At 41.3% G+C, this 217613-nt stretch overlaps 4 protein-coding genes across 10 annotated transcripts; 2 read left to right on the forward strand and 2 right to left on the reverse strand.

Annotated features, from left to right (window-relative positions):
* Positions 1-24092: 24092 nt before the first annotated feature.
* On the reverse strand, positions 24093-35099 carry SMIM19 (small integral membrane protein 19). Of its 2 annotated transcripts, none has more exons than XM_054720015.1 (4): positions 34975-35099; positions 30101-30238; positions 27918-28042; positions 24093-24603 (listed from the first exon to the last, which is right to left on the reverse strand). In XM_054720015.1, the coding sequence occupies exons 1-4, from the start codon at positions 35097-35099 to the stop codon at positions 24539-24541; spliced, it is 453 nt and encodes a 150-aa protein (XP_054575990.1). In that variant the 3' UTR covers positions 24093-24538. The 2 variants fall into 2 exon arrangements, with proteins under 2 accessions (XP_054575990.1, XP_054575991.1); XM_054720016.1 differs by lacking the exon at positions 34975-35099 and adding an exon at positions 34056-34251.
* SLC20A2 (solute carrier family 20 member 2) lies at positions 34671-146384 on the forward strand. Of its 6 annotated transcripts, none has more exons than XM_054720010.1 (12): positions 35081-35141; positions 40999-41100; positions 98437-98989; positions 104051-104191; positions 105515-105600; positions 108752-108848; positions 127296-127412; positions 129569-129772; positions 130810-131401; positions 136054-136239; positions 137310-137394; positions 144898-146384. In XM_054720010.1, the coding sequence occupies exons 3-12, from the start codon at positions 98701-98703 to the stop codon at positions 145060-145062; spliced, it is 1962 nt and encodes a 653-aa protein (XP_054575985.1). In that variant the 5' UTR covers positions 35081-35141; positions 40999-41100; positions 98437-98700; the 3' UTR covers positions 145063-146384. The 6 variants fall into 6 exon arrangements, with proteins under 6 accessions (XP_054575986.1, XP_054575985.1, XP_054575987.1 ...); XM_028148718.2 differs by lacking the exon at positions 35081-35141 and adding an exon at positions 39398-39753; XM_054720011.1 differs by lacking the exons at positions 35081-35141; positions 40999-41100 and adding an exon at positions 34671-34805.
* A 15618-nt stretch (positions 146385-162002) lies between these two features.
* On the reverse strand, positions 162003-175373 carry VDAC3 (voltage dependent anion channel 3). The gene is made up of 9 exons (XM_008143882.3): positions 175150-175373; positions 172420-172488; positions 171355-171404; positions 168495-168647; positions 166492-166544; positions 164865-165092; positions 163484-163634; positions 162602-162659; positions 162003-162151 (listed from the first exon to the last, which is right to left on the reverse strand). The coding sequence occupies exons 2-9, from the start codon at positions 172484-172486 to the stop codon at positions 162060-162062; spliced, it is 852 nt and encodes a 283-aa protein (XP_008142104.1). The 5' UTR covers positions 172487-172488; positions 175150-175373; the 3' UTR covers positions 162003-162059.
* A 16515-nt stretch (positions 175374-191888) lies between these two features.
* On the forward strand, positions 191889-203129 carry CCDC168 (coiled-coil domain containing 168). Its single transcript, XM_054719934.1, has one exon. The coding sequence runs from the start codon at positions 191889-191891 to the stop codon at positions 203013-203015; it is 11127 nt and encodes a 3708-aa protein (XP_054575909.1). The 3' UTR covers positions 203016-203129.
* Positions 203130-217613: the final 14484 nt, after the last annotated feature.

A 217613-nucleotide genomic window follows, 5' to 3' on the forward strand; every position in this document is an offset into this window, starting at 1 on the left:
ACTATTGTAATAGCTATGTGTGGTGCCAGGTGGGTACTTGAAATATTGGGGGAACACTTTGTAAAGTATATGATTGCCTAACCACTATACTGTACTAGTATATCTGAAACTAAAACAAAATAACATTGAATGTAAACTGTAATTGAAAAATAAAATTTTAAAAAGAAAGCTTTCTTTCACAGCTCTAAAGCCTACCTTCCAGGGGTAGTAGATGGAACCAAGTGCAATGGCTGTGTTTGAAGTCAGAAATGTTGGGTTATGGGTAACTTCAGATAGTCCAACCTAATATTTTGGTCTAAACAAAGTTTGTGACCAAAGGCACCGTTCACTGAACTGTCAACTTGTCTGGATTCTCCTTTTATGGATTGTGAAGAAGGTGAAAATGATTCCAAATGCTTTAAATGCACCAGTTCCTTTCATCTTCACCATAACTTCATGAAATTTAGCTTCTGATTAGCCACCTTTCACAAATGAGGAAACCAAGGTCTAGCATATTCAGTAATTTGCCATTGTCTCACCAGCGAACATGTGACTAAGCCCGGCTTTGGGCCTGGGCAATCTGGGTCAAAAGTCTGTGCTTTTCACTCTGCTACATGGTGAACCAAAGAGTGGAGAGCCAGATGGAGTAGGTGAGGGCAAGAAAAAAATAATACGTGTGAAATATCCAGAGGGGTTGGGATATTTTCAGCTAAAAGTAAAGGTAACCTCACTAAAGTGGCTTAAGCCCGTGGTCGGCATACTGCGGCTCTCGAACCACATGCGGCTCTTTGGCCCCTTGAGTGTGGCTCTTCCACAAAATACCACGGCCTGGGCGAGTCTATTTTGAAGAAGTGGCATTAGAAGAAGTTTAAGTTTAAAAAATTTGGCTCTCCAAAGAAATTTCAATCGTTGTGCTGTTGATATTTGGCTCTGTTGACTAATGAGTTTGCCGACCACTGGCTTAAGCCATAGGAAATGTATTGGCTATCTAATAAGAAATCTGGAGCCTGGGCGGTGGCAGGGCTAGTTTTATAGAATAACAATGTCATCAAAGGCCAAGTTGCCTTTATGTTCTGCCGTCCTCCCCACACTGGCTGATTCACTAGACTGCCTCTCCTCATGGGCCCCGAATGGCTGCAGTGGTTCCAGGCTTCATATGCCAACAACATCCGTGCAGAAAGAGGGAATCCACCCTGTCTTATGTCCTATTTTAAGATCTAGCCTCACATAGATAGATAGTTGGGGAAGGGTGGAGTATTTGAAAAGCTTTTCAGAGAATTGTGGATATTCTTTGATACTACATGAAACTTGGCAAGTGATAGTATTTAATAGTTAGTTGCAATGTGGAATCAGAAACCATAATAATGAACTTTTTATACTTTGTTACATTAAAATCCATTCGTCTACTTGATACTTTGAATAGATACTTTACTCATGAATATTTCAATAACATCACACATTTTTTTTGTTTGGAAAACATTGATTTACTGAGGTATACAGATCTTCTGCATGTTGACCTGCTTCATACAACACAAAAGAATTCATTAATATCACCATCTATTTTATAAGAAAAGTATTGGGAAGCTGTCGAACTCATGGTGGTGAATTCAAGTTTTTACAGTATTCTAAATTTCCCCTGAAAGTTCAAATTTTTCATTGGAAGGAAAAGTGTCAATTATTTTCCTTGAAACAAAAGGTTCACTAGATTCATTTTCAACACAATGTTTGACAAATAGCCCACTCTGACTAATCAGAATTTGTCTGTCTGGGGTTCTTTCACGCAAAAATGATGTTCCATGACAAAAGTTGCTTGTTTAGCTCACAACTGTAAAAGTTGCACAGGTACTTCTTGGAGACAACCATCATACGTCAGCATAAGCGCTTCCCATCTTGTCCTGTGGAATTTAAAAAGGTGTGTACTCAAAGAGCTGAGACACTGAAATCAAGCACATTCCTAAGTGAAGCTGGGTGGTGGTTGGAACTGTGTAGTGAAGAATACAAAGGCTGCTGGTACAATTCAATTCCACTGCCTTGATTCATGCTAAGGTGCTGGCAGTTTTGCTTACCTTGGCTATTATATCATCTGTGCAAAATGTCAACAGACTTGTTCCAGGATAAACTAGGAGATTCAAAAAGTTATTCAACATTTTGTGTTTGTCGCCAAGTGTTCCCATCAATGACCTTCAATGCTCAGCAATACAAACTTGGGCACTCTTCCAGCCAACATCCTATATAATAAAACCCTAATATGCAAATCGACCAAATGGTAGGACAACTGGTTGCTATGAAGTGCACTGACCACCAGGGGGCAGAGGAAACCGGCAGCGGCGATGGGGGAGCGGGGCTGGCCAGTGGGCAGCACCAGGCCACCAGCCAAGGTGGGTGCCAGCAGGGGCCCCCTGATCGCCCCACCTACCAGTCACCCCACAGATCGGCCCTGATGGCCGGCCAGGCCTAGACACCCTACCGTATATATTGGGAACAGTCTCTTACATTTAAAAATTAAAACCTGGCAAGTCTACTCTAACACTGAAAAAACAGAATGATGCAGCGATGACTTGCATGGACTCTGGCTTGCACATTTTGTGGTCAGCCCTGATTCTGACACTTATAACTGTGTGACAAAGCCAATTACTTAACTTCCCTCTGCTTCAGTTTTTCCACCCATAAGATTGGGAAAATGGTACTACTGACTCAGAAGAATCATGTTATGTACTACTTTTTATAATCAGAGCAAAAAAATATAGCTGCCCATACAACAGCAAGATGCCTTTCACCTGTATGAAAAATATGGTCACTGGTGTATGCAGCATCCGGAATTGCGAGAGTGATGTCCGACTGCTGGTAGTCGGACATCTCCTGAGGGTGCAGGCCAGGCTGAGTAACTAACCCCTGCCCCTGTGCACAAATTTCATGCACTGGGCCTCTAGTAATAAGATAACTTACTCCTTAAGGTGTTTTGGAGTTTCCCCCCCCCATTTCTAATATGAAAAGCTGTAACAAATAATGTTTAACTTTTAAAGAGTTCATCACACCTACATTTAAAATATTTAATTCTTTTTTTTTTTCTGTAAATACTGAGTGAATGGTCTCCAAGTGACACCACAACTGAATGGGCACCAGAATACTTTTAGTTTTTAATTAATAATTGTTATTTTTAGAGCAATTTTAGGAAAAATTTTTCAAAACTTTAAAATAATGATTGTAAATCAAAACAATGTGGGTTTACTTCTTGGGTTTCCTCATAAGCTAGAGGCAAACTTCAGGATTTCAAAATAACAATTTATGTGCCGAAACTGGTTTGGCTCAGTGGATAGAGCGTCGGCCTGCGGACTCAAGGGTCCCAGGTTCGATTCCGGTCAAGGGCATGAACCTTGGTTGCGGGCACATCCCCAGTAGGGGTGTGCAAGAGGCAGCTCATCAATGTTTCTAACTCTCTATCCCTCTCTCTTCCTCTCTGTAAAAAATCAATAAAATATATTTTAAAAAAATAACAATTTATGGATAATAATGAGGTTAAAGAGACTATAGCAAGTATAACTGAAGGCCATAAGAGCTCAATAAGAGTATTGAGAAAATAGCTAAGCTCTGAAAATACACACATATCTTTGTATCCTAAACCTACTTTCTTGGAAAATTCTAGAAGACATTTCTGAGCAAATGAAAGTACAAAAGTCAAAGAATCTTGTATAATAATAAAAGTGTAATATGCAAATTAGACCGTATGTCCTTCCAGACGACCTTCCAGATGAAGCCGGGGATGCAAGGGAAGCCCGGGTCCCAGGTGCCAGAGGGAAGCTGGTGCCGGCGGCCAGGGAAGGAAGGCCTACCCTTGCACGAATTTCGTGCATCAGGCCGCTAGTGTTTTAATATTATTATAAAAAAAGTTTTGGCCTTTCAAACTTCCTGAAAGGGACTTGCCATCTTACATGGGGGTCCCCAGGTCACATTTTGAGGTCTAGGGGTGGAGTCAAGCACAGCCACTTGGCCTGACTTACCAATGAGTGCATTTTGTGGTTGACCAGGTATTTTTCCCTCTAGGGGTTACAATGGAAAACAATGACTGGCGTAGAGGCACCTTTTAGATGTTGAGACAGTTAAAGTTAAAGCAGAGATGTGAGTTTAAGTTAGAAGAGATAGTACCAACACTGGCATCTGAAGTCTTCAGTTTTAATTAATCACTATTTTATTATTGTTTATAATTTTTCAATTAAAATTGACTAAAAATATCATATTAGTTTCATGTATACATATAGGAATTAGGTACTTATATAACTCACGTAGTGATCACCTCAATACCTACCTGGCATCATGCACAGTTATTACAATATTATTGACTATACTCCCTATGCTGGGCTTTACATCCCTGGAACTGTTTTTTTAACTGGCAATTTGTACATCTTAATTTTTCCCTTTTTCACCCATCCCCGCAACCCCCCTCCAATCTGGCAACCAGCAAGATATATTTTGTATCATATGAGTTTGTTTCTGTTTCGTTTGTTAATTTTTGTTTTTTAGACCACAAATAAATGAAATCATGGCATTTGTCTTTCTCTGTCTGAATTATTTCACTTAGCATAATCTAGGTCCATCTATGTGGCTTCAAATGGTAAAATGTCATTCTTTATTATGGCCAAGTAATATTTCATTGTATAGAAGTACCACATATTCTTTATATATTTGTCTACCAGTGGGCATTTAGGTTGCTTCCATATCTTGGCTATTGTAAATAATGCTGCAATGATCATATGATGCATATGTCTTTTCAAATTAGTGTTTGTGGTTTCTTCAGATAAATACCCAGAAGAGGACTTGCTGGGTTATATGGTAATTCTATATTTAATATTTTGAGGTATCACTTTTTAATTAGTTTCTTTACCATGGCTGCCTTCATCTATAAAATGAAAGCTTTAGACTAGATGTGTGATCTCAAATCCCTTGCCGTTCTAACCATTTTTATTTAATTAATGTGATGAAATCACAGTGACTTTTATACTCTCAGCACTGCAAAGTTGTGTCAGTTCACAAGAGGGTATGAAAATAAGGCCTTAGCAATTTCTACAGACTTGCACAATTATCCACACCCAGTGGGGTCCTCAGAACAGATAACAGCACTGCTGGCAGCATCCTGACTGCTCAGTTTGCAGACTTGATGAGATCAAACTTCAGTTTTAACCAAAAACATTTCCACTATTTGGCCCACAGAAAGAAAGGAATAAACAAAAACCTTGATTTGACTAAAATACCAGCAGAGAGGGACACCATCTGTGACCCTGCTAAGGAATTTTGGAACCGAGTGGCTAAGAGAGAAATTTGCAAGAGAGCTGCAGTATTTAATTTACTGTTTTTAAGACTGCCCAGGAAACTCACTGAGAAATGAAAGAGAACAATAACCAGCCTGCAACCGTTCAGGTGTGTCCCACTTAACAGCACCATGGGGAAAAATGTATAAGTTATAGCCAGTTTGAAAATATAATGGAAGAAAAAACATATTTCAGTTTTCTCACAAAAAGACAAGATAGCTAGACATAAACTTACTGATACACATGCAGTCACTACAAAAATAAATTTTTTAAATTTACTTTTGGAAGCAATAGAAAAACTTATTGAGTAGAAAGTATACTTTGTTCTTAGCTAGGAAGATTCAACATCATAAAAATATCAACTCTCCCTAAGTTGGTCTATGAATTTCATGTAATTTCAATAAAAATGTTAGGTGGATTTTTAAATTAGATAAGTTGATTCTAAACTTATATTAAAAAAAGAAACAAGATTTGCCAGTAAAATTCTAAAAATGAAGAGTAATTAAAGGGGAATGGACGAACCAGATATTTTTAAATATTATACATTTCAATAAATTAAAAATACCATTACACACAAACCAATAGAAAGGATGAAAAAGTCTTGAAGTAGACCCAAATGATTACAGGAATGTAAAATATGATGAAAATGACATTAAAATCTATGGGGGGAAACAGAGTATTCAATAAATGGCCTTGGAACTTCTGGGTAAACACATGGACAAATTCCAAAGGGACTATATTTTTTAAAATTGATTTCAGAGGGACTACATATTTAAATATAGAAAAGTAAGCTGTAAAAGCTGATGAGAAACCTTAGCAGAACTTTTTTCTAAAGGTAGAGTGGGCAGAGCCCACTGCTCTACTCTGAGGAGGAGATCCCACAGCCAAGCAACAACTCTCATGAGCTGCAACAGCACCTGGTGATCCCACCTGCCCTTCCAAGGCAAACAGTGTGCCTGCGTCTTCACATCAATCCAATCTCACGTGACAAAAATGTCTCCTGTGTCCCACCCTCTCAGGGAACATACAAGGAAAAGAATTGCGAAGTCCATGGTTCAGCCGAATCAAGTTGACACATTTTAAAACTACCACCATCAAATGACTTTCAATCAAAGCTTTCTATCCCAGCATTGTTAGTTAAAGCAAAATGTTGTAAAAAACCTATATAGCTATTACAAAGGACCTGGTTAAACAAATTATGATAATCTAGAAATTGAAATGTTATCATCATAAAAAGAATGAAAACACTATATATTGACATGACACAGTCTCTAATATAGTGTGTCAATTAAAACAGGGAGTTGAAACCAGAAGGTTTTAAAAAGGGAAGAAAACATATTCTTATTTGCTTGCATATTCATAAAATATCTGTGAAAGGATACACAAGAGAGTGTTGATATTCATTGATCCCAGGGAGGAAAAATAGAGGGTACCAAGAAAATAACCTTTTACACCTATTGAATTTTGAATCATATGAATTGATTTATTTTTAAATTAATTAAATTTAAGAAACAATTGGAAAAAATTAATTAGGTTTACCATATATTGAATATCCAATACATATCCTGCACAGTGCTAGGTATTATCTAGGCCACAAGATAAATCTGACTTGGGATATCTCTACCTTGAAGAAAACTAAGTCTTCCTAGGTTTTCTTCTTCCCTGCTCCTTAAATATCAGTGTTCTGTGAGGTTCTTCTTTTCTCATTCCTGGGTAATCCCATCCACTCGAGTAGAATTAACTATCATCTATATGCTGAATTGTCCCAAACATACATCGGTAACCTGCTTACACGTGTGTATCTGTTTCTAGGTCATTTGGACAGAGAGAGCCATTCTCACAAATACCAATATGTCCAAAATCAAATTAGTCAGCTTCTCCACTTCCAGCGATAGCCCATGGAAGCCCCAAACCTGGTCTTCCACCGAAGTTTCCTATCTCAATGAATTTTTCATTCTGTGCTTTATTGTTATCTACCTAAACATGAGATTGCTAAAACATGTCTATCCTTTTTGTTGCTTATTTTCTGCTTTTGCCTCAATGTTAAGAAAGGCTTTTTCTATTTCCAATGCAGATAAAAATGTGTCTATATTCTCTTCTATTTCTTTTATGATTTAATTAAATCTTTTCCTGAAATTTATTTTGGTGTGAGGTAGGGATCTAAGGTCCCAACACGACTTACTGAAAAAAGAATTTATCCTTTCTCTTATATGTTTGAATAAGTTTTCAGTTGATTTTTTTTTTTTTTTTTTAGGTTTTACAGCTAGGTAATGTAACTAGTGAAAATTTTACTGTCCTTTCCATCTTTCTTACACCACTTATATTAGTCAGAACATATTGGTTGCCCACAATAGAAATCCTACTTAAACTATCTTAAGTAAGAAATGAAAGTACTAGAATAGACAGAAGTTACTTGTAACCTGGCTAAATTCAGCGATTCATAGGATGTCTTAAACAAGTTGCCTCTCTGTCCCTCGGCTCTGCTTCTTTCTGTGCAGTATGTACGCTATTAACAGAGACTAGATGTTAAGTTAACCACAAGCCCCACTAACAGACTCTTTTTGTCCCGGTGACATAACTCCATGGAGCTTTAGTAGGCTGCCTGTCAGTGTTATTATCAGTCACTTCATTTGTCAAAACCCATCTTGTCATGCTGGGCCAGGCCCCTCTGTGAATAACTTGACCAGTTAGCTGAACAATTGGAGTTGGACCACACCTTCCTGTCCAGTGTTGTTTTTTTTTTGGTTTGTTTGTTGTTGTTTTTTTATAGAAATAGTAGGCTAAGCTCTGCTTCTCACTGAAACTTTTTAGTCTTGGGCTATGTCTAGGGAAAAAAGACTGGGGAGGGTGCAGAAGGGATGTCTCCTTTACATAGCCACCCACTTACGCTGCATGTTAATCTTTTCATCCAAAGAGGCCTGGGGAGGGAGGCATCTCCACCTTTGTCTGGCAGCGGTGCATGGTGGGCAATGCCCCAGCAAGACCTAGAAGTTTGGGTTTCCTAACAGTTCAGGTTCCTACCATACATTGCCCATTGCCATCCCCAGACTCCAGCTCTTAGGGCTTAACCCTTAGCAGCAGAGGTGGGAGCAAAGTATAGAATTTAGTTATTGCAATTTGACATGATTATTAGACTGGATCTCGCATTTTCAAATATTTGGCTTTGTTGCTGTTGTTGTTGTTTCCAGCCAAGCCACCTTGGTCTGGAGTCTGTCACTTTGCTGGTACATTTTACTCAAGGCTTTGAGTCTGGTTTAAACCTTAACTTCAGGGGCCTACGTATAGTCTGAGCCCCAAGGGCTTCCTTGCTTACTGATAGTAGATGACCGCCTTCCTTCCTGGGGTAGGGGAATCCTCAGGAGCCCCAACTCCATATTTTCTTAAGCATCTTTGACTTATAAACCTACTCTTTGTACCAATGTCTACCTTCCCCAAAGCCTTTTGTATTGGAAAGCCTACTGGAGTGTCTGTGCCCACTGTACCACCTCAGAATTCTCCTGTGGGCTCTCGGCCCCTTTGCCACCCCACTCCCACACACCCTTGTGAAAGTTCTCCTCCCTCATTACCTCCCTGGGTGTCCAGATTATCTTTGGTTTTGTAGTTGTTGAGGGGGAGCAGGAGTGAGGGAATCTGCATAGTAGTTATCATAGTGAAGCCAGATGGGGCAGAGCATCAGGCATCTCTCCCAGACAGTGGTCTGCCAGACAGTGTCTGTGCCAGACAGAGTTTCTACTCATGCGAATATTGGGCAGTCACCTGGCACTGGCTCTGGGTGTAGGCAATTTGAAATTTCTAACCGCATGGGAAATGAGAGACCATGGGAAAGAAATAACAGTGAAATCAGATGGGGAAAGGATATTCATGGTATCTTAAACCAAATGTGGTCTAATACCTGGAACTTATATAGGGAAAGAAAAAAAAAAAAGACAGAAACTTCAATGAAAAAAAAAGGTGAGTGCAAACCCAAATAACAGCAACAACAACAAAACAGGCAATTCAAGAAGAGGAAGCCCAAAAGGCTCGTAAACAATTAGCACCATCTCAGTGGTAGTGATAGAAATTAGACAAAACAAGAATCTCCCTTTAAAGTGTAGAAAGCTGGTGATGCTGAGAGCCAGTGGAGATGTGGCTGTGGCAATGGGGTGCAATTGTGTGGAATCCAAAGAGCCATCTGGTGATATTTAGTCAAATCAGGTACTATTCTCTCAGCCTGTATCCAGCTGTTCCCCGCTGAAAAAGCAATTCTCACACTGTTCCATAATGGGACATATATGAGGATGTTCATGCAGTATTGGTTGATATAGTGGGGACTTGGAAATAACCTAGGTGCTCATTACAGAGGGAATGGATAAGAAAAATGTGGTAGATGTACACAACGGAATACTTCGAAGCAGAGAGAAGCAATTAACCAGATGTGCTATAATTTGTTTAGAGCTACTTCCATTTTCTTGCTTCTTGCTTTCAGTCAGTTAACAGTAAATGGTATATCAGCTGGAATGCTTTTGCCTGCAAGTAATAACCTACTCCTTCTTAAATAACAAGAAAAGTTATCAGCTCATTAATATATGCCATATGAAACAAATTGTAACAAAATTTTAAAACTTGAAATAATATTAAATATGTTCCTTGACCTTACCAAAGAAAATAAAAGTCGCTAATAGAATGATACCGAAAAATCTCAAAATATTAATCACCTCTATAACCTATGGGTCAAATAAGGAGTCTAAAAGGTAATTAGAAAATATTTTGAACTGAGTAAAAATTAAAAGTCAACATAACAAAATGTGTAGAATGTACTTAAAGCAGCTTAGGGGAAATTCATAGCACTAAATGCTTATATTAGAAAAGAAGAAAGGTCTTTTTTACAGTAATTTGCTAGAGCAGTTCAGGCTGCTGTAGCAAATTACTGTAGATTGGGTGGTTTCAACAACAAGCATTTATTTCTCAGGGTTCTGGAGGCTGGAAGTCTGAGATCAGGGTACCGGCGGCAGCATGGTTGAGTTGTTGGTGAAGGTTCTTTCTGGTTATGTTCACTCATCTCTTCCTCTCCTGTGTCTCTTCCTCTTTTTGTAAGGGCACTAATTCCTAATCTTCCTAGGAAACCACGCTCAACTTTCCTAGTTATTTCTTCACATCTTTCTATTTCTCATATTTCTAAACTAGAGGCCTGATGCATGAAATTCGTGCACGAGGCTGGGCCCCCACCACGGTGGCTGCTGGGGGGCCTCTGCCTCGGCCCCCGCCCACCACGGCTTCATCCAGAAGGTCATCCAGAAGGACATCTGGTCTAATTAGCACATTACGCTTTTATTAGTATAGATGGTATACAAAATACTCAAATTTGTGGGCTTCCTGTTTCTCATTTTAAACATGATCCCAGTCCTCATTTTGTATTATGTTAGCAGCTCAGCTCTTTCCCTCCTTCTCAACCTTTATCGGCCAAAGCTTTATCTATAATAATAAAAGCGTAATATGCTAATTAGACCAGATGGCCAAACAGCAGAAAGACCGTCTGGACGACCTTCTGGGCAAAGCTGGGGCTGCAAGGGCTGAGGCAACTCCCATGGCTGCGTGGGCCGAGCCCCTTGCACGAATTTTGTGCATCGGGCCTCTTGTTTTAAAATATCCAAGTTGCTTACATTCATAGCCTGCTTGGCAACCAAAATCAATTTTTCTGCTAGTTGTCTATAGGTTGATTCTAAATAAGAAGAATAATTGATAGCATTTATATTATGACTGTAAAAAGTGTTCACTGAATAGTCAAATAGTGTCTATAAGTGTGATGCTTTCTCCTAAGCACCTTGCCACTCAAACATGAATGGTTCTAATATGAAGTTCAGGCACCCCCCCATTTCAATGTTTGCCTTGTATTAGCAAAGTGTCTCTCATATACTATTTTTTTTCTCCCTGGAGTTTCTCATTACTCTTCCGTTGTTGTAAGAAGGAACATAGTGTTAGAATAACATGTCTTTTTGACCATATTCCTGCTGCCTTCCCTGTTCTTATTATTCATGTTCTCCATTGCTTGAAAACTGTTCCATTTTTCTTTCTGAAACTCCAGGTTTTTAAATATTTAGACTGTGGTTTTCTGATACAGCTTTTTGTTTTTCCTGGAGTTTCTGGTTACCTTCTTGGAACCAATGCCTTTATCACAAATTCATTTGTTTTTCCTGAGTGCATAGCCATTCAATTTGGTCTAAATAAGTGGTCATACCATTTTCTTCCAGGGACCTCGTTCCCAGAGCGCCATGCTCTGATCTGGACCTGGTTGTTTCCTGGGGCTGCTGCACAGCTGTCCCCATGCACTGTCGTCCTTCCTCACTCCCCTGGCTCACATCCACAGCACCCTACATCCTACTCCTCCTTTTACCAGAGAATCTCCCCACGTGTTCCCAGTCAAGGGCTGGGGAGGAGTAAACTTTCTTTGGGCTTGCCTGTCTGAAAATGCCTTTATGCTACCATCATTCTGGCTGGAGTGTCTCATAGACGTCTTCCTTCCTGTTTTGCTCTCTAGAGGCATTTAGAATATTTTAATCTCTGGGATTCTCAAATTTCACAGTGAAATTTCTAGGTGTGGCTCTTTTTTGCACTATCTTTCTGGACATCCTGTAGTCTCTTTCTCTACAACTTCTGGAAAGTATGTTATTATTATTTTTATAAACTAATCTCTTCCATTTTCTTTGTTCTGATTTTGGAATTCTTATTTGTTATATGTTGGATCTCTGAGATAAAGCTCCTTTCTCTCTCTCTCTCTCTCTCTCTCTCTCTCTCTCTCTTATTCAGTTTTCTGTAAGTTGCTCATTTTTACTTACTTTCTGAGAAATTTCTTTGATTTTTATCTTATCTTTCTGTGGAATTTGTCATCTAAACAATATTTTTCTTTCTTTCTTTTTTATTTCTAAGAGCTCTTTCTAATTTTCAATTTCTTTTCCACAGATACTCATCCTTGTTTCATGAATCTATTCATACCTCTGTGGTGGCACTAATTCTATTATTTAACGTGTTACCTTCTGTTTCATTAATTAAAGTGTTTCATGAATCTCTTTTAAGAGCATTTCTTCTCGTTGTTCCCTTGTTCTTTCTCTTCCGTTTTATAGATTTGACTCAAATGCCTGATGATTTTTGGGTGCCTGTTTATATTTGGGGAAAATGAGGAAACCGAATGACCAACTGGGAAGGGTGGGTACAGAGGTGGGAGTTGTCACCAGGACATGCTTTGCTTTGGACTGGGCAGACAGGGTGGGCAGAGGCCATCCTGAAAGAGGAAGTTTCACTTGAGTCACCAATCCCACGCTAGTGACTGTTGTTCTCCCCAGAGAGTTCTTTTGATTTCTTTAGAAAAGATGGTTTTTCTTTGCTTGAGGGGGTTAAACTCCTGGCTACAGGACACCCTGCATAGAAAGTGGGAGAGAATTATGGAGGGAGGATTGCTTTTAATGTGTAGATCTTTACTAAATCTCCGTGTTCAGCCTCACCTCCATCAATGACTGGAGTCCAGTCCCACTCAGTAATCTAGGCTTCCTAGGGTCTGCTTCATCAGTCAGCCCCCTCCCATACGGTTTTTGTTTTACAGAGATTTGTTGATCTCCCTGGTTTATTGATGACATCCCTCCTATTCTCTTTATGGTTGAGTTTTAAAAATTTTTATTAGCATTTTCATGCAGAGTTTATAAGTGTATGTACTCAGTCTGCCATCTGAGACTGAAAATCTCAGGAAGAAATGGAAAGGATGTTCTGAACTGCAGGCAACTTTGATGGCTAGAACGACTGGAGTGGAGGGAATTCATAGAAGATGAGAATATTTCAATCCTCCTGGTCCCCAAAATGGCCCCTTAAGGCAGTGGTCGGCAAACTACGGCTTTCGAGCCACATGCGGCTCTTTGGCCCTTTGAGTGTGGCTCTTCCACAAAATACCACGGCCTGGCGAGTCTATTTTGAAGAAGTGGCGTTAGAAGAAGTTTAAGTTTAAAAAATTCGGCTCTCAAAAGAAATGTCAATCGTTGTACTGTTGATATTTGGCTCTGTTGACTAATGAGTTTGCCGACCACTGCCTTAAGGGATCAGGGCAGGTGAACTATTGACTTCCCCCAAGCCACGTTAGGTGTATTTGGTTTCTTTTCTTACACATGTAGGCCTGCATTTGATACTAATATTTTCTTTAATGAATGCTTTTTATGTACACTGGATAGCACACACATCATCTTATTTAATCCTAGCCACCCCCAAATTAGATATTATCATCTTTATTTTAGAAATGGAGATTCAGTGAGGTTAAGTATTACATCCAAGTTCACACAGCTTATTAGAAGTAAATCTAGAATTTCACCCAAGACTTTCCCATTCCTTCCCACTTTCCACTGTAGTGGAGAAAAGCATATTAATGTACTAGAGGCCCAGTGCACAAAATTCGTGCACAGGTAAGGTCCCTAGGCCTGGCTGGCAATCAGGGCCTATCAGGGCCTTCCTTTCCCAGCTGCCAGCTGCTGGCCAGGGCCTTCCTTCATTCCGCACCATCCCCTGGTGGTCAGCATACCTCATAGCAAGTGGTCGAACTCCCTGTCAGTCAAACTCCCGAGGGGACAATTTGCATATTAACCTTTTATTATATAGGGTAAGTATTCATCTCCTCTTTCCTTCCCTTTCCCCTCCCCACTCCCAGAGTCTGGGATAGCGTAATATGGTAGAAAATCTACCAATTTAGGAGTCAGATAATTTGGAGTTTAGTTTTGCCTCTGCCAGCTTTGGTAATGTTACCGCAGATCAATCAGAAGGCTCTTCTAATGCTTAGTTTCTCCATCTATAGAGAAAAGTACAATAAGATCAGCTGTGTCTCAACCACAGGTTTCAGGAGACTCCCACGAGACCATGTATATAAAAGGCTCTGCAGGTAATCATAGCAACAGCTCACACCTGTAGAGCCCTTTATAATTTGCAAAGTACAATAACATAGTGAAATAATTCCTGTTCGGCAGATGAAAACCTTGGCAAGAGCGGTTTGCTGAAACACATCTCACCCTGGCAGAATCAGAAATGAAATCTAGTGCCTATTCCTCCAAATTTTAATATTTTTCCACTTTATAATGCTGCCTCCTTATTACAAGAGGAGTCCTTAAAATTTTAAGCCATTAACAATGAAAGTTATTCACAGAGCTTAGTAATTTAAAATTTTTTTTCTATTCGTAATTTAATTTACATGCTAGTTTCAAGAGGTCACCTACTGCATTAAGTATAGTGCAGTTATGTTAATTATGTATTACCATTTATTACCTTAATATAGTAAGTCATATCATTATGGCCAAAACGTGAAAAGCAATTCTTTAAAGGTATTTAAGACCAGCAAGGAAATTAGGCCTGACACAACATGGCAAATATGATCCCTGGCACAGCTGCATACCATTTTTAATAGTTGGATGATATTTTCAGTACAGTGAAGAGCTATCCTGCATCTTAAGTATTTTTTATTTTTTTTAGCATTCTAGCAAGGAACATAATGTTTACATTGGTTCTTCAGCTTTAGAATACATCACTGCCTAATGAGCATAAGTCCTCCCAATTAAATTTCTGTGAAGCTCTATTAGAAAAGACCACACAGATGTTGTACCCAGTACCCAGAGAGTTCATTTGTCTAGATTGTGTCTAGGTCTCAATGCAGCCTTCTCAGAGATGAATGAGAAAACAAGCCATTGAGCCTAGGACATGGGATACCAAAGGAAACACAACAGACTGGGGCTGAGAAAGAAACAGAGACAGAGGGAGAAAGCAAAGCTAGAAAACTAGAAGTAAGTAAGAAAAAGGACTTTGTGTATTCTCAGCACTGGCGCCATCCTGAGATGGGTAGATGTACAGGAAAGAGAAAAGGGTGCTAATTAACATTCAGGTTACAGAAGCCAAAAGGAACAGTTTCTAAAAGTAGAGGAAATTAACTCTCTGCATATACGGGAGAGAAGCTAACACGCACTTATTGACTGTACTTTGTTGGACTGGTGGGTTTCATGCTTCTTAAGACCACAGGATCTCTGTAAGTTATGTCCCTGCCTGGAATCGATGATAGCCAGGCCCGACATCCCCACACTCCTCGGGGCTGTTGCCCTCTGGCTGAGGCACCAGTGATGCCATCTACTAGCTGGACCAACCAATTAATTTCACAAGAGAAACTAGGTTCAGCTTAAAGGTTTATAATTTGATTGCACCCTGCCTAAAACAAATCCTAAATTCGTCCAAATGAAAATTAGAATTTAGTTGGAAAAATGGTAGATCTGTGGGGGTACAATATCATTATAGAAACCATGGAAAATATAAAACATATTTTGAAAAATCATCCATAGTCCCATAAACTCACTCACTTTCTTTAAAGAACAGTTTATGTATAACTAGGCTCTAAATTTTTATAATAGCATGTAAAAAAGAACTGTCTGGAACCACCAAAAGCTGCCAAAACTCTATCTTCCAGACAGGATCAAAGCATAATAACTTTATTCTTAAATCTCTATGTATCTTTTTAAAAAAATATATTTTATTGATTATTTTACAGAGAGGAAGGGAGAAGGATAGTTAGAAACATTGATGAGAGAGAAACATCAATCAGCTGCCTCCTGCACACCTCCTATTGGGGATGTGCCCGAAACCAAGGTACATGCCCTTGACCGGAATCGAACCTGGGACCTTTCAGTCTGCAGGCCGACGCTCTATCTACTGAGCCAAACCGGTTAGGGCTGTATCTTTTTTTTTTTTTTTAATCATCAGTTAATCCTTTATTCAAAATTAACCAGCCTATATAGTCTATGTATCTTTTTTAAAGAAATACTTTTAATATTTAGACTCTAGGATTCTAAACAATATTTTGTACAATAAAAAAAAATCATGAACAAACTGCTGCAAGGGAGAAAAATAAAACTGTGACTGTTAAATATGACATGCTTCATTCCGGATTCACTTCTGATCTTTATTAAATATACTCTGCCATCCTCACCTAGTAGTAGCTTGTGTCTGCATACTATTTTGTATGCCATTTCATATATACATGCCCTGAAACCCTGAACTCATTTTCTAAGCTTCCCTTTTCTCTTCACTCGGTTTTTAACTCCACGCTGCCATCAGTTTTGTTCTGGCCATGCCACTGGTCTGCTTAGAATGTTCTCTTGGTTCTCCATTGTCTTTAGAATCCAAACTTGTGACATAGAAAACCCTCCTAAGCTGGCCTCTCCACTTTGTCCCCTCCTCCTGCACTGGATGCAGTGTTCATGCCGACTTTGATAGGCGCTGCTGGAGTGTTCTGCGGGATGCAGGCACTGGTTAATACTGCTCCCATCCCAGAGCCGAATGCTCTCAGCCCCCGCCCACATTTAGTGCTATCCAGCTTGCTCATCTTAGTAATACTTCTCTTGATTTTAGCATAAATTAGATAGACTGGCTCAAAGAGAGTATACAACAATAACAACTCTATGGAATACATATTCTATCAGGCACCAGGTTAAGCAGTTAATGTGGTGAGTTTCATTTAACCCTGAAAATAGTTCTTCAAGGTGGGAGTTATCTCCACTTTTCAGAAGAGGGCACAAAGCCTGCTGGTAAGAAAAGGAGCTGGAAGGTAAACAGATCTTTCTCTGGCCACAGCCCACGCTGCTACCCCCCCAGAAAAGGCCCTCGGAACACACCTCCTCACTTCCCATTCACTGGCCACTGATGGCCTCTGAACTGCAGGGTCCTTTTTTCTTTTTCTTTTTTTTTTAACTTGTATATTCTTGAGTCACTGAACTGAAATTGTGGCAAAAAGAGGTACTAGATGAAGCGAATGAACACACCCCAAGACCTGTATGTGCTCCTCAGGCTATGTCTCTTGGCTTTCATTCCCTGATTTATAATATGTCAGGGTAAGTGTTTTGGAAGAAACACTAGATTTCATCCAATCGTCAGTAGAAAGCCCTGGTGGCTGTAGTTTCTGTAACGTACAAAATGGATGCACAGGAGAAGAGGGACCGAAACCTTCACGTCATGCTTATTAATTACTGTGGATATTTTAAAAAACATCGCAGAGTATTATGGCAGAATGGCAATGAAAAAATAACATTTTCTATATGAACTGATTTTAAATTTAGTTTGCTCGGCAATCTCTGTAAACCTATCACTGTAAAAGGGCTTGTCCTCTTCGTTTTCAAAGTCGTAATTTAAATGACAACCAAATATGTTAAGTGGCTTTTGTGAACTCGCTACAGTCTTTGCATGCCCAGACTTGCCTGGTACAAAGTGTACAAACCAAACATGTGCTTTATAAATTATGGGTAATCATATGAATACAAAAGGAACAAAAAGAATCCTCTATATTTGAGTGTTTGGCAGTTATACTTGCAAAACATTGTAAGGAAAACTTACTTGCTGCCATTTGCTTGACTTTTATCTCAAAGGGACTTGAAATAAGGCATGCTATATTATTTCCCAGCAACAATGTCGACATTATTCTCTACTGGAAACAATGCTTGAACCTCCTAACCATTCTGTGTGTGAGAATCATAGAGAGATAGAATGGAAAGGATCTCAAGAGAGAACGTAACTCTGGTTTTCAATATTGAGCCTCTCCCCTAATTTCTCTGTGCCCATATTTCCATCTGAAAAATGGAAATAGTATCAGGGAAGGTTTTTATTTATTTATTTTTTTTATTTATTTATTTTTTAAAATATATTTTATTGATTTTTTACAGAGAGGAAGGGAGAGAGAGATAGTTAGAAACATCGATGAGAGAGAAACATCGCTCAGCTGCCTCCTGCACAACCCCCTACTGGGGATGTGCCCACAACCAAGGTACGTGCCCTGACCGGAATCAAACCCAGGACCCTTCAGTCCACAGGCCGACGCTCTATCTACTGAGCCAAACCGGTTTTGGCAGGGAAGGTTTTTAAAATGTAGTTGAAGTGAGTGGTAATTATGTGCAGGTGACTTGATTCGTGTACTTTTTAAGTTCTCATTAGCTAGCTGCTTTTCCTGGGACTGCAAAGAAAGCTAAAAAATACATACTCTAGTGGCCTGGAGGGATTAGGGACTCCATTTATGTCTGACTTTGCCCTTTAGAACTCTTAAAAATGTAAATGGGTTACACAGTGAAAGAATATTGAACACCACCACCAAACACCAAGGGTCTTGACGTTGCCTTCCAGGGTGTTCAGGGGGTTTGTCATTTAGAATCTAACCACCCCTGGGGTAAAGGCAGTCTTATTCCTGTTTAACAGATGAACAAACTGAGACCTAGTAAGATTAATGATAAGCTCAGATTCAAACAGATACATCACAAATCAAAACAGGCTGGGACTTAGGTGTCAAATTCTGTGTTCTATCAACTAAATTATTACCTCAAATTTTATTTTAACTTCTTAGGAGAAAGATGAACTATATCCTTTTGATTGGCCAACAATGACAAGTAAAAGATTATTTGGATCATGAAATGACTTCCCTCCATTCAGAATTGTTTAAACTAAATTGAAAAAGGAAATGTCAAGCTTCAGTCAAAACTGTCAGCTAGCAGAACAATTTAAGTGTCTACATTTGTCATATGTTGGTTAATACATTCAGTTCAAATTTCTCCACAGCTTTAATTAAGGACTAGCGTTTCTAAAAATTTTATAATCCTTTTGAAGCATACTAGATTTGCCAGGGTCCTTTTTTTTTTTTTTTTAATAAACAAAGAAAGGGTATATTTTACAAGTATTAAGTTAGCATACGTAAGAATTATTATAAATTCTATTTCACCATAGCAATGGGCCAAAAGCCATTAAGTAAGGCACCTAAGAAGTAGCCAAAAGCATCCAGCACCTTAAGTAAATTAGACTGCAACTAAATAAGCAAATGTTGAGTAATGAAGTTTCCAAACACCTGTATTCATTTATAAATTGTAGATAAGTGAAAATTTGTCCTTGGACTGGTGTTTCTGAAACTCAACCTCCACTCCTCTTCAGAAAACATCACAGGTCTTAAGATGAAAAGAGAAAGCAAACTCTGATGAGCAAAGTCTTAAGGAAGAAAAGAAGTAACTCCCAAAAAGATTTGCTGATAAAAGCCTCCACAGCCCCCTAAGGGTGCATATATAGTTTGTCTACAATTAGCCAGACCAGCATCCCCTCTCATGTTCTGGACAGTTGACATATTTCCTCAGTCTAAGTTTGTTTCCAATCAACATTTTATTGATTGACTAGAGGCCCGGTGTACAAAATTCGTGCACTGGGGGGGGGGGGGGGGGTGTCCCTCAGCCCAGCCTGCTCCCTCTCCAATCTGGGACCCCTCAGGGGATGTCCGACTGAGGGATCGGGCCTAAACCGGCAGTCGGACATCCCTCTCACAATCTGGGACTGCTGGCTCCCAACCGCTCGCCTGCCTGCCTGCCTGATCGCCTCTAACTGCTTCTGCCTGCCAGTCTGATCACCCCTAAACACTCCCCTGCCAGCCTGATCGACACCTAACTGCTCCCCTGAAGGCCTGATCGCCCATAACTGCCCTCCCCTGCCAGCCATCTTGTGACCACATGGGGGCGGCCATCTTGTGTGAGGGTGTGACAGTCAATTTGCATATTACCTCTTTATTATATAGGATATTTGCTGATATACAAAACAATAATGACATGTTAGATTTTGCTTGTTTCTCCCTATCAGGTCATTCATTATGCCTAGAGTTTGCTTAAATTTGAGTTTCCTTCTATTATCATGTCCCTTTTGCCCAAAGAACTTCTTTTAGTATTTCTTGTACTGCAAGATCTGCTGCTGATAAAGCCTTTCAATTATAATGTCTCTGAAAGTATTTCATTTATCTAAATATATTTGTAATAGCTACTTTAAAGTCCTTGTCTGCTAATTCAATATCTGGGTCATTTTGGAGTCAGTTTATATTAACTATTTTTTCTCTTGACTATGGACCACATTGTCTCATTTCTTCTCTTAACTGTGAATCATTTTACTGTTTTTCTCATTTCCGTAACTTCTCATTATACATTGGACACTGTGGATGGTATGGTGTAGAGAGTCTAGATTCTATCTTTCTCTGAAATTGTTTTTTGGCAGGACTCAAACTGTCTCACCTATGGTAGGCCATCACTGAAAACTCTGCTTAGTTCTTTTAGCTTTTTAGTTATTTGTTTCTGCCAGGTTCCTAAGAGTCTCTGTAGATTCATAGTATAGGGTCAGCCAAGGACTTGTCAGAATTTATATGCAGGTTTTGGGGTTCCCCCTCCTGTGGTTCACTTCTTTCTGTGATGTTCCTCCTCATGTTCCAGTCCCTCTAGAAGCCCTGAACGCTATCCTATTCTCAAACCAATTTCACTATAACTTTCTTCCTGAGTTCTAGCTACTCTCAACTGGTAGACTTGGAAATACCTTCAGACAAAACAAAAACAAAACATATAATCACAAATCTCAGGTAGTGCAGTCCCCTCTTTCAAGGATCAACCTCCTTCTGTTGTCTGCTTATGGTCACTGTCAAATAGTTTTTTTTATGTTTTGTTCTGAATTCATAATCATTATCTGTGCGTCTGATAAGATTACACTTCTATTACCAGAAGCAGAACCTACAAACACTTTTCAAAAACATAAAAGTAAAACATTGGTTCTATAAATTATTAGGAGTAAATTAATTCAGTAAGTATTCACCAAGCAGTTACTTTGTCTAGTTACTATGCTAATACTAGGTGACAGAAAGCATTTACAAAGGATTTATATTAGATTGTAGCAAACTTGAATGGAGCTGAATTTTTAAACTTGCAATCCCTTAAAAAAATGAATACAGTAAACATACATTTACTTATTCTGTCATATTTTACATTTCATGGTACATTTTTAAAAAAATTCAGATTTCTGAAGCCAAAAACATTTGCAGTTGACAACACAGTTGGTTGTATTGAAAAATCTCCACGCTCTTCACCTAGTTTGAAATTTGTCAAAATATCTATATATATAAAACTCTAAGCGACCAGTTTGACTGGTCGCTATGATGCACACTGACCACCAGGGGGCAGGTGCTCAACGCAGAAGCTGCCCCCTGGTGGTCAGTGCGCTCCCACAGCAGGAGTGCCACTCAGCTGACCAACAGCTGGGCTCACGGCTGGCAAGCGCAGCTGCAGTGGTGCTAGCCTCTCCTGCCTCTGCGGCAGCGCTACCAAGCGGCTGTGCGACAGGCGCAGTTGGGCGGGATGAGCGGGAGCAGTGCGGCTCCTGGCCAGGGCTCGGGCTCTTCCCCAGCCGCCTGCCAATTCGAGCACTACTATATCCCTTGGGCAGTCTGATGTCCCCGAGGGGTCCTGGATTGAGAGAGGGCGCAGGCTAGGCTGAGGGACCCCACTGGTGCACGAATCCATGCACCAGGCCTGCAGTTGTTAAATAAAATCCCTGGGACGGAGCTGCTCTTTTAAGAACCTCTGGAACTAGTAAACAACAAAAATAAAAGAAGTGAACACAACACAGCGCTCTTTCAGTATCAAATTTGGGGCTCCACTACTATCAATGGGCCTGGACAATAAGTGGCCTCTCCTTTGACTTATCCCAACTGCCTACCTAGGATATGGAATGTTACTAATCTACATAAATAGCTTTAGTTTTTTACTCTAAGCAAAGGGTGGAAAATACATCAGCATAGACTCCAATGCTAAATGCCACTTTTATTTTGGGTGAGAAGTCAATGACAGTAGAGAGATGACCTGCTGCTGAAAGTCCCCATATGTGTTTCAGGCGTGCTACAGGACTAAGGAGGGTTTCCCACCTGAGTTCTCAGCTTAGTTCCTCATCCTTCCTTTTAAATCCTCATTTAAGACCTGTCTTGCCCACACAGACTTATAGGAGACTGACGAGGGTCAAAAGGTAGGTGGGAAACTTGTCTTGCTTTATAGTTTTGTGCAAGTTTGGCTCTGGCTTTATTAGGGAGTCAAGTGGAAAACAGGTTAAGAATAAGCTCCAGTCCCTATTCTCACTATTTTGCATAGATGTTAAAGGTATGGAAATAAGTAACCATATCTCCTTTTAGTTTTCCTGCACCTGTTCCTACTCTAATTGTTATTAGAATCTAATAGTCTATAGATGACACATGACTAGCACACAGTTATGTATTTCATAACTATTTGTTGAATGAATTACTTCATTCCATACATTTTGTCCTTTTCCTCCGATGTATTTAATATCTAAAATTGTTTTTATTACCACTATTTTATGTTATTTCTACTCACTATTGAAAATATTTCTGACATTACGCCAATTTTAGCATAAACTCCGCATTTCATTCTCTGATGAATCATATAAGTAACTCCACCTGAAGCAGTGTGAGGTCAATAGCAAACATCTGTGTCCTTTAGGGGCCAACAGCTTCCCTGAGTGCAGCTGGCTGGCATCAGCCAAACAACTATTTAACATGCTCAAGCTGTGCACCAGGAGAGGCTGGCCGGTGCTTACTGCTCAGTATCTTCTGCATTTAAAAAGAAGAAACAAAAGAACACAAATGTTATTTACCAGCTTATTAGTCATTCCTCTTTTCTTCCAAAGAAAACAGTTCCACTGAATCTTTGGTGGATTCAGGGGCAGAAGCAGGACAATCACCTGGTGTCGCTTTGAAGTGTGGCTGCAGGCTTTCACCCTCCCCAGCTCAGCTGTTGAAGCAGAGAAGAAACTTCAAAGGCGGACTTTCTGTTGTTCCTGCCAGTGGGGGTGAGTGATTCCCATGTTAGCTTTAGAGAAAAAAATCAGGAATTCATCCGCTCTTACTTGCCAGGGTTTGATGCTCACCAAACGATCTACCAGTTTTTAGTTACGACTGTCTCTATCTAGTGGACACAGATAAAAACAATCACAATCTCATTGTGACTTATATTTATTTATATACACTATACAAATCATCTGAGATGGCCAGGTTTGTAATTTGTCCAGATTGTGTCACACGTCAGTGACAGCAAGTAAACTGTTCCCGCTCGGTTACATTCTCTGCTGATGGAAATATATGGTGTCTCCTTGAGGAAAGCAAAGTTTAAGAAGACCGTCTCCTTGCCACTCTGCTACCCCCAGCCTGTAATTATAACTGTTTAATTATACGTGGTTGTAGTTATACATGGTTTTTCATTCTTTGTATAGGCAGTGCATTCACTCGTGACTTAAAGAATTACTCCATTTGGTCAACAATTTACCTCAGACAATATATACATTTTTGAATGATATAATTAAAATTTAAAAGAAAATGCAATTTCCCTGAATGATTTTATTTGGTCTAAACCTTTTCATTTAAAATTTATATTCTTTTACTTTACAACTATAAAGGGAAAATAAAATAATGCTGACATATTAACCCTAACTCCTAGAATTAAGAATATTTTGGCTTACAAAACTAATTCTTGGCCAGTTAAAACTTCCCTGCCAGTACCTTGAATCAGCTTTTACTTAATTATGACAAAGTAGGTAAAAACATTTCAATGTACAGTAGAAAATGGTACAAGATATGAGTCTTCAGGGAAGCTTATTATGCTAAGAAAGCATAAGAAATCAGACAGTTGCGTTAAACATCGATAGTCATACGATGAAAAGCAAGTTGCTAACACCAGTTATAGAGGTGCCCATTTATTTGGCAACATGGCCCCAGTATGGTCGAAAGAAGACTCTTGTGGTGGAAATGAAACTCTAGGAGGAAAGAAAAAAGCAAACAAACTCCTAAGAACACATGAGGGGAAAATTCCAGAAGGCTTCCATAATCAGCAGATGGGTATGCTTCACGATATAGAAAGACAGTCCACTATGCAAGTTCTGAAGAAGCAAGTAGTAATTCAATTAAAGAGTAGTAACCAACAGCAATGAGAACACAAATCAGTCAGTTATCCATATTACATTTATCACAGAATACAATCCGAGAGGAAATTATACCAATGACTGGATTTCCAGGTTTTATTTTGCAAAAATTTCAGCTCCAAGTGGCATAAGTTTCATATTCTCCCTTCCAAAGATGGGTTTTCACTCCTGATTGCATCCTGAAGAAATCAAAGATGTTCACAAAGTAAAAATCACCATCTCTGGTTATAGTCTTTCTTCCCGTTTTCAGGTCTTCTGAGCCATTTTTTATTTGTGTAACAAAAGACTCAGAGATGCAATTTAAAAAAGTAAAAGAAAACACACCAAAAATTTTGGATAAAGGTCACAAGAAAAATTATCTTATGGAGACAGAAGATTTTTTAAAGATGCTGTTCATGACCTGGTGGAATTAGGAGCTTGCTACAATACTGTTTAGCAATTATTTATGTTGTTCATTTTCTGAGATTTCATTCCAGTGAGAGCTGCACACTGTCAGCTTGGTTTTGTGGCTGTTGATGGTCATACTTCCTTGCTATTAAAAAAACAAACAAAACAAAACAAAACAAAAAAAAAACAAGAAAAAAGAGACAAACTTAATAAAATAGCCAAATAATTACTAGTTAATATCATTAAACGACAAGTCATGAATTTCAGTAAAGAATTAGCTTAGAATTAAACTTCTTTCTGTTGAAGGAAATTTTTATTATACTTTATGACCCTCTAATATCTCAACATTGCTGATATCCATTTTATATGCTATTGTTATTACTATTATTTGTATATCAGGATTATTCAGAGCTTTAAAATATAGGGTGAGCATTAATTAAGCTGTTAAATTAATATTTTGCAATTTACTTCTTTCTTGCCCCCTATTTCCACTTTAAGATAAATTAAGAATAATGCTTTTGTCCACATAATAAGGAATTTGACTATATTTTTAACTTGTAAGCCTAAGAGATGTATTACTGAACTTTGTGATTACTGTAAACTTGATGGGAAAAAAAAAAGCAATTCTGTATTCTCTTCGTACTTCTGAGAAATGTTGATTTGAAGAATGGTCTTGCCTGGGCTGGGAGAAGGGATGGAAAATTGGGGGACATCTATAAAACTGTCAACAATAAAATAAAATAAATAAATAAAATAAAATGAATGGTCCCAACCTAAAACTAGAGAAAGTACAGGGCTAAAATCTTTAGGAATGTCATCGACTATTTAGCTTTAAAACTTTCAGTCTCTTCATTGTTTCTTAGCCCAAGAAAGAGATACTTCTTGTTTATAGTACTCAGGGGTAAATTCAGATTTTTGTGGCCTAAAGCTTTGGGAGTCCTTTTTAAGAAAAAGAATTTTGTTTGCTATTTCCTCTTGAACTGCCAGACTTTGTTAGGGCTAGATATGTCACAAACACTAAGAATGCTCCAATGATCAGGGATTCACTAAATGTGCAGATCCACACACACTATTGTTTATAGAATAATGGCTTCCAAAACTGTCTACATCCTAATCCCCCCAATCTGTGAATATGTTACCTTACAGGGCAAAGGGGACTTTGAAGATGTGATTAAGGTAAGGTAAGAGAGGGGGAGATTACTCTGGATTACCTGGTCCCACCTAATCACATGGACTCTTAAAATTGGAGAACCTTTCCTGGCTGAGTTCAGACAGAGGGGAAGATATAATGGAAAAATGAGCAGAAAGATGCCATGCTGCTGGCTCTGCATCTGGAGCAGAAAGAAAACCCTGCTCACACCTAGATTTTTATTCCAGCCAGACTGTTGTAGGATTTTTAACCTACAAAAATGTAAGACAATGCATTTGTGTTGTTTTAAACCACAAAATTTGTGATGATTTGTTATAGCAGCAATAGAAAACTGATATGCCTTACAAAGACAGGAATCCTGATCTTATTTTATGCTGTTCCCATCAAAGAAGAAAAAAAGCCTGTACACTGGGTTTATAATTGTATATGTTATACTACTGAATATACTACTGGTAGGAGGTAACTTCTGTTTTGACTAGGCATCAATGAAAACTTAATTCTTCCCTTATAATTTTCCTTACAAAGCTTCTGATGCTATACTTAAAAAAAAAAGGTTAAATTTTTTAAAGGATTTTTTTTTCTGTTGTAATAAAATATACATAAAATTTGCCATTTTAGTCAGTTTTAAGTGTTTAGTTTAGTGGCATGAACTACATTCACATTGTTGTGCAACTGTCACCATCATCCAGACACAGAACTCTTTTGATCATTCAAACTGAACTCTACCCATTAAGTAATAACTCCCCATTTTCTCCTCCCCCAGTCACTGGCAACCACCATTCTACTTTCTGTCTATGAATTTGCCTCATATAAGTGAAATCATACAATATTTCTTTTGTTGGCTCACTTATTTTACTTAATTATAAGAATAATTATGAAGCATAATGTCTTTAAGGTTCATCCATGTTGTAGTATATGTTAGAATTGTATTCCTTTTAAAGGCTGAATAACATTCTACTGTACTGGTATTTATGTACCATTGTTTGTGTATCCATTCATCCATCAAGGACACTTGGATTATTTCCACCTTCTGGCTATTGTGAATCAAGCTGCTATGTTAGTTTTACTGCTTAGCTTGAGCTGGTAAGCCATCCATATGGTACAAAGTGCAGAAGGAACAAAAGAAAAAAACAGTGAAAGTGTATTCCTCTTAGCTGATCAGTCCTGTAGCTGCCTACCCGGTTGCTTTCCTTAAAGGAACTGCTGTTACCAGTTCTTAAGACAAAATTTATGCTAAAGAATTTTTATAGGCTTTAATTGTGTAAAATATATATGTACATATATATATTTTCTACTTTTCAGCTAAAATTTCACTCTGGTTTTACTATGCGCGTGCACACACATACACACTTACATTTTTACACAGATATGTTTCTTTTAAAAAATATCCAGTCTTTTTTCTTTAAATCCCACACTCTCCCCATCAAGGTAATAATGTTAATAATCTGATGTGTATCTCTTCAAACCTTTCTCTATGCTTGCATAATTACATAGAACATTTATATTAGATGTAGATAATATAAGGGATATTGTGATCATTTGACTTTAAGAGTGGCATCGTATAATATACTATTATATTTTGCTTTTCTCAGCTTAATGATACACCACAGAAATAACACCCTTATTCTTTTAAATGGTGGCATAAATGGCTGTGGCCTACAATTCATTCTGACTCCGTACATTTTAAACTTTGTTTCTTCCCCACCACCTATATAGTCACCGTGTTCAGTACTATAGAACATATTGCTATTGAGATATGACCCCTGACCTTGCACATTAATAGCACCTGCCATATTCCTGGAAGCCATTCCTCTTCTGCTTTGGCTTGCAGTAATTTACTTATAATAGAGGAGACTGACTGCAAACTCCATAAATAAAACTTCAAAACCCAGCTAAAAGTAGCTCCAACTCAGCTTTCCCTTAGATTCCCCCAAATGCTCCTGGCCACTTTAATGCCGTTCCACAGAGAGGGTGGGGGGATACAAAGGAGGGCAAATTAGAATAGGAAGAGATAGCAATCTTAACTGATTAGTAAAATAGCTAATTTTTTGCAAAATTTACAAAAGTACGATCCCATGTATTCATTCCTAGGGTTCTTCTCAGAGTCTGGGAAGGGCCGTACAAGCACAGGGTCCTGAAGCATTAACCTCATGCAAACCTCCTCTGCTGACCCTGTGGTGAGCATCTGAAAAGGGCACGCAGTTTTCATTATCAACTATTTCTGACAACCTTTTACTAACTGGGTTCAATTCCAAAAAATCCTACTTTAAACATGCTTCTGTATACAGTAAAGCACCGAATATACTTACAAATGGAATACATTTCCAGTTGCTGTCTTAAACGAATTTTGCTCATTGTGTCATAAAAGTTGGGTTCTGACAAAGTTTCTGCTGTAGGTGGCACACTGAATATCCTCATAATTTTCCTCTTATTCCTAAAACACAAAACCAGTGCAGATGAGAGATTTGTATTAATACCTGTAGGACTATAATATTCTCAGGATCGTTGTAATCGGAAACTACATTTAAGGACTTAAATGGCAAGGAATCCATCTTTTATTTTTGTCTCTGTGGATGCTTCCTTGACTCAAGTATTCTTTCTTTCACTAAAAAGTATGAAGCTGTATGCCCTGGCCGCTGTGGCTCAGTTGCTTGAGCGTCACTCCATGCACCGAAAGGTTGCCAATTTGATTCCCAGTCAGGGCACATGGCCCAGGTTCCATCCCCAGTTGGGAGGCAGCCAATCGATGTTTCTCTCTCTCTCCCCCTCTCCCTTTTTCTTTTTCTAAAAATCAATAAAAACATATTTCTTAAAAAGTATGAAGTGGTATATGGATAGCCACAGGGATATACAGAAGAAAAGAAAGTAGCTGAACACATCCACTTAATACAACAGTGATGTGCCTCTATTGTGCTTTCACTCCCTACCCTTCCAAAAGCCAAATACTGAAGGGAAAAATGCATAAACAAGAAAATATCTGATTTTTCCCCCCTTCCCTCTCCTGTCCTCCAAATAAAGCTAACTTTCTGGGTTTGATAATAAACAAAACGTGAGCAGACCTTAACTTCGGAAAATAACAAATAAGCATATTTCTCATATACAATAGCACGACTTCAGTGGAGCTTCTGTATGGCCATCTCTTTAAAATTGATAACTGTGCCCCTGCTTTTAAAACTGTGGGGTGGGAGGAGGCAGTGGCTATTTTTAGTGGAACACTGTTTCTTGCAAGTGGGCCAGTGCTGATATGTAGACACTTCCCTCACCCATCCCCTACAGTCTAGACAGCCAATGGGTTAGCTGCTTCAGGGGTCAGGCAGCTAGGAAGGATGAGCCTGTGTGTCTGAGAGCAAATATAGGCTCTGAACTACTCCCCAGATCAAACATCTATAATTTCTGGATTACTAATTATTTTGAGCTATCTACTGTCTTTTTGACTTTGGCAGAGGATACCATGAAGCACGTGCCTATAAGCAGAAGCAACTCAGTTCAACTAATAGTGCTTTTCCTTTCCAAAGCAGCTTCCTGCCCCCTCCCTGCTCCCCCCCCCCCAAAAAAAGGGAAAGGAGTCAGAGAGAGTATGAGAGAGAACAGTTACATTATGCTATGGAATCTAGAATTAAAGTAGGAAATATTTATTTACACTATGTGACACACCAGGCCTTGTTCTCAAGGGACTGAAGTTTTTGTGGAATAGGCAGACAAGTAATCAGACAATACCAATATTGTTCAACTAGAGGCCCGGTGCACAAAATTTGTGCACTCGGGGGTGAAGGGGTGTCCCTCAGCCCGGCCTGTATCCTCCTGTGGGGAGCGGGCCTAAGCTGGTAGTCAGACATCCTTAGTGCTGCCCTGGAGGCGGGAGAGGCTCCCGCCACTGCCGCTGCGCTCGCCAGCCGTGAGCCCAGCTTCCGGCTGAGCAGTGCTGGGAACACACTGCCAACTAGGGGGCAGCTCCTGTGTTGAGCATCTGCCCCCTGGTGATCAGTGTGCGTCATAGCAGCCGGTCGTTCCGCCGTTTGGTCGATTTGCATATTACCCTTTTATTATATAGGATAAGTGCTATAAAATAGTCTTGCACAGGAAACAGAAGGGAACACTTCAAATGTGCAAAGAGAGAATTGCTAAACACACAGGAGTTAGTGTCTCTGCATTTTAGGGACATGGGCCAACATGTGTGCTCATCCAAGGGTGCCAGTGAACACAGGCTGGGTGATAAAACTGAGCTGTGTTAGATATGATAGAATGGGCGTATAGTGCAGCGGGGCTGGGTGCCAAGGGCTACACTTAAATCTCCATCTCTTAAAGCAACAGGGTTTTCCAAGCCAAACCTCAGTGCCCAGTGCTCAAGGGCATAAGTAGACAGTGCTCTCAGAGCAGGAACAAAAATGTTGATGACATTATTTTTGTGCATTTAATTTAGATCAAACAAACAAACCTGTAGAGCTTTTAAATGCCCAGTTTCTGATCTCCCCTGAAGTACTCAAAGATTTACCTCTTGGCATACATGAAGAGACCAAAGCTAACGAGGATCACTACCAAGTAAACGTTGGTGGCTTCGTTCCAGGCCTCATGAACGCTGTAATCGATAGAACCATCGTCACCCATCACTCCGTAATCCCCAGGCATGTGGCTGAAAGAGAGAAAAAGAACAGGGTTTCTGTTAGTGAGGGATGGTATGACTGGAGAAGGGCTGGCAAGCATATGGCCTGCTGGCCAACCCAGCCCTGCCGCCAGTTTCTGTATGGCCCAGGAGCCAATGGTTTTACATTTCTAAACGGATACATTTTAAATGGTTATAATAACCTACATAATGTCCTTGATTTTTTGCCTCACAGCTCTCAAAGCCTAAAATATTTACAATCTGGTCCTTTAAGAAAAAGCTGGCCAACCCCTGGTCTAGATAACTAAGGCATGTAACATATTCCCCCTTATATTTTATTTTTAAATCTTTATTGTTGAAAGTATCACATATGTCCCCCTTTGTTTCCCATTGACCCTCTCCAGCCTGCTCCCACCCTCTACCCCAGGCCTTCACCACCCTATTGTCTGTGTCCATGGGTTATGCATATATGCATACAAGTTCTTTGGTTGATCACCTTCCCTTATTTTAAAAAAAAATATTTTTATTGATTTCAGAGAGGAAGGAAGAGTGAGAAACATCAATGATGAGAGAAATCATTAATAGGCTGCCTCCTGCACACCTTCCCCAGGGGATTGAGCCCACAACCCGGGCATGTGCCCTGACTAGAAATCGAACCCAGGACCCCTTCGTCCATGAGACAACATTCAATCCACTGAGCTACACCAGCCAGGTGTCCTCCCCTTATTTTTACTCTGAAACATTACAGCTTCTACATAAAGGTTAAAACTTGGGATTAAAAAATCATATTAGTAAAGGGATACAGGCTGAAATATCACTGCACAGTCTCTAAACAGTGACTATCACCCAGATTAAAGCAACTGAATACTTTGAAACACAGGCCCAAACAACTGGCTGTGATGTTCAGAAAAGTGCTGCACTCGTGACAGCAGCCTAGAAAAGATGTGACAGCCATGACGATGCTCTTCCACAAGCCTCCGATGCAACTGGAAAACGTCTGGAGCTTTATCTAGCTTTGGTTTACTGGCCAAATGTGGTTGAAAGCAGCTATGGGATAAAAAGTTACTTTTTTTGCTATTTACACAGCTGTGACTTCTATTCAAGGAAATGCATTCTTTGGACATTCCCACAGAAAATAAGAGTGGTAATAGCAACTGTATCAACTAGCCAGTAAAAGAGCAATGGTTTCTTATTTGTGTTTGGGAAGGTAACTGAATTTTTCCTTTAATAGAGAGTTCCTCCTTTGTGTTGGACATAAAAGGTAAGTCTAAGTAAAATGACCTAATATGTGAAAGAAATCCAGAAGTGTTATTTTAGACATTCTTAAAAAGGAAGCTGAACAAAATGATAGGTGATAACTGTACTGTAGTTTTTAAGAATAAGACAGCCATTTTCTAATACCAAGAAAAAGAGTATCTGAAATGTCCAAGAAATTGTTTTGCAATTTCCCCATAGATATTCTATAACAATGAAGACATTGCAGAACTTCATCCACTAAAATATTTTCAACCTGTAAGCCTCCAAAATAATCTCTAATGTAGATTTGGCTCAGTAAGTTGCTAAGTGTGTATTAAGGGCAGAGTCTGTTTGCTTCCTTACAGTGTGCCTCTGCAGAAAATTAATGAAATTTCCTCAGAGGTCTGCTGCTAAGCCAGGTGGCATGTTTGTCCCTTGCTGACATCTGAAGTCTTTGTCAGACATTTGGGGACATAGTACTCATGTACAATAAAGTGAGTATCATGAATGGCATTGAACTTAAACTGTTAACACTGAGGGCAAGAATAATTTCTCTAAAACATCTATTGGTGTCTGATGAATATAAAGATGTCTTGTAAAAATTAGCCAGGGAATAATAAAGCAGAACTTACTTTATAGTAATCTATAGATGCAAGATCTAAATATTAAACATCAGACCATATCCACATCCTATATATTAAAGTTTGGCTGTGAATTTTCCTTTAAGAGAGTAAGAGGCACAGGGGGATTTGGCACAGTCAGTTTCTTTTTTAAAAAATTTCTTTATTAAGGTATTACATATGTGTCCTTATTCCCCAATTACCCCCCCACCCCACCCCCAATGCATGCCCTTACCCCCCTGTTGTCTGTGTCCATTGGTTAGGCTTATATGCATGCATATAAGACCTTTGGTTGATCTCTCCCCCTTGCCCCCACCGTCCCCTACCTTCCCTGAGGTTTGACGTTCTGATCAATGTTTCTCTGTCTCTGGATCGGCACAGTCAGAGTTTCAATTCTTATTCCTTAAAACTGAACTCCAGAGTTTCTCTGAATATAATAATTATGATCGATAGTAAGTAATCAATCTACTTTAGAAATGAAAAATTTTTATAGACCAGAGATTAATAATTGCTTATGATTTATGATTTTGTTGGTTCCAAAATGTAAAATAACAATGACTGTGTTTGGCAAAAAGAGATGACTTTAGATGTCTGATTAAGATGCTGAAAAAGGCCTGGAACAATTATGCAGCAAGGGTGGTAGCTTTCAGGATTGGGAGTTATTAACAAGTCAGGGAAAAAGCAGGAAACATATAGTAGTGGCCACTAGAACATTTGGCAGGTGCCATTTATCTGACAAATTATGAAAGTGTTTCCTACCTGTTTCCTAACACCGGAATGGATCTGAACCAGGTTAATTTCTGGCTTCAATTTTTCACAAAATTGTTTATGTACCACTCAATAAATGGTGTAGTCCTACAGAACTTAACTTCCTCCTACTACAAATATGCCAGTAATTACAGAGGATTTCAAATTATTGCTGACCCAGACGGTAAAAATTTAATGTGAATTATATAACACTAGAGGCCCGATGCACGAAATTCGTGCAAGTGTAGGCCTTCCTTCCCCCAGCTGCTGGCACTGGCTTCCCTCCGGCTGCTGGGAGGGTCCTGGGCAGCCCTGGCTTCGTTCCTGAAGGACGTCCGGTCTAATTAGCATATTATGCTTTTATTATTATAGATATATTAGACAACATCATTTGGTATGCATTGACACTACTGCTCCACAGTTCCAGGGAAATGCACTAGAGCCGTGGTTGGCAAACTGTGGCTCGCGAGCCACATGCGGCTCTTTGGCCCCTTGAGTGTGGCTCTTCCACAAAATACCACGGCCTGGGCGAGTCTATTTTGAAGAAGTGGTGTTAGAAGAAGTTTAAGTTTAAGAAATTTGGCTCTCAAAAGAAATTTCAATCGTTGTACTGTTGATATTTGGCTCTGTTGACTAATGAGTTTGCCGACCACTGACCTAGAGGTATGTTTAGTAGTGTCGTTGTGCAAGATCTGTACTGAGGGTAGACCTTTCCTGTCCACTTCTCCATCATGACCAATGGCATGGCTTTGTAAGGCTGCCAGGAATAAAGAATGGTTTTGTCCAAAGTCATAGTACAGACCGATGGCTCACATGTGGCCTGAACTATGACCATCCCCTTCCAGCATGCCAGTCGAACCAAGCGCACACACAGACACCTGAGCGGTTCCCGAATGCCACCACAGCCTTCCTCTTGAGTGTAAAGCAAAATGCCCAGGGGCATTAAAATGTAACTGGCCATGTGCTTGGATCATGATTCATGGATTTCTCAAATTCCTCATTTGAGAAAACTAAACCTTTTTTCCTACGTTTTTCCTGTACAGTAATGCTTGAACGATTTCAGTAAGGAGATGCTAGGGTGAGCTGACTTACGTCCCAGGTAAATATTAGTATCCAGAGATAAAGTTGATAAAAATATGACAGCTAGGGTTTGGTGTTAGTTTGACAGACTTTTACGTTGAGAACTAGAAGTTTTCTAGGGATCAGTGATTATATCATAAATTTTAAAATTAGCTTGCTGATACCGTGTCTAGGTGGTTCTGAAACAGATTATCACTTGTCATCGTGTCTTGAACGTTACCATTTTTGTCTCTCAAAGAGTGCTTTGTTATTTTGATACAAATTCAGATTAGAATCACTTATACAGTTCCAAGAGTTCCTCATAACACGATCCATTGCATAACTGTGATGTTCTCTTTCTCAGTCCTCTGAAACACCTAAGGATTGGGATCCCGAGTCAGAGGGGGACACAAGCTAACATAGGCCTTCAGGAGGAAGCCAAGGGAAGGCAGGCAAGCAACATCTGAGGGTTCACGTGCTGGGCAGCCACCCAAGCTCCATTTTTCAGCAGCACCTGGGATGGTGGTGGTGGTGGTTACACAGAATCACTTGCCCAAATGTCACACAGTCTAGGGCGGGGTTGTCACATGCATTTGACTCCCAAACCTTAATTCTTCCGGCCCTGACCTCAATCTTGTGAGACCTGCTCCTCCAGGGGGGGAAAAAAATCCAGTTGAGCGGGTCCAGAATATAATCCTTCTCAGGAAGTGGCCGCAGGCAGGGGCCTCCAGAGCTGCCAGGTCGCCGCGTTTCCGCCGCTCACTGGCTGAGCATGATTCAAGCTTCACACACTCCCGCTGAACCCCGGCGGGGCCGGCGCGCCCGCCCCGTCCGCGCTGCAGAGCGGCCACTTCCACTCCTCCGCCTGCGTTTCTGGAACTCGGGGCCTCACCGTCCCCGGCGACCCCGAGGGGCTCCGAGCACAGGAGCGGCAGGTACTCGGGGCCTCCCAGCATCCGGCGGGGGGCGTGGGGCGCGCGCGACCTCCATCCCCCCTCCCCCCCCCCTGCGGGGCCGGGGCGGGGCGGGGCGGCGCGGGGCGGGGGGCGGGGTCGGGTGACGCGAGATCGGGCCCGGGACGCGCAGGGACGCGGGTCCACTCACACTGCTCGCTCCGGAGGCGGCAGGCGGCCAGGCTGCTCGGCGCGGGGCCCTTTTCCCCCGGAGTCGGGGCCGGGCTCGCGGGAACCGGTTTCCCGCACGGACCTGGGCGACCTCTGCTTCGTCATTTCCTGCCGGCCCGTCGGTTTCCGGAAGAGACGAGGAACCAGGTCTTTCCCTCCCCGCCCCCCTCCCTCCGCCCCACTCCGCCCCCGCTAAGAGTGTTTGAACGGGAGAGACGCAGCGACGGCCCGGTGCCGCCCCCGCGCGTGAGTGGAGCCGGGCTCCCTTCCCCTCCCCCGTGGCGCGTCACCGCCGGCCCCGCCCCCGGCCCCGACCCTCGGCCGCGCGCCGCTCTCTGCGGGTCCCCGGCCGCGCGCGCCGCCCGCTGCGGGTCCCCGCCGCCGCCGCGCGATCTCGCCCCCGCGGGAGGGCGGGCCGGGGGCGGCCGGGCTGCTAGTGGGCGTGGGTCTCGGCGCCCCCGCCGGGAAGTCCACGTGGATCTGGCGGCTGTCTGCTACACCCGGCGGGAAGGAGCGGTGCCAGGTCGTTACCCCGGAGTTCCCTGCCTCTTCCCGCCCCTCTTCGGCGCGCCCCGGGTGTGACTCCCGGCGTGGGAGGGGGAATGTGCTTTGTCCCACGGATCGAGATTAGGCTGGGAAACACACAAAGGTTTTCTTTTTCCTAATGAGGGCGTAGGATTTACTTTTAATATTTACCTTCATATGTATTTAAGAAAGCATATGCTCTCCAAACTGTCTTTCCATTTTCCCGATGGCAATAAATGATGTGTGACCGAGACTCTTTGAAGGGCTGTAAGAAAACTGGACGCTGTAATAGTGACACTGTAGATATTTTTAAAAATTTGCGTAGGGACTTGAAAAATACGTTTTGTAGCCTGAGGCAGGTAATGAGTTTCTGTAGGATTCCAGTGTTGGGAAGTTAACCAGATTTCAGGGGTTGGTGCGGCAGCCTTGCAAATAAATGGTCACTTGCCCACGTGCTGAGGTCTTAACTATTCATTTTGAGCTAGTTCTCCAGGATCACCTAACTGCTCATTATAATTCATGCTACACCATGTAGGGGTTGTGTTCTTAATTGGCAAACAGAGATAAGAGCCAGTATTTAACACTACCCCTTAGGAAGTGTTCTCTGCTGCTTTGTGGATCATTTTGTTACTGTTAAACTTACCTTTGTCTCTAGATGAAGAGCGTTACTTTACACTAACGCACTGGCTTTACTTATAGTATTAATGCATGTTAGCTTATACATGTTATATGTATGCATAATCATGTAATTTTACAACCATTTAGGTTTACTAAAAAGTTGGAAAATTAGAAACTATTAATAAGCAATGTTGAGTAATGATTGTTTGCCAGGCCTGTGCCAAATGGTCTACATGTTTTATCACATTCAGTCTGCCAGGATAACTTTTGCGTAAGCATAGGTTGCTCAAAAGTATTTGAGTACATGAGTTTGATTTGAAAGTGCCCAAATGTGGAATATATATATATATTAATTACTACTGTTTTCGCTTTTGTAAAATGAAGATGTTGGCAATATACAATGACTCATAGAGTAAATTAATGTGTTTTTCAAGGTGGAAGATGGCTTTAAAATTGCGCAGAACTACAATTAGTCCATTTATTTGAGTATTCAGTAGTTTCCAAAGCCCTGTATCTCTTATTATTTATCCAAATTCCCATTGTGTATCATTGTCACCCAATTCTTGGACATTGGAAAAAGGTAAACATTGGGAAAGCCTTAATGGCCCTTTCTGAAAGGCTTCTTTCCATATTTAGTTTCTAAGTGACTTTCCTAATTAAGGATTAACAAATGACAATGAAACAGGAAGAGTAATTTTCCAATACCAAACCAAGGAAATGAAAAACAGTGGACTGGCTATTGCTTTGTTAATAAGTCTAACATTCATGGTTATATGAGTGTTAAGAATGTTATATTATCTATATTGCAGGGGTTCTCCTTAATATTTCAGATTGCCATTAAACAACTGAAACATTCAGTGTTGAATCTAGTACATTGTGCATTAAGAAGTTAAGTTTTTGGTTGGATTTAATTAAGCAGTTTGACTTCCTTAAGCAAGAAGTTTATTTTGATTGTGTTTCCACAGATACAATCTAATGATTTATATAGACACTAGAGGCCCGGTGCACGATTTCATGAACGGGTGGGGACGCTCGACCTGGCTGGCAATTGGGGCCATCTCGCCCAGTCCTGATCGGGGTTGATTGGGGCCATCTGGCTTGGGGGAGGGAACGCGGGAGGTTGGTTGTGGGAGCGCACTGACCAGCAGGGGGCAGCTCCTGCGTTGGGCATCTGCCCCCTGGTGGTCAATGCGCATCATAGCGACTGGTCAACCGGTCGAGTGGTGGACCAGTCATAATGGTTGCATGTATATATGTAATATAGATAGATAGATGATAGATAGATAGGTAGATAGATAGATAGATAGATAGATAGATAGATAGATAGATAGATAACAGTGATGAGAATGATGCTGGGACCTAACAGTTTGCATCTTGTGAGAGTAGTAGAAGTTGAAAAGACTGGAAAGGATAAGGGAAGTATTTGAAAATGTGTCTTATTTGTGATTAGAGCATATTGGACTTTACCTATCTTCTGATTCTAGTGGACCATCATTGGCAAGGAAAAGATTGAGAATGCTTTGCCAGTTAGTGTTTATAAGAGAGTTCCTTTAACTAAAGGCATTCTGTTTGGGGAAGGGATGAGTGGAGAGTTGTCACCAATGGAGGATGTAAGAAGAAGATGCATATGCTTTGTTTTGGAGTTAATGCTCCATTGTGTCTAACTGACTCTTGCCACCATCTTCAGGCACTTTCCTCGTAGATGTTTGATATTTGTATGCAGCCAATTGGAGATAAAGTAAAGGAGGGGATAGGTGGGGGGAACAAAGCACAAGGGTATACAGCAAATAGGTTATATTTGGACAAAATTTAGGAGCTGGGCCTTCACAGCTTCTATTATGAAAACCGTTCAAATATAATTGAGTGTATGTGTTTGTAAATCTCTTATATGTTATTTATATGCCAGAAACATGGAGACTATCCCTTTAATGTGCTTCATAACCAATGGAAGATACTTAGAGTCTATTACATGGGAAGTTATTGAATTTTTCTTTGCAGCCATTTCTGTATGTTTTGTCATTGTTAGAAAGCTGGAGTGACCCATAATGCCAGCATTGGCTCCTGCTTATGAGGCATTTAAGCAGTGTTGTGTTTCATCAGATTGGAAGACAAGTCCTTCTGGTTCCCTTTTTCAAAACTTGGCTCTCACGTGGAGTGCCCTTTAAACTTCCAGAGTGCGAGGACCTTCTCTGTGTCACTCATTGCCATATGCCCAGAGCCTAGAACAGAACCTAGCATATGGAAGGTGCTGAGTAAATATTTGTGAAATGAACAAAAATATATTGGAATCTTTTCTTTCCGCTAATGAAGGTCCCGCTTACCATTAGGGGCAGGAACACTCCAGTCTTACCCTCTCCACAGAGTCCACAGACCACGATGAGCCTTTGAATATTAGCTGTTTATTTTAGTTGGTAGTATTTTAGTTAGGCAAACATTGTGTACACACGTGAAACAGCACGATAATTTGGAGCTAAATAAAACAAAGTAATAATAGCTAACATTTATGTAGGGTTTTGAATGTGCCAGATGCTGCCCTAGCACCTTTACATGTTAATTTATTTAACTCTCACAACAGTTCTTTGAAATAGGTTCATAATAATCCCATTTTTCAAATGAGGAAATGGAGGCACAGCAAGGTAATTAGGTTACTTGCCAAATATCACAACGCAAGTAGTAAGTAGGGAGACAGGGGATATGAAACCAGGCAGTCTAGCTCTGAGTTGGTGGTTTCTCTGGGGAGTTTTACTTTACCAAAGACAGAAGAGACATCTAAAAGTTGACACTACGTTCTCAGCTGTAAAAGTTCAAGGTAGCATAAAAGATTGCAGTGACTCTGAGCTGCAGAAATAATGCTGCATTTTCCAGAGAGAAGTTGATAATGAAGTGGTTTAAGAGGACACTGCATTTTGAAATTAGAAACTGAATTTTGAATCTCAGAACTGCGTAAGGATTAAATGTAACTCTTTAGGTATGGAATTCTAAAACAGTAATTCATCAGGACATAGAACAGTGACTGTTTTATTTAGTGTCAGAAAACTAATGTAAAATAAAGTAATATTAAAGACACTTGCTCTCTTACTGTTTTTCTCTTTAAAACACTTACTAGATTTAAACGCTAGCAGTAGTAATTTACCAGAATGTGAGTGTTATTGACGGTTTCCTGTGCACTTCTGTCCATTTGCTTTGTTGTGTGAAATCTTGATCCATTTTTTCAGCTTGTTTTGGGCAATAGAGTACATTATTGGGGCCAAGAGGCCTCTTCAAACCAAGTTATATTTAAAGCCACCATAAAATTATGCTGTTGATTTGGTAACAAACCTGGAGTGAAGTCATTTTGAAGCTATGTGGAATTAGATGAGGGCCCACAAACAAAATCCAGCAAGATGAAGAAAAATGGTATTCTCTGAAAGCCCAGTTTTGTATCCGTTTGTCGGGAGCTGACAATATTATTTTGGGGTGTTGGGCATCAACAGAGTGATTGGCTCTAAATGACGGCACAGATAGGGGAATACATACATCACCGACCCACAGCCGAGGAATCAGAGGAGGAAGTGCCCTTGAATGAAGCATGGGCCACAACCCTGGTTAGCAGCCAGGGAGGACACACGCTCTGCAGGTATAGTATTCTGTGTTACGGATCACTTCTGCTGGATAGGAGGTCATGACGTTGAGTCAGTGAAGAAATTATGTATGCTGCTGTCATTTTAACATCACATGTTTTGGGATGGCCTGTCATAGAAACAACTTATATCTATGAATATTGTCCCACAGTCCTGTTCTATTTAAATCCCTGAGAAAATAATTTGGAAAATTTGGTTTAAAATCTGTATTTAAATTTTTATCCAATTGGCATATGAGCCTTAATTGCAGGCTCTTCTCTAAATGGGGGGCTTTAGGGAAAGGAAGGGGATACACTGATTCATATTTTAAACCTATCAAGCTGGATAATTTAATGAAATGTGTACCCCCATTTTATGGATTTTAGGGTTGTAGAACTGGATCCTGAACATGATCTAGTGTGGTGGTTCTCTAAGTAGGAGTAGACATCAGAATGACCCAGGCTTTATTGTAAAAGTATCATGTTTTAGCCTAACCCCAGGAGCATGGCTTGCACATCTGTATTTTAAACCACCTGCCCTTGTAAGAAGAACCAACCCTGTATTTTATAGATAAGAAAATCAGGGCAAAGTCAGATGACTTGCCTATAGCTGGTTCGGTAGTACCAAATGTTATCAGCAAATAATATGTAATTTGATGGCTGGGAGAAATTTTCTAGGTCATCAGTTTAGTAGTTTTTTTTAAAAAATATATTTTATTGATTTTTTACAGAGAGGAAGAGAGAGGGATAGAGAGTTAGAAACCGATGAGAGAGAAACATCGATCAGCTGCCTCTTGCACAGCCCGCAACCAAGGTCATGCCCTTGACCGGAATTGAACCTGGGACCCTTGAGTCCGCTCTATCCACTGAGCCAAACCGGTTTCAGCTAACATTTCCAAGTAAGATATGAATGTAGAGAAATAGTGTTTTCTCAAAGCCCATCTTCTATCCTGGCCATGGTAAAATTCAAAAAGTCAGTCACCAGAATTTCTTTACAATCTCAACTGATTTTTTAAATTAATTTTAGGAACTTTCAATTATTTGACGTAATTTTATTGTATACCCTGTGATGCCCTGTTAAATTTTGGGGAAAATACAGTATATTTAAAGTTGAAGTGAGATATTCAATTTTTATTTGAATTACTTATTTTTCCATCTTAGCTAAAATGTAAGCCAGAAATGTGTGAGAATTTGCACTGCTTTTTTTAGTTTTGTGTTTTAAAATGTGGTTGATTTTTAACCTTTTTTTTTTTTTTTTTTAAGGCATCTTACGTTGGAAATAGCACAATTCGGCTCCCATGTTCTCTTTGAGTATGAGAGAGAATCCTAGTTTCAGCATGTCCCCAATAGAGACCAAAGAACCAGGTTTGTTTCTTCTTCGAGATGTCTGCTAAATCCTGTGGAGCAGCAACTATTTCTAAAAGTAAATAATAATATCAGATGCCTGTGAATGGACTATATGGCCAAGAGACTCATTCAGATATTCATGGAAGAATGGTAAAAACCTGAAGACATGGCAAATTTCAAGAAGTGACACCCCCCCCCCCCATGTCATTTAGGATTTTTGAGCAGCCAAAAGAAGATAGTTCTGAAAATATAAGTGACAAGACGCTAGCATATTTCTTTACATGTTTCTTATATTATCTTTGTTAACTCATCTGCTTTTGCATATAATATTTGAGTTATTTTTCTCTACTGCTATAGTTAGGAATCGACTTAAGATCAGAGTTTTATTCTGTGTGGATAGAGAACTAGTAGATATAATAGGAGAAATAGGAACAAGTTATTGGGATGTTGGCCTCTAGAAATTGGCTTTCACTGAATAATTACTAAAAGTGCAGGATGTTGATGAATTGCTTCTTCATATGATGTGCTTCTGTCTCAGTCTTTGCGACTTTAGATTCATCTTTATCTATTCTCAGCCTCTGTGTGCCTCCTTTTATTTTGCACAATTTTTTGGACTTAAGATCTGATGACCTTGTTTTTTCAGAGTGAAAATAAGAATTATATCTTCACAAATAAACCTTTGGTATGGTTGCTCTTTCCGCTAGGTCCGTGGTCGGCAAACTGCGGCTTGGGAGCCACATGCGTCTCTTTGGCCCCTTGAGTGTGGCTCTTCCACAAAATACCACGGCCTGGGCGAGTCTATTTTGAAGAAGTGGCATTAGAAGAAGTTTAAGTTTAAACAATTTGGCTCTCAAAAGAAATTTCAATCGTTGTACTGTTGATATTTGGCTCTGTTGACTAATGAGTTTGCCGACCACTGCCCTAGGTTATTTCCTAGGGTCAAGAATAGAGCAATTGCCATTCTTTTTCAGAGTTGTTGTTCTTTACTATTTTTATGTTCTTGTTTAATGTTTTGTTTTCATTTACTGTTTCTAAGTGGAAATGAAGGATGAACTGTTTCCAGTTCATCTGTGTTCTGTTTTCAGTTACCTAGGAGAAATGGGTAGTGAAAGTTTATAGAAAATTTATAGCATATCTTAACCGTTAGAGTTTTAACCTTGTTTTAAACTTCCGTCAAACTTTCTTTATAATGGGGATCTCGCCAAATGCTGACTAATAAGCACAGAGACAGAGAGACAGAGAAAGCTTTTGTAATTAACAAATGTAGCATTTCGATCATTAAGGTCATTAATGTATTGGTATGAAAATTAATTTGTTGGTTAGAGCTAAGATAATTTTTATATTTTTCAGCTCTTTTTACTTTTTGCAATTAAGTCAGTTGACTACATCAAAAATTTTCTCCTCTGTAAGTTGAGGAAACCTTTATTCTCATGTATGAAGTTTACCCAACAAAGAAGTAGAAGCAAAAGAACAGATTTTAAAATTTAATTTAATAAAGTGAAATTCCAGAAACAATTTTCAAAAAATATTTTTCCCTCAGTATGCCTGTTTTTTACTTCATCCCTATAATTCCCTTTCTGCTCTTATCTGCTTACATTTTTTCTTGTCTGTTCATAATTTCTTGTTTGGTGTCTTTGCATTTTGCCTACTTCTTGCCTTTTCCATGATTCAGCCTCCCACTGAAAATACTTTCTATTCTCTTTACTACTCTGTTTCCCTGGACTTGCCTCCTTCCTAGTCTGCTACCTCCCTGCTTTTGTTTTTGTCTCTTGTAATTCAGCTCCTGTCATTTCTAGCTACCTCTGTCCACTTTGCTTCCTGTCCACCTACATTCCACTCTCATCTCCTGTCAGTGGTGATCTCTTCTCTCCTACCACCTCAGTCTACTTCTATCTCTGTAGTTCACTGATCTGTCATGTGTTTCATCTAGCTCTGATTTCTTCTCCAAATTTATGTTTTCTTTCTGTACTTTTTAGTCATTGTGCATTTGTTCCATGAGCTCTTTTTCTATTTTCCTGTCCTTGGGTGGTAGGTATTACTAGACAGATTTGTTGTCAGTATTTACATAGAACAAGATCCTTGCTGTGTATTTCCTGGGTAGCCAGGATGAATCAGTTACTATTAGTTTTTCTTGGAACACTGAGCTTCCTGTGTTTTCTGCTTCTAAGAATTAGATTGGTATTCTAGAAGACTAATATTACTTTAAAGAGAGTCAGGATAGTTGCATGATACTGTCATTTTAACTCTTTATTCAATAGCTCATGAACTTTGAATTCGCTCCCTGCCTTGAAAAATTTTACAAAAGACATCCAAAGCAGGTTTGGGGGTCAGATGGGAAGAGAAAAGTAAATACTACAAAAGGAATCAGTCAATTTCTGGAACTGGGAAGAAAACTAAAACCACAAACCACATTCTTTATCATTTATTAGGTGAAAGGTCCCCTGAAAGAATAAAACGTATCAGGAATTCTTTTAACTAGGTCATCTTTGGTTTTACATTTCCTTTTAAGTTCCAAGACCTTTCTTTAATGTTTAACAAAACAGAAACTGAATCTTATAAATATTTATTTTATTTTGAGAGGCTTGATTTCTCCTTAAATATTAACCTGTGTCATTTTGTAATTATACTGTAACATTCTCAAAGTGCCTGTGTTAGTTTCTTGTGAGGGAAAGTGTATAAATTGTATGGTCTTGCCCCTCAGGACTCTGTAGTTGTGTAATGAAAAAGTAGCTTCTTGGCAAAATTTTATTTTATGCAATTGATGATTTACATTGTCTTACATTTTTCTTTTATCCTTGTATATGGTATAATGTGGTGCTTTTCCTATAATTTAGTTTTCTATAGTGTGTCTGATCTGGAGGTAGACTAATGTGAGAGTAGATATATAGCTTTATTAAACTTAAAAAAGGAAGATCGCATACATCACATAATGTAGTCGTGTCTAAGTAAGTTTTAAGAATAACCTTACAAATGGAAGTTGATCATTTTGAATATTCTTTCTTCTGAGCCTTCCTTAATTGTGATAGTAGTCACTGGGTATCTTGAAGCTAAAGGAATGGCTAATGGTAGGAATCCCTTTCCACGTCCCGCGTGGTCCAGGGTTCCAGTTCAGGGTTCGGGTTCTGGAGAAGGGCCGCACACAAATGAATGGAGACTGAAGAAATTCAATTTGGCGAAATGGGGGGCCAGGCGGTAGTCCACCTCTAGTGGGAGAACTCACGACTGCTCTGGCTCTGCCATCCTTTTTATTGAGGCTTTGGGGAAAAACATCTTAGGCAAGATAAACAGAAATATACATGTAAAAAACAAAGGTGGAGGCTGCTTCAGCTAACAATATGTCAACTAAAGGGTGAGTGGTTAGAGCAATTAAGGTTGTTGACCAGCCTTCCTGGCTTCCTGTCAACATCTCTCTTTTTAGTAAAACTGATTTGTTTCCGGCATCTCCCCCGTTTTCTTTCCTTAAAAAATCTTGCATATGCAGACTAGAAATAAACATATAAGAACAAAAATGAGACAAGCAACAATGGCTATGCTGAGAGTTCAAATGAAATCAATCTGCAGTAAGTTTCTTTCTTGGCCAACAGTTTCTGAATCCCAGTTTCAATGTCCAACAGTTTTTTGAGAACATGTCAGCAATGGTATCTGGATGGTGGACAGATGGTGGTAATGCAGGTCCGACCTCTGGTTTGGTCCTGGGCAACCTTCAGCGACGCACAGCTGCTGACTGCTAGCATGGCGAGGTTTCATCAGTGTCTTCCATCTCTGGACTGCTTCTCTTCTGTCTTTATGGCTGGAGCATTCCTGTCAATTCCTCTCGGTTGCAGGAATCCACATGGTCTTGGAGTTGTTTTCTGAAAATACACAAACATATTCTCGACCAAAAGTTAATAAAGGAATCTTTTCTATAAATTTTACTTGGGATCCTTTTTATTTGAGCCCAAATGATTTTCCTTTGGCTTATTCTGACACCATGTGTGTTTTTTCATAGGTGTCCTGCTCTTAGTATTACAAATGAAAATTAGTTTTCAAAGAAAAAAATTTTTTCTGGATATTTTTCCTTACATAATATTTTTCCACTATCCCCCCTTTTTTGATATAATTATTAGGAGGCTTTTGGAAAATTTTTATAATACAGTCTTGATCACTTTAAATTTTAATTTTTTGTACAAAAATATGACTGTTTTAGGTTCATTGCATGTTAAGCAATGTTACCATGAAATGAACTACCAAAAGAATTTTTCATTAATACTGTAGAAACAGCTTTTTGTCCAGTATAATTTTTCTTGAATATTTACTTATTTCAATTAGCCAATTTAAATTAATCTGAAAATTTGACTATTTTACTGTCAAATTTAATACTCTAACAGCATTCTTAGTTCACCCTGTAAATATTAATGCAAAGGATTATTTGCATCCTTGAGAAGGCTCTAAGCATTCCTGGTATTAGACTGGATTTAGATATAGGGCTGCTGCTGTCAGCCAAGTCTCTGTTGCCTGGGTCTCAATCTGAGCTGGACAAGTCTTTGTCGGCCACCTGGGTCCCGATCTGAGCTGGACATGGGAAGCGCGAAGCAGCCATGGGGCAGGAGACCTCCCTCAGAAGGGGCGAGTGTTCAAGCCCCTGCAATGTTGGGGGGGTGAGGTTCTGTGCCCCACCTCTGTTGACCCCCAAGTTCTCTCCTGATGGCCCCTCTGCGACTGTGCCTGTCTTAGGTTGTTCCTCCCTTGAGGAATCTTACCCGTCTTTGACTAACCAGCCATCCTCCGGGGCCAAGCAGGGTGATGTGAGGTTCAGTTTTGTCTCCTTGGTAGCCTATGCCCCTATGGCCTCCATGCCCAGCACCTGCCTTGGGATCCCCTCGCCTGCTGGCGGGGCCCTGGCATTGATCACATATCTTGGGGAACCCAGGTTTCTTCTCCAGGGAGGGCCCAGCTCACGCCATTGTGCGAGAGACAGATCCATGGTACCAGCCACCACGAGGCTTCAACCTCAGCAGGAACAGAAAGCCCAGGCAACAGCTGTGGGCAATTGGATGGTGAGAAGAGGTCCCTCTTGGCAAAAAGAGCAAGAAGGGCCAATGTAGAATGCTCCAGTGCCTTCCCAGGGGGCCTTCCACACAGTGGAAGGAATTAAATCCTTTCATGTGCTTTAAAATTGCTGCCAAACATTCAAAGAATTAGTTTGTAAGTTTGTTTGGTATATGCTGTTATAAAATATCAAAAACCATAATGACATTGTAGAAAAAATATCATGTAAGGATTTTACTCCTGGATACTACATTAGTGGGGAATCAGCCCATGTAAGGGTTCTTACCCATGAAGAGTCAGAAGCATAAGTCTGAAATACTTCTATATTTTTGCCCCAGATAATATTACCGTACAGATGATTACTTCTAGCATGGCAAGAAAGATGTTCTCAGGCGTCAGGCATCTGTACCGTCTTCCTTACCATGTCCCAGGAGACCTCCGGGCTGTTTGTTGTCCGGCTCATTCTCCTCCTGCTTCTCATCTTCAGTGGACTGCTTGGAGTCGCTGCTCTCTGTGGCTGAGGTAGTTGATTGTCTGCAGCTGCATGGTGTGACTCCAGGTGCAAGGTCCTCATTAGTATGGCTAGTTTCTCTCTTGGATCCCTGTTGCAGTTTAATATTTCTAGCAGGAATCCACACTGGTTTGGAAAAATTTTCTGGGAATATACAAGCATACCCTCTGCCAAAGGTTAATAATGGATCAGGTCCCTTCCATAAACCAGATTCGGGATCCTTCCATTTAACTAGACCATTTTCTTTTGTTTTATTCTGACACCAATGTAGTTCCATAGGTGTCCTACCTTCATCATTACAAGTGAAAAAATTTAAAGTAATTAAGGCTTGGTGCAGCCTACCTGCAGGTGATTTCTCCATCATCCCTTTTTGTTTTTCAAGTTGGGATTTTAGCCACTGATGCTGTCGTTCAATAATGGCCTGTCCTTGGGAATTATATGGTATTCCTGTAATGTGCTGAATTTTCCACCTTTTACAAAATTCCTGGAATTGACAACTTGTGTAAGCAGGCCCATTATCAGTTTTAATAATTTTTGGAATTCCCATGACGGCAAAAGCAGCTAGGCAATGATTAATAACCTGTTTTGCCGTTTCTCCTGTAGATGCAGTAGCCCATATTACTTTTGAAAAGGTATCTACAGAGACATGTAATGCCCCAAGGCGTCCAAAGGGATTATAATGCGTTACATCCATTTGCCAGATATGGTCTCTTAGCAAACCTCTAGGGTTGACTCCTGTGTTAGGCCCTTGAGGTAGATGTAACATGCAAGTTGGACATTCCTTAATAATCTGTTTTGCCTGTTGTCGAGTGATTGAGAATTGTTTAGACAGCATTTTGGCAGGCTGATGTAAAAGCTGATGAGATTCTAAGGCTTCTTTTAATAAAGCAACCAATTGATCAGCCTGTGCATTTCCTTTTGTTAAAGGACCAGGTAAGACACTATGAGCCCTGATGTGAGTGATATAAAAAGGATATTGTCTCTGTTGTACAATCTGCTGAACTTGTCTGAATAGTAAAAATAAACTTTGGTCACTAAGCCATTTCAACCGGGCAGTTTCAATTCTATTCACTAAGTTTGCAGCATAAAAGGAATCAGAGACTATATTAAGAGGCTCTTGGAAATCCTGCAATGCAGCCTTAATAGCTTCTAGTTCAATTCTCTGTACAGAGGTATGATTGGTCAGTATGACTCGGTCTGAATTTATTGTATGATAGGCAGCTTTCCCATTTGATGATCCATCAGTAAAAACAGTTAGGGCTCCAGGAATAGGTTCTTGCCTAGTATTTTTTGGTATAATGATGGAGGTATTATATATAAACTGTAGTAATTTATGTTTTAATAGGTGACAGCTAAGTTCCCCTGAATATCCACTTAACCCAATTTGCCAATTTATATCAGTCTGAAATAACATTTCTAATTGCTTCCCAGTGAGGGGGAGGTAGATACACTGGGGCTCTTCCCCTCTAAGCTGTTTACACCGTTTCCTAATTTGAAATAATAATTGGGCCAATAGTTCTACATAGGTAACTGCAGTTTTAGAGGATTGATGCCCTAGGTGGACCCATTCAATAATGGCAGGAGAATTTTTATTTTGGAAGATGACTCCAGTGGGACTATTTGCAGTGGGGTTAATTTGTCCCAATAAAGGTAATTCGGGCTGGACCCGTGCTACTTGGGCTGAGGAAATTGCCTGCTCAACCCTTAGCAACTCATTCCTAGCTTCATCTGTTAAAGTTCGGGGAGACGAAAGAGTAGAGTCACCTCTAAGTAAACTAAATAAATTTGTCATTTCTCCTGTAGAGATCTTCAGATAAGGTCTCAACCAGTTAATATCCCCTAATAATTTCTGAAAGTCATTTAAAGTTTTAAGACAATCTTTTCTTATCTCCACCTTCTGAGGCCTAACACATTGGTTTTCAATTATGGTTCCCAAATATTGGAAAGGTGTTTCTTTCTGTACCTTTTCGGGAGCAATTCTTAAGCCCCATTTAGGGAGCTCCTCTTCTAATTGGGAAAACATGGCCAAAGTCTGCTCTTCCCGTGGACTTGCTAAGAGCAAGTCATCCATGTAATGAATAATGTAACATTGGGAGTATTTGTCTCTTAAAGGCTGAACAGCTTGAGCCACATATTTTTGACACAAAGTAGGGCTATTGGCCATTCCTTGAGGTAAAACCTTCCATTGATATCTTTTCATAGGCTCTATATTATTGATAGATGGCACTGAAAATGCAAATCTCTGTTTATCTTGAGGTGCCAAGGGAATGGTGAAAAAACAATCTTTAAGATCTACTACTATGAGAGACCAATTTAAAGGGATTTGTGAAGGCGCTGGGAGTCCAGGTTGTAAAGTTCCCATGGTATGCATAGTAGCATTAACTGCTCTAAGATCCTGTAACAATCGCCATTTTCCTGTTGCCTTTTTAGGGATTGTAAATATAGGTGTATTCCAAGGACTATTAGAAGGTTCTATGTGGCCAGCCTCTATTTGCTCTTGTATTAATTCATGAATATGACTTAATTTCTCCTTGGTTAATGGCCACTGATCCACCCATACAGGTCTATCATCTTTCCATTGTATAGGATCAGCATGAGGGTGAGGAGACTGAGCAGTGACCACTCCTAAAAAGGTTGATGTCCTATCTGAGTTATTAACTGCTTTCCTTTGCCAGTAACAATACATGCCTGTAAACCCTCTAAAACATCCCGGCCCCATAAGTTGACTGCAATTCCAGAGATGATGTAGGGCTGAAACCATCCTGTCTGTCCTTCCTCATCTTGCCACCTTAACACTGCAGCACTACGTTGTGTGTCATTAGGAACTCCTACCCCCTTAACTGAGCCCATGGCTTCTGCCGTGGACCAACTTGGAGGCCAGAATTCTTTACTGATAACACTAACATCCGCTCCAGTGTCCACTAGACCCCTAAACTGTTTTTCCTTTATTCTTAAATTAATCATAGGACGGGTTTTGTTAATTTCATGTATCCAATAAATGTCCGAGCTTCCAAATCCTTGCATGCCTCTTTTCCTATTTAAAGTCTCACCTTGCTGAACATAAGGTAAAAGTAGTATCTGAGCAATTCTTTGTCCTGGAGTAACTTGCATAACATGATTACATTCTAGTATAACTTTAACTTCTTCTTCATACTCTGAATCAATGACTCCAGGCAGGACAGTTAGTCCTTTTAGAGTGTTTCCACTCCTCCCTAAGATTAATCCTAAAGTTCCTAGTGGCACAGGTCCCCAAATTCCTGTAGGAATAGCTTGCCGAGCAATATCGGGGGTCAAAGTGACTGCTATAGTGCTGTTAAGATCCAGGCCTGTGCTTCCTGGAGTTGCTCGGATGAAGGAATCCACTGTGGGCCTTGCAGGGCAGATTTCCCCTATTGATGACGGGGCTGGGGGGTACCCCTTTGGCCGTTTCCCGGTGATTGACCATGCCCTCTATCTTGATCTAGCAGCTGCCCATTTCTATGAAATTTCGATTTACAAAAACTGGCCCAGTGGTTCCCTTTCTGACATCTAGGACACCGAGAGAAGCTTAAATCTGGAGGCGGAGTGTTCACGCCTCTTCCTAGAGTGCTACCTTGTGTCCTTCTCAGTTGCCTACATTCCTTTTGGAAATGTCCTATTCTTCCACACTTATAACACCTGTTATTTCTACCTGTTACTGCAGCAGCGAGTAAATTTGCTTGAAAAGTGCCTGATCCCACATTCTGACACGCTTGAATCATCTCTGTAATGGTACTATTTCTTCTCAGAGGTGTCAGGCATTTTTTGCAATCAGCATTGGCATTTTCATAAGCTAATTGCTGAACTAAAATATCTCCTGCTGCCTCATGTTGAATCTGTCGTCTCACTGCTCGAGTGAGACGAGCCACAAAATCAGAAAATGACTCTGTAGGTCCCTGCATACATTTACTAAAAGCTCCCTGAGGGTCCCCTTTTGTTGGTAAAGTCCACCAAGCTTTCCTTCCACAAAGTCTAATTTGCTCATATGCCTGTTGCACATAATGTAACTGATTTTGTACATCCATATACTGTCCCAGTCCTGCCAGCATTTCATAAGTTATGTGAGCATTCGGCCCTCCGTTTGTGCGGGCTTGCTCTTGACATTTCTCCAAGTATTCTCCCTTCCATAGTAAATAATCTCCTCCATCCAGAGTTGCACGAGCCAGAGAATACCAATCAGAAGGAGTTAAGAATGCATCAGAAATATTATTCATGATTTCTCCTGTAAAAGGAGCCGTTGGACCATTTTGAACAACGCTTTCTCGCAAAGCTTTTATCATTTTAAAATCAATTTTTTCATGGCGTCTTATTATCTGATTTGGGTGCTGTGGGTCAGCTACCTGTAAAACAGGAAAAGCAAGCCTTTCTTCCACCGACATGTCCTTCATTCCTTCTCTGATGGCCCTCTGAATAGATGATTCTATTGGTGAATTAAATGTTTCAGGATTAGGACATGAAGGTGGAGGGGGCCATAAAGGCCATTCTTTCAATTTTTCTTCCTGCTCCTCTCTGGGAGGAGCAGAGGGAACCAGGGGAGGAAGTTCCTCCTCAGCCTCTGTAAAAGGCTCTAGCAAACGCAATATTATGTTCCCCATGGAGAAACAGTTTTATTTTATTTTATTTATTTATTTATTTATTTATTTATTTCCAACTTTTTTGCCAAATACTCAAGATCTAATGTACTTTCCTCAGAAAACCAAGGTTTATGTTCTATAACATAAAAGAATACCTTCTGAATCTTTTAATTTGTTAAGCATTCAAACAAAAATTCTAATAAAGTTTACTTTATATTTATAACCTAATTCTTCCCCATTAGCCTGGCTGAAAAAGAAGTTCCCACCCTACTTACAGTTCGCGACTCTGCAGCTGGCCGTGGGCTTTTGTGTGCGGTGAACTTCCCTCACCTTTTTCCGGTGAATTTTCCACACCTTTCCTCGGTGTACTTTTTCCTTCCTTCGCTCTTAGGCGAAAAATACCTTCTCCTCCAGAAGTCCCTCGGTAGGCGCCAGAATGTAGGAATCCCTTTCCACGTCCCGCGTGGTCCAGGGTTCCAGTTCAGGGTTCGGGTTCTGGAGAAGGGCCGCACACAAATGAATGGAGACTGAAGAAATTCAATTTGGCGAAATGGGGGGCCAGGCGGTAGTCCACCTCTAGTGGGAGAACTCACGACTGCTCTGGCTCTGCCATCCTTTTTATTGAGGCTTTGGGGAAAAACATCTTAGGCAAGATAAACAGAAATATACATGTAAAAAACAAAGGTGGAGGCTGCTTCAGCTAACAATATGTCAACTAAAGGGTGAGTGGTTAGAGCAATTAAGGTTGTTGACCAGCCTTCCTGGCTTCCTGTCAACATCTCTCTTTTTAGTAAAACTGATTTGTTTCCGGCAGCTAATGGTTTGATAATAATGGTACTGTAACATTCAAAACTCATGAACAGCTAGTAAAAAACATCAGAACTACAGTTAAGCTACTAAGAAGAAATTTGTGTAGATGTGCTAAGTACAGGACTGTTTTGGGATTACAGAGAACTAACATAGTAGAGAACATTGTATAGGAATATACTCTTATTACCTAGATACTGTTGTTGTTCAAAAGCTTGGAAATCCCATTTTAAATTTGCCTGTATGGTTTTGAAGAAAACTAAACTTATTAAACATCTTAATAGTCAATTCCCTCCTTCAAAAAAAAAAAATAAATAAACCAGAAGCTTATTTAGCTTGGTCTGTTTTGCCAGAAGTAGTTCTCAATAACAGTTGTCTCTTCTCATAAATCATAGCTGTTCTCAGAGAATTTAAAATTTGTTACAATTAAGCATATTTGACAAAAATATGCCCCAAGCTTCTAAAGTGTTCAGCAAAAATGACATCATTGGAATAGGTCTCTGTAATGACTGCTTTCAGGAAAGTTGGAGTAAGACTTAATTAGATACAGAAGCTGTAGGGTATGTTATAAAATCAGCCTTTGTATAGTTGTAATCCCAACACTGGGTTGTATATACTAACCTGAATATAGTTCTTGGATTACATCTGTGTTTTTATTATTATAAAAGGTGTTTAAATTAATTTCCTTTAACAAAACCAAACTGAACAGTGTGCATATTCTAATTCTAATGTAGTAAGAAAAATTGGCACAGTGATTTACTATTAATGGTTGATTAATTTCTTCCTAAATTAGCAGGTCTTTAAAATATGGGTCTATGTCCTAGACCAGTGTTTGGCAAACTCATTAGTCAACAGAGCCAAATATCAACAGTACAACGATTGAAATTTCTTTTGAGAGCCAAATTGTTTAAACTTAAACTTCTTCTAATGCCACTTCTTCAAAATATACTTGCCCAGGCCGTGGTATTTTGTGGAAGAGCCACACTCAACGGCCAAAGAGCTGCATGTGGCTTGCGAGCCTCAGTTTGCTGACCACGGTCCTAGACTATATGATAAATTAGGTTGGGTAAACTTTTCACTTGAATCAATAGATAATTCTGATCTGGGTTGTTTGGCTTTGTTATAAAAGTTCACTGATTCATAGTGTGATTAGATTTGTCTATTATATTGTGATTTTATGTATTACTAGAGGCCTGGTGCACGAAATTCGTGCACGGAGGGGGGGGTGTCCCTCAGCCCAGCCTGTACCCTCTCCAATCTGGGACCCCTTGACGGATGTCCGACTGCCCATTTAGGCCCGATCCCAGTGGGATCGGGCCTAAATGGCCAGTTGGTTATCCCTCTCACAATCCAGGACTGTTGGCTCCCAACTGCTTGCCTGCCTGCCTTCCTGATTGCCCCTAACCGCTTCTGCCTGCCAGCCTGCTCACCCCCTAACCACTCTGCTGCCAGCCTGATTGATGCCTAATTGCTCCCCTGCCAGCCTGTTTGCCCCCAACTTCCGTCCTCTGCCGGCCTGGTTACCCCTAACTGCCCTCCCCTGCTGGCCATCTTGTGGTGGCCATCTTGTGTCCACATGGGGGCAGGATCTTTGACCACATGGGGGCAGACATATTGTGTGTTGGAGTGGTGGTCAGTCTTCATATTACTCTTTTATTAGATAGGATAGAGGCCGGGTGCAGGAGTGGGGGCCAGCTGGTTTGCCCTGAAGGGTGTCCCAGATAAGGGTGGGGGTTCCCTTGGGGCATGGGGCGGCCTGAGCGAGGGGCCTGTGGTGGTTTGCAGACCAGCCACGCCCCCTGGCGACCCAAGTGGAGGCACTGGTATCTGGAATTTATTTACCTTCTACAATTGAAACTTTGTAGCCTGGAGCAGAGCCAAGCCTCCTGTATGCTCCACCAGCAGCCATTTTTGTTTGAGTTAATTCACCTTCTATAATTGAAACTTTGTAGCCTTAAGCAGAGGCCTGAGCCTGGCCAGGGTGTGCGAAAAGCTTTGCTTTCTCCATTACTGCGGGCAACCCTGGCCTGGTCTCTCCAGCTCTGTGGCTGCCGCCATTCTGTTTGAATATTTTTACCTTCTATAATTGAAACTTTGTAGCTTGAGTGGAGGCTTAGGCCTGTCAAGGGCAGGTGGAAAGCTTGTTTCCCTCTGTTGCCTAGGAAACCTTGCTCTCGGTGGCTGTAGCCATCTTGGTTCGGTTTATTTGCATACTCGCCCTGATTGGATGGTGGGCGTGGCTTTGGGCTGGTGGGCGTGGCTTGGGTGTAGCGGAGGTATGGTCAATTTGCATATTTGTCTATTATTATATAGGATAAGGGTTGTATTTGGGATAATTTTAAAACATTAGTATTAAAGTAGACTCCCAGCCCAGAATTTCAAGTAATTTTTTAAAATATTTTTGGGGACTGCGTTCGCGCTCTCCCCTAAAAAAAAAAAAAAAAAAGTATATTTTTATTGATTTCAGAGAGGAAGGGAGAGATAGAAACATCAATGATGAGAGAAATATTGGTTGGCTGCCTCCTGCATGCTCCCTCCTGGGGATTGAGCCCCCAACCCCACACCCTAGGCATGTGCCCTGACTGGGAATTGAACCGTGACCTCCTGGTTCATAGGTCGACACTCAACCACTGAGCCACCCTGGCCAGGTACAGCCAGAATTTTTATAAAGTTCAAAATATATGTCTTGTGTAAAACCTCTTTATTAAAGTCCATTAGTTACAATCAAGAGATTTAAATAAATTTAGTTTGTATTTTATGGCTGGAGTTAATTTGTATTGCCTTTACATTCATAGATAGAAAATTGCTGCAGATGATGTAGAATGAGCTTTGTCTTTCACTGCTTTTTGTTATATTCTTTGAGAAACTAATTTTTTTCTGATAATGTTTTATTTTTCTTGGATTTTTAAATTATTATTGATCTCAGTAACAGTTACCATTATGAAGCCTCAGTAGGGTCGGGCTCTTGACATACACTGAACTCTCTGCTACTACGTATTTAATTTTCTAATAAAATTTGATGTTATGAAATATATTTTATATAACATATTCATATGTAGTAAGTAGTATGTGTTTATATTGATAAATAAGTAAGTAAATGTTAGGGCAGTTCTGCAGATCAGTGGATTTGTTGGAACATTACATGTTCCCTACTATGAGATGAGGACATTGAAGGGGATTATTGAACTGCTCTAGGTCACACCAATAGTAAATGGTGAAACCAGGATTTTACTCCAGGTGTGATGAAATCACTTTTCTATACTGCCTTTTAAAATATTTTCCCCTATATAAAAGTAAAATCTAGTGATTTTATAAATGCATATTGTTATTCTATGCTATACACCTAATTTTCCCCCCAAGATAAAATTACTTTGTTACATATTATAGAAGTAATGGGCCTCAATATTACAAGTAATCATTACAAGTAATCAATGCTTAGTGAAAAAACAAAACCAGATAATACAGGAAAATATAAAGAGGGGCAGTGAAAATCACTAGTGATTCTACCACTAAGACGTTAAGACTTTAAGGGTGCATGACTTTTTACTGTTGATGTTGACCTTGATATCCTGCTGAGGTAGCCTTTGTCAGGTTTCTCTACTGTCAAGTTATTCTTTCTTCTCTCTTTTCTATCTTGTGCTCTTGGGAAGGAAGTCAACTCACACCTAAGAACTGGGGGGTTACATTCCACCTCCTTGAGGGCAGAGGCAGAGTATCTGCATGTATTATTTGGAATTCTGCTGGGGAGGTTTAGCTATCCTCCCTCATTTAATTATATCATTATAGGCTAATGGATATTTATACTTTGGATTATAATCCAAATGCAACTTTATTGCTGTATCTGTTGCTATGTTAGCCATTAGGAGCTAATACTTGATTTGGCTCCTGTGTCCCTTTGCCAAACCCCTAACATTGTGGATTAATATCTTCATTTTCTACATAGCTGCATAGCATTCCATTATAAGAGTATGCCATAATATATTTAACTAATCCCTTATTAAGAGGGTAATTTGGTTAGCACATTTTAAAAAATATATATATTTTATTGATTTTTTAAAAAGAGGAAGGGAGAGGGATAGAGAGCTAGAAACATTGATGAGAAAGAAACATCGACCAGCTGCCTCCTGCACACCCCCCACCGGGGATGTGCCCGCAACCAATGTACATGCCCTTGACCGGAATCAAACCTGGGACCCTTCAGTCCGCAGGCCGACACTCTATCCACTGAGCCAAACCGGTTTCGGCTGGTTAGCACATTTTTTAATGTTACAAACAGTATGTGATGAGTAGTCTTCAAAATATATATTTATGCAATATTGATAGTTTACTCAGGAAAAATGCTATATTAAAGGGACTGCTCACTTTATGTTTTGTGATATGTGACTTTTTCTTAAAGATTCTTAAGTATATTCCTGAGGAGTGAGCATTTTCACTTATCAGTGGGAAACAGTGGTGTGTTTATCACTGTAGTTGCCTCCCTTTTGTTTTTTCAGTGACAATAAACAGTGAACAGGCTGAATTTAAACTCAACCCGGTAAAACAAAACAATTTTTCACATTCTCAGTGAGTAAAAAGCTGGAAGCAACCTTAGAAATCATGTACCATCCTGCATTTAGAAAAAGGAAACTGGTATTGTTAGATGAGATGGGAATAAGCAGTAGCAGAAGCATTCAAGAGTCTGGATTTCTGCATAAATCTCAATTTCTTGTTACATGGGTATGTTTTATATCCTGTGTAAGGAAATACAAAACTTTTTATGTTGGAAAATTTTAAACATATGCCAAAGAAAACAAAATAGTATAATTAATCTCTATGGCCTGATTACCCAGCTATATCAATTTGTGGTCAATCTTGTTTAAAACTCCCACCCACTCCCCCACACCATGTTAATTTAAAGTATACCCAGATATTAAATCATTTCATCTGTAAATATTTTAATATATTTTTTAAAAAATCTTTTTCTTTTCAAAGCACAATCACAATTGTCATTATCAAACCTTAGAAATATTTTCATTCAAGGATAGTTCTAAAAATTTCCAAAGTTTGTATTCACCAAGAAATTTAATTTGGCATTACTGAAAATGTACTTTTTTGGTGTAATTCTCCAGAGACTATAGAGAGATTCTAATGTATATCTTTCCACCATGCAAAATGTCACATTAAGTGGATTACTTGATTGTATATAACTCCAAGGGTGATGAATACTTCCAATGTTTTAAATATTTTCCTGAGGTTTCACTACATAATTAAAATTGAGATTCTATTTCTCTCTAGAAAAATACCCCATATCTCAGAGGCTTTACAACCAAAATAACAAATTTCATTTTAAATACCTATTTACTTGCATTGAGTTTATCCTAGAATTGCCTGTTTGTTTGCTATTAAATATGCCCTTTTTCTAAGTCAGGCAAACCAATCTTAACTATTTCATTTAAAACTATTTTATTACAAATAAATATTCATCTTGTTAGCCCTATTGTTTATTATATGCAAATTCATGTTTTATTCTAACCCAGTTTAGACTTTTCTGCCTTGCATTTGAACAGTGTTGTAGACTTTCTTTTTTCATTCGTGAATAGACTTTGTTATAGGCAATCAGCTTTATTTTCCTTCCATTTTTAGTGCCCTGTTCATATTATTTTTTAATATTGGCTCACTTTAATCTACTTATTTTTATTCATCGAACACCTTTTAAAGAGGGGGAATCAATGCTACGTTTCTTCTAATTTCTAAGCAAAAGTTGAAAGATGAATAAAAATAATTCCAGTTTCAAATAGATATCTGGTCAAGTGCATTCAATTATCCTAGGCTATTGTGTATTATGGATTTAAGTTCTTGGAAAATATAGTATTCAGTATAGTGTGTTGTGATTTACTTCTGTAGCATTTCACTCATTTTACCTATTTTAAGCTACTTTAAAATTTTAAACACTTGGTTGATACACTAATGATACTTTTTTCTTAAAATCCTCTTTGCTTTGAAATAGTCCTAATTTTAACTTTGATATCATTGCTACTTGCCAATTGTGTGACCTTAATTGAATTTCTTATCTTTCAGTTTCCTCATCTGAAAAGTGAGGCTGTTAATTAGCAGCTACCTCATTTGTTTGTTGAGTTAAATGAGATAAGCTATGTTGCCTGGCACATAAATGCTCCATAATATTATTCCAGTCATCTTTTTTCCTTCCAGCCATCTATTATATTGTTCCCCTTTACTTGTTTGCACTTTCACTTAGATTAAGAAAAATGAGGGGAGAGGTATTGGGGGTAAAGGGATTTAAAAAAACCATCCTATCTAATAAAAGAGTAATATGCAAATTGATCATCACTCCAACATACAAGATGGCTGCCCCCATGTGGTCAAAGATGCCACCCCCATGTGGACACAAGATGGCCGCTACAAGATGGCCTGCGGGGGAGGGCATTTGGGGGAGACCAAGCCTGCAGGGGAGGGCAGTTAGGGGTGACCAGGCCTGCAGGGGAGGGCAGTTGGGGGGACCAGGCCTTCAGGGGAGGGAAATTGGGGGGGACCAGGCCTGCAGAGGAGGGCAGTTGGGGGCGACCAGGCCTGCAAGGGAGGGAAGTTGGGGGTGACCAGGCTGACAAGGGAGGGCAGTTAGGGGTTACCGGGCCAGCAGGAGAGGGCACTTGGGGGCAACCAGGCCTCCAGGGGAGGGCAGTTAGGGGCAATCGGGCCAGCAGTGGAGCAGTTAGGCGTCTATCAGGCTGGCAGGGGAGTGGTTAGGGCGTGATCAGGCTGGCAGGCAGAAGCGGTTAGGGGCAATCAGGCAGGCAGGCAGGCAAGTGAGCGGTTGGGAGCCAGTAGTCCTGGATTGTGAGAGGGATGTCCGACTACCCGTTTAGGCCCAATCCTGGTGGGATCGGGCCTAAACGGGTAGTCGGACATTCCTCAAGGGGTCCCAGATTGGAGAGAGTGCAGGCTGGGCTTAGGGACACACACCCCCATGCACAAATTTCATGCATTGGGCCTCTAGTCCTACATAATAAAAGGGTAATATGCAAATCGACCGAACGATGGAATGACCAGTCGCTGTGACACTCACTGACCACCAGGGGGCAGACGCTCAATGCAGGAGCTACCCCCAGTGGTCAATGCGTTCCCACAGGGGGAGCACCGCTCAGCTAGAAGCTGGGCTGATGGCTGGTGAGCGCAGCGGCGGTGACAGGAGCCTCTCCTGGCAGCCCTAAGCCCCGAGTGCTTGGGGACTGCAAAAGGGTGCAGGCTGGGCTGGGGGACCGCACCCCTCCTCCCCCACCCCCGCACGAGTGTCGTGCACCGGGCCTCTATGATGCGCACTGACCACCAGGGGGCAGACGCCCAACGCAGGAGCTGCCCCCTGGTGGTCAGTGGGCTCCCACAGAGGGAGAGCCGCTCAGCTGGCTCATGGCTGGAGAGCGCAGAAGTGGTGGCAGGAGCCTCTTCTGCCTCTGCTATAGGCGGGCGGTAAGGAGCGAGGGGTCCCAGACTGTGAGAGCCCCGGACTGTGAGGGGGATGTCCCAGACTGTGAGGGGGATGTCCCAGACTGTGAGGGGGTGCAGGCCGGGCTGAGGGACCCCCTCCTGCCCCCTAATGCACAAATGTAGTGCACTGGGCCTCTAGTATATATGTATATAATATATATATATATAACACACATACACACAGACAAAAGTGTGTTGATAATCAGAGGGAAAAGGTGGTAGGGTTAGGTGAAGGTGGGCAAAGGGGGGATAAATGGGGACAGAAAGAGACTGCTTTGGGCGACGATTATGTTTTGTTAAGTTATACACTTGAAACCTGTGTGGTTTTGTGAACCAATGTCACCCCAATAAATTCAGTTTTAAAAAAGAATGATTTATGTGTCTTAAATAAAAGACCACCTTCATGTTTTCCTCAAATTTAAAAAAAAAAACATTTTGTTTTGAAATGATTACAGATTCACAGGAAATTGCAAAAAATATAGAGAGGTTCCTTGTATCCTTCCCCAAGTCTTCCCCAAAGGTAACTATAGTATAAGATAAAACCAGAAAATCCATATAGGTACGATCCACAAGCTTATTCAGATTTCTCCAGTTTTACATGCCCAGGCCAGTTAAATTAGACCCTCTGGAAGTGGCACCCAGGCAGTGGTATTTTTAACAATGCTTCCAGGTAATTCTAATGTTCAGCCAAGGTTGGGAGCCACTGAACCAACAGGAATGGCTTCGGTGCTCATATTTCTTCATTTTAGAATTTGATAGCATTTGGGCTGCATACATTTGTGTTCTATGCATTGGACTAATGTGGGTTCCACATACCTTTTATTTATGACTCTGCAGACATATATATTTTCCTAAGGGGGAGGGGGAAGCACACTTGTGAATTGTTGGCACATTTAACTATTTGACCCAACCTTAATATGTCTAACAGAAGAGGTGAGTGAAGTAGAATCAAGCACCCAAAACAGTGAGAACCTCAGAATCATTGAAAGTTAAAAAGGAAGTTAGGTTTCATCCAGTACATACTATGGGTGGGAAACTTTTTGGGAAATTATTTAGAAAACTTATATGGAGAGTTTGGATAAGAGATCTGAGTCTTCATTGGTAGGTCCTATTGTCAGCCTTACTTAAAAAATTTTTAATATTTTACTTAGTAAGAGCCATATTTACTTGTAAAAAGTGAAAGTATGCACGGATGAATAAAAAAAGAATCCTCCACCCATGTTCACAGCCCGATATGAATTCTTCCACACATTTTTCTATATTCATAAAAGTACTTTTAACAACATAAGGTCTGTGAATTTTTTCTTTCTTTTTAAAATAGGATCATACTCTGCATTATTCTGAAGCTTGCTTTTCCTACTAAATAGATCATGGATATTTCTCCATGAAAATAGATAATAGATCTAACTCTTGTTTAAAAAAAATGAATAAAGTCTTCCATATACCATAATTTATGAACATTCAGGATGTTTCCTCTTGTACCCCCCCTCCCCACTATAAACAGTGGTGCAATGCACATCTTTGTATATATAACTGTAGGTACCTCTGCTTTGTTTCTAAAGTAGTCTTACAATTTTTGCTTTGATTTTGGTCAGATTTCTTAGTTTCTGGATACCTTCTCTAGATCGTCAGAATGAGTGAGTTAATGTCAGTCAGTTTCAAGTTAATTGACTTCTTTTGGGTATTAAGTTGGACATTAGATAGAAAAATCAATTATTTTTTAAATGGTTATTAATGAATCCTAGTGATCAGTTTTTCATAGGTACTAGAATCCCTAAGGTAAAGCACTTTAGTAGAAAGCTAATGGATGGGCTTCATGGGGGCCCATGATTCATCCGATATTCATTGTAAAATTTTATACAAATGAACATTTTATTGCTTTCATCAGATTTTCAGAGGGTTCTTACCCTTAAGAAGGTTGAAAATTATATGTGTGTGTGTGTGTGTGTGTGTGTGTGTACTTAGTCCAGAGAATCTATAAAGCACTTTGAGTTCCCATTGATAGCAGATTTTTAATAATAATGTCTTCTTTCTGTAAAGATATGGGTTGCCATAAGTTTACTTAATTTCAAGATGACAAACCTAGAAAAAAACAATTAAAACCATAGATAGCAGACTCTAGATGCAGAATCTGAATAGGTTGTAATACTATTCTAAAATTAGCAAGATGAAATATACCAAGGATAAACCTTTTGTAGGAGTTGAGGAATGCTTGGGGGTGGAGGACAATCTCCGATTCACCTAAGATGAAAAAGAGCCAGGAGTTTATTTGACCACAGGCTTATATGAGCGTCTCTATAATGTGGCTGTTAAAAATCTGAGTTAGTTAGACCACACTTGATAAATTGTATTTATGTCTGTGAACCCACATTTTAGGTGAGACATTGGCAAGGGAGGGAGACATGCATAGTGATGGATTGAGAAGTTATGTCACTTGAGGAACCACTGCTGAAGGCGTTTGGTTGTTGGATCTGGAGTGCTCAGTAAATGAATGAATGAATGAATGAATGAATGAATGAATGAATGAAAATTACAAGGCAAAGAATTTTGACTTCCTCTAAACTCTGGAGAGAATACTCCAGTAGTAAAGTGGGCTGCCCTAGAAAGTAATGAACTGCCATCAGTGGAGCCCTTTAAGCATAGTGGCAGGTGACTGGGATAGGGGCTATAGAAGGGATTCTTACTCTAAGTGAAAGATTGTGCAACAACAGGACTTCAAAACTCTTAATTGGAATTTTATATTCTCTCACGTGTGTTAATTCTAAAACAGGAGAAAATTCTAGGATAATATTGTAGGCTTTTTAAAAGTACTTTATAGGAGGAATGCTTTTGACTCAGGCTGTATGATTTTTAGTTATTTCAAAAATACTTAAGCGTTGAAGTATAACAGGTTTTTATTTGAAACTACAGTGCATAAGTTATTCCACTGTTAAACCTGAAGTAACTAGTCTGGACTTGTGGAGTGTGGTTCAAGTTTTATTTGTTGCTTTTCAAAACCACATTCTTTTCAAGCTACAAAAAGACTATAAAGAAGGAAATTTCACCACTTCCTGGCTTCCTTGTGGCCTCAGGAAACACAAGACACTATCTCCCTTAGACTGATTGTTCTGAATTCTGACTCTGATAACAACACTGTGTGGAATTTGTCTCATGCTTTGTCATTTACATAGGTTTGCACTCAAGTTTGCATATTTCCTGGGAAAATGTATCTCTGATATTTGTTTTAAGTTGGTTGAGACAGAAATAGCCCTTATTTCTTCTTAAATAATTGAAATAACATAACATTTTATATATATATATGTGTATGTGTGTGTGTGTGTGTGTGTGTGTATATATATATATCTTTAAAAGAAAAAAAATTCTGTGTTTTAGAACAGGTTGGGAGCTGCTGCCACTTAAGACACCATGGTTTCTACTCCTTGTTGTGGTGCCAGAGAGTCTAGGTTAGGGGTTAAGAAGATAGGCTCCCCCACTTACTGCCCATGTGACTCTGATCTCCCATATTTGTGTCCTCACTTGTAACGGGAGAGATGATAGAGCTTATACCAATGGCCATGTAAGTGTCCTCACTTGCAAAGGAAAGATGATGCTAGAGCTTACAGCACATTGAGAAAGAACTTGGCACAGTGCCAGGCACATGGAGAGGACTCAGAAAACCTACCGTATTTTCTGCTCTCACCTTTTGTGCTCCCATCTGTTTTTTTCTGACTTAACATATATTGTCATTTTTTATGTCTTGTACTGTCTTGAACACATCATATCTAAAACTATTTTTTTTATATCCTTATTCCCAAACTCATCTCCTCCTAACCCTACTCCTGCTTTATTCTCCTGTCTCCTCTTTTTAATTAATGGCGACTACCTGCCAGAGGTAGTATGAAAAGATACTACTATTGCAAATTCTGGAGTCATACTCTCTGGGATTAAATTCTTCCTCCACCACTTATCACATGTAACCTTGGACAAGCTACTTAATGTATCCAAATCTCAGTTTCTTCAATTGTGAAATAGGTCTGATGGCAACCTGGCCTACAGAATTGGGGAAATTCAGTGAGATAAATGCTTGTTAAGTGCTCACACTATGATTCCTGACACTTAATACCTGCTCAATACCTGTTACTGATAACTCTGAAGCTAGAAATGAATGGTAGTGTCATCCTTAATTGTTTTCCTCTCACCTGAAAGTCATCAACGCTATGGATTCTACCTCAAAAGTCTCTCCTCCTTTCTCATCATTGCCTTTAGGTCAGGGTTTCTTAACTTGAATCCATTACTCATAGAGGTTCATAATTCCCAGAAAATATATGTACATTTTCGACATATGTGCATTTTTCCCAAGGGAAGGGCTTTTAGCCTTTATCCTTGACTTTCATACAGGTCAGTGACCCATAAAATGTTCGTAACTACTGGCAGACTTTTACCTCATGCTTATACTCAGTAGCCAATAAATGGACATTTCCCCCTAGTCTCTGTGCCTCTAATCTACTCTATACATTATTGCCCACTTAACTTTTTTTTAACGTGTTACATCATCACCCTACTTACACAGATGTGTTGACTTCCTGTTGCCTACAGTAGTGGTTCTCACTCCTGACAACATACTAGAATTACATGGGAAGCTTACTGATGCCATGTCCTAGACGAACTAATTGATACTAACTAATATCAGGCATCAATATTTTATTATAGAGCTTCCCAAGAGATTTTATTGTGTAGCCAGAGATGAGAGCTTCAGGGATATGAGATAATGAACTACTGTGTTAGCATGGCACATAAGGACCTCAACAACCTAGCACCAGTCTACTTTTTCAGCCTAATCTCCTACCTCGTCTCCCATTCATATCCCATTACTTACACTCTAGACACGTACTTTTATTTTGCTAATTTTAGAACATGCTGTGTTCTTTCCTGCCTCTGAGCTCTTGCCTGTACTGATCTGCCTAAAATGCCTTTTACCCTTTCTTTGCCTGGTCATCCTATATAATAAAAGCCTAATATGCAAATTGACCAAACAGCGGAACGACTGGTGGAACGACCAGTAGCTATGATGTGCACTGACCACCAGAGGGCAGACGCTTAAAGCAGGAGCTGTCCCCAGCCCACAGGCCCCAGACCAGCCAAGGCGGGTGCCATGGGGACCCCTCAATTGTCCTGCCAGTCGCTCCACAGAGGGAGGCGACCAGTGGCAGGGGGGCGGGGCCAGCCTGCGAGTAGGCCGGCGCCCTCCCCCTCGCCTCCTCGATTGCCCTGCCGGTCACCCTGCAGGGGGAGGTGACTGGTGGTGGGGCCAGCGAGTGGGCAGTGCCTGGCCAACCAAGGAGGTTGCCAGAGGGCCCCCCCCCCCCCCATCACCCCTCCAGTTGCCCCACAGATCGGCCAGGTCTAGGGACCCTACCCATGCACGAATTTCGTGCATCGGGCCTCTAGTTTCCATAGAAAAACCTTTCCCAAGCCCCAAAGAGAATTGCAACTCTTTAGTACAAACTCCCATTATAGGCCCTACATTGTACTATAATTATTTGTGTATCTGTCTTCCACACTACTATGAACTCTTAGAAGGTAGGATCCTTATTTATTTCATTTCTCTAGTCCTTGGCACCAGGTTAAGAAGCTCCCAGAGAGACTAATGGTAAGTAAATGAGAATGAACAAACAGCAGCCTACTCGGGAGAATCAGAAATCCACGGGGTAGGGGAATGTATGTAAGTATGGTATACTAGATACGGCGAGGAATGCTCAGCAGAAGTTTTATCCTCTATTGCTTTTTCATACTTTTATAAAAAGAAAAGATCACAGTACATGAAGTTTCTCGTCTGGGGCCAGGAAAGTTGAGACCAGTTTTGAAAATACCTCCAAACATTGCTGAGCATTATTGAACATGTAGCATAAAGTCGTGTTTGTCTCCTGGGGCTCAGAGGGATTTCTGAATGAGAAATGGAGAGCCAGCCTTTCTGATGATGGCAGCTGTTTATTTTGCCCAGTGGATTATCCTTACTTAGTTACTGATTTAAAGATACCCTTATATGGACAGTTCACCAGACATTATATGTTTCTAATTTTGATCTCACCCCTGGCCTTTGTGTTTTAGCTACTGCCTAGTCCTTCTCTTGGCTATTTTTAATACTTTTTTTTTCTCTGTCTGTCTCAGAATTGTCCAACACATTCTAAAGAATCGTAACTCAAATGTGACTTATTCTTTCTGTTTCTTCAGTGTCCAGAATTAAGTTAAAGATGATTTGAAAGAGATTAATTTAGTAACTGGTCTCATGCTTTGGGGGATGTTTTGGGTTATATTAATTATTTTTCCTGGACACTGACCCACCCCTACATGTAGGAGGAGAGATAGCTTGTTTAATACTTACACAAAACACAGTGAGTACTGACTAGTCTCATGTGATTTGGGTGCACCTTGTTGTGGTTTGCTGTGTATGAACAAATAGAATATCCTTTGTCTAACTGGCTGCTTAATATTTTATAATCTTAAATCTTTTAAGCTTGAATAATAAGGACAATATTTTTCTTAATCAAAATCAGAATCATAGTTGGAATTTATTAATATGCTAACCTTTTATGCTTCCATTCACCTTATTTAAAAAGAGTTTTGTAAGCCTTAAAGAAATCAGATCTATCAAGAGCTCCTCCTTTAAATATGGTTTACAAGAAAGGATCTCCATTTGCAAAACTTTTAAAAAGAATAATTTTTTGTCATTTTAAAGAACAGAAACAGGAATATAATGTCAACAATGAGGAAAACAACTCTTACAATGGGAGCAGTAGGTCTGAAATGGATAGTTGTCTCCTATTTCACTGACTACAGTCAACCACAGACACCCCGGTACTGTTTGTCCTCTCTTTTTGTGAACCAGGGCCTCTGTAATGAGACTGGTCTCTGCTGTTTCTGAGAATGGCCTCGTGGATTATCATATTTACTGGGCTATTATAGTTCTTAGAGCTGAGTTGTTAATCCTGGTTTTTTGTTTGTTTGTTTGTTTGTTTATTGCAGCTACTTTAAAATGATCACTCATTGAAGCACTTTTTAAAATGAATTGTTGGTGCTTAAGAGATACAACCATGTACATCAAGAGAATAGGTTATACAACCCTGAAGAAACTAGCCACCAACTGGGTTCTTGTAGCCAAGGGAAGTTAGAATCCCTTAGGAATATTTCATCTCTTTTAGTTTGGGATTGATTTTGAACGGCTTACCCTAAAAGTGACTACTTTTCAATTTATATGGTTGGGAGTAAACCATATTCATTTACAGCAAAACTACTAAAAATTAGAGAATAAAATATTGATTTCAATATCTTGGTAAATTGGTACCAAGTGCTGTGTTCTACCTCACACTTGGATATCTGTCTACCTTTTGAACAAATCTTAGATTTCCCTGTTCATATGCATATAAATTGGTACTCTTAATCCATTTCTGAAGAATTGACAGGCTAACTAGCTATGAAGTATGCCAGTGTAATCACTCTTAAGGCTAGCATGGAGAAGTCATTGCTTTAGGGTGTATATAGTTGTAGTATTGAAGGACACATAATATTTGTTTCAAATGATGGGATGAAATAAATAGAACACTTACTGTTTTAGCAATTTTGTAATCAGCATAGCACTACTTCATTTTAGTTTAACATAATAGTTGATATGACAAAAGTAAATATAGTAATCAAGATTGAAATTTTTTATAAAATTGTAAATTTTAAGAGTAAGATAGGTAAGTCTTAAAAGGTTTCATTTGGAAGCAAAGGAATGGAGTATTTTAGACTTTTTGAAAATTTGCTGCATAACGGACCACCTAATACTTAGAAAAACAAACATTATGTCTCACTACTTTATAGGTCACCCAGGTGGTTCTTCTGGTTTGAGCTAGCCTGGCCGATCTCTGTGGCTAGCTGGCCGCTTGGCTGGGGCCACATGGTCTGGGGTGGCCTCACTCATGTCAGGCAGTCGTCTTGCTGGCTGGCGCATCTTTGCTCCATGTGGTCGTCTCATCCTCAGTAGGTTAGCAGGGCTGCTTCATGCGGTGGTCTCAGGGTTCCAAAGTGCAGCAAGAGAGCGAGCCCCAGTGGGCCTGCACTTTTCAAGTCTCTGGGTTATGTTTGCTCTTGTCTTGCTGGCCAGAGTCAGTGTGGGGAGGGACTACCAAGGGTATGAATGTAGGGAAGTGGGAACAAATAGGGGTTATCACTGCACAATCTAGCAAGGGGTGGAATTTGTACATATATGCTATTTAGTCAGTGTCCCTACATTCTGACTCAGCCTTAGACTAGCTGAATAGAGAAAAGTTGATCAGGCTGTCAAAGCTACAGAGTTTTCAAAGAGAGAGTTTATAGACCCTTGGTTCTCTGAAATACTTAATCATTTGACCCCCCTTTCTACTTTTTTTTTTTTAAGCTTTGAGCTATAAAAATAGGGCAGCTTTAATCCTCACTCAATAAATATCCCAAATTGATCTTCAGCAAGGACTATATTCATGTAGAAGGCGTGTGATCATATGGCTATGGCTGTTCATGGAAAGCGCTTATGTGTCTGGGCTCTGTGCCCTTTGCATGGGCTCTCTGAGAGTTCTAACTCTCCCCTTGATGTCAGCAGTAACACAGTTTTACAGGTGAGAAAGCAGACTCACAGAGGCTGGCTAAGTGGCCTGAGGTTATATAGCTAGAGGCTGGCGGACTACATTTTGAACTCGAGTCTTTCTGACCTCACAGCTACAATCAAAGAGTTTCTTTCCTAATGGATTGGTATTTTTTTTTTTTTTTTAATGCAACATGAAGCCTTTGAGTATTTTATGTCTTCTCTGAAAAATGAAACCATGGTAAAACATGAATTGTTTCCCCCTTTCTACTCTTTCCCTACCCTACCACCTTCATAGTTGGACCAGATAACCAGGTTTAATCTGAAACTGATGAATAGCTCAGAATGTAACTTTACTGCTAGTTCCAGATGTCACTTTTAAATATTTTGGAATAACCAATCTCTTCTTGACTTTTCTAAAGTTCCAAAATAAAATTCAGAATCCTGAGATATCCTGGAACATCTATTTAAAATTTTATTAGAAAATAACCTTTATTTAAAAAATAAACTGTGCTCCCCGCCCCCATCCTCACATGTGCTCTGTAGCTTGTAACCAAGTAACTGTTCCTACTTACCAGAACGTTGTGTTTGCCTGGGTGGGCACTGGCAGTGAGCTCCTTGAACACAGAGCCCTAGTCTTTCCTGTCTGTATCCGCAGCACCTAGTCCTGGAATGGGAATATTCCCATATTTGTTACATCCTTATAGGGGAATTCTATGCCTAGGAAGAAATTCTTTTCTTCTTCTCTTCTTCCTTTGGTCTGTTTGTCCTCCATTTAGTTCTTCCTCCTTTCTAAAAACCATTTTCCTTTTTCTTTCTGTCTGTCTCAGTTCTTTAGCTTTCCATTTTCCCTACCATCTCAATAGTCATTTTTTATTTGTTTGTTTTGTTGATAATCCTCACCCAAGGATATTTTTTCCATTGATTTTTGAGAGAATGGAAGCGGGTGGAGGGGCGGGGGGCCCTGAGAGAAACATCGATGTGAGAGAGACACATCAATTGGTTGCCTTTGCACAAGCCCCTAATGGAGCTGGGGACAGAACCTTCGACCCTTCTGAGGGGGGTGGGCGGGGGGTGGGGGAGCAATACTCCATCCATTGAGCCACACCAGCCAGGGCTCATTAGTCATATTTTATATTCATTACATGTTGACATGGTAGTGTCTTGGATATATTGAGTTAAATAAAATGTATTATTAAAATTAGTTTCACCTTTTTATTTTTTTAATGCGACTGTTAGAAAATTTAAAATCATATGTAGCTGCTCTAGAGAATCTATATCTAGGTTAATTCATTCATGCAAGTTCATAAAAATCGTTGTTTTTCTCTAGTTTTTGTTTTAATTCCATGGATCTATTGGACTAAAGATCCCTTAGATCACCACCCTCCGCTGGCATCGTGCTGCCTGTCCCTCCTCCCCCACTACCAAAAGTTCACGGGAAGGAATGGGAAGAATTTATCTTGCTTTTAATGATGCACAGAGATTTTTCTCTACTGGTACAAGTATGCCTGGAACAAAAGTACAGTTGACTCTTAAATTATTTTCACTAACAAAGAGGAAGCAGCAGGGTGACTAATGTAAATTGGAGGATACACTATTTTCTTTGGAATGTATTAGTTCTTGCATTTTGGAACAGGTGTGGCCACTGTTGAAAGAAACAGTAGAGTCATACTCAGCATGATCATAAGGAACTGGCTTCAGTATAATCGATATAGGAACCATCATATTCTTCTCTGATGAAAAATTCGATGCAAAAATAAACTTGGTGTATTTGCTTTTTCTTTCATAGTTCAGTAGGAAATAATGTTTTCTACTGAACTATGATGTAATAGGATAAGGGTAATTGTGTTTAAAATAGCCTCCCAACATCCTTTTTTGGCTTTTAGAATTCCAAAGTAAGTTTGCTGTGGATCACTGAGGAGTAATTATATTAATCGGAGGTCAGCCATCTTTTTTCGCCTTTGGCACAGAGTGGGAAATGCCCACTTCCAGTGCCTTTGGGTTGGGGTGGTGGTGTCACCAGCCACCATCTCATGAGGGTGGAATGGGTGCTGGCTACAGCTGCCTGAGATGGGTCAGTAGGGGTGGAATCCCAGACTAGCAGCTACAGTTTTGTACAAACAGGAGGGGGATTGTGCTGGTGGTTACCAGCTCATGCCAATGACAAGCACCGTGTTTGCCACTTGGGGTATGCATGCCACAGGTGGACAGTGCTTTATAAGGATATGGTCAAGTCCATGTTACAGGACACTTGCCTGCAGTTGTGAGTTAAGTGAGCCCCTGGAGCTCAGACCTGGAATTTGAGAGTTGAGTTGAAGAAATCTCTTGAAGTCTAAACTGACATGACATTTTAAAATGAGGAAAACAACCAGCTCTGAAAAGATCTACCGGATTATAGCTAAATGGAATAAGGAAGACGTGTCAGAGAGAGGCTAGGAGGGGGTTGGGATAATCCAATGTTGATTCAGAAAGAAGCCTTGGACAATCATTGATTGAATTTCACTGTTTACCATCTGTTTTTTAAAAATGGGAAAATGACATCTCCCACAGCTGTTCGGAAAGTTGATTGATATTTGTAACATGGTTTGATATTTTTCATAAAAGTGTTCAGTAAGAGCCAAATGTGTCATCAGAACTTAAATGTCTAAAATAAACTATCCTGAACCATCTTGAATAGATATTAAGCAGTTCTGTTCTGTGTCTTTGGTATAAGTTATACTTAGTAAGGGAGTTTATATTTTTTAAAGAAAGTTCCATGTTACTTCTAACTTTCTTTTGAATATTAGCTATATACTTGTGTTCTTTAGCTGTTAACCTGAGCTTCAATATGCTTTATAGATAGAGAAGATCTGTCACTTACGGAGGACTATTAACTAATACAGCCAGCCAGGCAGTTAAATACACTTCAAAATGCTTCTTGCCAAGGACAATGCCTTTTGCAAATATTTGAGATGTTTGTTCTCAGTTGTAATTTATTAGTGAACCTGTGTCCTCATAGCAATTCCTTGTGAGGTGCAGAAGACAAAGCTAAAAAGCAAGCAAATGAAACACGTTCATTATGTAGGAAGGGAAAAAGCTTTCTTTCAAGGCGACTTATCGAGGGACTCAGTGGTATGTGTGCTTGTTGCCTATTTAACTTCACACAGTACCACTTCTGGCCACACCGAGTAATCTGACAGAATGTCCTTTTACCAGGCTTTTCCTTGTGAAGTGCATACAGCACTGCCACCTTGTTGCCAAAGTTTTGTCTGATTTGAATGTGCTTTAAAAATCAAGTGAGTGCCTGTAGAGAAAGAGAGCTTACCCTTTCTTTGTCAGTACTTGCAAAAACAACTTAAAAGAAGTTAGTATCATTGGACTGAATTCAGTAATTAGCATAATCATGATGCTGTGTATTGTTCACCAGAGCACGCCCCTTGGCCAAATTTCCCATTAAGAGGACACCAGCGTTGTCCTAGTGAATAAATCCAGGCACACACGATGCGAATCAGCTAGTTCCTGCCGCTGGGGTGCAGTTAATTTTAGCCAGGGTTTGTTCTATGAGTTGTAAAACTGTTTACTCAAGTAGAAGTTAGTAAGCTGAAATGTGACTTCTCCAGCCAGCGTGATAGGATATCTATTTTAGACTTCAGATTGTGTTCACGAGCGAGCGGGAGAGCAGTCTTCTGAAGAATCGCGGCTCAGATTTCCTTTGAAAGTACTTGTAAGTACTGGGAGAATTTTTAAGAGTTCTCTTTGTTCTTTTCTCCTTAAATCTTCTTAATGTTACTATAATAGTCATTTTTAATTTCTTAGGAAAACCAGAAACTTTGGGGTGAGTGCTTTAGAGGATTCTAAGAATGCTGGCAAGAGGTTTTTCTGCAAGAAACCTGCTTTATTCCAGTTTTCCCAAGAGAAAGTATTTGATTCTTACTATTTTTATCTTTGTAAGGCAATCTGTAGATTATTACTTATTTTATCTGTTAAAGTATTCGATTAATGGAAATGGTTGTATCACTGAGCTTTATTTTCTATGGTAACCTAATTTCTGTGTGTATTATGTTAAAAGGATTCCTTTTATATTATACTTATCCTGAGCTACAAGCTATGGTCCAGAAATAATGAGAGAGTCAAATGTAATTTTGTAAAATGTGTAAATGGACAGTTTTTATTTTTTTAGGGAGGATTTTCTACTCAATAACAAATCCATATATTCCTAAGGAGAAGCACTTAAATAAAATACTTTTAGAATGAAGGCTTTAGAAAGTAATTGAAAGCATCCTCTGGAAGTTTGAGTTAGTTATCTAAATTAATCAAGGGCCATGAAGTTCTCTAATTTTAACTGCTCTGAATTTAGCAAGTCATTGCCAGCGTCAGTTTGGACTGAAGAAAACTGAAGATTTTAGTAATGAATATTTTTAATTAAACCTGAATCACCTTGTTTAATTTGAAGTGTTTTAATTCAGAGAACACGGACTCCATGCCAAAACAACTTGCTTATAACAGAGAGCCTTTGGTAAAGCAATTTCTTTATTAGTTAATGTGTAAATTATATCCCCTCTAGGAATATTGATTTTAATGAAACAATTCTAATAGCTGCTTACCAGACGTCCCAGTCTCTCTCTTCGCTATGAACAAGGAGGGAGGCATGCCCTCAAATGCCATTTTCCCATTTTGAAAGCTTTATTTAATGACTTCTTTGTTATTATGTGTTGTCTGATTTTAAATCCAAATGACCTGAGGTGTCAACAATGAAAGGAAGTGTTTCACTGCTACATTTAGTAGGAAAAGAATGTAAGAAGGGAAAAAAGAACTGAGTTCTTGGCTATTTTTGGAAATAAACTTTTTTTTAAACTTAAAGATTTTATTGAAGGAAAGAGAGATTTGCAGTCCAGATTAATTGTAATTATAACAAAAACATCTGTAATATCTTCAGCAGTAAAAAAGACTTTGGTTCAGCATATTCTTCATAATACATACTTTATTCAAAGAGAGTAACCGTTCTTATTCTTACTTTTAGTTGTCAGTAAGGCGCCATCAGAATCTCAGTGGAGTGTTTTTAAAGGTACACTGTTTTTACTACTCGGAAGCATGTGTTCTTTTAAGAGTCGCTAAAAAGGCTCATAAACACTTTGAGAGTGTTTGTTTTAATGATTTATGGGCTGTGAGAGAGTGATACAGGTGAATGAAAAAGGAGATAATTTTTATTATGTGTCAGTGTCGGAATTTCTCGTGTTTGCTGGTGCTGTGACTCTGCTTATTCTTAGCCTGTGTGCCTGATGAAGTGATACTGGTTATGGTTCCTTCATGAGTAGAGGCTCTGTTGACTAGTTATGACCTTGGCCATGACAGTTCACAATGAGCTCAACTCAGTCACAAATGCGGATCCAGATGCTGAGAAACACAGGCGGCTTTGTGGCCTATACAAATGTCCAGGAGCCCGTGGTCTCAACCATGTGCTATGCACTCCTGCACCTCCATCGCCATCGCTGTCATGGTCATTAACTTAGTGCATATCTGTCCTCTAGTCCTGTTTAAGTTACTTTCAGTGGTGGCCTGCCCTCTCCTCCTACTCCTTTACCTCTCAAAATAGTCACAAACCAAGAGGCTCTGACAGAGTAGTTCCTGACTGCAGTAGATTTATTTGCTGTTACTTTATATCTAATGACTAGCCTTCTCTTCTGAAGCTTTGAGGGACTTTTTAGGGAAGCAAACAGCAATCTTTTCTCTGCATCTCCTTCATCCACATGAGGTGTTTAATAGGTAACTTGGCTGCAGAGCTATATGGGAACTTATGTTATCTAACAGGTTCCTTTTGTTTTGGAGCCTAATGCAAATGCTCAGTGATCACATCTCTAGAACGTTCTCTTTCAAAAGATTTTGTAGGAACAGGCTTTGCTATATTGAGTTTCAACTGTTTTATCTAAAATGAAAAAACTGAGCAGAGGGATGCCTTCCGCTTTGCCTGTCTTGTATATAAGTAAGTGGTAGGATCTGCCTGTGGGCAGGAATGCTGATTTCTCCAGGAAATACTGGGTCTGTTGTTATTATTTAGCATGTATTAAGCACCCCCAGAGCACATACAATACACAAAGAAAGCATAGTTCCTACTCTCAAAGAACTCACATGCTAAAATTAGGCAGGACAGAGGCTGGGCCCTTGACATACACACTGAGTACACTGGCAGAAAGAATATGGAGATGAAGAAAAGGAAAACAAGATGGTGTGGGAAGGGTGAAGGATAGCTTGTGGGTTAGCTTTCAGTTCATGTGGACTTTTGCCCAATTGGATTAGGACAGACTGCAGTGCCACTTGGGGTGCTGGTACTCTCTCTTCCAACAGCTGGGCAAGTGATGAAAACGAGTGAGAAGACTGACCCCAGAAGCCTCATCCACAACTTCTGTTCTCTATTACAGTGTTCCCACAAAGGGAAGGAGTTTCAGTAGTTTGACCTACACCTGGAACTGGTACTGTCATGTGAAGTAGGTAAACTTGGTATCTTACAAAGTCCAATAAATGTAAGAAGGGTCTTTCTCCATATAATTATCTTTGGATAGAATTCTGAATTTGGGTTCCAGATTTTCTCTCCTCCTGAATTGCTATGCAGTAGAACAATTTACTTGTCTCTGTACTGGTTTAGGATGTTGAGTCAACTGTTAAATTAGAGAAATGCTTTGAGCATCTCAGAAGAAAGGCATTATGAAGGTCAACGAAACATTACTGCAGCTCATAAAGGAGTCAGAAGAGCATGAATCAGAAGGGAGCTAATAAGGCAAGCTTGGGTATTGGAGATTAAGAAACAGGAGTATACTGTATGAATCTGTGAGTCATTTTCCCCTTTATCCTCAGCCTTAGCCAGCCTCTGACTAAGGATCTGGGTCTAGTTCATGTCTCTACAACTAGAAGAGACTTGGAGAGAGCTCAACAAAGAACCTTTAAAAATGATTAAAGGGTTGAAAAATGATACCTATAATAAGATGTTAGGGAACTTCTTTTATTTAGCCTGGAGGAAAAAAATGGCTAGGGACTCTTGAATTGTTATTCAAGTATATGAATGCCGCAATACCAAGGAATAATGACCAACTGGTATCTATTTCCATTGCAAATATGAGTTCAGTCCAGTAAGGGTTAGGTTAGAACCGGGGTCCTAATATGCGGTCCCAGTACCCTCCGTGCCAGTACCATCTGGAAACTTGTGAAAATGCACATTCTTAGGCCCCACCCACCAGCTACTGATTCAGGAACTGGGATTGGGGCCCAGCAATCTGTTTTAACAAGTCACCCCCCTCCCCCCAATGATTCTGATGCACATTAAAGTCTGAGGATCACTAGACGAGATCTGAAAAAGAGTATTATAAAATAGAGAATTTGGATCCTGAAATCATCCAAAAATGGGCTTTTATTTCTTGGCAATGTTTTCAGTATTCTCTCTGAAGTCAGGAGATAGGTGACCTCTCAAAGTCCCTTCCAGCTCTGACTTTGCTCTGGATTTCCTCTGGCACTTGCAGAAGATTAATAATCAACCAGGAGAATTTTGCAATTACTTTGCTGAACTTAGTAGTTAAGGCAGTGCCCATTTCAAATGAGAATCAAATGAGATAATGTGATAGTAGGAACGTTGTGTTACCACAGGTATCCTACCTATCACAATGTTGTTTAATAGACCCCTTCTTCCCCATGTGACTTTTTCACAGTCATCAGAAGGGAAACTAGGGCAGAGGTCAAAACAAGGAGCCCCTTGATGTTAGCCCGCAGACCGATGGCTAGATCAGTCCGTCTCCTCATGAATCCCATTTCAGAAGAAAGGTAAGCTGTAGGGAAAGTTTGACTTCGCCCCGTTTTCCCAATTCTGTCATTTCCATAGGAGGGGAAGTTGGTGGGTGAGCAGTTTTAACCAGCTGCAGGAATGGCATTCCTCACCCCTGCGGTGGTGAATTTCATTGGGCACCCTGGAAGGAGGGGCGAAGTGGGGGGATCCCAAGAGGATGCAAATACAGGATGGCACGTTAGAGGTGGAGGATAGGGAACTATTTTATCTTTACATTTTGTATCTGTGGGAAACAGCCAGTGGCACACATTATTAGGGACTTCATACAAATAAGTGGTTATTCAGTTGAATGTCCTCTCCCATGTAATTAATTATCGAGAGCCACGCAGTTGGCAGTTCTTACCTTTGCCAGACAAACTAGTTATTCCTAAGAGTCCCTCTAGTTATCCCAACCTTGCACCCCATGCCACTTTTTTTTTGCACCTGATATAAATGTATCTTAATTTAGTTACGTCTTTGCCCTTTGTGTACTTTTTCCTTTATGCTTTCGCTTGACAGAATTGTCTTGGGTTGAAAACACAAAGTGCTGAGAGTGTGTCTAGTTGTTACACTCTGTATAGCATTTAGTACAATGAAAGCTCTCTGTGATCATATGAAGAAAGGGCTCTCTGAGGACATGTTTTGCCAGTGCTGCTCAGAAAGTATCCCGCCACTGACGCACCGCTGTCTCCCGCGTAGCCGTGCTCTCCCTCGGCCAGGGCCTGGGGCCCTAATGTTTTAACACTGAAAAAATGAGGATAGGAAGAATCCTCGGCTTTTATAGCTGTAATTACACATTTGCGGAGTATTAAAAATTCCTTGAAGTGAGAAAAGACAAATGAAGACATTCTGGCTCAAACTAGTTTGCCTTGTAATGGGAGACAGAGGAATAAAGGTGGCAAGTGTGTATATCGACGCTGTTATACAATCTTGGGACCTTGTTATGTTTGCAGAAACTGACCTCTCAGACATTAAGCTGCCTGCGCTGTTTTTTCCTACATCTGTGTCTATTTACAGAGGATACGGGGCTCTGTGAATGTGGTGGTTGCACACTGATAAGATATATCTCACTAATCCAGAGGGCAGAGGTAGCTGATTTTAATACCCTAAATTAGTCTCCGAATGTAAAATATTTTCTTGAAAACCTGTAATCTCTCAATCACTTTATATCCAGTAGGAAAATTCCAAGTGGTTGGTTGATTTGGTTCTTAATGATGGCAGGCGATGGTGATTATTATTTCTATATAAGGAGAAATTACCAAGTCATTTATTTTAGGATTTAGCTCTGGCAAAAATAATTTTGTTTCTAAAATCAATCTTGCCCTGCCTGGTTGGCTTAGTGGATAGAGTGTCGGCCTGAGGACTGAAGGGTCCCAGGTTCAATTCCAGTCGGAGGCTCATGCCCAGGTTGGAGGCTCATGCCCGGGTTGCAGGCTCGATCCCCAGCAGGGGGCGTGCAGGAGGCAGCTGATCAATGATTCTCTCTCATCATTGATGTTTCTATATCTCTCTTCCTTTCCCTTCCTCTCTGAAATCAATAAAAAATATATTTAAAAAGTATAAGTAAATAAAATCGATCTTATATCTAGACCACATATGTGTCATTAAAAATAAGAGTGGTTAGCCGAAACCGGTTTGGCTCAGTGGATAGAGCGTCGGCCTGCGGACTGGAAGGTCCCAGGTTCGATTCCGGTCAAGGGCATATACCTTGGTTGTGGGCACATCCCCAGTAGGGGGTGTGCAGGAGGCAGCTGGTCGATGGTTTCTCTCTCATTGACGTTTCTAGCTCTCTATCCCTCTCCCTTCCTCCCTGTAAAAATCAATAAAACATATTTTTTTTTTTTAAAAATAAGAGTGGTTAAATGGTACCCAGCCGGCGTGGCTCACTGGTTGAGTGTTGACCTATGAACCAGGAGGTCATGATTCTATTGTGATCAGGGTACATGCCCAGGTTGCAGGCTCGATCCCCAGTAGGGGGCATGCAGGAAGCAGCTGATCAATGATTCTCATTTTTAATGTTTCTGTCTCCCTCTCCCTCTTCCTCTCCCTGCCCCTCCCTCTCTGAAATCAATAAAAGTATATATATTTTTAAAAAGAGTAGTTTTAGTGGTTTAGGATAAATTTTGCCTCATTATAGTTGTTCAGTCAAGAAAATTAAACTTGAAGAGAAAGAAGGAAAATTTGACTACACAAGAATTACTGACCTAATAATTCAATAAATATCCCCAGAAACAACCTAGTAAGAAACTAGTTAAATAATATATGGTGTTACCATATAATGCAACACCACACAGCCACTTAAAATGATGATGCTAGATCTATTTTGAGTAAAACTAGCAGGTTACAAAATAAATATGTGTGAACCATTTTTTAATGGGAGGCATTTTTAATGGCTTTCATTCTTTTTTTAAATGATGTCACTTATGCACATGAAAAAGGAATCGCTAGTAGATGAGCTGACGTGTAATGTTCTACCCTTTCTTTTTAGTTACCTATTTTATATATTTTTCTTCAATGAGCATATAATACTTAATGTAATAATGAAAAATGTTCTTTTCACAAAAGAACTATGTAATTCATTTTTGTTTTAACTTCTGTGTTTTATTTATTTTGGTAGTGGCCTCTCAGTGGTTTACGTGAATAATGCCTACCCCAATGGATAAAACTAGTACACAAAAATGTGCACATAAACAGTGGTTATATTGCAATGGTAGGTAGGCCAGGAGCATTTCTCCTTGCTTTATTTTCTACTTTTCTGTAGTTAACATATTTTTATATGTATGCGTATTATTTTTGTAATGAAAAAAATCTGACTTATTTTTAAGAGAGAGACTTGAGATCTAGGCTCCTGGGAAGAGGCCCATACAAACTGACATGTAGCCATTAATTGATAATGATTAATCCTGTTAATTCTACAGTGTGAAAGGTATTCAGCAAGGGTCTGCTTTCACTATTTACTGTTCTGGATGTTCAGTGAACTCTAATATGATCTCAAATTGTCCAGGATCTCAGGTTTTGTATTGTTTGGAGAGCAGAGGAAGGGAGCTGGGGAATGCAGCATATTTTTAAGCCATTACAATAATACTTCTGGGGTTAAGTTTATCCATTTAAACTTTTTAAGGGACTATCATTCTAGATCTTACATATAAAGAAAGGTGGAACCATATGCCATAGACCTTAGATAATATTTTGAGTGATGGTGATGAGGGATGATGGAAAGAAAAAGTCTCCTAGCTAGTGTTTCCAAAGCACTTATTTTTGTAGTATCAAAGTGTATCTCATCATTGTTTACGAAAAGTGATACCACTTTAACAGAGTGCTGGTTCCCTCAATTATTTCTGCCCAGTGCTGCTACGATGACCTTGTGGCTTTTAATCTGAAGGTTATTTTGAGTAACTGTTTTAGTATTAGGGGCAATTGATTTAAGAAAATCTTGAGCATAAACAGTAGGCCCCCCTTTCAGCCCATTTAGTATGGTGACACGTGAAAATAAGTACTTTTGATGGTTATTTAAAGGGTCTCTCTCTGAACTGCATGCCTAAGCCTAGGCCTAAATGAGTGGAACCTGTCACCAGGTTTACCTGTCCATAGAGGTTTAGATTGAAATTGAATTGAATCCACATTCAGCAGGACTGATACCTTAAACTTTATTTAAAGCCAAAGAGCTTTAGGAAGCCAAATAGAATCTACTATCATGTACTACCTACCATACTTTGACCTAACCCTTGGTTCAGAGTCTTTGTTACTCATATAAGAGTGTTGTCTGGAATATTTGGAACTAAGAAAACTGGTTTTTCAAATTTCCTTACAAAGAGTGCTCGTCTTTTCATCCTCTCCTTTCTTTATTATCCTGCCTCTTTCTCCTGCAATCATATCTTAGGAATAATTGTTTAATTCCTCTCTCCACTATTGGCTCCTTGTAGAAGTAAGGACACATACCACATGGATTTATCTTCATTTTCTCTGGGTGGAGGAGGGGGAGAGATGTGGGTGAACTATTTAACCCAAATAGTCAGATATTCAATGGATCAAATATTGTTCCCAGTGAGAATTATGGTAGCCACATCAGCATGTCATCGCTGCCAAGTGATTTCAACTTAGGTGAGTCACAAAGCTCTACTGCACAGGATGAGCACAGATGTAGGAAATGCCACATGCCGCCTCAAGATGAAATAACTGGGTGGTTACGTTTGATTAAAGATGTTTGTTAAGCAAGTTGAGTGGCTCAAAGGAAAAAGGAACATCTTTTTAAAAGGGATAGAGCAGATGATAATATTTCCTGAGACTATAGACGAAGTTAGAAAAAGTAAGAAGACTGGTTGGTGTCTGTCAGGGTAAAGGGTGACTTTTGTAAGAGCCAGAGGAAAATCCATCTCAGTTTAGGATTTGGACTGAGTTTATTTTCTTCCTTTTTGGTAATTTGTTTGTTTTTTTGTTTTGTTTTTGTCTTTACTTGACAACGAAAAGCAAAAGTAAGAGAATATGAATGTACTCAATATAGTGAGGTGATTGGGAATTTACAGATGGGACCATCTATTATTAAAAAAGGTTTTTGGGTGTGTGTGTTTTTTTAAAGAATGATTACTGTAGACTTGACTTGAAATTGAAGTGGTGGCTTGAGCAGGAAGAGAGAATTGTAGTGATGTTCTGTCACTTTCTGCTTCAGCCTACTGTGCATAGTTAAGTATCCTTAGGGATTTGGAGGGTAGAGCATCCAGCCACACACCTCTTTCTGTCAGGCCTGATTTTTGCCATCTCTAGTTTTGTTTGGACACACCCCCCCTCTCCCCCGCCCCCGCCGATCTTTGAGTCATAGTGTCTTCAGGCTCCATGGGACTTGTCAGTAACAATTAAATAAATCCAGATGCTTACTTGAACAAAAATGACTTGAAGACTGATCCAGAAGAAACTTCTTTTGATCAGGTACAGGAATACCTCGGAGATACTGTGGGTTCAGTTCTAGACCACACTAATAAAGCAAATATCCTAACAAAGCAAGTCACATGAATTTTTTTGTTTCTCAGTGCATATAAAAGTTATGCTTACACTATAATTACTATACTGCAGTCTATTAAGTGTGCAATAGCATTATGTCTACAAAAACAATGTACATGCTTTAATTAAAAATACTTTATTGCTAAAAAATGCTAACCATTATCTGAGCCTTTAGTGAGTCATGATGTTTTTGCTGGTAGGGAGTCTTGCCTCCGTATTGATGGCTGCTGACTGATCAGGTGGTAGTTGCTGAAGTTTATGGTGACTGTGGCAATTTTTAAAAATGAGACAGTGAAGTCTGCTGCATTGATTGACTTTTCTTTTCATAAACTCTTTCTCTGTAGCATGCAATTATTTGGTAGCATTTTATCCATACTTCTTTCAAAATTGGAGTCAATTCTCTCAGACCCCGCTACTGCTTTATCAACTAAGTTTACGCAATATTCTAAATCCTTTGTAATCATTTCAACAGTTCTCACAGCATGTGCACCAGGAGTAGATTCCATCTCAAGAAACCACTTTCTTTGCTCAACCATAAGAGGAAACTCCTCATTCATTAAAAATTTTATCATAAGATTGCAGCAATTCAGTTACCTCTTCAGGCTCCATTTCTAATTCTAGTTCTCTTGCTATTCCCACCACATCTGTAATTAATTCCTTCACCAAAGTCTTGAACTCCTCAGTCATCCACGAAAGTCGGAACCAACTTCTCTCAACCTCCTATTAATATTGATATTTTGACCTCTTCTAATGAATCACAGGTGTTCTTAACGGCATTTAGAATGGAATCCTTTCCAGAAGATTTTCAGCAGATCCATCCGAGGAATCACTATCTATGACAGCTATAACCTTACCAAATGTATTTCTTTAATAAGACCTGAAAGTTGAAATTATTCCTTGATTCATGGGCTGAAGAATGGATGTTGTATGAGCAGGCAGGAAAACAACATTAATCTTGTTGTACATCTCCATCCGAAGTCTTTGGTCCATGTCAGTGAGCAATAACATTTTGAAAGGAATCTTTCTTTCTGAACAATACGTAGGTCTCAACAGAGGGCTTAAAATGTTCAGTAAACCGTGTTGCAAAGAGATGTGTTGTCGTCCAGGCTTTGTTGTTCCATTTACAGAGCATAGACAGTAAATTTAGCATAATTTTTAAGCACCTTTGGATTTTTTGAATGGTAAATGAGTATTGGCTTCAACTTAAAGTTACCAGCTGCACTAGAACCTAACAAGAGAGTCAGCAAGTCCTTTGAAACATGGAAGCCAGGCATTGACTTCTCCACTTTAGCTGTGAAAGTCCTACATGGCTTCTTCCAATAGAAGGCTGTTTCATCTACATTGAAAATCTGTTGTTTAGTGTATCCACCTTCATTAGTTATCTTAGCTAGATCTTCTGGATAACTTGCTGCAATTTTTATATTAGTACTTGCTGCTTCACCTTACACTTTCATGTTATGGAAACATCTTGTTTCCTTAAACCCCATGACCAACCTCTGCTAGTTTTAAACTCTTCTGCAGCTCTCTCACCTTCTCCCAGCCTTCATAGAATTGAAGAGTTAGGGCCTTGCTCTGGATTAGGCTTGGACTTAAGGAAATGTTGTGGCTGATTTGATCTATCCCGCCAAAGTACTAAAACTTCCTCTGTGTCAGTCAAAAGGCTGTTTTATGTTCTTATCCTTAAAAATAGCACTTTTAATTGCCTTCAAGAATTGTTTTTTCCATTCACAATTTGGCTGTTTGGCACAGGAGTTCAAGCTTTCAGCCTATCATCAAGATGCTTTTAAGTATTAGAATGATACCTCTTTTAAAAAGTTTAATCTTTATTGTGTTTTGAAAGGAAATGACCCCAGTAGGCAAGACTATAATAAGATTTTGTTTTCTATCTCCCCATTAAATACTAAGTAGTGAACTTCCAAAAAACTCAGTGATCAAATTGGATTCAGCTATATAAAAGCAATATGGATATAAAGGTATCTTTTTTATTTTTAAAGGCAAATCCTGACCACTTAAAAAAAAGTTACAGTAAAGTCTACTTTTTCTGGTATACAGCTCTATGAGTTATTATACATATGTTCAGGGTTTTATTACTACCAAACAGACAGGATACATAATAATTCCAGCTCTACAAAGAGTACCCTTGTATAGCTCCTTTATACTTAGACCTTCCCTCCAACCCTTAATTCCTGAACTGTGAAAGTAGTCTCTAAGCCCTCCATATGGTAAAGGCTGAAAATGGAACTAGCTAAGGGGGCTTAAGTACAATCTTTGACCATTAAGTGGCTTTTGTTGTCCCAGGGGTGATCCCTAGCAAGCCAGACTAAAATATAAATACAAAGGAAAAAAAATGGGAAAAGGGACATCAACAGCTGCACCCTGTAGGGAAAGACTTCACAAAATTGGGTTCAGCCAAATAAACAACCAAATAAGAACAACAAATCTCTGGGGGGGGGGGGGGGAATATCAGTACAGAGTTGCTACAATATATTTTCTAAAATGTACAGTTTTTAACACAAATTTTTGAGACATAAACTGGAAAATGTGATGCATACACAGCAGTAATAAAACAGACAATAGACACTACTTTTGAGGGGACCCAGATATTGAACATAGAGGACAAAGACTTCAAAGCAACTATTACAAATATGTTCAAAGACTTGGAAGAAATTATTCTTAAAGAGCTAAAGGAAGCTGTAGTATCAGTGACTCATCAAATAGAGTCTATCTTTAAAGGAATAGAAATGATTTTTTTTTAAAAAAGGACCAAATGCAGATGGGACATCAAAAGCACAAGCAAATGGATAAATTGAACATCAAAATTAAAAGCTGTACATCAAAGGACAAAATAAATGAAATGAAAATATGTCTACATAATGGGAAGAAATATTTGCAAATCATATATCTGTTAAGGGGTTAGTATCCAGAATATACATATAAAGAACTATAATTTGATAGCAAGGAAACAAACAACCTGATTAAAAAATAAGCAAAGACTTGAATAGGCATTTCTCCAAATAAGATATACAGATGGCCAATAAGCACATGAAAAGATGTTCACCATCAACACTTTATTAGAGAAATGCAAATTGAAACCACAATGAGATATTACCTCATACCCATTAGGATGGCTACTATTACAAAATAAAACAGAAAATAACATGCTGGGGAGGATGTGGAAAAATTGGAACCTTTGTGCACTGTTGGTGGGAGTGTAAAATTGGGCAATCACTGTGCAAAACAGTATGGCAGTTCCTAAAAAAATAAAAAACAATTACTATATGTCCCAGAAATTCCACTTCTAGGTATATACCCAAAATAATCAAAAGCAGAGACTTGAAGAGATATTTGTACACCCGTTTTAATAGCATATTCACAATAGCCAAAAAGTAGAAGCAACCCAAATATCCATCGACTAATGAATGGATAAACAAAATGTGATATATATATTTACACACACAGAGTGGAATATTATTCAACCTAAAAAAGGAAGAAAATTCTCACTCATGCTATAATATGGATGCATTTTGTAGGTATTATGCTAGAAATAAGGCAGTCACAAAAAGACAAATACTGTATGATTTTAAGTACATCATTCTTAGGGTGGTCATATTCACAGTGATAGAAAGTAGAATGGGTTGTAAGGGGATGAGGTGAGGGGGAATGAGAAATTACTGCTTAATGGGTATAGAGTTTCTGTTTTATAAGATGAGAGTCTGTAGATGTGGTGATGTTTGCACAATGTGAATGTACTTAATGCCACTTCACAGTACAGTTAAAAATTGTTAGATGGTACATTTTATGTGTACGTTACCACAATTACACTTTTAAAATATATATATATTTCTTTTATTGGTTTCAGAGAGGAAGGGAGAGGGAGAGAGAGATAGAAACATCAGTGATGAAAGAGAATCATCGATTGGCTGCCTCCTGCACGCCCCCCCACTGGGGATCGAGCCCGCAACCCGGGCATGTGCCCTTGGCCGGAATTGAACCTGGGACCCTTCAGTCTGCAGGCCAATGCTCTATCCACTGAGCCAAACCAACTAGGGCACAATTACACTTTTTTTTTTTAAAGGAAATTTTGGAGTTGGAAAGTACAATAACTAAAATGAAAAACTCACTAGAGAAGCTCAATAGTAGATTTGAGTTGTCAGAAAAAAGAATCAGCAAACTTGAAGATAAGAGTGCTAGAGATTATGCAGTCTGAAGAACAAAAAGAATAAAGAATGAAGAAAAATGAACAGAACCTCAGAAAAATATAGGCTTCCATTAAGTATGCCAATAAGAATACCAGAAGTAGAAGAAAGGGGCAGAAAAATATTCAAAGAAGTAGTAGCTGACAACTTCCCAAATTTGATGAAAACCACTCATGTACGTATCCCAAACACTTAAACTCCAAGTAGGATAAACACAAAGAGATCCACACCAAGGCATATCTTTGTCAAAAATTGAAAGACTATGTATGACAGAAATCTGGATAGCAGCAAGAGAGAAGTGACTTAACACATGTGAAGTAACCCTAGTAAATTTATCAGCTGACTTCTCATCAAAGAGTAGAGGCCAGAACCAGTGAGAAGACAAACCAAAGGGCTGAAAGAATTCCATATCCTGCAAAGCTGTATTTCACAAGTGAAGGTGACATAAAAATATTATAAAGTAAATAAAAACAGAGAATCCATTGCTAGCAGATCTGTCTCACAAGAAGTACTAAAAAAGAGGTTCATTGGGCTGAAAGTAAGTGACACTAGACGGTAATTTAAATATACACACACAAGAACGCCAGTAAAGGTAATTAAGTAGGTAATGACAAAAGACAATATTATTGCATATTTCTTTTTCTTTCTCTTAATTGATTTCAAACATTACTAAAGAGCATCTTGTGTCTGGCAGCTTTCTACTTATTATAAGAAAGTTCTTTAGTTCACATCAAAGCATCCTCCCTAGCTCTTAAGTTTTCTAAAGGGAAAAACAGGCAAAGGGAGCTACTGTCTTGCCCAAGAAAGTTTATCTTAAACATACATTAGAATTAAGGCCAGGAATATCCTCAGAATTAGGAAATAATTTTCTTTTTTAAAAAATATTTTTTTATTGATTTCAGAGAGGAAGGGACAGGGGAGAGAGAGAGAGAGAGAGAGAGAGAGAGAGAGAGAGAGAGAGAGAGAGAACTATTGATGGGCTACTTCCTGCATGTCTCCAACTGGGGATCCAGCACACAACCCGGCAATGTGCCCTGACCGGGAGTCGAACTGTGACCTCCTGGTTCATAGGTTGACGCTCAACCACTGAGCCATGCCAGCTGGGCTAGGAAATCATTTTCAAAGAAATCTTATAAACTGGCTTATATTTCTTATAGTATTTTTAAACTTATTTCCATGTTTCCTTTAAGGTGATAACAAGCAAATACTTACGATTTCTTAATTTAGTAAAAAGATTTCCATTTCAGTAGTCTCAGTGGGAGATATAAAGAACTAAATTTTCACCTGACTTACCATCCGATGAAAAATGTTGTGGTCTTACTGGCTTGTTTAGACTGTTCACACTCTTAATTTGGCAAGTTATTGGTGGAATTGAATCAGGTTTGCAGATGAAGCTCTTCAAAGACTTGAACAGACTTCCCTACATTGCAAAAAAGGAAAAATCTGACTAAATCAATTTAATAATTATTTTCCCTCTGGTGCTTTTTTTGCTGCCTAAGAACTATTGCTTAACAACCTCTGCAATGAGAACAAGAAATATGGGATTATAAATTAAGCATGGAAAATAGTTAAGATAATAATCATCTATCAACTCTTCTGTTTAGATTAATGTTCTATTAATAGACTATCAAGAATCAATGTTTTTATAAGTATCATTCATAATTTCATTGAGCTTTTAGTGTAATTGGAACAATTGGCAAATATGTATGTAAGAACCAAGATATCTGTTTAGATACATAGTTCCATTTTAAACTGTGACTTAAGGGAAAGTATTTTCCTAATATAGCTCTTGGAATGTAGCCAAACAGTCCAACACTTAAGGGCACAGAATTGGAACAAGTCATCCTAGTTTTGCCATTTGATAGAAGTGATGTTAAGTGATTTGCTCATGAAAACTCATCTATTTTTGGTTATGAGAGAAGGAAAAAATTACCTAGACTATCTCGGGAAGGGGGTATCTATCTATAGTGCATACAGAAAGGGAAAATGTGTAGCAGCTATTTCTATCTTAGAGTGGGAATAAATGTATAAAGTTCAACTAGTCTTATTCCTTGCTTCCAAGCAATGTTTTACCTAAAACACTCGAACAAGGTGGTAATATCTATTTCAAAAATCTCTACTGCAGGTAATTCCACATTGCCAGTGGGAGATCATTTCAGTGTGCAGCAACCCATTCAGTTACAACTGTTTTTCTTACCCGAGTGTGGCCTTTCTCATTATAATGAAAGACTGTTTGCTATATCTTTAAATTAGGTAGAATGGCTAATATGTATTTCCTTATAGAAACTTTTTGTGTGGAATTATTGAATTGCATATTTAAAATGGGGAAAAAAATAAAACTTTCTTAACTATAACTCATACAGTCATTAAGATTCTATTTGGACATCTCCATGGAAATAGCACCTATGCCTCCTGAGGCAGTCTTTCAGTTGTTAAAAGATATTGTTCATGTATGACATTCTAAATTTTCTCCTTTTTTCAGGCCAAATCATTCTCTCTTAACTTTGTTTCATTTTAATTATTTTTGCTTTTTATTTCTTTATCCTTTTAAAAATATATTTATTTAATAGATTCATATAATACCTTCCAGAAGAGCAAAAGGCTGTGTGGAAAACATCTAAATAACACAAATGCTTTAGAGCCAACAAGTATTTAAATGCCAGAATGTCAAAAATGTAGGAGAGAGAGTGATTATAACAGGAATGAGGCCTGGAGACGAAAAATGGTTTTGAAGGGCTGAGTCGACAGGACCTGCAGTGGAAACTTTAGATAGAGGACCAAAATAAGTTTGTTCATGTTCCATAAATTCATGAAGGCCGTTGATTGCACTTGCTCAAGAAAGGGTCAGTAATTTCCACCCCCTCTCCCCACAGAGCAATCCTGTGGTTCATTGTTCCAGGCTGAACTGCCTCTTCCTAATCCTGTGGTCTCTGGTTGGTGTAGAGTAATAGAGTTGGAAAGGAATTAAAGATAACATCTAATCTTGAAAACTTCCAAGGATGAAGGCTCTGCAGCATTCTTAGTAATCCATTCTCTTTATCTCCCTTTTCTCTTTCTTTGTTGTCTCTGCCTCCCCATCCCCACCTTAGGCCAGCACCCAAAAAATCTCAACTCCCAGAATAGGAGTTAGCATCGTTAAGAAGGCCTGATGAATGTCTACCAGGAGCATCACTTCCTAGTGTGGAAGTACCTCCTGCTTAGTAAATAGATAATGCATTTAGGGAATCACTATCTAACTTACACTTTCAGTTATGACAGTCACATCTTCAAAATTACCAAAATTGTACTAGAGGATTTCTAAGTCCATTCAAATTCTAATGTTCTATGATCCTCTTATTCTGTGAACCAAAGTAGGAGTAAATAAAAGTTATAGGTTGTTTCTTATAAGCATTAACCTCAAATACTGTTTTAGTAAAAAAGGCCTGCAAAGTACTTGGCTCCATCAGGACATTTTCTTATTATTTGGGTTAAGTTCAATCCTGTTGGCCAACCCTCAAGTGAAGCATAAGAAAGATTAGGGGAGAATCCTAGAGAAAGACCAAGTGTGACTGAGGATGGACCTATAGAGTCCTGCAAATAGAAAGCCTAGCTAATGAGGGAATATGCTAATTGACCCTCACACCGTCGCAAAGATGGTGGTGCCCACAGCCAATAAGAAGGGAATATGCTAATTGACTGCCCCACCCTCAAAGATGGTGGTGCCCACAGCCACAAGATGGCGGCGCCCAGTCCCCTCAGCCCCGCCAGGGCGGCAGGCGCGGGGCAAGGCCGGCCCTCCCGCCTCCCAAGTCCCCTAGTCCCCTCAGCCCCCCAGCCTTCCAGGGCTGGCCTGAGGTGCGGGCAAGCCTCAGATGGCGGCTGCCCAGCCACCCAGGGCCGCCCGAGGCTCAGGTAACCAGGGCCGGCTGAGGCTTGCGCTGCTGGCAGTGGCAGCAGCAGAGGTGTGATGGGGCGTTGCCTTCCCCTGATCACCGGGTTGCCTCCTGCCCCCTGAGGGCTCCCGGACTGTGAGAGGGGGCAAGCCGGGCTGAGGGACCCCCTCTTCAGCGCATGAATTTTCATGCACCGGGTCTCTGGTATGATAGAAGGCTCTACAACCATCCCGAGACCAAGTATTCAGACACCAGAACAAAGGGAAATTCTTGAAAGTAAAAAAATAAGGTAAAACAAAGAGAATAGAAAATGTATTTTCAGTCTTAAATTGTAGATAGTAAGCTTGAAGAATTGTCTGAGAGGCTTAGGCTGAAAACAGATTCATGTGTTTATTAGCAAAAACTAAGCGTATTTTGGTGGTACATTCCTAAATTTTTAAAAAGTATACTTTTCTTTGTAGTGTTTTGAAGGTTTTTTCCTAATGATAAAAGTGGTAATTGCTCATGGTAGGAAATTTTGGATAATATTTAAAAATGTAAAGAGTACCTAGAGAGAGCCACTTTTAACCTTGGGCATATTTCTGTTGAGTCTTATTGCCAGTGCATTTGTAAACACAATTGAAATTATATGGCACACACCATTTTGTGTACTGAATTTTTATTTAGTATTACTATGTTTCAATGTCAGGAAAACTCTTGAGTTAATCCATTTTAGTGACTACATAATAGTTCATCTCCTGTCTGGGGACAGTTAAATAGTTTCCTCTTTTTCATGTTTATAATATACTGGAGACCCAGCGCATGATATTTGTGCTCCCTCAGCCCAACCTGCGCCCTCTCACAGTCTGGGACCCCTCGGGGGATGTCCATCTGCTGGCTTAATCCCCGCAAGGAAGGGGCCTAAGCTGGCAGGCAACATCCCCCAAGGGGTCCTTAGCACTGCCGCGGAGGTGGGAGAGGCTCCCGCCACTGCCTCTGTGCTCGCCAGCTATGAGTCCGGCTTCTGGCTGAGCAGCGCTCCCCCTGTGGGAGCGCACTGACCACCAGGGGGCAGCTCCTGCATTGAGTGTCTGCCCCCTGGTGGTCAGTGCGTGTCATAGCGACTGGTTGTTCCGCCATTCAGTCGATTTGCATATTACCCTTTTATTATATAGGATGATAATGTTTTTATTTTCCCATATGAAAATAAATGCTGTTACTTAAAACTGTTTCAATTATTTCTAACTGTACTTATGGGAGGTAACATTACAGAACTGATTTTAGAGTTGGTCAACAGAGTTGCAGACCACAGTGACATTATTGCTTGCTCATACTCTCATTTACTTTAATTAACCTCCTTGAAGCTTTTAGTATATGAAGTGTCCACAAGTCCAGATGTAAAGTAGATCTGTGGTCCCCCATAGTGGATTTCCAGCTGAAGTGTTCATATTTGCCCTAAACGTGATGCTTAATAAGTGGTTTCCACCATTTGGGTCCTGTAGAGGCAACGTTGAAGACCTGTCTCCCCAGGAAGGCCCGGCTTTCCTTTTCTCTATAGAAGTGCTAAGTGCCTGGTTCGAAGAGAGATCAGTAGTCTGTCCCAGCAGCAGGCTTTCTCTCTCATCTCTGACCTTGGAAGAGTGTGTCTGAGGAATTTTCTATTTGCAGTGCTAAGTCAGCCACCTCCTCTAATTGATCTGTTTTTGCTCTTTGCTTCTTGAGCAATTGTTTTAAACATGGTGTGACAACTTTTCCCCAAGCCCTTGCTCTATTGGTTGAACTGGCTGGTTTTTCTGTATCTGAATGTTACAGTATTCTTTCTTTGAATAAGGGAACTGCTCTTTCTTTCTTTCTTTTCTTTTTTTTTTTTTAACTATTTAACTAATATAATTTATCCTGGGGACTTGGAGGCCGGGGGAAGACAATGCTGGCAGTATAGGAAAGGAAAAATATCAAAAGTGAATATTACCTTTTATGACCAATATTGTTTTCTTTTTCCCTCAGTTTTATTGATGTATAATTGATAAAATTGTAAGTTATTTAAAGTGTATAATATCATGATGATTTGATATACATATATATTGCAAAAGGCTTCCTCCCATCTATTAACTTACTCATCCCCTCACATATTTATATACAGGTGTTATTTTCTAATCACTTTACTGAGGTATAATTTATGTACAGTAAAGCTTGCAATTTCAAGTATAGTTCATGAGTTTTGACACACATGAAAAGTAGTGTAACCATCACCATATTCAAGATACAGAACAAAAAGTTTCCTGGGTAGACACGTTTTCATTTCTTTTGGGTAAATATGCCTTGGAACAGGACTGCTGGCTTGTGTAAGCATGTGCTTTATAGGACACTATCAAACTATTTTCCAAGTGGCTTTACCATTTAGTGTGATTTTTTAAGCACTTTTTAGAGGTTTTTAAAAATTTTTTTTCTTTATTGATTAAGGTATTACATATGTATCCTTATCCCCCCATTGCTCCCTCATCTCCCCACTCATGCCTTCACCTCCCTGGTGTCTGTGACCATTGGTTAGGCTTATATGCATGCATACAAGTCCTTTGGTTGATCTCTCCCCCTTACTCCCACCCTCCCCTACCTTCCCTCTGAGGTTTGACGGTCTGATCAATGCTTCTCTGTCTCTAGATCTGTTTTTGTTCATCAGTTTATATTGTTCATTATTATATTCCATAAATGAGTGAGATCATGTGATATTTATCTTTCTCTGACTGGCTTATTTCGCTTAGCATAATGCTCTCCAGTTCCATCCATGCTGTTGCAAATAGTATGAATTCCTTCTTTTTTACTGCAACGTAGTATTCCATTGTGTAGGTGTACCACAGTTTTCTAATCCACTCATCTGCTGATGGGCACTTAGGCTATTTCCAAATCTTAGCTATGATACATTGTGCCACTATAAACATAGGGGTGTATATATCCTTTCTGATTGGTGTTTCTAGTTTCTTGGGATATAGTCCTAGAAGTGGGATCACTGGGTCAAAATAGAGTTTCTTTTCTCTGCCTCTTCGTCTCCCTCAAAAAAGTTCCTGTGCCTTAAAATATATGTCAATCTTTAACCAAAGACAAGGCTAGAGTTTGTACATAGAGGGAGGTGGGCTGGATATATCTACAAACTACTAGAAGGATTTTGGAAACTTAGTAAGTTCTTTCTGTGACTACAGCGATACCAATAGCTTCCGGTTGCTTGATACTAAGCACAACTTAGAAAACACTTTGCTTATGTGAGATTTGATTCTGACAATAAACCTGTAAAGTACATGTGTTATTACTGTCCTTACTTTACAGATGGTGAAACAGGATTCAGGGTGTACATGACTTACCCAGTGTCACACTGCTAGTTAGTAGCAGAGCCGAGATTGAGCCCCAGGGGTCTATCTGTTAATCCTGATGATAGTCATCATGTAGTGATTCTGGCACTGTGCTAGCACCTTTACACAACCGCCACGCTGCGTACATTATTGTCATTCTTAGATGAGTCATTTCAGTGACTTGCCCAGGGTTGTGTAGCCAATAGCTGGCTGGACTGGAAAGGACCCAGGGCTTCTGACTGCAGGTCCTTTACTTTTCCCCCTCTCCATTCAGGAGAAACAAATGTTCCCTTTTTTTTTTTTTTTTTTTAACAGCAGAGACAAAAGGACAGTCAGTGCTGGGCAGGAGCCACAGTGAATTAGCAAACTGCCCTTGCCACTTTTCCAATTTACAGTTAAATCTGCGGCTTATTCACTTTGGATGTTTGATATCTTTACTATCAGGCTTTATGTTCGTGCTGGTTGTCCTCAGTGAGTAAACCTGCTTTTTCCTGCTTCTGTTGTCTGCGGGGTTTTTTGCCTCTGTGACCCATGCTATAAGCCGGGCTCACAGGTAGCTTGATTGTCTTGTCTTGCCTTTGGACATCATTTTCTTTCCCCTTCTTACCCTCTCTTTCTATCCCCTTGTCATCCTCTCTGCCCCTCCCTTCCTTTCTTGCTTTTCTCTCAGCCAAAATGTCATCTGCCTTCCTCCAGGCTCCTGTGTTCCCATAGACTGCTTTGCATATTTACAAATTTGCCATTTAAAAGTAGTCTCAGAGCTGTTTAGTAGTGTTTTGATTTTTTACCATTAGTGTGAAAATATGAAGCTCAGTATTCTCTATATAAACATACTATGACTTTCCAGTTATTTTCTTAAAATTTAAGTGTGTGAGGTAGATGTTTTCGTGAGCTATTCAAGAATGATGTTAATATATACTACTTATAACAAGATCTACAACCTGAATGTTGAAAGAAAATGTTGTTTCTGCTGTACTATTTTATAAATAATAAAATTCCAAAACTGAATCTTCCACTTTATTTAAATATTGTCAGGAAAAGCTAGTAATTTTAATGTCTGAGCCATCAGGCTGACTCACATGTAGCAGAGTTACTAGCTTTTACATTGTACCATTGAAGACATATCTGTGTCTTCATATTTCTACCTAAGTGTCAGAATGCTCGGTTCAGCTTCCATGAAAGTGGATTTTACATTGTTAGAGGGTGGGCGTAGGCCACCCTTTAATAATGTTAGAGGGTTTTAGGAGAGGAATTGGAAAATTATTTCCGAGCACCAGGTCTGCTGCAGGGGTCCTGGCTCCTTCCCTTCCTGAATTGGAGGGGGGCTTGATCTGGGGGCAGTCCATGAAATCTCAGGGAACAGATCCCCATAGGCCATGGGTCAATCCTTTATTTATTTTTTTTTTAAAGTTTTTTAACCTTTTGCACTCAGATGTCGCGTGTGACTCGACAAGGTTAGCATTAGAATAAAGGAATCGAGAAAAAAGCAAGCGAGTACAAAGGGTTAAAAAATTGATCTTGGGGGAGGGGAAGGGAGAGAGAGAAAAACATCAATTTGTTATCACACTTATTTATGCATTCATTGGTTGATTCTTGTATGTGCCCTGACTGGGGATCGAGCCCACAACCTTGCATATCAGGACGATGCTATAACCAACTGAGCTACCTGGTCAGGGCTGGGCCAGTTTTTTTAAAATGTCAAGTCCCCCAGGGACCTAAGCCACAATTCACTACAGACCTGGTTGTCTGGGACTGGTTGCGCCAATTGAGGAGATGATTAGAGTCTGAGGCTGAGAGAGGAGGGACTGCTGATGGGAGAACTGAACAGACAACTCCTTAGCACATTTGTTTGGAGAGGTCACCTTGGATGTTACCTTTGGCAGCATTCGAGAGAAGAGATTCTCCTACCCAAACTTCTTCTGGCATAAATTTCCATTAAGTGTTACAACTCAGCAGCATTCCATTTTAAGCCATATACATATCTGTCTAGAAATATTCTGAGAATGTTTGTTTTCACTTGAACATTCAGATTCCTAATGTTGATAAGAGGCTAGATTTGAAGCATATGCTCACAGAGAAAGTTATAGGAAAAGAATCCATAAACACCTGAGAGTCCTGACAGGGCACTCCTTAGGCTGGTGAGAGAAGTAGAGTTGGTTCAGAGATCAGGGAACAGAAGCGATGGTGGGTGGAACCAAAAGTTGAGAAGCTTGTTCAGAGGGCATCAGGGTCCTGAGAAAAGAAAGGGAAGCTCTTATGAACATTACAAGTTTGGGAGACAGAACTTAAGAAACCCCTCAGTGCCTCCTGTAATAATTCAAAACACTCTAAGGTCCCTCTTCCTAAAATGCAAGAGGTTGGTGGCATTTGAAGATTGAAAAGTAACTTGTAACCTTCAGTCCTGTGAATCCCACCCTTGTAGGGCTTTCACATCAGGGGAAGGAGAGAGAGTTTGGAAGCTTTCAATTTTTTCAAGCTCTTCAGGTTTCAGTCTTTACATCTAAATCTTTCATTTGCTTTGGTGTGAGGTAGGGATCTAGCTTTTTCCCATTCCTTTCAGATAGCAGTTAGCAAGTTATCCCAGCATCATGTCTTGAGTAAGTCTAATCTTACCCCACTGATTTGATCACCCATCTTCAAAATCCTACTTTCAAACAACCAGCACTGTCAGATGCCACACCTGGTCAGACCTCAGACCTCAGCCACTGTGAATGTGGGCTGTCCACAGTCCTGGCAAATTACCATCCTGGCCTCCTGAATGGTGGTCCGCTGGCCAGCTCAGTGTCGGCAGCCTTGCCGTCTTTTTTTATGCAGCAGATTTGTAGTTATTTAAGCGCTTTGTTTTACTTTTGCTTGTGTTTGATAATAATGGAAAGGGGAGAAAATCAAGGTGTTGGTACTTGCAACACAAAGCAGGCCTTCTGAATACAATGCAAGGTAGAAATCACTTAAGTCTCAAAAAAGTGACAAGCCTTTTTCTTCAGCCAGGTGCTTTTTGGACTTGAGCTGGTTACTGAGGGTATGTATGACTGTGAAGGAGAAAAGCCAAATTGAAGAATATAGATATGGAAATAAGTTATTTAAGATTATCTATGTAGGAGAGGGGATCCCTGGTCTGAAATGGTGCCACAAAAATCATAAAGATGATTAAAATCTTCCCCAAGCAAAACTGGACCGAGGACACACCTGCTGTAGGGCCTCAACCGTGACCGCACTTCTCTTCTGTGCGCCTGCGATTTACCTCTGGGTGTAACATGTCTGAAGTGAACCTGTGGTCAACCCCATCCTACCACCTAAAAACAGTGCAAAAGGGAAAAACACCCACTCAGTTATTTTTCAGGCCAGTTCCGCACGTCAATAACCGTCTATCTCCTCGCAACACCCATATGTAAACCATCACCAAGTCCTGTTGACTTTAGCTGCTGAAGTACCTCTTAATTCATCACCACCACCACCCTGGGTCCGGAAGGCCTCCCTTGTGCCTGACCCATGCTGTAGCCTCGTAATTAGTCTCTCCACATTTACTCTCACCTTCTAGCCAATTCATTTTCCACGTCACAGCCAGAATAATCTTTTAAAAATGAAAGGCTGATCAGGGCAGCATCCCTCTGATTAAAAACCCTTCAGCATCATCCCATTGTTCTCACGGTGGCCACAGGTTTCAGTATGGCCCACCCCAACTTTCGCCGTGTTTTCCTCACGCTGGTCTGCCTTCAGACTCCTCTCCTCTTTCTGCTTCTTCCCACCTGGGAAGTGGCTGGAATGCCCCATGCAGTCCCAGAGTTAACGCCCCCGCCCCATCCTTAGATTGCAGGTGAACCTTTCCTGCCCCCAGCATGCTCTCCTGATGCTGTGTGACACGTGCCTCCTTCCTTTGTAGTACTTAGCACAGTTTCCAGTCATGCATTGAGTTTATATGATTAGTGTCTGTTTCCCTCACTGGACTGTAAGCCCCATATGTGCCAGGACCACATCCATTCTTGCTCATCATTATATTCCTACTGACTGTCACAGATTCTCAGTAAATTTTTGTTGAATGTGGTTCTTATTTGCCTTGTTGACAGCCTAACTTGGCGAACGAGATTTCCTCAGGAATTCTTTATGTTTTAGGGTAGATACTATTGGCCCAAAATAGTTTTCATTTTGTATTTTCATTTATAGATTTATTGTGCCCATAATATTAATAAAATGCTCTTTCAGTGGAATATTGTCTTCTGCCTTCAGAGTGGTCTGTGTTTGTCCGACTTGGGATCTGACTCTTCAGAATTGCAGAGGCTACAGATCTTTGAAAGCAATCAGATCTATAGTGCACATGTTTCATTTCACTGTCTGCCTGTAGCATTGCATACAGAGGTGATGCTCAATCTATGTTTATTTTGTTTATTATATATCATTTTAATTTGAAAAGCACATAACTATATTTGGAGAAAAGGGAAAAAAATCATGCATAACATTACCATTCAAACTCAACTATTGTTTTAATATTACTGGTCTTTTTATATGCATTTTTAACATTGCCATAATCACAATGTACATAACATTTTGTGTCCTGCTTTTATTCCCCTATGTAACCTTGATGTTCATTGATCATTATATTGTGTACGAGCCTAATTTATTCAATTCAACAAGCATTTATGAAGGATTACACTTTGCCAGTCATCTTCCTATGTGCCTACTGCCATCAAAGAAAATATACAGATATTATACTCTATAATAATAGAATATTGTAATTCTGAAGCTTTTAGTGACATTTTTACTTCACAGATATATTGATTTTGTGACATCTCTTCATCTCAGAATGAAGACTATGCAAGACTTTTCTCCATTTGTTTAATAACTTCTTCATTTATTCAACGAATTTATTAGGGCTTACTGTGTGCCAGGCGCTACTCTCTGTACTGGAGATACAGTAGTGAATCCAACAAAGTGTCTGCATCCTGGTGAGAGAAGACAGACAATGAGTGAATGCATGCATGAATGAATAGATGAGTAGAAGAGAAAAAAAGTTAGGTGAGAGGGATGGCTAATGGTGTGGGGGAGGGGCTGCTCTTTCACAAGGTCAGGAAGGCTCTCGAATGGTGACATTTGAGCAGAGACCTAAATAGCGTGCAGGGTGAGCTGTGCTGCTGTCAGGGAGATTTTTCCTGGCAGAGGGTCAGCAGGTACAAAGGCCCTGAGGTGAGTGCTGGATGTTTGCATGGAAAAACAAGGAGCCAGTGAGGGAAAAGGGTGAACAGGAGCTGAGGTCAGTGAGCTGGGGGTGGAGCCCTGAGGAGTTTTAGAGAGTCTTCCAGGCCATGGTAAGGCCTCTGGCTTTTTCTCCAAGTGAATGGGAAGTAGTGGAATAGTGACATGCCCTGGCTTGTGCTTTCATAATATGCCTTCGTTCACCAACTTTCTCTGTTCCTTCTGTGCCACCTTCCGGATGACTCACTTGGTACCAGAACCTGTAAACTTCCTTTCAGACACACATAATGCAGCCACAATGCAAAGTCCGCACTCCTTATGCATAAATGTGTAGGCAGATAGTCGGTCACACCCTGTGGTGTCACAGATTCAGATTTGGTAATCACTCTTCCAAAAAATTTTACATATTTCACGCACTTGAAAAAAAATTTATAATTGAATTTCTCAAAAATTATTGACTTTAGAGAGAGGAAGGGAGATTGATTTTAGAGAGAGGAAGGGAGAAAGAAAGAGAGAGAGAGAGAAACAATGATTTGCTATTCCACCCATCTATGCACTCATTGGTTGCTTCTTGTATGTGTCCTGACCAAGGATCAAACTCAACCTTGGCATATCAGGACGATGCTCTAATCAACTGAGCTACCCAGTCAGGACTGATAAATTTCTCATTTCTTTATCTTTTGTTCATTTGAGACATTTTCTTTTCTGAAAAGAATGACCAAATATATTTTTCAGACTGTATAAAAACTTATCCCATTAAGGCTTACATCAGTTTTGTAATTATAAAGCATGCTTCAACCCCTGACATTCTAAAAATGAGCTTTTTTTTGAAGGGGAGAGTTAGTTAACCTAATTATAATCTTCCTTGTGTTGCTCTATGGTTAGATCTGTCACATGCCAAAGTTAGATCCCATTAGTAGGCTTAAAACATTTATTTATGAAAGAACAAACTGTTACAGGTTGCTTAGGGTAATTGATTTCTTTTGTTTTCTTTCTGTTACAGGAGGAGACATCACAGCTTTCCCAGATTGGGAGGAAAAATATGGAATGTGTTTTACCGCTGACTGAACACAACCAAATGAACTGTACTGACAGTAGTTTGAAAACCAGCAGTTAGCAGTTTGTTCAGGCTCTAACATTGTCCAGCACTTTCCAGAGCAAACTCACTGTTTACAAGAACTCTCGGCCTTACGACGTTTATAACCTCAAGCTTCGTTTATTTAAAATATTTCTGCAAAAGAGAAGTACCCAGCGCCCACTTTCCAAAATGGCCATGGATGAGTATTTGTGGATGGTCATTTTAGGTTTTATCATAGCTTTTATATTGGCATTTTCTGTTGGTGCAAATGATGTTGCCAATTCATTCGGTACTGCTGTGGGCTCCGGCGTAGTGACCTTGAAGCAGGCGTGCATTTTGGCTTCAATATTTGAAACCACGGGCTCGGTGTTATTGGGAGCCAAAGTAGGAGAGACCATTCGAAAAGGTATCATTGATGTGAACCTCTACAACGAGACGGTAGAAACACTAATGGCTGGGGAAGTTAGTGCAATGGTTGGTAAGTAACATGATTCTTTATACCTGTGGGAAGTGTGTCCACTGACCTTCCCTATAGTGCTTTTGTCATATCCATAAATGTGGGTTTTTTTCTTTAACTTTGCAAATACTGGTTTGATGTTTTATAATTGCTGTTGTCTTATTTTTGCTTTCTGCATTTTAATTTGATTGTTTTTTTAGTGTTCAGATATTAAGCAAATACATTTTCTTAAATGTTTAGCAAACCTGGTTGTTAAAATAGATTTCAGCTGAGTACTTTTTATAAAGTACAGAAAAAGATATTTGTAGGACAGCTCTTATTAGAGAAATAGCGAGCATACCTAAGAAAATGTCTTTGAAAGATTTACTTAAGAGATTTCCTTTAAGGTTTATTTCTGTTTTTCATGGATTTTTTTTATATATATAAATTAGACACAGTTGTTTTTGAAAACTTGGACGCCAATAAAACAATACTTATTAATTTAACTTGTATTCTCAGTTTACGTTTTAGAGCAGTTACCAAGTAAATCATGTTTGTGTTTCAAGAAATTCTTGTCTTCTACTAGTGTAGCATTTGTAATCCTCTTGTTGGCTTTTGTTTTGATTTTCTGATTCCCCCTCTGGGTGCTCCGTTTGGTATGTTTGTTGTGTTTTCTAGTCAAATGGTCATTTGTATGCCACCTGTGGGTCATTTGTATGCCACCTGTGGGTCATTTGTATGCCACCTGTGGGTGGTGTCAGGTTGTCTAGATGAGAGAGGAGTGCTGAAGGCAGTGAAGTCTGTTAATGAGAGATTGGGCTGACAGTGAGTGGGATTTCTCCATTGCCCAAGGTGACCGTAGACCCAAGCACTGTGGGGGCGCTTCCCTCACTGCCCTGGCTACAGCTGAAAAGGAGACTCAGGCGGAGGTGCCTGAAGTGCAGGTGACGAGATTCTCTCTGCTTGCCTGGAGGTAGAGATGAAGGCCCAGCAGACAGCTGATGGATTCGGGTAATTTGGTTAGGGAGGGGAGGGACAGAGAGGAATTCTACCACCTTCTGCTTTCAGCTGGACCTGTCCTTTTGTAGGAAGAGTGCTGCAGTAGGAGGTAAGATGCTGGTGTACCAAGAACGCAGCTACATTTCACAGGTCCTTCCTCCTTATTTATTGTCACTGGCATTGTTTAAGCACCCAGGATGTGGAAGTGATTTGCCAAATTTAAGATAACCCATCATCTTTTTATTACAGCAAGTTAGTCTGAAGTTGTTGAGGCATTTGATCTGAAGCAGGCCAATGTACTAAGGAATTAAATACGACTAAGCGTAGTGGGCTGGTAACTTATGCTAAGGAGTGCCTATGTCTCAACTGAACATTTTGTGTTTTAAAGATGTAAGGTTCACGATTGCTTTAATTTCAACAGCTCTTGTAATGACTGAATCTTACTTAACTTCAGTGAGCATATATTTTTATTAAAGTCAGATATAATTGAAATTTCTCATAGAAAAATAAGTTACTTGTAAAATTCACCTTCTGTAGCTGTGATAGATGTCTAAGACATAATCATATCGACCTGAAATTAAGATTTTTTTCAGTCAGGATGATGTGGGCAAGATATGTTGAAAGCAGGGGAGAAATAAAGAAAAACACTGATAAAATTAAATATTTACAGAAATTTCTCCTTTCACTGGATGAAACTTGAGGAATCGTGTGCTTATTAGAGACTTGTTAGTGAGGCCACACTGAGGCCTCAGAGCGACAGAAAGTCTCGGGAGCGGAGCTCATGCCATTGCTTGCTTGCTTTTCTGTGGGCAGTAGTTTTCCCACCCCTGGCCTTGGCTCTTTACTGAAAGAATGAAGAATACTTACCCCAACTAGAATTTAGGTTAACCAGAGCAATTTGGGGTTTTGCTTGAATAACTTGGGTTTTGTTTGCTTTCTTCTTTTTTTCCTTCTCTCTCTCTCTCCTCTTCTCTCCTTCCTCCTTCCTTCCTTCCTTCCTTCCTTCCTTCCTTCCTTCCTTCCTTCCTTCCTTCCCTCCCTCCCTCCTTCTCTTCCTTCCTTCCTTCCTTCCTTCCTTTTCTCCTCCTCCTCCTCCCCCTCCTTCTCCTTCACCTCTTTCTCCTAGTCCAGTGGTCGGCAAACTCATTAGTCAACAGAGCCAAATATCAACAGTACAACGATTGAAATTTCTTCTGAGAGCCAAATTTTTTAAACAAACTATATAGGTAGGTACATTGTTATTAACTTAATTAGGGTACTCCTAAGCTGGCCTTTGCTAAAAACTCAAGGGGCCAAAGAGCCACATGTGGCTCTTGAGTCGCGGTTTGCCGACCACTGTCCTAGTCCTTCTTCTCCCTCTCCCTCCTCCTCCCCCTCTTCCTTCTCCTTTGTATGGTTACATGAATCTCAAAGCCCATTTTGTTGGGAATTTTTATGGGTTACCTAGATTTTCAAAATTTGTTTCCTTGCAAATGGGAGCTATGTAAATTTAAGATGATGGTATAATTATTATTGACCAAAATCAAAGCTGATTCTGTTCAGATGCCTGATTCTCTCAATCTTCCTCTTTTAAATTCTACATCCATCTCTTCTCTCCCTCGCTTCCCCTGTCCTTTTATTCTGTTCTATTTGTTTTCCTCTCTTTTAGAAAGTTCTCCCCAAGCCCATGGGTCTCTGTGCTTTCTGATAGAGTGGTGGTGGTGGTAGTTGGTTGGGTGGAAGAAATTGTTAGTGCTAGCTAAACTTCTTGAACAAGTTATCTTTTGGGACTCTAGCTTAGTACTAAAGCAGTAGTCAATCCACTTAATATGAAACCATCAATGGTTCCAAAAATCTGAGAATCCAAAACCCACCACCTTGCCATAGAAATGCCCACACCTGCCTGAAGAAGCTATCTCCTTGAAGCACACTAACAAGTGCACACTCCCATAAGGCTCCCTCCCTGCCCATAACCACTGAGCCTTCCCCCTGCCCGCACTCACTCATGCCTGCCTGCCTGTTTGCCTCGATGGTAACCCTGAACCTTGGCTCTGCCCTTCTTTCATCTTCCCAGGAACCTATTGCCTCAGCGATGCCCGTTTGCACCCCCTCCCCCACCCCGCCAACATTTGCTAGGCTTTGTCTTATGCCTGCATCCTGTACTTAAGTACTTAACCCCTTTCATTTTTGTAGGCTAACACATATTTTTCTAGGTTAAAATATGTTTCTCTTTCTCACTGTTTTTCTTAACACGAATGTAATCCTACATGCCTTCAGAAATTCCTGGGGTTAGGGAGGCCTCTCACGCTCTCTCACTTTGCAAGGTCCCTGCAAACACCTGCCTCCTTTTTCCCTCCTCTCAGCTGCTCCTTCACTCTTCCCACTGGCCTCCTGAGTCTTTCCTTTTTCCCTCTCAGGCAGCTCATTCTCCCTACCTTTCCTTACAAACCATCCTGCTCCAGGATATACATTATAAAGTTAGCCAGAGAGAGGATAGCAGCTTTCAGGAAGGAAAAAAACCTCATGGTCTCGATCATATGGGTGACTTTATACCATGCTCTTAACATCACTAAATTATTTTAATTTTGGTGAAGAAATCATAATGTTTGTTTTATAAGTTAGGGTTCTATGCTGTGAAACATGCTCCAAACTCTGGCTTTATTTTTAAAACAACTATGTAGTCCCTGCAGAACTCAGGGCTTAGCTGCGAGGGCTTAAGGAATTATTCACCGGGAAGCCTGGGTGCAGCCAGGGAGCCCTTGTTACCGGGCAGGCAGCACAGGGCTGGCCCCTGCTCCTTCCAGCACACGCTTCAGGGACAGGCACGGGGCCACAGCCCAGGGCAGCTCAAAGGTGAGCATGCCCAGCGCTCGTGGAGCAGCTGTCAGCCTTGCTTCACAAACGGACTGCACAGCCTTTAACGATCCCCGTTAACTCAGATATTTTTGAAGAAAATGCCAAGGATCTGCTTGAAAGTGCTGCTGCTGCCAAGCAACCAGATTTCCAGAATTAACATTTGGGATTAATAACGGGCCTGCTTATCCGCCAAACCCTTGTCCCCTTCAGCTCTATATGAACTTTTCAACAATTGTGTCTGAGAGTGATCCCTCCCAGCTGATGCTTTTAATACTCACTGCAAAATCTGATCTGCTTATGAAAATATCTGAACTATAGCCTAGAAAAGCATTAAGCCTGGAAACGAGTGGTGAAATTGAGGTAAAAGGACATAAAGCCACAACGAAGGGATCCTCTTAACTCCCAAGAAGTAGAAGACGTGAGAACGTGTAAGGCAAAGCCCCATCATTCCGGTCAGGGGCTGAGAGGAGAGGCCCAACTTTGGGTTAAATATCATAGTTCCTTCTCACATGAGAGGCAAGAATAAAAAAGCAACGTGGTGGTACACGCTCTCGTGTACAGACTAATACGACAGCCGATATTTAACCCTCCTCATTATGTGACTACAAGGCCTAACTGTGGTGAAATCTTTTCCCATGTGCAGCCTTTCTGGTTTCTCTGTTTATTCAAGTCCTCAATCTCTTGCTTGGTCTTGGCCACACTTCACATCAGAGCAAGTTCATTATCAGCTCCCTTACCTAAATGTGACAAGGGCAGTTAGTAACCGGCATCAAGAGACTTTTTTTTAAGTAAATGATCCTTTTCCCTTCGGGGTTGAAGACTTTTTCTTTGACTCAAGTTAATTGAGTAATTTTGTCGGGATATTAGCGCTTTGTAAAGGAACCACCCACAGAAAATGAACCCCATGGGTGTTGCTGTGGAGAACAGTAATTTGTATTTCTTCCTTTTGTGGCTGTTGGAGGTGCTGTGCCTCAAGCATGTCAAACTCGAAGGCTAACACGGGCCAAATAAACAAGGTTTAAGTTTACGTGGGCCTCAAAAAAACAAAAGCTTCAATTTTCATTGAAACATAGGTTTATTTCAAAAAGTATAGTATAAAATAGAACAAGAGCAATGATAAAATTAATGTTTTCTTGCATACCATTATATTGGCTGGGCCGCAAAAGTATTTGTTGTGGGCTGCATGTGGCCCGAGGGCCGTGAGTTTGACATGCTTGCTGTACCGTATACCTGACTTTTTTCTTTTTTTTTTAATCTTCCCACTTCTAGGTTCAGCTGTTTGGCAACTGATTGCATCCTTCCTGAGACTTCCCATCTCAGGAACTCATTGCATTGTTGGTGCAACTATAGGATTCTCACTTGTTGCGATTGGCACCAAAGGTGTACAGTGGATGGAGCTGGTCAAGATTGGTAATGCCATTTTCTTTTCCCTATAAGAAGGAAAGTTTACATTCTCTAGAGTAAGTTTTATTAAAAGTTGCAATTATAATATATTTTTCCTTCAAATGTTAAGGTTTAGAAGATCTATGTGGGTAATATAGTTTTCCTTAAAATTTCTGTATTGTGAACTGTTATGTGTTAGAGAATTTTTTTTTTTTTGCCTCCAAACACTCCTTGAAATGTTACATTGTCATCCAGCTTTGAAAAATCAGTATTTATCTGCTGTTCCCAAGCAGAAAAGAAATTTATCTCATTGAAATCATTCTCTAGTCAGAGAAAAATTAGGTCCTAATGAGGAAAGTACCCTTAGTGTCTAGGAGTCAGAGTTCATGGTCATGGGGAAGCCTTGAAATGAGCCCCGTGTTATTGACCTCACTACAGTCAAGAAATCGCCCAGTCTGCCTGTACAGAGGAGGCGCTCGAGTGTTCCTTCCGGGCTGTAGGCTGCTCAGCAGGTCTGTTTTAAGAGGTCTGGCAGCTTGCTTCCTGGGCCTGGCTCTTTGTAAGAGGGAAATCCATTCAGCCCCATAAGCAACAACCCGCCTGTTGTAAGAAATGCTCTCTCCCCATCTCCATCCTCTGTGTTGCTGTCCTTTTAAGAATCACAGTGACTTCAGGAGCTCTAGATTGAGTCCCAAGCAGGGACTCAGATGGCCAGGAAAATCACTTTAGATCCCAGGCTTCTAGACCCATGGTTCTCAACTCTGTCTGCACATTAGAATTATCTTGGGGAGCAGATTTAAAATATCAGTGCCCAGGCCCCATTCCAAACGTTTTAAATCAGAATTCTGGGGGTGGAGCCAGAGTGTAACTAGTTTTGAAAACTCCCCAGATGTTGCTTATGTGCAGCCAGAGTTGGGAACTACTAGGCCAGAGGCCGTGTCAGGATGCCAGTCTCAGGCTGGAGGTGGAAAGTGAAATGGAAGGTGGCCCACCTTTCAAAGCACCTTTATGTTGGAACAAGGACCAGGTCTCCATGTGGATTGATGAGAACAGCAGGCAGAAGGGGCTCGTTAGGAATCAAGTTCATCTTCTGTACCCAGCACACAGGGTCGCCTGCTGGATTGTGTGCTGGGTTTTGTGGGACCGTTCCTGTGTCTGCACAGAGCTGTGCATGGGTGCATGTCAGCTCCGCCAGGGCAGGGCTTGTTAGGGTTGAATTAAGATGAGTGATTCCAGGAATATTTATGAATGTATGTACTGTGTATTTGTTATAACTGTATTATATAAATATGACTTGAATTACGTAGAATTTTAGCATTCATGATACTTTTTTTTTTTTCAATTATTCAGTTGCTTCTTGGTTTATATCTCCACTATTGTCTGGTTTCATGTCTGGCGTGCTGTTTGTACTGATCAGAATTTTCATCTTAAAAAAGGTAAGTGAGGTTGGTTTTTAAAAATTAAGTTTGAGAACTAATTTTGGCTCTACTCAATAGAAATTAATCGTGAGAGGGGGCAGAGGAATACTTGTATTTTAACATTCTTAAGGCACTGCACCCGGGAGTTAGAATCAGACTTTACTATAAAATAGGAGGAAAGATTCAAGGTAGAGTACCCGGGGGACCCCAGAACCCAGCATTGCAAATACTGTTTCTCGCCCTGTGATTGCGTTCATGAGTTGACAGTCCCAGGCATTGTGTTTGGACCTCAAAAAGGAAAGGTAATTATTTCCTGAATGTGAAGCAGAATAGAGTGGCATAGTGTTGGATTTTGAAATTGACTATTACTAAAAACAGCTGGAGAATTCCTTTTCCCAGTGTAAGGTGTTTTCTTTCTTTCTCTTTGTTTTAATGAAGAAAGCAAGCTTGAGACACTGACTTTTTCCTCTCCTCAAAAGGATAAAAAGAAGGAAATACACCTATTGGGAGGGTAGTTTATAAAAAATAAAATGAGATTAAAATTAAAACTTACTGAGATTAGCATTCTAGAAAAAAATGGATTGCATTTTTTATCTGACTGTCAAGAGGTTGGTGCGGTGTTTTATCAGCCATAAGGCAGGCCTGGATCATTGGGTCACGCAGGCTGGGCACATCGGGACATTCCTTCCTTCGGCTGTGCTCTTGCCTAAAGATGCACTGGGTTGCCTTGGCACTGTCTGGTAGTCTGCTGAAGTGCTCATTCTCTTGGATAAGTACAAACTTGCCATTCCTTCTCCTGGGTGCCCGCCACACTAATATTGGTTTACATCTTGGAAGGTGCCACCCCTCCTGCCTGCTAGCCTTCACCCTTTGTGTGTCCTTTGCCTGGAACCCATCCCTTCCTGGCAAACTCCTGCTCCTACTCAACCTCCAGGTGTCACTTCCCGGGAAGCCTTCCCTCTCCCACCCCGAGTCCCGCTTGGTTCCTCTCTTTTATGTCCACGGCACTGTGCACCTGCTATCATTGCACTCTCGTGGTGTACGGTGTTTTATTTCTTGCTTAGTGGTCTGTTTGCTGTTTTACTATAATTTCTGTGAGAGTAGAATCATAACTGTCTCGTTCACTTAGTTTGGGTGGGTGGCAGCAGATGGATGGATGAATGGATGGGAAGAAGGAAGGAAGAAAGGAGAGAGGGAGGGAGGAGGAAAGGAGACAGGTTGCAATGAGACAGTTGTCATTTGAGTTATAAGAATAGATTATTTGAGAAAACACAGCATGATTTAATTAAAAACATGAACTCAGGACTTACACACCTTCAGAAGTTATTGGTTGGGCATCTTTCTTTAGCATCCCTTGACCCCAGGAAAACAGCATTTTGGAAAACAGAGGCAGTAGGCATTTGAGCATCCCAATGTTTGTTTTCCGTTCAGCCAGGGTTCTTTAAGATGAGAAGACTGCTGTGCCTCTCGTCCCAGCTCCTGCCCATTGGTTCTTCATGTTTGCTGTTCTTTACCTGCTCTGCCTGATCTGCCCGTGACTCTCATGCAGTTGAATCACCTCCTACCCCTGCTCTTACTGTTCCTTACACCTCAGTACTATCAACTCATGCCTCTCGACAAATGCTGGTGGCTGCTTGGGATATTCCAGAATAGGTTCTTGACGAGGTGTACTGTTCCACAAACCTATCTGATTCCCATACGCGTTTGCATTTGACAGTGGAAATCTTAGAGATGGTCTCTACTTCTCATCCTGTAGCTCACATCAATGTTTAGATCTAATCTTCCTTTTATTGTGGGGAGGTAGCACATTCATATAAATGTACGAATATCTTACATGGTTATTAGAAATCAGTCATTTTTTAAATTATTCAGGCAACATCTATGTGCCAGTGCTGTGTTGAGGAGTTCTCAGTCCGCATTTTTGTTCCAAAATCCTCTGTAGATCTGCTTAAAACTCTATATTTCTAATATTCTCTGAGATGTTATTTAGCCTAAAACATGTGCTGTACCTTTCTTTTTTTTAAATATATTTTATTGATTTTTTACAGAGAGGAAGAGAGAGGGATAGAGAGTTAGAAACATCGATGAGAGAGAAACATCGATCAGCTGCCTCTTGCACACCTCCTACTGGGGATGTGCCCGCAACCAGGGTACATGCCCTTGACCGGAATCGATCCTGGGACCCTTGAGTCCGCAGGCCGACGCTCTATCCACTGAGCCAAACCGGTTTCGGCAGATTTCTTGTGAAGTAATAGATTTAGGGAGTGTTGTACCAGAACCCTAACATTGTAAATACATGTTTTATTAGATAAAGAACCCACAGTTTTTGGTGTACTGTTTGTTTGTTTTAATATATTATTGATTTCGGAGAGGAAGGGAGAGGGAGAGAGAGATGGAAACATCAATGATCAGAGAGAATCACTGATTGGCTACCTCTTGCACGCCTCCCACTGGAAATTGAGCCCATAACCCGGGCATGTGCCCTTGACCAGAATCGAACCCGGGACCTTTTAGTCTGCAGGCCAACGGTCTATCCACTGAGCCAAACCGGCGAGGGCCAGTTTTTTAACTTTTAATAATTGAAGCATAAATACTGTACCTTATAAGAAGTTTTAAAAAATCACAGCACATGGCAATGTGTTTGCTTTCCACATTTTGATAGAGCTGAAACGCATTGTGTAATAGAGTGACATAAAATCTATAGCAATGCCTTGGCATTCAAGTCACTTGGCTCTTATCAGACATCCTCAAGGAGCCGAGCCTCAGAGTATTTGTCGAAAGTAGGTTTTTTTAGACCAAACCTGAACTTAGAGTGTTGAGTGTCACAGGTTTTGAAGTAGATGCCAATCTCTGCGCTTCGGTCCCCAGGAACGGACCTAACCTGACAGTGTTTCTCTGTTTCTAAATCTGACATCAGCTTATGTGATCCTAGTGCTCTGAAGTGTCTGCTGGACACAGTTGTGGGCGCTTTGAGACAGCATTTGTGTGGGAGAGAGGCCAAAGCCACTGCTGTCCTGTGAAGCAGGTCACCCGGCAGTGCCATGCCAGCAGTTTGGCCATGCAGAGTTTGGGAAGATTTTCGCGTAGCAGTGTGTTAGAGCCTGTTGCCTGTGTTGGCTCCAGATGCTTCTTGAGTCCTGACCTTTCACTTTGTCTCATTATCACGCAGGAGGACCCTGTTCCCAATGGCCTCCGGGCCCTACCGGTGTTCTATGCTGCTACGATAGCAATAAATGTGTTTTCCATCATGTACACGGGAGCACCAGGTAAGAATTCCTTGGGCTTACATCCAGCAGGCAGGACGTTACCATCTGATGGTTGGTGTGCTGGGTGCTGGCACGATTGTGGGTGACAGTGGAAAGCAGCACTCGTGGTCATTATGGAACCGTAAAAAGAGCAGCAAATGCATTTGCTAGTCTTAAATACTCAGATAAGTGAAATGCAAAGGCAACAGACTTTCAGGTTTAAAAAAAGAAAATTGCAATTCCCATTCTGCCGTTTACCCAGCTCTGTTGCCTTGGTGGCTTCTTGCACCTTCTGAGTCTCAGAACGGGATCTAACTCCTCACGCCTCCCTGAGCTGGGGAGGGGTGGGGAGCACATGTGAGCGTGTCCACACATTGGTGACACGCCAGGGGACGCGCTAGTGTGGTCGAGAGCACAAATATCAAACTTGCTGGAAACTGTCAGACCAATGAGTCCAGCAACTAGGGGCTACACTGTTGTTTCTTAGATACTAGAACCAATGGTGATCTTCTTTTCAAAATTACTCCTTTTCTTCTGATTCTGACGGCTTTTGTTCTTCTTTACAAGGGTTTGGAGTTCGGGAGAGCAGGGTTAAAAGTCCTGTTCTTTTCCATTTTCAAGGGGTAAAAAAAAAAAAGTTATGTACATTATTCTCGTTTGCCCACATTTCAATGTGGGTGGACTGGTAACATTCTAAGTCAGTATTTCCGTACATGTTCTGGTAGAGAGGATGCCTCCTGTTTTCTGGGAGATGCCCTCCTGCAGCCAGATCCTGAATACGCCCCTTGTGTGGGGAGATCGGGAGTCAGTAGATATGTTCGTTTGTGTTGTTGTTCTTGTTAATGCCCTTGATGGAGTAAGATTCAGTTATGGGCCATGTCTGACAAAAGTCTTCCTCTCTGATCAAAAGACACAGTTTCTCGAAACAGCACGTCAGATTACAGTAGAAAAATACCCTCTTCCAAAATGGGGGGAAACCCTTATGAATTTCTCAACTTGGGCTTTCTTACAGTAGTTTTACTCAGATTTAGATAGCCATCTGTAATTATATGCTGTGCACGTCAGTGCCAGTAATGAAACACTCTCTGAATGATCCCTTAGCATTAGATGGCTGCTTTGGCATCTCCGCAGCATTGGGAACGTGGATCATTACGGTCTGAACACTTGTGATCAGGACTTCAGGCTCTGGGTGGCAGCCTGGCCGGAGGCCCCGCAGCTGCTTTAAGTTACCGAGAAGCCCAAAGCTGAAGGTCATGGCGGTTGGAGAGATGAAACCCTAGCCTCAGATAACAGCGGCCTGATGGCCCTTCGGGTTTTGTAACTCATGGACTATGGAGTGTGTTTGGCAGGCAGTTTTCCTGATCTATAAAAGGGAATCCAAGGCAGAGAAAAAACAGTGCCGGGCAGGCCTGGAGCCCGGGTTGGGAGTGAAGCGTGGCAGAGGGATGCTTTGTCCATCTTCTTGCTCCTGAGTCCTCGTTCTTAACTTTGTTTAGGCTCTTAGAGCTCAAGTAGCTGAACCAAAAGCTAGGCAACTGTCAACAGCCAGACACCTGTGGCCTAGTGACTGAAGACTGAGTCACGTGAAGGCTGGGATGCCTTTGTAGTGCCCAGTCCTGGAAATGGGAATAGGTTCAAATAAGGACAATTTTTTTTCCTGTTTTACTTTCCCACCCTCTCTTCTTCTTGCTCCCCAGTTCTTCCAAATGTCAGAAGAAGTCAACTCTATGATATTTTTTAAATTAAAATTTGACTTTTTTTATACTTTGTATATTTTTCCCATCTCTTCTTTTTCTTTTCCTCATCTTCTGCTACACCTTTACTGCAACTTTGCTAAAAGAACCATCTTACTGGGAGACTAAGTTATTCTAGAGAAAATTAAACTACATAATGGATAAGACACTAAGGATTATATAAATACTTCAAAGAGAGGTTGTGAGAAATAAATACTATAAATGCTAACTTATATTGAGCTTACTTTTACATGAATTCATCTTTTTAGTCGTCCAAACTCCTTTAGAAAATTGGTAATATTGCTTTGCTGGCTTCACTTTACAGATGGGAAACTGAGGCACAGCAATACTGGGTACTCAAGGTCATGTAACTAGTGAGGTGCAGAACCAAAATCTGAAGCAGACAGTCTGGTCCCGAGCCATGGGCTCTTGATTATGACATTCCTAGACTAAGTATAGAAAAGTCAAATTTAAATTTAAGAAATCAAACACTCGACTTCTGACATTGGTAACTGGCCTGGGGAAGATACCTAGTGCATAGTACCTGGTACCTACTGTCACCATGAAGGACGGTCAAAATACATCAGCCTTAATACATTCTTTTCCTTCCCATCACTCTCTTTAAAAGTAGCTGCCGGCCCTGGCTGGTTTGGCTTAGTGGATAGAGCATCGGCCTGCAGACTGAAGAGTCCCGGGTTCAATTCTAGTCAAGGAAATTACAGGCTTGATCCCCAGCTGGGGTGTATGCAAGAGGCAGCTGATCAATGATTCTCTCTCATCACTGATGTTTCTCTCTCTCCCTTCCTCTCTGAAGAAAAAAAAAAATGGCTTCCAGTATATTTTGAAACTTGTATATTTAATAAAGAGGAGATATGAAGAAGGTGGTTTCCTCTTTAATTAAGAATATTTAAAAAATATGTACAAGTATCTTGAAGATCATTATCCAGTTGAAAGCACAAACAATATTCTGAGTGGGAGAGTTAATGTTAAGTTCTCTGGTTAGATGCTGTTAAGAACATATTTCCGCCCTGGCCAGTATGGGGCAGTGATTAGAGCGTTGGCCTGTGCACCGAAGGGTCATGGGGTCAATTCCCAGTCAAGGGCACATACCTGCGGGTTCTCTCCCCGGTCGGGACAAGTGCGGGAGGCAACCAGTCAATTGATGTGTCTCTCTCACATCAATCTCTCTTCTCTCTTACCTTCTCTCTCTCTCCCTTCTTCTCTCCCTCCCTTCCATTCTCTCTGAAATGCAATGGAAAAAATATCCTTAGGTGAGGATTAACAACAACAAAAAAAGAACATCCTATTTCATCCCCTCCCTGACCCATCCCCTCCCTGACCGTCATCATAAAGTAAGGACATTTGTAGGACTCTATGAAAGGGACGCTGTGTTTCATGAGATAATGCGAACAGGACACTTAGTGCAGTGCCTGGCACATAATAACTCTTAATACGTGTTAGGGCTTAGTTTATTACATCAATCTTAAGTAGCCTTATCTTTTCAGCCTTAAGTTACCAACATATCCTGAGTCATCCTGTCTTTCTATTTTTCCCACACTTATTGGTGTAACATACTTCTTTTTTTTTTTTTTTTTTTTCTTTTTTTTTTTTTTTTAAATATTTTTATTGAGGTATTATATGTGTACATATCTTACTATTACCCCCCCCCACCCCACACCCACACATGCCCTCCCCCCCCAGAGTTTTGCGTCCATTGTTTATGCTTATATGCATGCATACAAGTCCTTCGTTTGATTTCATAACTCCCCCACCTTTCCCAAACTTTCCCCCTGTACTTTGAAAGTCTGTTTGGTGCTTTACTGTCTCTGTATCTATCTTTTTGTTCACCACTTTATAATGTTCTTTACTATCCCTAAATGAGTGAGATCATGTGGTATTTTTCTTTCATTGACTGGCTTATTTCACTTAGCATAATGTTCTCCAATTCCATCCAGGTTGCTGCAAATGATGAGAATTCCTTCTTTTTTATGGCAGCATAGTATTCCATTGTGTAGATGTACCACAGTTTTCCGATCCACTCATCTGCTGACGGGCACCTAGGCTGTTTCCAAATCTTAGCTATTGTAAATTGTGCTGCTATGAACATAGGGGTGCATATATCCTTTCTGATTGGTTTTTCTAGTTTCTTCGGATATATTCCCAGGAGTGGGATTACTGGGTCAAATGGGAGTTCCATTTTCAGTTTTTTGAGGAAACTCCATACTGTTCTCCACAGTGGCTGCACCAGTCTGCATTCCCACCAGCAGTGCACGAGGGTTCCTTTTTCTCCGCATCCTCGCCAACACTTGTTGTTTGTTGATTTGTTGATGATAGCCATTCTGACAGGTGTGAGATGGTACCTCATTGTTGTTTTGATTTGCATCTCTCGGATAATAAGTGACTTTGAACATGTTTTCATGTGTCTCTTGGCCTTCCTTCTGTCTTCTTTTGAAAATATTCTGTTTAGGTCTGTTGCCCATTTTTTTATTGGATCATTTATCTTCCTCTTATTGAGTTGCATAAGCTGCCTGTAGATGTTGGAGATTAAACCTTTATCAGTGATAGCATTTGCAAATATGTTTTCCCATGCAGTGGGCTTTCTTGTTGTTTTGTTGATGGTTTCTTTTGCTGTAAAAAAGCTTTTTATTTTGATGTAGTCCCATTTGTTAATTTTCTCTTTAGCTTCCATTGCCCTAGGGGCAGTGTCAGTGAAGAAGTTCTTGTGGCATATGTCTGAGATTTTGTTGCCTGTGGATTCCTCTAGTATTTTTATGGTTTCCCGTCTTATGTTTAAGTCCTGTATCCATTTTGAGTTTATTTTTGTGTATGGTGTAAGTTGGTGATCTAGTTTCATTTTTTTGCATGTATCTGTCCAGTTTTCCCAACACCATTTATTGAAGAGACTGTCTTGACTCCATTGTATGTTCATGCCTCCTTTGTCAAATATTAATTGAGCATAGTGGTTTGGGTCGATATCTGGGTTCTCTATTCTGTTCCATTGATCAATATGTCTGTTCTTGTGCCAGTACCAGGCTGTTTTGAGAACAGTGGCTTTGTAATACAGCTTGAAATCTGGTATTGAGATCCCACCTACTTTATTCTTCTTTCTGAGGATTGCTGAGGCTAGTCGGGGTCTTTTTTTATTCCAGATGAATTTTTGGAGAGTTCTTTCTAGGTCTGTGAAATATGCTGTTGGTATTTTGATGGGGAGTGCATTGAATCTGTAGATTGCTTTGGGTAGTATGGACATTTTAATGATGTTGATTCTACCAATCCAGGAACATGGTATGTTCTTCCATCTGTTTACGTCTTCCTCTATCTCTTTTTTCAGTGTCCTGTAGTTTTCTGCGTATAGGTCTTTTACCTCCTTAGTTAAGTTTATTCCTAGGTATCTTAATTTTTTTGGTGCGATGGTAAATGGGATTGCTTTTTTAGTCTCTCTTTCTGTAAGTTCATTATTGGTGTATAGAAAAGCCATAGATTTCTTGGCGTTAATTTTGTATCCCGCTACATTGCCGAATTCATTTATTAAGTCTATTAGTTTTTTGATGGAATCTTTTGGGTTTTTTATGTACAATATCATGTCATCTGCAAATAAGGACAGCTTCACTTCTTCTTTTCCAATTTGGATGCCTCTTATTTCTTCTTCTTGCCTAATTGCGATAGCTAATACTTCCAGTACTATGTCAAATAGAAGTGGTGAGAGTGGGCATCCCTGTCTTGTTCCTGTTCTTAGGGGAAATGGTTTTAGTTTTTGCCCATTGAGTATGATGTTTGCTGTGGGTTTATCATAAATAGCTTTTATTATGTTGAGGTATGAGCCTTCTATTCCCACCTTGTTGAGAGTTTTTATCAAGAAAGGGTGTTGGATTTTGTCAAATGCTTTTTCTGCATCTATTGATATGACTATGTGATTTTTATCTCTCAATTTGTTTATGTGATGTATCACGTTTATTGATTTGCGGATATTGTACCATCCTTGCATTCCTGGAATAAATCCTACTTGGTCATGGTGTATGATCTTTCTGATGTACTGCTGGAGCCGATTTGCTAGAATTTTGTTGAGGATTTTGGCATCAATGTTCATGAGGGATATTGGCCTGTAATTCTCTTTCATTGAGTTGTCTTTATCTGGTTTTGGTATTAGGGTGATGCTGGCTTCATAGAAGGAGCTTGGAAGTGTTCCTTCCTCTTGAATTTTTTGGAATAGTCTGAGGAGGATAGGTTTTAGTTCTTCCTTGAAAGTTTGATAAAACTCTCCTGTGAAGCCATCTGGCCCCGGGCTTTTGTTTGCCGGAAGCTTTTTGATGACTGCTTCAATTTCTTCCATAGTTACTGGCATGTTGAGCTGTTTAGAATCTTCCTGATTGAGTTTTGGAAGGTTGTATTTTTCTAGGAATATGTCGATTTCCTCTAGGTTGTCCAGTTTGTTGGAATAGAGTTGTTCGTAGTATTTTGTAACAATCCTTTGTATTTCGTCGGGGTCTGTTGTTATTTCACCTCTTTCATTTCTGATTTTGTTTATTTGGGTCCTCTCTCTTTGCTTCTTGGTGAGCCTGGCTAGAGGTCCATCAATCTTGTTTATCCTTTCAAAGAACCAGCTCTTGGTTTTGTTGATCTTTTGTATTGTTTCTTTGGTCTCTATGTCGTTTATCTCCGCTCTGATCTTTATTATTTCTTTCCTTCTGCTTACACTGGGCTTATCTTGTTGTTCTCTCTCTAACTCTTTGAGTTGTTGGGTTAGGTAATTTATTACCATTGTTTCTTGTTTTTTGAAGTAGGCTTGTAGAGCTATGAACTTCCCTCTCAGGACTGCTTTCATTGTGTCCCATAGATTTTGGATTGTTGTGTTTTCATTGTCGTTTGTTGCCATGATGTTTTTTATTTCTTCCTTGATGTCTTTGGTAACCCAGTCATGGTTTAATAACATGCTGTTTAGTCTCCAAGTGTTTGATTTCTTTGGGTTGTTTTTATTGTAGTTGATTTCCAGTTTTATGCCACTGTGATCTGAGAAGATACTTGATATGATTTCTATCTTCTTGAATTTGGAGAGACTTTGCCTATGTCCTAACATATGGTCTATCTTTGAAAATGACCCATGTGCACTTGAGAAGAATGTATATTCTGTGGCTTTGGGGTGAAATGTTCTGAAGATGTCGATTAATTCCATCTGTTCTAGTGAGTCATTTAGGATTGATGTTTCTTTGCTGATTTTTTGTTTAGAGGATTTGTCCAATGGTGATAGTGGGGTATTGAAGTCTCCTACTATGATTGTATTACTGTCAATCTCTCCTTTGATATCTTCCAGGAGTTTTTTAATGTATCTTGGTGCTCCTGTATTGGGTGCATATATGTTTACCAGAGTTATTTCTTCTTGTTGGATTTCTCCCTTTAGTATTATGAAGTGGCCTTCATTATCTCTTGTTATGTCCTTCGCTTTGAGATCTAATTTGTCAGATATAAGTATTGCAACCCCAGCTTTTTTTTCATTTCCATTTGCCTGGAAAACATTTTTCCATCCCTTTACTCTCAGTCTGTATGCATCCTTTTTTTTGAGGTGGGTTTCCTGTAGACAGCAGATATCTGGGTTTTGTTTTCTTATCCAGTCTGTTACCCTGTGTCTTTTGATTGGGGCATTCAATCCATTTACATTTAAAGTTATTATTGATAGGTACTTATTTGACGCCATTTTTATTCTATACCCCTGTGTACCTTCTTTGCTTCCTATTTCTATCTTTTTTTTACAGCAGACCCTTTAGCATTTCTTTCAGTGCTGGTTTGGTGGTGATAAACTCCCTTAGTCCTTTTTTGTCTCTGAAGCTCCTGATTTCACCTTCAATTTTGATTGATAGCCTTGCTGGGTACAGTATTCTTGGATTTAGACCCTTCCTTTGCATGACTTGGTATATTTCATTCCATTCCCTTCTGGCCTGATGAGTTTCTGTTGAGAAATCAGTTGCTAGTCTGATGGGGGTTCCTTTGTATGTAACTGTCTGTCTCTCTCTGGCCGCTTGTAAGATTCTTACTTTGTCGTTGGTGTTTGCCAACTTAACTATAATGTGCCTTGGCGTCGGTCTTTTGGGATTCATTTTGCTTGGAACTCTGTGAGCTTCTTGGATTTGTGTGGGTTTTTTCTTCCCTATATCAGGGAAGTTTTCTGTTATTATTTCTTCAAACAGGTTTTCTATTCCTTGCTCAGTTTCCTTTCCTTCTGGCACCCCTATTATCCTGATGTTGTTTTGTTTTGTATTGTCCCGAAGTTCCCTTACGCTCTCCTCAATCTTTCTAATTTTTGTTTCTAGAAGCTGTTGTAATTGGGTATTTTTTTCCATCTTGTCTTCTAGCTCACTTATGCGGTCCTCTGCTTCATCTAGTCTACTCTTGATGCTTTCTATTGAGTTCTTTACAGCAGCGATGTCACTTTTCATTTCTTCTTGGTTCTTCTTCATTTCTTCTTGGTTCTTACTCATATTGTCGAATTTGTCTTCCATCCTTTTCAGCCACTTTATGACCATTTCTCTGAATTCTTTCTCTGATAGGTTGTTTGCCTCTAAATCGTTTACTTCCTTTTCTGGTGATGCCTGCTTCTCTTTCCTGTGGGGGCTGTTTCTTTGTCTCCCCATGGTCTCTCTTCTCCGGATGTCTGGTTATATAGATTTCTCTCTCTGGCGTTGATTTAAAGGTATAAAATACAACACAACCAGGCACAACAGACAAGGCACTGAACAGAATTGTATTCACGATATTAATAACCTCCAATAAAGGTAACCACCAGAGAAAGACAAATTAGGGAATAGGAGTGGAAGAGGGAGAGTAAAAAGAAAGAACAACAACGAAGAAAAAAACAACAACAAAGAGTGTGAATCTGAACTTGGGAAAAGAGCAGAAAGAAAGAAAAGAAATAACAGAAAAGAAAAAGAAAAGAAAAAAAAAGTAAGAGAGACAAGAATGATACTAAGAGAGAAAAGGGGAACAAACTATATATATGAGGAGTAAACTCCACTAGAACAACCACTATTCCCAGCAAATTCCAGCAACACGAGCCTGGAGATTAATACAAACTGCAACAGCAGCTAATATCAAGTGAGGCAAGGGAAAACAAAAGTAAAAAACAAACAAAAACAAAGCAAACAAAAGAACCAACCAAACCAACAAAAAGAATAATCTAAACAATCTCATAAAAAAGCATAAAAATTCAATCTAATCAACATTCAAGCAAACAACAACAAAAGGCCCGAGAGAAAAATAATTTTTAAAGGTAGCGTAGAGAGAGGTTTGTATGGATTTGGAGCAGGGGGTTGGGAATTAGATATATAAGTAGGGTGAAGTTTTAGCAGGGAGTAAACTGGAAAAGTAGGGAAAATCTAAAGCCAGAAAGGGTTAAGATAAACTGGGACCAAAAGGGGAAAGGTTAGGAGAGTGATGGCATAATGTTAGCTTTGAGATAGGGTAAAGCGATTGTAAGGGAAAGATGCAAATCGAATGTAGGACACTAATCCAAAAATAAAAGAAAGAGAAAATCAAATGACATTAAAAAAAAAAAAAAAAAAAAAAAAAAGGTAAAATAATAGTAATAATAGTGCTGATTGAAAATAAAAATGTAATAATTAAAAAGGTGAAAATCAAGTGAGGAAAAAGGAAAAAATATTAGTTTCTTAAGTAAAAGATGCAAAAAATGAAAATAAAAAAATATGAGAATAAAAAATTTAAAAAATTGAAAAAAGAATTGAAAATTAAAAAATAGGAAGACTAAAATGTGCAGTAGCGGCTGTCATTCACTTCCTCTATTATTCTGTTTGTTACGCCTTTTTCCCAGTCTGGGCGGTATTTCAGTTCAGCTTCATTCCAGGGCTCCTCAGTGTTGGAAGCCAGTCCTGCTTTTTAAGCCAGCCCTATCTTAATTTCTCGTATTTATTTTTGATTACACCAGAGACAATTAGCGTTTCAGCCCCTGGGTGGCAGTGTTTCTGAATTGACTTCCGGGCCTCTCTAGCTCTTTTTTCTTTTTTTTTTTTTCCCCTTCTATGGCACTCACTACCGGTTTGTGGAGATGTGCGCCTCAGAGCTGCCTCTCTGATGGTCACACGCAGTTCTGGCCCCAGGTTCCGAAAAAACACCTTCCCCCTGCAGTCTTTCAGGGTTTCCACCTGGGTTTACCTCTGTATTGGGCTTAGCAATCAGAGTCGGAAAGAGCCCAGGTGTGCGGACCGTGGGTCTGTGCCCCAGACTAAGGAGCCTGCACTCCTTTGAAAATTCTTAGTCTGACCCTCCTCGTCAGATTAAAATGAGTTGCTTTCAAGAGGTCACTTCTGTTAGCAGCTCAGAAGACCCCCCTCCTCATTCACGGATCACGGCAGTTCCAACTGCCGCCGATTTTTCTAGGCACAGACCTCCCGGCTCCTGCCGGTCCTGCGGCTGCCGCGCTTCCCTCACCCAGCGCCTCCCTCACCCACCACGGGGATCAGAAACCGCAGCTTATTTCAGACAAAATCTGACCTTTCCGTGGTGCAGTGAAGAGTTTCTTTGAATCCAAATGTTTGCGCTGATAGGGGACCGGTGGTCTGGTGCTCCCAGCAGCTCAGTGTTTGCAGTTGTCGCAGAAAGTCAGGTTTCCACTAAAATCCTCCTTTCCTTGCAAGATGGCGAGGCGCCGGCGAGCCCGCAGCTCCAGGAGGGGACCCAGCCCCTGTGGGTGCTGCGCGGTCAGAGGAACACTGCCCAGCACTCCCCCGCCTTCTCCTGGAGTTTAGCTGTCCCTTGGCTTGCCCACATACACTCCCTCTGCGAGCCTCTGCTGCTCCAACTCTCCGCCCCAGGAACAGACTCCAAACCCGACTCTATTCCGTCGCCATTTTCTCCCTCTCCGTAACATACTTCTTTCTTAACTAACGCTTGGGGGGCTCGCCTAGAGGAGGAGGAAGAAGGGGGTCACGACTGAAGGACCCACCATTTTGTTCCTCCACTAAAGTCAGAAAAGGACTTTACAAATATTTTGGTTTGTGGGGAGTGTTTCTAAAATCTCCTGTAGGTGAGTTTAAATCTTATTTTTATTTAAACATTGAAAGTTGACTTTTGCCCTTCAGACTAGACTTGAATTACGTACTATTTCTGCACGTGGGGCCTCTCTGCCTGGCCAGCTGTGTCATAAATAGCCAGGGTGTGATGTGTGGTGACGAGGCTGAGCTGAGAGTCACTTCAGCACTGACTCGGTCGGTCTGCTCCTTGCAGAGTAATGTCTGCCTTTCTGCCACGCTGGGGGTTATTCCTCGGGGGCCCCTTTCTTCCCTAGAGAGCTTCAGTGGGGCCTCAGAGATGAGAGGAAAGAACGAAGCTCTCCAACAAAAGCGAGTGACGGCATTAATCCTACCCAGTGTCAGCTGGAAGGGGTTTTGATGAATAGCATTTTTGTGCATGGAGATGGATTCCGTGGGACCGGCTGGATGTTGGGTTACCGTGTTTTATTTTGATATCCTCTGTTCCTCCATTCGTAAGTTATGTTGAAGTTGTTTATGTCTTTGACTTAGTTTGATTTGTTTTACTTTGCATTTGACATGACTTTTCTCAAATAAACGTCAGTCTTACACTTCAAAGACCAAGGGAGCACTTTAAAAAATTGCCTTTGCATTTTTCTGTCCTTTAAAAAATAATTTGCAAGAAGCAAAAATAACTTTAGGAAACAAAGTGCTCACTTGGGTTGGATACAAGCCTGAAGTCTATTTTTAATGAGAAAGTCTTCAGTTGTATGGGGCCTGGTTTTTGTTCGGTGTCCAAAGAATGAATGGTGAAATTCATTGCATGCCTCTCTGAGTAGTGCAGGCAGCTCTCCTAACTAAGCCTCCAGCAGTTATACGGTATGCAAAACTTCTAAGTCAGACCAACAGCACCAGCTTCTCACGGTAACCTGTCAGCATGCAGGTTCTCAGGCCCTGCCCCAGACCCACTACAGCCTGACAGTCTGTGTTGTCCCAGAATCCGGGTGATCCCTACATGAGATACATAGAGAACCACTGCTAGTCATTCTTCACCAAAATCTACCACAAACACTGCTCCCTTATCACGGTTCTGATGTAAGAGATACTACTCAAAAGTTCTCACTAGCAAGGTTTGCTCACTCTGTTTGCCAGCAAATGAGTTCTCAAACTTATCCAGGCTTGGTTTCTGGCTTCTTGAGAGCAGACTGTACCTAAAACAGAGCTGACACTCTCCCTCCTCTCTGCTTCCTCCTCTTCCTCTTCCTCTTTCTCTTCCTCCTCCTCTTCCTCTAACACCTCCAGCTTCTCCTCCCCTCCATCCTTCTCCTCCTCCCTCTCTTTCTCCTTCTCCTCTTCTTTGTTTCCTCCTTCTTCCCTTCCTCTCAACACCTCCAACTTCTCCTCCCCTCCATCTTCCTCCTCTCTCCTTCCTCTTCTTATTCCTCCTCCCCCTCCTCCTTCATCTCGTCCAGTTGTAGCTCTTCTGATCCCGTCCTGGGAAATGAGAGCATCAGTACCCCTGCAGGCCCCTGTTGGCTTTGTAAGAAGGAGCTTGTTCCCAGAGGGTCTCCATAGTCCGTGCTACCATTGCAACGTTTTGAGCTGTAGACAAACCAGATGTTTCCACGACAGTGACTCTTGACCCCGGGTCAGGAAGCCCTGGGTGAGAAGGGCCTCCAGTTTTCACCAAAGGCTGGATTCAAAGCAGAGTGATTTGAATTCACTTCCTTTTCAGAATTATCTTAAATGAATCCTGGTTTGTAAAAGGGGGGAAATCCCAATTATAAGAGGAAATAGCATTTTTAATTTCAAAAGAATGCTTCATTTTATTAAAGAAAGTTGCTCCAGGATCTTTTATGCCTTTTATTCTCTCCAATGCTTTGAACAAGTTGATGTAAAACAAACTAAACAAAAACCATTAACTTAGTTTATCCGATAAGAGAGGACTGATAAAATGTGATTCTGCAAGTGAGGTAAATGTGTGTATGTGTGTTACTGTGGAAGGATGTCCACAGTGTGTTGTTATGTGAGAAACGAAAGTACAGAACAGTATATACAGTAAGATTCTACATCTATTAAGTTAAAGAAAAGGGGGGACAGACTTCTGGCCAACACTCCACACTGTGTGGTTTGTATCTAGATGATGCTTGGAAAACTACACACCAGGTAGTTAACAGTGTTTCTCTGGGGAGTGGGTTCAAGGGGGGAGTGTGGTGAGGAATTTTATATTTGTACGTCGTACAATTTCTTACTGCTGACATTTTTATAGTAAGCATATATTATAAAATTATACTAAAAGGAGGGAGAGAAAAGAAGGAAAGTTGTAGGGAGAGGCTGATGCATAGGGCTGTAAGGGAGTTAATATGGACTGAAGCCTTATTGGTTGTATAGCAGTTTTAGTTATTTTGTAGTTTCTAATAATGACTGTCAAAGATGAAAAGCAAGAGGTGTAACAAAGCAATGACTCTGGAAGACTGTGCTCGTTTCTGAAACGCTCTCTTTACTGCTTGAGTCACTTGAATCTTCTGATCTTTGGGGCATTTGGAACAGGATTGTAATGATGCTTGAGGTTGGAGCTAAATCACTATTCATCATAGCTTTGCTGTTCAGAGGAGGGAAAGGGCTGGAGATGAAAGGCCCCTGAATGGCTGGAGCGGAGGACGGGCTCAGAGCTCCCGGCCTTGGTTCCTGGCAGCGCTTTGGGCTGCGGCAGCTGGAGCAATTCAAGCCGTGTCCTACTTTGCCTGTCCACAGAGTGAAGGGCAGGCCGTGCTTTATTGCCCTCCTAAGGTGTAATTATTGCAAAACATTTTGAGATCCTCAGGGGAAGACAATTCAATACCAAGTATTCCTGTCAAAAATCTTGTTATGTATAACTCAGCCTTAACTTTTTCAGGAGAAAAAGTTTTCCCTCGGATGCACATCGATTCCAGTGCTTTTCTCTGCCGACGTTTTGTATTTAGTTATGTTTTACCCATGAAATTGGATTTGATAATATTTAGTACAATTTAGAGTTATTTACAAACTAGAGGCCCTGTGCACGAAATTTGTGCATGGGTAGGGTCCCTAGACCTGGCCGGTGATCAGGGCTGATTGGGGCCTCCCGGCTACTGGCCCAGGCCTTCCTTCCGCTGCTGGCTGGGGCCTTCCTTCATTCCGCACCACCCCCTGGTGGTCAGTGCACATCATAGTGAGCGGTCAAACTCCCAAGGGGACAATTTGCATATTAGGCTTTTATATGTATAGATAACTGTCAGTTTGCATTTCTCATATGGAGGCTTTAAAACAAATCCTCATGTTCTTTTGATGCTCAATTATGTTACTGATTTGGTAAGATCTAAATTCTGCCCCTTCTGGCTACAGTATTTGGCTTAGTGGATAGAGTATCCATCCCTCGGACTGAAGGGTCATGGGTTCAATTCCAGTCAAGGGCACATACCTTGGTTACAGGCTCAATCTCTAGTGCTGGTGTGGAAGGCAACTAATGGATGTGTTTCTTTCACATCGATGTTTCTCTTTCTGTCTCTCCCCCTCCCTTCCACTCTCTCTAGAAAGCAATGGAAAAAATAAATCCTCAGGTGAGGATTAACAAAAATAAAAATAAATTCTGTCCCTTCTGTTCCCCTGACCTTGCTCACTATCAATGACTTTCTCCTATTTTCCTTCATGCTGTCCCTCCTTGATGTTTTACTCAATCATGTCCCCCTCCCTCTGGTACATGTTTATCCCCTGCCCTCCCATCCAGTGCCTTGTGACTGGGAGGGCAACTTCAGAGCCTCTGGCCATGACCCAGGCCAGACCGATGGCAAAGGCAGTTCTGACAGTAAAGGTTCAAGGAGCAGGTGACATTGTGGCTTGTTGTCTAAGAAAAGGATCAGAAGCTTATAACTGACCTCAGGAAACCCTTGGGCATGTTGGCCCTGACACCCTTGGAATCCGCTTGAACCCAGCAGGGAGTGTGGAGATGGGCTTGGAAAAGGCCCATAAAGCAGCCCTTCTCAGCTTTTGTTGTGGGCTCTGCTTGGCATGGATGGAACAAATATCTCTCAAATTGTTTCTCTCTCCCCACAGTATCCATGGCTTGCCTCTCTTAGGTCAGGTTAACACAATGAAGTCAAAAGTAGCACAGTTAACAGTTTTACCACCAACTAAACCAAGAGCCAAAGGAAACAGGGGAAACCTCTTCAAAAACCAAGTACTTTTAAGCTGTAAGAGTGATGCGTGTTGATGTTGGGTGGTCAGTTTGATGTGGGTAATTAACAGTTACCATTCAGGTTGGCAGGAAACAGCTTTGGAGTGATCCTCTATTACATGTATTAGACACTGACATGGAGACAGAAAGCAGAAGCCGGGATCCCATGGCCCACAGCATGGCCTGGTGAGGTCAGCCCCAGTGGTTTTATAAGCAGCTCCAAGCTTCAGATTCTGGGCAGAGCCAGGGCTGGAGCTGGCTGCCAGCTGAAGGGGCATGGCCCCACACCAGTCCCCCACTTTCTGAGGTACCCAGGAGTTTGGAAGAGAGACAGCCTAGCCCCTAAGTGTCTATATTCCCACCAGTGTGCCCTTAGCTATAGATGAAGTAGGTGATTCTGGTGTTTTGTTTTTTACATTTATATATGCTAATTCATTCCTAGTAATGTACTATCTATTCTACTTCTTACAATTACCAATAAATATCCTACCTAATAATAGACAAATATGCAAATTGACCATACCTCCGACACACCCACAACGCCACACCCACCATCCAATCAGAGCGAGTATGCAAATTAGCCCATCCAAGATGGCTACAGCCACAGAGAGCAAGGTTTCCCAGGCAACAGGGAAACAAGCTTTCCGCCAGCCATTGCATGCCTAAGCCTCCACTCAAGCTACAAAGTTTCAATTATAGAAGGTAAACAAATTCAAACAGAAATGGCATCAGAATGGAGCTTGAGAGAGCAGGCCAGGGTTGCCACCGGCAACAGGGGAAGCAAAGCTTTCCGCACACCCTGGCCGGGCCCACCCGCTTAAGGCAACAAGATTTCAATTATAACCCCAACAGAAATGGCTGCCGCCACGGAGGGAGCCCCAAGGCTTGGCTCTGCTCCAGGCTACAAAGTTTCAATTGTAGAAGGAAAATAAATTCCAGATACCAGGGCCTCCACTTGGGTTGCCAGGGGGCGTGGCCGGCCTGAAAATCACCACAGGCCCCTCGCTCAGGCCGCCCCACGCCCCAAGGGAACCCCCACCCTGATCAGGGACACCCTTCAGGGCAAACCAGCTGGCCCCCACCCCTGTACCAGGCCTCTATCCTATCTAATAAAAGAGTAATATGCAGATTGATCATCACTGCAACACACAATATAGCTGCCCCATGTGGTCAAAGATCCTGCCCCCATGTGGACACAAGATGGCCACCACAGATGGCCAGCAGGAGAGGGCAGTTGGGAGGCACCCGGCCTGCAAGGGAGGGCAGTTGAGAAGGACCAGGCCTGCAAGGGAGGGCAGTTGGAGGTGATCAACCCTGCAGGAGAGGGCAGTTAGGGGTGACCAGGCTGGCAGAGGAGGGAAGTTGGGGCAAACAGGCTGGCAGCGGAGTGGTTAGGGGGTGATCAGGCTGGCAGGCAGAAGTGGTTAGGGGCAATCAGGAAGGCAGGCAGGCAAGCAGTTGGGAGCCAGCAGTCCTGGATTGTGAGAGGGATGTCCTGGATTGTGAGAGGGATGCCCCCTCCAGGGGTCCCAGATTGGAGAGGGTACAGGCTGGGCTGAGGGACAACCCCCCTCCATGCACGAATTTCGTGCACCGGGCTTCTAGTCCTATATAATAGAAGGCTAATATGCAAATCGACCAAACGGGGGAACAACTGGTTACTATGATGCAGACACTCAATGCAGGAGCTGCCCCCTGGTGGCAGACACTCAATGCAGGAGCTGACACTCAATGCAGGGGGCAGACACTCGATGCAGGAGCTGCCCCCTGGTGGTCAGTATGCTCCCTCAGGGGGAACACTGCTCAGCCAGAAGCCCTGAGCCGGGCTTACGTCTGGTGAGCGCAGCGGCAGTGGTGGGAGCCTCGGGAGTGGGCCTAAGCAGTCAGTTGGACATCCCCTGAGGGCTCCTGGGCTGCGAGAGAGCACAGGCCAGGCTGAGGGTGACCTCCCCGCCCCGAGTACACAAATTTCATGCACCAGGCCTCTAGTATTTAATAATACCTTAATTGAATAACTTTGAGTTGGTTTCTATGTATAAAATCATTAAGTATGTGACAAGCTTGCATCATTATAGATTCATTTAATCAAATGACAACATTTTATTTATTTTTAAATATATTTTTATTTCAGAGAGGAAGGGAGAGGGAAAGAGAGATAGAAACATCAATGATGAGAGAGAATCATTATCTGCTGCCTCCTGCACACCCTCCACTGGGGATCAAGCCCCCAACCCTGGCATGTGCCTTGACTGGGAATCGAACCATGACCTCCTGGTTCATAGGTCAACACTCAACCCCTGAGCCATGCTGGCCGGGCAAAGGGCAATATTTTAAATAGTTCACTCCTCTAACACTTTTTAAAAACTCTTTAACAATTTACAAAAGTGCATGTTTATTATATATTTTCAAATTTAACAGTACAAATGTATATGTAGTAAGAATTGAAAGCCCCCTCCAATTTCGCATCTCTCCCCAGGAGTAACCATTGTGTTTTCCAGAACTTTTGCTATACATTTACACATATGATAGGAGTAAATGTGGGGTCGTTATCTTTTTAAAACATAAATTGGATCATGCTGTGCATACTGCTACCCACCCAGCCTTTCTTACTTAACTAGACCCTGGGCCTCTTTCCTTATCAGTACATATAAATCCACCTAATTTTTATGATTTAAGACTATAACTATTTCACATTTCCCTAAGGATGCATATATTAGTTGTCTCACAAATTCTTGCTATTACAAGTAATGCTATCATGGGTATTCTTGTATGCCTATCATGTGTCCCTGTGTAAGCACACGTTTAAGTTGTACACCTGTGAGTGTGTGTGGAATAGTTCCTGCTGCCACCAGTGACAGAAGACAAGGATTCAGAGTGACGAGCTCTGGAGATGTTACAGTGCCAGGAAGACAGGATGTTCCTAAACCATGTACACCCTACCCTCTTGTTGGCTGATGTAATTGCACGGTAGTGCATTACTGCATTTCTAATGAAAAGTTTTTCTATGTTGTAATTCCATGAATTGATACTGCAAAGAAGAGTTAAGTTTGAAGGTCAAGATCTTTTTAAAACTCTTTTATTCCTAAGCTGATTTTTAAAGAGATTCACGTATGTGGTCAGAGTGACATGTCCATTTAAAGAAGGGTGGCTGACCCATGAGAAGCCAGAGAGGCAGGCAGTCAGCAGCTCTGCGCAGCGTCCAGAGGGGCTGGTGATAGGACACGAGGTGGCGGACTCCTTTCTTAGCCACATGTGTCCACTTGGGAGTTTAGATATTGAGATAAGATGTAAATGATTTTATTGCCAACTTAGTATGCTGCTTGTGCCAATTTGGTAAAATTTTAATAATTAGATTCCTGACCAATTTAACCACATATTCACAAGGTGAAATGTGTCTTAAACACACAGCTTTCTGTCCTGAAAAGCATGGTACCGGTTTTTGGCCGTGGGTTTTATTAAACACAAAATCCAGGTGGTGGGTTTAGCTTAGGGGAATGGAAAGTGTGTTGCTGTGAGGCTTGACCTTTCGGAAAGTAGCCACTGAGACCACTGCTGTCGTTTCTGTTCTCAGTGCTCGGCCTGGTCCTCCCCATCTGGGCAATAGCGCTCATCTCCTTTGGCGTAGCGCTGCTCTTCGCCATCTTCGTGTGGCTCTTTGTGTGTCCGTGGATGCGGAGGAAAATAGCAGGTAAGCGCTCTTTTATTTTTCTGATGTACAAAGGTGCTCCCGAGTTCCAAGTCCTCAGATGTGATGCACAGTTACCCGTACTAACAGAGGGAAGGGGAAGCATGGGTAACTCTAGAACACACACTGCGACACATGCCCAGGCCTTGTCTCCTGGTCCTGGCTCACACAGCAAGGCCCTCGCTGCCGTGGATAACTGGAAGTTGCCTATGCCAGGGAGCTTTGCCAGCCTGATGAAGAACATTTAGTCATCTGGGAAGTGCAAGTTAACACCACACTAAGGTACCACTTCACACCCGCAAGTAAAAAGACGAGCAATATCAAGTGTTGGTGAAGAAGTGGAGTAACTTTATTTATGGTGAAATGTAAAGTGGTGCAGCCACTTTGGAAATTAGTTTAGCAGTTTCCTATGAAGTAAAGTATACACTTAGCATAGGACCCAGTTATCCCACTTCTAGGTGTTTGTCCAAGAGCAATGAAAATGTGTGTTCATGAAAACACTTGCACACAAATCATTTGGTCGTAATTGCCCCAAACTGGAAACAACCCAAATGCTCATTAACAGGTTAATAGATAACCAAATTGTGGTCTATTCGTACATTAGAAAACTGCTGAGTAATACAGGAATGAACTGCCTACCACCGTGGGCACAACAGGACACACTTCACAGACCTTTCCCTGAGCGAAAGAAGCCAGACACAGAAGTGTCCATACCGTATGATTCCAGGGAAAGTTGATCTATAGACATCACTGGTTGCTGAGGCCAGTGCGGGGCCGCAGGAGATGGACTGCAAAGGGGCAGGAGGGAACTTTGCAGGGACAGGGAAATGTACTGTCTTAATGCAGGAGTGGTTATAGGGTATACTCCTATGTTGTCACAGGTCATCTATCTGGACATTCAAAATGTATGAATTCTACAGTATATAAGTTCTACCTCAGTGAAAACAGTTTTTAAAGAAAGAAGAATATGGCTTAGAAAGCTGCCAGAGATATTTTCCTATGTTAACAATTTTTGTTTTAATTATTATAAACTAGAGGCCTGGTGCACGAAATCGTGCGTGGGTAGGGTCCTTCGGCCTGGCCAGCAATCGGGGCGGGGGTGGGGTGGAGAAGGGGAGGACTGCGGGAAGTTGTCTGTGGGAGTGCACTGACCACCAGGGGGCAGCTCCTGTGTTGAGCATCTGCCCCCTGGTGATCAGTGCATTGTCATAGGGACCAATCGTTCGGTCAACCGGTCATAATGGTTGCTTAGGCTTTTATATATATAGATATGCAAATATTCTCTCATTTAGATTATAAGCAATTTGAGGCCAATAGGTCTATATGTACATTTCTTGTTCCCTGTAGTACGTAAGAAGAATTTAGTTTAAAAAAATCTATCTGTCTGACTAGGTAGATACAGAGATAGAGAGATGATAGGGAGAGAGACTATGTGTGAGTGTCTTCAGCAGAGAATCCGAGAAGAGCATTTCCATTTCATTGCTGTAGGGGAGAGCTTAAACATTTGCTCAGGGAATTTTGCAAAATCATTACATCAATAGCGCCACAGAACAGATTTGACTCAGAAGAGTGCTAGCGAGCTGTAGAACAGCTTTTAAAAAAATCTATTGTTTAGAAAGTAAATGATTTTTCAAAGTAGGATCTTTCAGTTGTTGTTGGTGGGTTTTTTTTTTTTTTTTTGAGAAAAATGATTTACTTGTTTCTTAAGATTTAATGACCTGAATAATTCTGAGACCAATAATTTATTGAACAGAAGAAAACCAAACAGACTATAACAATATCAATGAAGACAAAAAGGATAAACATTTCATTGATTCTGAGGTTAGTTTAAGAAAATAGAAGGCGAGCCCTCGATGGTTATAGAATGACAGAATGCTACCCTGTACAGGGACCCTGGGGATCAGATCTGACCCTCTCTGTTTTGCTGGTTTTTGATGAGATAATTCAGGCCCTACACCCCCATCTTTTCCTCAGTAGCTGAATTTTCTGGCCTAAGTTTTCCAATGGATTGAACTCTCCGCTTCATTTTCTCTGTCTAGCTGTTACTTTTTTGTTTCATTTCCAAAGTAAGTACTAAGGTATAAAGATAAACATTTTTTATATTTATTTTTTAATAAGAATTCTTCTAAAAATTTCAGCTATGACTGTACTTTCTTTAGGCAAATTACAAAAAGAAGGTGCTTTATCGCGAGTCTCTGATGAAAGCCTCAATAAAATTCCGGAAGTGGAATCCCCCGTATTTAAAGAGCTCCCTGGTGCCAAGGCCAGTGACGACAGCACCATCCCTCTCACGGGGTCGGCTGGGGAGACGCCTGTGGCCCCAGAAGGCACATCCGCGGTCAACCACCCCCGGGTGGCTTATGGTAAGACCACGAGGAGCCCTTATGGTGGCGGCGAGCCATTCCTCAGGGTAAGCAGCGGGGCCTGCATGTGGGTGATTAGGTTTCAGGGCACAGAAGTGTCCCCCCATTTTATGTTTTGAGAAAACCCAGAGACTCAAGAGGCCTCAGGAGACCGGCCTTCCGTCCGCACCGCAGAATTCCTCTGTCCGGTGCTTTCCTTCCAGGAACTACTTACAGTCCATCAGGCGCCAGGGCACAGTGGTGCGCTCAGCTGCGTGTGCTTGTTTGGCGGTGCAGCTACCGAACTGCCAGAGGCTGGCTTATCCGACTTCGTAAGGATGCCTCCCTCGTAAAGGCGCAGGGAGAAAGCTAAAATCGGAGCCAGGGCCATCTCCCGCCGTAGAATCACAGAAACCTCAGAAAACACCAAGCCTGCCCTGGCGTGTCCTTTTGTCCATAAAGTTTGTAGACGATGGTGGGTGAGCACCAGCCTCTGCCCGGCCTGTCAGGGCAGCTTCCCGCCTCCCTCAAGGTGGGGCCTGGCACCCGCTCTCCTAGGTGCGGCCTCAGACTTGGCCCAGGGGAAGCAAATTAATTTTGCCCACAGATCTGACAGATACTGCCTTCGACAGTCACGTTGGCCTTTTCACGTGCACCTAGAATATCCGCCTCCCAAGAAACTGGGCTTTGCCCCTTATATATGAAGTTTTCTAAAGTAAGTTCCTTACCGGATTCTCCCTTTATTAGTTACTAGAAACAGGAAAGAATGCTGTAGTAATTTCTGGAAGACACTTTTTAAGAGGAAAGTAATATCATTTTAAAAATACCTTATTAGCTTTATCTTTTTGTCGTATGTTTACAAGTTCCTTTTTTATTTTAACCATATTACATGTCCTTTATAGTCCATTTAGAAAAGAAGGCATCTGGGGAAAAATTTAAATCACCCATAATCCAACCTTCCAGAGATTAGCATCATGAAACAGTGGGGAGTCTTTCCTTCCAGACGTGATTTCTGTTCATAAGGCTAGAAAATAAGACTTCTGTCTAACCCTTTCCAGGAAGGGCACTTTCCATGACTCACGGCTCCACAAAATCGCCCATCTCCAATGGCACGTTCGGCTTCGACGGCCACACGAGGAGCGACGGCCACGTGTACCACACGGTCCACAAAGACTCGGGGCTCTACAAAGACTTGCTGCACAGAATCCACACAGACAGGGGCCCCGACGAGAAGCCCGCCCCGGAGAACAACTACAGGTTCCTGCGGCGGAACAACAGCTACACGTGCTACACGGCGGCCATCTGTGGGATGCCGGTCCACTCGACCTTCAAAGCTATTGACCCGTCGCCTGCCCCCGAGGACAGTGAAAAGCTGGTGGGTGACACCGTGTCCTATTCTAAAAAGAGACTTCGCTACGACAGCTACTCCAGCTACTGCAATGCGGTAGCCGAGGCTGAGATAGAGGCAGAGGAGGGAGGTGTGGAAATGAAGCTGGCGTCTGAGCTGGCAGATCCTGCTCGGCCTCGAGAGGACCCTGTGGAAGAAGAAAAAGATGAGAAAGACACATCCGAGGTCCACCTCCTGTTCCACTTTCTGCAAGTCCTTACTGCCTGCTTTGGATCCTTTGCACATGGTGGCAATGATGTGAGGTAAGGATACTCATTCATTCAACAAGTATGTATTGAGGGGCTGCGTGTGCCAGGCACTGTTCTGGGTGCCAGGATACAGCAGCGAACAGGGAACAAAAATCCCTGCCAGTCCTGGTGAGGGTGGGGCACAGATAGTAAACAGATAAATGAAGTAGCACTTGTAATGTAATAGGCTAGACAGTGTTGTTAAAGGGAAAAGTAAACTGGAAAGGAGATTGGAGCTGCTGGGGATTGCAGTGCTGGATAGACTGCTCAGGTAAGGGCTCACTAAGTGAGATCTGAAAGGGTGAAGGGACCCAGCCATGTGAGCATCTGCAGGAAGAGCATTTCAGGAAGAGGGAACAGCAGGTGCAAAGGCCTGAGCTAGGAATATGCCTGGTGTATTCTAGGAAGAGCAAGGAGGAGCAAAGAGGGAGAGTGTAGGCTGTAAAGTTATCAGATCATGGAGGCCCAGAATATGTAGGAAATATGTAAGAAGATGTAGAGAGACTCTATTTCTCTTTTTTACTAGCTAGGTAGCTAGTGACAAGTCACTTGATTTTCCCAAAGCCTCAATATCTCAACCTGTAAAATGGCACTAAAACTAGTACCAACTGTCATGGGGTTTTCATGAGATGCTTTCTATAATGTGCTTAGGACAGTGCTCCTCCTGTAACCAGTATCTATGCATTGTCACTATTACTGTTACTATTAATTATTATGCATGGCTAATGTTTCTATCCAAATCAGGAAAACATGCTATTGTTGCTTCTTTTTTAAAATTTAATCCTCACCTGAGGATATGTTTATTGATTTTAGAAAGGAAAGAAGGGAGGAGAGAGAAACATTGATGTGAGAGAGAAACATCAATTGGTTGCCAACCATACATGATCAGACGGGGGATTGAACCCACAACCTGGGTATGTGCCCTGACCAGGAATCAAATCCACAACTTTTCAGTGCACAGGACGATGCTCCAACCAACCGAGTCACCTGGCCAGGGCCTAGTGTTGCTTTTTGTTGTTGTTAATCCTCACCCAAGGATATTTTTCCATTGACTCTTTTTTTATTTTTTTTAGTGAGAATGGAAGGGAGAGAGAGAGAGAGAGAAACATCAGTGTTGTGAGGGAGACACATTGATTGATTGCCTCCTACGTGTGCCCAACCGGGGACAGGGATTGAGCCTGCAACTGAGGTACATGACCTTGACTGGAATCAAGACCAGGGCCCTTCAGTTCATAGGCTGTTGCTCTATCCATTGAGCTAAACCTGCTAGGGCTGTTGCATTTTTTTATTGCCCAGTTACATGACTCGCCGCTTTACAGCCATGGGTTTCTATGCACTGCCTATCCATGTACAACTGCATTTCGGTTCTTTTTTAAAGAAGTCTCCACCAGACAGGAGGCCTGGACATCTTGTGTTTTGCAGTATTATATAGGTGCTGCCATGTTATTTTAATCAAGGCACCATGTTCTGTCCTGTCTTAATTTTTTGACTGCCCCTCCCTGGACCTATCCTACTTCCTTCTCCTTATCAAGAATTGTTATTGAAGACCTGGTACTGGTGAAGTGTTATGAATTGGGTCCCTGTCCTTCAGGAGTTTAAACTGGAGATAAGAAATAAATACAAATGGGAAAGTAAAAAACCACCCCAAAACAGTATTTCAGGGCCAAAGGAAGAGTTGAAACAGTAACTGCTACAGCTGACCAGAGGTTAGAGCACTTGCTTACAGTTTGGGGCTGGTTTTGAAGCTTTTGAGTAAGGATATCCTATCTAATAAAAGAGTAATATGCAAATTAACCATCACTCAGCTACACCCACAAGCCACACCCACCAGCCAATCAGGAGTGAGTATGCAAATTAACCCAACCAAGATGGCTGCGGCCACAGAGAGAGCAGGGGGGAGGCTTGGGTTTCCCCGGCGATGGAGGAAGCCAAGCTTTCCACACACCCTGGCCGGCCCAGGCCTCCGCTTAGGGCTACAAAGTTTCAATTATAGAAGATAAATAAATCCCAACAGAAATGGCTGCTGCCATGGAGTGAGCAGGAGGCTTGGCTCCACTCCAGGCTACAAAGTTTCAATTGTAGAAGATAAATAAATCCCAGATACCAGGGCCTCCTCTTGGGTCGCCGGGGGGCGTGGCCGGCCTGCAAACCACCACAGGCCCCTCGCCCAGACCACCCCACACCCCAAGGGAACCCCCACCCTGATCCGGGACACCCTTCAGAGCAAACCAGCTGGCCCCCACCCATGTACCAGGCCTCTATCCTATCTAATAAAAGAGTAATATGCAATTGACCATCACTCCAACACACAAGATGGCCGCCCCCATGTGGTCAAAGATCCTGCCCCCATGTGGACACAAGATGGCCACTACAAGATGGCCAGCAGGGGAGGGCAGTTGGGAGGGACCAGGCCTGCAAGGGAGGGCAGTTGGGGGCGATCAAGCCTGCAGGGGAGGGCAGTTAGGGGTGACCAGGCCAGCAGAGGAGGGAAGTTGGGGGCAAACAGGCTGGCAGGGGAGCAGTTAGACATCAATTAGGCTGGCAGGGGAGTGGTTAGGGGGTGATCATGCTGGCAGGCAGAAATGGTTAGGGGCAATCAGGAAGGTAGGCAGGCGAGCAGTTGGGAGCCAGCCGTCCTGGATTGGAGCGAGTGCAGGCTGGGCTGAGGGACACACACACACACACACACACACACACACCGTGCACGAATTTCGTGCACCGGGCCTCTAGTGGTCTGATAAAAGCAGTGTCCTAGAAATAGTAATGTGACAGTAAAGAGGGGGCTTCTATTTATTCACCAAAAGGTTATTAAGTTCATACCACGCCTCTGTGCTGAACCATTTGTAATTGGTTCTAATCCTCCTCAAAACAGCCCTTTAAGGTCATCGGTGATGTTAGTCCAAGATGTGGAATCGGAATCTCAGAAACGTGACATTTCTTGTCCAGGATAACACAGCTAGCGAGAAGCAGACTTGAGAGCTGGCTCTTTGTGACTTGCAGCCCACACTCTGTCTACAGAGTCTAGACTGGGATGGGAGGAGGAGACTGTAGCTACAGAAGCCGTTAAAAGCCTGTGTGTAGTTCCACATGTAAGGAACTTGGAAGTTGTCATACTATCCTAAAAACAAGTGAAAAACTGAACATACTACAAAATCTACAACTCTCTTTGGATCTGGAAGAGAGAAGAGGACACAGGACAAACCACTGCCCCCAAGATTGCAGCTATAGTCAAATACACGGCATCACGAGTGGAAGCTGCTGTGGGAACCAGTGCCCAGTGGGAAAAGCTGAACTGTAATGATGAACCCTAGAGGCTCAGTGGAGACAAGGCTGAGAGTTAAAGACTCCAGGGGGACCAACCTAGTGGTAGAAACAGTTAAAAAAAGTATAACCAGTACATGAGCAAAGGAGAGAAAATAGAATCATATAAAATGCTCACTTAAGACAAAATGGAACAAAAAACAAGGGTAACAAATAGAAAAGAGTAACAGATATGATAGATATTAATCCAACTATGTCAAAATCACTTTGAACGTCAGTCATCTACATGCACCAGTTAAAAGACACAGATTTTCAGACTGGGTCAAAAAACAAGACCCAACTATCTTTTGTTTATAAGAAACCCACTTTAAATATAAAGACACATACAGGATAAAAGTAAATGGAAGGAGGAAAATATACCATTCTAGCACTAAGAAAGCATAAGCAGTTAACTTATATTTATTTCAGACAGAGCGGACATGAACAGATTCAGGAGGCAGAAAATCAGTGAGGACATAGTTAAACTCAACAATACCATTAGTCAACTCTATATCATTTATATCTGTAGACTTTGACAGGTGAATTCACATTCTTCTCAAGCTCACATGAAGCATTCAGTAAATAGGCCACATTCTGGACCATTAAAAACCTTGATACATTTAAAAGAATAGAACTAATAAATGTCTGCTCTCAGACCACAATGAAATTAAGCTAGAAATCAGTAACAGAAAGATAACTGGAAAATCCTCAAATATGTAAAGATTATATAAAACACGATTAAATAACACATGGCTCAAAGAAAAAACATCAAGAGAAATTTTTAAATACTTTAAACGAAAAGAAAAACACATCAATAATTGTGGGATACGGCGAAACAGTGCTTAGAAGGAAATGTATAGCATTGAATAAATATATTAGGAAAGAACAAAAAAAATCAATAATCTAAATATTCATCCTAGTAAACTTGAAAAAAAAAGCAAATCAAATCCAAAGTAAGGAGAAAAATAATAAGAATTAGAACAGAAGTCAATGAAATTGAAATCAGAAAATCAGTGAAATGAAATCCTATTTTTTTGAAAAGATCAATAAAGTTGATAAGCTTTAGCCAGGCTAAATGAGAAAAAAAGAGAGAGAGAACACAAGTTACTAATATCAGAAATGAAAGAAGAGACATCATTACAGATCCTATGGATATTAAAAAAATAAAGCCGTACTATTTTCTGTTAATTTTTTACCACAACAAAAAAATTAGATAAATCACTTTGATCACCACTAGCTTATACATAGGCAAGCCATAAATACAGTAAGCAGGGCTGTCCCCAAGACTGAGAAGTCACTGCATGTTGTGTATGGTGTCATTTGTCCATACAATGTTTGTATAATTCATTGGTTTTTCTCTCTCCCAGTAATGCCATTGGTCCTCTGGTAGCTTTGTGGCTGATTTATGAACAAGGTGGAGTCCTGCAGGAAGCACCTACTCCCATCTGGCTGCTGTTTTATGGAGGAGTTGGAATTTGTACGGGGCTCTGGGTTTGGGGAAGAAGAGTGATCCAGACCATGGGGAAAGACCTCACTCCAATCACGCCATCCAGGTAAGCCAGGTGCAGGCTGGAGCCGCAGGGCTGGTCCTTTGAGGCTGCCTCCTGCACACCCCCCACTGGGCACGTGCCTGCAACCAAAGTACATGCCCTTGACTGAAATCGAACCCGGGACCCTTGAGTCCGCAGGCTGACGCTCTATCCACTGAGCCAAACCAGCTAGGGCCCTCATGCACTCTTGGGCCCCCATCCGTGTGGCACTGAGATGAGGGAGAGAAAACGAGAGGGTGGGAAGACAGAAGGAAGGAGAGGATGAAGCAGACCAGGAGGGAAGAGAAACAGAACCCACCCAGGAGCCCCCACTGGTGGTCTCACCCAGCATGAGCTCTGAAGAGCGAGTGGGGAGCCCGGGGATGCAGACCACACCCATGGCCCAGGGCCTGCCTTTCCCCCAAAGTCTCTGCCACACCAGCTCCACCTAGTGGACGAAGCAGCTCTCACCTGCCACCCTCCTGAGGTTACTTTGTGCTTCCTTCCCCTCGCAACCTCTGCCCTCAGAGGTGGGGTCCGAGATTCATGGTTTTCTCTGTAGTCCTTCCTGTTGTCCTTTTCACTCATCTTTAGCTAGATTAGGGAACTTTAGAAGGATACAACTAAAACTTGGAATTACCTATTGTAAGAAATCTTTTCCTTCTTGAAATTCCTTTCAGTGATTCTTCTATAAGGTTGACTTCAAGAAAAATTAGTCATCTGAGAAAAAATACACTTTTTTTGGTAATAAGTGCACATTTTTTAAATGAGAGCAGTTTTCCGTACGCCACTTTAGAAATGAGCAAGTGACCATTCTTTACACAGCAGGAATTTCTGACCCAGTTACTACAGTGTGTGCGTTTTGAAAACCTAGCAGAAAAACAAGGCTATTCGGGGCTGTAAACAGTGTAAGCAGAGCCTTAGTGTGAATCGTTGCCATTATACAGCAGTTTCTAGTTCTATTGATGTCATCTGGCCCAGTCAGGAGTCGGCAGTCAATTCAAAGCATGTCCTGGTGAGACTGGCAGCCCTGGGGTGTCCGTGAGGCCCATACAAAGGGCGCCTGTGATGTGTCTCCTGTCTCCCTCCCGCAGCGGCTTCACCATTGAACTGGCCTCAGCGTTCACGGTGGTGATCGCCTCCAACGTGGGGCTTCCTGTCAGCACCACTCACTGCAAGGTAGGCCCCCGCCAGCACCTCCTTTCTTCCGGCTGCTGGGATCGGTCCATAGTCACCCAGTGAATCAGAGAAAAGCTGGTTACGCTTTGTATGTTGTTGTTTGTGAAAAGTCACCTGCAGGTTTGCTGGGTGTGCACTGTTGGATGTGGGGCGATTGCTCTCCTCAGACTATCCCTCTCGACCTTTCCCGCTTCGCAGTGTGCACTCTGCTTTTCAATGCATGCCTGGCGAGAGCCTCCCCTCCTCAACGTGTGCTTCACACTTTCCATGTGTCCTGTCTCTCTCATTGTTTCCACAGTGATTTTGCATTGAAGTCATGTGTGCGCTAACCATATTCCTAGGCTCAAATGGGGGCATGCCACTCAGTGCCAACCCATTGCAGGGGACTGGGAGTGGACAGTGGAACTAGAGATAAGCAGAAATCATCTCAATGGAACTGTAAGACACAGTTGTTTCAGTTCTTTTTCCTTATCTAATGATGGTCAAAGTGACTGTATTGCCTTAGAGTAAATTCCAGAGGAAGGTGATGCTTACTATTGCTCACAGCCAATGCTGTAAAACTCAGGGCTGTGCAAGAGGGGATTCCTTGCTTTAGGACTGGAATGTTGGAGCTGTAAGGAACCTTGAAGACTAATGGAGAGGAGACGGGCTCCGTGAGTTTCAGGGAGTTATCCAAGGTCACGCCGGGTGCAGCCAGGACTAGAACCCAGGTCTGATAACCCAGGTCTGGAAAATTCCCAGAACATCTTCAATGGGCCTCCTGTTGACCAAAGTATTCCCTAACTTCAACAAAGCAAAGTCACCTCCAGATGTTTCCTAGGTTCATGTGCTTGCATCATTCAAGAAAAACTCATTCATACCTGCTGTGTGTGAGGTACTGTTCTAGGCACCAGCAAATGACCCCGGCCTTCTACATTTATACACAAGCCACTGTGTTTATAAACAAATGCAAATGACTTAGTGATTTGACTGTTAAGGCCAGGCAGCTTTTATGGGAGTCTTCTGAGTGGGCTACCTCATGGAAGGGCAGCCTTATGGGAGAGGGTTGTTTTCTTGTCCCTTCTTCTTTTGCTACAAAATAATTTCAATTTCCACACATTTTCATTGTAAAAGTTATTTCCACTTACTGAGCATATATCGAGTGCTAGGGACTGTGTTTAGTGCTCTATACTATGTGCAAAATATGTCACTTAATCCCCACAGCAATCATTTGGTACTGGTGTTCCCAATCCTATTAATAAAAGGCTCATATGCAAATTGTCCCCTCGACCAGGGGGTGGGGCCAGCTGTCCAACCGCCCACAGCTCCTCCCCCCCCCCCCACCCGTGCACAAATTCGTGTACCGGGCCTCTAGTTTACATATAAGAACACTGAGGTTTCCAGAGTTAAGTCACTTTCCTAAGATCATATATTTAACATGTGATAGAACCATTCAGAACTTCACCTCATGCTCCGGACCTCCTAAGCGTAATCATGATAATCAGAATCATGGTAACCAACCATGACTAAGGTGTGTGGGGCAAGTGCTCTCTGCTGGGCACTGTTTTAGTGCACAGTGAATAATTAACTTGTTTCTTCTTCCCACAAACCTTCGAGGGCAGTGCCAGTGTTACCCCGTTTTACCAGTGAGGACACTGACGCATAGAAAAGTTAACGCACTGTCCACTAGGGTGACACAACTAGCGAGTGGCCCTTGAGGTCCAGCCTGGGCAGTGTGGCCCAGAGCCTGCCCTCCACACGCTGCCCTCGCCGCTCAAGTCCAGAGGAGGAAGGCAGGAAAAGGAAGGTGGTGGGTGACCACCCGCCGTTCTCCTAGCATTATTCTTCTCATTTCAGTTATTTAAAAATTAGAAAAGAGCACATGTTCACTGAAATATGGCAAACAATACTATACGGAATGAAAAGGGATCATCTTCCCCTTACTCCACCTCAACTTCAGCTCACTGGTGTGTGGGAGCCTAGAGGAAATGATGTTACTAAATATATTCCTTCCCAAGGAAGTCAGGTTTGAACTTTTCTGTAGGCATAAATAGTCTTTTGGGCTGCTTGGAAATAAACATTACGCTGTCTTTTTAATGATTAACCCTGCACTTGAGCAAGCCTAGTAAAGGCAAACTTTTTTCACACCAGTTGAAAGATCTCTGGAAAACAACACACGTTTGGCTTTTCTAGGTTGTTATTGTTACTTACCGAACTCTATCTGTAAGCTAACCCAGTGGTCGGCAAACTGCAGCTCGCGAGCCACATGCGGCTCTTTGGCCCCTTGAGTGTGGCTCTTCCACAAAATACCACGGCCTGGGCGAGTCTATTTTAAAGAAGTGGCGTTAGAAGAAGTTTCAGTTTAAAAAATTTGGCTCTCAAAAGAAATTTCAATCGTTGTACTGTTGATATTTGACTCTGTTGACTAATGAGTTTGCCGACCACTGAGCTAACCTATGCTGATGTATATATAGTGAAGCTACTAATTTTGCTAATTTAACACTAAATTCTTTAATACATGTGTGAATTAGATAAAAAGTATACAATGCCTATAAAAACTATATTCTTAAGTGTCATTTCCTCAATATTTATATCTAGACTACAATAAGGAAGTGCTACTAAGGGATTTATATCCAGTTTGTACAGGACCTTAGTGAATAAATGTATATGTGAATGAATAGCTGTACAAATCACATGCGAGGTATTGTTTTCTTAGAGCTGTTGGTTAGTGTTAGAATAGCTTGTTGGCACTTAAAACAAGTCTCCTTAACATGGGACCACAGTGAGGCCCTCTATCAGCTAGGCAGACAGAGCTCAACTGGATTCTAGTCCGTTTGTCCAGTGTCACTGATCATGGACTGTGGACAAAGCCCAGATCACGGTACTGCAGTAGCTGAAGGCAGAGTCCTGGCTCTCGGGAACCTCATTGGTGTGGACAGAGATGCTCCTCGCAGTCCACATAGTACGTGCTAAGGAGAGTTCACAGTTGCCAGCCCCATAACACTTACTCCGTTTCACCACATTTTCTTTTCTGCTTGCAAGTCCCCAAATGGCAAATGTGGGATGAAATATGAGAGATGTGGGATGGCATTAAGAATGAGGCCCTATGTGAGTGACGCTGTGAATCTGGAAATATTCAAAGGGTGTTGACATCCACATAAAACCATAACAATCCCATCAGATTTCCCAGAATGATCAGACCTTGTGTTTGATTTGTCCAGCTCTCTGTTTCCTCTCCCATCTGCTTGTTAGGTTTCTTGCTTACAGCCACCTCCATTAAAAAGTGGGCAAAAGTGGGGAACTTGGCAGGAAAAAAATATGGAAATGATTTTGTAAAATTAGCTTTTTTAATTTACCTGGGTAGATTTTATTTATTCATGTTTCTTCTAAGTGTCCCAGTATTTAATGAAGATAGTCCTTTGTGGGCGCTTTTATAGGAATTCAGAGTGGTGTTACCCGAATGTTTTAATTCCATATTGGGGTGGTTTGGGATTATCCTTTTTGTGTGAATTACCCACATTGTTCATCTCTATTGATGATTACTCAACTAGCCATTGGATTTGGAACTGCTTATAGGAAACACTACTGATTTTAAATTCTAATCTAATTTTCCAATTCTTGCTCCCTGGTTCCCCCACTTCTCAATAATTCTATTGCTGTGAGTGCCTGATGATGGCCGTAAGCTGGAAACGCACTCAGCTTCCTCAGAGGGAAGCTAGGACACAGGAAAGAACACCTGTGTAGGAGATATGCTTTGCTATTGGATGGGAAAACCAGATTTTGTAAAGATGTCAGTTCTCAAATAAAACCCCAACCGAATTTTTCTTACAACTTTACAAAGTGAATCTAAAGTTCATTTGGTAGGTTAAATTAGCAAGAATATAAAATTATCTAAAAAGAAAAGTGATAAGGAGGGACTGACCTTGCCAGGTAGAAAGTTTATTATAAGGAAATAAGAGTTCAAAGTAGATGGAAGTGAGGGGGTAGGGAATTGTATTAATGGGGACAGAGTTTGGGATGATGAAAAAGTTCTGGAGATGAATGGTGATAATGGTTGCAAAACAATGTGAATATACTTTATGCCACTAAATTGTACACTTAAAAATGGCTAAAAATGGCCCAACTGGTGTGGCTCAGTGGTTGAGCATAGACCTATTAACCAGGAGGTCATGGTTCGATTCCCAGTCAGGGCACATGGCCGGGTTTCGAGCTCAATCCCCAGTAGGGGGTGTGCAAGAGGCAGCAGATCAATGATTATCTCTCATCATTGATGTTTCTATCTCTCTCTCCCTCTCCCTTCCTCTCAGAAACCAATAAAAACATATATATTTTTTAAATGGTTAAAATGATAAATTTTATGTTATGTACTATATTTTACCACAATAATAAAAATACTAGAGGGAGAGCCTGTTATATACGAGCATATAGTTTGAGGAAGAGAAAATTTAACCAATAAGGGATGTTAGACAGCTGGCTATCAATCTAGAAAAAAAAATTACATCCACAACTCTCAAAATATATGAACATATTAGACCACAACTCTCAAAATATATGAACATATATCTGATGGCTTAAATAATATTTTTAAATATTTAAAAATGTAGAATAAAATATGACCTTGTTTTAGAGAATTTAGAATAAAAGAATTAAATATGTATCAAATATTCAAGCTAAGGATAAATTATGGAGAAAAGGGCAGCATATTTTATTGCATGAGATAATTTTTTTTCATAGTTGAAGAATTTAGCATTTTTCTTTTTTCCCCCTTATTAAATTTATTGGGGTGACATTGGTTAATATGATCACATAGGTTTCGGGTGTGGGTTTCTATGTTACAAGATCTGTATATCGCACTGTGTGCCCACCACCCAAAGTGATATCTTCTCCCGTCACCATATGTTTGTGTCCCCCCTCCTCTTCCCTCTGCAACCACCACACTGCTGTTTGTGTTCATGAGTTTCAGTTTTATATCCCACATATGAGTGAAATCATTTGGTTCTTAGATTTTTCTGACTTATTTCACTTAGCATAATACTCTCAAGGTCCATCCATGTTATTGCAAATGGCGCTATTTCATCCTTTCTTTTATGGCTGAGTAGTATTCCATTGTGTATATGTACCACATCTTCTTTATCCAGCCCTCTATCACAGGGCACTTGGGTTGTTTCCATGTCTTGGCCATCGTGAATAATGCTGCAGTGAACATAGGGGTGCATATATCTTTGTGAATACATGTTTTCCAGTTTTGGGGTAGATACCCAGAAGAGGGATTGCTGGGTCGTATGGTAGCTCTATTCTTAATTTTTTGAGGAATTGCCAGTCTGCTTACCCAGTCTACATTCCCACCAGCAGTGAATGAGGGTTCCCTTTTCTTCACAACTCTCCAACACTTGTTACTGCTTGTCTTGTTATTGCATAAAATTAGAAACTTGAAAGGGAAAACTTGGGTTGGGAAAATATTTGCATTAATATTTTCACATATAAATAAATAAGGGACGATTTACATCTAGATTCCATTATGTAAAAGGGCAAAATACATGAAGAGACAATTTTTATATGTAAAGACTAGAGGGAGTAAAATTGGATAAAGTTTAGCCTTAATCATAATCAAAGATATACAAATTATAGCAACAGTAGTACATGTTTTTGTTGATTGATTAGCAAAAATGAACAATTTACAGGATTGTTGTGGTGTGGTGAAGTTCACAGGTTATGGATGACCTTGTATATTCACATCTGCTTATAATACTTTGGCAGTAGGTACTGAGGTCCTAGCATGTAGTAGGAGACAAAGGTCTTCCTCAAAGCAGCATTCCATTGGGTGCATGGGAAGGCCTTGGTAAATCACCGTTTTGCAACCAACAATCTGATATTTAGATCAGATTGCTAAATCTTTAGCAGAAGGGAAGAGGGAGGTTGATGAGGAGCAGGATATTTTAATGGTATGAAAATGTTTCTTTGTAAATATGGCAAAATGTTAAAAATTGGTGGATTTTGGTAAAGGGTGTGTGGGAGTTCTTGCAGCTTTTCTCTAAGTTTCAGATTATTTCAAGGTGTTTTCTAAATATCCCCTTTAACAAAGAATCCATTTCAGGCAATATTATTTTTTAAAGTCTAAACCTAAGCTATATGAGTTAATATGTTAATCATGGAACTGTTTTTAATAGGGAAAAATTGGAAGCAAAATGGAAATGGTTAAATAAATTAAGGTACATCCACCTAAAGTATGTACCATTTTACATGATAATCATAAAAGCTGTGAGTACAAAGGGAAAATGCTTAGAATATAATGTTAATTTTTTAAAGAAAATTGGTAGCCTACCCTATTATTTACTAATAAAGGTATATTTATAAAAATACTAGAAAAGAATATATAAATATGACAGTAGTTGGGCTCTCAGTAATTGTCCATCCCTCATTACATAAACTTGCTCTAAAATTATTTTATTACCTTTATGTTTAAAAAAATGTGTTCTAAGAAAGGAAGAGGGCATAGATAAAATAGAAACGTGACTGTGTCCTTCTGGGGAGACAATGAGTAATAAGAATTTAATCTCCGGAGATAGTGTTTGTGGATTTGATGTCTTGAGTCGACAAAATGTCACATTAAATAACTGCCTTTAAATATGCCACTGTTTTTGGCGTTCTGCTTGGCCTCCATAAACAATTTAAAGTGTTAGATTTTATTTTTTGCTACTTGAATCTCACTGGCCACTGCTGATTCTGGGAGGGTCAGCAGACAAGCCTGTTTTATGGATATCTTCAAGAGCCACCTAACAAGTTACACTCTCTGAGCTTCCCCAGAGCCTGAGGGAGGCGTGAGGTGGTAAAGGAATGTACTTTCTTAGGATTTTTAGGATACTTGAAGTGTCTTTTTTTTTTTCTTTTTCCTTTTTAGACTTTCAGCAAACCATAAAATGAACTGCAAGTATTTAGAAAAATATTTGAATCAGTATTGATACTCTAATTTTCACGGATCTCTGTCATGCCTCTGTGATGCGTGATTGACATTAGATCCAATATTTATGCTCTATTTATTTTTTAAAATTAGCTAAAGTGCAAGGACTGAAGGCAGTTTGAGATAATGGAGGAAACCAGTTTAATGTCAGAGGCCTGACTTCTAGTCCTTAGTCTGCCGTGACCTGTGGTATCTCCTGGCGCCCCTGAGCCCTCCGGGGCTCTGTGTGATCTCATACTCTCAAAGGTCTTCTCCAGCTCCAACATTTTATGATGCTCTTTTTCTAAGAGGAAGATACATCATTGCCATTTCATTATGTAATTAAAGTCGGTTTACATACTGTAGTAAGCAGCAGCCTACGTGGGGAGTATTTAAAACAGGGGCATTCATAGTTTATAAGGTACAGAAGCATAGACAATTATACCTAAAATCTAAACCCGTTTAGAAGCTTTTAGCCAAGTTAGGGAAAAGAACGGGTAATTTCATAAAGTAATTTATTTGAGATTAGCCAGTTTACATTGGTTGTTTGTGGGCCTCCTTTAACTTTAAAATGTTTCTGCTCTCAGGTGGGCTCCGTGGTGGCTGTGGGCTGGATCCGCTCCCGGAAGGCCGTGGACTGGCACCTCTTCCGGAACATCTTTGTGGCCTGGTTTGTGACTGTCCCCGTGGCTGGGCTGTTCAGTGCTGCTGTCATGGCTCTCCTTGTGTACGGGATCCTTCCATATGTGTGATTTGTCTTCTTCCAGCCAGCCAGCGAGGGAGAGTCTGGCATGGGGATGTGTGGGAAGCGTGTGCCCACATTTCTCACACGCACACGCGTCCTGCCCACGCACGGGCTGTCTCCCAGCCAGCTTCTCCACGCCCTTCAGGTGGTTCCAGACCACAGTTCACCTAGGTGGTAGTCATCCTCCAGAGCTAACTTAACTACTGTACATAATCATGTGCATTAAACTGGTATCGTGGTGACATAACATGGTGCAGTTACTTATATATTAAATATATATTGTATACATAGAATAGGTAGTATTGCAAATATATCCAAAATGGGAGTGGAGAGAATTGCCTAGAATTCAATATTCAACAAATTTTTGTACATAGTGATTTCAGTGGCAAATTTTGAAAACCTTTTAAAAGGAAAGTGTAGATTGGAAAATGCTATTGTTCCCATTTAACATACTGTAAGATAACAGATACAGGATGTATGATACAAATTTGGGAGGTGTGTGTATGTTGAAGTGATATTGAATAATACTGGAACAGGAGTTCCCAAGTGCTTTCACTGAAGTTTGTTCATATACTGTGTATTGATTATGTAATATATCATAATTGCTTCTGTAAATACTTAAAACTGTAATTTTTTAATGATGTGCGCTTCCTAGCTTTTTTGATCAGAGAATTTTTGGAGAGTACCAAAGAAGCAGGGGAATAGTTTGCCAGTATTATATTTTCATATCGTCTGTCTCCCCTCCTCATGAATCCTACCGTTAACTTGGGATGTAGCAATACTGCCAGGCTCTGGCCTGCCCCGAGCAGTGTGTGGGGTGAGGCACCATCCCCCATCGTGTACACGTCCCACTTCCGGTTCCCTCCCCCACCCTCCCCCACCACTGCTGCCACATGCAGGTATTGGTCAGCCCTGCCATGGCCGTTCATTGTCAGTGTAGAGAATGTACAGAGGACATGCACTCAAGCACTACATATCAAGTCCAGTTTTATTTTCACTCCTTTCTCCCCTGCAGCCGCAAGGAATTCTTGTCTCAAACACTGAGGCAAGTACTTTGACATTCTAGAAATTTGGGAGAGGGGCGGTTGAAATATCAGATAATACACTGGATTTGAGGATTTCCTTGAGGCCTTCTCTAAGCTGAACATCTTGATGCTCACTGTATCCCATTGGATTATTTTTTGATAGCGGGAGGAAGTATGACTAATGTTAGAGCCTGAAACTGAAAATGCTGCTAAAATTTTTATATTGACAGACATTTTCTCGGTACTTCATTGTGATTTTTCATTAATCAACCATATTAAATTTATAATAAAAAATGCCCCTCAAGTTTGCCTCTGAAGTTTCTTTCTAAATATCTATGTAATGTTTTTTCGTCCAGAGTTTCCACAAAAATAAAAGCTATAAATTTGGTTACTTCTATTTTTCAAATACCTTTCCCCCTTATTTTAGTACTATTACATGTTTGTGCATAAAATACATGATTAGGAAAAGGAAAGAATGACCCACACAGCTCAGCATCCAGAAAGCCCACTGATAACAAACACAAACATGATCCTTCAGTCATGTACCAGCTGATGAAAGGGTTCGCCACTCTACGTTGGCCAGATTTCAGGGCTGTGGTCCTAGCAGGAACACGCACATCCTTTCTTCTTGGCGTAAGCAGCCAAAAAAACAAAACAAAAACACACCCACTTGGAGCATCAAAAGGAAACTCCTTCCTGAGCCAGGAAGGTAACAGAGGTGGGGCAAACTGGCCGGATGTTACAAGTTCTTCATCTCCACAAAGAAATGTTCCCTTTCCAATGTCTAAAATGGCATTTTAGGCCTTTCATTTCTTCACTTATGATAAAAGCATAGAATCCATAAGTTTAATTTCCTTCTAAATTTATTTATTAAAAAAAAAACACAGCACAACAGTGACCCAGTGGCAGTTTTTGCAAGCGGTGTCCTGGGAGAAGGGCTACCATTTCAGCCTGGCACAGCCCAGCAGCCAGAGTGGCAGAGGCAGAGGCCCAGCATGCAAAGTAGGATAAAGGTCACGCCCACACCGAGTCTTCAAATGACTAAGCACCTAACACATCACCAGCAATGTCCAGAGAGAAGGCTTGCCCACTGCCCCTTGGCAGCCTCTCTGTTACCTGAGAGAGAGGGCCTCCCTGTGAGGGCAGGGAGGTGAGCTCAGGCAGAGGATGGGTCCCCTTGGAGGGACGGGGGTGCTGGTAGTGGGTGCCCCTGCCTGGGCCACCTGAGAGTCTTTTCTCTAACCTCTTCCTCTAAAAATGCAAACATTCCTGGACAAGAGTTACTCCTGCATCTCTGTCGAGGCTCCTCTCCTAGCAGCAAAGTTTGCCTGGAGCACAGACTGTCAGATGGAGCCTGAGCTCCAAAGACCATGTTCTTCTACTTAATTTTCTACCTTTTCAAAAAGGACTGACCTTTGAGCAAGTATGTAGACATATTTATTCATTTTCAACAATAATTTTTAAAATAAGTTCTCCCTGACTCAGAATAAGCTGGAGAATAAAAACTAAAACCACTCCATGAAACAAAATGAAGGATAAAAATCATGATATCAATAGATGCAGAAAAAGCATCTGACAAAATCCAGCATCCATTTATGATAAAAACTCTCAGGAAAGTGGGAATAGAGGGAACATACCTCAACATAATAAAGGCCATATATAACAAACTAAAAGCTAACATCATTTGCAATGGGGAAAAGCTAAAAGTGTTTTCCCCCAATTTATTTTAAAGAATTACAGATGTTTCCTTCCCCTGCCCCATTAACCCCTCCCCCCCAGTTCCCTCCCCCTCCCCAACCCTTCCCCAAACTTATCTGTCTGTGGGCTATGCATATATGCATATAAATTCACTGGTTAATCTCTTCACACCCCTTAACCCCACCCTTTTCCTCTGAAATATGTCAGTCTATTCCATGCTTCAATGTTTCTGGATCTTTTTTGTTCATCAGTTTATTTTGTTCATTAGACCCCATATACAAATGAGATCATATGATACTTGTCTTTCTCTGACTGGTTTATTTCACTTACCATAATACTCTCTAAAAGTATTTTCTTTAAGATCAGGAACAAGACAGGAAGTCCACTTCACTTATATTGGAAGTCCTAGCCACAGCAATAAGATAAATACATACATACATACATACATACATACATACATATTGGAAAGGAAGAAGTAAAACTCATTATTTGCAGATGATATGATACTATATGTAGAGAACCCTAAAGATTCCATCAAAAAACTGCAATTGATAAATGAATTGAGTAAAGTAACAGGATAACAAATATTCAGAAATTGGTTGCATTTTTATACACCAACCAGAGGCCCGGTGCACAAATTAGTGCACAGGTGGGGTTCCTCGGCCTGGCTAGCAATCGGGGCTGATTGGGACCGGCTGGCTGCGGGAAGGAACCACAGGTTGGCTGGTCGCAGGAGGTTGGCTGTGGGATCCCACTGACCACCAGGGGCAGCTCCTGTGTTGAGCATCTGCCCCCTGGTGGTCAGTGCACTTTCCTAGCAACCAGTCATTTGGTCGTAATGGTCACTTAGACTTTTATATATAGAGAGGCCTGATGCACGGAATTCGTGCAAGAGTAGGCCTTCCCCCAGCTGCCAGCACAGGCTTCCCTCTGGCACCCAGGACCCAGGCTTCCCTGCGGCCGCCAGCAGACACTTGGACCTGGGCTTCCCTCGCAGCCCCAGCTTTGTCCGGAAGGTCATCTGGAAGGATGTCTGGTCTAATTAGCATATTACACTTTTATTATTATAGATAGTGAACTATCAGAAAGAGAAATTAAGAAAACCCATTTTCCTGGCTGGTTTGGCTCAGTGGATAGAGCATCGGCCTGCAGACTGAAGGGTCCCAGGTTCGATTCCGGTCAAGGGCACATGCCTGGGCTGTGGACTCGATCCCCAGTGTGGGGATGTGCAGGAGGCAGCCGATCAATGATTCTCTCTCATCATTGATGTTTCTATCTCTCCCTCTCCCTTCCTCTCTGAAATCAATAAAAATATATTTTAAAAAAAAACAACACATTTACAACTGCATTAAAAAAAAATTGAAACACCTAGGAATAAATTTTTAGATATATATCTTTTATTTATTTCAGAGAGGGAAGGAGAGCTAGAAACATCAATGATAAGATAGAATCACTGATCAGCTGCCTCCTCCATGTCTCTAACCAGAACACAACCTGGGCATGTGCCCTGACCGGGAATTGAACCATGACCTCCTAGTTCATAGGTCAACACTCAATCATTGAGCCATGCTGGCCGGGCCCTAGGAATAACTTTAACAAGGAGCTAAAAGACCTGTACTTGGAAAGCTATAAGGTATTAAAGGAATTAAAGACATAAATAAATGAAAGCATATACTGTACTCACGGATAAGAAGAATTAACAGCGTTAAAATGTCCACACTACCCAATCAATCTGTAGATACCATGCAATCCCTATCAAAATACCAATGGCCTTTTTCACACAACTAGAATAATCCAAAAATTTATATGGAACCATAAAATACTCCAAATAGCCACAACAATCTTGAGAAAGAAGGACAAAGGTATCACGCTACCTGTTATCAAACTGCACTACAAGACTTTAGTAATCAAAACAGCATGTTGCTGGCATAAAAAACAGAAAATAGATAAAAAATAGATCAATGGAACAAAATAGCCCAGAAATAAACCTACTCCTGGTATGGTCAATCAATATACGATGGAAAGAACATACAATGGGGTAAAGGCAGTCTATTCAATAAATGGTGTTAGGAAAATTGGACAGATATATACAAAAAAGATGAAACTAGACTAGTCAATATGGATAAAACACTTAAATGTAAGACTCAAAACCATAAAACTCCTAGAAGAAAACATAGGCAGTAAACTTTCTGACATTTCTCTTAGCAATATTTTTTCCCTGATATATCTTCCTGGGCAAGGGAAAGAAAGCAAACAAAAATAAATAAATGGAACTACATCAAACTAAGAAGTTTTTGCACAGCAAAAGGAAACTATCAAAATGAAAAAGACAACCTACTAAGAAGATATTTGCCAATGATGCATCTGATAAGGAGTTAATATCCAAAATTTGTAAAGAATTCATACAACTCAACACCAAAAAACAACAACAACAAACAATCCAATTTGAAATATGAGCAGAGGACCTTAATAGGCACTTCTCCAAAGAGGGACATAAAGATGGTCAACAGACATATGAAAAGATGCTCAATGTCACTAATCATCAGAGAAATGCAAATTAAAATCACAATGAGATATCACCTCACACCTGTCAGAATGGCTATCATCAATAAATTAACAAGTGTTGGTGAAGATGTGATGAAAAGAGAACCCTCATGCATTGCTGGTGGGAATACAGATTGCAGCCACTATGGAAAAGAGTATGGAGGATCCTCAAAAAAATTAAAAATAGAACTACCTTATGATCCAGCAATTCCACTTCTGGGTATATATCCAAAGGACCCAAAGCACTGCTTTGAAAAGATATATGCACCCCTATTCACTGCAGCATTATTTACAATAGCCAAGATATTGAAGCAACCCAAGTGCCTATCAATAGATGAGCAAATAAAAAAGTGGTGGTACATATACAATGGAAAATTACTTGACCATAAAAAAGTATGAAATCTTTCCATTTGTGACAACATGGATTGACCTAGAGGATATTATTACATTAAGTGAAAGAAGTCAGACTGAGAAAGACAAATACTGTATGATTTCACTTATATGTGCAATATAAAATATAAAATAAATGAACAAACAAAACAGGAATAGACTCATAGATGCAGAGAACAAACTAATGGAATGGGTTTGGGGGCTGGGTGAAAAAGGTGAAGGGATTAAGAAGTACTAAATTGGTAGTTACAAAATAGTCATGGATGTAAAGTACAGAATAGAGAATAGAGTCAATAATATAATAACTACTAGGGTCCCAGTGCATGAATACGTGCACCTTGAAAGGAATTGTGGGCCACGAGGCTGCAGTAGGCACAGGGGCAGGTCTCGGCCCATCCTCTGCACCCTCACCTGGCCCCTCCCGCCGCAGCCCCCCCCCGCCCATTCCCTGTCTGCCAGCAGCCCCGCTACCGCCAAGTTCCCACGTGCTGATGGCGTGGCCCCGCTTGCACCCACTGACGGCGTGATTGGGCGCCATCGGTAGTTGTGAGCAGCGGCTGCTGCCCCGATTGCCCCTTGGGAGCAGGGTGAGGTGAAGCCCTCAGGGGTGATTGGGGCCAGTGCCAGGCACCGGCAGCGGGTGTGAGCAGCAGCTCCAGTGCCAGTAGTGGGTGCGAGTAGGGCCTGCGCTGGCAGCAGGTCGAGTGCCCGGCGGGACTGTGGTGTGTGTGAGCAAAGAATTTTCAGTAACCACCAGAGGCTCCCCCAATGACAGCAACCGGCGCCCCACCTTGGTCTGGCGCCCCCACTCGCCTGCTCCACCATCCTGCCTCAGACGATGCCTGCCATGTTCCATGCTCTGCCGCCTGCTGCCGAGACCCGCCGTGTTCCACGCACAGCCCCTGGTGGCCAGCACATGTCATAGCAACTGGTTGCTTGGTTGTTCCATCATTCGGTCTATTTGCATATTAGGGTTTTATATATATAGATGTATGGTGCCAGATGGGTACTTGAATTATCTGAGGGCATCACTTCATAAATTATACATGGTGGGGCAAAAGTAGGTTTACAGTTGTGAGTACGTGAAAGTTTATTCTTGTATTATTTATTACTATATTATTTTCCATATGAACTGTAAACCTACTTTTGCCCCACCCTGTATAATTTTCTAACCACTATGCTACACACCTGAAACTAATCTTACCTAATAATAGACAAACATGTAAATTGACCGTACCTCTACTATGCCACCAGCCAATCAGGAGTGATATGCAAATTAACCCAACAAAGACGGCAGTTAATTTGCATACACAGGCGCCCAGTGACGGGGGCGGGATGCTTGCGTTGTCACCATGGCAACGACGCATTCTACCCCACCCCCGGTCTCTCAGGGCCTCTGGGCAGCGTGGGAAGGCGGGGCCTGAGCAGAAAGGGGCAGGGCCGGAGTGGAAAGGCGGTGCCGGCAACCAGGGAAAGAAAAGCCCATTCTAGCACGAATCTTCGTGCATCGGGCTTCTAGTATAAAATATTGAATGTCAACTGTAATTGAAAAATAAAATTTTAAAAACATTTCATGGGGAGGAGAAACCAAGATGGCGGCATAAGGTAAACACTTAATTGTTGCCTACCACAACAATTTTGAAACTATAACTGGAAAACAGAGTGCACACCATCCAGAACCACCGGAAAGCTGGCAGAGTGGAAAACCTACAACTAGAGAAAAAAAGAGAGGGGGACGCTGAGCCTCAGGAGCTGTGGAGGTGCGGAGATCCGTGAGCGCGGAAGGGGCGGGCGGCTGAATACGCGGCAGGCTTGCTCGCAGCGCGGCGCGGAGAGGGAGGGCAGCAGACGCTGCGTGGCTAGCTTTCTCATTTGGGAGAAAAACAAAACCTCCCGACTGCACTGAAATCTAGCTGCGGTCGGGGAGAAACTGGTCTGTTTGGCAGTGGACGAGGCTCGAAAGCTGCCTTCTCTCAGAGGCGCACAGCCATTGATTAGGGCACGGAGAAAACAGCCCTCTTAGGGCGGCGGACGGAAACCAAGTTTGTCTGCGCCATTCTGAGACTCCGCCCCATCCAAGCTGAGCACAGCCCTCCCAGTGGCTGGATTTCTCGTTCGGGAGAAAAACAAAACCTCTGGTCTGCACTGAAATCCAGCCCCAGCTGGGGAGAAACTGGTCTGTTAGGCAGTGGGAGAGGCTCGAAAGCTGCCTTCTCTCAGAGGCGTGCAGCCATTAATTCGGGCACGGAGAAACCGCCCCTCTTAGGGCAGAGCAGACGGGAAACCAAAGCTTGTCTGTGCCACCCTGAGACTCCGCCCCATCCAAGCTGAGCACAGAAGCTCTCCCAGCAGAGACACTGCTGATCCTCACAGCCAACTGGCTTGGAGATCAATTCCCGCCAGTGATACCAACAATCTCAACCACTCTGAACTCCAGTTTCTGGGGACACGCAGGGGACAGTTGGAGAGTGAGAGTGACTTTTCTGTCAGTGTGGACGACACCAGATTTCAACCACTCTCATAAGGGACACATTCAAGAGGCAGACTCAGTGAGCACCAAAGCCCTACTGTGTCTCCAGCACAGCAATTCTTCCATTACAGACACAGCAGGCCCTCACAACCAATTGGCCTGGAGGTCAATTCCTCGCAGTGTACCAACAGCAATCAGGGCTTTTAACTACACCAAGACTTTCCACTCAGCCCACAAAGGGGTGTACCAAGAGCGACCACCTAGGGTGATTGGGGAAGCTGAGCTACTGGCCCCTATAGGTCACCGACCACACAAAGCCACTCCATCAACACAGGGAGGCAGCCAAAATGTGGAGACATCGAAGTATGTCACAAGTAGGAGAGATAGATGAAAGCAAACTAATGGACGACACAGTGTTCAGAACCATATTTATAAGGTTACTCAAGAATCTTCTAAAAACCGCTGAGAAACTTGAAGAGACCTTCAAGGACCTAAATGAGAATACCAAAACAATGGAAAAGGACCAGTCAGAAATTATGCATACACTGTCTGAAATAAAGAATATACAGAGTAGACCACCGCACCCGAAGAGTCAAACCAAAGATCTGGAATATGAGGAAGAAAAAAACACCCAACCAGAGAGGCGGAAAGAAAGAAGAATCCAAAAGTGTGAGGATAGCATAAGGAGCCTCCGGGATGACTTTAAGCATACCAATATCTGAATTTTTGGGGTGCCAGAAGAGAGAGAGCAAGATACTGAAAACCTATTTGAAGAAATAATGACAGAAAACTTCCCTCACCTGGTGAAAGAAATGGACTTACAAGTTCAGGAAGCACACAGAACCCCAAACAAGAGGAATCCAAAGAGGACCACACCAAGACACATCATAATTAAAATGCCAAGGGCAAAAGACAAAGAGAGAATCTTACAAGCAGCAAGAGAAAAACAGTTAGTTACCTACAAGGGAGTACCCATACGACTGTCAGCTGATTTCTCAACAGAAACTATGCAGGCCAGACGGGAATGGCAAGAAATATTCAAAGTGATGAATAGCAAGAACCTACAACCAAGACTACTCTACCCAGCAAAGTTATCATTCAGAATTGAAGGGCAGATAAAGAGCTTCACAGATAAGAAAAAGCTAAAGGAGTTCATCACCACCAAACCAGTATTATATGAAATGCTGAAAGGTATTCTTTAAAAAGAGGACAAAGAAGAAAAAAGTAAAGATAAAAATTATGAACAACAAATATATATCTATCAACAAGTGATTCTAAAAATCAAGTGAATTAAAAATCTGAGGATCAGAATAAACTGGTGAACATAATAGAATCAGAGGCATAGAATGGGAGTGGATTGATAATTCTCAGGGGGAAAGGGGTGTCTGTGTGGGGGGGTATGGGAAGAGACTGGACAAAAATCATACACCTATGGATAAGGACAACGGGGGGGAGGGAACCGGGTGATGGGGAGATATGGGGGGAAAAAAGGAGAAACAATTGTAATAATCTGAATAATAAAGATTTATTTAAAAAAATAAAAATAAAAACATTTCATGGTTCAGCTATTGGTGACGTGGAAATCTATGGCATCAATGAGCTTATTCAATTACAAAGTGAGGTAGAAAAACAGGTGCTTCAACATGAAGCGGAGTGTTTTGTTGAGTCCTCAAATGAGGTCGTACCTGCCCACCTGAGGGAGACCGGATTTGCTCATTGCCTTGAAGTGCTCCTGAGGCAGTGATTCCAGGATTCTGGAGGAATTGGGCTCAGATTTCAGCAACCTTAACCCTATTAGCTCCAGTTTCCTCAAATGGGAATAAGTGAGACCACCCAGGGGTTCTAAGGAATTTTGGGGGACAGGTAGTGAAAGGGACCACTCCAGGCCTGGCCCAGAAAAGGGCTCCATAAACAAGTGTGTGTTTCCTTCCCATGGGGATGAATGGCTGGTTATTCGTGACCTCACTCTTCATGGATGATTCCCCTCAGGAGAACTGCTTGAAGGAGAGCATTAAATTAGATGACGAAGAAAAGGAACAGAAAATAAATCAATTAGATGAATGAGATAAAACAGCTAGAGACTAAAAGAAACTTGAGAATGGGTTCTTTGCATGTTGGGGCGGGGGAGGTTGTGAAGAAACCTATAGGATATGGTAAAGTCTCATGAGGGGAAAGGTAGCCTGTTGTTGGATTGTCACCCTCCTCAGTATTTTCAGAGCACACCATCCTTTATTACCAAAAAGACAATGAAACAACCCTACAGCATATTCTGAAAAAAGGAAGTCACCTCTACCCCACTGTCCCACTACCATCCTTTTTGAAAGCCTTGGAACTGGCCAGGCACTGGGAAACCAAGGCACAGAATGAGATAAAGGTTAGGCAGCCAAATGGTAACAGGGCCAGAGGAGGCCCTGGGCCTCCTGACCTTATCTCAGTCTCCCTGTGCAGCAGCTGTCAGACTGTCCACAACTGTGGTCTCAAGAAAGAGGAGGATGGTGCTGTAGGCCTGGGAAGGAGGATTCGGAGCAGGAACACTGAGAGGTAATTAAGAACTTGGAAAGGAAGCCTAGGAATAAAGGGTGAGGTTTATTGTTTTTACAAGGAAATTAAATCTGATTTTAAGTGAAGAATTTCAGACTGAACAAAGGTGGTCAACTGTTGTCCATCTCCACTGGCTAGAATAAAACAGAGAGCAAAAGGGATTTGGGCCAGAGTAGGATAACAAGCTCCTTGCCTTTCCCCAAGGCTTGACATTTAGAGGTTAAACCAAACTCTAATGCAGAGATTCCAAACTATGAGCAGGCAGGTGTTGAGGAAGGGAGTCAGAAGTCCAAAGGGGAGACAGACTTAGCTCATGGGCAGAAGGCATGGACCCCACAGCAGGGCCCTCATCTTCCATTGGCAGCAACAATAGCGGCACCCAGTGGGGCCAAGGGTAATTGCAATTATGACCATCTTTGCAGAACCTTTTGAAATCACAGTAATGAAGTCACCTCACGAAATGTCAATTATACCATAATTCAAGGTTACCAGGAATTATCTGTGCTTCTTTGATGGCCCCATGGGACTATGATTACTTGCCGAAGGAGAACCTTAATCCATATGCAGAAATCTGTATGACTTGGTAGCCAAACAGGCCCATCTGCCGGATGGCAGCAAACTTCCATTGGCTACCTATCATGTGTCAAGTGCTGGCCTGGCCACTGGAGGTAGGAAGACAGATAGTCCTCCTCTAGGAGTTCATAGGCAGGAGGTGAGACAGTAAACAAAATTTCAATACAGTATGACTGCTGTCACAGTGAGGATGTTTCCACAGAGTGGGAGGAACGCTGGGGAGGGCCGCTTAGTGGCTTAGGGAGGTCAGGAAGCTTTCACAGAAGAGGCAGAAATTTGGCTGCAAAGTGCACAGTAAAAGCACTGATTTAGATTGGTTAATGGTGAGCCTTAGTTACCTGCAGAATATGGAAAGAGGTGTCCGCCAGGAAGGCAGTAAAGGTTTGGAGGTCAGGAGAGCCTTCTTAGATGGAAGTAAGCTTTGGGAATAGCTAGCTTTAGGAGGTGGCTGTCCAGGAAGACAGTAGTGGTGTTCAAAGGCTGAACAGAATGGGTATATGAGCATCACCAGGAAGACGTGTCTAAGCACATACTCCACTCACCCCAACTTCAAGGTTTGGATATATTTCCTAAGTGAACAAGCCAAATCTCTTGGAGGGGGGAGGACTTGGCTATGGCTTAAGTCACACACTGTCAAAATTGTGCCCCATTCTTAAATATCTCCTTGCATGTGACTGGGCCACCTTTAGCATCACACTTTGGCTGCTCTCTACCCTTCCAGTCCCTCCACAAGAGAAAAGGATGCCTCTGATTGGTACATTTGGGAAGAATAAACTGAGCATGTTGCAGTCAGTTCCTTCCCTCTCCCTCTCGGGAGGGAGACTGACCTCAGAGCACAAGAATTCCCCTCCTCCATGCCACCAAAGCTGGGCAGGAGAGGAGGCCTGCCCTGGCCAACACTGCTGTCACTCACCCGGAGCAAGAGTAGCAACAAGCCTTCAGCGGTAAAGATGGAGCTTTTAAACTCTAGCCACTGACAAGTTGTCCTAATTGACAATTAGTGTAAAATCGGAGTAAGAATACTCTTATCAGACTACCCTAATTTTGAGAAGGCCCTGAGGCATTTCAGAATCTAAGGAAAAGCAGCAGTAATTTGAAAAGGCTCCTTACACAAACGTATCACACCAAGGTGTAGAGTTAAAGAGTAGAGGATAGAATCTGAATGCCAACACGTAAGTGGAGGGCAAATGAAAAAGGGGATTTGCTTCTAAAGGGAAGCAAGCGAGGGGACTAAGAGGACATGGAGCATGCGCAGGCAGAGCTACAGTCTCAGAGGAAAGGATGGGCTTCTTGCTTGTGTCTGTAGATAACTTTGTAGAGTGGCCCAGAAATGGCTTCGGCTCCTCCTGCCCAAGCTTCTAGAACCTGAGGTTTGGCCACGTTGGCAGCGAGCTTTCAAGGACAGACATTTAGTAACTTAATGAAACTGGGACATTTATCGCCCTCTATTCCTCGAGCAGCAGTGCTCAGAGTATGATGATGGATTAGCAATACACTGTGCCGTCTTTCTGGTCTCTGGCTGTAATTAATATTTAAAATATGATGTGTGAACTCTATTATTACAAAATGAAGAAAAACCTCATACAGAGCTGCAAGTGCACTCGCCACCAATTAGCATACTGCCTGCTGTGCTGACGCAAGGGACCCAAGGCCTTTTCCAAACAATAATATTAGAAGAGTTTTCCCTAATGACAGAGATAAGAAATTCACTTTAGAAAACCAGAAGAAAATAGTAAAGTATAAAATAAAAATTACTTATGATTCTACCTCCCTAAGATAACGAGTATTAATAATTTACAGTATTGCCTAGCTGATTTGGCTCAGTGGATATATATTACATATATATATATATATATAATATATATATATATATATAAAGAACAATTTCTTTTAAAAATGATTTGGAGTATTTGCATATATTTTAAAAAAGAGATTAGTGTTTTACTTTGCTTTTTCTATTTTACATATTGTGAACAATCCTCAATGATTATTACTCTTCAAAAACATGATTCTTAATGGTTGAATAATATTCCACTTAATGAATACACATACCATTATTTAACCATTCCCATATTTTTTGCACATTTGAATGGCTACCACTTTTTCTCTATTATGAGAAAACTTACACATCTTTGTGCAGCTCTGATTATTTCTCTAAGGCAAATTCCTAGGGGTAGACTTGCTGAATCAAAGCCTTCACTGGCATTAAATACACTTGTACTAGAATGTTAGTCCTCTACTCCCAGGTACAAAGCTCATAAAGCTGTGGTGAAGGCCATTTAAATTAGCTTGAGTAAGGTTCTAAAGGCAAGACTAAAGATCCTAGCAGTATCCTGAATGAATCAATTTTAAAAATTAAAATCAAATATGGAGTGGCTACAGGAGTTATAAGGCTAAATTGGGGAGAAATGGAAGGGGGAATAGGGACGATGAGGAGGAGAAAGCTGGGTAGTAGAAGGGGAGAAGTGCTTGCCTATATTTTACGGGGAAGAGACGGGAGCTATTGAGAATTTCCATGAGAAACCATAAGCAACTGCTCCACCTTAGGCTGCCTCTCATGGCTCTTTCCTGGTGTCTGCGGTCATTGTTGTGGGGATTAGATGAATTATAAAGGATGACCAGGCCCTAGCTGGTTTGACTCAGTGGATAGAGCATTGGACTACGGACTGGAAGGTCCCAGGCTCGATTCCAGTCAAGGGCACATGCTCGGCTTGCGGGCTCAATCCCCAGTAGGGGGCATGCAGGAGGCAGCCAATAAATGATACTCTCATCACTGAAGTTTCTATCTCTCTCACTCTCCCTTCCTCTCTGAAAAAAATAAAATAAATAAAATAAAGAAAGGATGACTAGCACAGTGCCTGGCACACAAGCTCCAGAAATGTGTGGGTTTTTGTTACAACCTAATGACTTGCACAATAATGAGGGTACTCAGGACACAGACTAGTCAGCCATATAATTAAACAAAACTACTGAATAAACACTGAATTTGAACTACCTATGTTCATATATGGATTACTGTATCAATGCAAAAAAATCTGGCTCTGTAGCTCTGCAGTAACAAATAATGTAAAAGGGATAGCACAGGAAAGGGAAAAAAACACGTCTATTTTCTTCCCATTTAATTCAGGCCATAAATAAAACTATCTTCAACAGGTAAATAACAAATTAATTAGAGGTATATCTCATCAGTGTTTCCTTCTATTTCCTTTCTACTCCTGACCTCATCATTTGTAGCCCCTATCCTTAACACCAGACCGAAGAGAAATGGCCCATAGCATCACTCCTCTAACACACAGCAGCTAGCTGCTGACTCACATGGCTCATTTCTCTGCTCCAGACCATAAAGAAATCCCACGGGGAACACCGGTCAGCCCATCTCAGCATCCCATCCACTCTCACGCTGTATATAAAGCTCATCCAGTAAGACAGAGTTAACTAGATGCAGGTGTCAACAAGACAATGAATGTTGCTTATCTCTTTCCCTTTTCCTTTCCTGTTATATTTTATCTCCTGTAATGGTGGTTCAACCCACAAAAACAGTGAGGAAATAAAAAATTGTATCATCTGGTTGGTATCATAGGCAGTGGTGGTTGGAATTTGGGTTCTAGTAATCTTCTGTGGTAGGGGGAAATCCTTGTAGCACTGAAATGTTTCAAAAAGCAACCAGGTGTAGTTGTTTTTCAGATGACTCACTGGGAAACTGAGCAAGGAATCCGAACAGGAAAATCCGAGAATTATGAAACAGAATTTAAATGGAGTTCTTCCACTGGCTTAGTTACATTTCAAGTGCTCAACAGCCATGTGTGCCTAGTGACCACCACCTGGGGCAGCACAGACATGGATCATTTTCATCCTCACAGAAAATTCTACTGGGCAGTGATGCTGCTGTGGAAATGTTCAGAGAAGCGGGCAAAAATAAATGGACAGAGAGCGTCAATGCAGCACTGTTTGTAAGGCAAAAAACCTGAATACAACAAACAAGGAATCTTACCTAATAACAGACAAACATGTAAATTGACCGTACCTCCGCTACGCCCACAGCCAATCAGAGTGAGTATGCAAATTAGAAGGCCAAAGATGGCGGCTGTCCAGCTGCTTCAGGCGTGGAGTGGCCAGGCGGGGCAGGACGCCTGCTATGAGAGGGAGGGCTGGGGGTGAAGGGATCTACAGGAGCAGAGTGCCGCAGCGAAGACAAGACTGCAGACTCCGGAGTCTGCAGTGAAGACGAAGATGGCAGACTCCAGCTGGAGTCTGCAGCAAAGACAAAGACGGCAGTTTGCAGAGAAGCAGCGAAGCTGAAGATGGCAGACTCCGGCCTGAGTCTGCAGCAAAGACGAAGAAGGCAGACTCTGGCCAAAGTGAAGGCCTGGGTCCTGGGTGCCGGAGGAAAACCAGTGCTGGAAGCCAAGGGAAGGAAGGCCTATTGCACGAATCTCTTCATGCCATGGGCCTCTAATAGTTAAATAATAAATAATAATGTCACATTTATACTAAAGTATAAAATAAAAAAACGAGGCAGATCTATATAAACAAAAAAGGGCTCTATGTTAAAAAGTTATTGTGAAACAAAATATGCATTTTCACATCATACATATATAGTAACTCTAAAGCCACTGAAAAATATCTACAAGGATATATATCAAACTGTTAGTAGTAGTAGAAGAAATAGGGTTTGAAGAGAGGGATGGCAATTTTCACTTTTATTTATGTTGAAACTGACTGAATTTGTTACAACAGCATATATCCTGTGTTTTAAAAATATTTTTCAAAAGGAGTTCTACTTTTAGAAAGAAAGATGACTTACCCATAAGTTGTAATCATACTCTACTCATTTTTTTTCCTAAACCGGAAATTCCATTCTTTGCTTAATATTTTTCTAGACATAGTAATCAAGAACATTTTCCTGAGGCCTGGGAAGAGCCACAGATGTTTCCGCCTCCAGCTTTGGCCTCCTCCTACCACACTTTCTTCCCTGCAGTACTTCCTCCCCAACTGTCCTCTTTCCTTTGACGGTCTTTTGACCACTCACACCCTCACTCTTTCTCAAAACTACCAGTCTGATTCTACTCTACTCTGTAACACTGCTAAAGGAAGTCAGTGTCTCAACAGAACTGCTTCTGCCCAGCAGAACAAAACTCACTGTTCCACTCCTTGGCCTGAGTGCAGAGGAGTAGTAAGAGTGAGGTACACTAAAGTGGAAGGGACAGGCAACAGCATAGATATTTCAGACATACCACTTTAGGCATAAATCCCACCTATGATAGTATTTTCCAAAGCAAATCACACCAAATATAAGAAAACCACCACTAGCAAATCAGATGAATGATTATGTTAAATGTGATGGGTTTATTTTATTTTACTCTGATGCAAAACCAAAGATTCCACTACAGCACAGAGACCAATATATCAAAAGGTCATGAAAAAGTGGTGTGGGACATGCAGGACGTGATGTACAAACTGGAGGTCAGGTTATCTCCTTTGTAACATGACACTACATTGTCGCTGAGGAACACATTTAAAAGAATACTGCGGAACTGAACTGAAATGTGGCACACACATGACAACTTCCAGGCATGCCTTCAAGCACCTCCCTTAGGACGGACTTGCGATTTCTAGACTTCAGTGTAGGGAGAATTACCATTCTTTGGAAGAATAAAAAGTTCACACTTTTGAAATTTCAGAGAAGAATTTTAAGGCCAAAACATAGTGGGTTCATTTCTCTTCACCTCCAGGGAGAAATCTGATGCTTTATTCAAAACCGCATTAAGCTTCTAGTTCAAATCCCAACCCAACCTTGTGACCTCCTGCATTGAAGTTCTTTCCGTCGATTAAAGCTGATAGGGTCAGTTTGACTCCTAGGAAGAAGAAAACATGACAATCATTTGTGACAAGTATTACAATCAGATCTGCATTTTCTAGAAACAACGGATGGAGTCAATGGCATGGGTTACGGCTGGGTGTAAAAGACATTAAGCATGCAGCTTAAACTCAACACAGGGTTATCCATAATCAACTGATCTGTAATGAGCAAAGCATAATCATGGCAAACTCTAATTGGAGTTCAGGGTTAAGAAGAATGAGTGATCAACCAAATTCACAAGCCAGAGTGACCAAGTTATAGCTAGAAATAGACACAAATTTTTTAAGCAAGAGTACTTGATCTGTTTTACTTTTTATGAACAACCAAATGTTACAAAATGGTCTGAATTCGCCTATAGTGATTGTAGGTTGTCTTGTAGGTTATTTTCATTATTCCCCTATTCTCCTTCTACCTGAACCCCATTGTTACTAATTTCTTTACTCACCTGGTCGAAGAGTCTGAGTATAACCCAGTCCAATCAGGCTGGCGTTATTTACTTTAGCCTAAGATTAGGAGATGAAATAGAAACAGTAAGAAAACAATCAATTTCATAATATATAAGTCCAGTACGACCACCACTTCATGCATCAGATTTCCAAAGCTAAAGCACCTTAGGGTCAATCTAGAATGACTGAAACTGAAAATTTAATTAATAAAAAGATAAACCTTCTAAGTTAAGAGAACTGGAAGCAACAGCAGGGACTTTGAAAATGCGTGCATAAAGGCCTCAAGCAAATCTTTTTAAAACACCATGCAGTCAAATATCCCTGTGTACTGAATTCTTTGAGATGCAAGTTTACAGCCTCTGGTTAGAGCATGAACTCTGGTAAGAGACAGATTTGGTTCAAATCTTGGCACTGCCACTTATTGTGTGACCTTGGGCAAGTTACCTGACCTCTCTAAGCCTCAGTTCCCTCATCTGTAAAACATGAGGATACTATTCACCACCTATAGTTGTGAGGATTAAATGAGATAATACACGTAAAGCCCTTAGCACAGTACCTGAAATTTAAGAGCTCAATTAGTGCTATTATTAATAAAAATTACTAATACCAATAGGAATAATCAAACCCCATGAATTTATAGATAAGAAAATTTTGAGGCCAAAAAGAGAAAATGACTTGAGAAGGTCAGACAACAGCCAAATATAGGAGGAACTAGGACTAGAACCCAATATCCTGACTTCAGGTGTAATCCTCTTTTCAATACACAATGACTAGCTCATAAAAGTTAATACAGAACATGCAAACTACAACCATATCACAACTTTCATTAATAACTTAGATGAAACCCTAAGAGCAGACACAATCTGGTAGCACATTCTTACAGCTAGAGAAGTTCTACAATCCAACTTGTATTTAGCAGCGATGCCAAAACGGGTGTTGTTACTGCCAGCTGTCCAAGCAAGGTTTATTGACGTTTCAATCTTCTCATTGACCTTCTGGTAGATAGACCCTCCAAATTCAGTGCCATCATTCCTGTTTTCATGGTATAAGAAAACGTCAAAATATTTAGTTTGTACCATTGTTGTGATATAGAAACAAATTCTAAGACTATCTAAACAAAGATGTCATTTTGCAACTATAGATTTCAGCAAGCTTCTAGCATAAATGACTACCAATCAAAACAAGGAACTAAACCCAGTTATGTAATTTAACCACCTAATTAAAATGTAGTTAGCACTTGATTCATTTACTTGGCTCCTCCACGATATAAATTTTTTAGTCACACGTTATATACGAAGGCAGACATCTCAGGTGAATATGACCTAAAGATCTCTCTGCCGTTCATAGAATTTATAAACTTCAAAGTTGAGTTCAACAAAGATTCCACATAAAATACATACAGTGGTACAAGTATGGGAATAACGCCAATCCTGGATTTCATTTAGAAGCGTCCTACAGTTAGAAAGCACCCTCCCTACAATACCTAAGGTGCACTGCTCCAAAGAGGTACCTAAATTGCTACAAAGCATCCCAGAAATTAGTCCCTGAGTTTTCATGGTTTTCCTGAAAATACTGTTCATCAATCTTAATGCCACTGTCTATACCACGGCTTGACTTTATTTTAGTCATCATAAGTGAATTAGAATATCTAGTGGAGAACAACATGCAACACTTCAAAAACACATGGTTCATCCTTGCTTTCTCTTTCTGGTATAGCAGCAGTGCCTAGTAGCCCAAGACATAAAATACAATTTAAAAGTTCAAATCATTTCACCAGTAAGGTGCAGTCTACAGAACTGAATCCAGAATTGCTTTGAGGATCTGCTGCTCCTGACCAAGGGTATCGGAAAACCTCCAGAAAATTACTGGAATGCTCCAGTTCTTCATGACCCAAACAGACCTGTGTCAGAAGACTGCAAGGCTGAGTAGGCAGCAGAGGAAGGACCATCTCCTAAGGATCCCTTGTATCAGGAGGTGACCCATGTCCTATGCTCTTTCCATCACAATGCTTCTACAGATTCTAGAGTTTCATAAAGTATGGGTGCAGGCTGAGAGGCCAAAAACTGCCAGCAACACAGCACAATGCACCAAGTGCACTAACCTTTGGCAATGTTTTGCTGACCATGAAAACAGTGCAGCAAGGCTGAATGTCAACCAAGGCATATTAAATGCAAGTACCATCACTTCTCAACATGCTAATGGCCACCAACTTTTTGGGTGACTGTACTGGCACTAAGGGAGGAATAAATTATAAACACTCACACGTGAGTGTGCAGCTGGAAGTCTGCAGCCTTGTAACCCAGGGCAAAATTATTCTGTGACAGTTTGGATTTGGCTGTGTCAAAACTCATCTGATAGCCAGCAAGCCAACCTTCAAAGCCTAATACTGCCCAGCCATAGATGGTTGGACCAGAAAAATCTATATCCACATTACTGCCAAGACTGAAACAATCCCGTTTATAGGAGGCCTTCAATTTCCCACTCTTCTTTCTGTGAAAAAAACAAACACAACACATGTAAACAATAAGACTTTCTAATACTGTTCAGGAATCTTTACAATAAGATCCTCTCTACCCCAGCAGTAGATGGCACACATACAGCAAAAATGTTTCAAATTACTTAGCTTTAAAAATTTAATTTTGTTAGTATTAGACATATATGTACTATTTTTACCTATTCCTCAATATAAGTTCAAATGATAGGTTATTTCATGATTAATTTCTTGAAGGCATGAACAAATGTATAAAAAGGCCCTAACCAGTTTGGCTCAGTGGATAGAGCGTCAGCCCAGGAACTGAAGGGTCCCAGGTTCAATTCCAGTCAAGGGCACATGCCTGGGTTGCAGGCTCAATCCCCAGTAAGGGTTGTGCAGGAGGCAGCTGATCAGTGATTCTCTCTCATCATTGATGTTTTTATCTCTCCCTCTCCCTTCCTCTCTGAAACCAATAAAAAATATATTTTCTAAAAAAAGTATAGAAAGGAGTAAGGTATTTCAGAACCAAATTAATAATCTGAATTATATGTATATGTAGAAGAAGCCTAATTTCTTTAAATATTTCCAAATGCCCAAATGCTACAAAAGGTAAGAACACTTGACACACTTAGCTTCTAAATTAATAACCTAACTTATCATGGAGAGAAGTGTATTTTTTTCTTTCTTTCTTAAAGGGTACAGCCTTTTTGTAAACACAATTATTTTCCTTAGGGTCAGTGTTTTCTCTATAGACAATGTTAGATAGATGGAAGAGAAGTGTGCATTTTTGAAGGATAATACTGAAATTAGTTCTTAATAATCCTTTTCTATTCCAATCAGGCCTCTTATGAGACTATGTGTCCTGAAGATGATTAAAGTGTGTGGCAGGAAAGATGGATGCACCTGTCGATACAGCTAAGAAATGCCACTCTGCACCTTTGTTCTTTTGATAGGCAGAAAGGGAACAACACAAACCCATTTTAGATAAAGAAATTGAAGCCGAGAAGTTGGGAGGATTTATTAAGGCTAAGAAAGCAAGTCAATAGCAGAACTAGTCATTACAGTGTTCTACAGCCAGATTACATTGTTTTCTTAAGAAATCCTCAGCAAAATACCATATCCATGAATCTTTGGAATCGCTTAGGAAATATCTAATGTCAGGCCTTTCTAGTTCCTAAACTTTTTCTACTATGATGTGCCTCTTTGGACCAGATGTATATTTTTGTTCATCTGTTCAATTTTCAAATAACAATTTTGCCCTGCCTCAAGGGAGTCTTTCTTTCTTTTTACTGCATACACAAGGTCTCTAATATTCCTAACAGCAACCTCCGAAGCATCAAAACTTTTTATTACAATTTCCTACTTAAAACGCTTCAGGCTAAAAAACATTTCAGAAAATGGGGTTTGGATAATTACCCTGTGTTCGGTACAAATGTGGTATCAAGAGTCAGTTTCAACCCTTCAGCCAACTGAAAAATAAAGATTTAAAATTAATAATTAGTAACTTTCAATTCTTATTTTGACTCAAGAAACCAATTCTAAAGTTTTCTCTAACTTCCTCTCTAACAACAACAAAAAAGGAAGTTGTTAAAGAAAGACAAATATTAAATTATTTAATAAATTACCTCTTCATCCTTCTTTGTCCCTTTACCTCTTTCCCCTTACCCCAGGCTTCATCATGATTCTCTCATCAAAACAACAGGTTCAAATATAAAGGTCAAATTCTCTTCCAGCCAGTAATGTAGACCATAGTACAAAAACAACAAAGTCCCAATACAACAAAATACTCTCTTAAAATTACAGTAATAAGACAGCCTGATATTTAACAAGCCAACTTAAGTACTTCATTGTATATATCCTACATAAAAAAAAGCCTAATATGCTAAGTGTCTGGTCCTCCAGTTGGCCATTCAACCAATCAAAGCATAATACACTAATGATATGCTAAGGCCACTCAACCGCTCGCTATGACGTGCATGACCACCAAGATGCAGGTGCTCTGACAGGTAGGTTAGCTTGCTGCTGGGGTCTGGCTGATCAGAACTGAGCGAGACAGGCCGGAAATGCCCTGGAGCCCTCCTGCGGTCCCTCCCTGGCTAGCCAACCTCCCACATCCCTCCCCAGCCCCCATCATGCACCAGTGGGGTTCCTCGGCCTGGCCTGCACCCTCTCGCAATCCGGGCTGAGGGACTCCCCCCTCCGAGTGTACGAATTTCATGCACCAGGCCTCTAGTATATATATACTGCAAGGGTAGGCCTTCCTTCGCCGGCTGCCGGCACCTGGGCTTCCCTCTGGCTGCTGGCAGCTGGCCCCACCCCCTGCCCATACCCACCTTAGCCTGATGCTGCCCGTGTCTGCCGCCACCCCCCGTTTTCACCCCCCGATTGATTGCCCTGCTGGCCAGTGGCCTGGGCCTCCCTCTGCGGGGCAATCGTGGGGCGATGGCGGGGCCCCCCCACCAATCACATCGCACCTGCCTTGGTGCCTGGCGCCAGTGTGTGTCATAGTGTGTTCGTCCAGATGGTCATTCTGCTGTTCAGCTTTTCGGTCGATTTGCATATTATGTTTTTATTATTTTATTTATATATATATGTATGTATACTAGAGGCCCGGTGCACGAATGGGGTCCCTCGGCATGACCTGCAGGGATTGGCCGAAACCAGCAGTCCAATATCCCCCGAGGGATGTAGTAGTGCACAAAGCGGCAGGCAGCCAGGTGCCGTGCCACTCCCGCTCAACCCGGCCCCGCTGCGCCTGCCGCCACCACAGCTCGGTAGGCTCGCTGCTGCTCTGCTGTGGGCACCACCACAGCTGCACTCGCCAGCCATGAGCCCGGCGTCTGGTGCCCATCCGTTAGCTGAGCAGCACTCCCGCTGTGTGGGAGCGCACTGACCACCAGGGGGCAGCTCCTGCGTTGAGTGTCTGCCCCCTGGTGGTCAGTGCGTGTCATAGCGACAAGTAGCTTAGGCTTTTATATATATAGATTACTTTTATAGGGTAATGTACATATAGACTTCAAAAAAAGTGCCTTGTACATAGCAGGTCCTTGACAAATATCTGATATATTTATCTTTGAAAACATTATAGAATTTTAGAAACATTTTTCTGTGGAGCAAATTTTGCAATGATTACAAAACTAAATTACTGCAAATAGTTTGACCTACTCAGGAGAGGCTTAGATGTGTAACAGAATAAGTAGAACAGTTCAGAATAAAGATGTAGAGTGATAATTATGTACTCGCAAACAAGCCCTACTTTCTATAAACATAAGACATACCAAAGAAGGCCACGAACAGAGAAAAAAACATGGCTCCTGGATAGGTTGTAAGATTTCATTCAGATTACATTTGGGGTTTGTTCATCATCTTATCTGCAAGATAAATTTTACACACAAATATCTGCTACTGCTTTCTCTTACCTTATTCTCCCAAGAGATTTCTGTTCCAAGAGTATTATCTGTGTTCCATTTTTGGGTGAATGTAAGTCCATAGTTACAGATCTTATATTTTGTCTCTAGGTTGCCTGATGCTTTCCCTGTGTCAGTATAAGCATGACCAGAAGTAGAAAATTCCTAAGCAATAAAAAATAACTTTAAAGGGAGCTCATCAAATAGCAAAATACCATTTCAGAAAGCAGTGTTCAATGCAGTAGACACCAGTACAATTAACATTTACCACAGCCCCACTCTACAGCAACTCACTGCCTGCTTTCCTTCTTTCTAATCTCAAAATATTTTAACCAGTTTTAGACCTTTCCATTACTCCATCTCTCTTATTGATATTTCTTATTTCATATATTCTCTTACTAAATGGAAATCGTATATTCTCTCCTTTAACCCTTTGCACTTGCTTGCTTTTTTATCGATTCCTTTATTCTAATGCTAACCGTGTCGAGTCACACTCGACATCGGAGTGCAAAAGGTTAAAAAAAAGGTATCTTAACTGAAAATAAATGCCTTTACTAAAAATGACTAAACTATAGAATCTTAAACATTTTACTTTCATGGTCTGAAAAAGATGATCAGTTTTCTATCATCATTTAAACTATTAGTTAAGTTTAAAGACCTTAAAATTCACAAGTCAGTGGAAGCACTAGCCTCTCTTCCTCCTTTTAATAAGGTCAGAATTCTATCGCATTTTAAAAAAAATATTTTTATTGTTATAAAATAAACTTAATATAATATTTATAATTTTAACCACATTTTAATGTACAGTTTAGTGGCATTTAGTACATTCACACTGTTATGAAAACTTTATTACTTTTTTCCACAAAACTATCTAGAAAACTTTCCACATAAACAATTTTAATATTTGAAAGCGTCTGTCTATCCCATTGTTATAACAAAATGCAATGTTATAATTTATTCCTCTTCCTCCCTTCTCCCCTTGTCTACCTTTAAAGTGCTTTCTATCAAATAGCTATTATGAGTACCTTAAAATAGATCCTCCTCCCTAGTTAGGTATCATTTCAGTCATATGACAATAAGCAATTAGAAATAGATATCCTTCTAGGGGAAGCAAACAGTCAACACCTGTCACTGACAATCTATGAACTGTCAAGAAAAAACCATTCTGATTGGCCCTGTTTTAAAAGAACATTTCTGAAATACTGCCAACCCTGACCAGTTATATTTCACTGCCTGCAACATGAATCCTCCTTTCAACAAATACCCTGCTCCCTAACTCTGTTTCTAGGCTGATGAAACAACTGGGAAACTCTGATCTGTTTATCAACACCACACAGAAAGTTTTCAGAGAATATCATGCTGCATATTTAGGGCAAGGCCTTAGTAAAAAATGATAAAAAGCTAGTCATGTTTAACAGTTCACACAATTATTTAATGTGGCCAGCACTGTCTTTTAGTAGATCCAACTACCCAGTGTTTTATTTTTTACATTTACCTTTCATAAACTTAAAAATATAGTAAATATACTCAAAGAAAGAGTAGTAGTCTACCTTTCTTTCTTATCATTTCTGTTTAAAGTTTTGTCAAAAGTCTAAAATACCAGTTACGAATTTCAAAGAGAAGGCTAGTATTTTTCTAAGTTTAGTTCCAAGCTCATAATTGCTTGTTTTTCTCTAATTTCATAATTAGCTCAAACAGTGCAAAACACATTTATAACATGCACATAGCTCTACATTAAATGCTAGAAAGCAACAAAATAATCTTAAAATGTTACTGTTAAATAAAGGGCATATGATAAAAATATCAAGATGCAATCTAGGAAATTTGGAGCAATGGATATAATTTATCATGAATCAGTACCAGAGACCAAAAGCAACCATAAAAATAAGCACACATATGCTGTTTTTCTTACCATCTGAACGAATATTCCCACACCACAGCAGCATGAAAGGGAGATAACATTTTTAGTTGATGGTCTTTGCAACATAAACCTAACCTGAGCAAATTCTGAATGAGTATTATATTTCTATTTTAACAGAACCATATACAATGTGCCCAACCTAATAGTGTAGTTGCATATGTATTTATTCACCAGTAGAAAATCCAGGGAAAGAAAGACAGTGACAAATCAGGTTTATACACAGTCTGAGACAAAGTATCATAAGAATTCCACATACCTCTTCCCTTCTAATTAAATCACTATACCTAGAAATAAACTTTGCATCTGTCTGAATAGGTAATACCAAAAAAGATGAGGCCAATTAGGAGATATCAGAGAATGAGGTGAATGTAAAGGTAATCTAGTTGCTGAGACTTAATAAAAGCTCTGGTTAATGATGCTTTGAAAATATGCACATATATCTTTTAGTATATTCTTAACTTCCAGTAAAAAAGACTTTATGAACATCAATAAAAACTATAAACTAATTTCTACAAGCATTTTATTTCTACATTTGCTTCAATTAATCATGAAGGGGCAGAGGCTAAAATTAATTTATTCTTGTAAAAGGATGACAAAACTTGTATGAACCCAATACGACAAAAGGAAAGTTTTCAGTGCCCATACTCATGAAGATTCATAATAATGTGACATGGGTCAAATATATATACACACACACTATACCTTCTAAGAGTAAGACTTAAGAATAGTCTAATTATGACAAAAAAAAAACAAAATTCAACATGATTGTTTCTGGGCTTAAGTGGCTGAGTGAGGATTCTCACTGATATCTGAGAGTGGAATAAAACTGTCGGGAAGAGAGCATAGAGCCAAAAGTATGCTGCTTCACATAACCAGACTAAACACTAATTTTTAAACTGGTTCCTTTCAGTTCATGAGGATACATTTATTGAAAATACATTAGGTACTTACCACTCCACTACATGACTTGGTTCTCAGATCTATTTTGACCATGCCAAACCCTAGACACACACAAAAACACAGTAATGTACAAAATGTGACATTCACTCCAGTTTTTGTAACTTAGAAATTATGAAAATAGTCCATAGTCCCTTCCATTTGGAAAATACACAGTATTCTCGTTAGGTGAGACTTCCACAAGAAACAATTATAATGAACTAACTTAAGCATAATTTTTAAACCCCTCAAAATAATAAAGACATATTTTAAAACTATAAGTTAAAGAACAAATGAATGAATGGAATATGTACTATTCTGAGAACTAAAATTATTAGAAAATACTATGCAGATATATACAAGCTTAAAATATATAATTAACATTACTAGTTAATTAAAAAAATCAAATATGTACAACACAAAAAATTAAAAGTTTAAAGACTAAACTTTAAAAACTAAAAATAAATGTCTACTGGATCAAAGAATATATGTTACTCCGAAGACATTAAAAGTTGGGTCTTTACTCTTACAAAAACACTGCCATTATTTAGAGAAGGAAAAATGTACCTTCTACTTTAATTGTAGCCAGAGAAAGCATACATATTACAGATTTATATTATTTGGTCTTATTTTGTTTGTTTTGTTAATCCTCACCTTTGGATATTTTCCCATTGATTTTTAGGGAGAATGGAAGAGATAGGGAAAGACAGAGAAATATCGATTGTGAGAGAAACACATCGATTGGTTGCCTCCTGCATGTGCCCCGACCAGGACCCGGGCCGGGAGAAGCCTGCAATTGAGGTATATGCCCTTGACCGGAATCGAACCTGGGACCCTTCAGTCCACAGGCCAATGCTCTATCCACTGAACCAAACCGGCTAGGTCTGGTCTTATTTTTAAACAATTGTTTTTAAAACTTGTGTGACTCCTCTAAAGAATGAAGTCTAATAATGTGTTAATAGTTATCCCCTTAAATCTTGTGAGACACATTAATGTTGATTAACCTCATTTTACTAGCATGGTATAAGCATTCAATACTAGCATTTACCCCAAATTGGAAATTTACAATTGCATACTTACCATATCCTTTGTTGAAGACATCCTTGGCAGCCTTTCCTAGGTCACAGTAAGTTGGTGTGTTACACATCTCTTATAAAGAAAAATGGGGACAATGGAATAAAAATAACCATTTAGTATTTATTCACCCTTAGTCCGTCTACTATATAGTGCTGTGAGAAGAGGTTCACATTTTCTCTTCCTTTGCATCATTAATGCTTACACCCTAATGACAGCAAAGCTGAAAAGGCATTCAGATTCTTTAAAAAGAGCTTTCCTGAACACTGAAAAATAAAGGGTTTTTTTTTTTTTTTTTTCAGGAGAGTCAGAGGTCATCTTCTGATTGCATTGCAAAGAAAAGAAATTTCTCACAGGCCAAAGGAGAAATGTGTTAATTTAACTTTTTACTTTTAAAAAAGGAAAATTTACATTAGAAAAATATTTCTTAGGTTCTTATAAAGCCAAAAAGCTGTATAAGGCGACAGGTAAATTTGTTAAGGAACTGTAAGCTTAAACAGATGCACTAAAAATCTTCTGGGTTAACATTTTTGCCACTCTGAAATTAAGCTCTTAAAATAAGAATTACCATATTAATTAAAATGTAATCATCCAGAATATGCCCTCTCAAAGCTCTTCTTTTTAATATATTTTTATTGATTTCAGAGAGGGAGGGAGAGAGAGACAGAAACAGCAATGAAAAGAGAATCATTGATTGGCTGCCTCCTGTACCCCCCTTACTGGGGATGGAGCCTGCAACCCAGGCATGTGCCCTTGACCAAAATCAACTCAGACCCTTCAGTCCCCAGGCCGACACTCATCCACTGAGCCCAACTGGTTAGGGCTCAAAGCTCTTCTTAATATAAAGTGCTAAAATATTACCCATGAGCCAGAAATAGGAATAATTCTACCTGCAGTAATCTCCTTATCAAAAATTGGTGTACTCTAAAGTTAAATCCCAAAGTGCCTTGACTTTTTATCTTGCTTACTTAGTATTCACTCAGCTTTTCTACTGCCAATGACTCACATCGAAATGCTCAGTTCTGTCAACACTGCTGAACATACCATTCCTTCGCCCTTTGTGTAAGGGGAAATCTTTTCCTACAGCAGCCTCAAAAACCGTGTGTAACCAATTGTAGAGCCACCCGAAGCAAGCCAGTTAGCCCCAAATACTAAACCAGAAAATTCCAGAGCACCAGCTAGCCCTTGCAATTCCTATGCCTACACATTCAAACTAATATTTATTCAGCCCAGGTCTTAATCTGGCCTTCTGTTAAGTTTCTGCCTATGCCATCATACCTGAACGTGACATACACTTATAATGCACTTCTTAATTGTGAATTCATTAAAAATTTGTTCCTTAACCTAAATCTGTCAAATACGACAGACATTATATGTTAAGGGAACAGTGTAATACACACATACACATAAAGTTAGGAGGAAAGAGTAAAGATGAAAGGGTCAGGATAAATGTACTGTCTCAGACCATAATAAAACTTTGTTCTAAGCCACAGTTTCAAGGAAAGAGTATAGTAAAAATGAAAGGGTCAGGATAATAAATGTACTGACTCATTCCATAATAAAAGTTTTTTTTTCTAAGCCATAGGGTTTCAGAGTTCACTTCCAGAGCAATTATTTTACAATTCAGTTCCTTGTATTCAAATGATAGATTCTATACATTTTACACCTTGCCATTGCAACCTGGTATTACTTGCTATGATCACCACTGATGCTGGTATCTGTTGAAATTTTGCCAGAAGACTGTAATTTGGAAAGTACAAAAAACAAACAAACAAAAAAACAACACAGGCACTATACATTCAAATAGGAATGTTAAGGCTTTGGAGTTTGGTTTTTCATCTCCTGACAAAAGAAAAGGTGCACTTGAATGTTTAGAAACACCCATCTAGGGACTCATCACGACCTTTTAGCATTCTGCCTTCTTTTTCAAAACCACTGCCAGGCACAGACACTTTGCAAAAGTCGTGCAGCTGATTTAGTTTACTAACTGATCTCAATTCTGCCAAGCTTACTTTTTCAGGCCCACGATTTCTGATGGGAAATGTGCGACTGGTATGATCAAGCAAAAAAATCGAGAAGCCAAGAGACTTCACGTTACCCGAGAGCAACGAAAGCTGTCACCACCTATTTCTATCAGCGCTACAAAATGCACTTGCCTCTTGTAGACATGCACGAGGTGCCGGGGCAGCAGCGATGCAGACGGGGGAGGAGAGGGCGTTAACTGGGTAATGCTGCTTTACACCGTAACTAACTACACAGTCAGTGACGAGCCTGTTTCGTTCCTCGTTTCTCCTTTTCAAGGTGCACACACAGCATCCTCCCTTTGGCGGTAGGGAGTGGAAGGGCTCCCGTGATGCTGGATAACCATTCCAGAGAGGAAGCTGGGGAGCGGGGGGCTGGGTTCGGGGTTCGAGGACCCAACTTCCCTAGAAACCAACCTCCTTTCTGGCTTGACGCCTGGAAACAAAGTCCCGCGAGCACCCCAGGCGTCGGGAAGGTCGCGGCTCGGCGCTCGCAGCGCCGCCAGCCCCCGCCGGCGCAGCGGCTCCATCACCCAAGGCGGCCAGGGCAGCAAGGTCCCCTCTTGCCCTCCGCGGCCCAGCCGGGCCCGCGCCCCGTTCGGCTGCGCTCTCCCTCCCGCGCCCTCCGTTAGGCTCGCCTCCCGTCGGGTCCCCGGCTCCATGGCGACCCACCTCCCTCACCCCCGGCACGCCCCGCGGCCTCGGCCCCCCTCACCTCCACCTAGAGAGCAGGTCTCTGCTCAGCCAGGGCAACGCTGAAGGTCTTCTTCAACCAACGCCGTCCGCGCCTGCGCGGCCTCACTTCCCCCGCGGCGCCTGCGCGCCCCCCCGCCTCCCCCCGCACCGCGTATGCGCCGTGGTGTCACTCCGGGGTCGCGCGCCGCGGAGCTGCGTGCCGAGAGGAACAGCTGGGGCGAACCAACACCACCAACTGTCCGGCTCCGTGTGTGCGCGTGCGCGTGCGCGACAGGCCCTGCGCGCAGGTGGCCAGGGCGGAGGTCCACGCGAGGGGGGGGCGGGCGGGGGGGGAGGGAAGGCCTGGGGGAATCGCACCTTTGTCGCCGGAGGGCTGGCTCTCGCGAGAACGCCCGGTGGTTGCCAGTTACTGTTGCCATGGGCGGGGCCGCACGGACGGCGTGCGGGGGAAACTTGGTCCTCCTGGGCTGGTGGCTGCGGTGGCTCTCCACCAGAACCGGGCCATTTCCTTCTCTGGCGGACGCCTTGCCCATCTTTATGGGAAAATCTCCGACTGACGAAATTTCAAGCATGTGACCCATAGGTCATCTCACCTGAAGGATGAGAAAACGTGGGCCCCCGAGGGGTGTAAGTATTCAAGATCACACAGGCAGCGGTAGGTGGACGGTTCAAAAGAAGAGAGGTGGAGGAGGCAAGCCTCTTTAGAGAAGAATACCACGTAATAAATCCAAGTAATAAATGTAGAAGAAATGATAGGAATAGAAAACCACCACGTGGGAACCACCAATAATTGATGCAGGCACAAGTTATCAATGGATGCAGGATGGTTGAAGACATTCATGTGTCAAAGTGTCACCCACAGATTGCTTACTGAAGAGAAAAGGGTACCTTCCCATCAAAGAAGTCAGACTGACATCATGTGCTCCCTGATATCGTGCCCAGAGGACCGACCCGACGACAATTATTCTTGCCAAAAGTGTGTGATTTGTCTCTCTATTCGTGAGGAAACAGACAAAACTCGAATTGAGGGACATTCTGCAAAACAACTGCCCAGTCTCGTTAAAAAATGTAAATTTCATGAAAGATTAAGCAAAAGGCTAGTGAACTGTTCTAGATGAAAGGAGATGAGCCCGGCCGGTGTGGCTCAGTGGTTGAGCCTGACCCATGAACCAAGAGGACACCTGATGGATTCCTGGAGGGGGATGGGGGATGGCGGAGGTACAAGCCTGGGTTGCCGCTGGATCCCCCCCCCCCCCACCCCCCTTAGTAGGGGAAGCAAAAGGCAGCCATAGATGTTTCTATCTCTCTATCCCTCTCCCTTCCTCTCTAGAAATCAATAAAAATAAAAGGAGATGAAAAAATATACTAAAAGCAATGTGATCCCAAATGGGACCTTGGGGTGGAGAGCAGCTATTGAGAAACATTATAAGGACAATTGGGAAAATTTGAATGTAGACTATATTAGAAATGCAATCATGTAAAACTTCCTGAAGGAAATAATTGCATCTTGGTTGTGTAGACAGGGCATTGTTTTTAGGAGATACATGCTACAGTATTTAGGAGTGGAATAGCATGTATCTGCAACTAACTCAAATGGTCAAGAAAAAAGCAAATGTACAAAATGTTAACATTGGTGAGTCTAGGTAGAAGATATATGAGTGTTCATTACATTATTCTTGAAACTTCCCTGTAAGTTTAAAATTTTCAAAATAAGTTGAGGAGAGCCCCCACACACAGTCTGTGATGTTCAGTTCACAGACTAGATCGCTGCTTGAATCAATGGCAAATATCACTATTTCAGGCTAATAGGAGAGAAGTAAGGTAAGTGCTCCCGAAGGACTCATAATGCAGAGCTTGGACAAATGCCTGCAGAATGAGGCAGAATATGATGAATGTCCTCAGCAAAGCAGTAGGACTCGGTAGGCTAAATAAAAGGAGCTTTGGAGTCAAAAGAGCCTGGGCTTGTATCTCAGATCTGCCAACGCTGTGGTATTAGACAAGCAACTTAAACTCTCTATGCCTCAGTTTCTACGTCTGTGAAACAGGCTAAGATCTACTTCAGAGTATTGTGGTGGGTATTAAATGAAATAATGTATTCATAGCACATAATCTACCTGGCATATGGAAATGTTCGTGAATTACTAATACAGATGAAAATTAATATGCAATAAGAGTTTAAAAGGTATACAACCAAAACCCTATTTATCCTATGTAATAATCCTATGTAATAAAGAGGTAATATGCAAATTGACCATCACTCCAACACACAAGATGGCCACCCCCATGTGGTCAAAGATGGCCACCCCCATGTGGACACAAGATGGCTGCCACAAGATGGCCTGTAGGGGAGGGCTGTTGTGGGCGATCAGGCCAGCAGGGCAGGGCAGTTAGGGGTGACCAGTCTGGCAGGGGAGGGCAGTTAGGGGTGACCAGGCTGGCAGAGGAGGCAGTTAGGGGTGACCAGGCCAGCAGGGGAGGGCAGTTAGGGGCAATCGGGCCAGCAGGGGAGGGCAGTTGGGGGTGACCAGTCTAGAAGGGGAGGGCAGTTAGGGGCAACCAGGTCGGGGGAGCAGTTAGGCGTCGATCAGGTTGGCAGGGGAGTGGTTAGGGTGTGATCAGGCAGGCAGGCAAGCGGTTGGGAGCCAGCAGTGCTGGATTGTGAGAGGGATGTCCCAGATTGGAGAGGGTGCAGGCTGGGCCGAGGGAAACGCCCCCAACTCCCCCCCCCCCTGCACGAATTTCCTGCACCAGGCCTCTAGTTCATATGTATGAATATTAGAGCCATGACTTCAGCCTGTACTTTGGCATAGACCTGGTTTTTGTCAGGTACAGCAGACCACTAAAGGCTGTAAGGATCACTTTGCATGGGAATCCGGCAACATTCCTTCCTTTGGCTTCTGCTGTCTAAAGAGCTTTCTTCTGAAAGGACCTGGCACCACCCATCCCAGGTCGTGCAGAGAGACTTCCTCTCTTCCCCTACACCTGCTGCAGGAAGGTGATGGAAGAAACTGTTGAGGAACAGAGCTACTGCAGAGGGAATCCTTCCTTTGCTTCCTGCCCCCCTGGCCCTGTCAACAAGACCCAGGTTAACCCTCAATGTCCATATCAAATCTCTGGCCTTGGCCACTTCAAAACCACAGCCAGTTCTCATTTCCCTACCTACACTGGGATCTAAACTCTTAGGAAGTGTAGACAGTACATCCTCAGTCCAAATCCTAATAGCATGGCATTCTTCTCCTATAAAATCTCTAGGATCCGAATTTTAGAGCAGGGAAGGCACTTTAGACTCCTTCATTTGTGAGACATTTGCTAAGTGCTTATTACGTGCAGGCACCTTGCTCAGCGCTGATGTACGAGGAAACACCCCGGTAGGTCAGTGCCGTGTGGGTCCAGATGCCCATGAAGATGGTGTCACCTAGTGAGCAAGCTCCCAATACAGGTCACCTGCTCTCGTCAGGAAAACCTGCTGATCTGCTATGTTGCCTCTTGGAGAGAAAATCTCAGGAGGTTAGTATACTTTTACCTTCAGAAACGAAAACACAAGTAAGAACAGAAGCCCCACTGTAAAGAGCTGGTAGCTCAATTACCCTAGGTATAAGAAAAATTAAGATTCTGAAGCCAGTGGTGTTAGTTCCCTATTTCTTTAAAGAGAAAGGGCCCACTTGCTTGTTTTTGAGGATTCCAAATTCCTAGGGGTGAGGATCCCCTGGTTACTGAGTGGCTGAAGGCATCTTTGAAGAAGAGGAGCATGTCCCTGTGCTCCTATAAAAAGGCAGCAGAGCCCTGACCGGTTTGGCTCAGTGGATGGAGTGTCGGCCTGCGGACTGAAGGGTCCTGGGTTTGATTCCGGTCAAGGGCATGTACCTTGGTTGCGGGCACATCCCCAGTGGGAGGTGTGCAGAAGGCGGCTGATCAATCTTTCTCTCTCATTGATGTTTCTAGCTCTCTATCCCTCTCCTTCCTCTCTGTAAAAAAAATCAATAAAATATATATATTTTTAAAAAGGCAGCAGAGCACAGGGACCCTGCAGTGAAGACACCGAATTGTGCACAGGGAGGAGACTGAAGGCTCTGAAAGGTGATGTCAGAATGACCCAGGTGGACAGGAGGGCAATGGCTTCCAGTGCAGAGGAACAGAGTGATCCAAGACTTCATACGTCATAACCCAAAATTCTACGTCTAAGGATGCATCTCAGAGAAACAATCGTAGATTTGTGCAAAGATTTATCTTGAGTAGTTTGAATGATTTAGAGCAACAAAAATTTTAAAACAACCTACATGGCCAACATTCAGAGGGTTCGTTAAATAAACTATAATACACCCATATTCTTAGTTTTGGTTACAGTCATGTATCCTGATATATTTGATGATCTGGGGGTAAGGCTCAGTGGGGGGGGGGGGAGGAAGGAGGAAACCATAAGTACAGTGTAATCCCGCCTGTGTGTGTATTAATTTTACTTTTAAGAAGAAGCAAGGGAATTATAACTATAAACACCAGTGTTTACCTCAGACAGAAGGATTGGGCAGAGGTGTACATGAGAGATGTAGGCATTAGTAATGGCTTGTTCAGGAGCTAGTGATAGATTAGTTATATTGTATATTAGACAAATAAATGCTGTGTGTGTGTGTGTATACTTGCATATAAATAATTGTGAATATGCAACAAAATTTGACAGTTACTACTTCTGCCAGGTCAGAGTATTTGTTATTTTTATTTTCGTTATACTTTTCTGTATTTTTCAGTTTCTAAAGTTTTGAAATACGTATTTCTCTTATAATTAGGAAAGTTAAGCTCACTTTTTAAAATATACTTTTTATTGATTTCAGAGAGGAAGGGAGAGGGAGAAAGAGAGAGAAACATCAATGATGAGAGAGAGTCATTGATCAGCTGCCTCCTGCACGCCCCTTACTGGGGATCTAGCCTGCAACCCAGTCATGTGTCCTGACCGGGAATTGAACCGTGACATCCTGGTTTATAGGTCAACGCTCAACCACTGAGCCACGCTGGTTGGGCAAGCTCACTTTTATAAGATGGGGAAGTACAAAGATTTATGAAAAGGAGACTTTTGTTCCATGGGGAATTTCCACCAAAACTTGGGAAATACCTCTGGAATCTAGTACCTGGAGTTGACAATGGGCCTTCGTAATGCTCACTTCATTCCTGACCACAAGAGGGCGCAAGGAAACAAGATATAAGAAAGGCTAACCCTGATGGTGGACACTGGGCTTGGGATTCCCAGTCACAGCCCTGATCCCTGGCCTCCCCTTGTTCACTAGAGTCTTATCCAAGTTTTTTATAAGGTTGCAACACAGTTATGAATCCTACTAGAGGCCTGGTGCATGAAATTTGTGCACGGAGGGGGGTTGTCCCTCAGCCCAGCCTGTACCCTCTCCAATCTGGGATATCCCTCTCACAATCCAGAACTGCTGGCTCCAAACTGCTTGCCTGCCTTCCTTCCTGATTGCCCCTAACCGCTTCTGCCTGCCAGCCTGATCACCCCCTAACCACTCTGCTGCCAGCCTGTTTGCCCCCAACTTCTCTCCTCTGCTGGCCTGGTTACCCCTAACTGCCCTCTCCTGCAGGGTTGATCACCTCCAACTGCCCTCCCTTGCAGGCCGGGTGCCTCCCAACTGCCCTCTCCTGCTGGCCATCTTGTGGTGGCATCTTGTGTTCACATGGGGGCAGGATCTTTGACCATATGGGGGCAGCTATATTGTGTGTTGCAGTGATGATCAATCTGCATATTACTCTTTTATTAGATAGGATAGAGGCCTGGTACAGGGGTGGGGGCCAGCTGGTTTGCCCTGAAGGGTGTCCTGGATCAGGTGGGGGTTCCCTTGGGGTGTGGGGCGGCCTGAGCAAGGGACCTGTGGTGGTTTGCAGGCCGGCCACGCCCCCTGGTGACCCAAGTGGAGGCTCTGGTATCTGGAATTTATTTTTCCTTCTACAATTGAAACTTTGTAGCCTGGAGCAGAGCCAAGCCTGGGGCTCCCTCCACGGGCAGCCGGCAGCCATTTGTGTTGGGGTTATAATTGAAACTTTGTTGCCTTAAGCGGGTGGGCCCTGCCAGGGTGTTCGGAAAGCTTTGCTTCCCCTGTTGCCGGCGGCAACCCTGGCCTGCTCTCTCAAGCTCCATTCTGCCGCCATTTGTTTGAATTTGTTTACCTTCTATAATTGAAACTTTGTAGCTTGAGTGGAGGCTTAGGCCTGCAATGGCTGGCAGAAAGCTTGGCTTCCTCTGTTACCTAGGAAACCTTGCTCTCTGTGGCTGTAGCCATCTTGGTTTGGGTTAATTTGCATACTCGCTCTGATTGGATGGTGGGCGTGGCTTATGGGTGTGTCGGAGGTATGGTCAATTTGCATATTTGTCTATTATTAGATTAGATAAGACTGGGTGGTGAGTCCCTACCAAAGACTTTATGTCGAATGCCAAAAGGGTAGGAAATATTTACAAGTTGTTTTAATGGGGAAACCAATTTTGTCAGTGTGCCACATGTAAACTAGGGTACATCCTGGCTGACAAAACCTGCAAATTATTTCATCTTCATCACTTGCTAGTGGAACTCTATAATCACATTTACATAAAAGATAATTTAAGAAAAAAGAAGGTGAGATATTCCTACAGTTGTGTGTAAATTTGAAAATAGCAACAAGCAGTATTCCCTGTGATTTTATTTCTCAGTGAATATATAGCTATGTTCCAAGCAACTTGATATGTTCAGTAATGGACTTTGGTTAGTGAGCTGAATCGTGTGCTATAGAGGAACAAAATAAATGTCGGAACCAGAAAATTTATGTTCAAATTCTAGGTCTGCAACTAGCCTTGTGACTTAGGCAAATTACTTGAACTCTTGGCCTCAGTGTCTTCATTTTAAAAATGAAGATACACACATAACTTTGGCCAAAGTTCTGAGGAAACTTGGAACATTACGAGTGTATACCCAGAGCAGTAGCCTGGGTCAGAAAAGGCTAATCATACCCAGTGAGTCTGATGGAATACTCCAGGGAAATTCAAGGCAAGCAGTGTCTCCCCTCAGTAGGGGATTCCAGAGCTCATGTGTGCAGAGCTCATTCTCCCCCTCCAACCCCCCAGCATTATTGACATACTAGAGGCCTGGTGCATGAAATTCATGCACGGGTAGGGTCCCTAGGCCTGGTCAGTGATCAGGGCCAATCAGGGCCTTCCAGCTGCTGGCCAGGGCCTTCCTTCATTCTGCACCACCCCCCTGGTGGTCAGCGCACATCATAGCAAGCGATAGAACTCCCAGTCTCCTGGTCAAACTCCAGAGGGGACACTTTGCATATTAGCTTTTTATATATAGAGATAATTGACATCTAACATTATGCAAATTTAAGGTGTACACTGTGAGATTTGACATGCCTATGTATCATAAGATGTTTACCACAATAAGGTTAGTTATCACATCCTTTACCTCACATAATTACCATTTTGTTGTTATGGTGAGAACATTAAAGCTCCACTCTCATAGCAACTTCCAAGTACACAGTACAGTGTTGCTAATTATAGTCACCAGGGTCATTCATTTTTTAAATTTTGCTTCTTCATACCTGGGACTCTAGGCAGCATTGCTGTCTTCTAATGCCATGGGATTTACCCTCTACTCTTGAGGGAAAAGAGTCAGGGCCAGTTTGGTCTGCATCTTAGGGTTCAGACCAAAAGAGCGTGGAGCTTGTTTTGTGCTGGGGAAGAGGCTGTAGGCCAGCAGGATTCCCCTTGGCTCGCTCCTTTCCTGAAACAGGCTTCCTGGAGTATGTGGATCACCCATTCATGCCCACTCGCTGCCCCCCAAAGTCATACAGAAAGGCCCGGGACTGGTTCTAGGAGACATTTCAGATCACAAACCTACAATGGTAGAGGTCACTGCCCAGCTTACCCCTGGGTGACTAACACAGACCTGACCATCAGCTCACCATGCCATTCAGGTTCTGAATGCCACCAGAACACCATGAAATTGGACAGGACTTTTGGATTAAGGAAAATGAGAAAGAAAAAGTAGGGTTAACTGAGGGTCTGCAAAGAGAGGAGGAAATAAGATAATGAAGAGAAATGAGGTGAAAGAGAAAGACATGATGAAAAAGAATATGGGAACTAAAGGTGTAAAAGGAAGACAATGGACTTAATGGAAAAGAAGAATGGAGATCAGGTTCCACTCAATTTTACGGGTTTCTGTCCTCCTTCCAATGCCCTTAACCTCCCTGCACTGGATTTACTATTAAATTACACTTAGTGAAGAGAATAAAACAAAGAACCAAAAAGCTCAAAGGCTCTCAAAGAGTCATTTGTAAACTACTCTAGAAACATAAGTATAATTCTGTTTTTAAAAAGAAACACCAACATTTTACATATATGACCCATGAAATACAGCTGTATACACAGCGGAATCAGTGGAAGGAGATCACAGTCGAAGAACTGTGCTGACACAAGTCCACTCAAGTACACGCATGTCCTCTTCTCACTGACTCTTTTCACTGACCAACGAAGACAGTGCTGTTTTCCAGCTATTATGTATTGAGACATGGCTGCTGCTTTTTAAATCCTTTCTTGCCTTTTCATAGCATCATCTGTTGTCACACTCCCACCCTCACCCCCTGTGTTTTATATAACATGAATATGTCAGCAATTGCTATGGTCTGAATGTTTGTGTCCTCCTGAATTCATACGTTGAAACCTAGCTCCCAGTGTGATGGTTTTAGGAGGTGGGACCTTTGGGACGTGCTTAGGTCATAAGGGTGGAGCCCCCATGAATGGGATTAGTGCCCTTATGAAAGGGACTCCAGAGCCCTCTATTGCCCCTTCCACCGGGTGAGGAGACAGCAAGAAGATGGCTGTTTATAAACCAGGAAGCAGGTCTTCACCAGACCCAGAACCTGACCATGTGGGTACCCTGATCTCAGACTTCTAGCATCTGGGACTGTGAGAAATACATTCTGTTGATTATAAGCCACCCAGTCTGTGGTATTTTTGTTATAGCAGCCCAAACAGACCAAGGCAAATATGAAGAGTGCCCAAAATAGGGTAGGATGGACAAGGCATTCGAGATTTGTGAAATCACATACAACATCATCTAATTTTTTTTTTAAGCAAAAAAAAAAAAAAAAAAAAAAAGGCAGAGCATATCCTTGAAGGAAGTTTGGGGGATTCCTGGTGTTATTCCTAGCTAGATGCCTGGTGTTGAGTCAGGAGAACTCTGAGGCTATTGCTGCTAGAAAAGGGAGGTCTGAGCACTACCATGTCACACAACTCCAAAGTGGGGCCCATTCACATAGACTACCATCTGAGGGGTGCCTCCTGGAACTGGGCAACATGATGGCCAGGGCAACCCCATTGTAACGTCCCAGAAAAATGGTCTTTAAGTGGCCCTCAAGATCATGAGGAACTGAGGCTGAGAGGTGACATAATCTCTCCAAGGCCACACAGTCAGCGAAAGAGGCCGGAACCCAGTTTCTCTGGCTCCCCCCATGCTGTCTCCAGATGCTGGCCCCACATTTCGCAGCAAGACACCTGACAAACTCCACTCCTTAACTGTTGCAAGTGGTTTGCTTTACCTTCTGATCTCAGGTAACTACTTGTTAACATTCACATCAATTCTGTGATTAACTACTCTTATCAATATGCCCTTCTCATCTTTTATTTTACTGAACATTTCCTGTGAGATACTGCCAAAGACTTGCTTGTTTCAATTACTTTTATTTTCTTTTAAGAAAAGTAGCCCTAGCCAGTTTGGCTCAGTGGATAGAGCGTCGGCCTGCAGACTGAAGGGTCCCGGGTTTGATTCTAGTCAAGGGCACATGCCCAGGTTGCGGGCTCCATCCCCAGTAGGGGGTGTGCAGGAGGCAGCTGATCAATGATTCTCTCTCATCATTGATGTTTCTCTATCTCACTCTCCCTTCCTCTCTGATATCAATAATGGTAAAAATATATTTCCAAAAAGAAAAAAAAAAGTAAAACTTATGGATATCAAACTGGTTTTGACATAGGAACCATAACAAATAACAATTTCCATTCCTGAGTATAAACCATGGGTTCTGACACTCCGCCTTTGACTTGAACTATGACAGCTGTCCTTTGGGAGGGTACAAGTGTCAGCTTTCACACACCAGCCAGGAAATCAAATCACATCATTTATTATTCCAGACCTAGTTCTTCAGTTGGAATCTCTAGATTAAATTCTCTCTGAGGCTGCTTTTGGCTACAGGAATTTATCATCTTGCACTTTATAAATTTAACTCTAACTGGCAAATCTGAAACAGAATACCTCCACTGGTCACAATAGAGAGCAGGTTTCCATCATCATATACGGTACATTAACGGAGTAATTCAACCTCTCAGCTGTGCCAAAAGAGCTATATTCTTGGGCTTCTTTGTAGTTCCTCAATAGAGTAGATTTACTCAAGTCCCGTCTTCATTTGAATCAACGCAGGCTCAGTAAATTCAGAATATATAATAGATAACGAAATCTATTTTCTTACCTTCCTAAAAATCACATTGTATTGTTTCTTGGGTATCTGCTTACTACTCTGTTTCTACCAGAGCAAACACAGCAACTTGCCTGGTTGAGATTTCTCTGTTTCATAGTCATCAGCAAAGATTAGGTAAGAGAGCTTCACAAAACTCCAAGCAGAAACCCTGACAGCCACTTAAGAAATTAGACCAAAGCTTATTTAGCCTAGAGCTTTAGAACAGTTTAGGATGATTTTGACACATAGCTTAATCCTTACGTCTTCCTGTTTCTTCTAGAACTGGCCTCATGAACCCAACTGTGTATGCAAGCTCCTTGAAGCGAGAGCTACTATCGAGCCTCCACCCCGCAGTTATACCAGCCTTAGGCCAACATTTATTTTGTACAAAAAAAGCATTTTCTATATAGTTTTGTGGCTGTCCTCCTAGCTGCTCTTTCCCCACTTTAGCTTGGTAATTGTATAGAGGCCATTTATTATAAACACTACGGCATATATTCCATGAACAAACCAAGATTTTGGAAAGAGCATCTTTAAAAATTGTCGGGGTGTGTGTGTGTGTGTGTGTGTGTGTGTGTGTGTGTGTGTGTCAATGTGCAGCTAAAACCATTTACAACATTTCAAAAAAAAAAAGACATACAAAATAGCAAGATATAGAAGACTGAACATTTATAAGGAAAATTAGGCGAAGAGAAAACAAGTAACCTCCCAAAGGGAGGTAGGACTGAGGTCAAAGGTACAATGTATTCCATCAACTCCTCCATATTTGCAAGACAAGGTAGCACTTTTGGTTCCAAAACAGATGGCTAGTATCCATCCTGGAAGTCATCTGTGAAGCCTTCTTTTCTTTCACACAGCCCCCAATGCCCTCTGAATTTATAACGACTCCTCTGTCGTCCTCTGGACCTCCCCATCCCCCACACTAAAACTCACCCAAGCCTTATCACTAGGAATGACTTTCTCATGTTACATCATGTACCAAAATTTTGATGTACCAAAATTTGCTAAAACATATGCTTGAACATTTTTTATATTACAATAACTGAGATCAATGCTTTCTGCATAACTTTAAGAAAAAAATTGTGCCCTGACCGGTTTGGCTCAGTGGATAGAGCGTCGGCCTGCGGACTGAAGGGTCCCAGGTTCGATTCTGATCAAGGGCATGTACCTTGGTTGCGGGCACATCCCCAGTATTTGCAGGAGGCAGCTGATCCATGTTTCTCTCTCATCAATGTTTCTAACTCTCTATCCCTCTCCCTTTCTCTCTGTAAAAAATCAATAAAATATATTTTTAAAAAAGAAAAAGAAAAGAAAAAAATTGTTCAAAACATGTGCACATGTTCATGTACACACAAACAACATACCCGTATACATTCAAAAACTGCATAAATATCATCTGATTGAAAAATGCAAATATTTTATTAACACTTTCAGTCCCAAAGGGAGCGGGGGTTTCTCATTCAATGAAAAAATTTTCATTCAATTAAAAATGTATACCCACATCAGAGATGAGTCAGGGATGAGTTAGCACCCACATCTCTGGGAGGACAGCCCTCCTGTAGGAAGAGGCCATCAACATGTAAACAAGCTGAGAAGCGTAATCAAGTCCTCAGATCTTGTTCTGTATCTTGGGAAAGGATTCTCTGTATATGAACAGGGACTCAAACTACAAAACTATACTTGATTTCAAGTTTTAAAAATAAAGTGAAAGAGAATTCTATCAAAAGCAAAAAAAAAAAAAAAGGTTTAAGGAAAGTCCCTGGTTTACTGAATTAAATACTGACCACTACTCTTGCTGCTTCAATAATTTAATTTTCATTAAAACACGCATATGCCTACATATCTCTATTAAGAACACATTCCTATTTCCAGGCACATAGTTTTCAAGTCGGACTGCCCAATTCTAGGAAACATCTGCAGTGTACAGTTCACTAAGAAAGAAAATGGAAATGTACAGGATAGGCAACGTGGTGTAAAGTACCAATGTTAGTATTACTAGTAGCAGCAGTAGTAACTTCCATTTATTGAGTGCATACTGTGTCTAGAAACACCAAAATTAAGTTTTACAAAATCCTCTAGGAAGGCGGTCTTATTATCTCAATTAACAGACGAGGAAACAAGCTTTGAGAGCTGTAAAGTGTTCAAGGTCACGCAGCTAGGATTCCATCTTAGAGACTGAATTCTGTATCATATTCCTTATTATCCTGGCTCGCTTCAACCTAGCTACCTTGTCTCTATTGAGCTCCCCTTCAAGCTGAGGAAGGAGTTTAATGAAGCCACAGCAGTCAACCAGAAAGTGAAGAGCATCATAACATTAGACAGTGGCTCATTGGTCCATGTCCAAAAAGCGGCTTGGCAAAGAGACAACAATCAAAAGACAAACTCTCGATGGAAAAATGGTAGCGAAACATGCCATGGATACTATTGTCAGCACGCGAGTCTACCAAAAGGGATGAAGGAAGTGTCTCCATCAGTGAAAACGTGCTCATTAACAGAAACGAGTGGCTTGAAGGGGATATGCCTCAGGGCCAGTGATTTTTAAACGGCTTAATACAGATTTGCTCACTAAAAGCATTAAATTAAGTGCAACAAAAAGAAACTCGCGCCAATCGTTTGATTGCTATTGTTGAAGATGAACCTTGCCAAGAGACTTATCTAGCAAAAGGAAATATTAAATACTAGGTGTATATTTTAAGGTTAAGGGGAAAAGTCCATAGCTTAGAAGAGACAAGTTATTATGTCTCATAGTAACAATGTGGCATACTTTATATTGAAACATTATTTGGCATTTCTCTGAAACTTAAATTAAACGGGGGCATCTAGTTTTGTTTTAGTTTGTGTGTGTTTTCTAAACCTGGCTCCCCTGCATTTATATTTTCTTGATCACATAGAAACATAAGCTATACTATTCCTGGTGGTAATAGAAAATGGTTATGTCCAATTCAAATTTGTCCTCTATTTGAATTACAGGGCATTGACAACCCAACCTTGCTAAGGGGTTCTTTATAGAACTGTGTTTCTATTTGCCAAATTAATAAAGGATTATTTTAAAATTTTTAAGTTAAAAACCCCCACTTATAGCACCACATGCCTCACAGATGAACTTTCATTATGGCTGAAGTAAGTTGCTACGAGCGCAGTTAAATGCCCACTATGACATGCACCTCACCTTATTTAATCATCGCTGCCCTTGCTAAGGCACTGACAGCACTGGAAACTTTTTTCTGACACAGAGCATGGCATGTGGTTATGAGATGAGGAGGACTTCAGGGTGAGACATCAATCTATTTCACATATCATACAAAAATGTCAAAGTGGTTTTATTTATTTTAAAAAGCTGTAATGGGTGGATTGGAAGATAATACATTTTTTACTTTATGGGACCACATAGAGTCCTGGACTTCTCAAAATGCATGGATGCCAAACTTCTTTATTTTAATTTTCCTAGGAGTTATTTTTGAGATCGTGCGTATGCAGATTTGTACATGGTTTCAGAAAAAGCTTGCACTTCCAGAAAAGAAGAGTTCAGAGGCCCAGAAGGTAAGAAAAAATGGTTGATGTCCTCCTCTCCTATTTTTCAAAACTACACATAAGAGTAACATAAAATTATGGAACTTTGATATTGGGCTTACTCCTCTAACATTTTATTGTCTCCCTTGAAATAGAATGAAGACAGTTGCCTGAAAAGCATGAAATTTGGAAAATATTATACAATTTCATATTTTAATATATGTAAAACTTATTCAGTCAAGCTCTCCCATTGGTGCTCTGACTTTTAAAATTTATCTATCTCTAGATTATTGGTCAATTCATTCATCTTCAGAAAAAAGGTAAGTGTTGTATTTTGAAATTAAATGAAACAGGTTGGTTTTGTTCTATTGAAAAGTGAATTTATATCTGAATTTTAGAAAAGGGTTTTTTCATATGTATAGAGGACTACAGCTGATCATCATAATTCAATCTAATGTTGATTGTAAATGGTTGCTCAGTTCCAAGCTGTGTTAATGGCTTTTCATATACTATTGAAATTATCCTTCCAGATAGGTAATATTATTACTGTTTTTACAAATGAAGAAAATATGCTTAAGGAGGTTAAGTGACTTGCTTCCCTACTCCAACCTCTCCAATATGCACAAAGTAGTTTTCATAATAACCAGTTTTGGTAATTCAATTGAGAAAATATTCATTTAGACAGCTATGAATCAGGCAAACCCTGAGCTAGGTGCTGAAAAGAGTTTTTACATTCAGAATTCATCAGCATCATTGAGATATGTCAGTGCTAGGAATTAAATACTGACCACTACTCTTGCTGCTATCAATAATTTAATTTTCTTTTTTTTTTAAAATATTTTATTGACTTTTTTTACAGAGAGGAAGGGAGAGGGATAGAGAGCCAGAAACATCGATGAGAGAGAAACATCAATTAGCTGCCTCCTGCACACCCCCCACTGGGGATGTGCCTGCAACCAAGGTACATGCCCTTGACGGGAATCGAACCTGGGACCCTTCAGTCCGCAGGCCGACGCTCTATCCACTGAGCCACACCGGCCAGGGCAATAATTTAATTTTCATTAAAATCCATCCAACAATCATTCGATATACAATGGACATTGTTTGATAATGGGATACAAACAATAAAATAGTCTCTGTTCTCAAGAAGCTTATATGCCTGTGAAGAAGATATGTACATAAAGGATGATTGCCCTGCAGTCTGGTAACACAAGGATAGAAATATGATGAGAACATTTAGGAAATAACTAAGCCAGTATAGGGGTGCTGGGAATGGCTTCGTGAGGAAGGTTATGATGGAGCTGAATTTTAAAAGACAGAAAATTGGCCAGAAAAAGATGGCAGGTTAGAAGGATAAGAAAGGCATTTCAGGATGTGAGCAGAAGCAAGGAGATAGGAAACAGTAAGTTATGGCCAATGAATTATGTTTGTCTCTGAGTGATGAGAATGCTAAGGTTGAGTCACAGGGAATAGTGGGAGATGAATGTGAAGAGATAGGCTGCTTAATTCATTGATACAGTGGTTCAGCAACTTCATTAAGGTCCTGTATCTCTCCATCTGCCTTTCTTGGTATTGTTTTTTTTTTTTTTTTAAAATATATTTTATTGATTTTTTACAGAGAGGTAGGGAGAGAGATAGAGAGTTAGAAACATCGATGAGAGAGAAACATCGATCAGCTGCCTCCCGCACACCCCCTACTGGGGATGTGCCTGCAACCAAAGTACATGCCCTTGACCGGAATCGAACCTGGGACCTTTCAGTCCGCAGGCCGACGCTCTATCCACTGAGCCAAACCGGTTTCGGCTTGGTATTGTTTTTATCCACAAGAGTTCCAATATCAGAACATCAATGTCCAGAAGAAATAAGAGGTGATTTGTTTGTGTGTCTTCCTTAGAAACTTAGAAACTTTCTCCAGAAGTCCTTAAAAATCTGTCTTATACTAGTCTTATCCTAGGACTAGAGGCCCGGTGCACAGGATTCATGCACTGGTGGGGATTGGCCCGCTGTGGGAGCAGCCACTCATCCCGGTCAGCTGAGCGGTTGTAGACCTGCCCTCTGAGGGAATGCACTGACCACAGGGGGCAGCTCTTGCGTTGAGCATTTGCCCCCTGGTGGTTAGTGCGTGTCATAGCAACTGGTTGTTCCGCCGTTTGGTGGATTTGCATATTAGGCTTTTATTATATAGGATTAGTTCATGCCAATTCCTAAACTGATCCACTGGAAATGAGATTACTGTGTTAGACCTAGCCTAATCATTTGAGGTACAATGGATGTTGAAGAGTCCACATTTGTGATCATTACTTTAACTCAAAATTTTGCTTTAGCAGTAAGGACAGACCTTGTAATCAAAGGTAACATAATATTAAAGGTAATGTGGAGGTATATTAGTCTGGGTGCTCCAGAGAAACTGAGCCAATAGAGTGTGGTGTTTGTGTGTGTGTGTGCATGTGTGTGTGTGTGTTCTATATATATATATATATATATAACTCCTCTCTCTCTCTCTCTCTCTCTTCCTTAAGCAACTAGATTATTTTACGGGGGAAAAATTTCGAAGTTACAAAAATATTTGCAACTGACATCCCTGAAGTCTTCTGATTCTGTCAAGTTCTTTGCTTCTAAATCTAAAAAAAAAAAAAAAAAACATATAAAAATAGCAAGGAAGCAACAGTGAGTTGCAGATATAGAACTATGAGGGGGAAAAAGGCATCAATTTCACATCTGCGTAATGACAGGCAGAGCAAGGAACTGCGATGCATTTTGAAAACAAAGATGAAAAACCCACAGCAAAAGAAAAATGTAGCAGATGCATTTTGGGATGTTATTCACTCCAAACTGCCTATTTTGCCCAACACCAAAATGAATAGCATATTAAATGTGGAGGCAGATTTGCAAAGGAAAACAAGACTTGGTCATTCACAGCTAATGCAAGAGAAGTTACCAAATGAACAGAAAGTGTGTTGTTCTATTAATGTGGGTGGCTTATCTAGCAGTGGGAAAGATGGGAAAGAGGGGGGAGGGGAATGCGAATCTTTACTAGCCTCAAAGAAAAGTCAAGGCTTCATATTCAATGCATATCAGAAGGAGAATCATGAACTTGTTAAAACAGACGAGGAACTGAAACAACCAGGAAATATTAATATCCAGGTAAAACTACAAATCCATCTTCCACAAACTCTTTTGGATTCTGCTTCATGCCCCATATTTGATCAATTTCAATTTGGAAAGCCAGAGAGGTATGCTAAGTTTTCCCCTCCAAAATCAGGGGAGGCAACGACTGATGCAATATTTTCTGCAAAGGAATGTGTTGTCCCATCTGATGCAAACCATCAAAGAGAACTGACTGCTGGTATTGAAAGGAAAAAGACAGTGACTTTTGGTTCCTGCATGTCTGCCTTTTCTATATCCAAAAGGAAGAGAAACTTCAAACAATATTCAGACATGAAAACGTTAGTGAGACCTAAGTGTGGAATTTTAAAAGCAAAGAAACCATCGATTTCGTACATACTCAATATCAAGAGTGGTGCTAGCCCAAAACATAGAAAAGAATTGGGATGTAACTGGACAACCAAAATGGAAGAGGTGGATCAAGGTAAAGAAATGGCAGATAAAATGTCCTCATTCATGACTATTACACCTGACGTGAATATGTGTAGCAAGACAGAAAGAGAAAAAGACATGCTAGGAACAAAAAGACTCCGTTCTAAACAAGTAAAGCAAGCGCTGTCACCACACGAAGAGAACGTCACTTCAGATGACACCAAAGAAACCAGTCTTCGAGAGGAAGAAGAAAGTGAACAGGAGACGTTACTAAAAGGAGTTCTAGAGCAGGGCAAATACTTCATAGTCTGCTCAGGCCAGAAGGAGGAGTTTGACCATCACAAATCAGAAAAGGAAGGCAGTGGGAGGATTCCGTTTGTTACAGAACAAGATGTACCACAACAAATGCAGCCTGCAGATCCAATGCAGGTCGAGGAGCCAGAGAAAAGCCACCAGACACAAAATGGCACAATATGCACAGCAAAGTCAAAGCTTCCTCTTATAAATTCAGAGGAATCACTAAGAGGTCAAGTTTTCATTGACACAATGGAAGGTGGTATGCCAAGTAATGGGAGCCATCTAGGGGAACTGTATAGTCACGGTAAAGAGGAAAGGCCAGAGTTTAATAAAAATCAGCAAGCAACAGTTCTGCAGTCGTTGGCTGTCTCCACGCCGGACCCACCTGAATCTAAAAGGCAGAGAAAGACATTTATGGGTACAACCTTAAAATGTAAAATGAACTCCAAATGTGCAATTATGAAGACAAGGAAGACACCAATTTCACAGATATTTAATATCCCAGGGAATGGCTGTCAAAAAAATGTACCTTCAAAGACACTGAAATCAAGGATTTTTGACTTTTTGGTTGATATCAAATATTCTGAGGTACTGGAAGATCCTACTGCAGAGAGAAAGGAAGGATTAGCACAGGAATTGCCAGCAACGATGCCAGACCCTTTGGGTTTATCCACACTTGCTGTACCTACACCAAAGAGAAAATATTTAAAATGTTCAGGCAAGAGAAATAAAACGAGTCCCAAATGTATAACTTTGAAGGCAAAGAATGCACTGATTTCCCAGACATTTAATATCACAAAACGTGGTACACCAAGCCATAGGAGGCAATTCGAATGCAACTTCAAAGTCATGATGGGGAAATGTATACCTGTGGCGGATATAATCCTAAATGCCTTTTCCTCCGCCATGCCTATTTCATTTGACATGAATGTGAATAATAGAATAAAAGTAGAGATAGACGAGCCGTGGAAAATGGGATTCAGTCATGAACTACCACAGCAAGAGCAATCACCAGATGGAGAGCAAGCCTGCTGTGCCAGTTCCAGCAATAAAAGGGGCAGTGCCTCAAACAGCACGAAGAAAGCAAAAATCCCCGGTGGAGAAGCAGCCCGTTGGAACACTCCACACTTCAGCTTTAATGCTCCTGAGATGACAGAGCCTCTCTTTGTGTACCCAGATGGAGAACGGATGAACTCAGCAAGGGAAAAAGTCCCAGAATCCTTTGCCACTGCTCAGGAGCTGCAGCAGCAAACACTTTTCACACAACGTGTATTACATCCTATTCCTCACTCTATTTTGAATGTACTTCCATTTGAGAAGCTACCAAAAAGAACACAAACACAAACAGGATTAAAAGATACAAAGAGTCCAACTGTTTTATCTCCAATGCCAGGGAAATCAATTGGTGAATCTTTCATGGATACAGCACAGAGTGGCATCCCATTTGGGAAAAGCCCTAGGAAGGAACTTGCTAGTTCTATTCCAGAGAGAGAGATACGGTTACGAAAGGATTTACCAGCCAGAAACCTAGAGTTTTCTCATTTCTCCGCGCCAGCTTCATCTGATTTTAAAAGGCAAAGAAATGCTGCACAAATCCCTAAGTCTAGAACTGGGAAAGCACAGATGGTTTCAAAGACAATGAATATCACCAGGTCCGATGCCCTCAGCCACAGAGAGCAACAGGATCCCATCTTGGAAAACATGGCCCAACAGATATCTCTAGGTAGGTCATGCATGTTTATAAATACCTTTCTTTCATCTACACCTGTATCACCTGCCATCAAAAACCATAAAAAAGAAAAATCAAAGAAAGGCCCATTAAGGAAAAAAAGCAGCATTACAAGGGGTTGGGAACAAGGTGAAAGGAAACAAGATAAAGGAGAAAGACTATCTACAAATTCCTGCAATAAATGGAGTACCTTCAAAAACATATTAGAATCAATATGGCAAAATGAAAAGAAGAAACAGGATAATGAAATTTTATCCAAGGCAGGCCTACCACTTCTGAGTAGTGTGGAACACAGAAAAGATCAAAATATGTTTATTGCAGAGCAAGAAGCACAACAACAAACACTGTGTTCGGAAAATACATCGGAGACAGCATGTTCTCCACAGATGATTCCATTCCAAACTGAAAAGCTACAGAAGACTATGCCACCACAAAAAGACACACGACATAGAATAGGTGAAAAGATTTTATGTCCAAAATCAGAGAAAGCAAGGTTTGATTATCTTTTAGCTGAAGGAACAGAGTATAGTATAACATCAGGTGGGAGCCCTACAAAGAAGCTGGATGTTCATAGGTCAGGTTTCCTACACTCTAAAGGAGAAAAGAAAGACATCGAAGCTCAAAAAGTAATCCCACCTACCAAGTCAGGGAACTCAGTGCTTGGAGATCCATGTGATGAAAGCTCTAGAAGGAAAGTGGGTGGTCATATTGCCAAGAAATATGAAGATCTGCAAAGAGATTTACTAACAAGGTCTACGACGTCTGTTTTATCTGAGTCTAAAAGGCAGAAAGAAGTATTCAAATTTCCAGAAGGAAAAAATGTTACAGGTCCCATAACTGTAACAATGAAGGCACAGAAGCCTCCTTGTTCCCAGACACTCACTGTCACTGAGCATGGTACCCTGTACTGTAGAAAGGAACAGGAATGCGACTCAAAATCTACAATAAAAGACATGCAACAAAATAAAAGCCTAGATAACGCATTTTCATCTCCCACACCTTTTTCAACCGATAGCAAAATAGATATGGAAATGTATAGAACACTAAAGGCAGAGTCGGATCAACAAAGAGTAAGATTCAAGAACTCTGTCTATCTAAAGCTAGAGAAATCAACATGTTACTGGGAAGCACAGAAGGCCAATCCCACTGATACACAAAACAACAGATCAGGCTACACAATGGAAATGAATGTGCAACAGAACAAGGAAGAGGTTGGAGCAGAGACGATAAACTCCATGTTCTCCAAACATCAAGAAAAGAAAACACAAGGAAGTAAAGATGAACCAGGGGTGCTTATGACCCAAACTTCTAATTCATTACCATCTCTCTCTCTCCTCAAATTGGACAAAGAAATGCAGAGAATATCATATGCAGAGGAGTTAGTGCATATTGAGCCAATTGGTGGGGATATCATGGAAAATGTTCAAAACAAGAAACAACGTATGTCTCAGAAAGAAGAGACGAACAGAGAAAAAGCAGTCGCTATGAGAGGTCTGACACATGCTGCAGACAGAAATATGAAGTCAAAGAAATCACCTCCTTCATACACACTCCATAGGACAGAATTGTACATGAGCCTTGGAAGTCAAGGACAGAAGATACATGAAGGTCAAGGTAAATCACCTTGTACAGTGGTAAGTAAAGTTCATGTATCCAAACCTCCAACTGACGTCAAATTAGATAAAGGTACTCAAGTAGAGGAAGAAGAGCTTGGAATTAAAAGACCCACTCGATTTCCACAAATGGTTTCAGTATTATCAGATGCAGAGAAAACAGAAGATACAGAGACGATGGGTGGTGATGTAAGAAAAAGAAAACACCTATCACGGAAAGAAAAGGACAGAGAACAAAACAGAACCAAAGTTGACCAAGACTTGCTTGAAATCACAGGGTTTTCTTTTTCACAATTACAGCTCTCTGAGTCCTCAGCTGCAGGGAACAACAAATATGCAAATTCCAATGAAGAAATTAGCTCATGTAATACAATAATAGAAGCTAATCAGCATAAGTCATATACAGACAGAATGGACAGAGTAAAAATAGAAGAAGGGAAAGGTAGAATACTCCCCCAAATAATAACTTTGAGAATACAGACATCCCCACTTACACATCTACTCAGTAAGAAAAGACTACCTTTGACTATTAAACAGAAAGTGAAAGATACACAGAAAGACAAAGGTAAACCAGAAATGGTTCTGAGGAAAGCCTGTGCATCCTTACCTTCTCCTTTTCACCTGAAATGGGACACTAGAATGAATGAACAGGAAGACACACTAAAAACAACACAACCCTGTTTTCCACCATTAAAGATTCAGCATTCATCCTATTCAGGCAAAAAAGCATATACTAAGTCACTTGAAGGTTATATGTTAAAGGAGGATAGACTCAGAAGCGATATTGAGGACAAAGTGCCCCCAATGTACATGGATCGGAAGGCAAAGAAATTACAACTATGTACATATTCCTGTAATAAATGGACTACCTCCAAAAGCATATTAGAACCAAAATGGCAAAATAAAAGGATTAAGCAGGATAATGAGATTTTATCCAAAGCAGGTCTCCCATTCCTGAATAGTATGGGATGTAGAAAAGATCAAAATGTGCTTATTGCAAAGCGAGAAGCCCAGCAACAAATACTGGTCTCAGAAAGCGTATCAGCGTCAGTTTCTTCTCCCCTGATGATTCCATTCCAAAATGAAAAGCTACAGAAGAATATGGCACCACTACAATACATACTACAAAGAATAGGTGAAATTATTTCATGTCCAAAATCCGGCAAAGTAAGGTTTGATTATCTTTTAGCTGATGGAATAGGGTATAGTACTTCATCTGGTGGGAGCCCTACAAGGAAGGTGGATGTTCACAGGACAGGTTCCCTACACTCTAAAAGAGAAAAGAAAGACATCAAAGCTCAAAAAGTAGTAAAACACACAGTTGATCAAAATATCCCACCTACCAAGTCAGGGAACTCAGTGCTTGGAGATCCATGTGATGAAAGCTCTAGAAGGAAAGTGGGTGGTCATATTGCCAAGAAATATGAAGATCTGCAAAGAGATTTACTAACAAGGTCTACGACGTCTGTTTTATCTGAGTCTAAAAGGCAGAAAGAAGTATTCAAATTTCCAGAAGGAAAAAATGTTACAGGTCCCATAACTGTAACCATGAAGGCACAGAAGCCTCCTTGTTCCCAGACACTCACTGTCACTGAGCATGGTACCCTGCACTGTAGAAAGGAACAGGAATGCGACTCAAAATCTACAATAAAAGACATGCAACAAAATAAAAGCCTAGATAACACATTTTCATCTCCCACACCTTTTTCAACCGATAGCAAAATAGATATGGAAATGTATAGAACACTAAAGGCAGAGTCGGATCAACAAAGAGTAAGATTCAAGAACTCTGTCTATCTAAAGCTAGAGAAATCAACATGTTACTGGGAAGCACAGAAGGCCAATCCCACTGATACACAAAACAACAGATCAGGCTACACAATGGAAATGAATGTGCAACAGAACAAGGAAGAGGTTGGAGTGGAGACGATAAACTCCATGTTCCCCAAACATCAAGAAAAGAAAACGCAAGGAAGTAAAGATGAACCAGGGGTGCTTATGACCCAAACTTCTAATTCATTACCATCTCTCTCTCTCCTCAAATTGGACAAAGAAATGCAGAGAATATCATATGCAGGGGAGATAGTATATATTGAGCCAATTGGTGGGGATATCATGGAAAATGTTCAAAACAAGAAACAACGTATGTCTCAGAAAGAAGAGACAAACAGAGAAAAAGCAGTCGCTATGAGAGGTCTGACACATGCTGCAGACAGAAATATGAAGTCAAAGAAATCACCTCCTTCATACACACTCCATAGGACAGAATTGTACATGAACCTTGGAAGTCAAGGACAGAAGATACATGAAGGTCAAGGTAAATCACCTTGTACAGTGGTAAGTAAAGTTCATGTATCCAAACCTCCAACTGACGTCAAATTAGATAAAGGTACTCAAGTAGAGGAAGAAGAGCTTGGAATTAAAAGACCCACTCGATTTCCACAAATGGTTTCAGTATTATCAGATGCAGAGAAAACAGAAGATACAGAGACGATGGGTGGTGATGTAAGAAAAAGAAAACACCTATCACGGAAAGAAAAGGACAGAGAACAAAACAGAACCAAAGTTGACCAAGACTTGCTTGAAATCACAGGGTTTTCTTTTTCACAATTACAGCTCTCTGAGTCCTCAGCTGCAGGGAACAACAAATATGCAAATTCCAATGAAGAAATTAGCTCATGTAATACAATAATAGAAGCTAATCAACATAAGTCATATACAGACAGAATGGACAGAGTAAAAATAGAAGAAGGGAAAGGTAGAATACTCCCCCAAATAATGACTTTGAGAATACAGACATCCCCACTTACACATCTACTCAGTAAGAAAAGACTACCTTTGAATATTAAACAGAAAGTGAAAGATACACAGAAAGACATAGGTAAGCCAGAAATGGTTCTGAGGAAAGCCTGTGCATCCTTATCTTCTCCATTTCACCTGAAATGGGACACTAGAATGAATGAACAGGAAGACACACTAGAAACAATACAACCCTGCTTTCCACCATTAAATATTAAACATTCATCTTATTCAGGCACAAAAGCACATACTAAGTCATTTGAAGGTTATAAGTTAAAGAAGAAGGATCGACTCAAAAGAGATATTGAGGACAAAGTGTGCCCAATCTACATGGATCTGAAGGCAAAGAAATTACCACCTCCACATCATATGCTTAATACCAAGGAATTGCAGTGTGAAATTAAAGAGCAAAAGAGAAAAGTACAGGAAGATAAAAATAAACTAGTTACGAATATCAAAAACATCTGTACTTCTTTGGTTACTCTACCATATCTTAAATTTGAGGCAACAGAAAGAGAGGGGTACATGATAACAATTGCAAAAGAGCCTCTCCCACAACTACAGTCCAAGGAATCATCAGATGCAGCAGTATTAGCACGTGCAGAAGCACTTGTTGGAGACCTTTCCACTGATGTAAAAGAACTGAAAGAACTCGTGCTACAGAAAGAAGTAAAGGATAGAGAGAAAACCATGGATATGAATAGTATAGTGGATCCCATTGATATGTATATGAATGCAACGAAATCACCTATTTTGCTTATATACAATCTAAGTGACCTTCAGAGGAAAACGAAAGAGCAAAAGGTAAAGGTTCAGAAAGTTGAGCCAACTGGTGTGATGCTGACTAAGACTTGCACTTCCAGCTCTCCCCCAGTACACCTTAACATGAATATCAGAATCGGGGAAAAGAGCATTTCCTCCGTACACTTCCAGGAATCATCAGATTCTGAGGAAGTTGTATATGTAGAGCCAATTATTCCTGATATTTTAATCAGTCCACAAGAGGGGAAGCAATGTGTGCCACAGAATAAGGAAGAGGTTGGTGTGGAGACGATAAACCTCATGTTCCCCATACATGAAGAAAAGAAAACACAGGAAAGTAAAGAGTGTGACTTTAACAAACCAAAAGAAATAGCTTTATGGAATGAAGATGACTCGGGAGTACTTATCAGAAGTCTTTCTATTTCTGGGATGAATCTATCTCAGACTGAAGAAATGGTCGAATCTGAGACAAAGCTAGAACGAAAAAAGAGAATCTGTTTTTCTAAATTCCAGGAGAAATCATCAACGGCTAGTGAAATGGTTGAGAGGGACAACTCCAGCACTGTAAAAAGAGGAGGCCAGAATTTTACAAGCACAGTTCCAGAAGATTCTCAGCCCTCCATGGACCAACAACAAATGCAAAAACTTCCTAGTGTTAAACCAGAAGAAAACCTCAGCAGTGAAGTAAGTAAAGTAAATGTCACTCCACAAACAGAAGGAAGGGTTGTTTCAGGGCATGAAAGCTCAAGGATCATAAAAGAACCCGACTTGCTTACTATCAAGCATGAAGGAAAGGCATCAAAACCCATTCTGACACCAACAGAGTGTCCAAGCATGTCTGAAGATCCAAAGGAAAATGTGAAAACCCACATGAAAAGTACCCTAAGTGTGCACATGTCCCCTCCAAGAGTAGAAGGACATGAGCGTAGGGATCAGAGTGAGCCCCTACAGGACACACCCACACAAAAGGCCCAGCAACAAAACACTTTTTCAGGAACTGTACCTACACCACCCCAAGTTGAAAGTAATGAAATAAAAATAGTGGCAGATAGTACAAGTAAAGAAAGTTTACTCCCTCTTTATGATGCAATTAAAAATGTCTTTGAAGCCCAGATGAAAAATATGATCCAAGACAAAGTTTGTACTGATAAACTGGAAGAAGTAAAAGCTCGTTATCCTGATGACTGGAAATCAACACCTTTTTCACGGGGTCCAGATATAACATCCACAACAGCACATCCTACATTTCAGCCAAAACCCATCTTAGAGTCAAAAGCACTCGAGATAAAACTGAATCTGATACCCAAGACGGCAAAACAATCCTTCCAAAAGTTTGACTTTTATTCAAAACAGACTATTTCAGAAGATCACAGTCGGAGGCTCTATCCAAGACACAAAAAAATGAGCTTTTTATCTCTAGAAGGGATTGATACTATCAAACTTAACTTAAAACACAAATCCCAAAAAGATTCCCCTCAGATCAGCTGTATGAAAACACTGACTGTTGTTTCAAGTGGGAGCAAGGAGATCATTACAAAGGTGAAGAGTATTAGTAAGCTAGAAAGTGGAACATCTTCAGTGACTTCTGCTAATAAAATGCCCATGTCTCCAATTCTCCAAAACTACTCAGAGGAAGAAAAAGACAAACTTCTCATACACTTCTCTATGAAAACATTGGAGACCCAAATGAAAGCCTTTCCCAAAATTGTAACAGAATCTTACTCAATGGCCGATACTCGGGATAGAAAGAAACCTTTATCTAAATGTATTCATCCTGGTGTCCAAGTACCAAAACAAAAAAATACAATTTCATTAGGTTTTGAGGAAAAATCTCTTCATCAAATAGAACTAGATTTACAAAGTAAATACCTTAGTTTTCTTCTGGGGCTTCCGGTAGAAACTATGACCCCTAAGCCGAACACACTTCCCAAACATATCCTTAAGTTAAACACAGCTGCAACCTGTAAAAAAGTAGACAATAGTGGAGAAAGTGGTAGTCTTCCCATTGATACAGAACTGTTAGAACAACATATCTCTTTCAAAAAGCAAAGTCCCCATAAAAACTCATCACTGATCAGGAGATTCCTGGAGCCCACCCAGGTGTGTGCTTCTGACCCGGAACAACATGGAACAGCACAGGAAGACACTATGATTCTTTCAGTGTTAAAACCTCCTCCGATCCCAGAAAAAGATAAACATCACGTATGGTTTCAAGAAACAGCTAGCTTAGCTGATTACCACTCAATTCAGACTTTTCCAGATTTTACTGGTCGTCAAACAGATACTGTGAATTCAGCTAACTTGGAAGAATGCTCAGCTCTTGAAAAACATGAGAATGAAGAAAGTATGTTTTTAGAAGCCAACCCTTATTTGAGTCAGGAATCAGAAAATATGCTATATGAATTACAGAAAAGCATTCCTTTGGAAAATCTTTACAAGATGAAACAAATCCAAACTGATTTGAAACCACTTTACAGTGATAATTCGGTGTCTCATCGTGTTAAAGGCTGTAGAAAACCTTCCTCAGTTGTGACAATGCCTTCCTACGAATCCCACAGCACCAGAAAATATAGGTCTTCCCCCAAAGTGCAGTCTCCTGACTGGTTGTATCACAGTTCACTAAATACTGTGGAGGTTCCATTTGCATCGCCTACTAAATTGAGTGAAGAGAAGCTCTTGTGGATTACAGAAAACTCTTTATCTCCCTTAACAGAATCAAATCTTAAATTACATCTTGCAAAAAGCCAAGACAAACCTCACAGACATCTAGAAAGAAAGAAGTCAAACTTTGATTCATATAGAAACAATGTTCATTGGGACTGCTATCCCAATTATACACAGAGCAAAGCAAAACGCAAAAGGGAGAAGAAAGTGCGTGATTGTGAGCCAGAAAGAGCAGGTTATTTTCTGAGCAAACGTAAGTCAGCATCAAAACCTCATCCAGGAGATTTCCATTTCCATTATGAAGGAAAACAAAAACAGCCATTTTTTTATGCCTGTGTACCAGCAGACTCACTGGAGATTATACCCCAAACCATTCGCTGGACGATCCCCCAAGAAACGTTAAGGAAGAGAAACTTCAGAGTTCCCCTAGTGGCAAAGATTTCAAGTTCTTTCCATATGTGGAGTTTCTCCAAAAAGTTGGGGCGTCACTCTTAGAGTCCTTCGACCCAGTTTAAATTGATATTACCATATCTAGATTCATCTGAAGTAGAAATCTGGCTGAAATTGTGCTATTCTGTGAAAAATAAAATCATATAAAATCAAATGGTTTCTTCATACATTATTGTCTAAACTGATCTATTTTATTTCTGCAGTAGATTTGCACAGTTGTCCCGGGAGGCTAGGATGGGAAAGCAGATGACTTTGGGTTTGGTCCTACCAAGCACGAGATCTCCCTTTAGTTTCTCCTGCCTCCTCATAATCCCCAGGGGAGAAGACCCAGACATGGAAACCCTCTTCCCAGCCCACATCAATGACTGAAAGGTGAATTTGAGGGAATGCACCCTATACATGAGATTGAGAGAGAATGGCCAGAAAGTTAGGAGAGGGTAGAGACTAGAGGGAGAGTTTTAAATAGCAGGGAAGGTTCAGCAATGTCAAATGCCACAAAGTGCCGGGGTAAATACTGGTCTTGAGAACCCAGATCCCTCAGATGGTTTTGTCCTCGTCCCCGACCTGAATGGGAACCCACAAGAGCTGGATGACCTGTACCCGATTGCCACCTGCCATCACCAGGACATCAGGTGGCTTTGGGACCTCACTCCAGAGCACCTGCCACTGCTCAGCACAGCTTCCAAGACGGGCAGGGAGCCATCCTGCAGGGTTGCCAAGAGACTCTTCCTAATGTTCCTTCGCTACCTGCCCTGTGACCGCCTACCTGCACGGGTACTTCACCGCCCTGTGCTTCGAGGCTCATGGCTCAGCGTGGAGCAGGCTCACCTGTTGGCAGGTGATTGTGAACCTGGAGTGTGGTCTGGAACCCTACCGCAGAGCACCTCACCTTTGCCCTCAGGGCTGATGACCCTCTGCTGCCCACTGTCAGGAGAACATCATCGAAGTGTGGGGTTGGGGATGAGGGTGCAGGCAGAGGGATTCTTAGCACCAAGTGAATTTTTAAAAAATGTATTTTATACTGACTGATTCTTAGCGTGTGAATAAAGTATCTGTCTTCTTTGGGGAAAAAATATTTTGGCTCATAAAAATTCTATAATGTTAGTTGTTTTATTATTACAATGACAAGACAGATGAAAGTTGTTATACCACCTTACGTTTCCTCTATTATAAATGCTACTTGATCTTTTACAAACATGTGTTTGCTATGCTTGGACTACTTACACGCTTAATACAATAAATTATAGCCCTGGCGGGCAGGCTCAGTTGGTTGGAGTGTCATCCCGTACACCAAAAGGTGGTGGTTCAAGTCCCAGTCAGGGCACGGGCCCAGAGGTCTCTCTGCAGCTCTCTCTCCACTGTCACTCTGTCTTTCAAAGTTGGTGTCTTTCTGCCTCCTGGGCATACCATCTCTCCAACTCCTGGAGCCTGCTGAGCTCCTCCGGGGTTCTCCCTCCCTCCTCTTTCTGCTGGATGCAGGAAGGAAGCTGAGTGAATCACGGGGCTCACCTCTTTTGTTACCTGTCTCTCTGGGATCACTTTTTGTTTTTAATTGCCTGATATTTAGTATACTGGGAACTACTATTTCCCACATGCTGTCTATTTTTTGTTGTTTCAGGCAAGAGGTAAATCCACTCCACCTTAGATGCCAAAGTGTGCCTTTTCTTAAGTTTTTAATTTAAGTGCTTATTTTTCATAATTAATACATTTAAGGCTATAAGTGTTCCTGTGAATATTTTTCCATATCCCTAAACATTTTGATATTTAGTTTCTGTGTTGCTCATAATGGTTTCAATTTCTTATATTATTAAATCTATTGTCTAAAAGGCTTTGAATTATTTGGTTACCAGACATGCACAAAATTGCAGGGAATAGTACAGTGAATTCCTAGATAATCAGTCTCCCAGATTCACCCATTAGGAAGATTTTCCACATTTGTTTCATCTATTCATTTCTTTTATTTTTCTTTGTTAAAGTATTCCCAAGAAAATCCTAGACGACGTGTCATTTTCCTCCAGCATAGTTTAGTCCCTAAAATAAAAAACACATTTTCTTCCTTAAACACAATGTTATTATCACACCTAATAAAATTAACAGTAATTCTTCAGAATTATTTTATAATCAGGCCATAATCAAATTCTCCTGATTGTCTCAAAAATACTTGAACAGATTGTTTATTCAAATTAAGATGAAATCAAGGTCCACTCGTTACATGGTTTTGCTTTTTAAATCTCTTTTCATCAAACTGTGTCCTCCCTCTCCCACTTTTCTCTGCCACTGGCTTGTTCCATAAGCCAGAGATCCATTGTCCCATGGAATGTCCCACATTCTGATTTGTTTCCTTTTCATTTGGTTGTGGTTCTATTTAACTTCCTTCTTTAATACCTTTATTTCCCCTAGTTTGAGGTAGAGACTTGATTAGATTCAGGTTTAACCTTTTCTTTCTTTCTTGTTCCTTTTGGCAAGACTATGTCACAGTTGGTGCTGTGTTTTTCCTATTGCGTTACATCAGGAGGCACCTAATGTCTGGCTTCTATTTTTAGTGGGCTAAGACTGATCAAAGGCTGAGGGCGGTGACAGCTGGTCCCTGCACTGTAGCTGCTCACCATTGTCAAGTGATACTATCCCTTGATGACTGTTGTGTGACTCAATTACTTCAGCAGAGGTGGCGAGGTGATAATTTTCTAATGCTAACGTTCCTTACACATTCACTGGCTGGCATTCCTCTGTAAATTGGAAATTTCTCTTCAGTTAGGTCTATTTGATGATCCTGAAGACAAGATAAGTATTTCATTCTCTTAATCGCTAGTTTCAGAGTAACAAATTGGGCCTCTGGTATTTCCAATAATGTCTAATGAGCTGGGTCTCTCTCTCTCTCTTTTCCCTCATAGTCAATTGAATATGAGGGAATGGATTTTTTTTTTTTCTTAATAGCCCCACTGAGCTTCTTTGGGAGTTGAGGGTCTCACAGAGCCAGCAGCCTTGCTTCAGTGGTGAATGGGAGCTAACATTTCCCTCAGAGATCTAGTGGCCTCTTTTTTATGGAACGCAGAGATGCTACTGGGGCCAAGCTGGCTGAACTCCATTTGTCAAGCCAGACTTACTGAGCCCTTTTCACCTTGTTAGCCATTAAGTCTGAGTTTACCCCCTCCCCGCAGTTGGCAAATCATTAGTCACAGCGACTTATAGCTCAGAGGAGTCGGAAGGGTGAGTCCCGAAGGGCACAGCGCTTCTCTGCAGGCTGCTCTTCCCCATCAGAATCAGCCCCCCTGGTACTCACAGCACTGGAAGCACAGGCATGCACCACACCAGGATGGGCTGGCCTCTGCTTCTGCTTGGGTCCAATCAGGAGAAAGAAACCACTTAGTAATTGAATGGGGAAAGTTGAATATAAAAAAATTAATAACTATAAAGTGAGATTAAAATCATGAGGCATTGGCTATTAAGAAGAGAACCCTGAAGAATGTAGAAAAAGCAAATTATAGGGAGCAGCCACTGCTCTTAGCTCCCTGCCCCGTTCCCTCCCCCCGCCCCTGCCCCACCACTAACAGGTTTGAGGCCCAGATCTTGTTGAGAAGGCAGGGCTGGGGTTTGCTGGATGGGAGAGAGGGAGGTTGATGTGGCGTTGCTCTGGTCACATTTGTTGGAAATCTGCCCTAGAGGGTGCCAGGGAAAGCTGTTCATGGAGAAGGGCTGAGCTACAAAATTCCCCACATGTTCTGGGGGTGCAGGGAAGGCTGCTGGCGTGGGTGCTGCTGCTGCCCTGCTTTCCGTGCAGAGCCCTGGAGAAGCTGCCAGCTCTGAGGGCGCTGGGCCCTGGGGGCATCCACTGGGCTGCAGGAGCACACCTGGCCTGGGAGGGAGAACCCTGCCTCCGGCACCCTCTCCTGACAAGGTGTAGTACTGCTCCAGCTGGCAAGGGGGTAATATTTAAAGGACCCACATCCATTTTCACAGAGCTGGGGGAAAAGGGTGACAAATGGAGCTGAGAGGCAGGAAGCTCATGATTGGCCCATGAAATGTCCCTATCTAATGAAAAGAGCATTTACTTGTATCTATATCTTAAAGAGAACGTGATGAAAGGTTATGCTAATTTATTGTTGGTGGGACTTTGGGTGTTTGCTATATTAGTTTTGTAACTGTCCATATACTTTAACTTAGCAAAGAAAAAATCTTGGTGAGAAAGAGTGATTGATATATTACAGAAGCCTGAGAAACCTTGAACAGGTAGTTCAAGCTCTTTACATATAAAGAAACTGATCTATACCAACTTTTTAAACTTGCATGGTCTGAATTCTGTTCAGTAAGAAAGTTGTTTCCATTATTCATCCACACATTCATTCACTCATGCCAGTAACGATACTAGGTCTCAACCTTCAAGGTCCTCACAGTCCAGCTGGCAAGAGACAAACTCCCGGGTAGTAAAGTTGAGCCATGACTGGAAAGAATGAAAGGGGCGTATGTACTCAGAGGGGTCCGAGAAACCCACCTGGTGCGGTGCTGGCGGAGCGGTGCTGAAGGAAATAATGGTTTTCTGAGTAAGAGAGGCAGGAAGAATTTTACACAGACAACAATTGTCTGAAAAAAATGTAAAGTCTAGCTCAATTTTCACCTTTAAAACAATGAAACCAAGAGAATGGGAAAACTTATATCTAAGGGATGTCTATAAGAAGGAGCTATAGTCTAAATAAAATGATTAATGTTTGATGGAGTTAAAGCATCTATAAATGACCTATGATTCTATAGTTCTCATTTTGCCAGGAGAGAGGGAGAGGAGGAGAAAGGAGAGGAGGGGAGGGGAGGGGAGGGGAAGGGAGGGAAAGAAAGGGGAGGGGAGGGGAGGGGAGGGGAGGGGAAGAGAGGGGAGGGGAGGGGAAGAGAGAGGAGGGGAGGGGAAGAGAGGGGAGGGGAGGGGAGGGGAGGGGAGGAGAGGGGAGGGGAGGGGAAGGGAGGGGAAGGGAGGGGAAGGGAGGGGGAGGTTTTAAAGGTTTTAAAGGGTTGGGATAGCAGCATGCATTTCAGACTAGAATCAACGCATTCTGGGACAGGGGAGACAGATTATGTCTTATGAAATGTTCATTTTATCACATTTATCTTCTCCCAAGTGAAAGTAGTGTGACATTTGCATGTTGTCTCCTGCTTATCCCAGGCTTCTGGAAGAGCTACTGTAAGATAAGATCGCTGCTTTCCACTCGTGTATAATTGAGTATTTCCGATCTCATTGTCTACGTGTGGAGGCATGCTGCAATCCTTTCCTCAGGAAGAGGTCCCCGTGTTATTCCAATACCTAGAGTGATTCATGTGTCTGGAATGAAAAGATAACCCCATATTGGTGCCACTGAAAATGCCACCCTTATTGCTGTGCTGGGCAGAGAACCAACACTGTAACTAAATCAGCTGACCTTTGACACATGTGTAAAGCATTTAAGCTATCCTGCGATCCAGGGTTTCACCTTGCACTGACTACGCAATCGCATTCTGATTTCCACTTGGGGTTTTCTATTAACAGTGTCAGAAGGGATCAGCAAACAGACGACTTGTTAAAAAATCTTTTCTCTCAGAAAACTGAAACGGATCACTTACTTTTATTTAATAATTTTATTTTTAAAGATCTTTTAGGTTCACAGCAAATTTAACCGGCAATTACAGAGAGTTCCCACGTGCCCTCTGTCTCTCAGATGCACAGCTCCTCCACCATCGCATCCCCACCACAGTGATACCTTTGTTATAATCGGTGAACCTACCCTGACACATCATTATCAGCCCAAGTCCATGGTTTCCAAGAAGGTTCATTCTTGGTGTACAACTATGGGTTTTGACAAATGTACAATGACATGTATCCACCATTATAGTGTCACACAGGGTAGTTTCACTCCCCTAAAAATCCTCTGTGCTCCCCCCCTCCTCATCTCTCCCTTCCCTCTCACCCCTGGCAACCTGATCTTTGTATGTCTCCATAGTGTTGCTTTTTCCAGAATGCCATACAGTTGGAATTCTATAGTATACAGCTTTTTCACTATTTTAGGGCGAGCACGTGACCAATTCCGTGCTTTCTATCTCTGGAAGCACCAAGAATTATTGTGATTTTGCAAGATTTCCCTAGTTTACATTCATATCTTGCTTTAAGTTTTTCTTTCCATTTATTCTATACTAGAGGCCCGGTGCATGAAATTCATGCAGGGGGTGGAGGGGGGGTCCCCTCAGCCCAGCCTGGACCCTCTCCAATCCGGGACCCCTCGGGGGATGTCCGACTCCCTGGGATCGAGCCAAAACTAGCAGTCGGACATCCCTCTCACAATCCAGGACCGCTGGCTCCTAACTGCTCACCTGCCTGCCTGCCTCATAGCCCCTAATTGCCCCCCCCTGCCAGCCTGATCACCCCTAACCGCATCTGCCTGCCAGCCTGATCACCCCTAACTGCCCCCCCCCGCTGGCCTGGTTGCCCCTTAGTGCCCCCCCTGCTGGATTGGTTGTCCCCAACTTCCCCCCTCTGCTGTCCTAGTTGCCCCTAACTGCCCCCGCCTTGCCAGACTGTTTGCCCCTTAGTGCCCCCCCTGCTGGCCTGGTTGCCCCCAACTGCCCCCTCTGCTAGCCTGGTTGCCCATCACTGCCCCCCCTGCTGGCCTGGTCGCCCCCAACTGCCCCCAAACCCCCCGCTGGCCTGGTTGCCCCTCACTGCCCCTCCCCCCCGCCGCCAGACTGGTCGTTTGGTTGTCCCTCGCTAACTCCCCTGCCGGCCTGGTCGCCCCATGCAGCCTGCTGTTCAGTTGTTACTGTGAGGGCATTGTGACCAATTAGCATTAGTATAGATAATAAAAGGGTAATATGCAAATCAACCAAACAGCAGAACAACCGGGACACCTGCTGCCCCTTGCTCCAGCTGGCCCACCCCCGATGGCCCCCAGTTTTGATATAACTAAATAAAACTATAGTGAACTTTAACTCAATAATTGAAGACTACAAAAAGGAAACAAAGAGAGAATAAGAAGGAGGAGCAGGAGGAAGAGGAAGAGAAGGAGGAGGAGGAGATGGAGGAGGAAGTGGTGAAGCAGGGGGAGGGGGAGGAGGAGGAAGAGGGAAAAGGTAATATATGAAGCTCCAAAAGTTTCTGAGTTTTATTGCCTAAGATCTAGTCACCAATTATAGAAAGGAAGGTGTCATTATTGGCAAATGTCATAACGAGGTGGCTTATGATTGCTCATATTACCTCTGTCCCTGTAATTGGAGTAATTATTTGGAGATGCCTTTTCACCAACTAGAGAGAAAAAATCTTGAAAAAGACAATTTCTCATATTACCTTTCAGTAGATTTTTTCCTTGGAACCTTACAATTTTTATTATATTGCAAATGGCATATATATATGTGCCATTTGCAATATAATAAATATATATATATATATACTGAGTGGCCAGATTATTATGATCTCTGAATGCATAATAATCTGGCCACTCAGTGTATATTCTATATAATAAAAGGCTAATATGCAAATTGTCCCCTAGACCAGGAGATCAACCAGTAGGAAGGCCGGACCCCACCCATGCACGAATTCATGCACCGGGCCTCTAATACACACACACACACACACACACACACACACACACACACACACACATTGAGTGGCCAGATTATTATGCGTTCAGAGATCATAATAATCTGGCCACTCAGTGTATATATTTCAGAGAGAGAAAGGAAGAGGGAGAGAGAGATAGAAACATTGATCAGCTGCCTTCTGCATGCCCCCCCCCCTTTTTTAATCCTCACCTGAGGATATTTTTTCCCATTGATTTTTTAGAGAGAGTAGGAGGGAGGGAGAGAGAGAGGGCGGAAGAGAGAGAGAGAGAGAGAGAGAGAGAGATGTTGATGTGAGAGAGACACATAGATTGGTTGCTCCCGCACACACCCCCACCAGGGCAGAGACCAAACCTGCAATCTAGGTATGTGCCCTTGATCGGGACTCGAACCTTCAACCCTTTGGTGCATGGGCAGATGCTCTAACCACTTAGAACATTGGCCAGGGCCTCTCTCACTCCTTTCCACCTGGATTTATACTGAAATAACACAGTACTAGTATATTTCTCCAAATCCATGACAGGAGAGCCTCAAATAAAGAACATATGTTTTTCAAGTTGAGTCTGTCCTAGAATGAGAAGAAATAATGAAAGGAATTCTCCCTTGTGGTACAACCCAGAATAACCCCATCAGATAAACTTTCTTTCCTAATAGAAATCTTTTGGGAAAAAATTATCTTTCTGAAAACAGGTCAACTGCTGCTGCTAAAACTGGAGCATGACTAGTTACCACTAAGCCCCTCTAAAAAGTGCCATTTCCAGGCAGCCAATGACAATATGGAAAGAACAGATGACATTGCAAGAATCTGTTTCTGGCCGAGAGTTGTGAGGGTTGTCATAGTTATTTCTGCTTCAGGTCTGACCATAGAACTGGAACCCAGGGATCATTCCACAACATTGAATTACTGGGAAGGGATTTTTTTTTTTTCCATTCTTAGAGACTCATTTGGTTCCATCTATTTTAAGATTAAGGTGAATTTCTGAAAGCTATCATTTATTAAATTTTAACTTAGGAAGAAGGTTATTAGCAAACTAACTCTTCTGATCAGAATTTGACCAGAAGGTTTTTTTTGTGTTTTTGTTTGTTTGTTTGTTTTACCTAAACCTGCTTTCCCAAGCATGACTTTGTTTCATGTAGTTAATAATGCAGGCTTATAGCTCAGCTCCAAATCATTCTTGGCTATTTTGATTACATGAACCCTGACAATTATGAATCTTCAACAACTGCAGTTAAATATTTTTCTAAAATAACAATAAAATTTCTTTGAGTGGTAATTTATTTTAAGAACTAGACGGGGTTGGGGGAAATATAAGTAGAAACAAACAACTAAGTACACCTCTTCTCCCAAATGCATATAGTCCATAGAGGCTACTCATTGGTTTCTTGTCAGAGCCTCTTTATAAGGTAGAAAACTATAGCAAGCCATGCCTTTCCATGTGGGTAAGGGCACACTCAAATGCTTAGAAACAGGTATGTGCTATTTTTAAAATGAAATGACTATAACTTCACTTTTTCTTTCCAAATGTATTGGATCACTTCACTCATATTCTCCCTTCCTTCTTCACTGGTACCATATGTCATTGTATAAAGGATGCTTCAAATGAAACAGAAGTAAATTCTTCTATGACCACGGTCTGACAAAGTTTATGTGTTGCGTCCTAACCGGTTTGGCTCAGTGGATAGAGCGTCGGCCTGCGGACTGAAGGGTCCCAGGTTCGATTCCGGTCGGGGGCATGTACCTTGGTTGCAGGCACATCCTCAATGGGGGGTGTGCGGGAGCAGCTGATCGATGTTTCTGACTCTCTATCCCTCTCCCTTCTTCTCTGTGGAAAATCAATAAAATATATATATTTTTAAAAGTTTATGTGTTGCTTGAATGGTTTTTCTGAACACCTACTTTAAAATTTCTGAAGATGCTCTCTCATTATCATAATAAGGAATCCATTGTCTTCATGCACCAGCCCAAGCCAAGATGAGAAGAGTCCCATTTTATGATTCTGCTGGTGTCTGATGCATCTACAGTGCTAAGTGATCTAAATCTTTATACCCCCTCCCTATAGCAGCTTCAGTGAGCCCTTTCCTCTGGCACTTGTCAGGGGCTTCCCCAAAGTCTGGTTAGTGAGGGGTATTATAGCAGCCCTACATCATTGCACAGAGAGGATTATGAACTCTGAGCCACTGTGTTACCAGATAATAAAGGGACCAGTGCCAGGGTGATAGCCAGCATCTAGAAGTGTTCAGGAATCTGGAGTAAATTAATAAAGAGACTAGAAATATAATATAAATTTGTAATCCATGGGGGAGCCAGAGGAAGCTTAGTTATAGTAGCTAAATTCTCTCTATCTCCGGACCCAGTGCTCTTTATTAACACAAATTGCCCTAAAGCAAAGCAGATATACATATCAAAGGTAAGTTTGGTATACAGTAGGCATTGTAAGGTTGGAGGAAATGCCTTAGGCTGTTCAGCTGTTTGGCCAGCAGGAGGCAAAAACAGGTATATTAAAATGCCCTCAGCTGTCTGGTAACAGGCAATAATATATGCAGATCTTCAGGTTTAGGGAAATGCTTTCAGCCATTCCAGCAGGCAATAACATATATTCAGCCCTGCTGAATATAGAAGCCCGTCAACCTTTTAAGGACTTCTTGCATTTATTAGGACATGCTGGAATTAGCCTCCAGCAGACCAGAAATTAAGGAACTTGATTTCACTAACAAATAGTTTCTGTATAACATATTGAAAATCTCACATTTTTGAATGTTAGTGCTTCCTGGGGTTACTAAGAACATTCAGTTCAATGAAGCCCCACCTCTCTGGAAGTGAATTCCCACCACAGTCTCCCCTGTAAATAAGAATGGTGGACATCTCTGATAGTATTTATCTGATCGGCAACTCTTCCTTGTGGAACTTTTGGGGAAGATCATGTGAAAAGCAATGAGCCTCTCACTCATGTTCTGGGATGGGAATAGGAGTCCATGGTTTGCAGTGATGGAATAGCTAATCGAGCTATCGTCCATGGTGACCTGGATCACATGCCTATGGAGGGAGAAGCGATTGGAACTAGTGAAGAAAGGACACCATCTGGAGGTTTGGAATTGGAGAAGAACAACTCCATTCTGTCTAGGTGCATCAGCCAATGAGATTTTAGGTGACCATCCATTTTAGAGAGGTTGGCTCTGCGTTTTGGAACTGTATTTATGGAAATAAGAAAATGTGTGTGCACAGGGCGGCCAGGAAGAGGAGGAGGGCCATACCTAACTCTTGCTTTTCATGGGCACAACATCCCTCCTTTAAGTTGCCAGCCCGACTCCTCATGGTTTGGCAGGATGCTTTCCCCACCACCCAACCCTGACTGAGCTTATGACCAAGTTAGACCAATCCGAATATTTCCCCCCACATTTTAAATCCTGGCCTCAGTTACACGGGGCTGGAAGGTGACTGAGGCTTCCAACAGCACTGTTGAAGGAGAAAGACCACGAATTCCTGCTGCTGAGATCTCTGGGACCAGCACAGCCCTGGGTCCTTTCTTTACCAAGCCCCAATACTCAGCGTTTCCCTTTGATTCAGTGAGTGACCCAGAATCTCTTCAAAGAACACTGCTTGTTCAGCCTTCTACTTGAATGACATGCAATTTAATACAAGACACTTATTTACCAAGGACGATGACCTTCTCGGCACCAGACTAATTCTTTCTGATAAATAACATTTCATTTGCCTCCTACCGTTGTGTAAGGAGTCGCAACATTTTATGGACCATAGCAGATGCTGTCACAACCTCACTTACATCTCTCAGACACATCTGAGTGCTCCAATGCTAGTCTCGGCACCTGTGCTGAGATGGTGGTGCAGAAATAGCCCAGAAACCCTCTGGAGTGTAATAATTCTGAGGTGTGTGTTTCGCCTCATTTTCCAGCCTTTCCCCATAGTTTTAAGTTTTTATCTCCCCCTGGCCTCAGAGGACACTCTTTGCTGACTTGCACACTTACCCTTGATTATTTCCCCTTTCTCACTCCCCCAAATAAACCATTTCTCTCAAATCCTTGTTTCTGGGTCTTCTCCTGGGAGGAAGCAGATGAAGCCCGGTTGCCATGCTGGATCTATGGGAAGATGTGGCTCAGAATCTGGCCTGCATTATACACGCTGGAACTACTAACTCACCCCTTTCTATAGATGAGGACGCCGAGACAGAGGAGGCAAGGACCGCCTGGCTAGTAGGTGGAATATGCAGCATGGCAAGTAGAATTTACTCTGCATGACAACTTGGATTTACTGCCCAGACTAGGGTTTCTCATCGTCGGCACTATTGACACTTTGGGTCAGACAGTCCTCTGTATAATGTTTAGCAGCATCCCTGGGCGCTATGCACTAGATGCCAGTAGCACACCACCCCAGCTGTGACCAGCAAAAACGTCTCCAAATTGCCAAATGGCTCTGGGAGGAGGGGACAATTCCTCCATGCTGAGGACCATTGGCCAAGAGAGTCAGTGATAGGTCAGAGGTCCAGACCCATGGAGAAAGGCAGAGAAAGAGACACACACGTAGCTTATTTATTGACCTTGTATAAAGCCTTGATCCAACCTTTTATCTTCTGACTTCAAACCTGGCCCACTTTCCATTAGGCTAGGCTCCCTGAGATCAACTGTTCCGTCGCTCTGCTTGTGATAAAGTTCTTTCCTGTTGAGGAAAGTTCTTTCCAATTCTGCGTCCTGGGCACTTACTTCATCAGTGTGCCCTCCAGGGCCATGCAGAGGCCTAATCCCTCTTCATGGATGGCACTTCAGCTATCTGAACACAACTCCCGTGTCTCTGCCCTATAGATGGACGTGGACTACATGCCAAGGGCTGCAGACACACAGGGAACAGCTGGCGGACCGCGAGTTCAAACTTCTAAGCTCTTTTCAGACCTTTGAACAGGAATTTCCAGGGGCTGGAGTGTATGCATTTTAAAGCTTCCAGGTAATTCTAATGTGGCCCATCACAGTCCAATATTTAGGAACCTCAGACCTAATTTATTCCAGCCCAGGCAACAGAGTTCTGATTTGTTTCTTAAAGCAGGTACCTAAAAGATGGTATCTGAAGATGCATTGCAAAGAAACTCTTTTTTTTTTTTTTTAAGAGGAAGGGAGAAGGATAGAGAGTTAGAAACACTGATGAGAGAGAAACATTGATCAGCTGCCTCCTGCACACCTCCTCCTGGGGATGTGCCCACAACCGAGGTACATGCCCTTGACTGGAATTGAACTTGGGACCTTTCAGTCCGCAGGGCGATGCTCTATCCACTGAGCCAAACCAGTCAGGGCGCAAAGAAACTCTTAAAATAATAGGATATTTCATACTAGGTCAGAGAGGCATGTTTCTATCTAGTTTTCATTTTGAGTAAAATAGCTTCATATGAAGTTTATACCAAAAAAACGTCCCAAAGGTTGACACCAGAAAATGTTAGTCAGGCTTACTTCTCCAGAGAGTGGGCTTAAAGGAGATATTTAAAAATTTCTTCTTTGTCCTTGTCTTCATTTTCAAAGCTCGTAGGATGAATGTGTGTGTGTGAATGAACATACACATATTCTCAGGCATTGCAATCTGTTTTTAAAAGTTATTGTAAAAGTTGTAATGATGACCATCTTCTGCTGTTTCATGTAGGGATGATGACATTGCTGGAAGTAAGTTACAGAAGTGCAGGGCACAATCACAGATCTGAACAATTTGGGGAAAAATAAAAGCATTGCAATGATGGATTTGAAAAAGACTCCAGACCACCTGCCATCATTTAAGGGAGTGAGAAAGTAGACCTAACAGTCATGGGACCACAGGATAGCCACACAAAGATCCAGAGTTAAAAGAAACGGACATTGGGGGGGGGGGGAGTGTGACAGCAGAGAAGAAAGTAGCAATGTTGGATAAAAATAAAAATAGGCAAAAAAATTAAAAAATAGGCTCTTATATCTACTCAAGCTAAGTCACAATTCATTTGGCTCAATGGTTAAATATAGTCCCTCATAAAAGTAAATGATTATTTAATTCCTATTCGCCCGAGTCTTTAAATGACATACCCTATATTCTATTTTAAGGGTTTCTAAGCTTCCAAAATGAGCAAATGCTCTTCCCCTTTCCATTTTAACTGCCCCTATTTCTATTAAATAAATTACAACAGATTGCTTTTTATTTTGAAGGAGTTTTCTGATTTCCTACTCACTGCTGCCCCAACTAAATACTCCTTATGTGACTTTAAGCCTTTGACTCGTGTCCCTTCTTATGTAGAGACCGTTCTCACGCCTTCCTCGCAAACATTTTCCCTTCCTCTTGGTAGAGTCTTGTGTTGTTTCTGGGTGCAGGAATCAGGGTCCAGGACAGAGTCCGCAGCAGGCAGGCCCCTTTCTTCAGCCACAGGAGTTTGCTGATGCACACAAAGCTGACATGCCCATAAAACCCCCAGCAACCCAACCCCCCACTTTTTTAAAAAGTGAAATATAAGTCCACATTCAAACTCCATCACAGCAACTGGATACCATGAAGGGCAGCCTCTGGAGTGATTATATTTCATGTTGCAAGGAGTGTGTGTGTGTGTGTGTGTGTGTGTGTGTGTGTGTGTGTGTGTGAAAATTCAAGAGAGAAGGAGATATATTGAAAGAAAGAGAGCAAGAGAGACAGAGTGAGAATGAGCGCAAGAAAGAGAGGTTGAGAAAGAGAGAGGAAATTCTAGCAAAGAAATGTGTCTGCGCACTGGTGGGTAATGCTACCCTAAATAACTTGGACTTCCACTGGCTGGCTTTTGTTCATAAAATGCTAATCCTTTTAGGTGCAGATCTATATAAAACATTGGGGATTAAAGGGCACACAGAAATCTCAAATCTCTTCTGCTACATAAGGTAAAGATATATTTAAACTAACAGTTCAAAATTCTTTTGAGGGTACTAACAAGGGGTCATTAAAAAAATTTCCCAATTCTTTATGAAATACTAATATATGTTATGTATCATCGTATGTGCCAAACTAATAATGAACCCTAGACAGATCACTGTAGTTGCGTTCGAGATTGTTTTTCAATGCACAGCTATCTTTGGGAAAGAATTTATTTC

This window comes from Eptesicus fuscus, chromosome 8, assembly GCF_027574615.1.
Source record: "Eptesicus fuscus isolate TK198812 chromosome 8, DD_ASM_mEF_20220401, whole genome shotgun sequence".
NCBI lineage: Eukaryota > Metazoa > Chordata > Mammalia > Chiroptera > Vespertilionidae > Eptesicus > Eptesicus fuscus.

What these genes read in the sequence shown, in the direction of transcription:
- SMIM19 (XM_054720015.1), bottom strand. Translation starts at nt 35,099, where the DNA reads ATGACGAAGCAGAGGTCGCCCAGGTCCGTGCGGGAAACCGGTTCCCGC. An exon ending in CTCTTCATGTATGCCAAGAG is followed by an intron (nt 28,043 to 30,100) that starts GTAAATCTTTGA and finishes TTTGTGTTTTAG; the next exon opens with GAATAAGAGGAAAATTATGA. An exon ending in ACTGGAAATGTATTCCATTT is followed by an intron (nt 24,604 to 27,917) that starts GTAAGTATATTC and finishes TTTTTTTAATAG; the next exon opens with CAAGGAAGTATGACCATCAA.
- SLC20A2 (XM_054720011.1), top strand. Translation starts at nt 98,701, where the DNA reads ATGGCCATGGATGAGTATTTGTGGATGGTCATTTTAGGTTTTATCATA. An exon ending in GATGGAGCTGGTCAAGATTG is followed by an intron (nt 104,192 to 105,514) that starts GTAATGCCATTT and finishes TCAATTATTCAG; the next exon opens with TTGCTTCTTGGTTTATATCT. An exon ending in CCACCCCCGGGTGGCTTATG is followed by an intron (nt 129,773 to 130,809) that starts GTAAGACCACGA and finishes AACCCTTTCCAG; the next exon opens with GAAGGGCACTTTCCATGACT.
- VDAC3 (XM_008143882.3), bottom strand. Translation starts at nt 172,486, where the DNA reads ATGTGTAACACACCAACTTACTGTGACCTAGGAAAGGCTGCCAAGGAT. An exon ending in ATTGTAGAACTTCTCTAGCT is followed by an intron (nt 162,660 to 163,483) that starts GTAAGAATGTGC and finishes TCCTAATCTTAG; the next exon opens with GCTAAAGTAAATAACGCCAG. An exon ending in TACTCAGACTCTTCGACCAG is followed by an intron (nt 162,152 to 162,601) that starts GTGAGTAAAGAA and finishes TCTTCTTCCTAG; the next exon opens with GAGTCAAACTGACCCTATCA.
- CCDC168 (XM_054719934.1), top strand. Translation starts at nt 191,889, where the DNA reads ATGAAAAACCCACAGCAAAAGAAAAATGTAGCAGATGCATTTTGGGAT.